The sequence below is a fragment of the Rana temporaria genome, chromosome 5, assembly GCF_905171775.1.
Source record: "Rana temporaria chromosome 5, aRanTem1.1, whole genome shotgun sequence".
Classification (NCBI taxonomy): domain Eukaryota; kingdom Metazoa; phylum Chordata; class Amphibia; order Anura; family Ranidae; genus Rana; species Rana temporaria.
In genome coordinates this window covers 346829412-347114612 of record NC_053493.1, presented here as the reverse complement: position 1 = coordinate 347114612, position 285201 = coordinate 346829412, and the positions used below count along the sequence as shown (strand labels likewise).

The 285201-nt window shown below is 43.4% G+C and overlaps 2 protein-coding genes and 1 pseudogene across 2 annotated transcripts; 2 read left to right on the top strand and 1 right to left on the bottom strand.

Moving 5' to 3' along the window:
- Positions 1-52929: 52929 nt before the first annotated feature.
- On the top strand, positions 52930-97265 carry ZNF704 (zinc finger protein 704). The gene is made up of 8 exons (XM_040354493.1): positions 52930-53195; positions 70483-70583; positions 73440-73669; positions 83195-83295; positions 86447-86711; positions 88388-88486; positions 93368-93459; positions 95956-97265. Exons 1-8 carry the CDS (start codon positions 53047-53049, stop codon positions 96065-96067), a joined length of 1149 nt encoding a protein of 382 aa, XP_040210427.1. The 5' UTR covers positions 52930-53046; the 3' UTR covers positions 96068-97265.
- A 45174-nt stretch (positions 97266-142439) lies between these two features.
- LOC120941194 (myosin-9-like) lies at positions 142440-279559 on the top strand. The gene is made up of 11 exons (XM_040354492.1): positions 142440-142504; positions 150009-150072; positions 155285-155374; positions 169866-169944; positions 200435-200549; positions 203932-204116; positions 213042-213196; positions 232585-232747; positions 251652-251810; positions 255418-255585; positions 278981-279559. The coding sequence occupies exons 1-11, from the start codon at positions 142498-142500 to the stop codon at positions 279155-279157; spliced, it is 1362 nt and encodes a 453-aa protein (XP_040210426.1). The 5' UTR covers positions 142440-142497; the 3' UTR covers positions 279158-279559.
- On the bottom strand, positions 190205-190320 carry LOC120942212 (annotated as a pseudogene).
- Positions 279560-285201: the final 5642 nt, after the last annotated feature.

The window sequence follows — 285201 nt, the reverse complement described above, 5'->3', positions numbered from 1 at the left end:
CTCGGGTATATTCATGTGATGACAACTGTTCAGTAGACTAAAGGTATTCCTGTCAATTAGGTTTATCATGGAGAATATTACTATGGTGTTAACTTTAAAAATAATTCTAATGTGACTTTCAAAATTTGACATGCTTGCTCATCCATATTTTTTTTATTATTGTGTTACATAAAATAACTTGTAGACTGGCCACTAGAGGGGGCTCATTGATCTTTAGTTGATATACGATTGTAATTTAGATCATAAATGTCCACCATTAAATCTCATCATCTGATATTTCTCAAGTCTATATCAATCAAAAAGAAAGTTGTGGCTATTCAGTTGTTCGTCAATTCGATTGTTTTAATTGAATTGCACATCGATCAATAATATAAAAATTGATAATATAAAAAAATTAAATGTAAAATAGAAAATTCCGCGCCAAATATAAATAAGTACTAGATTAAACTAAATAAGCTGCTCCTCAAAGAACAATACTAAATTGTGATAATGAAAATGGAAGGTAGAGGGCGCTCAACCACACAATAGTGATTGTGAAATGTGGGATACCACACAACAACGTGCAACAATTAATAAATATTAAAAACTAATAAAATACGTTTCCAAAAGCATATGTGAACAGTGATTGCTGAAACAATATAAATCAATATACAGCAGAAATGTCCCACACAGATGTGCATGAATACGCAGATTCCTCTGCAGTGTAAGCAAAAAACACTGAAGTTCACTGTGTTAAACACCAAAAAAATATAAAAATAAAAATAGAGTCCCAATAGCATGCATAGAAAGCCAAACGAATCTTGACAATTGCTGTGATCTTCCTAGTGGAGAAAAGTAGAAAATGCCACCACCATACTTTTCAAATTTCACTTGTTTCCACCCAAGGTGCTTTGTATATAAAGTGCTCTTACCAGAGCCTGTTGACCACTTTACTTAAAAAGATGGTCATACGGGCTAGTGCAGGATTGTGCCTACACACACATGGATATGGACTATTGAATCTCGTTTCCAGGCGTTCCAGATAAGGATGATATGCAAAAAAAGAGAACCGGTAGACGCCGATAGCGTAATAACGTTTTAATAATAAAAACAACTAAAAACAACGGAAAGCCAAATGGCCTCTTACTTTAAAAGTGCCTACCCGGCACTGGGACTGCAGGCCTGTCACCGCCAATCTGCGGTTCAAAACTTGGGTTATCAGGATCGGATACCTCGTATTACTCGATCGGATACCTCGGATTACTCGTCTTCAGGGGGGCGTGACCCCCCTGAAGACGAGTAATCGAAACGGACGTTGGAGGCAGTCCTGGTCACGAGACGCCCCCCCGCTCTGGTGAAGCTGACAGGAAGGAGTTTATGGTGGAACTACGGCGGTGGTATCCGATCCTGATAACCCAAGTTTTGAACCGCAGATTGGCGGTGACAGGCCTGCAGTCCCAGTGCCGGGTAGGCACTTTAAAGTAAGAGGCTATTTGGCTTTCCGTTGTTTTTAGTTGTTTTTATTATTAAAACGTTATTACGCTATCGGCGTCTACCGGTTCTCTTTTTTTGCATATCATCCTTATCTGGAACGCCTGGAAACGAGATTCAATAGTCCATATCCATGTGTGTGTAGGCACAATCCTGCACTAGCCCGTATGACCATCTTTTTAAGTAAAGTGGTCAACAGGCTCTGGTAAGAGCACTTTATATACAAAGCACCTTGGGTGGAAACAAGTGAAATTTGAAAAGTATGGTGGTGGCATTTTCTACTTTTCTCCACTAGGAAGATCACAGCAATTGTCAAGATTCGTTTGGCTTTCTATGCATGCTATTGGGACTCTATTTTTATTTTTATATTTTTTTGGTGTTTAACACAGTGAACTTCAGTGTTTTTTGCTTACACTGCAGAGGAATCTGCGTATTCATGCACATCTGTGTGGGACATTTCTGCTGTATATTGATTTATATTGTTTCAGCAATCACTGTTCACATATGCTTTTGGAAACGTATTTTATTAGTTTTTAATATTTATTAATTGTTGCACGTTGTTGTGTGGTATCCCACATTTCACAATCACTATTGTGTGGTTGAGCGCCCTCTACCTTCCATTTTCATAAAAAAATTAAAGCCTGTATGGCAACCATCACAATTCCTGCTTAAAGGATAGGTTCACCCATTGGAGTAGCATAAGGGGTTGCAGGGGTCACAATCGCAACCCCGCCCCTGGCTCCAGGGGGCCTCTGCAGCCTCCCTGTGATATTATCATATTCTTCACAAGTCCAGCTCTGTCTGCCCTAGGGCCCCACACCCAAGCTCCCGTACTGGGCTTCCACTTTGCATTCCACAGTCCACACCCCTCTGTTCTCATTGGCTGGGGAGAAGCTGTGAGCCATTTTCTGTATGAAGAGGAGCACGGAATGAGTACAACTGAGAATGGGGAAGTATCTGGGCTGTGTGCTGGCAACATGGAATGGTAACCAAGCTCAGCGAGTTAAAGCGGTTCTCCACCCTAAAGTGGAGTCCCGTTGATCGGAACCCTCCGGTGTCACATTTGACACCTTTCAGGGGGGTGCAGATACCTGTCTAAAGACAGGTATTTGCACCCACTTCCGGCCCGGCATTCACGGGCAAAAGACGGGCATTCCGTCACATCCCGTCGCCCCCCCCGTTGTGTGCTGGGAACACTCGGCTCCCAGCACACAGCGGGAGCCAATCGGCGGGCGCGGCGCGACTCGCGCATGCACCGTAGGGAACCGGGCAGTGAAGCCGCAGCGCTTCACTTCCTGGTTCCCTCAGCGTGGATGGCGGGGGGAGCAGCAGAGAGACGAGCGATCGCTTGTCCTGTGCTGCGATCGGCGCTGGACTCCAGGACAGGTAAGTGTCCTAATATTAAAAGTCAGCAGCTGCAGTATTTGTAGCTGCTGGCTTTTAATATTATTTTCCCATGGCACATCCGCTTTAAGAGGAAAGTGCCATCCTGTAGCCACGATGGGACCGATGTCACTGGTGAGGGAAGACACTGCTCAGTGTGACAGACTCTGGCTTGCCTCGCTAGATCCACAGGGAGTGTTTACTTACCTTGTCCCTGGATCCAGCGATGCCACCGCTCTGTGTGAGCGAGCGGGACCTCGCTCGATTCACACAGTGCCTCTGTGTGACGCCGATCTCCGTTCCCTGCGACGTTACGACGCACGGGGACGGAGAACGGCGCCAAATTCCAAAAAGTAAACAAACACTTTACATACAGTATACTGTAATCTTATAGATTACAGTACTGTATGTAAAAAAACATACCCCCCTTGTCCCTAGTGGTCTGTCCTGTGTCATGCATGTCATTTTATATAATAAAAACGTTTCTTTCTGCCTGCAAACTGTAGATTGTCCATAGCAACCAAAAGTGTCCCTTTATGTCAAAAATAGTTTTAGATCAGCTAGAAAACAGCGATAATAAATTATAATCACTTGCAGAATTGTGCGATAGCGATTTGTGGGGAAATTCGTCATAAAAAAAAAAATAATGACAGCAACAATTCTGCAACTGAGCAAATTTCAGTGATTTTGATTTGATTACATTATTGAATAATTTTTATTATAATTATATTATTACTTGTTATAATTATTTATAATTATTTATTATATTATAATTTATAATTTTGTTTTTAAAAAAATGTCATACCCGGGATGCCTATTAGAATCTTGTTTGGTCAGATTTAAGTGAGTTATTTCTAAAAATGACAGACCTACAATATAAAACGCCAAATTTCCTTGCAAATAATGGTACCGCTTTCAGCATGTTTTTTCTGAAAGAATCATACCGCCAGGGAGGTTAAATCACCTGTTACCACCACAGCCTGATCCCCCTCCATTTTGACAGTGGACAGAGGATCTTCTCCTTGCACCCACTGTCACAATTCAAAAACAGTATGGGGCTCCAGTTCTGTCTATGAAAATATAAATATCATCTGCCATTGCAGCCTGTATTTCTTAGTGAACAGCAGGGGCGCTGGTGAGCGCTCTAGTAGTTCATTGATCTTCCTGCAATTCAGTAACTGCCTGCCCCTATCAGAGGTAAGGGCAGGAAACACTGCAGTCTGCAGGAGCCGGGCATTGTACCCACAATCTCCTGATCACGGGTGTAATGCTTTACAGGCTCCAAAGGAAAGAAATAATAAATGCACAATTTTACCTGGGAAAAAAATATGCATTTATTTTTTTAAAGTTGAACTTATCCTTTTACAATCTGTTGAGCCACATGGGCGGTGAATTGTTTTCAGAGCTGTAAAGTACAATCACTGGGTAGCTCTGCAAAGCAGGAAGAAAGCAGCAAATATGGCTGCCCTGAAATTCATACATTATTATAAATCATACACAGATAGGGTGTTACATCCAGGTGATGTATTTTACCTACGTATATTTCTAAAAGCGGTGAAAATTCTATAAATTAATTTTAAGAAGACTTATTTTTTTTTTAAACAGTAAGCCACCATTTACCTCTGCAATCTTAAAATGTTTTACCCAGCATGCAATAATGCATGATAAGAGGATTACCACTGTTTACTAGGGGGCTCATTCACACCTGTGTGCTGCACTGCCATGTATCCAGACAAATACTATAAGTCTGTTTTTTTTTTTTGCTTCGACACGTGTATTTTTTCCCCCCCATGGCAGCACGCCAAAAAAAAAAAAAAGCCTTAAAATTGGCATCAAAGAAGAAAACTTCAAGACCATGAGAATGCAGAGGCAGACTTAATCTAGCCAGTACTGGTTCCATGTAATCTCCTAGCTAGCACTAAGGCCCCATACACACGAGAGGATTTATCCGCGAATACGGTCCAGCGGACCGTTTCCGCGGATAAATCCTCTCGAGGATTTCAGCGGATTTCCAATGTGATGGAGTGTACTCACCATCGCATTGAAATCCGCGCCAAAATCCTCTGGCGATGACGTGTCGCGCCGTCGCCGCGATTATGACGCGGCGACGTGCGCGACGCTGTCATATAAGGAATTCCACGAATGCGTCGAATCATTACGACGCATGCGGGGGATCCCTTCGGACGGATGGATCCGGTGAGTCTATATCCGTTGGGATGGATTCCAGCAGATAGATTTGTTTAGCATGTCAGCAAATATTCGATCTGCTGGAATCCATCCCAGGGGAGAAATATCCGCGGAAACAGATCCGCTGGAGTGTACACACCATAGGATCTATCCGCTGAAACCCATTTGCTGGGATTTTTCAGCGGATGGATTCTATCGTGTATATGGGGCCTATGGCTCAATTCAGACCTAAGCATGTTGCTTTTGAGCGTTTTTGTGGTGCTTGCTGCGTTTTTTGACACACGATTTTACCACAAATTTTTTCTATAATTTTTATTTTTTTAGCCGCCAATTTTTATTTTTTTACATTTCCTTTAGCAACCAGCTAAAATGCCTTGATGGGTGGATGTTCGGAGGAGGACTCTAGCTGGAGAGCATTTGCATATAATAAGAAGACAGAAGAGGCCTCCAACATCTAAAGCCTAGTACACACAGGCTGAATGTTGGACGGCATCAGCAGATCCAATAGAAACCAACCGACATTTGGCCCGTGTGTACTGGTGTCAGTCTGACAGAAGTCGGCCGTTCACCCTGTCAAAGGGGCATGACTGAAAAAGGTCTGCCGATTGGCTTCCAATCAACACTGACCAGAGTGTTCTAGCGGGGGGGGGGGGGACAGGGGGTCGTTGACCCCCTGTCACAACACAATAAAACAGCAGGGGAGATCGCTGTACCAACGTTGGATAGTTAGTATAGCGGCTCCTCCTGAGCTGTCATTTTTTTCCCTCCTTCAGCCCTGCTGCTAGTGTGTACTAGGCTAAAGTGTAGATTATTTATTAAGATGAATATTATTATTCAGGATTTATATAGCGCCAACAGTTTGCGCAGAGCTTTACAACATGGGGGCAGGCAGTACAGTTACAGTTTGTATTACAGGTGGGTAATAAAACAAAATGCACTCGCTGCATTCAATTTAGGATGAGCATATGGTAAAATCACATCTGTGATACGTTTTGCATGCAGAACACCTGAGGTCAGGCCTATGTGTGATGCCCAGCCTCCATGATTGAAATAACTAAATTCCAATAAATGAAAGGTCTGGGCCAGAGATGTTCAGACTGGGGAGTAAACAGCGTGATGATGCCGGACATCCATTAGTCAGGAAACGAGGCAGGCCCTGACTTGCTACAGCTTAACCATTTAAAGACCTCAGGTGTTTTTCAGATTTGGTGTTTGCAAGACTAAAACATTTTTTTCTGTTAGAAAATTACTTAAAACCCCCAAACATTATATATTTTTTTTTCTAACACCCTAGAGAATAAAATGGCGGTCATTGCAATACTTTTTGTCACACCGTATTTGCGCAGCAGTCTTACAAGCGCACTTTTTTTGGAAAAAATTCACTTTTTTGAATTAAAAAATAAGACAACAATAAATTTGGCCCAATTTTTTTATATATTGTGAAAGATAATGTTACGCCGAGTAAAATGATACCCAACATGTCACGCTTTAAAATTGCGCCCGCTCGTGGCATGGCGTCAAACTTTTACCCTTAAAAATCTAGATAGGCGACATTTAAAAAATTCTATAAGTTGCATTTTTTGAGCTACAGAGTAGCTCTAGGGCTATAATTATTGCTCTCGCTCTAACGATCGCGGCGATACCTCACTTGTGTGATTTGAACACCGTTTTCATATGCGGGCGCTACTCACGTATGCGTTCGCTTCTGCGCGCGAGCTCGTCAGGACGGGGCGCTTTAAAAAAAAATTTTTTTTGTTTTCTTATTTAATTTTATTGATTTTATTATTTTTTACACTAAAATATAAAAAAAAAAAAAATGATCACTTTTATTCCTATTACAAGGAATGTAAACATCCCTTGTAATAGAAAAAAGCATGACAGGTCCTCTTAAATATGAGATCTGGGGTCAAAAAGACCTCAGATCTCATATTTAGGCTTAAATGCAAAAAAAAAAAAAAGGAAAATTTGTCATTTAAAAAAATGACAGAAAAAAAATTGTCTCTTTAAGAGGCTGGGCGGGACTGACGTTTTGACGTCACTTCCGCCCAGCAGAGCTATGAGGACGGGTGGGGGCCATCTTGCCCTCACTCAAGTCCTCACTCTCCTGGCGGCAGCATCGGGCGCGGAAAAACGGCGGGAGGGGGGGGGGCCCTCTCCCGCCACCGATAACGGCGATCTCGCGGCGAATCCGCCGCGGAGACCACCGTTATCGTTTACACGGCCGCCAGCTGAAAACATGGATATCTCAGCTGTGGCAGCAGCTGCTGCCGTTACTGAGATATCCATGTTTAAAAAGAGGACGTATATATACAGTGGGGGGTCCGTAAGTGGTTAAAATGCACACTGTGAGAAGCTCGCAGTGTGCAGTGAAATCAGAGTAAGCCGTTTTAGTACTGGAGAGGGGCAACTGGGCAAGACTAATGTTAACCACTTAACCCCCGGACCATATTGCTGCCCAAAGACCAGAGCACTTTTTGCGATTCGGGACTGCGCCGCTTTAACTGACAATTGCGCGGTCGTGCGATGTGGCTCCCAAACAAAATTGGCGTCCTTTTTTCCCCACAAATAGAGCTTTCTTTTGGTGGTATTTGATTACCTCTGCAGTTTTTATTTTTTGCGCTATAAACAAAAAGAGAGCGACAATTTTGAAAAAAAATAATATTTTTTACATTGTGCTGTAATAAATATCCCCCAAAAATATATAAAAAAAAAAATTTTTCCTCAGTTTAGGACGATACGTATTCTTCTACATATTTTTCGTAAAAAAAATCGCAATAAGTGTTTATTGATTGGTTTGCGCAAAAGTTATAGCGTTTACAAAATAGGGGGTATTTTTATGGCATTTTTACTAATATATATTTTTTTTTACTAGTAATGGCGGCGATCAGCTAATTTTTTTTTTCGGTACTGCAACATTATGGCGGACACTTCGGACACTTTTGACACATTTTTGGGACCATTGGCATTTTTATAGCGATCAGTGCTATAAAAATGCATTGGATTACTATAAAAATGCCACTGGCAGTGAAGGGGTTAACACTAGGGGGCGGGGAAGGGGTTAAGTATGTCCCTGGGTGTTTTCTAACTGTGTGGGGGGGGGTGGCCTCACTAGGGGAAACACTGATCCTCTGTTCATACATTGTATGAACAGAAGATCAGCATTTCCCCCGCTGACAGGACCGGGAGCTGTGTGTTTACACACACAGCTCCCGGTCCCCGCTCTGTAACGAGCAATCGCGGGTGCCCGGCGGCAATCGAGCCCGCCGGGCACACGCACGGGAGTCGGGGGCGCGCGCGCCTCCGGAGGCACGCACGCGCCCCTAGTGGCCGCTCAAAGAGCCGCCGTATAGCTACGGGCTCTCGCCCAGGAGAGCCGACCTGCCGCCGTAGAATGACGACGGCTGGTCGGCAAGTAGTTAAGGTTGGAGTTAAACTTTAACATGTTACATGTACTTCAAATACTGATTTCAATAAATGTGATATTTATTGGGATGTCCAGGAGTAAAGCAGAAGGATTAATCTGAGGACATATTTAGTTTAAAACCAGATCTGAATAATAAAGCCAGTCCTAGGCATGGCGCTCATATCCACACTTGACTCATTTAATCCCTTTAATGTACAAATGATGTAGATTGTTAATAGAATGTCGCTTTGGTTGATTTGTCCGGTATTAATACGATTAGGATGACTATACAAGCTGATAATGAATAGGACAAAAAGACTGAGATAAAAAGGTCTAAACCAGCAGTTCTGGGAGGAGGCCATTGTTTTGTTGGATAAAGAGGATTACAAGATTAAGATGGAGAGGCTTTTGGGAAATCAAGAGACAATAGCGTTGATTTACTAAAGGCAAATAGACTCTTCTCTTTACAAGGGAATTTTCTCTGGACCTTAGTGAATGCCGTGACGTTCTGCCAACTTCCATCAGCCAATCATGTGTGAGCAAAAATGCATTTGGTAATGTTTGCTGTATGTGATTGGATATTCTTTGCAAAGTGAAATGTGGCTTCATTCACCAAGCTCTGGGGCAAATTCCCTTGCAAAGTGAACAGCCTATCTGTCTTTAGTAAATCAGCCCCCATATATTGAAGTCTGACCTATCAATGGATAGATGAAAAGAACTGAGTATTACTAATAAAAATAATCTCTGTGTGTTTTATTGCTTTGATTGTTTCTAATCAGGATGTACCTGCTCTTTTTGAGTTCTTGTTTTGTTTTTAGATATTCGTTTTTAAATCAAATATGTATGCTTTGATGAAGGCTTCATAGCTGAAACGTGTCAGTTATATAGCCTGTACCCATGTAACAAATATAGTACTTTTATTCAAGAGCATCCAAGTTGCCAGCCTTCCTGATTCAAGTATTACTATTAAAAAAATTACATTTACCCTCCACTAGAATTCCTATAAGGTTCCCGTTCACACTGCCAACACACTAAACTGGAGCGGTTTAGTATGCGGGCAGCTGTCAGTTTTTCGACTGCACTGAGCGGTGGTGATGAGGCAGCATGGTGCGTGTTTCACCCCATCTCACAGTACTCTATTATTTCTTTTTTTTGGTCAACTTTATTTTGAAGTGCACAAAGTGACACCTCATTCAGGTCAACATGCAGCGGTGCGTTGCATTGCTGTGCTGTGACATGTGGTGCCTACCTGTGCGCTGTAATAAAATACAGCAAGTCTGCATTGCAGCTCAAAATTGCGTCCGCTCGTGGAATGGCGACACACTTTTACCCTTTAAAGTCTCCATAGGCGACGTTTAAAAAAATTCTACAGGTTGCATATTTTGAGTTACAGAGGAGGTATAGGGCTAGAATTATTGCGATACCTCACATGTGTGGTTTGAACACCGCTTTCATATGCGGGCGCTACTCACGTATGCGTTCGCTTCTGCGCGCAAGCTTGGCGTGACGGGGCGCGTTAATGGCTCCTAACTTTTTTAGCTGGCTCCTAGATTCAGAGCAAATTTGTCAAGCCCTGCATTACAATTTAATTGCACCCAATAGATGTTAGACGACTAAAATTAGTTTTAGTCGACTAAAACGTAGGACATTTTAGTCGACTAAATATGACTAAAACTAAAAAAATAGCAGAAGACTAAAATGGGACTAAAACTAAAATGCCATTTCAGTCCTAAGACTAAAACTAAATCGAAATTTGCTGCCAAAATTAACACTGGTTCTAGTAGTGACTGGCGTTTTGCCACACTATGTGTGAACAGGCCCTAATATATAATCTCCAGATTGTGGAATAATGTTTGTGATATATTTGCAAGTATTTATACCTGCAGTTTCCTGATCACAAGGGTCTATTTATAAAATATGTTTGTTGCAAGAATGTCAGAAGCATTTGTGCAAGTTGCGTGGAATGCCCCGTATTTTTCCTAAAAGATTAATGCCTGTATCGTCAGCTCCATCTAGTGGGCAAAATGCAGTATAGTTTTGCTCTTTGAAGTATTTTCAGATAACTATACTGCATTATGGCCACTAGATAGGGCTGATGATACAGGCATTAATCTTTTTTATATCTTGCACGAAAGCATCTGACATTCATGATGCAACTGATGTTTTACAAATACAGTGAGCCCTGGTTCACACTGGGCTGCGGGAGTGAAGCCGTGCGAGTTCAGCTGAACTCGCACGATTTCACTCCCGCCGGCAGTCCCGATTTCGTCCGCGATTTAAGAGACATCTGTGCAGGTTTCTGCACAGATGTCTATGTAAATCGCGGCCCTAAATCGCAAAAAGTAGTACAGGAACTACTTTTTGAAATCGGTGCAGCGCCGCTTATGCGGCGTCGCACCGATTAGGACGGTGTCATTGCCGGCAAATGCCGCCGATTTGAGATGCGATTTCACAAGTGAAATTGCATCTCAAATCGAAGAAAATCGTACCCAGTGTGAACCTGGGCTGATACACCTTTAATTACGAGCATTAGGCTTCATTTCCATGGACATTTTGGACGTTTTTACAGCCACTTTTCTGAGCTTTTTTTGCAGCTTAAAAATGGCTCTCCATGTTAGTCTATGGCCTCATGCCCACCATGATGTTTTTGAGCTGTAGATGGCTGAGCCATTTTTAAGCTGCAAAAAAAAAACAGGACCAGTGCGTTCTGAAGCTCCAGCCTTAGAGCTGTAAAAACACCAGACGTTAAACGCTCAAAAACGCTTAAAAACGTGCAAAAACGCTAAAAAACGCTACTGCGGCGTTTTTGAGCTCCAGCTTAAAAAAAAAAAAAATTAAAAAATAAAAACATGGACAGGCGTTTTTAAGCTGTAAAAAAGGCTAAAGAAAGTGGCTGTAAAAACGTCCATGGAAATGAAGCCTAATTCTTTCCAAAAGAATGCTTGTAATCCAAAGCACTCATATATCAAAGCAAGTGTTCCTCATAGGAAATAATAAAAACTCAGATAATCCATTCCAGTGGCACTGCTAGTGTATGCAGTACCACATGTAACCAGAGGTGGCTGAGGCACCGGAGACATTCGGAAACACTTGGAGCCTCTCAGATGCACTCGGACAGGCATGTAGACACTCGGAAACTGAGTTTTTTCCGAGCAGCTCCGAAACGGCTCTGAGTGTCACCGGTGCCCCTGCACCTCTGGCCAAAAGCGGTGCTGCACACCCCAGAGGCTTTAATCCTGCTTGTTTTGCGAGACAATGCTCGAAAACTGGGTCAAGATTTAGGAAAAATATAGCTTGTACTGCAAAACGTTTGTAAACCGCGTTACTAGCAATCCGAGGTATTACTGTAGACCCCTAAAAGTGATTAGGAAATTGCAGGTATAAATTCCTGATATAAGAAAATGCATAAACTGCATATACTAAAGATTCAGCTTTGGCCATTGCAGATGTAACATCATTATACTGTATATCAGAAGGGTAGTACAGTGGAACCTTGAATTAGGAGCATAATCCTTTCCAGGAGAATGCTTGTAATCCTAATACTAAGCTCTGGAGCAACTGCACTTTGCAAAGTGCACAGTCTGTTTGCCTTTAGCTTCAGATATAATAGGGAAAGGTTAGAACTGCCGCTTCACACTGTATTTTAGCTATTAGCACTGCATCTTGTTTTTTTTTTTTTACATATCCAGGCAAATCAACTACTGTATGTCTGCAAATATAATAGTCCTTTTTCTATGCTTTCCTTTGAGAGCTGTGCTGGGATCATCAAGTTCAAATTTCATTCCACTTCATGATTAAATTGCCTGCAGACATGGGTACTCTGCATGCAGAGCTATTAAAAAGCATACCTTGGGATCCCTTCAGGTGAGCATACTCTTTAGGCTAGACTAGGGAAGCTCAGTAGGGAACGTATTCCCAGTAGAGGCACTTCCAATAAAACTGGAAGAGGGGGATAAACTGGTAGGGCTTATACTAGCCTTTGCAAAACAAAGGGACTGTGACAGGAGTGTACAAGGAGTTTGCAAATGTTTGCATACAGGTATATTTTATATACTGTGCTAAAAAAAAAAAAAAATAATAATAATAATATATATATATATATATACATACATACATACATACATACATACATACCTCTATATAGAAAAAGTATTTGCCCCTTCCTGATTTTTTATTTTTTTTTGCATATTTCTCACACCTAAATGATTCAGCTCATCGAACACATTTTTATATTACACAAAGATAACCTGAGTAAATCCAAGATGCCATTTTTTTTTAATTATTATTTAATTTATTAAGGGAAAAAGGCTGTTCAAACCTGCCTGGCCCTATGTGAACAAGTAATTGCCCCCTCCCATGGGAAATCATGAATGAACTGTGATTAGCCACAATTTTTGGGAAAGTTGAGTTAAATTTAACTTGCCACACCCAGGCCTAGTTACTGCCAGACCTATTGAATCAAGAAGTCACATAAAAAGAAGCTGTCTGACAAAGTGAAGCACGTTAACAGATCACAAAAAGCCAAACATCATGCCACAATCTAAAAAAAAGTCAAGAACAGATTAGAAACAAAGTAATGTATCAGTCTAGGAAGGGTTTCAAAACCATTTCTAAGGCTTTACAACTCCAGTGAACCACAGGGAGTGCCATTATCCACAAACTGAGATAACCTGGAACAGTGACGAACCTTCCTAGGAGTGGCCGGCCTACAAAAATGACTCCCAAGAGCATGACGACAACTCATCCAGGTCATAAAAGAACCCAAAAAAAACATCTAAAGAACTGCAGGTCTTACTTGCCTCAGGTAAGATCGGTGTTCATGATTCAACAATAAGAGAGAGACTGGGAAAAAATGGCATCCATGGGAGAGTTGCAAGCCCAAAGACACTGCTGACCAAAAAGAACACAAAGGCTCATCTCCCACTTACCAAAACACATCTTGATTATCCCCAAGACTTTTAGGAAAATATTCTGTGGACTGATGAGACAACAATTTTACTTTTTGGAAGGTGTGTGTCCCATTACATCTGGCATAAAACGAATACAGTATTTCATAACAAGAACATAATACCAACAGTCGTGTGGCGGTCTGGGGATGCTTTGCAGCTTCAGGACCTGGACGACTTACCATAATTGATGGAACCATGAATTCTGAGTTCTACCAGAAAATCCTAAAGGAGAATGTCTGGCCATCAATTTGTGACCTCAAGCTCAAGGGCACATGGTTTATACAGCAGGACAATGATCTGAAACACTACAGCAAGTCCATCGCCAAATGGTTCAAACAAAGCAAAATTTAGTTTGTGGAGTGGCCTAGTCAAAGCCTGGACTTAAATCCAATTGGGATGCTGTACCATGACCTTACATAGGCCGTTCATGCTGGAAAACCCTCCAATGTGGCTGATATAAAACAATTCTGTAAAGAAGAGTGGGCCAAAATTGCTTCACAGCAATGTGAAAGACTCGATTATAACGGTGCCTTAACAAGTCACAAAATATTTGACAGAATTAAATGAAGACAATATTTTATTCAATATTAAATTGATTAATAATGGGAGCAGTAAGTTAAAAATAACACTGATTTAAAGTGAATATATCACAATGTCCCGACATGTTTCGCCAAGTCGCTGGCTTCCTCAGGGGCGTGAGATTCATTCAGTGTATTTGTTACAGTCTATTGAGAAAATACAGAAATTAGTAAGAGTACATGCAAAAATGTTTTCAAAGCATGGCTGAATGTCAAGAGATGTGCGGACAAAAAGGACCCAATATGTGGGAAACCCCCAAGACAGACTTAATGCCATGACAGAACTGTACCTACCCCAGGTCAAGAATTGAGGCAAGATGCGGTGTCCCAAGGTGACAAATAGAGACCCCAAACAGCTGTGTCAACCTTTGCAGTTAATTACCTATTGGTAAGCTTTGACCCCTTTTTTGTGTTTTATATGTCCCACAGATTACTCTATTTACCGAAGTTTTTGGCAGTTCAGTCAGCGCCCACCAATTTATTCATTTTTTTCAATATAGGTATGTATGGAGGCTATGCTAGCCCCTAATTAGGGATATTAGCCGTGAGTTATTATCTCACGGTACTTAACCCCTAACTAGCTTCTTTTTGAATTATGTTTTTTAGTTTGAATTACTAGCCCCCTGCAATCACACGAATTGAATAGATGCGCACCTCTACTGTGTGTGTCTGTGTGTATATATATGTGTGTGTGTGTGTGTGTGTGTGTGTGTGTGTGTGTGTGTGTGTGTGTGTATATATATATATATATATATATATATATATATATATATATATATATATATATATATTTAGTACTTTGCATTACATTATACATTTCATTAAGGGAAAACAGTAGTTTGGTTACAGAAGGATAAGCTAACTAGACTCAATGTTGTATTTCCATATTTACGTCTCCTTTTTATTCCCAACTGCGTCAAATACAAGAAGGCATTAATAATACGGAATATATCATTTTAGCACAAGCTCATCATATGTTTATATTGTGAAGCACATAATGATTTCTGACACCGCTAACTATTATGCAAGCAAATGAGCTGTCATAGGTTTGTCTCGCATGCTGAGCAAATGACACCATCACAGATGCACAGCACATAGATGTAGCTCTTCAAATCTACTTGCCTGTGTAGGGTTTTTATGTTTCTAATTAATTCCTGCGCGCTAGTCATTTGTGATGGCAGAGTACACCGTTGAAGCCAGGAGTCGACTTTCTAACTGATGGTTCAGGAACAATGGAATGATAACACATAGGCCTTGTTATAAAGCCATTTAAAGAACCCAGTTCAGTGTTATTTGTAACAAGTATTTTTACAAAAGTCGCAATGTTCCCAACAGGTACATGCACAGGAATTCGATTTTTTTTTCTTTTGCATGGGACCAGTCCCCCTCCTCCAATCATAGCTGAGTATGTCTGAACAAAGGGGGAAAAAAAACTTCCCATAACACAATGGGGCTTCCTTTCTCTGCTCTTTAAGGATTTGCACCATTGGGAGCCACTAATTTGCTTGTTGGCGGCTCTCCATTTGCATGTACACATGTTTATTGGCAACGTTAAGTCAGCTCTGCAGCTTCCTGTTTTACAATGCTTTTCTGTTTTTTGTTAAAGTTGCCCTTTTCAGGTAAATATAAAATGCACAAAGTCATCAGCTCTGTGGTCATTAAAGTTGTTGTAAACCCTTCCAAATACCCATCAAAGTGACTGGCCTCAGGTTATACACAGAGATGAAACAAATCCTCCTACATAGGTTGTACCTGGCTATCTGCAGTCTTCTCTTCTCTGCATCCATTCAAAGTCCAGAATTTATAAAGGTTGTCTGAGCTGTCAGTAAAAAGGGGGCGGAGACTGAAATTACACACTACAGAAGTTAGTGAGGAGAGCTGATTGGAAGGAAGGGACACACCCCTCTCCACACAGCACACATGAACAGAGTTGAGGCTGTCAATCAGCTGGAGGTCCCTCCTCTGTCACCATTTTTTTTCTTGGTGTCAGGAAAACTTGTAATAAGTGACTCATGTACTTCCATCCTAACCTCACAATGGCGAGGTATGTAATTTCCCCATCTGCATCGGCCCCACCCCCCGCTGCCTTCTGGGACCTGCGTGTGTCCCAGGAGACGACTGGGCCATTCAGAAAGCGCAGCGCAACTCGCGCATGCACAGTTAGTTGCAACGCCGGCGCCTGCACCTGAGCCGATGGCTTTTGGGGGGCCGCCACTGCGGCCGACACTGCGGGATCCCTGAACAGGTAGCTGCTGACTTTTACTTTTCTTTTTTTTAGACTGTAACTACTTTAAGTGAGACAAGTATACACTATAGAAGGATTGCAAGCTGTATACGTACCCGAATTTAACTTTCTCTTAGCCTTTTGCAGCACAGCTTTGCTCAGAGAGGGGAAGGGATAAGCAGTAAAGCCAGTCAGGTGGGTGGCAGTGGAAGAAGCATGCTGATAGCAGGAAAGAGCAAAGTAACAGAGATGAGCTTATCATTGTGCTGCTTCTTTTGCTGTCCAGTGACATAAGAAAGATTAGGTCACCTTCCCTGCCAGACAGAGCTGTGCTATGGACAGAAATACAAATACTTTGGCTGACAAAACAACACTCATATACATATTTAGCTGTTAGCCTTAAGTTCAAGCGGTATTAAACTAAAAACCAAAAACGTAATATATTGCAGCTTACCAATTAGTATTAGTAAGACACAACTCTGGGTGAATGAGAACAGGAGGCACAGTAGACGGCAGCATTGTCAGTTGAGGAAGGGGGTTGGAGTAATGTTAAATGTATTATCAGATTTAGATCCGCTAACACAGGGCTCGACAAAATCCGGGCCCCATTTGCAATTGCGACAAGTAAAAGCGGCCTGGCTCCCGGGGAAGCTTAGGCCAGCAGAAGGCCTCAAAGCCGCGGCTTCAATTACCGGCCAGTGCGGGCCCGCCACGATCACATGGCAGGGGAGGTGGGGGCGCCACGGAGACACAGGATACCCCATCCTGTGTCTCCGTGCGCCCCCGCCGCGCCGGCTGGTATTTGAGGCCACGGCTTTGCGGCCTTCTGCAGGCCTAAGCTTCCTTCTATGATCTGGCGCCATCTTGTGGTGGCCGTTGGCATGACAAGTAAAACAGCAATTCTAATGTGTTTTTCACTGTGTTTTCACTGCCATCTCCTTCCCTCTAATTCAGTGGTTTTCAACCCCTCTACTGCCGTGACCCCTTGATAAAATTTCCCAAGTTAGGGGACCCCTAAGTAAAATGATTTCGTAGCGTGGGTTGTCAGCACCCAAGGCAAGTCAAGTAATTTGCGCCCCTAACCCACGGACATTTAGCGTTTCCTGAGTCCCTTCCACTCGTAAAGTATTAAAACCCCTTATGGTACATTTTAAGATGTACCACTCTTTGTTCTCCTTTCTTTCCCTTGTATCTCTCTATTCTAATCTATAGTTTTTTTTCCCCCATCCCTCACTCTAGCCATCTCTCTTGTTCTTTCTCTCCCTATTTCTTTGTTACTTCCTCTCTTTTCCTTTCCACATATTCTTTATTTTTATTCTTTCCCTTGCTCCTTGGTGTGGGGGGAATGGGATGAGTGGCAATGCTGGGGGAGAGTTGTAATGAGTGGCAATGCTGGGGGAGTTCTGATCAGCCAACATGGGTGTTCTTGATAATAGTCATCTGCTGATCTTAGAACTGTAGTGGGGACTTTTAATTGCAACTATAATCCCAGGTAGTGTTACTCACTGTGTCTCTGACTTTGTAGTGTCTCGTAGCAGTGACACCTCTACCGAAATCAGGAGATAGGGTCTCCTCCAGCCCCTCCCACTTCATATTCCTCACCAGTCAGCTGACCTCTAGTCTCTGCCCCCCCCGCCATGTCGTAAACTGAATGGGTGGCTGCAAAGAAGCTGAGTGGGCGGCCACAGGCTTCAGGGACAGCCCTGCTGGGTGGACACTAAAAGGCTGGGAGAAAGTTGCAGGCTTCAGGAACAGCCCAGGATTTGGTGACCCCCTGGAAAATCATCATTTGACCCCCTGAGGGGGTCCCGACCCCCAGGTTGAGAACCACTGCTCTAATTAGAGTCCCCAAACGTTATATATATTTTTTATTCTAACATCCTAGAATATAAAATGGCTATCGTTGCAATACTTTGTCGCACCGTATTTGTGCAGCGGTCTTACAAGCGCACTTTTTTGGGGAAAAAATACTTTTCTAATTAAAAAATAAAACAACAGTAAAGTTAGCCCAATTTTTTTTATATTGTGAAAGAAAATGTTACGCCGAGTAAATTGATACCTAACATGTCACACTTCAAAATTGTGTCCGCTCGTGGAATGGCGACAAACTTTTACCCTTTAAAATCTCCATAGGCGACGTTTAAAAAATTCTACAGGTTTGCATGTTTTGAGTTACAGAGGAGGTCTAGGGCTAGAATGATTGCTCTCGCTCTACCAATCGGGGCGATACGTCACATGTGTGGTTTGAATACCGTTTGCTACTCAAGTTTGGGTTCACTTCTGCGCGCAAGCTTAGCGGGACGGGGCGCGTTTTCTGGCTCCTAACTTTTTTAGCTGGCTCCTAGATTCCAAGCAAATTTGTCAAACCCTGCACTAACAAATGAAAGCCAACCTCCAGCCCACACTTTACAATCAGTTACAGCAAACATATTTTTTCTCCCTTTTGGTATAAAGGTTTTGAAAAAATAGAAGCTGATCATTGTAATCACCCATCAGTGTTACGTGATTTGTCTCATTTGTGTAAATATTCTGCTGGAGAGCTTGTGCTTTTGAAAAACAAATGGTGGTTGGGTCACTAGATGAAAATAGAAAAAAGAAAGCCCAGAAAGAAAACAAATGCAGCCACCACATCTAAGGCTCCATGCACACTGAAGCTGATAAACTGCAGTTTATTGGCGTTTTGGCTTTTTTTTTTAAAGCCCATAAACTGAACTCTATGTTAGCCTATGTGCCCATACACACCTGGGTGTTTTTTAGTGTTAATGAGCTTTGGAGTTTATTGGCTTTTTTGTGAACGCCCGAAATTTGCGTTCAAAGTGCATTTTTTTGGCGGGAAAAACGATCAAAACCGCTTAAAACGTTCAAAAACGTCGGTGCCCGCGTTTTTTAGCGTTTTTAACCACTTACGGACCCCCCACTGTATATATACGTCCTCTTTTTAAACATGGATATCTCAGTAACGGCAGCAGCTGCTGCCACAACTGAGATATCCATGTTTTCAGCTGGCGGGCGTGTAAACGATAACGGCGGTCTCCGCGGCGGATTCACCGTGAGATCGCCGTTATCGGTTGCGGGAGAGGGGCCCCCCCCCCTCCCGCCGCTTTTCCGCGCCCTCCGCCGCTTACCGGAGCCGTCGGTAGCGGCGGAGGAGATCCGATGCTGCCGCCTGGAGAGTGAGGACTTGAGTGAGGGCAAGATGGCCCCCACCCGTCCTCATAGCTCTGCTGGGCGGAAGTGACGTCAAAACGTCAGTCCCGCCCAGCCTCTTAAAGAGACAATTTTTTTTCTGTCATTTTTTTAAATGACAAATTTTCCTTTTTTTTTTTTTTTTTGCATTTAAGCCTAAATATGAGATCTGAGGTCTTTTTGACCCCAGATCTCATATTTAAGAGGACCTGTCATGCTTTTTTCTATTACAAGGGATGTTTACATTCCTTGTAATAGGAATAAAAGTGATCATTTTTTTTTTTTTTTATATTTTAGTGTAAAAAATAATAAAATCAATAAAATGAAATAAGAAAACAAAAAAAAAATTTTTTTAAAGCGCCCCGTCCTGACGAGCTCGCGCGCAGAAGCGAACGCATACGCGAGTAGCGCCCGCATATGGAAACGGTGTTCAAATCACACAAGTGAGGTATCGCCGCGACCGTTAGAGCGAGAGCAATAATTATAGCCCTAGAGCTACTCTGTAGCTCAAAAAATGCAACTTATAGAATTTTTTAAACGTCGCCTATCTAGATTTTTAAGGGTAAAAGTTTGACGCCATGCCACGAGCGGGCGCAATTTTAAAGCGTGACATGTTGGGTATCATTTTACTCGGCGTAACATTATCTTTCACAATATATAAAAAAATTGGGCCAAATTTATTGTTGTCTTATTTTTTAATTCAAAAAAGTGAATTTTTTCCAAAAAAAGTGCGCTTGTAAGACTGCTGCGCAAATACGGTGTGACAAAAAGTATTGCAATGACCGCCATTTTATTCTCTAGGGTGTTAGAAAAAAAAATATAATGTTTGGGGGTTTTAAGTAATTTTCTAGCAGAAAAAAATGTTTTAGTCTTGCAAACACCAAATCTGAAAAACACCTGAGGTCTTTAAGTGGTTAATCCATTGAAAAAAAAAAGTTAAAAAAAAAAGTACACTGAAAAACGCTGATTAAAGCTATTGCAAAAACGCTAAAAAACTTTGAAAGGCTCCCTGCAAAGCTACTGGCGTTTTTGTTATAGCGTTTATCAGCTTCAGTGTGCATGGAGCCTTAGAATTGCTAATCTGCAATATAATAAATGTTTGCTTTTGGGTAATAATACTGCTTCAAGTTTGATCAGCATGAATATAATTCAGAAGAAGTCCTACCAAGTCCACATGATAGAATGAAAGGAATGCAATTACTGGATGATCAAACAGCTGTTAATTGGCTTGCTTGTAGTAAATCTATGATTCATGCCAGAAATCTATATAGTTATAAATTCATAGTTAAAAGTGCAAATTATCCTACAGGATTGTTCAAACCATTGAAAAGGTCACATTCACTGCCATTTCCCTGTGTGCCAGAGCCGCACATTGCTGTCTGCCAAAGTTCCAAAGGTAAAAATATCTGGTAGTGGCCCCATCTGTGCTAAAGACCTCTGAATGCTAGGCAGCCAAACTCCTGCCAAGTATGTCAGGGATAGAACCACTTTTATGTTTTAATTGCTGTTTGTGTCCCCACTAGACAGATTTCTGATTACTTCATGTCCTGGTGACACAGCAGGAAATGAGATAATCCTTCCCCACTTTACTTAACCACTTCAGCCCCGGAAGATTTTACCCCCTTCCTAACCAGACCACTTTTTACAATTTGGCACTGCGTTGCTATAACTGGTAATTGTGTAGTCATGCAATGCTGCACCCAAACTAAATTTGCATCCTTTTTTCCCCACAAATAGAGCTTTCTTTTGGCAGTATTGTATCACCTCTGCGGTTTTTATTTTTGCTCTATACACAAAAAAAGAGCGACAATTTTGAAAAAAAAAAAAATTGTTTTTACTTTTTGCTAAAATATTCCTAATTTTTATTTATTTTTTAAACAAATTTCTTTATCAGTTTAGGGCAATATATATTCTTCCACATATTTTTGGTTAGAAAAAATCACAATAAGTGTATATTGTTTGGTTTGCGCAAAAGGTATAGGGCCAGATTCAGAAAACACTTACGCTGGCGTATCTACAGATACGCAGCGTAAGTGTAGAGATGCGCCGTCGTATCTATGTGCCTTATTCACAATACTAGATACGCCTGAAATATGGCTTCTTCCGACCGATGTAAGTCTTAGTACACCTTCGTATCTTGGGTGCATATTTACGCTGGCCGCAAGGGGCGCTTCCGTCGATTTACATGTCGAATATGCAAATGACCTAGATACGCCGATTCACGAATGTACTTGCGCCCGTCGTATTAAGCTACGCCGTTTACGTAAGGCTTACGTCCGGCGTAAGTTTACCCCTCATAAAGCAGGGGTAAGTCATGTTAAGGTATGGACGTCGGAACAGCAGTCAATTTTTACGTTGTTTACATAAGTCGTACGTGAATGGGGCTGGACGTAGGTTACGTTCACGTCACAGGCATTGAGCCGGCGTATGTTAGGGAGTAAATTCGACGTGATACTGAGCATGCGCCGTTCGTTCGGCGCTTAATTTACATGGGGTCACGATTCATTTACATACATCACGCCCACCTTCCACCTACTTTGAATTAGGCGGGCTTACGCCGGCCTATTTACGTTACGCAGGCGCAACGTTGTCTGCAAGTGCTTTGTGAATAGTGATCTTCCCTCTCTATGTTACGTCGGCGTAGCGCATATCAGATGTGCTACGCCGCACTAAAGATACGCCGATGTATCTGAATCTGGCCCATAGTGTCTACAAACAATGGTAAAGATTTATGGCATTTTTTTATTTATTTTTTACTAGTAGTGACGGTGATCTGCGATTTTTAGCGGTATTGTGATGGACAGATCAGACACTTTTGACACATTTTTGGGACCATTGACATTTATGCAGCGATCAGTGCTATAAAAATTCACTGATTACTGTGTAAATGACACTAGTAAGAAAGGAGTTAACACTAGGGGGTGATCAAGAGGTTAAATGTGTGTTCCCTTAGTGTGTTGTAACTGGGGCGATAGGACTGAGTAGGAAAGGAGACATATCACTATTCCTACTTACTAGGAACAAACAACATGTCTCCTCCCCTCCGATAGCACAGGGATTTGTGTGTTTACACGTGCGCATCGGGTCCCCAGCCGTGCAGCGTGTCCCCCGCCGCGCAGCATGCGCGCATCCTCTTAAAGGAGACCTGTACGGGGTTTCGCGCATGGGAGCCATTCTGCCCCAGTAAATGCATCTGAGCCAGTAGGGAACTGGTTAAAGTGTAACACCACTTTCGTGGGGGAAAAAAAGTTGCAAATAAAGGGAAAAGTAATATAGCATATACAATTGCGACACAAGTCATATTGTAATTGAATGTTATTCAAATGTACCTTTCCTTTTCAATCTGCAGCTCTGTAATTTTCAGAAAATGCAATGCAGTATGGCTACCTGTAGGTGTTCTGTACACAGAATGTGTACAGAACGCCCTCCAGAAACATAATTTCCTGCTTGTGTGATTGGCTCACTGATTTTCCCAGAAGTCTGCCCTACACTAAGATACTGCGCCATCGTATCTTAGGGTGCAATTTTTCCGCTGGCCGCTAGGTGGCGCTTCCGTTGATTTTGGCGTAGAATATGTAAATTACTAGATACACCGATTCACGAACGTACGCGCGCCCGTCGCAGTAAAGATACGCCGTTTCCGTAAGAGGTACGCCGGCGTAAAGATAAAGCTGCCCCCTAGGTGGCGTAGCCAATGTTAAGTATGGCCGTCGTTCCCGCGTCAAAATTTTTAAATTTTACGTCGTTTGCGTAAGTCGTCCGTGAATGGGGCTGGACGTAATTTACGTTCACGTCGAAACCAATACGTCTTTGCGGCGTACTTTGGAGCAATGCACACTGGGATATGTACACGGACGGCGCATGCGCCGTTCGTAAAAAACGTCAATCACGTCGGGTCACCAATCATTTACATAAAACACGCCCCCCTCATCTTCATTTGAATTAATCGCGCTTATGCCGGCCCCATTTACGCTACACTGCCGTAAGTTAGGAGGCAAGTGCTTTGTGAATACAGCACTTGCCTCTCTGACTTAAGGCGGCGTAGCGTAAATACGATACGCTACGCCGCCATAAAAATGCGCCGATCTACGTGAATCCAGCCCATTGCGTCTAGTAATAGGCATACTTATCTTATGAATGGTCAACTGCGATTAGTTTATATGCGCTTTATTCTTCAATTTTGACTAAGACCATCTTAAGAAAAAAAAGAATTACACAATGTATAACAATAATCGTATTATATGTTAGACATTTGTGAAAACAACATCACTATTTTAAAACCGATCTCCTAGTGCAGCAAATTGTCCTCTCAATCTACACATTACATTGTCAGTGGCAGATGTGAGTGGATTTCCAATAATCCCTACAAGAGATCATCTGGAAGTGATCGCTGTGAGATAAAATGTACATTTCTCTGCAGGAGTCATAATTATTGCCAAGATAAGGGACAAGGCTCAGACTGCTTAATTCTTGTTTCAAATGGAAAAAATAATTAATGCCAAACACTATGCTAATTGTAATCTGGAGGGCAGAGTATATTTATTACCATTTCCCTGGGAAAGCACAACATTTTTTGATGTTGTATACTATGTGTGTATATGACCACATCACAGACATCCAAAGCTTTGTTCCTCTGTATCTAAACATTTTTTTCTTTAAGCTCGGTGGACATCTAAAGGCATTAGATTGTTTGTTCCAGATATAATTCATACAGAGAATAGAAGAAGTGATTTTCACTAAAAAGGTGTTGCTATGTGAGGTCATTTTTTTTAATGAGCAATTTGTCCCTTAGCCCCAATATGGGGTCAAATATGCAGAATATTCATGGGACCACCATTCGATTTTTGCCTTTTTATTGTCACCCTGTTCATAACACATGTGCTGCTTTTTCTTTGTTACTAACAGCATGTTTCAGTATAGTCATTTACAATAATACAGCCAATGGAGATTCTAAACAATGAATTGGCCAATGGCTAGAATAATAAATTATAGATTTATATACATAGTTACATAGTTACATAGTTAGTCAGGTTGAAAAAAGACACAAGTCCATCCAGTTCAACCACAAAAAAATAAACAAACAAAATAAAAAACACAATACAATCCCATACACCCAACTCCATACCCACAGTTGATCCAGAGGAAGGCAAAAAACCCCAGCAGGGCATGATCCAATTTGCTACAGCAGGGGAAAAAATTCCCTCCTGATCCCCCGAGAGGCAATCGGATTTACCCTGGATCAACTTTACATACAAATCTTAGTACAGTTATTTTATGTACATTTAGGAAAGAATCCAGGCCTTTCTTAAAGCAATCTACTGAGCTGGCCAGAACCACCTCTGGAGGGAGTCTGTTCCACATTTTCACAGCTCTTACTGTGAAAAAACCTTTACGTATTTGGAGGTGAAATCTCTTTTCCTCTAGACGTAATATAGATGTTAAATATTTGTTATATGGTACCTATTTGGTCTTAAAGCCCAAATTATACATGATCTACCCTTGCAATGCCTCCCCCCTTACCTGTACCTCAAGGGTTAATTTAGGGTTAGGGAACATTAGGTCTAGGGAAGCTGAAGAGGCTGTTAAACCTACCTTGCACCCCTGTTTTTTCAAGCTTCGGTGCTTTCCCTTTCTCTTTCTGGTGCTCTGGACATTCCCTTGGCATCAACGCATCATCATGTACAATGCAGGACTCCTAACCCAACATTGTACATGGAGGAGGCAGGCATGCTATGGCAACTCGTAGTGCCTTAGGAGGCCTTGGGAGCCTATGGAAGTGAAGGGTAAGGTACATATTACTCCTTATTCCTCATCCCAAAGACTTAACAAACAGTTAACCTTTGCAGTGAATGTGGATTGTTTTGAATTTAAAGGTAGATTTTGTCAAATTCCTGGGGTTGGGCAAAAGTTGTTTTGTGTAAATGAGGTGATTCTAGAAGAAGGGTGCTCCTCTTGGTGCCAGTGGTTGTGTGCTTACAGGCTGCATTGATGGAATTCCGGTCCTGAGCACAATATATATTGGCAATTGTGTGTATGTGCCAAATTCTAAAACCTACATGTTACATCCATTTCTTGCATTCTCAACCTTAGAACACTGCCTGACATGCATGCTCAGTTCTAGTGTTCTTCACTAAGCGTTTGTTACCCTAAAAAAAAAAAAAAAGTATCCTGTTCTCTTAAAGCATGTTATACAGCACAGTGCTTGTGCTGTGTAATGTGACCCCCTGTATCAACTGAAATACCTGGCTGATCCTGCCTGGGTCTTTCCTCCCCCTGTAAACTGATCACACTGTAAACCATGGTCAGTTTACCTGCTTCCGTCATCCGCAGCTCTCCTGTCGTCCTCTGTGCTCCTCTCCCCCTTCCCTCTCTCACTGTCAGCTCATACTAGCTCTGCTCCCATCCCCGCTGCTATAAAAATATGTTATGTTAATACCATCCCATCTGTTATACAACAACATGTGTCCTAGTGTCTGTGCTTTATAAAAAAAAGATTTTTACCTGATTTCACAGCACCTCCCGGCACTCAGGTGACGCCTCTGCTCTTTCTTCCTCTCCTCCCTGGCTGACGTCAGCAGGAGATCTTGGCCCCACCAGCTGGAGCTGTCAGACGGAGAGAGGAGAGAACCGAGGAGTCATGTGAGTGTCGGGAGCCGCTGTGAAATCAGAGGGATGTTATGAATATAACATAGTGGCTTAACAACCACTTTAACATTTTCCAAGACAAGTTAAACATGATGGATGAGTGTTTTTACAATTGCTAACTATATACTGTATGTAAGGATCGCATACCATGCATGGCACAGTGTTTTGTCATTCACCCAGCTTGGTTCCCTATGGCACCTGGCCTAGCCACCCTCCATTTATAGTTATAGCCTATTATTAATGATTTGCCACAACAGCCTCATTCCTCATGGACCATTATTCAGATGCTGCACTGATAAGGATCTGCCAAGTGAGGTTGCGGATTGGTACTTTGACCTTTTTTTTGCGAAACGTTTACTGTACCTCTGACAACCTCAAAGTCCATCACACTGGAGGAGTCTGCCCCACTATAAACCAGTAGACAGTTTATGCCAAAATAGATTGATGGATTTTTATTGCAATTCAACGCACTGTTAGAGAGATTTAACCTCACTTCCTGTCCCTAGATAGGATGTGAAGGGAAATCTGCAACAGGGACACTTACATAAATTGAAATCTGTAGGAATTGTATCCTTTCCCTACTTCATACCTGCCAACTTTTTGAGATGGGAATGAGGGACACCTACCTATTAGCAAAAGTATGTAGGCATATGAAACACCCCCTGCAACGCCCCCTTAACCACTTGCCCAGCGGGTTAATTTTGGCACTTCTCTCCTTCATGTAAACATCACAATTTTTTTGCTAGAAAATTAATCATTATATACATTATAATTACAAACATTATTTTTTTTTTAGCAGACACCCTAGGGAATAAAATGGCGGTCATTGCAACTTTTTTTCTCGCACGGTATTTGCGCAATATTTTTTCAAACGCCTTTTTTTGGGAAAAAAAACGGTTTCATGAATTAAAAAATAACAAAACAGTAAAGTTAGCCCAATATTTTTGTATAATGTGAAAGATTATGTTACGCCGAGTAAATAGATACCTGACATGTCACGCTTTAAAATTGCACAAATTAATGGAATGGCGCCAAACTTCGGTACTTAAAAATCTCCATAGTTGACGCTTTAACATTTTTTACAGGTTACTATTTTCGAGTTTCAGAGTAGGTCTAGTGCTAGAATTGTTTCACGCGCTCTAACGCACGCAACGATACCTCACATGTGGGGTTTGAACGGTGTTTACTTATGTGGGCGGGACCTGCATGCGTGTTCGCTTCTGCGCGCGAGATAACGGGGACAGGGGCGTTTTGAAATTTTTTTCATCCCCACTGCACCGACAGACAGGTGCCAGCTCTAAACAATCTGTAAACAGCTAAAGGTAATGATGCAAAGAACAGAAGTGGAGCCGCTCAGCTTCACAATCCAAAAAAAGGTTTATTAAAGTTACCTGATACAGGAAAAATCCACCTGCTCCCCTTTGACTTATTTTACTCAATCCAGGGGCTTAGTCATAGAGATAGACTATACTCCAAAACGCGTAAGGGGGGAGCAGGTGGATTTTTTTTCTACCAGGTAACTTTAATAAATATATTTCGGTCTCTGAAGTTGAGCGGCCCTACTTCTGTTCTTTGCATCATATCCTTTAAGCTGTTGCGTGCCTGTGGTATTGACAGCCCTGTTCCATAGAGCTTTTTAAGGAAGCATGAATGGCTGTTTAGTACATATTTGGCAGTTGTGACTATATGGACATTATTATTTACTTTTTTTTTTCTTCAATGGTTTAAACAGTCATGGAATAATTAGGATGCTTGATTTCAGTGATTGCTGATTTATAACTGTGTATTTCCTGCATGAATCATGCGCTTGCTAACGGCAAACCAATTAACAAATGTCTGATTATCAAGTAGTTGCATTCTTTTCATGTGTTGGATTAGGTTTCTCCTGAATGAGGTTCACTATCAATCATGCTGAGCTAATTTATTCCCTATAGCTGTTGTAGCTTGGATTACTTTATTTTCTTAGATGGAGTTTATGTATCTTTTTTGTTAAAAAGGTTATTTATACAATAATAAAAGGTAACCATGTTTGAAATATTAATGTCAGTGAAGCACGTGCTTTGCAGTCAGCGGACAGGCAGATTCATTTAAATGTGGTATTTATATTGAGTACACATTATTCCTGTTTGACTATCTAGTAATAAAAATATACCAGTTTGACTGCATGGACAAGGGCGATGTCATGGGCCTCACAGGAATTTTCCGTAAAGTTGAGCATCTCAAATCTCACAAGAAGATGCCCTAGCTTACTGCAGGTGCATCTTCTCACCAGATTTGGGATCTTCGGTTTTCCCAGATTCTCTCTGGAAATTCTGTGACATCACCCTTGCCTAGGTGCTGCAAGCAGAAAAATACAAAAAGGCAGCAAAACCTACAAAAAGTCATCTTACAAAAAAAATCACACAATTAGGAGAAAAATAAATAAATAATTATGTGTGTGTGTATGAATTGCCAGATCCACTTATTTGTAGACCCCTGCTTAATGTAAAAATTATTAATATTTTTTTGTTTTTTTTACATAGGGGAACAGCAGTCTAAAAATAATCACAACTTGCTTTTTGATGGAGGGTGCACTTAAGACCTTCCATGAGAGTTTTTTTCTAGCAGTAAACATATAAATGAATAGTGTGAAACAACATTTCTATCTCTTCGGTAATAAAAGCTTCTTCACTTCCTAGCAGCAATTTTGTTCTGAGCGTAAACTGAGCTGCTCATGTGCAGCTTGGTGTTCAATCTCAGCATGCCTTGGGAGCCTGGATGAAATTGTCATGTACATGTACGGGAGTTACCTCATCCTAGGCCAGCCAATCAAACGTTGAACCCTTAAGAAGACCGAGCAAAGGTATCAGCAGCTTAAACAACTTAGATGTTGCATTGCTGAAGGTAGCAGGAGTTAAATGTGACACAAGTGTGTATATATATATATATATATATATATATATATATATATATATATATATATATATATATTTATTTATTTACATGTACTGTGTGTGTATATATGTGTGTATATGTATGTATGTGTATATATATATATATATATACAGGGCTCAAAATGTCAAGTCCTGAGCTACTAGCCAGGCCTCAAGAGTTACTCGCCACCAGTTGCCCCACCTAATTCATACACTGCCCTGCGCCTAATTGCACCCGTAAACACGCCCTCGTAGATTATCTCATGGAATGACAATGTTTTATGCAGAATCAAGTTACAAAATTAAATATTGCCAACAACAACTTTAACAAAATGGGACTGGGGGCAGACCAGAGGGACAGGGCACTGGGGGCAGACCAGAGGGATAGGGCACTAGAACTGGGTCTCTTCCCCATTCTCTTGCTGTCTCCTCTGCAACTCCTATCCATCCTCTCTCTCTCCCATTCATCTCATCATCAGGAGTCTGTGTGTGCGGCTCCACGCTTGCATGTCCCCACTTCACCCTTTTATTCAGGCTGGCAGAGAGGAGAGGAGCTGCAGCACAGCAGCTGTGTGTGTGTGTGTGTGTGTGTGTGTGTGTGTGTGTGTGTGTATCTAAAGAGAAAACTGTTTTTTAATTTTGGATAGAGTAGTAAATATTTAAAACCCCTGATAAGTTTTTATTTTTTGGCCATGTGTCCAATTGCATCTGGGTGTTATCCGGTAGGATGTTAGCTGTCATTTTCTCAAGCACCACTAGATGTCACTACACACTCTTGTTTTGTCTGTTTCACTTATGTAGGGCTGTTTGTTTTATTCTCCAGGTGTAGGGAGTAATTTTGATCTGTGATATTAGATGTCCTAATATGTCTTTAAATTGATTTGTGGATTTTCTCTTTTAGAAAGAGCTCTGCCCAGAAGGTTTCAGGGCAGCTCTTCCTACACTTTAAGTTTTTACTGAGTATTATAAAATAAGAGGTGGGTGGAGCTCAATGGGGGAGAGGCGGAGCCCTACAGGGACACGAGGCACTTCCAACATGGCATAGTCAGACTAGTCTATGCCACCACACTTAGTCCATTCTATAACTAATGGCTCTACTTTCTACCCTAGGGTAGATAGGCAGAGACACTGGATTATTGTTGCATACCAAATGCACTGTAAAGAATTCTATGTTGTTTATACTCTGACAGAAGGATGCAACTTCCTTCAAAGAATAGCACCTCTTTGTAGTATAAGTACCAAAATTTGCAAGTAATGAGCACAATGTCAGTCTGGCCTGGACATTGCTGTTATTAAGAACCTATGAAAGGTGGAGGTTGTAGTTGTGTTTGTTATTGAGTGGTGGTATTACTAGTCTTGACTTTGTCATGGTGAATGTGCCTCATGTCTCTGTCACGGCCATGAATGTGTGGAATATCTTCTTCCTGGTTTGGAAAGTGGAGAGCGCCATATAGGATGGTCAGGATGCCACTGTTTGTTCCTGGGGTGTGAGCACCTTTGAAGGATCAGAAAGTAGAGAAGAGTCTTGAGGCAGGTAAAATGATTTGGGATAGCTCTGGAGTCATGAGTTTGAGGAAAACTATTTTGAATAGCCCTGGAGTCTTGAGTTTGGGGAACCCTATTTAAAATGGCCCTGGAGTCTTGAATTTGTGGATATTGATTTTGCATAGCCCTGGAGACTAGAGTTCAGTAAAACTATTTTGAATAGCACTGGAATCATTGGGGTGGATTCAGTAAGCAATTGCGTCTGCGTAACCATAGTTACGCAGCGCAATTGCTTAGTTGCGCCGGCGTATCGACTGCTCCTGATTCAGAAAGGTCGATACGCCGACTGCAGCCTAAGATATGACTGGCATAAGGCTCTTATGCCTTCGTATCGTAGGCTGCATTCTTACGATGGCCGCTAGGTGGCGTTCCCGTAGTGGTCAGCGTAGAGTATGCAAATTGCATACTCACGCCGATTCACAACCCTACGCGCACGCGCCTAGTACGCATTTTACGTCGTTTACGTTCGTCGGGTTCCGCGTAAGGCTGCTCCTGCTATTAGCAGGGGCAGCCAATGCTAAGTATACCCGTCGTTCCCACGTCGCGATGTTTGAAAATTACGTTGTTTGCGTAAGTGAATCGTGAATGGCGCTGGACGCCATTTACGTTCACGTTGAATCAAATGACGTCCTTGCGACGTCATTTGCCGCAATGCACGTCGGGAAAGTTTCCCGACAGAGCATGCGCACTACGTTCGGCGCGGGAACGCGCCTAATTTAAATGATCCACGCCCCCTACGGGATCATTTAAATTACGCGCCCTTACGCCGGGCAGTTTTAGGGAGCGCCCACGCAAATTACGGAGCTACTGCTTCGTGAATGGAGCGTAGCGCAGGTAATTTACAGAGGCGCAGCGTTAAAACGGTACGCTGCGCCTCCGTAAGAGGGCGCAAGTCGTACCTGAATCCACGCCATAATTTTTTGGAAACAATAGCCCTGGAGCATGGAAAGGATTTTGTATAGCCCTGGAGTCTTGAGTTTAGGTAAACAATTTTGAATAGCCATGGACTTGAGTTCAGTGAGAAATAATTTCAGATAGCCCTGGAGTCTTGAGTTGGAGGAAACAATAGCCCTGGAGTCATGCGTATGTGCAAACAATAGCCGTGAAATTTAGAGAAGCAATTTTGGATAGCACTGGCATCATGCCGTTAGTGGCCGCTCCCGCGTGCATGCACGGTAGTGACATCATCGCTGCTCCAGCCTGTCACCGCGCCGGAGCAGCGATACACGGAAGTCACTCTGGGTATCATGGCGATGATGGAGGAGGTGTCCGAGGACCGCTGTGGGGGCTTCGTTCTCAGGCAAGTAATTCATAATGAGCTATGCATACTAGCTCATTATGCCTTTGTCTTGCAGGGTTTTTTTGTTTTTTTTAAGAGAGGGTTTAATTCCTCTTTTTAATTTTAGTTGTCAGTGGAACAAATGTCACCATTGGAAGTATTTCTCTCTATACCTAGTTTAGTGACCGTTTAAAATGTTGGATTTTCCTTCACTGTCTCTCCCAATGACAATGGCCACCAAGGGGACACAGATAGCAATAAAAACATGAAAACGTTGTAACCCCTTCCCACTCTGCCCAAAGCCAGAAATAATATTTTTACTTAACCACTTGACCACTGGGCACTTAGGGCCAAATCCACAAAAGGGATACGACAGCGTAATTGCTGTTCGTATCCCTGTTTCTATCTATGGAACTGATCCACAGAATGATGAAAAGAATTTTCCCAAATGGGGTTATTGCGCAGCTCAAAAGGAAAGAGGTAATACCATGTAATAAAAAAGTTGTGTTTATTCACATGTTAAAAAGTGGACAAAAATTGGGTAGCATAAATGGATGGGGCATGAGTTGTATCAAGTACACAAACAGCGTTTACATAAATGTATAACAAGCAGTACACAAACAATGTTTATACAGTCAAAAATGTGCATTGTAGTAAAAACAATCTCCACCATAGTGTCCTGTCTCTTTTCTGATCCACAGAATCAGTTTTCCATAGTTAGGCAGAAGATCCGACTTGTGTAAGGGACTTACACTGCCGGATCTTAGGATGCAGTACCGCATCCGCCGCTGGGGGCATTTCGTGTCGAAATGCCGCCTCGGGTATGCAAATTAGCACTTACGGAGATCCACGAAGCTTTTCAGCTTCGTTTTTTCTCCGTAAGTTTTAGTTTGCATACGCAAAATTAGGGCTGCTTTTACAAGGTGTAAAGTTAGTACACCATGTAAAAGCAGACCTTTCTGTCCAGCGACGCGATTTTTTTTTTTTTTTTTTTCGCCATATTTTTTTTTTTTCCCGACGCAACTTTATTGACCCGTCGCAATCCACAAAGCTCGGCGTAACGTAATTTCGCGCTATGCATGTCGGGAAAATGATGTCACTAGCATGCGCAGTACGGTCGGCGCGGGAGCGCGCCTCATTTAAATGGGAATCGCCCCCATTTGAAGAGGAACGCCTTGCGACGGCGGAATTTAAGTTACACAGCCCAAAATTTCTAGGTAAGTGTTTTGTGGATCGGGCACTTAGGTAGAAATTTTAAGGCAGTGTAACTTAAATGGAAACATTTACGTTAGGCACGATCTTTGTGGATTTGGCCCTTAAACCCACTTAATAACCAGACCAATTTTCAGCTTTCGGTGCTCTCACATTTTGAATGACAATTACTCAGTCATACAACACTGTAACCAAATAAATTTTTTTTTTTTTCGCTATAAATGAAAAAAGAACGAACATTTTGTAAAAAAAAAATGAGTTTTTCTTCATTTCTATTATAAAATTTTGCAAAAAAGTAATTTTTTCTTCATAAATTTGGCCAAAAATGTATACTGCTACATATCTTTGGTAAAAATAAAATAAAAATTGTGGATGTTATTTAGTCTGTGTGAAAGTTATAGGGTCTACAAGCTATGGTGCCAATTACTGAAAATTGATCAATTTGATCACACCTGATGTGCTGACTGCCTCTCTCATTTCTTGAGACCCTAACAAGCCAGTAAAGTACAAATGCCCCCCAAATGACCATTTTTTGGAAAGTAGACAGGTGGCACTGGTGGGCACAGGTGGTACTGGAGGGCACAGGCGTCACTGATGTGGCACTGCAGTGGCGCAGGTGAAACTGATGGACAAAGGTGGCACTGGTGTGGCTCTGGTGGCACTGGTGGGCACAGGCGGCGCAGGTGGCTCTGGTGTGCACTGGTGTGCACAGGCGGCACTGGGCACTGGTAGGCACTGCAGTGGCGCAGATGAGCACTGACGGGCACAGGTTTCACTGATGGGCACAGGCGGCACTGGTGGGGTACTGGTGGGGCACAGGTGTGGCACTGGTGGGGCACAGGTGGCACAGATGTGGCACTGCTGGACACTATTGGGCACTGCTGGGCACTATTGGGCACTTACAGTTTGTCTCTAATTGCTCTCCTCTCCTCTCACACTGGATCGGTGAGAGGAGAGCGATGACCTGAAAGTGACCCCTTGTTTGCTTTGTTTACATTTGTGATTGTGCCGTCATTGGACAGCGCGATCACGTGGTAAAGAGCCGCGTTCATTGGCCCTTTACCACGATCCTTGTTGCTGCGGGACCCGGCGAGCACAGGTGATTGCGTGTGCGCGCCCGAGGGGGCACGTGGGAACGATTCTCTGGGAGGACGTCCATGGACGTCCTCCCAGAGATAAGGAACCGCCTTGTAGCCGTAATTCGGCTATGGGGCGGTGATTAAGTGGTTAAAATACACTTTTTTTTTTTTTATATAATTATTTATTTTTTTCATTTTCTGTATATTGCTTAACATCACTTACATATAAAACCAACTTCCATCAAAGACAATGAACATTACATTTATAAATGCAAACACGACAAATACATAAAATTAAAAAAAAAAAAAAAAAAAAAAAAAAAAAAAAAAAAAAAAAAAACACGAAAAAAACAAAAAAGGGAAGGAAAAAAAAAAATAAATAAATAAATAAAAGGAAAAAAAAAAAAAAAAGGGGGGGGAAATGGAGTAAATCACTTAATATACCTTCCTCCTCCTCTCCCTTCCTCCATAGAAACTGTTCCCTATTTGGGTATTCCCTCCTTTCTTCTCTTCTATTCTTGTGTCCCTATCGTGTTTTTCATGTTTATATCGTGTTTTATCATAATAGTGTTTCCTATTTCCTAGTGAAGAAAAAAAAAAAGGGGGGGGGGGTTTGTGTACTGGTATGTATATACACGCACCCCCATACATGTCTACGTACCTTCCTGTATATATATTACTTTAAAGACCCATACGGGTTTATTGTATTTGTGCTATCTATATATCTGTGTTTATTATGTGTATATTAACCTGTGTCTCTAGTGTTTGAAGTGTTCTTTATATATTTCCCTTTGTGGATGATTTACCTCCACCTAAAAAAAAAAAAAAAAAAAAAAAAGGAAGAAGGGAAAGCCCCATTGTTTTTCCCCCTTCACTTTCTATTTCCTCCCATCTCCCCCCCATGGGTAGGGACAGTAAGGACGGGTAGGTGAGTAGGGTAAAGCAAACAACATTAAAAAAAATACACTTTAATGTGACCGTTGTTCACACATACAGTTGATAAATGAGAGGATCTCTCTGGACATTGGGGGGTGGTTAGGGTTGGCTGACAGGTGCTGAAAGCATTCTTCAAGTGTCTCACATTGGCACAATTATATATTTATTTTTAGAATTAAGTGAAGTAATTTCTCATTGATTGACTGCAGTAAACCAAAATCTGGTAGGCTGATGGGTCGCTGTACTTTACGCTTCTAATGTTACGCAAATAATGTTATAATGTCTCTCAAAAATCTTTTAGGGTATTTTCTTTTAAATGGATCTCCTAGCATTTTTCTGTACTTATTATTGTACTCACAGTACCTTGTGGCTGATGGTAAAAGAATGTTTTATTCTCTGCACCAGAAGATAAAGTAGTTTATTTCTAAGGGCTTGGAGCTCAGTCAGTTGTTTCTGTGCAAAGCAGAATTTATGTGTTGCCTCTAAGGTGGCAATTTAGGAAATTAATGTATCTGCGCGTGCCTGCCTGTTTTTTTTTTCATTTGGCCCCATGCTGAATAAATAACCTCAAATCAGGCATTGATAGGCTCCCCACACTGATGTCGGGGAAGTGTCTGGAGCTGCAGACTCTGGGAGGAATTGTCATTTCAATTCAGCTATTTTGGATATAAAAAAAAAGTTCTGATTAAAGTGAAATGAAATAAACAATCTGTATCCCCCCTTTTTTTTAAGCTTTTATGATATTTTTAAAGGTGTTTTTCAGTTTATCTATAGATTCTTACCATTTCCACTGGAACTTCCTGTGCCATTTCCTGCATGATTCAGGTTATCTCTGAATTACTCTTCCTCCCTTTCTTTTTTTTCAGTGTTGATAGCTAAAGCTGATCTTTAAATACATGGCTAAATACACGGCTAAAATATATGCAAGTTCTTTTACTTGCCAAAGGATTTCCATTTCTGCACCTCCAGCACTGAGATTTACACAGCTCTGCAACACAGCACAGACCAGTCTGGCGGGGGGATCCAACCTTTCACTGTTGCAGTTTCACTTTCACTTGCCTCCTCCTCAGATCCCCTCCTCACCACCATTCTGTGACTGAACACTGGAACAAGAAGCAGCACACGGATGAGCTGTTGTCTCCATGAACACTGATTGGCTCCTTGCGCTGTTTCTTTCTCTCCCAGCCTGAGCTCTGCTGTACAGTGGACTACAAGAGGCTGATGTCAAGTTAAATTCCGGTGCTTACACTGCTTAATTTTGAAAAAAGCACAGCTCTAATGAACACAGAACTACATTATTGGTGTAATTTATATCTACCTGAAACGCAGGTGAAAGTAGCCTAAAGGTAATACATTATAATTTTGTAAATATTTGCTTTTAGTTATTATGACAAGGACTAATAATAATAATAAAATAATACTCAGTCACATGCAAATCAATTCAAGTCAAGGTAGTGATTCCACCCCCTCTTTATTGCTCTGTTTAAGGTTTTGATTAGGGTTGTCCCGATACCGATACTAGTATCGGTATCGGGACCGATACCAAGCATTTGCCCGAGTACTTGTACTTGGGCAAATGCTCCCGATGCTTCACCCGATACTTGTACTGTCAGCGGTGATCAGTGCATGGGGAAGTTACAGGCACCAATCACCGCTATATAGTGTATTCCCGGCGTGTATTCCTCTGTGTATTCCCTCCGTGTATTCCCTCCGTGTATTCCTTCCGTGTATTCCTTCCATGCTCCTCCTCCACCCCCTGGAACTGTCAGGATGGAGAGCGGGGTAGGAGCCGGTAAATCCAGCTCCTTACTGTCCGAATGGACAGAGTCAGTGATCACTGACTGTGTCCATTCACATAACTGAAACATCGTAAACTGTAATTACAATGTTTCAGTTTATGAATGAAGAGAAGATGCTGTCTTCACTCCATTCATTTTCAGTGCAGCTGATGCTGCTGAGAAAGGGACAGGGGAACATGTGTGCCTAGTCCCTTTCTCTGTCTCAAAGGGGAGATGTCAGAGGTATGTTAAGACCCCTGATATCTCACCAAAGCCCCCCAACAGGGCTGAAAAAAGTAAAATAAAGAATGATAATAAAAAAATAATAGAATAAAAAATGTATTGTAGAAAATAATAAAAAAATAAAAGAAAAAACACACTGACACGCCCCCCCCCTTAAAAAAAAAAAGAAAGCATTATTATAAATAAAAAAAAATGTAAAAAATAAAAAAAAATTGTTAAAGATAAAAAATAAAAAAAAACTACTGACACATGTGCTGCTGTCACATGAGATTAAAAAAAAAGTATCGGTATTCGGTATCGGCGAGTACTTGGAAAAAAAAGTATCAGTACTTGTACTCGGTTTTAAAAAAGTGGTATCGGGACAACCCTAGTTTTGATCATACAAAATATACATAAAGCTTACAGAGGTTGTAAACCGCTGGATGCTTTTTTCTTTTTTTACCCTGCAAGGTAAAGGCATAATGTGCTAGTATGCATCGCTAGTAAAACGAAGCCCTCCTCATCTTCTGATGTCCTTTCCACCGCTCCATCTCCATTAACAGAAGCTCACTGTAGCTACCTCCACCCTACAATGAACAAACAAACATGCAGACACATAAGCCCCTCCTCCACCTACTCTATTTTATGGAATTTAACTTTAAAGCTGAAAGCAATGCCAATCTCCTCCACATACTGTAAGGATTGAATGCTTGTTTTGTCTAGGTACCTGATAAATAACTAAAGCTTGTCTCGGCTGTGATGTTCTTGAGTCAAGGAGCGGAAAGAGGCATGCACAAGCTGTCCCCGCTTCCTCTGCATTCCTCTTGCCATTGCTTGTCTCGGGACAGTCTTCACAACCATGACAAGTTGCAGCTCCTTCACAGCTATTGTCAAATTGGCTGTGGCAGAAGGGGAGGGGGCAGGTTGGTACTCAAAATCAGGTTTAGAAAGCATTTAGAAACATGGAACAATGTACTAAATGTACTTTGTCCCATAGGGGACTGAACTGTAAAATAAAAATTCTAATGATAGATCTCTCCCTCCTAGTTCACAGGAGGTTGCTAGGTAAATTTAGTTGGCTCCTCTGTAAACAGTGGATCAGGGGTTGTGTCAGGAAAGGTTCCTTCCGCTGGTGACATTGCCTGATATTTGGCGTGCAGTACTGTGGTCCACCAGCAGGTGTCTCCTGGCAGTCTGGAACTGCCAGGGGAGCTCTCCACTGGTGGTGGTATTATGTGATCTGTGGGCCGCAGTACTGGTGTCCACCAGTGGGGGGTTCCTGGCAGTGTGGGGCCGACATCTCCTGCAATTAGGCATCACCTGAGACTGATTGCAGGAGATGTGTACAAATACTGGCAGTGACAATCATACTCTGCCTTGGTATCGCTCCATGCGCCCTGACCCTGTATAGCTCTGCATCTGTACCTGATCCTGATCCTGTCTGTCTGTTACCTGAACCTGGAATCCTGTACCCTGTGCCTTGTACCTGTCCCCCCTGTGATCCATCCGTCCTCTCCTTGTCCTGTTTGTTTTCCCTTTCCCCAGCTGCTGACCTCCCATTGACGATCCTGGCCTGGCCCTGTTATGATTCTTGTTTTCCCTATTACATGTACATACTGGTCTCTTACTGTTACTATTTGTGGGTTCTGTTGGTATTGGTTGTTGTGCACAGTGCGGTATTAGAGGTTGTTATTTTTATATTATTTCACTTATCTTTAATAAATTATCATATTTTCACTTAAACACGTCTGGGTTTTCTCTGTTGCAGTCCACACAGTTCTGGTCTTATCCGATACGTGACAGGTTGATTGTTTGGGGCTGTTTGGTGTCTCACAGGCTGCTGTTCTGCTAGTTCCCTATGTCTTCTGGAGACTTCTAGAAGTATAGTGGGAAGAAGAGCAGGACAGGCAGCCTGAATATTTATAAAACTCCTGCCAATCCCTGGGGAGGCGTGCTGGGAAGGTGGAGGGAAAGCCCATAAATATTCTGAGGCCTGGCAGCCAGGGTGCAGGGTTCCAGGGCCTAGCCTTCTGAAGGAGACCCTGGGGTAGAGCGAGACTGAGCAGAGCCAGGAGTGAGTTGGTGGGAGGAAGCCTAACCATTCAGTGACTGAGTGAGTACTTGATCCTGTTATACAGAGAAGTTATTGTGGGGTGGTTTATCTCACAAGTAAGTACAGTGCAGTCAAGAGTTGTGCAAGAGAGCCATGAACATGCAATACTGCTAAAGTGTTCTCAGTACAGCCAGGAGTTGTGCAAGACATTTTGGAGTTGTACAAGTCAGCCAAGAGATTACGGTGCAATACAACCTGCATTTTTGTATGGAGCAGCCAGAAGCTTGGCAATCCTCAAGTTCTACATTTTTAGAGTATAACATGCTTCCGATCCCTATCTTATGCTTCCCATCCCTATCCAAGTTTATGTTCCAAATAGAAACCCTAAAAGAAACCCCTAGACTGATTCTTGAGCCAAAAGAAGAATGCTAAAAATGCTGTGTGCCTTGCTGTGCATGTCGTGAGTGGGGGCAAAAGGCCCAAATTGCCAGCGGCAATGTGTGTGTGTAAAAAGAATTAGGGCAGACTCGAGGGACTGAAAAACACTCTTCTATGTTTCTGTGTCTGTAGTGCTCACCCCCGAAGGAGCCGCTGATAATTGATGGGATGGCAGATTTACCTCATGGCTCCCTCCGAATGTCTAGAGATGAATGATGCACACAGCAGCAACAAAGGAATGTCCACGAAGAAATGTCTTTTTATGTGCTCTTTATTACCCAGCCGGGTAAAAACAGTGAACAGGTGATGAAAGGGGTAGAGATGGAGAAGGAGAACAGCAGATTCAGGCGTAATATTTGGAACAGTCCTGTTCCTATGCGTATCACTTTTCTTACCACTCCTATTTGAGTGGGCTTAGCATACCTGGATAGGCCTCTCTCACTGCCCTAGCAGCCAAAGTATCGCTCGAACCTCTTCAGGACGAAGTCTCTGCCACAGACCCTCCCGGATGAATGCCAGGGAGACGCCTCTGCCACAGGCCCTCTTTAAATGCAGATACGGAGGTAACCCTCCTAGGTAAAGTTACGCCTGGATCTTCTTCTTAAAGTCGCCCAGGTTTCCCGACTGAAAGAGGAGTCAATCCTTTAGTGTCCGGTCACCTCGATCCCCGGTGGTTTGTCGGAATCCTATTGGACCGCCAGCCTCTCATTGGCGCTTCTCAGATGGACTCCCCACCGAACAGCTACACTCGCTTGGGATCTTCAAAAGTGGGAACCCAGTCGACTACTGGGTCCCCGTCCTGCTTAAATGTTCCGGACCAACTTAGGCCCGAAAACCAGGAACACTGCATAGCACACACACTCCAGCCAGGTAGGCCGGAGCGCCGCGATGTGGCCACCCTGAAGGTGGGTGGCACACCGGAAGAAGACCCGGCCAAAATGGTGTCTGTTACATAAGTACCCTCTCCCAGCGAGGCCCAAGCCTCCTGATTGGCCGCTGGGAGAGAACACCCATACCTCAACTCCACTGCTTCCACCTACCGCACCGGGGTGGGAAAACACCCTAGCACGACAGCATGAGCCCACAGCACAGCCAAGCTGAAACAGAGACCCTAATTAAATGATTGCGATTGGAATCAGTCACTTACACTCTGATTATACTCTAAATTTCAATAGCACCGCTACTTGGAAGTAACCCGGCGCTACGTGTCTTTTTGTTTCAAGATGTACGTATATAGATCTATATATTTTATAGTTTAGAAGTTAAAGATGCTTTATATGTGTGTACTGGGCATTATGTAAACTTTTTTTTTTTTTAAGAAAAAATTGCGTTGCATGAGCTATCCAATTTCAGCTGTCATTCTTATTTTGAAGATGGAAAACTGAAAGCTTAAATCTTATTATATGTAGGACGGAGACACCTTCCATACCTTGGAGTGGAACAATTTGCTGCCCACTGTGGTGCAGGAAGCCACTCAGGCCTAAGACTTGTATGAGCAAAATACAAATATTCACATGAAAACATTCACAGGGAATATCATTTCTGCGTGGCACTTAATTGCTTGCTTTGCAGAATTCAGACAAGTCCAATATGCCACAACAGCATGAGAGCAAATTTAAGGGAAATTGTGCAGCAGCAGCTAAGTAAGAAGATATTAAAATATCCATAAATTTGCTTTGCTGGCCACGCAAGCTGTGATATTGTAGGGAATACAGAGCTGGCAACAGAGCACATTTGATCTTAAAATAACAGTGACTAACATAAAAGACCAGAAAACTTAAAAGAAGTTATATTATGTAACTGAGCTCTATTGTTCACTGATGCTATTATATATTTTTGAAGTTTGAGAATCTTTATAGTAGTTTGATGATGAACAACTTTTTTCTGTTTTGTAGAAAGGGTAGAGTAGATAATAGTTAAACCCTTGCAAAGTGTTTTGGCTATCTGTGTTTCATTGGGCAGACCTTCCTTTACCTCTTGTCCTATAGACATAGAAAGTAATGCCCTGTACACACGATCAGTTCATCCGATGAAAACGGTTTGATGGACTTTTTCATCAGATATCCGATGAAGCTGACATTCATCAGTCTTGCCTACACACCATCAGTTAAAAAACCGATCGTGTAAAAAAGCGGTGACGTAAAACACAACAACGTGCTGAGAAAAATTAAGTTCTATGCTTCCGAGCATGCGTCGACTTGATTCTGAGCATGCGTTGATTTTTAACCGATGGATTTCCCCACAGACGATAATTTTTTTTTCTATAGTTTTTTAACCATCAGATAATTTTAAAACAGGTTCTACGTTTTTTTCACCCATGGGGAAAAAAAACTATGGGGCCCAAACACGATCGGTTCGTCTGATGAAAACGGTCCATCAGACTGTTTTCATCAGACGAACCGATCGTGTGTACGCGGCATAAGAGTGTCCCCAACTTAAAGATTTCCCCTCTTTTTCTGGTGACAATTTCAAAATATGTCTGTCAAACAAATAGAGCTTTCTTTTGGTGGTATTTAAACACCACGGGGTTTTTTCGTTTTTGTAAATGAAAAAATACTAAAAATTTTGAAAAAAACAATACGTTTTACCTTCTGCTGTAAAACATATTCAATAAAAAAAATTAAACAAAATCAAATATTTTCATAAATGTTGACCAAAATGTATTCTGCTACATGCCTTTGGTATAAAAAAAAATGCCAATAAGTGTATATTGATTGGTTTGCGCAAAAGTTATAGGCCCGGATTCAGAAAGACTTACGCCGACGTATCTACTGATACGCCGCGTAAGTGCACAGATGCGCCGTCGTATCTCTGCGCCTGATTCTGCAAGTAAGATACGCCGAAAATTTGGCTTCCTCCGACCAACGTAAGTTTCCTACACCGTCGTATCTTGGGCGCATATTTACGCTGGCTGCAAGGGGCGCTTCCATTGATTTACACGTTGAATATGTAAATGACCTAGATATGCTGATTCACAAACGTACTTGTGCCCGTCACAGTAATCTACGCCATTTACGTAAGGCGTACGTCCGACGTAAAGTTATTCCACATATAAGGAGGCACATCCCATGCAAAGGTATGAACGTCGGAACAGCCGTCATATTTTACGTCATTTACGTAAGTCGTACGTGAATGGGGCTGGGTGTAGGTTACGTTCACGTCGTAGGCATTGAGCCGTCGTATCTTAGGGAGTAAATTTGACGTCATTCTGAGCATGCGTGCGCATGCGCCATTCGTTCGGCCCATCATTTGCATGGGGTCAAGCTTCATTTAAATGGATCACGCCCACTTCCTTCCTACTTTGAATTAGGCGGGCTTACGCCGGACAATTTATGTTACGCCGGCCTAACGTTGGGAGCGAGTGCTTTGTGAATACTGTTCTTGCCTCTCAATGTTACGTCGGCGTAGCGCATATGAGATGCGCTACCCCCGCACAAATATACGCCGCTCTACGTGAATCCGGGCCATAGTGTTTACATACGATGATATATATATATATATTAGATTTTTTTTTCCAAAACATCTGGGGTGCCAAGGTTCGCCATCACTGCTATACACTGTCCTAATGACTCTGGCTGGGAGGGGGTTAACATCTAGGGCAATCCAGAGGTTAAATGTGCGCCTAACAATGTTTACTGTGTGTAATGTCTGCTGTTTTTACTAAGCAATGTTCAGTTTTTTTTTTTTTTGGTAGATGATAAAAGTATGGGGTCTTAAAAATTTTGACACCACACTGATCCCCGCTCCGGATGAGAGGGAGCCGCCGATCAGTGTCCTGTCACTAGGTAGAACAGGGAGATGCCTTGTTTACGCAGACATCCCCCCGCTCTGCAGCTTCATAACACGATCACAGGACACCGGTGGATATTGAGTCCGCGGGCACCGTCACAGAGCTTGCGGCAGGGGCACGCCCGCACGGCGCGAAATTCAAAGTAACGTAAATATACGTTACTTTGACGTAAAAGTACAGGAGGCGGTCAGCAAGCGGTTAAAGTAGGTTTGAACTTCAGCAAGTTATCTTCTCCACATTTAGATGCCTAAATGCATTGATTTGCTGCCATGTGATTGGCTGATTAGCAATTTGCGTTACCAAGCAATTGAACAGGTGTATCTAATAAAATGGTCAGTGAGTGTATTTTAGAGACATTGGTCCATCCAAATCTGTAAAATTATTAAAGCCAGAAACAGCAAGGCAAATTGTAATTTTAGAAGGAGGTCACCAATGGCTGCCTATCATTTTTCCTCAGTACTGCTTTCCTTTAACCACTTAAGGACCGCCTAACGCTGATATATGTCGGCAGAATGGCACGGCTGGGCACATAGACGTATATATACGTCCTCTTTAAGAGCCCATCCGTGGGTCGCGAGTGCGCTGCGAGCCGGTCTGAAGCTCCGTGACTGGGACGTGGGACCCACGGACTTGATCTCCGCCGGTGTCCCACGATCGGGTCACAGGAGCTGAAGAACGGGGAGAGGTGAGTGTAAACACACCTTTCCCGTTCTTCTCTGTGGCAGTGTCACTGATCGTCTGTTCCCTGTTATAGGGAACGACGATCAGTGACGTCACACCTACAGCCACGCTCCCCTACAGTAAGAATCACTCCCTTAGGGCACACTTAACCCCTTAGCGCCCCCTAGTGGTTAACCCCTTCACTGCCATTGTCACAGTAATCAGTGCATTTTTATAGCACTTTTCTCTGTGAAAATGACAATGGTCCCAAAAAAGTGTCCGCCATAATGTCGCAGTCACGAAAAAAGATCGCTGCCATTACTAGTAAAAAATAATAATAAAAATGCCATAAAACTATCCCCTGTTTTGTAAATTTTGCGCAAACCAATCGATAAACGCTTATTGCGATTTTTTGTTTTTACCAAAAATAGGTAGAAGAATATGTATCGGCCTAAACTGAGGAAAAAAAAAATGTTTTTTTTATATATCTTTTTTTTTGGGGATATTTATTATAGTAAAAAATATTGCATTTTTTTCAAAATTGTTGCTCTATTTTTATTTATAGCGCAAAAAATAAAAATCGCAGAGGTGATCAAATACCACCAAAAGAAAGCTCTATTTGTGGGGGAAAAAGGACACCAATTTTGTTTGGGAGCCACGTCGCACTTCCGCGCAATTGTCAGTTAAAGCGACGCAGTGCCGAATCGCAAAAAGGGGCAAGGTCCTTAACCTGCATAATGGTCCGGGTCTTAAGTGATTAAATAACATACTTGGTAATGGGTATTAGGTTTGTCTGCCTTTTTAACAGAAATGAATCCATCTGCAACAGAATTGTGATTAGAAGAAAATTGCTGCTGGTGATGGCAGAGTAATGTCTATTACGTTATATAATCAGCAGCGAGTCTGCGATATTCCTTCCCGATGTTGGCTGGGCAGTTCTGACTGTAGATGGCAGTGTTCTTTACAAATACAATTATTCTTCAGCCTTTGTGCTTTCCAGGAACAAAGCCATTAAGAGGTTGTAACTCATTTTCTCTGTGTAGCGGTAGAAAAGAAAACTGTTTTGCAGCTTCTAGGTGTACGATTATATTTTTCTATTTTAAAGCGGCTTCCAAGAAATCTTTGTACATTCATTCCCTACATGTAAGAGGTAATGTGGCCGCACAGCCTGAGTGGTTTCATCATTTCAGTTAATCCATAGATGGGGATGGTTCATTGTCTCTCTACTAACAAAACCTTGGCATCTGGCATTCTTCAATTACATAATCCAGTTTGCAGAACAGGAGTCATTAGAGAAATATGAAGGCTGTTAATGTTAACCTCTTGAAAATGCTAGTTGCTTGGCTTTGGCTTTAGTATTACTGAGTCGCTGACCTGGAACACGCATGCAATAAGAAGTTGGATTGGTCTAGTGATTATTTCAGATGGGTTGTTATATGTTGCTGCAGTGTGCATGTAATCAATGCAATGCTCTTAACTAATGCTGTATTATAGCTGAAAGAAAGGGTTTTGATTCAAAGCTTCGCCATCAGAGGAGAAAACCAGGCATTTTGGGCCAAATCCTCAAAAATCCTGCCTAACTTATCTTTTCCCATTTAAGTTACACTGACTTAAAATTTCTACCTAAGTGCCCGATCCACAAAGCACTTACCTAGAAATTTCAGGCCGGGTAACTTAAATGTCTCCGGCGCAAGGCGGTCCTCTTCTGCAGGGGGCGATGACAATTTAAATGAGGCGCGCTCCCGCGCCGGCCGTACTGCGCATGCTCGTGACGTCATTTTCCCGACGGGCAGCACGCGAAATTACGTTACGTCGGGCTTTGTGGATTGCGACGGGACAATAAAGTTGCGTCGGGTAAAAAAAAAGTTACGCGCCAGGAAAAAAAATTCAAAATTTTAAAAAAAACGCGGCGATCGAAAAAAAGATCTGTTTTTACAAGGTGTTACTAGTTTACACTTTGTAAAAGCAGAACTAATTTTACGTATGCAAACGTAGACTTACGCAGAAAACACAAAGCTGAAAAGCTTTGTGGATCTCCGTAAGTCCTCATTTGCATACGCAAAGCAGCATTTCGACTCTAAATGCCCCCAGCGGCGGATGCGGTACTGCATCCTAATATCCGACAGTGTAAGTCTCTTAGGCCCCATACACACGATAGAATCCATCCGCCGATAAATCCCAGCAAATGGGTTTCTGCGGATAGATCCTATGGTGTGTACACGCCAGCGGATCTGTTTCCGCGGAGAAATCTCCTCTGGGATGGATTCCAGCAGATCGGATATTTGCTGACATGCACAACAAATCCATCTGCTGGAATCCATCCCAACAGATGGATCCGCTCGTCTGTACAGACTCACCGGATCCATCCGTCCAAAGGGATTCCCCGCTCGCGTCGTAATGATTTGACGCATGCGTGGAATTCCTTATATGACAGCGTCGCGCCCGTCGCCGCGTCATAATCGCGGCGACGGCGCGACACGTCATCGCCAGAGGATTTCCGCGCGTATTTCAATGCGATGGTGTGTACACTCCATCGCATAGAAATCTGCGGAAATCTTTGAGAGGATTTATCCGTGGAAACGGTCCGCTGGACCATATCCGCGGATAAATTCTCTCGTGTGTATGGGGCCTTACAGATGTCGGATCTTCTGCCTATCTTTGGAAAACTGCTTCTGAGCCCTGGTTCACACTGGGCTGCGGGAGTGAAGCCGTGCGAGTTCAGCTGAACTCGCACTATTTCACTCCCGCCGGCAGTCCCGATTTCGGCCGCGATTTAAGAGACATCTGTGCAGGTTTCTGCACAGATGTCTATGTAAATCGCGGCCCGAAATCGCAAAAAGTAGTACAAGAACTACTTTTTGAAATCGGTGCAGCGCCGCAAATGCGGCGTCGCACCGATTAGGACGAAGCCATTGCCGACAATTGGAGGCATTTGAGATGCGATTTCACATGTGAAATCGCATCTCAAATCGAATGAAATCGCACCCAGTGTGAACCTGGGCTGAGGATCAGTTCCAAAGATAGGCACAGGGATACGCAGGCTGAACAGCAGTTCCGCCTGCGTATCCCTTTTGAGGATTTGGCCCTTTATTTCCTAAGCTTACTAAAGCCTCATACACACGATCGGACTTCCATCTGACTTTTCCGTGGATTTTTCTCCTAAGGGGCGTTGGCCGTGAACTTGATATGCATACAAACGGCAGAACATTTTCAGCCAACATTCACCAAATCACGTGGTTTTTCAGCTCTTTACCGCCAACCTTTGGTCAACTTCTGCTATTGTTGTCTGATGTTTAGCATTGGTTCTGAGCGTGCGTGTTTGTACTTTCGATTTTAGTCCAATGGACTTGTGTACACATGGTCAGATAATCCGACGTAACACATTTGCTGTCGGAAAGTTTGAGAGCATGCACAGCGAACATTTGTCCATTGAAATTCCGACAACAATTGTCCGATGGAGCATACAGACGGTCGGATTGTCCTATAAAACACATCCGTCGGACCGTTTTTTTCAGAAAGTCCGATCGTGTGTATGGGCCTTTAGAGGAACAAAGCCCTTTGAGCCTTTTGGTAGACCTATAGCCATAGCTCCCAACTATGCTTGATTTCATGGGACTGTCCCTGATTTGGAGCAATGTCCTTCTTTCCTCCTCATTTGTCCCTCATTTTCGTCTGATCTATATAGATGTATATAAAATACACTATTTACCTTTCAAAAAGTGTTTCCCAGTTTTAAAAACTTTCATCCAATTTTTTAATTGCTGCATCTGTAAATGTCAAAAGCTGGTGGAAAGTAATAATCGTGGTAAAAAAAAAGCACTTGTGGGTTTAACTAATCTTTTTTTGTATAATTCTCCTTCGAGGGGGCGTGGCATGGGGTGTGTCCTATGCCGACATACTTTTCCCAAAAGGGGCCTTGTTCCCTTCCAAAAAAGTTGTGAGGTATGTAAATCTAGCCTTGGTAATGTTGGAAATCATCCACTAAAATAGTGATAAAGTCAAAGCAGAAACCGTGTGATACATTTACAATGTTATTTGTCATATAATTGCAGTGAATCACAGCAAAGGCGTTACAGTTACTAATGAACAGTGAGCTATCAGCAATGTGCCATTTGCTAACCTAATAAAAAAAGTCACATTCAGGAAAATGTTTTATTCAATGTAAATTCACAGTTTTTACGTCGTATTAATTATAATAGACACAGAAGATAATCAAGCCGCCGGCTCCAGCACTTACCACACTTTATTGTTCTGTACCTTTCAGACATGGATTAATAGCTTGTAGAAACAAAGAAAGAAACTAACATTCCATAATTTATATATTAAACAATAAAATGCCATATTTCTTCTTACTAGCATGTTTTCTGAATACATTTTTGCTATGAAAGAGCCTTCAGAGCACTTTCTACTTTACTTCGAACTTTACTTTACTCCAACTCTGTTGAATTTTGTATTGGATAAAGATAAAGGTGGCTGGGGGGTATTGGGTTTTCAAGTTATTTCTCAATTTACATGGATTTAGATTTCTTCTACTAGTGATAGGTGGGCTGTTTGTGGCATAGAATACACCCAATCAAAGACCTGTGTTCCTTGTCTGCTTGCTTAGAATCTGTACAGCTGTTAGGTACCAAAATGTTTAAAGTAGTTCACCTTTACCAAAAAAATGCCTATGCAGATAAATGGTGGCTGGTAGATAAAAACAAGCTGAATAATGCCCTTGCTATACTGTAGGTGTAGGCCGTTTATGCAGGGCCGGTGCAAGGATTTTTGCCAACTCAGGCGAAGGTGCCTTTTGCCGCCCCCCCCAGGGCACAACACATCAGGGTAGAGTGCACGTCAGGGCACAGTGAACATCAGGGCATAGCACATCAGGGTACAGCACATCAGGGTACAGCACACCAGGCCACGTCGGGGCATATTGGCACACATCGGGGCATATTGGAGCACATTGGGGCATATTGGAGCACATCGTGGCACAGTGTTTACCTGGCAGCCAGTATGCAGCGCTCCCCTCCCAGTCACTTGTCTAGTAATGTGCCTACTCTAGCTGGCAGCCCTGAGCCCACAGACAGTGACAGTGACACACACACTTTACGATCGAGTGACCCCGCTCAGTTTTCCGCCCTGTTCCCCTGGCAGCGCTGGCGCCGTAAGGCAAGTGCACAAGTTGCCTTGCGCTAGCGCCGGCCCTGCGTTCATGTACCTAATGAACCCTGGCTGGTAAACTATTAGGATGCTCCTAAGAAAAGCCTAGCTGTTATTGTTTACCCGAATCATCACAGGAGCGAGCACTGCGCTTTCTTGCCTCCGATGCAGTAGCTCTGAGCTCTTTATTTGGGAGCTCACTACTGTGATGGGGAACTTGAACAATAACAGCTAGGCATCTCCTATCAATGTCATAGAATTTTCCAGTCAAGCTTTCAGGTACGTTAATGGCCCACTACTATGTCAAGGATATCATTCATCTTTGGTCAAAACTGCACAGCTTGTTTTTATCTACAGACCCTTTATCTGCATGGGCAGTTTTTTTGGTAAAAGTGAACTAACCCTTTAACTCATTTACTTACTATAGTAAATTTGTGAGCTCTACATTATACAGTTTTCCTTTAGATTTACCAAAACCATATAATATGAGGTCAAACATAAGCAAGCAACAGCATATACACATTTAGGACACCCAACATTAGAGGTGATTTATTCTTACAAAGCTAATACACTGGTACTGGCTAGTAATCCAGCATTCCTTTTCCCCCTCACTCAACTAAAGTGATCCTAGTGCTGATGGAGAGGAGCAGGAGAGGGGCAAAGAAGGTTGCAGGCGCCAGGCATCTTCCTTATCAAGCGATTACATCATCTCTTGTTAGGATGCCAGTGGTTGGCACAGTACCAGAGCTCAAGATTGAAATCTACACAGTAAAAACTGTGGTTTGTGTAGAAAAAAGGCAGCCCTGATCTACCTGCTTGTTATTTTATGGGCAATTTTTAGACACATTACAGGGTGTCTGGGTACCTTGGTTGAAAAAGACTGCTGTATATTAGCTCTTTCCTACCCGTACTAGGTTTAGTCTGTATATAGAGAAGAGATATTTCCTTTTTTCCTGTTCTGCCACCAGCTATCTGAACAAAAAATGAAATCTACTTGGTGACGATAGGCGATGGGGTGGTTATCACGTCCTCCATGTTTCCCTTCTTGTTGGGAGCCAAGCAAGGGTCATGTGAGAGCCTACCCTAGGGTGGGTTCTTCTGGGCTAAGCTAGGCACTTTGTACAGGGTCACTGCCTTACACATAGGATACCTTTACTTGAGCCACGCTCATGACCAGGTAGATGACAACCATGAACAAACTCTATTAAACTCTTTTCATATCACACACAATACGGTCACTTGTGCATTTAGAAAGGGACACACAGAGCCAATGCCCTCTCCACCTGTCCAGCGTGAACACACTCCACACTCCCGACCCTTCGGCCAGACCCAGTGCCTCTCCATCCCTATCAGGAGGTAACCGTTCCGGCTTTCTCTAGAGGAGACCTAATAACTGCCTTCAGTTTATCGAGCAGTCCAGTTTCGGCTCTCCCCAATACTAACTGTCCAGGTTACCATTACACTGCCACCCCTAGCCACCGCCACCCCTAACCTACCGCTGTAGATCAGGGACAGTAGCACAGCGCCACCACTTGGTAACTGATAACAGATACTACACTTGATCTTAGCCAAAAGGCCTTCCGCACCTGTGCACAGGCTGAGGCCCATCTGCGGGGCTGATCTGCTCCCGTTGCTATGGCAGTCCGATTGCGGCTGAAGGAGTGGCATCATCCCCCTTACTGTGAGAGGCTAGCCCACCTTTCACATGTACACAGTTAAAGTTAAAGATAGGCTGCTAGAAAAACCGTTGTTACCCTTGGTAATCACTTGTGTCTTCACACTGCATTAACCCTTTGTACTAATGTCTTCATACCCCAATGTGTTTAGTGACCTGAGCTGTAGACTATATGTTCTAGTTACTGACATTGCAAACATTTAGTAACTTCAGACCAAGTTTCAAAAAGCTTTTCTGAAGAGTACATTTTTTTTTTTTAATCCACTTTATTTTTATTTTGCTTTTCTTATTTCATACATAGATATGTCTATTCGACATCCATTGCAATTCAATTAACATGCATTATACAACATTTTTGCTTTCCTATAATATACCCATATACATCTCTTTATTTCTTAGATCCCCCCCTCCCCCCACTGAAGAGTACATTAACATGATGACAGTTCGAAATAAAGTGCAGACATTCCCCTAACATCCTTAAAGGAGTTGTAAAGGAAAAAACATTTTTGCCTAAAATTAATGTCTGCAAGGTAGACAGACAGAATAGTGTAATGGTTCTGTTAAAAAAACGAGTAAATACCTATTAAATTCCTTCATCTATATCACCTCCAGCATTCTAGTTTCTGTTCTCTCATGCACTTCCTTGTTTTCATTGTTCGTTCATGTAAGAACTACATTTCCCAGTATGAATTGCGGCATGTCCAGTAATTCACACCTCCTTGAAGTCTCTAACACGTAGAGAGCGTCCTGCCACACAGATGTAGTTCCCAGGAGGGGGTGAGCACATTGCTGACCACCGCAGTAAAGCCTCCCTTCACGATGGTCAGTAAAATCAGACAAGCAGGAAGTGAACAGAACAGAGAAGAAATAGAGCAACTTATGAGTAAAAACGAACAATGAGGAAGTGAAAAGAGGAATGTCTGCAGGTAAAGGATGCTTATTATGAAAAAAAAAAATCATGGCAGCATTCCAACCTCTGCATTTCTGGGCCCCATTCGACTCCGGCCGTTCCTTATTATCTTTCTTTTTTAGGCTCGGGCTTTCTCTCTCTTTTTACCCCTTGGGTGCGGACCCTCTGTTCCTTTTATCTCACATGAAACCAGTGGACTGGACCCAGCAAAGTCCACCAAACAGAAAACCCTGGAACACACTTAACTTAGCTTCCCGAGTGGGGCAGTGTAAACAGGCAGCCGGAACATCAACCAGCCTACAAGCAGAAAGATTTTCCCAAATGTATTTTTCAATGTAACACTCATCATATAGGAACTGGGGAGAATTGGGAACACAGACATAAAGTTGACAGAAATTCTAAATCTTTTACCCTCCAACCACAGCTAGTCAGCTGCGCCCAGCAGCAAGCAGGAATGCACACCAAAATGGATGCCAGGGATTTGTTCTTTCATTTAACACTCAACACAGGGTGCTGTGATGTTTAAAGGTATCTTCTAGGCCTTCTCACCAAACTCGATTTTGCTAGGGCACAAAGGCCAACCAAAAGACGTCACTGGGTCTCAAAAGAGGTATTTCTTGAAAGCAAAAATATTTGATTGAGAAAGGTTAATTGCATGTTGATAGAGGGAGGGGTAGGGGCAAGGGAGGATTATGTATGCGTACATTGCACTTCAGCTTTAAAAAATATCCATTTAATGTCTTGCATGTATTTACTATATTTTAAATTACATAACAATGTGTGTGCAGTAACCTAAAGCAGTGGTCATCAACCCTGCCCTACATGGCCCACTAACAGGCCATGTTTTATGGATTACCATGGGGAGATCTGCAATCACTGAGCAGCAAATTATATCACCTGTGATGTATTTCAGTTATCTTGCAAACCTGGCCTGTTAGTGGGCCCTGTAGGGTTGATGACCACTGACCTAAAGTACAGTATAATGGACAAATTGATTACGGCTAACTCAGAAGGCCTTAGGTAACCATTAGTGTTTACTAAGAAGTGTAATTATTTTTTTCATTGTCACCAGTTAGTTTCCATCTTAGTTATAGAGCAGTTCTGATTTATAGCTATGTTAATACATAAGGCTTTAGTTGGTTACTGCACAAGCTGCTGCTTGCACTTTCACTAGTCTAGATTATAACCTGTGTCTAGAGTGACAGGTATGTAGTAAATTAAGATATGCATTACTGTTTTCAATAATAAAAGTTTGCTTTCCTTTAAACATTAAAGTACTGAATCTTTTTTGCAGATAGCATGTGATAAAAAAAACTGGGAAGCAAAAGAGCAGCTAGTGAACATCAGAAGAGGTGATGGTAGCTTGAATCCCCAAATTACTGAAGAAATGAAGGATGCTTCCTACATGGTACTGAGAAGCTCTAGCAGAATAATCGAACTTGAACAGGAAGTGAGTCAAGAATGTGCAAGATCAGTCTGTCTGCTGGAACAGAAGCGCAAGGTGGTGTCTTCAAATATTGATGTCCCTCAAGCAAGGTATGTAATAGGTTACAATGTAAGTTATAAAATAAAGATGTCAGGGCAAGAACTACATGTTATATCTCTGTCTATTCTCAGAAGAAACTCCAGTGCTTATATCTGAACCAATATTGGTAATGGCAGGAGTTAATCCCAGACAGGCCTTCACAGATCGAGAGAAAGTGCTGGTACTTCACAGTGCTATAGTACAGGCACGGGCATGTAAAGTCAACTGACTTTTCAGATTTGCAGAGAAGTGTACTCCACTATAGCAGGCCTATGCTGGAGTACTGTTGATAAAGTTTGGTGTGACATTTTATATCTGTGGGGATAGAATCCCTGTTTTCAGGTCAGAACACCTAGTACTTTTCACACCTAAATTAGATATATGAAAGCAGAAATCAAGGAAATGAGAGGTAGACCTTCTTCCCTCTCCCGTCTTTCCAAATAAGAGGAGCTGTTTTTATATTTTACTGTGGATTACCTAAAAACTAGGGTAAAAAAATGTAGTCTCCTATCTGACTTTTGTACTGGTACAATCACCCCTGATCACATTACCATTTCAATCATTGATTTCATGTTTTGCCTGGAATTCATTGTTGGGAATAGGATTTCAATTTCATAGGAACTTGAACATTTAACGAAAGAGACTAACAAGGACATGGATCTAATTTGGCCATGGTCCTTCAGGTCCTGTAGGCCCACTTTAAGGGTAAAATTGAAAGTGGCTTTTACCTATTATTTTATGCAGGTATGTGTAGCACAAGCTATACATGTCTTTCATTAATCGGATATGAGGGGTGATCATTCACAGAAAGTGTTCAGGCATGTAATACTTCTCCTAGTGTCTTTGGAAACTGAGATTAACAGCTTTACTAAATTAGGCCACTGTATGTGACCATGAAAGAAAAAATTGGAATGGTGTCATTTAAATGGTAATTTTCTTTAATTATGAACTATACATGTGATTTACTGATATATTGGTACTCTCTTCAGGGGGGAATTATCTGGGGGCAGCATGAAAAGGGTTTCCATATTCAACCTTTAAAAAATATAATCTTCCAAGCAAAGCATTTATTGAATTCATGATATATAGCAGGAATTAAATACAGGCGTTTGATGTGAAATGTATGCCAGGTGCTTATACCAGCTCTGCATTTTATCCATGTTACTGAAACTTGGAACTGAAATATGTACTTTGAGGGATTGACTGGCAGAACTGTGGACAGTTTGCATGCGTCCCCTTGGTTTCCTACGTACACATGGTGAGGCTAATGTGGAGAAAACAAACATTTTGTTTTCTCTGAATCTTAATAATGTCTGTTCTGGGCCCTTGAGTCTGGAGACTTTGTAGCGCTTTGGATGGGATAAGGTCTCCACTCCTCTAATTTACAACTTGCCTGTAGCTAATTAGACTCAGCTGTCCATAGACCTTTATATATGTGATCTGGCAGATGCTCAGGACTCTCTCCCACTTACTCCGTTGCTGTGTGAAAAGGCTGAGTGTTGACAGAATACTGAAAAAAGATATAGGTGCTTTCTGTTTGTGGAACCCATTAGGGTGGACTCTGTTAGTCAGTAACTGTTAGAAGCTCAGACTAGTAGATGTTTTCTTGATAGTGGTTCCCTCCTACCAGAGTAAGTTCTAACACAGACACCGCGCCAGCCCTTGACTCTAATTCCTTTACAGGCGCAAAACATGCAACCTCTTTGACTAAGGCAGAATTTGCATCCACTATGTCAGACCCATTTAAAGGGCTATCACCACTTCCTGACATACTTATGGCAGTGCATACTAGTCTATGGATAGATATGCCTAGCACTGCACAGCACCCATGGGTTCAAGGATGCTCAAAAATACGACCTTTTCTAGAAAGTCCTTTCCTACTTTGGATCTGGCAAGTTGGGCCTTATAAAATGATTAACCAAGCTTGAAGAGGTTCTTCTCTCTCCCCCCGACAACTTTGAAGTCTTGTATAGATGCAAAAATGATCTATCTTAATTGTTGACTTGGCCATTATTGTGCTGAATGTTCAATCTACAGTTTATATTGGGAGTACTCGGAGTATGGGCATTTTGGGACTAAGAAAGAGCAAATAAAAGAACTCCCATTGTTTTGGTTTAAATGTACTTCAAATAAGACACGCTAAAATGCTATGAATTGTGGTGATGCATTATCCGACAGAAATCACTAGTATCAACTTGGGTCACAGAGGATGAGGAGAATCAGAATGGTTTAGTAAGCCAGTCCACCACCTCCTCTGCATGCTGTGGCTGTATAGCACGGGCAATATAACTAAACAGAGACAAACATGCCCTGCCTGAGGACGGACCACATCCACCTTTGCCTGTGGACACAGACGCTGCTGGCCTGCTCTTAGTGGCATTGAAACATCTGCCTCTCCTTGTTGGCCTTCCAGACATGATTGGGGAGCCTTTTTTCTTAAATGTAAATGTTATGTAATGCTGTGTTAAACACTGCACTACACTAACACTGACACTCCACTATACTCACACTATATGGACACACTACACTATACTGACACACTATACTCACACTATACTGACACTACACTATACTCACACTACACTATACTGACAAATTATACTCACACTATACTAAAGCTACACTAGTATTACTCACTCAGAGTCAATCAGGGCTCTGACAGTGCTCTGTGCCCTAATTGACAAAGTCTTGCACCTGTGCAGCATGCAGTCCATTGTGGGGCACTCGGCAGGCGAACATCCCGCTGATCGGGCAAATAGTCGATGTTCGGTCTGTACATTTGCTTGGCCCAAACCATTCGCCCAACTCTAGTTGCTTATACTGATTGGGAGAACCTATGAATAATACCCGCCCAAGTACATCTGGAGGATGCAGATGAGCTGTTTCATCTATAATACACATATTTCTAGCCAGCTTCCTTTTAACTCTTCTAACTTCCTCTTGTGAACACAATGCTCCTCATGAATCATTCATAGTGCAGATTGAATCCTCTGGAGGTGACAGGGCCATATTTCAAAGCACATACGATTTTGTGGCTGTTAATTTTGGAGTTTTATGAAAACAGAATAAAGTTTGGTCTTAATTGGAAGGACGATAAATCTGAAATGTTATTTTCAGATATTAAAAACAAGAGTTGGTGTGCAATAAATTTGTATCCAAAGCATGGACACCTTGGGTGATGATGTTGATAGAAAACAATAGTCTTAGTATTTTGAAGGGTGATGGTATACAATACGTCAGCAACCTGTTGGTATAGTTAGAGTAAGTAACAGATGTGGCTAAATCGTAATGGTATAGGAACAATTTGAGGAGAACATTTCACTTCACATAATTTCTTAGATTTTTTTCTAATAGTACCCAGTGTGCACCTTTCTTTTTTTTTATGTTTTTTTTTTTTTGTGCTGCTGCTGTGTTACAAGAGACAGCTGACCTTGTTAGCTTGTCATGAAACTGCAGTCTCTATTATCAGATGATTTCCTAAATTCTCAAGCATCATCAAAAGACGAGGGAATGGGGCTTGCGGTTTGCATCCAGGGGCTGAAGGTGCTCAGTCAGGATCTTGCATATAGTAAATGGACAACACTGCAATTCTATTCAGAACACATATGAACCAGTGAGTGCTACAAACATGTAATCATATAAAAAATACAAACAATTGATGAAGCCTAATTAAATAAAGAAAAGATAATTCAATCTATAACCAGCTTAGCCAGCCTTTCTCGATAATTTTTCTTCAGAGGAACCCAGTGGTGGTCAGATTCCCTCCCTACAGACAACTAAAATACATAATTGGTGTCATGCTGCTGGCTCTGCCAGGTGGCCTTGGCCCTGGAACACAACAGGCATCATCAAATTAGAGGTCAGTCAGCCACAACTTAAAGCGGAGTTCCAGCCACAAAACACTGTAGCTGCTGGCTCTTTTAATAAGAGCACCTACCTGTCCAGGGGGCCCACGATGTCAGCCCCCCCCCAGGCCAATCCATCCATCGGATCGGGTGCACGCTTCACTGGCGGTTTCCTACTGTGCATGCGGGACTTTGTGAATTGCCAGCTTGTCCCCTGGGACACACACAGGCCCCAAATAAGAGTGGGGGGGGGGCAGGCTCGCCGTACAAGAGGACATTACGTCCTGCGTCGCAGCCCGGGTGGAACGGAAGTACACATAGTACTTGCAAAGAGGTACTTTAGAAAAAAAATAAAACATTTTAGATATCCAAAAACGAGGGGTGGTCTTTAGTTTAAGACCACCTCTCAAAAGTGGGTGGACCTCCGCTTTAAGGAAATCTTAGCAGCCACTGGAGGAACCCTAGGATTCCATGGAACCCTGGTTAGGAATGGCTGATTAAAGTCCATCATATGTCAAAACATGCTGTACATCCACATGATTAAATTAATTATTTTGAATCATGTATTAAGTGACTCCACAGTCAGTAAAATAATATAAAACTTTTGTATAATTCATCTACAGTAGTCAAATGGATAAAAAAATATCAATTATAAAAACTATTTGCATATATTATTATTTTTATTTATTACATATACTGCATCAACAAACAAGTCACTTGGCTGGGACCCTGATTCGTCTTCTAATACATGGTACAACCACAATGTGACCGTTAAATTATATAATTCTTCTCTGTGAGTGCTGGTTGTGATAATTTAATCTGGTTTATGACCCAGATTTGTATGTCATTTTTTTTATTATGTTGGTATTAGGTTAATTATGCGTAATCATTTTTGAGTAATATTAGAGAAAGTGGTGTAACATTTGCATTTTGGTAGTTTTGATTTGTTTTCTTTTCAATCTTATCTTAAAGTTATTTTTAGTGTTTTAATAGAATGGTATGGTTTATTATAGTTTAGTATATATTTAGTTCTATTTAGTATTTGCTATTATTGATAATTTTATTGTTGTTATTGTCTTGTTTCTGTTTGTTATTGTGATTTTTGTGTTGCCTTCGTTGAATGTAACTGTGTTTAATTACTTTTCCTTTTGGGATTAATAAAGTATTCAGGATGAATCAGTGTATGAATCTAAATCTCATCAGTTTTGGAGTCAGGGATAACGATCCATGGATGTCCTAATGACAGGAAGTGCAATAGAAGTCAATATCTGCTCTAACTAAAAGGCCAGATATTGAAGACAGAGAACCAAAATTTTGGTTATTCCACCCAAAACAGGTTTTGTAGTTTAGAGTAGTTCTTGGTAGGATACGTCAATTGCCTCCTGGTAGAAATTAAGAAGCATTTGCACTAGAGGTCGACCGATATGGGTTTTCTCCGGCCGATGCCGATATTTAGAAATTGGGGCAGCCGATGGCCAATATATGATGTCGAATTTTGCGGCTGATATTTTAGGCCGTTTTTTTTTTTTTTTTATCCCCTTTGTCTCATAAACTCACCCACTCCCAGTCCACTCCCCCCTGCTTGCTCCTGTCACTTTACCACACACTTGATGTCCTCAGTACAGATTGAACTGATTGGCTCTGGCAGGTGGCACTGATTGCCACTGACAGGTGGCACTGGCAGGCACTGATTGACACTGGAAGGTGGCACTGGTTGGCACTGACAGATGGCACTAATTGGCACTGACAGGTGCAAGTGGCACTGGTTTGCACTGGCAGGTGGCACTGATTGCCAGGTGGCACTGGCAGATGGCACTAATTGACACTGGTTGGCACTGTCAGGTGGCACTGACAGGTGGCACTGTATGGCACTGGCAGGTTTCGCACTGAGCCGATAGTGTAACTTTGTGAAACTGACATGTAACTAAATGCAGAGAGAGAGGAGCTGTCAAATTCAGACAGATCATTCTTCTAACTTGGAATGATTTTTACCAAAATCCAGATCTCCTTACCTGATAAATGCCTTACAAAAATATTTCACCCTCTTTCTAATCTTTGTGCATCTGCATCTTTTTATGCCCCCTCCACCCTCACCAGCAGCCAATGGCACCGGTGGAGGTGTGGACACCCAATATAGGCTAGCGCGCATGTACGAGCTGCACCAGGACTGACGTCATGTGCAGCGCAACCTGCCTACGTCACATGCTAACAACCGCAGCGCCATGTTCAAAAATATGCCCAAAGGTGGGAGCGGTCATGATGGAAATTACCACCCCACCTAACGTAGCAGGAAAGACCGCAATTGAAGCAATCCACCAAAGACATCTCCTTAGGGGCAAGATAAGACAATGGCGCCACCCAGACAAAATAACAAGGAAATTTATCTTCGTTACTATCCAGAAGGACTCCCTGGGTATCCGTATGGTCACCCATATCATTACCCCATATAAGGCCAACATTGGCGCCATCTGCTGGTTTAAACACCTGAGGCACGCGCTATAGCCGAATGACGGCTACAGTGCGGACCTGAAAATCCAACTGGACGTCAATTGACATCCGCCCTATTTAGCGTTCCCCGCGCGCTCCCGAGCGCGCAGCGGGGAAACTCTGTGTTGGCCATGTCCCTTGGACACAGCCAATCACAGATCGCGGCGAACGGCCAATCAGAGTGGCCGTTTGCTATGCGATCTGTGCGGCCAATGAGAGATGATCTCAAATGTAAACATTTGAGATCATCTCTTATTGCCGGCTCACACAGAGACAGCGTCCTGTCTCTGGAGAGGAGACCGATCTGTGTCCCTTGTACATAGGGACACAGATCGGTCACCCCCCTCCACCTACAGTTAGAACAATATACAGGGAACATATTTAACCCCTTCCTCATCCCCTAGTGTGTTAACCCCTTCAATGCCAGTCACATTTATACAGTAATTAGTGCATATTTATAGCACTGATCGCAGTATAAATGTGAATGGCGCCAAAAATGTGTCCGATGTGTCCGCGATAATGTCGCCGTCCCAATAAAAATCGCAGATCGCCGCCATTACTAGTAAAAAAAAAATAATAAAAAAAAAACAATTCTGTCCCCTATTTTGTAGGCGCTATAACTTTTGCGCAAACCAGTCGCTTATTGCGAGTTTTTTTTTTTTTTTTTACCAAAAATATGTAGAATACGTATCGGCCTAAACTGAGAATTTTTTTTTTTTTTTATTGGGCTATTTATTATAGCAACAAGTAAAAAATATTATATATTTTTTTCAAAATTGTCGCTCTTTTTTGTTTATAGCGCAAAAAATAAAAACCGCACAGACAATGAAATATCACCAAAAGAAAGCTCTACTTGTGGGAAAAAAATGACGTCAATTTTGTTTGGAAGCCACGTGACACGACCGCGCAATTGTCAGTTAAAGCGACGCAGTGCCGGAAGCTGAAATTTCACCTGGGCAGCAGGGGGGTATATGTGCCCAGTAAGCAAGTGGTTAAACTGAAAGTACATAAACAGCTCAGAAATACCTTTCAGAGCAGAATTAAAATTAAATTTTGATTGATAAGGGAGCCTATCATTTAAATAATTCCACATCAATAAGATTAAGGATATACCGCAGCAAGCAAAAAAAACATATAGGAGTTACACAAACTATTATAGAATCTGAAGCTATAAAAATGAACTAAAACATTTATTGAGAATAACTCAATTCAGGCCACTTTGTGGAAAATGAATCCAACAAAGTTATAGAAAAGGCTTGTAGCTAATGGATTCATTTAAACCTGGGTATATTGTTGCTGCCAAGTTGTGAAGCCATCTGGAAGCATCTTATCAACACCCCACCCTCCCTTTCATGTACAGGTAGGTATTCCAAGGCAAAAAAATATATTTTGGACAATTGAAAATAATGATAAAGCCCCATATGTCTACTGATAGGAGTTTCCATCTTCTCCTTCGAAGCAAGTGTGGGGCATGGTCCCTGATTCGATGAAAAATTGCCTCTTGGTTTTTCCAACATTAAAAGCTTTACATTCACATTCCATATAATACACTACGCCAATTGATTGACAATTATAGAAGCATAGAAATTAGGTCTATACTGCTCTCCATTAGACAAGTCAATCACCGTAGCATTTTTAATGAATCTGCAGAAATTTTCCACAGGGAGCAGTCCCTTTGCGAGAGTGGGATTTAGATTTTGTATAATGGCTGTGAAACAATTGATCTCTTAATGATTGGGTTCTCTTATAAGTGATCTGTGGGTAAGCCTTCACATACTTAGACACCACATCATCCGGTGTCACCACAGGCAGCCTATCCCCGTAGACGTCCGTATTGCGACGAAACGCGTAGGAGGAGCTTAGCCACAGTGACGTCATCACGCTAGAGGGAGAGACACGTGACGGACGGAGACACGAAGCAAACGGAGGATTGAGGGAACGCCATCCTCTCCACACCATATCCCATATGCAAGTTTTTCAAGGCTTTGCTGTAAGTGCGCATCTGTTTCTATTAAAAACCTAATGTTTACACAGTAATGCACTATGTGGTTTCCTACTATTCTTTATTTTTATGAACACCAATGTTAAACTGGAGCGGATTTGAATAGGATCCTATCTTTTGGAGTTATCCATACTGGTGATTCATAACAGTGTCCGGAATAGTCTTTTTCAAGGAAGACTTTAAACATCCTTATGCTGAATTAGACCGTTGAAAGCCCGGTCTTTTTCTCTGGTAAGGAGATTTCATTTCCCACATATTGGGTGACCTTTCTGGTGGAGGATCCTTTCTTGATTAATTACAGCTGCTCACCTTAATTGGACTCAATTGCACTGATTTTTTATGGACTATCTTCATTTCACTTTATTTATTCATTTGGACGGATTTGTTACATTGATTATCATATTGTCAATTCACTAATCTTAATTTTTTGGTCATATATATTTTTTTGGGTATATATTTCACATTCATTTTTATTGTGTTTATTCAATTTTTTGAGATATATTTCACATATATTTTTCACAGGTTTATTAGCGCCAGTATTTTTGGATGATGTGGCATACATGATTGTGTTGTCCGGCATAACGGGTTATCAACCTCACTTTTTGATCTTGCGGTTTAGATTTTGTAGAGTGTATCAAGCTATCTCTGTTATTTAGCTTTTGCTCGATGATGGGCTTTTTTGAGGCAAGAGCGACTGTAGCCTCTATTGATTAGACGGCACTCTAAAGGCCTTTGCCTCTATTTCAAAATCTTCCTCTCGACTACAATTCCTTTTAAGTCTAAGATATTGACTGTAAGGTATGCTCGAAATTAAAGGTTTGGGGTGAGAGCTCATGGCATGCAGGACTGTATTTCCCGCTGATGGTTTACTTTGTAAAGAAGATCCCACAGTTCCATCTGAATTAACATAAATATTAATATCCAGAAAGCTAATTGATCGTTGGTCAAAAGTCATAGTAAACTTAAGATTGTGCTGATTAATCTTTAAAATGTCCTAAAAATAAACACCTTTCTGCAGCGGGATTAGTGGAACTTTCAGATGGATCTTCCAAGGGATCATCGAGAGGATTACTTTCCTCTCATATTTCCATTAAGTCATTGAGAGCCTTTATTTCATTTAGGGTACGATCCCTCCAAATGTCATCCAAGGAGGCCTTGGCTTTAGACATCTGATAGTCTTTATGAAAAAATGTTTTGTATATAGGTTTTCTAGCAAACAGATGAACATCTTTGATATCCTCAAAGCTATCAACCTCTTGAATAGGACAGAAGGTCAGGCCCAGACTTAAAACCTGGATCTGATTTGATCATCTGTTAAAGAATGGGAGGACAGGTTTATCATTTGGAGCCTGTCTTACATTCTTGGGTGGTATCGTTGATACATTGAATATCTTCTTTGGATCTGGTGTTGGTTGAGGTGCAAAAATGGATGTTGTTCGTAAGTCCCCCAAAGGGGGTGTGGTATGCAGGTCCCTGGATTCAAATAAAGTGATGATTGGCTTACCTTAGGTATTAAAGAAACAGGAGGTGCAGAACTCAGAAGTGAAAGTGAAGTTTTACTGTGAAGACAAGGCGTTTGCCGTGTGTGATCATGTGAACTTCGTTTTGAAGCAGATGGATGAGGTCCCAACCCGTCACCCTTCAGTTTTTGAGATCCTGCTTTGAATCCCTGTGTCTGAATAAAATCCGTCTGAGAAGAAGAAGAAGAAGAAGAAGAAGACATAGATGACCCATCTGAATCACTAGGATCCTGATTGGGACCATTTTTCAATGGGACACAGATGCAAAAAAATATATTGTTCAAACGTGCCTAACAAAATACATACATAAACACATTCCTTTTGGTTTAAATTTTATCCCATCAGCATTTAATTTGCACAGCAGATTTCTTCCTGGGGACACAAAGCAGTTAGCAGTTGAGGCAGCCATCTTGGCAATTGCGTTGGAATCGACCCGGGTCAGCTGCTGTCTTTTTTTTTTTTTTTTTTTTTGAGACTGCGGGCCATGGGGATCTGCCAGAATGTCCAGATGCCGGGTGCCGAATGACCATCCTCCGCTCGGAGAACCCCCCCCTGTCTGCCGGACAGGCGTTGGTGTGAGGTTGGTTGGAGGGTGAGCAAAATGACCGGACCCAACAAAATTGGTCAAAATGATTGTGTCTCAGAGAAGACCCAAGTCCGTGGCTGCAGCTGCTCACCGTCCAAGGGAGGATTATGCTGTTAGGGTCAAAGTTATTGGGTCTAGTGGCTCAGCTTAGGTCCAATGCATCTGTGCTTTGGCATCTTGCTCTTTCCTTAGATGTTAATTGTAGCATGCCTGTCTCAGCCTGCTGCCATCTTGGTCAACAGCGTCTCCCCCGTTTTGCAGACAAACTCTATAGACATTTTTACTTCCTTTGCATATTGCATATGGAATTGTTGCAAGATTTCAGAGATTTTCTGAGATTGGTTGAGAAGATAACTTCCATCTTTTTCTCTCTCTATTTGGATGCCCAGATAGTAGCTAATGTTCCCAAGTTCTTTGATTTCAAAATTTTTGTTCAGCTTGTAAAACTATCTGATTGCAATCCCCTTCTTGTTAAAAACAGGTTATAATGTCATCAACATGGATAAGGATGTATATCCATCTGTCTTCTTGATTCCTGGAGTAGAAACAGGGGTCTGCTTTACTTCTTGAGAATCCCTCTTTAGTAAATACTTTGTTCACTTTCACATTCCACATCCTTGCAGATTGTTTAAGACCGTAGATGCTCTTCTGATGTTTACACACAAGGTTGTCTCCCTGCTCAAACCCTTGTGGTTGCTCCATGTAGAGATCTTCCTTAATGTCTCCATATAGGAAAGCAGTTTTAACATCTAGGTGTTTCACTTGCATGGCCTTTCCGGCTGCAAAGCTAAGAGGCACTCTGATGGTGGAGTGAAAGTTTCATCGTAATCTTCACCGAATTTCTGAGACTAACCCATGGCAACTAGTCTGGCTTTGTATTTTTGTATATTCTCTTCTGCATCTGACTTTACTTTGAAAGTCCACTTACTTCCTATAGTTTTGCGGTTAGGAGGGAGCTCTGTGAGTGTCCAAGTTTTTTATTTTCTTGAAGTGACTTTAATTCCTCTTCTGCTGCTTTTCTCCATTTATTGGCTTTATGTTTTGGCAGTTTTCTATGTCTTCCCAGGATGTTGGTTCACGTATGCTGTGTGTTTTGAAAGTGTATGACAGCTTGCGGGGTCCGAGTGGATCTTCAGGATCAGTTCAGCAGGATCTGGTGGGGAACTTGATTTAGGCAATGTGACTTCCACCTCTTGTTCTGACTCCTACACAGGTTTGTTTCGGTTGACCTTTTCTTCTGGCGTGCTTGGCATATTCACTTTACAGCTTTCAGGGATCAGTGTTTCTGCTGATGGGCTCTCATCAAAATAAACACTATCGATTATTGTCACTTTGTCAGTCTTTGGGTGTAGGATTCTGTAGCCCTTAGTACGAGGCCACTTCTTTGCTTATGTATTCTCCTCCATTGTCGGTGCATATTAGTCCTGGTTTGTGTTGGAATTTGTTGCTAGACATGGCAGGATGTCCCCATAGACTTCTATGGAGGATTCTCTGTGTATGAACTACAAGTGTCAGCATGTCCCCAGAGACTTCTATGGAGGATTCTCTGTGTATGAACTACAATTCCCAGCATGTGCCCATAGACCTCTATGGAGGATTCTCTGTGTATGAACTACAAGTCCCAGCATGTCCCCATAGATCTCTATGGATGATTCTCTGTGTATTATCCAGCAGCTGCATGGCACTCATGTTGAAGAGCAGGTAGTCCATCTTCAGAAACACGTTTTCTGCTATTTATTTACAGAGCGATTCTAAACCTGTTCTATCAGTTACTCTCATGCTCCGTACACACGACCGGGTTTTCCAATAGGAAAACTGCAAGGAGAGTTTTTGGCCGTGAATACCGGCCGAGTGTATGCTCCCTTGCAGTTTTTCCGATGGGAAAACTGCCAAATCCGCTGGCAAAAAAAAAAAGAACCAGCTCTCTTTTTTTCCCATCTGGATTTCTGGCGGACTTTTTTCCATCGGAAATCCCAAGCGTGTGTACGGGGCATCAAGCAACTTGTCATCCCCTGGGACATAACAATGTAAAATCCAATTTAGAGTTTCATGCATGAAATGCAAAATTCTATTTTTATCTCCACAAACTTCTTAGGAAACACTTGCATCAAAAGATGATAAGGAGAATAGTCTGTATAAATTACTGCAATAATAAAAGAACATTTCAGATATGTTTCAAAAGCATTCAGCTCAATATCCTCTTTATTACATCTGTGAATAAAATGAGCAGAGAGCAAATGGAAAGCAGTTTTTGCTCTCATTCCGTATCTCCGCTCTCTCTCTCACACTTACTACGATCTCATTCCTCATTCATTTTCATTCGTTCTCTCTCTAGATCTGTCTATTACTCCTACAGTATGTCTTGCTTCACTCTTTACCTCCCAGCTTCTGTCTTACTTAAAGGGTCACTAATGGAATTTTCTTTTTTTTTTAGCTAAATAGCTTCCTTTACCTTACTGCAGTCCTGGTTTCATGTCCTCATTGTTCGTTTTTGCTTTGATGTTGCTGTAATTCCTCTCTGTTCTGGACACTTCCTGGTTGTCTGTTTCCTGATCACCACAGTACTGGGAGATTTCTCACTGTGGTGACTAATCAAGGAGGTGTGATTACTGTGTGTCAGCACCAATCCAGTTTCGTTTTACAAAGCATCACTGCCCTCTATTGGCTCTTTGTCTCTGTACATCAGAGAACCAGGAAACCACAGCAAAAACGAAACTAAACTGCAGGTACATTATATGATTGTTTTTTATCTATTTTTAAAAGGAATCAGTTAACTATTATGTCTCTATACCCTGTAAACAGTCATTTCAGCAAAAAAATGTTTTCCTTTAGTGACCCTTTAACCTTTTTTTTCTACTTCTCCCCATTATGTCCCTTTTCTGTGTCTCTGCACTTTTTTTACTTAATTGGTTGTTCTTGGTGTCAGGTGCAGGTCTTTTGAGCATTGGACCTGCTCCTGGGGGGGGGGGGATAAGGTATGTAAACTGCAGAAAGGGGGATTGTCTACTGTAAGGTTGGATTTATATCTGTGTATAACTGCATTACGTGGTAATGCACCATATATAGTATGTTGTGCTTAATTGCAGCGCTATTCATTTTGAATGGAATCCACATGCACATTCTTAATGTAACATGTGAACCAATTGGGCACTCTAGTGCACTGTATTGAAACACAGAGGTGAAGGTCTGTTTAAACCTGTGTTGCTGTTTTTTTTCAGTACAATAAAAATGTATGAAATTTTATGAGTGTTCGTACATGTAACATGTACTACTGCGCTGACTTCAAAGAAATTTTATCTTGTGAATGTGACCTAACTACATGTACCAATCATAAACATAAACTCATATACAATGGTTACCCCAAAGAAATATATTGTGATATGCTCACATCAGTGAGTTTAATCTCTAATTAGTGAACCCCCTTGCGCAAACTCAGAATGCGCTGACAATCAACAACTTATATAATAAGAATAAATATAAAAATTTGCATTTGCGCTTCTGAGTTTGCGCAAGGGGGTTCACTAATTAGAGATTAAACTCACTGATAAACTCACTGATGTGAGCATATCACAATATATTTCTTTGGGGTAACCATTGTATATGAGTTTATGTTTATGATTGGTACATGTAGTTAGGTCACATTCACAAGATAACATTTCTTTGAAGTCAGCGCAGTAGTACATGTTACATGTACGAACACTCATAAAATTTCACACAACTGCACCACTTGGTGGGGTAAAACCATAACTGCAGCAGACTTAGCACTATTATTATATTAATTTTTTACTTTATATATATATATATATTTTTCACTTTGCATTTTGCGCCGGTGTTACAACTCATACCATGAATAAAAATGTATGGACTGCCTTACTAGAACAAACAACATAATGTTAAACAGCACATGGTAACACAGTGCAACAAGTTACTTAACCACTTCAATACCAGGCACTTGTGCACCTTCCTGCCCAGGCCAATTTTCAGCTTTCAGTGCTGTCACTTTTTAAATGACAATGGCACAGTCATATACCGTGAAATACAGAACTCTCTGAAAACTGTGAGAAATGTGGTGTGGCTGTTTCAAGATGCACAATAAGGAGGCACTTGAAAAAAGATGGGCTGCATGGTCGAGTCGCCAGAAGAAAGCAAATACCACAAAGTATCCCACTTACAATACGCCAAACAGCACAGAGACAAGCCTAAAACCCTCAAGCACAAAGTCATTTGAAGTGATGAGACCAAAATGTTGCTTTTTGGCCACAACCATAAACGCTACATTTGGAAAGGAGTCAACAAGGCCTATGATGAAAGGTACACCATTCCTACTGTGAAACACGGAGGTGGATCGCTGATGTTTTGGGGATGTGTGAGCTACAAAGGCACAATCAAATTGATCAAAATTGATGGCAAGATGAATGCAGTATGTTATCAAGAAATACTGGAGAAACATTTGCATTCATCAGCCAGGAAGCTGCGCATGGGACGTACTTGGACAAGTCAACCTGTCGTTGGCTACATATGGTTTTGGGGGGGATGGGGGGAAAAGGGAGATGGCAAGGGTATGCTAGTTCTATAGGTTATCTGTAGAGGTACCTATTATTGGTCATGTACCCTGTTGGGTTTCATTGCTGTAACTGTATTGTACGTCTATTATTAAATAGGAAGAGGACTGGGGAAGGTAAGTGACCCAAGGAAAGGTCACTTGGAAACGGGTTACCTTTTAGCAACGAATAATAATCTTTACCAAGGAACGATACAAAATTATTTTATTCTAGTACCATAAAATCTTAGAAAAGTGCAGTTTTGAAACTCAATGATACAAAAAATGGATCCTTAAAAGAACATGATTTATCATGAACACAAAATGACAAACAGGACTTACATGATACAAGACACAAACACAGCACCAGTCCGGACGTGTGTAGTTCAGCCACAGGGTATATGCGCCCCATCCAATACGGTTCATGAATTTATTAATAAAGTTATTGGAAGAAGGAATTTAGTAAATCAAAATAAATTATTTTGATAACACCTTCTTTTGTAAGGCCAATGGGTGCTTTTACTGATGGCTGAACCCTGCACGTGATGGGGAGGAGGGGAGGGGGGGGGGAGAAAGCGATCTGGAGAGAACCTGGATTTTAATTATGGTTTTGAATATCCATAATGGTCGGTATAAAAAAGAAGGCCATGAGCATGTGTTGGTTAGTATTGTTGATTAGTGGTCCTGCAGGCGTTATGTAATAAGCTGTAGTTAGTCAGGCAATACAGGAATATACTATGTACAGGCAGTCCTGATTATGCATAACCATTTGGGTCCAATAAATGCCAGTAATCATGAAATGACAAAGACTTGGTCAGCAATAATTATAGATTCATAAGTAGTCCAATCCTAATTGTGAAATGCTGACAACAAGCACATTTAGTCATTGATGTTTGAAATACCTGGTTCCAGTATCAATGTCATTGGCTACAGCAGAATAAAGTGAAGGTTCTGGAGTGGCCATCTCGGTCTCCTGACCTCAATATCATTAAGCCACTCTGGGGAGATCTCAAACTTGCAGTTCATGCAAGACAGCCCAAGAATTTACAGGAACTGGAGGCTTTTTGCCAAGAGGAATGAGCAGCGTTACCATCTCAGAAGATAGTGACCCTTATCCACAAATACCACAAAAGACTTCAAGCTGTCATTGATGTTAAAGGGGGCAATACTTGATTTTAAGAACTGGGGCCCAGATTCTCGTAGATCGGGCGTATCTCTGCGGCGGCGTAACGTATGTCATTTACGTTACGCCGCCGCAAGTTTTTCATGCAAGTGCTTTATTCACAAAGCACTTGCGTGTAAAGTTGCGGTGGCGTAGCGTAAACCACCCGGCGCACGCCCGCCTAATTCAAATTTGGCGGGTAGGGGGCGTGTAGCATTTAAATTAAGCGCGTTCCCGCGCCGAACGTACTGCGCATGCGCCGTCCGAAAAATATCCCAGGGTGCATTGCTCCAAATGACGTCGCAAGGACGTCATTGGTTTCGACGTGAACGTAAATGGCGTCCAGCCCCATTAACGGACGACTTACGCAAACTACGTAAATTTATAAATTTTGACGCGGGAACGACGGCCATACTTAACATTGGTTGCCCCTCATATAGCAGGGGCAACTTTACGGCGGAAAAACCTAACGTAAACGTCGTAACTTCACTGCGTCGGCCGCGCGTACGTTCGGGAATTCGCGTATCTAGCTAATTTGCATACTCGACGGGGGAAAAAACGACGGAGGCGACACCTATCGGACAAAAAAAAATTGCATTTAAGATCGGACGGCGTAAGAGCCTTACGCCTGTCAGATCTAATGGTTATCTATGCGTAACTGATTCTAAGAATCAGTCGCATAGATACGACGGCCCAGATTAGGACTTACGACGCCGTACATGGCGTTGCGCCGTCGTAAGCCCTTCGAGAATCTGGGCCAGAGTATGTAAAATTTTGGTCAGGATCATTTGGGTAGTTTCTGTTGCCATTATGATTTCAAAAGAGTAAACACAGTCGATTGATAATAAATGGCTTCAGCCAAACACTAACCATAAATGAAAGAAAAGTGTTTGTGTTATCATTCATATTCTCTGAGAAATGGCCATGAAATCATAAACTCTGCCAGGGTATGTAAACTTATGAGCACAACTGTGTGTGTGTATATATATATATTTTATGGCAGCAGCAAGGTAGGAACGGTTTGCCTAAAGTCAATTTGTAACTCTGTGCCCAGTTCTGGTTTATGGTTGATGGTTATTTGACTTTGAATTGTCGAGTCAGCATTGCTGGATGTAGGCTGTATGATGCTAGTAATATATGTTCCTCTGTGTTCTAGGAAATATGAAGAGATAGACATGGATAAAGTAACAGCTGCAATGGTACTAACCAGTCTGTCTACAAGTCCCCTGGTTCAGAGTTCTTCAGTTCGACTTACTGGTATGTAATGTGTACAGAAGAGCATATTACTCTCCTCCACTATATAAAGAAAATAAAAGAAGCTCTTTTTGATTTATAGACCAACTAGGGAGATACATGTGGGATGGAGAGTTCACAGCAACTGAAAAAAAAGCAAACACAGAAAAAACATAGAAATCATGGGTGCAACAGCAGAAAGTTCTACTCTTGTAGTCCTTTGTAGTAAAGAATACACCGGTGGCAGCCCTTTTAAGAGTAAGCCAGCTCTGATGAATCAAGTTAAAAAGTGCCATCTAAGTGCAGCATACAAATAACTGTTTGATAAAACAATGTTTAAAACCACTCACAAATTGTAAGATGAAGCCAGAGCGCATTCAGAATGCTGTGTTTTGCAAGACAAGCAATGTTTTTTAATACATTTTAACTTGATATACAAGCAATGTCTTCATATAAGAGTAGCGTCATGTCACAACTGAGTATAAAAGAGAAGAGAGGCACCTTTATGTGTAAGAATATGGTTACATTTAATGAAGGTACAACATTTAGCAAATCCACATGGTTGATGATTAAAAGAGCCACATCTAAATATGCAGGGATCCGGGATAAAGATGTCTACATAAACCATCCTCCTCAGGCCCCGTACACACGTCCGAGGAACTCGACGTGCCAAACACTGAGTTCCTCGTCGAGTTCAGTGTTGAAGCCGCCGAGAATCTCGGCGGGCCGACTTTCCTCATTGAACAACGAGGAAATAGAGAACATGTTCTCTATTTGGCCCGACGAGTTCCTCGTCGGCTTCCTCGCTGAAAAGTGTACACACGACCGAGTTTCTCGGTTGAATCCAGCTCCGATCGAGTTTCTGGCTGAATTCTGCCGAGAAACTTGGTCGTGTGTACGGGGCCTCACTGCCATCAACGTCATCTCTTACACTCTGCACTCCATGAGAGGTTCAAGCCTCACTTTCAGATCGCTCTACTGTGGGGTAGTCTTCCCGGTCACGATTGCAGACTGACAGCGGTGAGAGCCGGCGGTGCGGAGGATGGTCTATGTGGACAGCTTTACCCCGGATGCCTGCATACTTAGATGTGCCATGTTAGTTGCTAAATGTTGTACCTTCATTAAATTTAACCATATTGCTACACTTAGGCCGCGTACACACGATCAGTCCATCCGATGACAACGGTCCGAAGGACCGTTGTCTTAGGTTAACCGATGAAGCTGACTGATGGTCTGATGTGCCTACACACCATCGGTTAATGAACCGATCGTGTCAGAACGTGGTGACGTAAAACACAACGTGCTGAAAAAAAACGAAGTTCAATGCTTCCAAGCATGCGTCGACTTGATTCTGAGCATGCGCAGGTTTTTAACCGATGCTTTTGCATACTAACGATCGGTTTTGACCCATCAGTTAGGCGTCCATCGGTTCAAATTTAAAGCAAGTTCTCATTTTTTTGACCGAAGGATAACTGACAGATGGGGCCCACACACGATCGGTTTGGACCGATGAAAACGGACCTTCAATCCGTTTTCATCGGTTTTGACCGATCATGTGTGCCTTAGAGGAGCCTCTCTTCTCTTTTATTCTCTCTAGCATTTGTTGGATTTTGCTTCTAATCCCCTTGTGGAGGCTTCCATTTGTGGATGCACATTTTATGGTTACACAACCTCGTCACATTGCTATAATCTTTTTATATGGACTATAAACTGAAGGACTTATTGTGGAACAAATCATTTGAGTTTCCATTATTTCTTATGAGGAAATTCGCTTTGATATAAGAGTGATTTGGATTACAAGCATGCTTCCGGAACGAATTATGCTCACAATCTAAGGTTTTACTGTACAAGTTCTAGACAGGTACGAGAATTTGGTGCATGCTGCACCAATTTTAGAACACATGAGAGACACTTTTGCACAATCTGTCTACACCAGTCTTTATGAATTCCAGAGATTGCCAAGTATTTTAGAATGTATATGCTGGATACAAAATATAGCACCCTTCTGTACAGTTACTAAGCAAATGGAGAACTTACCCTGCAGTTTTTCATCGTTTTTAAATTAATTAACCATGGCTACTTAGGACACACATGTAATAATACCGAACTCCAGTTATGATGTACACATTCAGGAACTGCTGTATCTATATCAGCTTTATTTCTAGGTACGTGTGCCGCGTACTTACTGTAAGGTTTTTTCACCTGGAGCCATCTTTTACTGGCGTAGGATGCACAGGTGTTGCATCCCATTTTTCTCTATTGAGACACAGACGCTATGTCCTAATAAGATGTCTTGCAAGATATATTGGAACACAGCGGCTGTGTCCATGTAGCCGCGTTACCCAATAGTCTGTGGGACGCCAGCAGGGGGATGCACGCAACACCAGTGCATCCCTGTGTTGGTAAAAGATGACCCTGCATGTTAGACATGTGTCTTTGCCCTGTGTGCATAGGCCTTTAGTGTACATCCATGTGAGGGCTGTGTTTTGCCTGCATTGGATGCACAGGTGCTCCATGCATCAGCATCCATGCACTCCCATTCATGTAAATTGGAACTCAGCAGCTACACATACACAACCGCTGCTCCCAATTTGACATCCGTGTGGTCACAGGAGTTAATAAAACCCAGCATCTGGCAGATGCAGCAGCTCTGTGTACACTGAAAAAATTAGGAGCAGGAAGGTAAGTAGCTTTTACTGCAAATGGGACATGGTATGTCACTCCTGTATGTTAAAAAAAAAAAAAACATCTTCCTGGTCGCAGTTCTTTTTTTTAGTTTTAAAAATTTCAGCTTTGCTGTGGACATCCTCCTCTCCGGTGAACATGTGTGTGTGTGTGTGTGTGTATATATATACTGTGACCCTTCTATTCTATTGGCAGATGTGAATGGATCATGGCAAGAGACGGGGTGTGCACCATCCAGCCATGACAGCAGTGGTTACTGGAGCTGGAGTAACACAAGTGACCATTCCAATCCATCAACTCCATCGCCCCCTTTATTTGTAGACAACTTCAGACATTTCCGATGTACAGCTCATCCAGACGACAATGCTGATGATACTGATGCTGACAACTTACTGTTTGAAGATCCTGTCCCAAGAAAAAGAAAGGTCAGCCTGTGTGATTTTTAATAATTTATTTTATTTATTTAGAAAATGTAAAAAAAGTGTAGCTCCTTACATGGAAAATGAGCCATCAAATCCCTTTTTTCCTGTAAAGCAGCATGGGTTCTTTATAATAAGAGATGTGAAAATGTAGAATAGTCTTCTACATAAGCTGGTTTTAGCCAACTCAGTAGATTGCTTGATTTGTTTTTAAATGCACAAACTATAACTGGCTATTAATATTTATAAGAACTGATACTGCAGAATGTTATTCTGGAGAATATTTGATTACTTTTAATAGTACAAAGGATGTTTTTCCCTATTAAATTGGATCATGCTTATTGAAGGTTTTTTGCCTTTCTCAACTGTGGGTTTGGGATTTTGAGGTTTTTTTTTTTAGAAGTTTTAAATTTTTCTATTTTGGTTGAATGATTTTTTCCTCCTAACTGATGTCAATTTGTAAATATAATGTGTCTTTCACAGTCTTTATTCTTAATTTTCGCCCTAGTATTATTAGTCAGTGTTTATACTTGTTATCATTATTATTTTTATATTTTTATACTTTTCACCAATATTTTTATATTACACATTTTAACTATTATTTTTCAAAAAAATTGCTCAACCCTGCTGTTCTTGCTGGAGAATTGGTAGGGAACAGCCTCCTCCCACACCACCAAGTCTGGAGAGCCCAGATGCCGATAAGCTGATGACATGCTGACTCTCTCCACCACTTGCCACGGCACCAGGCTTTTTACACAGGGCCTCCCCAACTGGGAGCGCCTCAAAGAGGAAGGCATGGTGTTCTGTCAAAAGAGAGAACTCGTCAAAATTTCCAATTAAGTCACTTCCGACAACTCTCCAGCAGCAGTAATTGCAGATTTCAAAGACTTGGCTGTTTTGACAGAACACCGGCAGCAAATACAGTACAGTAGACGATATAATGAGTAAACATTGTTAGTCCGCCCGTGCTAATAACCAACAACATGGCCGCCTTCAAGGCGATGACAGCTTTTTTCCTTCTTACCCGGTGTTCTGTGAAAACAGCCAATTCATCAAAATCTCCAATTACAGCTGCTGGAGAGTCACCGGAAGTGACGTGATTGGAGATTTTGATGAGTTTGCTCTTTTGACAGAACAAAGCAGTTCCCACAATGCTGCCAAGTTGTCAGAGAAGATGTTAAAGTCCCAAACTCCTCGCACACTGGGACCAGGATTTCAGCGTCTCGCATGTGACATACTGCCAACCCCTTCCTCAGCATCACCCATAGGCCGGTGTCCAGAGAGATGTCTTTAAAGATTGGTGCAGTAAAGTTATGTGGGGCCATCCATGCTCCTGCATAATGAAAATATTGCATGATGGAAGGGGAGTGTTAGATCGAATAGCAGATTTAGACACAAATTGAAGCCAAACTCTAGCTCACAATGCATTTACAGCAACAGTTTTTCAGGTTTTACCTGAAAAAATAAAAGATGATCAAGCACCCCTGTCAGTGGTAAATGGTTTGTCTCAACACTAATGCCGCATTCTCCGAGTCCGTTGGAAATTGCAAAGGGTAAAGTCCTTCGGAAATTCCGACCGTGTGTACGCGGAATAACTGATACATTTGCAGGGGAGCTTGTTCTGTTGAAAAACAGACTTACTGGCCACATCACCAGGTGAAAATAAATGAAAAAATAAATAAAAAAGAAAACAAATGCAGCTATCACATCTAAGATTTGGTAAGCTGCAATTAAATGAATGTTTGCTCTTGGGTTTAATACCACTTTAAATTAAAGGACTTTATAATGAGAATTACAGGTTGTTGTAAATGCACCACTATGTATGTGTTAGGCCCCTTTCACGCTGAGGAGTATTTCAGGCATTTTAGCGCTAAAAATAGCGCATAAATAACGCCTGAAATACTCCTGCCCCATCATTCTCAATGTGAAAGCCCGAAATCTCCTGCAAGCAGCATCTTTGGAGCGGTGAGAGAAGCGGTATGTATACCGCTCCTTCACCGCTCCTTCCCATTGAAAACAATGGGACACGGAAATGTGCCTCTGCAGAGGCGCATTGCCAGCGGTATTAACCCTTTTTCGGCCGCTGGCGGGGCTTAATACCGCACCGTTAGCGACCGAATACAGCCACAAATCCACGGCAATTCCGACGGTGTTTCCCAGTGTGTGGGTAAGCCTACTATGTGGCTGTTGAGTTGCGTTGCCAGGCTGTTTATTATTCAAATCTTAAAAACGTTAAATTCTTAGAGTCTTCCCTAATAATTCCACTGTTCAGAAATGTGAAATCTCAAGGTCGAATTGATGAAGCACAATCCATTTATCATTCTGAGATCACCCTATCCTCCACACTGGTGTCAACGCACACTGCTTTATGAGTTGAATGTTCTTTAATGTATGTACAGGTGTTATATGTCACACTGTATTGCCTGTGGAATGCTAATGTGAGCTTTTAACCATCCCATTACACAATGCTCCCAACAAACATAGCCTGGTTTTGACACATTTTAGAATATAATTAACCGTTTAATGCAGAAGGTAAAACAAATCTTAAAGCGGGAGTTCAACCAATTCCTTTTTTTTTTTTTTTTTTCCCTTAGCTTCCTGCTCGTTTTGTCTAGGGGAATTAGCTATTTGTTTTAAAATATGATCCGTACTTACCCGTTTTCGAGATGCATCTTCTTCCGTCGCTTCCGGGTATGGGTCTTCGGGAGCGGGCGTTCCTTCTTGATTGACAGTCTTCCGAGAGGCTTCCGACAGTCGCATCCATCGCGTCACTCGTAGCCGAAAGAAGCCGAACGTCGGTGCGGCTCTATACTGCGCCTGCGCACCGACGTTCGGCTTCTTTCGGAAAATCGTGACGCGATGGATGCGACTGTCGGAAGCCTCTCGGAAGACTGTCAATCAAGAAGGAACGCCCAGTCCCGCAGCCCATACCCGGAAGCGACGGAGAAGATGCATCTCGTAAACGGGTAAGTACTGCTCATATTTTAAAACAAATAGCCGATTCCCCTAGACAAAACGAGCAGGAATCTAAGGGGGAAAAGTGCCCTCTAAGGGTGAACCCCCGCTTTAACGCTTGAACCCAGATTTGCAACTACTAGTGTGCCACCCCTGCAGCTCTCATGGACTAAGAGGCCGGAAATTGAATGAGTGAATGAATGAATAAATGAGTTTTTGTTTATTGAAATAAACATGGAATGTTTATTGAAATAAAATAATCATTTACTCACCTAAAGCAGTTGCTATATACTGCTAAAAGGTTCACATGTAGGGCCATAAGGAAACACCAATGCTTACATCAGTACCTTACATTGGTAAAATTAGAATAAAGAAGAGACATTCAATTAAAGGTAGGTCAAAATAGTTGCACTGCTTACCAGTGGCATTTACTGTATTTGGCAGTGGTCAGCCAGTAGGAGAAGATGTAAGTATATATACTGTGTGTGTATGTGTGTATATATATATATATATAGATAGATAGATAGATAGATAGATAGATAGATAGATAGATAGATAGATAGATAGATAGATAGATATACGCACACAGTGCCTTGGAAAAGTATTCGCCCCCTTGGCGTTATACCTATTTTGTTACATTACAGCCTTTAGTTCAAAAAAAATGTTGTATCTATTTTTCAGACATAAAAAAATTATAATGGGCATGTGTGTAAGTATTCACCCCCTTTGTTATGAAGCCCATAAATAGCTCTGGTGCAACCAATTACCTTCAGAAGTCACATAATGATGTCCACCTGTGTGCAATCTAAGTGTGACATGATCTGTCATTACATACACACACTTTTTTGAAAGGCCCCAAACGGTGCAACACCTAAGCAAAAGGCACCACTAACCAAACACTGCCATGAAGACCAAAGAACTCTCCAAATAAAAAAGGGAGAATGTTGTTGAGAAGTACAAGTCAGGGTTAGGTTATAAAAAAAAATATCCAAATCTTTGATGATCCCTAGGAGTACCATCAAATCTATCATAACCAAATAGAAAGAACATGGCACAACAGCAAACCTGCCAAAAGACAGCCGCACACCAAAACTCACAGACCGGGCAAGGAGGGCATTAATCAGAGAGGCAACACAGGACCTAAGGCAGTGGTGGTGAACCTTTTTGAGCCCGAGTGCACAAACTGCAACACGAAACCAATGTATTCATTTCAAAGTGCCAACAGAACTTGATGAGCGTATACTGTGATGTCTGGGGGTGAACATGGGACACATCAGAAATCATTTTGTATTCACTATGTAGTCAGTGTTTTGTACAAGAAAATCTAAAACTAGAACACATTTTGACAAAAGTTACATTTTTTGGAAGCTGTCCTAGCATTGTGCAATCAAATTCCAGTATCACTATTCTACGAACTATACATTAATATTCAATACACTCGAGTTGCATGACAGGTGCACTTTAAATTACTAGTTGTTCAGTAGAAGCACTGGCTGGATGATAAAGAAATCCTGTTACAGGGGCTGACATGCAACCAGCAACTCTACAGCTGCAGCAGAACTTCCCAGCCCCCCCCATGCCCTGCTGGCACACATATGCACTCTTTGGTTGTCAAGGCATGTTGAGATCTGTAGCTCTACGCCAGCTGAAGACATACTGGTTGCCCTGCCTTGCTGTAGCAGAAGACTACTTAGAAAATCTCTCATTCCTGACTATGTTCATAGTCCAATATGTCCAGGAAACATCCTTCTGAACATGAACACTCAAGGACAACTGTAACCATGTTTTACCAATGGTTCACTCACAATGCCTGTGCAGTTCATTGCATGTCAAATGCACACTTCCAGTAGCAGCTTTACACCTCTCTGTATAATGCCAGTGATTCTGGACTGTCTGTCATGTGACTCTGGTGTCATGAAATACAGGGGGGTGGCAGGGACAAAAAACATATGTATTTACATCTCATTGTACTGCAGTGATCTCTGCAAAATCTAGGAGACATTCCCAGACAGATAAACCTGAATAGCCAACACAAAGCGTGAGTCACCTGCAGCTTTCATTTATTCCCTCTTCATATCCTACGGAAAATGCTTCTCTGACAGCTTTGATAGAGAGTAACACAGGTAGAATATACACAACATTATTCTGACCTAGAATAATGTGATTCTATTTGAAGACGCACAGAAAAATTGTGTACACAGCTAAACACATTACTTCCCCACACAACATGTACACTTACTTTAACAGTGTCAGCGATTGCCACAGCACTCCAATAAAACACGCATCGCCCGACTCAGTTCCCTGGCATGAGAACGGCCTGTGATTGGACATCTTCAGTAGGCACCATCACAGCCCCCCATTGGCTCAATCCCCACCACCTGTTCTGTCTGCCATCCAACCCAGAGCAATTCTTCATTCTCGTCCACGCCCATCCTAGACATGGCCCCCCATTGGCTCAATCCCCACCACATGTTCCGCCTGCCATCCAACCCAGAGCAACCCTTCATCTTGTCCACGCCTATCCTAGACACATCACCCCTGGCCCCAGAGACTTGTGGGAAATGTAGTTCTATGTGGAGGGGATCTGTGGATAAGATACACCTCCGTACATGATTTTCTCACATGCCCACAGAGAGGGCTCGGCGTGCCGGCTGCGGCACGCGTGCCACAGGTTCGCCATCACTGACCTCACCTCAGGTAACCCTGGAGGAGCTGCAGAGTTCCACAGCAGAGACTGGAGTATCTGTACATAGGATGACAATAAGCCGTACGCTCCATAGAGTTGGGCTTTATGGCAGAGTGGCCAGAAGAAAGCCATTACTTCCAGCAAAAAAACAAAATGGCATGTTTTGAGTTTGGGAAAAGGCATGTGGGAGAATTCCAAAATGTATGGAGGAGGGTGCTTTGGTCTGATGAGACTTAAATTTAACTTTTTGGCCATCAAAGAAAGCGCTATGTCTGGCACAAACCTATCACATCACCCAAATAACACCATCCCCACAGTGAAACATGGTGGTGGCAGCATCATGCTGTAGAGATGTTTTCAGCAGTCGGGACTAGGAAACTGGTCATAGTTGAGGGAAAGATGGATGGTGCTAAATACAGGGATATTCTTGAGCAAAACCTATACCACTCTGTGTGTGATTTGAGGCTAGGACAGAGGTTCACCTTCCAGCAGGACAATGACCCTAAACACACTGCTAAGGCAACACTTGAGTGGTTTAAGGGGAAACATGTAAATGTGTTGGAATGGCCTAGTCAAAGTCTAGACCTCAATCCAATAGAAAATCTGTGGTCAGACTTAGATATTGCTGTTCACAAGTGCAAACCATCCAACTTGAAGGAGCTGGAGCAGTTTTGCATGGAGGAATGGGCAAAAATCCCAGTGGTAAGATGTGGCAAGCTGATAGAGACTTATCCAAAGCGACTTAGAGCTGTGATAGCCGCAAAAGGAGGCTCTACTATTGACTTTAGGGGGTGAATTTTTCTGTTATTTTGTCCTATTTGTTGTTTGCTTCACAATAAAAAACAAAAAATCTTCAAAGTTGTGGGCATGTTCTGTAAATTAAATGATGCACATCCTCAAACAATCCATGTTAATTCCAGGATGTTAGGCAACAAAACACGAAAAATGCTAAGAGAGGTGAATACTTTTGCAAGGCACTGTACAGTACTATATTCATTGCTGTATATTACCACTGATATGTTGCAGTGAATTGCGGTTTTGTGAGGCTAGGGAGAGTGGGGTGTTTGCCCACATGCATGCAGTGTGATTGCATAGACTGAAAAGTCCCTTTAAGACCACACAAATAACAAAACAAAAAATAGGGTTCCCCCTAAAATGACACACCAGACCCTAAAATCCCTGATGCCACCTGCTGGTGAAGGCATGGTGACTTCTATTCACTTATCAAATAATGGCTGGAATAGAGGACGCAAACACCGGAGAGGTATAAACTTTCAGGAATGCCATTATATCATGCCTTACACATTGTTTAACTACCCCAATGCTGGCATATTACACCCCCTTCCTGTCCAGGCCATTTTTACGTTTTCAGAGCTGTGATAGTTTGACTGACAATTACTTTGCCATGTAACAGTGGCTGTTGCACGATAGAAAGTGGAGTGAGTCGCATGATCCCCCATACGTGGATGTATGAGGTATTTATTTGCTCTCAGAAGTTGAATGGAGCAGCGAAGGGATAAAATAAGGTGAGTATGTGCCACTGGGGAGGGGCATTAAAGCAGGGTTTGATGAATTTGCTTGGAATCTAGGAGCCAGCTAAAAAAGTTAGGAGCCAGAAAACGCGCCCCGTCCCGCCAAACCCGCGCGCAGAAGCAAACACATACCTGAGTAGCGCCCGCATATGTAAACGGTATTTAAACCACACATGTGAGGTATCGCCACGATCGTTAGAGCGAGAGCAATAATTCTAGCCCTAGACCTCCTCTGTAACTCAAAACATGCAACCTGTAGAATTTTTTAAACGTCGCCTATTCCACGAGCGGACACAATTTTGAAGCGTGACATGTTGGGTATCAATTTACTCGGCATTACATTATCTTTCACAATATTAAAAAAAATTGGGATAACTTTACTGTTGTCTTATTTTTTTATTAAAACAAGTGTATTTTTTCCCCAAAAAAGTGCGCTTGTAAGACCGCTGCGCAAATACGGTGTGACAGAAAGTATTGCAACGATCGCCATTTTTTGTTAGAATAAAAAAATATATATAATGTTTGGGGGTTCTAATTAGAGGGAAGGAGATGGCAGTGAAAACAGTGAAGAAAACACATTAGAACTGCTGTTTTACTTGTAATGCCAACGGCCACCACCAGATGGCGCAAGGTCACAGAAGTAAGCTTGGGCCTTCACAAGTCTGCAAAGCCACGGCCTCAATTACCGGCCGTCGTGGGCCCGCCGCAACCGCATGGCGGGGGAGGTGGGGGCGCACGGAGACACAGGATCCTGTGCCTCCGTGCGCCCCCACCTCCCCCGCCGTGGGATCGCGGCAGGCCCACGACGGCCGGTAATTGAGTCCGTGGCCTCAATTACCGGCGGGCGCCAGGTCACAATTTCTTGTCGCAATTGCGACTAGGCGCCCGGATATTGTCGAGCCCTGCATTAAAGTGAACTTTTGCTTTCATATGGATGGGCAAAGGATATTTTTGCGTTAAGCAATCTCCCAGATTTTTACAAATACATTACAATTGCAAGTGATTTGTCACTTTAGATATTTGGTAGTATGATGTGTTCTGAATTGATACCATGAATCAAACTGAATAATAAAACATTTGTTGCCAGGAACAGCATAATTTTTGTCATGCTGACTAGGGACGTTTGTTACCCCAACACTTCATATTCCTGACATGTGCCTGCTGTACCATGTACTTGTATGGAAGATGTATCCTGTTATCTTTGCATTGATTGCTTTTTGTGAAATTCCTGGTGTTCCTGCCAGTCCCTCAGCTTTCTTATTAAAAACTCACCACACTAAGCATGGTCAGTTTTCTAGCTGTGCTGGAAACTCAGTGTGCTTTCCTCCAGTGATCTGACATGCCCTCACGGCACAGCCATTTACTGGGAAGCTCAGTGTGTTGCTGTTTCTCCTCCCCCCAGCTCTTATGCAGGTGAGAACAGAGGGATGGTGATCACTTATAAAAAATAGGGATATTTATAATGTTTTTTTTATATTTATACAAAAATGTTTCATTTCTATTTTTAACTGAATGTGTTTTACAAAATAATTGTTTACAATTCACTTGAAGGTCTTCACAACTGTATCTGCATTTTTCTGTGTTTTTTGTATTGCTTTGGGCCATGGGTCTTCAAACTATGGCCCTTCAGTTGTTCAAGAACTACAATTCCCATCATGCCTAGTCATGTCTGTGAATGTCAGCGTTTTACAATGCCTCATGGGATGTGTAGTTCCACAACAGCTGGAGGGCCATAGTTTGAGGATTGTCATATGTTGATGCACACTGCCATTCCACTCAAAAGCCCCTTTAATTTTCAAAAACGACGTTGCCTACACACCATCGTTTTTTCAAAATGCTCTAGCAAAGCGCGGTTACGTTCAGCACTCTTTTCCATTGAAGCTCGCTTCATAACTTGCTTCTGAGCATGCGCAGGTTTAAAAACGCTGTTTTAAACGTCGTTTTGCCCACACACTATCATTTTAATTGACACAAAAAACGACGTTTTGAAAAACGACACAAAAAATTTAAGCATGCTTCAATTTTTTTTTGTCGTTTTTCACAAGACATAAAACGATGTTATCCCCACACACACGGTCATTTTAATTGACGTTTTTCAAAACGTCATTTTTTTTCATCACATAAAGTGATGGTGTGTACGCGGCATTAGACATAATAACATGAGGGCTAGAACTTTTTGGCAAAAGCATCTCAACCCACCGCACTAGCGCCATTATAAACAATGGCAATTCTGTGAACCTACATTAACAGTTCTTAAATTTCATAAAGATGTGAATTGGCTCTAAAGCATTTCTGTCTTTTTATATTATTTATATTTTGTTGTAAAGGATCCTTACATTGTGTCATGTTTATTCATAGAACTCCATGAAAGTGATGTTCAAATGTCTGTGGAAAAAGTGTGGGAAAATTCTAAGCACTGCTGCTGGGATCAAGAAACACATTCGGACCATTCACCTGGGGTAACCTATTACAATACTTGTGGTAGTCTGTGGGTTCAAAATGCTTAGCTACCACTCATCTGGTATTTTCATCTGTGCAGCTGTTATTTTAGGATCTTATTTGTCCTCATTGATGAAAATAATGGTCCCCTCATTGCTGGTCCTTATGGCAAATTGTGATCTTTGCAGCTTGAAATAAGTCTAATGATTCTAAGCCCTACTCTACCTTCTGGTCTCTTGGTATTACCAAGAGAAGAAGCAGTACAGAAACCACACAAATCAGTCTATAAACCCAATCTCTCCATTAACAGGTGCAAGGTAATGGGAGATTTTCACAACGCTAAGGTGATTGCAGCCCATTAGTGTCCTTGTGTACTACTCTGAGCTAAAAAAGTGATTAAGTCTCAGGAAAGCTTGTCCTGAAAAATGAACAGATATAAAACATTATCCACGGTACATTTACTTCCTGCTCACATGGCTAAAATGTTAATTTTTTTACCAATTCTCATTGAATACATATATTGAAAAATTAATTTAGCAAAGATGCTGTATTTTTATTTTATAAGACCTATATGTATATGTTTTAATTTGCTGGATGATTTTCTTTTAAATGTCTCCTTGAAAAGAAAGGAGTTATTAACCACTTCAATACAGGGCATTTTCAACCCCCTTCCTGCCCAGGGGAATTTTTAGTTTTCTGCGCTGACGCACTTTAACTGACAATTGTCCGGTGGTGCGATGTTGTACCCAAACAAAATTTACATCCTTTTTTCCCCACAAACAGAGCTTTCTTTTGGTGATATTTGATCACCTCTGCGTTTTTATTTTTTGCACTATAAACAAAAGAAGAGTGACAAATTTGTAAAAAAAAACAATTTTTTACTTTTTGCTATATTAAATATCCGATTAAAAAAAAATACTTTTCCTCAGTTTAGGCCGATTATATATATTTCTACATATTTTTGGTAAAAAAAATGTTTTGATTAGTTTGCACAAAAGTTATAGCGTCTACAAAATAGGGGATACATTTATGGCTTTTCTTTACTAATAATGGCAATCGTGACTGATGTTGCAGCGGACATATCGGACACTTTTGACACTATTTTGGGACCATTCACATTTATACCACAATCAGTGCTATAAAAATGTACTGATTACTGTATAAATGTGACTGGCAGTGAAGGGGTTAACAATAGGGGGCGATCATTGGAGTAACTGTGTATCCTAGGGAGTGATTCTAACTGTAGTGGGAGGGGACTCACAAGGGGAGGAGACCAATCAGTGTTCCTCTGTACTGGGAACACACCATCGGTCTCCTCGCCTCTGACAGGACGTGGATCTGTGTGTTTACACACACAGATCCACAGTCCTGGCTCTATTACCTGCAATCGCGGGGGCCCGGCAGACATTGCGACCGCTGGGCACGTGCACTGGCTCACGGGCGATGCGCGCCCGCTAGATGGCAGGGAAGCCCATGACGTCCATCCAAGATGGGAGATCCCTCCTGCGGACATCATATGACGATACGTGGGATGTGAAGTGGTTAATTATTTGTGCTGCTGTCCACACCATCGATCTGCACTCTCTTGCAGTGGATGTGGTTCCATTCACCAGCTTCTCGGTCATTGCTGTGCCCTGTAGTGACATAGGGGCTGACAGATGGTACCACACAGCATATTGGGGAACCTCTGCTCTATACATACTATATTCTGAATCTTCCTATTTGTATTCAGATGTTTTCAGGATGTACCACTGGTATGTGTTACTAGTTCCTCATAACTAGGTATTTTTACCCTTCTCTGGACTCTCTCCAGTTCCTGTATCTTCCTTCTGAGGATTGGTGTCCAGTTCTGGTGACCAATCCTCAGGAGGGAGGTGTGGGAACTGGAGAGAGTCCAGAGAAGGGCAACAAAGTTAATAAGAATACTGGAGGACCTAAGTTACTTGGAACGACTACAAACATTAAACTTATTCTCCCTGGAGAAGAGACCATTGAGAGGAGATATGATATGATATAATATACAAATACCTCAATGGTGATTCTAGCGTAGGGAATAAACTATTGCGTCTCAGGGAGTGTAAGAAGACACTGGGTCGCTCAATGAAATTGGAGGAAAAGCGGTTTAACCTTAAACTGAGTAGCGTTTTTTTCACTGGATGTGGAAAAGTGCAGCGCTATTAATGAACAAGGTGTAATCATATATGTGAAAAAATCAACATACATATAAGCATAAAATGATAGCAATATGAATGTGATTGTGACAAAAAATGTCTCTATACATATGTTAACAACATAACAATATTGAGTGCACAAAAATAGTCTATATAGTGAATGAAAGTGACTACAGTAATACAATCCAGGCAATGGAAAACTGATCCAAAATAGTGGACACAGTCCAAAAATAGGTAGGACCCTCTGGATATATGTGTAAAGAGACAACCAGACAACCACCACCGATGATAAGAAGAGGCTTACCAGATGTCAGTGACTTGGCAAAGCATACACTGCCTAAGTCTTAGAAGGCTTGTTGGTAAATGGACCTGATGGGTACAGCTGATTCTGGATGCAAACTGGCTCATCAACCAACCAACCAGGACTTCAATGGAATGTAGAGGTGCATATCATACACTCATGTAAAGGGCAAAGGCTCGGTATCCACGTGACATGCAGAATGTATTGAAAACACTCACATAGCGTGATACCTTTTAAAAAAGTAGTAATTTAATGAAGTTTAAAATAGAACACTTACATTTGGAGGATCTTGCATAAGCTTATTGTGACAGGTACATGAGCGATGCTTGTAGGTAGGTCCACCCCGACACGTGTTTTGACTAACAAGCCGTCATCTGGGTTTTTTTTACTGTCAGGGCAGTAAGGCTGTGGAACTCCCTTCCACAATTGATGGTGTCAGTTGCAAGAATTAATAGTTTAAAAAAACTCTTGGATGGGTAAATTTGGGGAACACAGTACAAAGGAATATAGGAAATGATTTTTGATATATACACCGACACAGGTTGAACCAGATGGATTGGTGTCTTTATTCAACCTCACCAACTATGTCACTATGTAGTCATGTCTTTGTACTGTATTTTTCATATACACACATGAACTGTAAAGCTTTCACTTAGCAAGCTCATTTTAAGATTCTTATTTCAATGTTTCTCTTTTCAGCCGCAGTGGTGAATCTGATGACTGTGATGGTGAAGAAGACTTCTACTATACAGAGATTAGACTAAACAATGACTCTGGCAGCGAGGGATTGTACAGCCTGTCTCCTGTATCTCCAACCTATGCATCAGCTCCGTCTACAGTACTCCTTCCTAGTGCTGGAAATTATGAAGCCATTTGTACTAAAGCAGAGACCAAGCTACATGCCCGCCTGAGTAGATCAGCTCCAAACACCTATTACTTAGTGAGCTCAGATCATGCTTATCAGGTAAACCATGAAAATCAGAGTAAGTCTTGCCTACCACATAGCAAGGTTCATAATGCGGATTACATTTTTATTGTGAAATACAGGTTTTTTATATATTTTATGAACTATCACTCATTTACCTGCTGTTTTGAAAGCGCTTACTCACTTTCCCATTGTGTATATCATGGTGGGACAACTTTTTTTTTTTCTCCTGCCACAACACTGATATGTATAAATAGTGCCAGGATTTTCAAGTAGAAGAGAAATGGTGGTGCCAACCTATGGATAAATAACATGGTGTAAGAGTTGTACTACATCTGGGGGAAAAAAAAGTGTGTTACATTTATTGATTTATTTTAAATTTAGTAACTAAAGACATTTAATTCAATGTTTTATGGTTTGCTCCTAAATGGTCACTTAGTTCTCCACCAATTATAATTCATCTCCACCAATATATTTTAGCTGAATACATTAATTGACATGTCTTTAATTTTGGCTCTAAGAGGTCCCATACATTTTTACTTTACCATTTTCTGTTTGACCCTATACACTGTCCATCATTCATTTTTAATTCCCAGTCTTGGAAGACATGCTTAACAACACTGCGGGATATGAGCGTTCACCATCACAAGGAAAGACCAAAACCCATCACCACAAAGAAATGGCTTTAAGGGCAAGGAGGACCCAGTGTCCTCTCTTTGTTTTGGCTTGAAGCTGAAGACCAGTGTGAGAATGGGGAAACCAGGAAGAAGTTCGCCTGCTCAGTCTGAAGGTCGGGAACTGTTGGAAAATGAGTAAGGGAATTTAGAACAGCAAAAATCTCCAATTAGTTCTTATTTGTAAGTGAAGGCTTTTGGTTTGGTTCGTATATCTGTTGTGATGGGTGGGTCTGAAATGGGACAAGATGTCACAAAGAAGATATCTCTTGCATCTGTTCTGTATTGTTCGCTTGTCTGTCAATAATTGGAACCAGCCTCCCTAAACAGAGGTAAGTTTTTTTTTGGCCACCTCATCATCTGATAACATTCAAGGCTTGTTCAACAACTGGATAACAGCAAAGCAATTGATGTGCTATTTTTTTTTTTTTTTGTATGCAATGTGATCAGGAATGTTTTTTATGGTTGTCATGATTGCCCCTATTCTGAGTAACATATTTGAATTTAAATATTTAGGTGGTTTCACTAATATATTTTAAATAGAACCTCATTAGTTGGATTTCATCTTGTGGCTAATCCCTGGATGAGTACAATCTCCAAAAGCACTGTGGCATTAGCCAGAACCTAATTTAGCAAACTTGTGGGGGTAAAACAGTTCTACAGTACTGTAAAAAAGACACCTATTCATACCTGCACACCATCTCAGGTCTCTTGTAGATTAGTCCGGGATTACTAAAACATAAGTGCTTCTTAGTTGCTGGCCCCATCACCCTCTCAAGCCTTCCTATTAGCCAATCACTGTGATGGTCCTTGCTAGCCAACAGTAAGGGACATAAAGTGTGGAGGGAAGGAGGGAATCTATATCAGTAACCCAAAAACTCTGGGTTTTCAGGGTCCTGGAATGATCTACAAGGAAGCTCTGGTGGCTTGCTATATAAAGTCGCAATTTAAGATTTTTTTTCACAGTATTTGTAATTAACTGATTTATAACTTTGTAACTAATGCCTGATAACTATAGAGAACATTTTTGTTTTCTTTTAGGCTACTCCTTCCGTGAACATTCCAAACTCAAGGCAAAGCAATGTCAACAACTTCAGTGTTCCTCGACTCCTGCCTCAAACTACTTTTAATGGCACCTCAGTGAGTAAATATAATAGAAGGAAGTCATAAGGGATACTGAGTGGAGCAGAGCACATTACTGGTGAAGATCCAAGACAGATAGTGGAAACACTGGGAAAAATAAACAATCAAAAATAGGACAGTGAAAGACACCAGATATGTTTAATCTGATTTTATTACTTTTAAAGAAAAAAATTATACATTTCACTTTAGGATAGAAAAACAACATCAATATACAGAACCAATGATCCAATGTAATCCAATCCATAGCATAATTGAAAGTATATCACTTCCGAATGGATGAGTACAACACACATATTACATGGCAAAAAAAACACATGGCAATAAAGAAGTCTTAAGCCTAATACACACGGGCAAAATGTCGGGCAGCCTCAGCCAGTTCAAAAGAAACCAGCCGACATTCGGCCTATGTGTACTGGAGTGGATCCAACAGAAGCTGGCCATTTGGCTGGCTTCTGTTGAAGGGGGTCGGAACCTCTGTCGGTTTAAGTGCTGGTTGTATCTTTGTTAAGGAGATTTCCACTCCTGTTCTGTCTTACAGCTGTCACTTTGAGAGAAAGTGAGTAAAAGAATTATCCTGATTACTGCCTGTATCCTTGCTGCAGGGATGTTCCATCACTTGTTGTTTTTTCTGACACCTGTCATGTGGACAGGAAGTGAGGAAGCAAAATCAAGGATATCAGTAGAGCATAGGAGGCCATAACATTTTTTAAAAGAAAGTGGGGACAGACATCATGTGCAAGAAGTACAAATTGTGGAGAGTATCGAACTTCCCCTGCCGTCTTATGTGTTGTAGTCACCGCGTTTGAGAACGTGGAGATTTTGTCTTGACTGTGTGTACGCAAAGCAAGCTTGTCGAGTTTCTCGACAAGGAAAACGATGTGTTTCGCCCGTCAAGATCCTCGGTCGTGTGTACGAGGCCTCAGAGTGATTAGAGTGGGAATCAGAGATGATGGATAGGTAAAATGGTCTATCCTGTGTTATTAAAATAACAATACTCGTGGCGCTTCCATAAGATAATATATCTCTGTTCCTTCTTTGCTGCTATAATGTGTAAAATTTATATGCAAATACTAAACTTTTTCATTAAAGCGGTGGTTCACCCTAAAAACTACATTTTCTTATTCCACTGCCCCCCCACATTACAATCGAATTAAGGCTCTTATTATTTTTTTCATGCTGTACATACCTTAGTACAGCATATTCACCCGTGCATCCGGGTTGCGAGTCCCGCGGGAGTGGGCGTTCCTCACATGCCGGTGATTGACATTTTGCCCAAAAACGAGCTCCCCCCGTCGCGTAAGCCACGTCACGATTGGCGAAAGGAGCCGAACGGCGATGCGCATGTGCAGTATAGCGCCGACTCGCCGTTCGGCTCGTATGTAGTTTTTAGGGTGAACCACCCCTTTAACCAAACTCCTTAATAATACATTTAAATAACTATACCCATATCACGTGGCTTACATATAAAAGGAAAGTTGACTGGCACCATATAATTTAAAAAAAATAACGTTCCATTTTATAAAGTCCTGGTGATATCTGCTAGATCAAATAATTTTCCCTTGTGGCAGCATTGAGCTTCTGGCCTGCTTGGCACAAATGTCATAAAATACCCATAGGTGCCTTTAGGGATTTCAATATATTAATCTGGATTCTAAATATGGTTATTTCATATATACAAAAGAGGAAGTTGAACAAAAATTCTAATTACATCTAGAAACCTCAGCACAAGTTCATACGATCCTCCATGAAGGATCCAGCTGTAGTTACCATTCATAGGTATTGTCATTTTAGTGCTTAACAATGGCACCATACCCAGTCCAAATATTAACTATGGCTGGAAAATCTTCTGCATCACAGTATTCATTAACTTGTCACTTGTTTGAGCTTATAAATTGTTTAGGTAGTTCATGAATTTAATTGTTGACTTAATGGCGAGACAACAGAATTGGGGCTCTTTCACACGTCCGTTCCGTTCGTCCGTTTTTTGGACGTCCGTTAACGGACCGCAATGATTCCCTATGGGCTAGCGTCCGTTAGCGGATGAGCATCCGCTAACGTCCGTTAGCATCCGTCTGCGTTAAGTTCCGTTTTTTTGGACGGAAGAAAACCCTATTTTTCTTCCGTCTAAAAAACGGAACGGACGAAAAACGGACGTTAACGGATGATCCGTTTATCATCCGTTTTTCTATGTAAAAAGCCCCAAAAAAAAAAAAAAAAAAAAGGATGAAAAAACGGATGCAAAAACTGATGCAAAAACTGATGCAAAAACTGATGCAAAAACTGATGCAAAACTGATGCAAAACTGACGAAAAACTGATGGAAAAACGGATCAACTGATGAAAAAAAAACTGATCTGAAAAACTGAACGGACGTGTGAAAGAGCCCTTGCTGTTATTCCTACCTCATTATTCTGCATTTATTCCTAGAGTGTGACTACAATTGATCACAGCTGTGGAGCCCTTTGTAGAGACCGAACAGACCAGCTTAAACAAAGGATGTGGCATTTAAAAATACACTTTAGACTAAAATCTGCTTGTCTAGCCTCTTATTTTAAAAGGAATGCATACTTATTTTGTGCATACTTTATTGGTTATATTTTTCACTATTAGTATTCATAAACAGTTCCCAGAGAAAGGAAGTAAGGTAGTCCCACCCGCTTTGTGTGAATAGACAGTAACACAGAATAGGTGATGAATTTATATGGAATGGTTAGTAGTTTTGTAAATTATTACTTTTATATTTTATGGTCAGGCCTAAAAATTTTGAAGCATAATAGTTGGTTTTTGGTTTTTGAGCCAGTGAGTGCTTTAGGCTCCTTTTTCACATTGTAACCACTGCGGCTTTTGCATAACTGTATAACTCAGTTATACTGTATAAGTACCAAACCAATTTTTACATTTCCACTATGATTTCTTTGTATCTTTACAAGGTTACTATCTAAAGCAGTAAATTTTTTCAGGACAAATGGATGATTCTTAGAGCATGGGTTGTATGCTGCTACTTTCACGTGATTGGACACTGGCAAAAGCTTTGCAGGGAACTGCCCACCAGTGTGCCCATATATCCCCTCCTAGTCTGTTAAGCAGTATAGTGCTAGTGTCCTTGAAAGATGGATCCCCACCCTACAATTTTCCATCTTTCTTCAACTGACATTTCTATCATGATTCAAATGCTTTTTTGCCTTATGGCTCACTAGCCGTTTCAGGATTGGTTAGCCTCAAATGTATATCTCGGGAACCATAGCTGGACCCTGCAACACCAGGACCAGCCAGTAATGTTTGCTTCAGACACTGGATTCATAGGGCCAAATCCTCAAAAGGGATACGCAGGCGGATCTGCTGTTCCGCCTGCGTATCCCTGTGCCTATCTTTGGAACTGATCCTCAGAAGCAGTTTTCCAAAGATAGGCAGAAGATCCGACATCTGTAAGAGACTTACACTGTCGGATCTTAGGATGCAGTACCGCATCCGCCGCTGGGGGCATTTCGCGTCGAAATGCCGCTTCGCGTATGCAAATGAGGACTTACGGAGATCCACAAAGCTTTTCAGCTTTGTTTTTTCTCCGTAAGTTTACGTTTGCATGCGTAAAATTAGGGCTGCTTTTACAAGGTGTAAACTGTTTACACCTTGTAAAAACAGACCTTTTTTTCGATCGCCGCGATTTTTTTTTAAATTTGATTTTTTTTTTTTTCGCCGTATCTTTTTTTTAACCCGTCGCAACTTTATTGTCCCGTCGCAATCCACAAAGCCCGGCGTAACGTAATTTTGCGCGATGCACGTCGGGAAAATGACGTCACGAGCAGTACGGCCGGCGCGGGAGCGCGCCTCATTTAAATTGTCATCGCCCCCTGGATAACAGGACCGCCTTGCGCCGGGAGAATTTAGGTTGCACTGCGTGAAATTTCTAGGTAAGTGCTTTGTGGATCGGGCACTTAGGTAGAAATTTCCCGCCAGTGTAACTTAAATGGGAAAAATTAAGTTAGGCTACGATTTTGAGGATTTGGCCCATAATTCCGAGCAATCCTCCAGCAATGCCAAATTATGTTCCATTTTACAGACACCTCCAGAAATGTCAACCCTATTGTACACATTTGTGTCATCTGCAAAAAGACATACCTTGCCCAACAAACCTTTAGTTATATTGCTTACATACAGATTACATGGAACAGCACCATATACAGAGCCTTGTGGAACACCACTAGTGATGGGTCTCTGTCCTGAATGAACACTATTTACAACCACACTCTAGTATCTATCCTTCAGCCAACTGCATATCCACTGATCATTATCTGAAAATAATAAACATGTTATACCTACCTGCTCTGTGCAAGTTATTGATGGCTCTCAGAAATATCTTGGTAGTTAAAGTACATGTGAAGCTTTACCCTGTAAAACAACTCACTCAGTTTAAGATAGAAATGGAACACAAAGATATATATATATATATATATATATATATATATATATATATATATATATACTGTATATATATATATAAAATTATAAATACCTTTTTTTCTTGTTTTATAAGTGATCACATAACCTCTGTTCTCAGCTGCATAAGGGGCTTAGAGAGGTAGGGGTGGAAAAACAGCAGTACACTGGTCTTTCCAGTGAATGGCTGTGCAGTTGAGCATGTGAGCCCAAGTCTTGGCCATTGGAGGACAGGCAGGCCATTCCCCCAGCACAGTCAGAAAACTGACCACACTGAGATGGATGTGCTCTCATGCCTTGAATGGTCAGTTTGAAAATGGAAAGCAGAGGGACTGGCAGGATCACCAAGGAAGAAATACAAAGTGCATACTGCTAAACAATTAGCATGATCATGTAAATTAACCCTTTTCTGCAATATATTAAATATTTCTGTTTATATTTTCAGGTCCGTCTTCCATGCAGTACAAAACTTGTGGAACATACACAACCAGTTCAGACAGTGTTATCTTCCTCTACCAGAGCTGCTGTAGTAACAAGGTATGTTAAACCACTGTAAGGACTTCCAGCTTGGAGAATCAAAAAAGACACAAAATACACTACATGCTTTTGGGAGGTAAAAGAAGAAAAGAATGCAGGCGCCTCTGAGTGTAGACTGCAACACGTGAAGTAAACCACAATAGTAAAAACTCACTTTTTAATACCTAATGACAGGCACATCTTGGTGTTAGAAGTCCGGTGATGCATCTATGACACTGGTCCGCAGGAAGAGTCGTCCTGGCCGCTCAGACAGCTGTTGTGGCTGGCAAGATGGTGGTGTGTAAGAGGAAAGCCAAGAGAGAGGGGTGGAGCACTCTCTGGACCACGTCGGAATGAAGTCACTGGTGTCATCACGACCAGCGCTGCAGGCCCACCTCAAATTTCATGAATCGGGTTTACATCCACTTTAAAGCGGTTGTATACCCGCTGTCTTTTTTTTTTTTAACCTGAAAAGCAAAAGCCATAATCAGCTAATATGCACCGCATACTAGGCGATTATGAAATACTTACCTTGGAACGAGGTGAGAGGAACTTACCTGGTCCACGCCGAGGGAGATGTCATCTTTCATCGGCGTGTCTTCCGGGTATCGCCGCTCCAGCGATGTGATTGGCTGGAGCGGGAGAATTCTCTCCGACAAGGTCCGGCGGCTGCCGGCCCTTTAACCGAGGATCCCCGCTGCGCATGCGCCGCTGCAGTCAGCGGCGCATTGCGGGGGGAATATCTCCTAAACCTGTGAGGTTTAGGAGATATTCTTTATACCTACAGGTAAGCCTTATTATAGGCTTACCTGTATGTTAAAGTGGTAGTACAGAGTTTACTACCACTTTAAGGTAGATATTAAGGAAAAAAAACATATTTCTTATTTTATTTTTAACATAGTAAGTAAGTAAGTAGCTCAGGGACAGGACTTCGGGAGGGCAAGAAATTAATGGGCGGCACACACACATGAAACTGACTCTCAGCAGCACAGATGATGATGATGACACCTCACCGACATGACATGTCCCTTCCAGAGTCTAAGTGACAGTGTCTCTCGTCAGGCCGGGTGGTTCCTTCAGTCCACTCCAGTCCATACAGCACTGACAGTCCCGCTCCCGGCTTGCCTTGCTCCCTTCCAGGAGACCTGCCAAGAGGCTCTCACTTGCACTCACAGCCACTCACTTGCACCATGACATGACACGCTTAGTCACCACCTCCGCCAGACCCGTGTCTTGGCCTAGCGCCACAGCCATATTTTAACCACTTCAATACTGGGCACTTTTACCCTCTTCCCGCCCAGGCCAATTTTCAGCTTTCAGTGCTGTCATGCAAACGTCACTTTAAATGACAATTGTGTGGTCGTGTAACACTGTACCCAAAGTCAATTTGTATCATTTTGTTCACACAAATAGAGCTTTCTTTTGGTAGTATTTAATCACCACATAAAAGCCTGAAATTTTTTTTTAGCGCTAAACATAATGCCTATAAAGCACCTGAAAACTGCCTCTCATGGCCGAATGCTGTCACATTGGGGCAGTACGCTTGCGAGACAGGAAAAAAGTCCTGCAAGCAGCATCTTTTGGGCGGTGCGAGAGCGCTGTATAGAGTGCTTCTACACCGCCCCTGCCCACAGTGTTTCCAACCTACCAGATTTAAATTTTCTGACACAACACCCAAAATTTACTGGCACAGTTACTGGTATTTGATCACCTCTGTGGTTTTTAGTTTTTGCGCTATAAACAAAAATGGAGCGACATTTTTGAAAAAAAATGCAATATTTTTAACTTTTTGCTATAATAAATATCCCCCAAAAAGATATTAAAAAAAAAAATTTCCTCAGTTTAGGCCGATACGTATTCTTCTACCTATTTTTGGTAAAATAATCGCAATAAGCGTTTAACGATTGGTTTGCGCAAAATTTATAGCGTTTACAAAATAGGGGATAGTTTTATGGCATTTTTATTAATATTTTTTTTTTACTACTAATGGCGGCGATCAACGATTTCTTTCGTGACTGCGACATTATGGCGGACACATCGGACAATTTTGACACATTTTTGGGACCATTGTCATTTTCACAGCAAAAAGTGCTATACAAAATGCATTGATTACTGTGAAAATGACAATTGCAGTTTAGGAGTTAACCACTAGGGGTTAAGTGTGACCTCATATGTGTTTCTAACTGTAGGGGGCGAGGCTGGACGTGTGACGTCAGTCATCGTCTTTCCCTATATCAGGGAACAGACAATCGCTGACACTGCCACTGTGAAGAACGTGTGACCCACGGCTGGGCACTTAAAGGGGACGTACCCTTACGTGATTGTGCCCAGCCGTGCCATTCTGCCGACGTATATCGGCGTTAGGTGGTCCTTAAGTGGTTAAACACATTTAGACATGCTAATTACAATATTCATGTTTTATTTCTTTTGTATCTCTGCCTGACTTACATTTATATGAGTTATGACTGTGGTTTAGCTGTTCTGATATAAAAAATACCCCCTCCTTTTTCTTTTCAGAAAACCACGCGGTGAAGGCAAGAAATGTCGTAAAGTTTACGGGATGGAAAATCGGGATAAATGGTGTACAGCCTGCCGCTGGAAGAAGGCCTGTCAGAGGTTTCCTGACTGACTAGATAAAGTGATAAATTCCACCTGTGTCAGACACTGATGGAGAGCTCAAGTGCTCATGCTCTTTGATCATGCTCTCTATGAACAGATAAAGGAACATCACCTAGGAAGAAATAGGTTCACACAAAGGTGAAACATTGACTAAAACGAAAGGGATGTTCAATCCGTGTTTGCATGATGATGTACGAGCTTAATGCTCACCAGAGTTTTTAAACATTTCCTACATGTATTTGTGATCGTACACGTGTACATCAGTGATCTTATTGGATTAAGAACAGATGCACAACTTTATACATAAACATCATTATTGATTTTCCTGATTTGGAGATAACTCCCAGTTAATAATAAATAATGATAGGGCAAAAAAACTTTAAAAACATAAAAAAAATTAGATGAGGACCAGGAAGTGTGTAAAGCACATAAGGGCATTGTGCGTCATAATATTTTTCCTAAGAATTATCTTGTTGCAATACAGCAACCAATTGGATTTAAACATAATATGAAGAATGATGGCTGGAAAAGAAACTTTGGAGCCAGAATGCTGTTGGCCAATACAGAAAGTTCTTTTTTTAATTACACCTTGATAAATGAAGTCCTTGATTGTTGTCTAACATCACACACGAAAGGTGATAGGAAAAAGGTGGGCACACCAAAGTATGCTAAATAATGCACTCACCACATCTGGTGGATAGCAGAGATTTTAGCCAACACCTTCCTAATATGAAGGCAGCCATACAGAACACAAACAACGTTTTTCTCATGATTGATTTTTATTCTTCAGTTTTGGCTGGGCCCACTATTAAAGCGTAACTCCACTTTTGTTGAGAAAAAAAACACTCCCCTCTTTAACAAACTTTGTTGCAGATTCCTACCTTTTGTTATGCTGAAGAAATCACTGTTTGTTCCTCTGTGCCCCTGTTCTGAGTGAGTCAAATGGGCTGCAGGGCTCTAATTAAGAAAACAGCTGGGCCTGCATCCCTTTAGACATGGTTTCCTATTGGTGGTTTCTTACCAAAATTGTTATTTTTGTTGCAGTGGACGCCTGATATCTGACTTGTAACAGTGTAAACTCCTGGGAAAATCTGTATGCCAATCACATGAGCAGGAAATTAGGTTTCTGGGGGGTGTCCAGTACACATTCTGTGTACAGAACACCTCCAGGTAGCCATATTTGCATTGCATTTTACAGAAAATTACAGTGGCTGCAGATTGAAAAGGAAAAGGAAAATACAATATGACTTTTTATATTTTATTTTTTGCTTTTTCTTATGAAACTGGAGTTACCCTTTAAGTAATTTTAGTGTAGACTAGACAGTAGCTGCTATTTTGATCATTTTAACTCTTTGAGAGTTCTAGAAACACAAAAGGTGGCCCACACATGGTTACATGACATTGTTACTGTATGTGGTGCGTAAGCACCTAAAGAGATCAGGAGGTGTGGCCTTGTCCTTCCTTCTGTTCATCTCTGCTGATAAACAGATGAATTGCCTGGCACTTACATTAATATTTAATGGATGGTAATGTAGGCATTGCGCATCATGCACCGAATGGCAGATGTACACATCTCAGGTGAAGGAGATCTCTCCATGTATGGCCAGATCCTTTTTATGGAGGAAAAATCTCCACCATCAGGTAATTGTTTTAAATAAAATAATATAAAATATATAATCAAAATATTAAAGGGGTTGTAAAGGTTAATTTTTTATTTTCTAAAAAGGTTCCTTTAAGCTAGTGCATTGTTGGTTCACTTACCTTTTCCTTCGATTTCCCTTCTAAATGTTTTTTTCTTTGTCTGAATTTCTCACTTCCTGTTCCTCCTCGATAAGCTGTTCAGTAAGCTGTTCTAAATGACTTTCCACCGCTCAGATGATGGTGTTAATCTTACTGAGGAGAAACAGGAAGTGAGAAATTTAAACAAAGAAAAAAAGCATTAAAAAGGGAAACCGAAGGAAAAGGAAAGTGAACCAACAATGCACTAGCTTAAAGGAACCAATTTAGAAAATAAAAGACGAACCTTTACAACCCCTTTAAGTGAATTGTGCAATTCCTGTTGCTATCCCATCTATCAGTATTTGTGCACAAAAACTGTTGTAGGCTTTTTTTTTGCTTTTCTTTCATGTCACAGATCTGTAGAAATTCCTAGCAGATGTAAAAAGCTATGGTCATCCAAAAAACAATTATTCCAGGCAATCGAAAATGAAGGGATGATGTAATTGTATTAGGACAAACCTACTATTAAAGCACTTAAATATGCTTACAACAACTTATATGTACGGGAACTGTTAGATGTGATTGCAAAAGGTATGGCACAGGTCAGTTTAAGCAACAGTCTCTTTTTTTTTTTTTTCTACTAAATATATTACCCTTATGTCCCTGCTGGAATACTAATAAATATTGGTATATCTGAGTGTGAAGTTTAACATCATAGATGGCATCCTTGGTACAGATGTTAATTTATTTTCTATAATTTTTATCTAACGATTTTCAAAAATATGCAGTCTTTAACACAAGATGAGGGGCCACATTTAAGGCATTGTAGCAAGTTGCCCTAAGCTGTCTAAATATTCATGTGCGATGAGAAAGGTTGTTAATTAGTGAGATCTTTTCATATTCTAACATGTAATTCTTGCTTTAAAGGAGAAGTATGGGAATCCTGTTTTTTGCAGATTTATAATTATCTAGGTGGATGCAGCATCGGTCCAATGCTGCTTCTGCCCCCCGGCGCCTCTTCACTGAGAACCGAGCAATAAAACATCGCCGATGGCTCGGTTCACACTGCCCCCAGATCGAAGAGCTGCTGACTGTCAATCAGCAGCTCTCCTGCTGAGCTTATCCACGCTCACTAGAGCGCTGAGCTGTGGAGAGGTGGGGAGCGACCGTCTCAGTGGCTCGCTGAGAGTCTAATGCCTTGTACACAAGATAGGAATTTCTGATGAAAAAAGTCTGATGGAACTTTTTCATCAGAAATTCCTATTGTTTGTGGGCCCATCAGTCTTTTTTTCCGTAGGATTTTAGAAATAGAACATGTTTTACATTTTTCTGATGGAAAAAAATCTTATGGGAAATGCCGATCATCTGTGTGGAACTCCGTCGGAGAAAAAACCCACGCATGCTCAGAATCAAGTCGGCGCTCGGAAGCATTGAACTTAATTTTTCTCGGCTCATCGTAGTGTTTTACGTCACCGCGCTTTGGACGGTCGGAATTTAATCTGACAGTGTGTATGCAAGACTGATGGAAGACAGCTTGAATGGAATGCTGACAGAAAATTCCATCAGATTTTTGCCCATAGGAAATTCCTATCGTGTACAGGGCATGAGACTGCCATCAGTCCAGGCAGCTGGCTGATCCAGACTTCCAGAGTCGGAATGAAGCAGTGCCTGGATTGATCTTGGTGACATCAGCAGAGAGCAGACTTCGGACCACTCTCTGCTGAAAATTGGGTTACAGGAGCGCAAAACGAATTGCACCCCTATGACCCATAGGAATAGCCCAGCCAAACAAGCTCAAGCTGGACTTCTCCTTTAAAGTTAAAGCTTAAGGCATGTGTCCCGTACCGTACTACAAGAATCTGATTTTACTGGTAGGTCAAATATTCTTGTTTCTTGGTTGTACTGTACAGGATCTTTAGTCTTTATTATGGGAAGTCCAAAAGAAATCAAACAGAGATAGGCAACACAGCAAAGAAACACCAGCAAAACCACATAACAAATGGCTCAAGAAAGGTTCAACAGACTCAGAGCAGCTTGTAGCATCTTATGTCTGAAACCGGCATCAAAAGAGGCCAAAAGCATCAACCTGGTAAAACTTACCAAATGTGTGAACAGAAGCCCCGGTGACAATGTTTCAAATCTAAGACACGGATGATTGAAGCTGAAAAGCTCATGAAGCAGTAACAGATCTTGTGGAGTGTGCCTTAACAGGGCAGGGAGGAACCCTATATTTAAACCATAAGTTTAAATAAAGACTTCTCAGGAGCAAGAAGCAGTAAACCCCTGTAGGGACCCTTTGAAGTGCGGAGAAATTGCCCTGCGATGTTTCTGAACAGAACATGAGGAATGATGGACAATATTCTGGTTGAGGTGAAGAAACCATGCTAGGGGAGGAAGAAGGTTTTAGCCTCAAGACAATCTTGGCCTGTACAACATTAAAAATTACTTTTTATGGAATAAGACCACTAACTCATGAACCATCTGTGCAGTGTTAATAGCAAGAAAGAACACCTTGCTAGTGAGATCAGACAATGAAATATACCTAAATATATATATATAAAATTATGTGCAGCGCTTAAAAGTAGATATGCCAAACCAATGAAGTATGATGTGAATGACCACAAAAAATGTAATTAGAATTTTGTACTTCTACAAATTCATATGTGAAAAGTCAATAATTATAATGTGAATGACCACAAAAAGTATATATAAATATATTGAAAAGTGATGTGACTATCACAAAACTTCTAAAGTTCTATAAGTCCATATACTGTCATATAGAAGTTGATACAACATGAAAAAAGTCTATTAAGGAATAGTGAGGAGAAATGAACTTATAAGCAAAGAAAGATATTTCCACATGACTTCAGTGTTGAGTGATAAAAAAGGAATGGATCCACCACCAGTTGTATGAAGGCTTACCGGAGTAAAAGGACTTAAATGGGCTTATGCTCAATGAGTCAACAAGGCTTATGGTGTAAATACCAATGCATGGAACCTCTACGCCTGTATTCAAAATCAGAGTGAAAGATGGTACATCTGTCCAGGAAACAACTCAGAACAGCAATCGTTAGAAATGGCCAGCGTGACATACTAGGTCTTCTCATGCAGTTAAACAGTATAGCCAGAAAAGGAAAAACTCAACATAGTGTGAACCTGTAAAAAATGTAATACGTTTAATATAATTGGGAACACTCACATTTAGTAGGTGTACAAAGCTCTTGAAATGTACAAAATGAACAACGCAATGACATCCGCAGGGCTCGTCCCGACACATTTTGTCTAAAGAGACATCATCTGGACTTCAGGTACTTCAATCTGTGAGATGGGTCCAGCAATGACTTCCTGAGATTGAGGATTTAACTAAAGCCCTGCAGAGTCTTCATGTCTACTGGATTTTGGCTGACAGGAATATGGGAGGACTAATGTTTTAGCAGGTAACCCACAACATGAATCCCCTGAAGAACATGGTGAGCAATTTGTTGAAAACCCTGGGGTTGTGGGAAGGAAACAAATTGGTAATTCTGATTACCCACTGCAATATGCAGAATGCATTGATGAGGAGGAAAGGTGGTTACGTACAAGAAAGCATTCTGAATGTCTATTTAAGCCAGAAAATTCCCTGGAAAGAGGGCGGTAATGACTGACCTGGCAGATTCCATGTGGAACTTTTGCACCCGCAAAAACAAGTTAAGTGTTCTCTGATTCAGAATAGGCTGACTCCTACATTTTGTTTGGGAACTGTAAAAAAAGGTTTGAGTAGAAGTCTTGAAGACCTTCTTCTGTAGGTACAGGGTTATTGCCCCCTTGGTCCCTTTGACAAATAAGCTGCTGGACAGCTTCAAGAAGATCTGCTCACTGTAACAGTGAGAGAGGTAAGTTCAAAAACATGAAGGTATGGCGAAAGCAGAGTGCAAAACTACAATTTGTAAATGACACTATGAACCAAGGTGTCTGAGATTTTCTGGGACCAGAAGCACAAAGACGACAGACTTCCCCCTCACTTTGAGAAGTGGAGTCACCCCATCATTGGGAAGAATCCTTGGAACCATGGCTGGTTTAGAGGTCTATATCATCTTACAAAAGGACACCCACACCTTAGATTAGGACATACAGACAAAAGATGGAGTAGTGGCGCTGAAGATCAGTGAAAAAATGAAGTTTATATGTCCGTTTTTACAGATCCTTCAAAGGGTTAAAAATGTATATAAAAACCTGGAAGTGGAAGGGAACGATGAGAAGACAGGAGGAGGACACTGTCCTATATAAAGCTGATGATCCCAGTCTGTATCCCGGGGCAAGCCTTCCAAAACGGGGGAGGTGAGAGCAGAACTCCAACATGTGTAGAGAAAAAAGGAAAGAAGGCGCCTTCAGGTTAACAAACAAAAAGCTTTAATACATGATAGGTTTACAGCATCGATTTACATGTAAATGTTGGAGATCCGGCATGTAGATCATAAAGATGGTCCCTAGTGTGACGTCCTTCCACACCAGATGTAGGCTGTAAATGCTCTTGTGCCCCTCTATGTCGAACCGTCCATGTAGCAGTGAAACTAACTAGTACGGTGACACTGTGGAAAGCGAGGCATGGAGTGCAGCGTGAGTCGCAGTGACGTCACTAGAATGCAACGGCGTTTCGGAGCTGGCGCTTGCGTGTGACAGAGAGCGCTCCTTTCTCAAGCATGAGGGATTCATCCCCCATGCCTCGCTTTGTCACACGCAAGGGCCAGCTCCGAAACGCCGTCGCATTCCAGTGACGTCACCGCGACTCACGCTGCGCTCCATGCCTCGCTTTCCACAGTGTCACCGTACCAGTTAGTTTCACTGCTACACGGACGGTTCGACATAGAGGGGCACAAGAGTATTCATCCTTTCTCAAGCATCCCCCATTACGCTACATGCCACTGGGAGTGCCTACAGCAGGATCCAATGCATTCCGACAACATTACATGCCAGCATGATTTTTTCAATCGAACCGAGTCTGGGAAAACTGCAGAAGGAGCCCCAGTGGCTATAATACAGCCAAAGACCTTGATAAGAGAATCATCAGAAAGAGAACAACTTCTATAAAAAAAGGGTAAGCTTATTTTATTAGAGAGAAGAGGTCTATCATCTAAGGACACTAGTAAAAAAACTGAGGCTAGCTGGGAGTGGGAGGGATTATATAGGGAGATATCCCTGAAGGCTCCTTTTTTTGCCAGTGTCCAATCATTTGAAGTTTGATGGATATACAATAAAAACTAAAGATCTTGTTTTCTTTACTGTAAGACTAAACGCATGCATTTAATGTGTTAATGATGGCAGAGCTGCACAGATTTGTGTCTTTTATACCTGCATGGAGTACAGCTTTAAAAGCAGTGGTCTTAAGAGTGGCCATGAACAGATATCTGTTGATCTTCCAGCCACTTGTACCAGCACTATAGTCTTCTGAGGATGACAGCTGCATGCATCCAATTTTTGATCCTTCAATCCGTTTTCAAGGATGAATAAAGGATTAATGTTTCCAACAAACAACTCCGACTCCCTATGAACTCAGAATAACCCTCATTGTCAAAATTTGGGGTGCTTGCTATGATCAGCCATTTACAGCCACCCTTATTCCAGTAGGGCTAAATTTATGTATTATAATTGTTGGCTAAATCTCACTACCTGAAGTTTTAAGTGTGCTATAAGTGCCCATAGAGGACTAAACTATTATTTCAGTATGATATTGGGTACTCTGTTTATATCTTTTTCTGAAGACTGTTTTGTACTGTCTGATATATGAGAAGCTGCTCTTATTTCTAGTTTACATGGCCCATTGATTGGACAGCCATTTAGTGATGTTATATAATATCTTCTTTTTATTGCACCATAGTTTCCCCTTTTGCTGTGGGCACACTGCCCGGTGTTTTGCAGCAAGCTGGTTTATATGATTTTATATCATTTTAGTCTGACAACTCTTTCTGTTGTCTTTTTATACTGTGAATAAAATATGAGTTATGCACCATTCAGGAAGAATACAAATAACTGTACACGTGCACATAAGTACAGTTTAGCTTTTCTAATCCATTTTAAAATAATTATACTGTGATTTAACAGTTAAAGAGATCATTGTGATTTGTTGACAAAGTGAACTTCATGAGAATATAAGATGACATTGATGGATATTTACGTTATGTATTATTGATGGGCATATTTATAAATGATTAGTGATAAGTGTTATACAGTATGTGTAAATTTGAACAGTGTTAAATTTGTGACATAGAACGATTTTAAGTTTCAGTACATCATTTTTGCACTAGAGAGGGCCTTAAATTCACAGGGAGATTTAGAAACCTGTTAATTTCTGCTGTGTCACTGACCCTTTTACTTACAATGTGTGCATCCAAGTGGTTGATTGACTGTCTCATATGCATTATGTTGTTTTTATATGGCAGGAAAAGATTACAATTTGCCCACCCATTAAGCAGAGCACCTATTACCATGGGCTGTCTTTTCCTCCATGGAGATCATTGATCCCTACTATGCAGGCATAATCATGATCAGCCATTTGCCTATGATTATTGCCCCTTGGAAGCCAATGGTCTCTATACAGACAAATAATACAGCGAGGGGACAGACAAGACACCTACTTGTGCTCATTCTTATTGAAGCTTTTTGCTGATCAACGCACATCTAGAAACTGAATAATCTTTCATATAATGCCTCACAGAAAATCCATTTTTCTTTTAAGTAAGATTAGAAAAATAAGAAGTCTAGAAGAAAAGTAAATAAAGGCCCACATAGCAATATTCTTTACACTGTTTTGGACATCATCTCGATGATGTCCAGTGCCCTTTAATTTCTGAATAACTTATATAAACAGTACATAGAAACTTAGGAGCTCTGTTGTTCAACTTCGGTGTTGCCATTTTTCAGAGAACTTACAAGCCATATACTTACATTGTAAAATCAGTTTTGTATCATTGCTGAAATCCCGGAAGAAGTTTATGTATAGCATCAAACTTAATGAAGGAGATGAGTTAGGTTAGACATTGTTCTGTTTTATTAAATAGGAACAACTATAGTTAGTTCTGTATTGTCCATAGCACTCCTATCTGACATTGGCTCAGACAGCCAAGATAGGTCGATTTACTGCCAGTGTGGTGCCAGGAGCATTTCAGGTAGATTCAAAAGGTTCAAGATGTATTCCCAAATAACTAGTTCTTTACTGTCGAAAGTGGAATGGATGGCATACGATTCCAAAATTGTTTGCAAATATTAATGCACTAAGGATTCGATTACACCACCTGCTATGAGCTGAGCAATGCAGGCTCCAAGCTAATGCACAAAGAAAATGTATCAGTTAAATCAGTGGAAAATTGATATGTGCCATAGACAGTACTGAACCTATTGCCACCCTATATATATTTTCATATATGTAATCGTGTACTAAAGCAATTCAAATCATTGCTTCACTTAGTATGTATACCTTAATCTGTCTGAATTTGCTATAGAATACTTCAAATTCCTCACTACAGCCTTATCTTCTACTTTGGAAGAGGACACTATAACCACTGAATCCATATGTGATAGGTGTACAGTCCCTTGGATCTATGAGTTCTCAACTCTCTAATGTAGTCTGCACTGGCAGTATTTGTAGCCTGTATATATAGATATCTGACAGCCACTCTGACAGGTACTTGTGTCATATAATCCTCTGTTTAATTTCAGGCAACAGTAGTACAGTAGTAACCAGACTGGAAACTGAATCTTTTTTTCAAATATGAACGCAAACCAGTTTGGGTCCCTATTTGATAACATGCAGTAGATTGCACAAATTGGAAAACATAAGGGAGAAGACTGCAGATGTATGTGGCTTTCCCCATCTTATTGCCTCTTGTGAGTACTATTGGAGATGTAGCACAAGAAACCCTTGACTAACCCAAATACATATGCTCATGTTGCAAATGGAAGCAATGCTCTACTGATTCTTTTCAGTGTTCATTTTTTTTTTTAGCCACACAGGTACTGTTGGTTAATGAATTTGTTTGCAATGATTATTTTTAGCACTTTAATATACACTATATTACCAAATGTATTGTGACTCCTGCCTTTACACGCACATGAACTTTAACAACATCCCAGTCTTAGTCCGTAGGGTTCAGTATTGAGTTGGCCCACCCTTTGTAGCTATAACGGCTTCAACTCTTCTGGAAAGGCTGTCCACAAGGTTTAGGATTGTGTCTATGGGAATTGTTGACCATTCTTTCAGAACCGCATTTGTGAGGTCAGACACTGATGTGGACGAGAAGGTCTGGCTCAGTCTCCGCTCTAATTCATCCCAAAGGTGTTCTATCAGGTTGATGTCAGGACTTTGTGCAGGCCAGTCAAATTCCTTCACCCCAAACTCGCTCATCCATGTCTTTATGGACCTTGCTTTGTGCACTAGTCCAAAAGATTTTATGGAGGGGGGAATATGATGTGGGGTTGTTTTTCAGGGGTTGGGCTTGGCCCCTTAGCTCCAGTGATGGGAACTCTTAACGTGTCGGCATTCCAAGACATTTTGGACAATTTCATGCTCTCAACCTTGTGGAAACAGTTTGGGGATGGCCCCTTGCTTTTCCAACATTACTGTGCACAGTGCACAAAGCAAGGTCCATAAAGACATGGATGAGGGAGTTTGGGGTGCGGGAACTTGACTGGCCTGTGCACAGTCCTGACTTTAACCCGATAGAACACCTTTGGGATAAATTAAAGCGGAGACTGCGAGCCAGGCTTTCTCGTCCACATCAATGCCTGACCTCACAAATACGCTTCTGAAAGAATTGTAAAAGATTACCATAGACACACTCCTAAAACTTGTGGACAGCCTTCCCAGAAGAGTTGAAGCTGTTATAGTTGCAAAGGGTGGGCCAACTCAATATTGGACTAAGAATGGGATGTCATTAATGTGTATGTGCGTATAAAGGCAGGCATCCAAATACTTTTAGAAATATAGTGTACATCTTCACAGTTCACATGAAAAGTACCCTGCACACAAATTGCACTTTACTTCGCCTTATTACTCAAAATTTCATGGAACTTAGAGCACCTACACATTGCCTTTATAGTCCAACTTGCACTAGACTGATGAAACTTATATTTCATGTTTTCCATATTTGTGTGATTTGCAGCATATTATCAGTTTCTAGACCCTAATGCAAAATCTAACAGATGCACTACCCCAGATATGAGTAAAGTGGCGATAAACATAAACCTCAAGCTTTTCTATGTAATATAACTTTTAAAGCAAACTTGTACTTTACCCCGTCAAGGAAAAGTAATGTGTTTGCTTTAATCCCCTCACCTTATCTCCAGCAGCATATATTTGTCTTCATTCCCTGACCATTTAGTTCCCCACTGGGAGCAGAGGGATATATCCAGTACTTCTGGGTATGGAAGAGCATGTCACTCTATCTGTGTAACAGCACTGGTTGGCATTGTGTAAGTTAAAACTCCAGCCATGAACTTATACACGGTTTCGAATAGCTAAGGAGAGTGGCAGGGTGGTGAAAAAAGTTAGTAAATATGTCTGCGGGGGTCTGCATTAAAGTGAACCTACTGCTTTGCTCTACATGAGCAAAGCCATATATATTCACTTTAATCTGGCTATATGTGTGGTTTATTTCAACCACTTACGATCCACCAGAAATGATCAAGATGCAATTGAAGGGAATTTCTGCAAACAAAGCAATCTACCACCCATTAGTTCAGTTGACCATCTTTTTGTTGATTGTGAAGTCAAAACTGGATTCACAGCTTCAATACAGTTTATTGAAATATTGAATTTGAAACATAAAAAAGTTACAGTAATTTAGCCTGAAATTATCACATTTTTTCTCCAAGTTCAATTGACACAGTTTCAAATTCCATCTTCTTACAGGTGACCACCATTTTATGCCTTTGAGTGATTAAACTGTCAATTCCATTTTTGTTTAACTCTCAAAGCAATCAATCAAATTACGACATGAATAGTCAGTTTAAGAGTTTCCTTGGACTAATATGTATTGGTTTCAGGATTTAATGACAAAAGAGGATATTTGAAATGCATATAGTTTAGCGAGGAACAATATTTTTGATATCCTGTCTATTAACCCTACAGAAGAAAACTAGAAAGTGTCATTGTGCTGCCTCTTTCCTGCCTAAAATGGCAGGTAATGGAGAGCAATAAGTGGCACAGCAAATGCCAAATATCTCTGTAAAAGTACGGAGGTAATTCTGCATACACAGTTGTGTATGCTAGTAACTTTTTCACTTAATGCCATTCTGTTTTAGGCTTAGTGGTCCTTTAAGGAAAAACTATGCAGAGTATTACACCCACCTACAGCTATAGGATGTCTCCAGTGTATTGATTGATAAGGACCTCAGTATAATTTTTACTATTGTGTCTTCAACCTGTTGATGCTCAGATATCTTAGAAAGTATATAAAATCCACAAAAAAATATTTAACAAATCTATTATCCATTGGCATTCCATATACTGTATGAAGAGGTTATTCACATTGACATTATACAAAATAAGCTTTAAACTGAACTTGCTGCTATATATAGTAGGCGCTTGACAACTAATGAGTTTGTCAATCTATCATTATGTTATGTGTTTGACATGTACGATAAGTCCACCCAAAATTATTTTTTCAGTTTTATAACACTCTTAGGGCCTGTGTGATGAGCTGACATACGTTTGAGGCACTTTTGAGATGATTAAAATCCACTGACAGGTACATTCGACCTGCAGTTGACCTCATTCTGACCTGCGTTTGAAATACTTAAGCTGCTTTCATATGTAGAGAGAATGAGTTCTGATGCGACCAAAAGCCTTACTTGGTTTTGGCATTTGTTATTCTACTAGCAAACCATATTTGTGTATGAGATCCCTGCTTCTCCTGCTTTCCATGGTCATTATGAAGTGTGTCTCACTCTTTCTGCATTGGAGTTTTGATTTATTTTATATTATGGAGAATATACTAGCAGTAGTGATCCTCCAAGATCTAGAAATCTTGGAGGGAAGATCTGACAGCCTCTAAGATATGTAGTGAATATCAGTGGAACAATCCTTTTAAAAGGTTAAATAGATTGGAATGGGTAATACCATTCTCACTCCCCTGCCAACTTCTTGAGGACTCTGAGGCCACTTTGACACTGGGTGGACTCCGTTTTGATCATTAAGGGATCTGTCTGTTGATGAGAGCAGAGCGAGCAGATAAAAAGTCTGTGTTCGCTTAGGTTCTGCAGAGGAGACACGGACAAAGCCTCCTCGGCTCTATGGGTGATCAGGAGTAAATGGACTTCGCTGTCCGTACACCAAACTGCCCTCTGATCCAATCCACCTAGAGTGAAGGGGTGGACACAAGTCCGTTTACACCGGATGGTCCATAGGGGTGTATGGACCATCCGATCAGGTCCGCCTGGAAAACTGAAAGAGGGACCTGATTAGACCATTTGTGTAAAAGGCGCCAAAATAGGAAATCTGTCTTTCAGAAATCTCAACTGCACATGCCCAAAACAACCATGACATATCTTGCCAATAAACTTGGTCATCTACTCTCTGCCAGGTGTTTTATTGGAATATAGTTAAGAAAGGCCATGGCATTGCTTGTTGAAGGCTGAGTTGGAAATTTCGCAGCTATGGTGAGAAACTACAGTTGGCATCTTTGGGAGAGAGCCTCCATTCTCAATCCCTGAAATGTTTTATAAACCAGTTAATGACTGAACTTGTGGCATTAATCCAAATCTTCAATAATAATTTTGGGTGGATTTACCTCTTTTTAAGAAAAATGTTCTAGAATTGCTTAGTCATTTCGGTACCACTAATTGGATCAATAAAATACACCCCATGGAAATCCGACTGAATAGTGCACACCTGCACTTTTTGTTGCTTCGTAAATGATTGTTTCCTGTGTAATTTTCTTGTGTGTTTTTATATTCTCTGTTTTTTTTTCTTGTGTACTTTTTATATATATATATATGTAATAATATGAAACCGAGCAAAAAAAAAATGTGTAATTCTAATAGCTAAAAGACAGTATGGGTCTTTTTAATGATGTTCCATACAAAAATAGTCACACACAGAGCGTAAGTAATAACTGTAAAAATATATATATATAATATAAAAGTATATTTTTACAGTTATTTTTAGTGATATTTACTTGTGTTCTGCACTTTCATAAAATATTCTTACCCGAGTACTACCAAGTACTTCATGTTAATCAAAATCTGCCTAATCAGAGATACTGCAAGTAGCTGATGATATCAAACTCATATTTTCGATAGCAGAGGAGTATGGGAAAGAAAGCAGAGGTCGCCCTCTCAACCTGTGCCAACTTCCATCTAGAGAAACAAGTAATCCAGTGGGCAATTTCCCCTTATCTATGTCCAATATATAAGTAAGAATTACAATCAGGGAAACCCATACTTCTCTTTTGCTACACTTGCTTCTTTTAAACTTCTTTTTGGTGTTTACAGATTTTGCTATAATAAAAGTTTTTGAAATAAAATGTGGCGTTCCTGATCATTATTATTTACAGCGCATATTCTTGTGACATAATGCAAACATCCATAAACAAAAGTTACTTGGGAATTCTAGGTAAAAAAGGGTAATCCTTCATTGTTTGGGAACCCTCTATCTCAGGGGTGTCAAACTCAATTTCATTGTGGGCCGCATCAGCATTATGATTGCCCTCAAAAGGGCCGGTTGTATCTGTAAGATTAGATGTCCAGCGCATCCCCTCCCCATATATTACATGTCAAGAGCCACCCCCCACTTTCCTTTACATCACAATGCACCCCCCTTTCCTTATGCTGCTGCTGAGAAAAAGCTGAATACATTGCTTGAAAGCAGAAAATAAGGGTCTGGAGGAGGACCAGAGGAGAGCTGGAGTTCTGCAGCTGCAGGAGAGGTGTGAGGGCCACATGAAATGGCCCGGAGGGCAGGATTTAGCCCATGGGCCTTGTGTTTGACACCTGTGCTCTATCTAATCAGAACAGACATTCTCCCTTTTTATTGAAACCAAGAAATACATATAAATCTTCAGTCTAAAGATTAACAACAGTTGGATGCAAAAAGGGGATTCTACGTTCCCCTGATATCGTAGATTATATACAGTATGTGCCAATGATAGCGTGGATACTGATAATAAAGGTTTGATAGTTACATTAGTGGTAATTACATATAAAATTAAAACCTTACCTGCTGATTGCCTCTGAATTTCATATTTTAATCGTATACATCTGGTTGCGCCATACAAGAAATACATACTGTATGTTCATTGATTTATTTATTTTACTTAAAAGGATTTGCTAAGCTGGGCATAGGCGATCAAAATTCAATCTGTTCTGTTGAATGAACACACTGGAAAACTGCTGTCAATCAGCGTCTGCAGCCGGTGATCAGTGTATTCTGGCAGCTGCCGGAGCCTCTGTCTGAGGACAATGTCCTGACGGTGGGGGATTCCTCCATCCACCTCGCTTGTGTGCATGGAGGAATCTGTAAGAAAAAAAGTAACCTTCTATTCCCAGCTTCAGTCATTTAAAAATTATCCATAAGATCGTCCCCTAGAGTAGAATACCTATTATACTTGTTTCTCCAGCCAGACAGAGCCACTTTAAAACAAACTTGTGCTTTACCTGTTAAGGGCAAAGCAACAGTGTCTGGTTTATTCCACAGTCCCCATCAGCGTATACTTACAGTTTAGTTCTGTGCCAACAGCCAAAAGATATACCTGGTGCTCCTCGGTATGGATGAGCATGCGACTGTGTGACGGCACTGGGTCAAACAGCACGGTCACAATGGAGTCCATAGCCCCACAGTGCCTTCATTTTACTCCCTCAGCTGCAAGGGAGGTCTGCATAGGTAGAGCCCAGGTTTAAGATACTGCCAATTTAGGACAAAGACTGTGCTTGGAGTCATTATGACTTTTAAACATAAAAAAATTGTTCCATAAAGAAGAAGTGCACAGTGAAACAACCCTGTGCTTCAAATAATAGATTAACAATGATGTAACATGCAGTAGTTCCTGATTGGTTTTGAGTACTGTCCCTTCCTCTCTCAGTCTAAGTCATATTTTGCCAGGCATTACAGGAAAATAATATAAAAGCTTGGATATTTGAAATCACATCAATATTTTTGGATAATACCTGGATTAAATAATAATTTCTCTCAGCCTGGGGTTAGGTTTTCGAATGAGTGAGGCCTTGTACACACGACCGAACATGTCCGCTGAAACTGGTCCGCCGGACCAGTTTCCGCGGACATGTCCGACCGTGTGTAGGGCCTAGCGGACAGGTTTCCAGCGGACAAAAGTTTCTTAGCATGCTAAGAAACTTGTCCGCTGGAAGCCTGTCCGTCGGACATGTCCGATGGTTAGTACGACTCATTGGACATGTCCGCTGGCCCGAAATCCCACGCATGCGTCAAAGTGATTTGACGCATGCGTGGAAGCAATGAACTTCCTGGTTCGCGCACGTCGCCGCGTCATCATCGCCGCCACGTCACCGCGTATTCTGTCCGCGGGGGAATTTGGTCTGATGGTGTGTACACACATCAGACCAAAAGATCCCAGCAGACATGTCCGATGAAAACGGTCCGTGGACCGTTTGCATCGGACATGTCTGGTCGTGTGTACGAGGCCTAAAGTGCAGATAAAAGTTCTTTCACATCCTTACCAACTAATGATTTATTAGCTGCAGGTCCCTTGGTGGGTCAGGTACAAATACCCTTATCCATCTTTATTTATCAGTTCTGTAGATAGATTCAACCATCTTGCAGTAAAATTGATCAAAGTCACCATTTTCTTGAGCAAATATCCTGCACTAGAGACCAGGCATTTTTTCTGCTTGTTATCTTCTTGGGTGCCAGTCCCCTCACTGCCGCCATGAGTTCTTCTGCCTTTGGAGCCTGTTATAGAGGACCTGTTTACTGGAAGTGTTGCTTCCACTCAGATGTGGCCACATCAGGCAGCCAGTGGAAGGAGCCCCTTAAGTAAACAGAAGAGGATGGAAGGAATGGAATGGCAGCATCACAGGACCCAGGATTCAGGTAGGTAAAATGGGCATTTGGATATGTGTTTTTTTTCATATCAGTGGTTAGTTAGTGAGGGTGGAAGGTTAAGGTGCTGATACCTTGGAGTTGGACTACAGGTAATTTAGCACCAGAGTATAGTGATTGGAACTAAGGAATACTTGATGTGCATTGTCACAGGCTAAGATTCAAAGATTTTAGTTTTGGATACAGTAAGGAAATAGTTGAAAGTTAAAAAAAAAATGTAATCTTGGTGTACCATTAGGAAGCATTCTTCTCCACTATTGTTCCAGAAACCCAAGATAAAGTAAAAGGATATCTCTTTCGCTATGAGAATTATGGAAAATCCTTTCTTAGTTGTCCCTGAAACAGGTGTCCCTCATTGTAAATGTTAAACCTTCCAGTCACGGTCACCAGAACAAATAGCAAGGGTGAACCACTCAAGCAGAGAAGATTTCTAACATTCTTAGGAAAATTTTAAATAATAAATTGTCACCAGAACTTTAACCACTTGCCGACCGTCTAACGATGATATACGTCGGCAGAATGGCACGGCTGGGCAAAACAACGTACCTCTACGTTGCTTTGAATTTCCCACCGCGTGCTCTATGACAGTGCCTGTGGGACCCGCGGACTCGATGTCCGCCGGTGTCCTGCGATCGTGTCACTGAACTTCAGAACAGGGAGATGCCTATGTAAACAAGGCATTTACCTGTTCTGCCTAGTAACAGGACAGTGATCTACTGCTCCCTGTCATTAGGAGCAGTGATCACTGCCATGTCACTTGTAGGCCAACTCCCCCACAGTTAGAATCACTCCTTAGGACACACTAAACTCCTTCATGGCCCCCTAGTGTATAACCCCTTCCCTGCCAGTGTCATTTACACAGTAATCAGTGCATTTTTATAGCACTGATCGCTGTATAATTGACAATGGTCCCAAAATAGTGTCAAAAGTGTCCGATGTGTCCGCCATAATGTCGCAGTCACAATAAAAATCACTGATCACCGCCAATACTAATAAAAAAAAAATATAATACAAAATGCCAGAAAACTATCCCCTATTTTGTAGAAGCTATAACTTTTGCGCAAACCAATCAATATACGCTTACTGTTATTTTTTACCAAAAATATGTAGAAGAATACATATTGGCCTAAACTGAGGAATATTATATATATATTTGGGGGATATTTATTATATCAAAAAGTAAAAAGATAGCTTTTTTTTTAAATTGTCGCTATTTTTTTGTTTATAACGCAAAAAATTAAAACCCCAGAGGTGATCGAATACCACCAAAAGAAAGCTATATTTGTGGAAAAAAAAAGACAGCTTTGTTTGGGTACCACATCGCATGACCGCGCAATTGTCAGTTAAAGCAACGCATTTCCCTGACTTTGGAGAGATATCAAAAATCGAAGTTTTTTGGGGGGGAAAAACATGCTTGCATAGACCACCTTGATCGGCTTGGAAAAAAAAGAAAAAACTATCAGGGGTTTTATTCATTCCTTACCCTATCCAAAGTGTAAAAACTTTTGGGAGATTTCTGCTCACCTCCATTTCTTTTTTTTTTTTTTTTATAATTCTTTATTTTATATATCTTTTTTTTTCTCTTTCCTTCCACAAACAAATAACAACCGGTACAGCTTTTACAATATCTTCACCATTATAACATTCCTTAGCATCTCATAAACTCTATGTTACAGCCTCCTATTTCATTTCTAATCTCCTCTATACTGGCCAAGGTCCCCTCTCCTTCATGGCCCCACGATCTTCATCTACCATCCTCGGAGAGGTACCATGGGCCCAAGGAAATATTGATCACCCACCCTGAATCCTCCCTCCCCACCCCAAAAAAAAATAAAAAAAAAATGCATCCGTTCAGCCCTGGTCTCTCCCCCTCCCCCCCCCCTATAAGCTCCGCTCCCTATATTCTATGTATGGAGTCCAGGTCCTCCAATAAATCTCCTCTCGTTCCTGTATTCCCATTGTGAGGTTTTCCATAATCTGTATCTCATTTATTCTGCTAAGCCATTGCAGTTTTGTTGGGGAGGCGGTACTCTTCCATAGGATTGGTATACACGCCTTTGCAGCTGTTATCAAATGACGTAATAGGGATTGTTTATAGTTTTCCATTGATATGGGAATGTCGAGTAACAAGAATGCCGCGGGTCTATCTCCAAGATTTGTCCCGGTAATTTCCAGGATTGTCTCCGAGACCATCTTCCAAAATTCTCTTATCGCCAGACATTCCCAGAATATGTGTACCATGGTGCCCTCCTCTTTCTGACATCTCCAGCAAACTTTAGACGTGTTAGGGAAAAACCGGTTCAGTATTGTTGGTGTCCTATACCACCTTGTCAAAACTTTATATCCCCCCTCCTGGTACCTAGATGCAATTGAGGCTTTATGTATAAATGAAAAGATCTTATTTTTCTGTGTGTCTGAGAACTTGATACCCAGATCCCTTTCCCATGCCTGTATGAAAACAAGCTCTTGTGGCGCATTTGATTCGATCAATAAAGTATACATGTGTGATAACTTATGTCTCAATGGTTCTTTTTTTAGGCAAATTTCCTCAAATTTAGACGGGGTCCCTATTTCTACCTCATGAATCTTCAGAGATCCTAGAAACGTTCTCAGCTGATTACGTCTCCATATATCAATATCTTCTCCATATGCCAGTTCTAAATCTTCGTTCTGCATTACGTGATTCTCTCTCATGAAATGTATCAGCCTACTGGCTCCCTTCCGTCTTAAATTATTGAAATATCGGTCTTTTACCCCTGGCACAAAACTCGGATTTCCCAGAATAGGTGTCATAGGGCCGATACATTTCACCAGTTTCGTATTCTTACATACCCGTCTGATAACTCTGAGTGTAGCCTTTATCATTGGATGTTTCTTTGCACTCTGAGGTATCTTATTCTCCCCTAACCACACCAGACCTTCTATGGGGATATTGCTTACTTCTTGTTCCAGATTGACCCAAGGTTTATCAGCCTGGTGTGTGCACCAATCCACTACTCGTGCTAAGTGAGAGGCCTCATAATACCCCATTGGGTCTGGGAGGCCAACTCCTCCTTTTTCTTTAGGTAGGATCAATATATTTCTCCGGACTCTGGCCGGTTTTCCAGCCCATATGAACTTCATAAACTTAGCTCTCATGTCTCTCAGAAATCCCATCGGCAATGTTATGGGAAGAGTCTGCAATAAATAGAGTAACCTTGGCATCGTATTCATTTTTATTATATTTATTCGGCCAAACCATGAGAATATTTCTTTATCCCACTTTAGTAAGTCTGACTTTATTTGTTTTATTAGGGGTAGAAAATTTAATTCAAAGATCCTGCCCAGTTTCCTTGGTATCTTCGTCCCTAAATATTCCACATGGGAATCTGTCCATCTGAAAGAGAAGCTACCGGCTAATTGATGCTGTAATCCACTGTCCACCTCAACTCCCATTGCTTCCGATTTGTTATAATTTACTTTGAAATTGGAAATTTTTCCATATCTTTTTATCTCTGCTAGTAAGCATGGGAGCGATGTTATCGGGGACGTTAACGTGAACAGTAGATCGTCAGCATAGGCTGCCACCTTATAGTCGTCTTCCCCAACCCGGATACCCCGTATGTCACTGTTTGCCCTTATAGTTCTTAAAAAGGGCTCCAAAAAGAGGATAAATATAATTGGGGATAGGGGGCAACCCTGCCGAGTTCCATTATGGATAGGGAAGGGGTCTGATTTTTTCTCATTTATCCTCACTCTTGCCGATGGGCAGGAGTATAAGCTTGTGATCCAGTTCAGTAGGCCCTTCCCCAAACCAATATGTGATAACATAGCTTTTAGATATCCCCATTCCACCCTGTCAAAAGCTTTTTCCGCATCAGCGGATATCAAAACTACAGACTGATGGCGTTGTTGAGCTAAGTATATTGTGCTTATTATCCTTTGAGCGTTCTCTCTGCCTTCTCTACCCGGGGTAAAACCCACTTGATCCGGGTGTATCAGTACGGGGACACACGTCAACAATCTATCTGCCAGTATCTTCGCCAGAATCTTTAAGTCGACGTCTAGCAAAGATATTGGCCGGTAGCTTGAACACTGGGCAGGGTCTTTCCCTTCCTTAGGGATCACTACAATCTCAGCCATTAAGGTTTCAGCTGGCATCCTCTGTCCGTCGCGGATCGAATTGAAGGCCGCGACAAACCTAGGCGCCAGTTTTTCCGCAAAGATTTTGTATTAACGCAATGTATATCCATCAGGGCCCGGCGCCTTTCCCGCTTTTAATGCTCCGAGGGCTCCCAAAAATTCTTCTACTGTAATCGGGCCATCTATCTTCTATGCGTTTTCTATGGGTATCTTTGGCATTTCTGAAAATACTAGGTATTCCTTGGCCCTTTCTTCTCTTTCTGAGGTATTTGTTCTTCCACACTGCTTCTCCAAATTATATAAGTTTAAATAATATTCTCTAAATGCTTCAGCTATTTGTTGCGTAGAGCTCACCAGCACATTCCCCTGTGTTTTAATTTTTTCGATCTGATTACGGGCTCTCGTATCTCTGAGTGCGTTCGCCAGTAATCTGCTGGGTTTATTCCCATATTCATAGAAAGTTCTTTTACACCTTCTCAATTTGGCTTTTGCTTTATTCGTTAACATGAGATTTAATTTTTCCCGCAGACCCGCCAACTTCTCCCCTATCTGGTGTGTCTGTAATTTCTTATGTGCTGTTTCCAGCAATTGGATTTCCCCCAGCAAACTATCCAGTTTAGCACTCAGAGTACGTTTTCTATGAGCTCCCAATGATATTAGCACCCCTCTCAGGTAGCATTTATGTGTTTCCCATATACTCATAGGCAGCGTTTCATCCAAGTCGAAGAAATTATCTAATTCCCGGGCTATCTGTTTCTCATAGTCCGGATCTTTTAAGAGTGTCTCGTTTACTCTCCAGTTCCATTCTCGTGGCCCCCTCTCTCCCCATTCTATACTACAGTTGGTTGGCGCATGATCGGATATTGTAAAAGACCCTATTGCTGCATCTCGTAGTCGTGAAAGAATGTTCTGATCTATAAAAACATAGTCTATCCTTGTATATGTCTTATGTTTCGCAGAAAAGAAACTGTAGTCCTTGTCATGCGCATGCATCATCCTCCAGCTATCTATTACCTGAGTTTCTTTCAATAGACACCTTGCTTTCCGTAATTTTATATTGGAGATGTGAGATACTCCCTTTGATACATCTATAGCTGGGTCTAATGCTATATTTAGATCGCCCCCCATGATAAGGAACCCCTCTTTGTGTTGTTGTACCACTTCCAGATATTTTTCCAGTGTAGCTGTGGGGTCTTCATTGGGTAGATATACGTTCACCAGGGTAACTTTTTGGTTCCCTAGCTCCCCTTTTACTATTAGCATCCGGCCTACATCGTCCGTAATTACATTAGATTCTTTCCAAATCATTTGTTTTGAGATCATAATTGCCACCCCGTTCACCTTATGCCGCGTACACACCATCACTTTATGTGATGAAAAAAAACGACACTTTCTGTGAAGTAAAAAATGATGTTTTTGAAACTTCAATTTTCAAAGACGAAGTTGCCTACACACCATCGTTTTCTCACAATGATCTTGCAAAGTGAGGTTACGTTCTCACCACGTTTTACCATTGAAGCTTGCTTCATAAGTAGCTTCTGGGAATGCGTGGATGAAAAAACGTCTTAGAAAACGACGTTTTTTGCTACACACGGTCAATTTCTGTGAAGTAAAAAGTGCACTTTTGAAAAACGACACATAAAATTGAAGCATGCTTCAATTTTTTTTGGTCGTTTTTTACAAGACATAAAACAATGTTTTCCCCCACACACAGTCAATTAAAGTGACGTTTTTAAAAACGTCATTTTTTTTCATCACATAAAGTGATGGTGTGTACGCGGCATTAGATGTTTGCGAGGCACCATGGTATACAATCGGAAATCTTTGATTGCCCAGTCTGGGTGTTTTACCTTTTCTAAAATGGGTCTCTTGTAAAAAGATTACCTGTGCTTTAATCCTGCCAAGTTCTGCCATAAATTTAGTACGTTTTTCTGGGCTATTTAAGCCCTTGACATTATATGATGTAAAATTAATTATATCCATTTTTATCACCTTTCTGATCTAGTATAGGGGGTTACCTTTTAACCTCACAAGGGGGCTCGATAATATCGAGGAGGGAGCGAGGATACAAGGGGGAGAAGGGGGAGAGAGAGAGGCAGCAACCCCGATCTAAAAAAAACAAAACAAACAAAAAACCCCAACCCCTCTTCCCCGTACCTCGAGGACTGGTCACTCGCCCAAGTACACGAGTAATTTCCTTTCCTTTCCTCTCCCTCGCACCACCAACCCGTGAGCCCCCAGTACTCGGGGGGCAAATCACCGTTGGACTCGGAGGGGATGGAAAGAAGGCAAAAAAAAAAAGAAAGAGGGGAAAAAAAAGTCCCTTTCACCTTGTTTAACGCCTCCGGTTTACCTCCAACTGGAGGAGAGGCGTTTTTAGTGGGGAGAGTGTATGTGCAGAATAGAGCGAGGGTAGCGCACCAGGAGCTCCCCGCGTTTGCCTGCATGCACCCCATTGTTCATTACACGTTGACCTTATATTGACCATGTATCCCTTCCCCCCAGATTTAGAGATACCCCTCTATTCAGAGGACCCCCCTATGAAGATCTCCACATATAGGCTCCACAGAGAGACCCCTCCAAAAAAAAAAAAAAAAGGAGAGGAGGAAGGCGAGGGAGGAAAAGGAAAAAAAAAAGAGGTAAATAAAGAGAGAAAAACAAATATATATATTTCCTCCCCTCCTCCTCTCGGGGTCCATACCTTAACCCCCCCTCCCCCTCCTATGAGAAGAGCCCAAACAAAATAAATTCCTGTATGCTATTGAAGGATAACAACAATTTGCAGCTCATCCTTTTGACATATTAACTTCCTCACTCCTACACATACAGACTTCTGTGATCATCCCCTTATCAGCATCATACATCATATCTGAGAGCCCTATTTCTACCTTATTTCTATCTTAAACCTCATTAAAAGGTGCAAGTCCAGGGTATGTTAATAAAAAACCAAAAAAAAAAAAACATTTTACTACCGTCTGAGAGCCAGGCCTTTTAGCCTTTTATTCCCCCCCTTCCCATGCCCCCTTCGACCCATTCCCCTTTACCCCTATATCCTATCTATTCCCTATCTCTACTATCCCCGTGCCCACACTTTCACAAACGTGTGTTTAGTGAAGGCTTGTATACATGCCTTATCTAGCCACTCAAAAAAAAAAAAAAAAAAGGGGGCAAAATGCCCCAATTATCCTTGTAATCATATTTAAATAAATTTTTAGTGTCTCTTCTGTGTAGCCCTTATTTTATAACCCTTTTTATAACCCTGTGGTGATATTTTACCTCCCCCCCTCCCCCCCCCCCCCCTCCTTATACAAAAACTTTTAACCTCCCTAGGATAACGAAACCCCTTCCCCTCCCCTGTAACAACATACCGCACACACCCCCCCCCCCTACCCAAAAAAAAAAAACACCTCCTGTTGCCCCCCTCCCCCCTCCCATTTTGGGCCTCGGATGGAGCATTTAATCTTCTGCTAATCTTTGTGGCACCAGGGCGCCCCTTCACGAAAGGTCAACCTAACATTTTTCTCTTCTTTTTTTCCCTGGCTCCCTCCCAAAAAAAAAAAAAAGACACAACAGGATGTAGGAGAAAATATCTTTAGACCAAACCAGAACAAGTGACCCCACTGAAAGGTTTTCCCTCACCTCTTGTCCCATTGACAATTGTACACATTTACATTTCCTGTCTCAGTCATAGTGGTCATCATGACAAAGAAAAGAGTGTGAATGAAAAAGCCCAGGTCAGGTCAGGTCTGCAACTTCAAAACCTTTACAGCCTTGCAAGGGAACACAGCAAATGCTTCCCATACCTCTCCTCTGTCCAGCACTTCAGCCTTTGGAAAGCATTTGTAACTTACACTGGTTCCCTCTTCTGACCCCTATGATATTGATGTAGGATTTGGAGGAAGGAACCAGCAGTGTATATAACACTTCAAGACGTGTAGAAAGCAGAAGGAGCTTTTCCGGGAGGCAGCTCTGGAATAGAGAGGTGGAAGAAAAGAGCTGTCAGAGGGGTGAATTTATGCTTTATGATTTTAAAGCGGAGTTCCAACCACAATTAGCATTTTTTAAATGTATGTCCTTTCATCCTGCGTTTTTATAATATAAATCTGGTCACTTACTATTTTACAGTCCGCCGCCGATCCGCATAGATATTCAAAAAATATAGTTTATAAAACTATATCTACACCGTTGTCATTTTGCTTGTGGGCAATGTGAAGCCTACAGGCACTTAGGCCCAGATTTTCTAAAGAGATACAATGGCGTATCTCCTGATACGCCGTCGTATCTCTGTTTTAGGGTCTTCTTAACTTTGCGACTGATTCATAGAATCAGTTACGCATAGTTAGCCCTAAGATCCGACAGGTGTAATTGTTTTACACTGTCGGATCTTAGGATGCAATACCGCGGCCGCTGCTGGGGGGAGTTTGCGACGTAAACCAGCGTCGGGTATGCAAATTAGGAGTTACGGCGATCCACTGCGGTTTTTCGCGTTCGGGAATACAGAAGTACGCTACGCACGTCGCCGTTCGAAAAAATAGCGTCACTTTGCGCAAAGCACGGCGGGAAATTCAAAAGGGAGCATGCGCAGTAGGTCTGGCGCGGGAGCGCGCCTAATTTAAATGGCACACGCCCCTTTGAGTTATGCGGGCTTACGAAGTTTTCTCGCAAGTGCTTTGTGAATCAGGCACTTGCGATGAAAACTTGCGGCGGTGTAACGTATCTACGATACGTTACGCCGTCGCACTTCTACGTGAATCTGGCCCTCACTTCCTGGAAGTTTTGAATGGGGAGTGATAATTGGACAGCGCACTGCATCCTGGGAAATGATGACACACATTTCCCAGGAGCATTAGAGGGAGATGATGTCAGAATCCTAGGTAGATTCAAAGGCAGATTTCGTGGGACCGCATAGCAACAGGCATTTCCAGATGAGTAAAAAAAAAAAAATCTTTTATTTTTTATTTTTTAGCCGTAAGCTACAGTTTAAAGCAAAATAGTTTTTTTTGCTGGAACCTCAACTTTAAATGGGTCTCTTTAAAGATTGCAATACGCTATTACTTTATGATGTCACTACTGAGGTTTTATTAGCAAGGTTACTGAAAGAAATTGATCATATGAAAAATGAGTTTATTTATAAAGATATTTATTTATAAGATATAAGATAAAAACTAGAGGTAAAGCAATTTTGAATAAATTAGTTATTTTTTTTAGCATGTAGATTTTTCTGAGGTGCATCTATTTTTTTTTAAGGTGTTCATAATTTTTACTATGCATTTTAAATGAGTTCTTTTTTTAGCATGTAGATCTTTCTGAGATGCATCTATTTTTTTTTTTGAAGGTGTTCAAAATTTTACTATGCAATTCAATACCATTGTAATCATGAACAAATTGCTGTATGTTGAGCTATCCTTTCCAATAGCTATACAAAGCCTTTCGAGAAGGGCAAACAATAAAAGAAAAAAAAAAACTACAATTGCAGAGGAATATAAGATAAAAACTAGAGGTAAAGCAATAAGTAATATCCAAGTTGACTGTGGGCATTGTCAGCTAGAAAAAGTGGAAGCAGTAAAGATTTGAAGGTACAGTGAGTTGCGAAGATTAGGACAAAGAAGTCTTGAAGGCATGGTGCTTAGCCTACTGGGAATGCTCACAGAAATGGCAATATTTTTATCCTATAGATAGACTAATTGTTAATAGAATATGACAAAATCATATGCATCAAGCAATATTTATTATCCATAGGTGTCTTAGAAATGTGTAATTTACATTTACTCATTTAAAATGAAGCATAATTATCCATCATCAATTTGCAGAGGAAATCTGTCTGTCAGGTTACAATGTCATCCACCAAAGTCAGAGATTTCTATTGACAGATCCCAAGAGAGATGAAGATTTACATTTGTCATTAATTCTTTTAATTGAATTCTAAAATATCTCTGGGAGCAGGAGACCCTCATATATATTTTACAAAAGTCTCACCTCCAGAGAAGCCCACCTTTCCATCAACAATTCATTATTTATTTTAGCCAACAAATCCAAGTGAATGCTTTCATTCGGTTCCATTTATAAACATCCTAAAATAATATCAAACGTCATATTGTCAATTGGTTAAATGAAATGTAAAAAGAAAAAAAAAAAAAAAAGCACAGTATAAATTAATTTGACATTTCAATGTCTTTATTTTACAGTGTAATATTCCTCCAACATTTTTCATATGAATTTTAACATTATCAGAAAAGAAAATTAAAGGCAGATTTTTTTAGTAGTAATTGCCTCTAACTAGGGATGAGCTTTGTATTCGAGTCGAACTCATGTTCGACTCGAACATCGTATGTTCGATCGTTCGTCGAATTACAAACGTTTTGGGCCGTTCGTGCCAAATTCGAGTTGCGTTTCACAGCACATAATTCACTGCGGCATCGCAGAGCATTGCTGGCTGATGATTGGCCAAGCATGCACTATAACCCGCATGCTTGGCCAATCACAGCTTTCAAAAAATGGAGAGCCATAATTGGCCAAAGCCAGGGTGGCTTTGGCCAATTATGGCTCAGGGGGTTTAGTACACGCTATAAAAGGCCACCTGCAGGTCGGCCTTGTGTAGTGTGTTGCAGTGGTTAAAATATAGAGAGTGTAATTTTTAGTAGGTAGATAGAGCAGGCAGGCAGGCTAGTCAGTTAAAGTTACAGTGTGTAGAGGATATATATGCATCCCAGGTGTTGTGTATATATTTATACACTGTATAGTTTAGCTAGATCAGCTCTTCCTAATTTACTGGCAGGCAGGTGATTGTGCTAGCTGCAGTATTGTCACGTGGTGTACTGCCCGTGTCCTCTGCAGTGTGCACCATAAAGCTACGTGGTGTGTGTACTGCCCGTGTCCTCTGCAGTTTGCACCTAAAACTATGTGATGTGTACTGCCCATGTCCTCTGCCGTTTGCACCAAAAGCTACTTGGTGTGTACTGCCCGTGTCCTCTGCAGATTGCCCCTAAAGCTACGTAGTGTGTACTGCCCGTGTCCTCTGCAGTGTGCACCCAAAGCTACGTGGTGTGTGTACTGTCTGTGTCTGTGCTATTTTTCTCAATGATTTTCATCCATATTGCAGGGACCAGACATTACATTAAAGCCGCAAGCAGTTTTAAATTACTTTTTTCTTATAGTATTCTCATTTTGTGCAGGGACAGTTCTAAGCATGTGCCACCTCACAGGCACACTATAGACACCCAGCAGGTACGATATTTAAAGGAATCTTTCATTTTTTATTTTTTATTTTTTTATTTAAGCATCATTAAAATCACAAAACGACCGTTTTTAAAACTTTTTTTTCCATTGATACATGTTCCATAGGGCAAGACCCGGGTTCTCAAAGACATTTTATGACAATAACTTGTATATTAGGCTTTAAAATGAGCACTTTTGAATTCGAACGTTCGAGTCCCATAGACGTCAATGGTGTTCTAAATGTTCGCGTGAACGGTCGATCCGTTCGAAGGTTCTGGTGCGAACCGAATGGGGGGGGGGGTTGTTAGGCTCATCCCTACATCTAACCTTTTCATGTAAGACCAAGATGAGTTCCCTATTTCCAATACTCCTTCAGTGTGTGTTTTGCAACTTCTTGTCAGTATATTTCATTCTGGATCATTTGCAAGTTTTGCTTTTTTTCAAACATTGAAAACTCTACTAAATTCAAGTATAACTTACATACATAATTTTTTTTGTGTGAGGTTGTAATATTTGATGACGTTCAAGGTGGTCTATGCAGCACAGACTTCATTTTGATCATTGGTGCTAGGACTTTTTTTTCAACTTTAAATTAGTTTTCTTCATTTGGAATATAATAAATGTTAGCCCTGATTTGCCATGGCCCCTTAACTGCATCAAAAGCTGGGCCAAACTAGGATTTAGATGTGGGGTGCTGAAAAGTACAGACATCTTATTAAAGGAGTGTTTAAATGGATTTCTGATTGTGATTTTATCACATTTGGAGGAATTTGTATGGTGGTGGAAATTTTAGGACGATACACCATTGCACACACACATTTTTTTGAGTGATTACATCAGGGGTGTCCAAACTTTTTTCAAAGAGGACCAGATTTGATGAAGTGAACATGCGTTGGGGCCGACATTTTTTGCCTGACATTCTTTAATCCATTAAAATTCGGTCTAAGAGTGTTCGTCCGAGCACTAATACACTGCCCAACAAGAATTCTCTTGCCTTTGGGGCTGTGTGTGGTGAAGAGATGAGCTTGGACATGTTATGTGGATATATAAATTTATATATATTTTTGTGTCTCCAACAAATCCCCAAACGCTGCTCAGGACTAAGGATGAGCTCAGGCGTGTTATTTGGATATACCGTATTTAATCGGCATATAACACACACCTTCACTTTAAGAGGAAAGTGTCAGGAAAAAAACGCACATTTTAAATAAAGAACTATGAAGCAAAATAAGGGTCAGTGTCCATCTGTAGCCTCACCAGTGCCATGCATGCAGCCTCACCATTGCCGTGCATGCATCCTCACTGTTGCCATGCGTGCAGCCTCACCTTTGCCATGAATGCAGCCTCATCATTGCCATAAATGCAGCTTCACTATTGACATGAATGCAGCCTCACCATTGATATAAATGCAGCCTCACATGTGCCATTAATGCAGCCTTACCATTGCCATGAATGCAGCCTTCCCATTGCCATGAATGCAGCCTTACCATTGCCATGAATGCAGTCTCACCATTGCCATAAAAGGCAGCCTCACCATTGCCATAAATGTAGCCTCACCATTGCCATAAATGCAGCCTCACCATTGCCATAAATGCAGCCTCACCATTGCCATAAATGCAGCCTCACCATTGCCATAAATGCAGCCTCACTATTGACATGAATGCAGTCTCATATTAACATTAATGCAGCCTCACCTTTGCCATCAGTAAAGCCTGATCGATGCCCATCTGCAGCCTTGGAGGGGACAAGGAGGGGGCGGGACGCGTGCCAACAGATTACATACAGGAGAATCTCCTGTTTACACGGCAGCCTCTTTAATACAAAGTCCCACCTCCTATGACAGACAGAACAGTTATCCATTGGCAGCCCAGGAGACGGGACTTCCTAATACAGAAGCCGCCGAGTGAACAGGAGATTCCCCTGTATATAATCTGACGGCGCTCGTCCCGCCCCTCCGCTCCAAGGCAGCACAGATAAATACAGTGTACCAGGGGGGTCACATTAAATCGGAACGTGGGCTGAACTTTGGACATGCCTGGTTTGCATGGATTTTTGATTGTGACCTTGTCACGTTTGTTGGCCTTTTGTATCAGAGTTTTTTCTCTTGTTTTCTTGGAGCAATTTTATTGTCTACACATGTGCTTGTTTTAATTATCAGCACTGTATAAATTGATATATACCGTATTTATCGGCGTATACCACGCACTTTTTTGCCCTGAAAATCAGGGCAAAATCGTGGGTGCGCGGTATACGCCGATACCCGCTTTCCCGCGCCGAGTTTGAATACTGCGCCGACATATACCGAGCGCAGTACACTCGTGTATTGTCGGGCAGTCTCGGCTCCTCCCGCGCTGACATCCTGGACGTACAGGACGTCAGCGCGAGTGTAGCCGAGCATTGCCGACAATACACGAGTGTACTGCGCTCTGTATATGTCGGCGCAGTATTCAAACTCGGTGCGGGAAACGAGCGGGGAGGATGCGAGGACGCCGCAGAAGGAAGCCGGACCCGACGAAGAGGACACCCGAAGCCGCAGACGGACGCCGGACCCGACGAGGCCGCCGATGGACGCCGCGCAAGACACCAATAATGCAAGTACAAAAAAAAATGTTTCCACAGGATTCGGGGCAACTTTAGGGGTGCGCGGTATACGCGGGAGCGTGCTATACCGCGATAAATACGGTAAGTCATGATGTTCTCATAGATTGCAGTATGTGGTTTAACATTGTCCCATGGAATATGTAAGGCCTTCCCTGAAAAAGACTTCTGCATGGGAGCATGTGATGCTTTTAAAACCTGCAATAATTTTCAAATCTAATAAACTCAATAGAAAATAGAAAACATATCAAATGAAGGAACTGTACCATTTTAACAAAAAATAAGGTAATTTTGAAATTGATGGCAGCAACACATCTCCAAAAAGTTGGGACAGGACAACAAGTAAGTGGTATTAACAAAGGAAGGGATGGAAGGCCAATCAGGAAGTGGGTTTTGACACCGGCTACCCGATTGGATGAAAGGACAGGCGATCCTATTGGACGCTTAGGAGGAGGAGGAGGAGCCGACATGGAGGAGAGTATACTCAGAGCCGAGCCACTGCATCATGCTGCCTGCCACCCGCCACGATGGGGTAAGTTCCGGACCGACCGAAAAACAGCAGGGGGTGACTGGCGCTCGGGGACGACGGCTGGTTGTTTGTGGCCTCCAAAAAAAAAAACACACCGGGCCAGATCCACAGTGAGAGTACGCCGGCGTATCTACTGATACGCTGGCGTACTTTCAAATTTCCCACGTCGTATCTTTAGTTTGAATCCTCAAACCAAGATACGACGGCATCTGGATTTGATCCGACAGGCGTACGGCTTTGTACGCCTTCGGATCGTAGATGCAATACTTTGGCGTCCGCTGGGTGGAGTTTGCGTCGTTTTCCGCGTCGGGTATGCAAATTCGCTTTTTCCGACGATCCACGAACGTACGCGCGGCCGTCGCATTCTCTTACGTCGTCTCTAGTCGGCTTTTTCCGGCGTATAGTTAAAGCTGGTATTTTGCGGCGTATAGATAGACTTGCCATGTTAAGTATGGCCGTCGTTCCCGTGTCGAAATTTGAAATTTTATTTTTTTTGTTTGCGTAAGTCGTCCGTGAATCGGGATGGACGTAAGTCTAAGGCCGGGTACTCACGACCAAACATGTATGGTGAAAGCGGTCCGTCGGACCGTTTTCACCATACATGTCTGCCAGAGGGCTTCTGTACGATGGTTGTACACACCATCGTACAGAAGTCCGCGCGTAAACAATACGCGGGGCGTGTCCGCGGTGTCGCCGCGTCGATGACGCGGTGTCGCCGCGACAATGACGCGGCGACGTGGGCGGCCCGCCTTTAAAATGCTTCCACGCATGCGTCGAAGTCATTCGACGCATGCGAGGGACGGCGGGCGCCTGGACATGTACGGTAGGTCTGTACTGACGACCGTACATGTCCGAGCGGGCAGGATTCCAGCGGACTGTTTTAAAACAAGTCCAGGAATATTTGTCCGCTGGGAAAAGGCCCGGCGGGCAAATGTTTGCTGGAATTCGGCCCGCTCGCGCCCACACACGACCAAACATGTCTGCTGAAACTGGCCTGCGGGCCAGTTTCAGCAGACATGTTTGCTCGTGAGTATGGGGCCTCAAGTTTAAAAAATGACGTCGTTGCGACGTCATTTTGCGCAATGCACGGCAGGAAATTTCGAAACGGAGCATGCGCAGTTCATTCGGCGCAGGGACGCGCTTAATTTAAATGAAACACGCCCCCTAATCGCCGATTTGAATTCCGCCGCCAGAAATACACTACGCCGCCGTAACTTAAGGCGCAAATTCGTTGTGGATTTGAAACAAAGCCAAGTAAGTTACTGCGGCGTAGCGTATCTCTGATACGCTGCGCCGGTGCCGATCTATGTGGATCTGGCCCACCCGCCGCCACTGCTCAACTGCATACTTGTGCAGCCCCCTCAACCACATATCCAAATGAAGCCTTAGAAGAATTGTTTCACTTTCTCTGTGTTTTATTCTATTGTAGCCAGGAAATGTACATGTGTCTGTGTTTTTAATAAACATTATGCAGTTGTTTCTTCTGTTTGTTATTTAAATTCAGCGATCATTATCGTATGTGTTGGCTGACACAATAATTTGTACCTGACAGTCTCTCAGAGCATCTAGGTGATGTATTATCCGCTTCAGGCACAGATGGGAGGAAAGCACAGCCCTAGGCTGTAGATTATTCAAGACTTACTTGACATCAAAGGAATATGTTCTCTAAACTACAGCTTACTCTGATATGAAAGAGTGTTTTCTCGATAGACACAAATGTATGTGTAACTGGCTTAGGCGCCTTTTTATTCATTCTCAGTTCCTAGACAGCTTCTACTTAACCATTTCCTATGTATTTTTAATGCTGACAATTTCTATAGCATGGGTTTAAAGTGACATGAAACAATATGCTTATTCTTCAAAAATAGTCTATGCACATCTATTTCTTAATAGTCACATAATCTGTTTTTCATAAAATAGTTTCTCCGTCCTCCATAGGCCTCCCTTTTGCCCCTCACTTCTATTTGTTTGAAACAAGCAGCCATAGGTGTGTGCACAGGGTGTGCCTGGGCACAACCTAATCACCCCATGCAGTGCAGATTCCCTCTACTGCCCAGCTCCCTAGATATGTGCATTCCCGTTCGTACGAATGTTATGTGTACATACGAAAAAATTTAAGCACCAAAATACGAAAACGACGGGATTACGAATGAGTCGCATAACGAACAACCGCAAATACGAACGAACGATCCGACGAAAATACGACAAAATGAAAACGGCAAAAGAACGAATATGACATCTATAACAAAAGACTTGCATTCTGTATTTTGTTTGAATCCTTGTTCTCTTCGTATTTTGATTTTCAGTCATATGTTCATATGACATCTAACAAAAGATTTTCATTCTGTATTTTGTTTGAATCCTTTTTCTGTTTGTATGTTCATATGACATCTTATAACAAAAGATTTGTATTCTGTATTCTGAATTCCTTTTTTCTGTTCGTAATTTGGTTTCAAAATACAGAATGCAAATTTTTTTGTTATAAGATGTCATTTTTGTTTTTTTGAATGGACAGTGAGTGTAGTTAGTTAGTGAAGCAGCTTCTCTTTTGTGCTGAGTACAGTAGTACAGTAAAGCCAAATAAACTTTTCTGTGGATTTTCATCTGAAGGGAGAGATCAGTTGGCCAGACTTTTGAACCTGGAACCCAAAAATGGTTTTCTGATGGAGTTTAAAAACGAACGAACGTTCGGTAAAACGATCGTTTTTATGTTTGTTGTTAAAAAAGTCTGACCAAGTGTATGGGGCTTAACAATAGTTAATATGGATGAGCCGCGTGTTGAAAGTGCCGTGAATCCCGCGATATATTTACGAAAGTACAAAATGACGAAATTTCACGAAAATGATTGTCTAAGGCCCCGTACAGACGACCGAACATGTCTGCTGAAACAGGTCCGCGGACCACTTTCAGCAGACATGTTCGGTCGTCTGTACAGCTGAGCGGACAGGATTCCAGCGTACATTTGCCCGCCGGGCCTTTTTCCAGCGGGCAAATATTTCCAAACTTGTTTAGAAACAGCCCGCTGGAATCCTGTCCGTCGGACATGTTCGGTCGTCTGTACAGACCTACCGTACATGTCCGGGCGGCCGCCATCCCTCGCATGCGTCGAAGCATTGACCTTCCTGCGTCGCGCACGTCGCCGCGTCATCGTCACGGCGACGGCGCGGACACGTCACCGCGCTGTCTGTCCGCGCGGATTGCCTTTCATTTCTGTCTGATGGTGTGTACAACCATCAGACAGAAATCTCCGACCGGCGGACCGTTTTCAGCGGACTGTCCGGTCGTGTGTACAAGGCCTAACAAGTAACGAACATAAATTAAACAGAATAACGAACCATCCCGCATGTACGAAAATAAAACAGTAACCAAAATACGAAACGATCGGAATACGAAAAAATCGCATCGTACGAAAAACGAACGGGAACGAACAGGAAAACGGGCATCTTACGAAAAACTAACGGGAACGAACCTACGGAACGATACGAAACTGAACAAAAAAACCGAAAAAATTTCTGTGCACATGTCTACATCTCCCCCTGCAGCGTTGCCAGTTTCCCTCCTCATCTCTCCCACTGGCTGCTGCTGCAGGCACACACACACAGAAGAATGTTTTAGAATAAGTGGGGGAAGAGGCCTGTAAATATGTAATTAACCAGCCCCTTCCCTTTCCGAATGAAAGAGTGAGTGATTGGTACTGTGTGTTTAAGCTTTGGAGTGCACACCCTAATGCAATAGGCTGCGCACAACTTAGTTTGTTACAGTCATATACACCGAACTCTGCATGCACACTACAAATCCCATAGTCCATTTTGGGAGCAAGCAAGAGAGGGTGGCTACATTCTACATACAATATGACCATGGAGAATGAACATTGTCACCCCAAGAGAATGTGGGATCACAGCTGCAAAAAAAAAAAAGAAGTGATTTGGAAGGCTGAGTGCTATAGAAGGTTTATTTTTTGAGTCAAAAATACATACTTGAATAATTTTTTGTTTATATATAAATATTGTAATGTAACATTACAATGACAGTCACAGAGTCATGAAGAGTGTCATATAATAACAGGGTAGTAAAAATAAAATTGGGATCTGGTACCTATAGTGCCATGCCTCCATCCCTATACATGTCAAAACAAAACAAAATATTTGTCTCCCTGAAGAAGTCACGTGACCATGACGATACGCGTTGGATTGGATTAGACAGGCACAGTGCTAATGCTGACACAGTATAGAAATAGAGTCCAACAGTGCACATAGGTATCCAGAAAAACTTGATAGATAAAGTGCAATAAAAAAAGTGCTGTGCTCCAAGCGACAATCTGTGCAGATACAGTCTTTCAGTGAATAAGTGATGTGAATCCTCTTCAGTGTATAAACACCTGTAGTGCTATCCCCGGAGGAGCCGCTGTTTAGATTTGGCATCGGCGTATTTAAGTTACCTCTATGTTGTGTCTAGGGGTGATGGTAGTGATGAGAGCAGTAATAGAATTTCCAGACTGTTGGTTGACGTTTTCAAATGCTTTATTTATCCGGTCAACACGACCAACATGTCAACTTGAGGTAGACAGGACAGGTTGGTGAAAGAAGAATGAACTTCGCAGAATCAGGCTATGGATAAGTAAAAGCAGTCCTGCTTTTACAGCAACCCTTTCCTTGTCGCCACTTCAGCCGAAGTGGGTAAAGTGCCCCTGGACAGGTCCCCCTCACGAACCTGGCAGCCAGAGCGCCACTTAGAACTTCTGGGAAGGAACAAGTCTCTGCCACAGACTTGGCTCTAATTAAATGTTGGGTTTAAAGATGAGACCTCTGCCACAGGCCTAGTACTTGAAAGTTTGAACGGTAGAGCGAATCCTCCCAGTATGTCTTTTGGGGTCACCGACTGACAGCCTGAATGCAACCTGTCAGTGTCCGGTGCCCAGATCCCCGATGGTTCGTTCAAGCCCTATTGGATCACCTGCCTCCGGGTTCTCCTCAGACCGATCCCCCACCGAACAGCACCCAGCTTGGGATCTTCTCAATAAGAATGGGAACCCAGTAAGTCACTGGGTCCCCTGGCAGCATCAGTCGCTCCGGGCTATGAGAGCATAGAGTCAGAAACGCCGCGTAGCACGTGACCCCGGCCTGGTAGGCCATAGTGGTGGGGCCCGTGATGTGCGCACATCCTAAAGGTGGGTGCCGCTCCTGGAACCGGGAACCCGCAGACAAAGAACCCTGAACAACGACCTCCGCCACAGAAATACCACTCCCCTGACAGCCAAATTTAACAAATCAAATGAATGAGAGCAACATAACTCTCTCATTCCCCCACTAAATTTAATATAGCACCTGTACGAAAAGTACAAAGGCGCTACACACCTCAATGTGCAGGGCCTGGTATTAATTCGGGGGAGAATCCACACTGATTTTTTTGTAGGCAATTCTTTTTTTACATTTAGCTGTCAGCAGAGAACCCTGCTGACAGCTGATGACTCATTGGTTGTAATAGACGCGGTGACCAGCTTCCATGCCCGCTCCTTAGTAACCAGCTATATACAGTGTTTTTAACCACTTAAGGACCCCTTCACGCCGATATACGTCGGCAGAATGGCACGGCTGGGTACAGGCATGTACCTGTACGTCCTCTTTAAGTGCCCAGCCGTGGGGTCGCGAGCACGCCGCCGCCGGCACGATCGCGGCCCGGTCCGAAGCTCCGTGACTGCGCCCGTGGGACCCGCACACCCAATCGCCGCCGGTGTCCCGCGATTGGTCACCAGAGCTGAAGAACTGGGAAAGGTGTGTGTAAACACACCTTCCCCGTTCTTCATTGTGGCAATGTCAGCGATCGTCTATTTCCTGATATAGGGAAAGACGATCACTGACGTCACACGTCCAGCCCCGCCCCCTTACAGTTAGAAACACATATGAGGTCACACTTAACCCCTACAGTGCCCCCTAGTGGTTAACTCCTAAACTGCAATTGTCATTTTCACAGTAATCAGTGCATATTTATAACACTTTTCGCTGTGAAAATGACAATGGTCCCAAAAATGTGTCAAAATTGGCCGATTTGTCCGCCATAATGTCGCAGTCACGAAAAAAATTGCTGATCGCCGCTATTAGTAGTAAAACAAATATATTAATAAAAATGCAATAAAACTATCCCCTATTTTGTAAACGCTATAAATTTTGAGCAAACCAATCGATAAACGCTTATTGCGATTTTTTTACCAAAAATAGGTAGAAGAATACATATCGGCCTGCGCCGTCGTATCTTAGCTGTCTAGTTCCGCCGGCCGCTAGGGGCGTGAACTCTGATTTACGCCTAGAAGGCGTAAATCAGCAAGATACGCCGATTCACGAACGTACGGTTGCCCGTCACAGTAAACATACACCGTTTACATAAGGCGATTCCCGGCGTAAAGTTAGTCGAACAAATAGCTGGCCTAGTCAATGTTAAGTATGGCCGTCGTTCCCGCGTCAAAATTTGAAAAATTTACGTCGTTTGCGTAAGTCGTCCGTGAATGGGGCTGGACGTAATTTACATTCACGTCGAAACCAATACGTCCTACCTCTATTTACCCTTTCTGCTCCTATTTTCTATATAAATCTGAAAAGTCAGGGGATCGGGCCCGTGGGACCACGGTGACTCGTTTGATTTTGAATAAGCGGGTTGAGACACACATGCAGATGAGAGGGAATATAAAGAGTGGGGAAAGCGGCGCCGTGAGGCGTGCAGCCATGTCCTCATAAAGATGGACGAATAGTCGATCCCTTCACTGTGATGATTAATATTACCCTGTATTGTTTGAACTGTTCGGTTTTTAAATCTGTACTGTGTACCTTGATGTTTATCCCATTTACCGTACTGATGTTTGTAATGACGCGGTGGCTCCTATGGACCCCCTTTTTCCCTGTTTAAAAAGCGCCGTTCGTAAAAAACGTCAATCATGTCGGGTCACGAGTAATTTACATAAAACACGCCCCCCTCATCCTCATTTGAATTAGGCGCGCTACGCCGGCCCATTTACGCTACGCCGCTGTAACTTAGGAGGCAAGTGCTTTGTGAATACAGCACTTGCCTCTCTGACTTACGACGGCGTAGCGTATATGCGATACGCTACGCCGCCTCAAAAGTAAGCCGCCCTACCTGAATCCAGCTAAAAGGGTGTTAGAAATTAATATGTTCGAGAAAAAAATTCCATCCTGCTCCTTTAAATATTCTCATCGCTGAGGTCCACAACAGTGGCGGCTGGTGCTCAAAATTTTTGGGGGGGCGCAAACGAAAAAAACAAAAAAAAAACAATTGCAGCCTCACTGTGCCCATCAAATGCAGCCACTGGGCCCATCAAATGCAGCCACTGTGCCATCAATTGTCACCACTGTGCCATGCCATCAAACGCAGTCACTGTGCCATGCCATTAAACGCAGCCACTGTGCCATCAATTGTCACCACTGTGCCATGCCATCAAAAGCAGCCACTGTGCCATCAATTGTCACCACTGTGCCATGCCATCAAACGCAGCCACTGTGCCATCAATTGTCACCACTGTGCCATGCCATCAAACGCAGCCACTGTGCCATGCCATTAAACGCAGCCACAGTGGCTGCGTTTGATGGCATGGCACAGTGGCTGTGTTTGATGGCATGGCACAGTGGTGACAATTGATGGCACAGTGGTGGGCACAGTGCCCACCAATTGTCACCACTGTGCCCTTTAATTGTCGCCACTGTGCCCTTTTATTTGTCGCCACTGTGCCAATTGATGCCACTGTGCCCTTTAATTGTCGCCACTGTGCCCATTGTCGCCACTGTGCCGATTGATGCCACTGTCACTGTGCCAAATGTCACCACTGTGCCAATTGATGCCACTGTCAATGTGCTCATTGTCGCCACTGTGACAATTAATGCCACTGCCACTGTACCCATTGTCGCCACTGTCACTGTGCCAATTGTCACAGCTGTTCCCTGTAAAATGCCCCTCCCCCCGCCCGGTACTTACCTTTCTGGGGTAGGCCATCCTCCTTCCACGTCTCTCGATGTCTTCTCCCGCCCTCGATGATGCTTCAGCCAATCAGGTTACCGGTAACCAGAACCGGTGAACGTGATTGGCTGAGACGCCTGTCAGTCTTATCCAAGAAAAGCACCTCCCGTAGTCCCTTAGATAAGTATCTGGAAGCCGAATACAGCCTGAGCCGCTGGCTCTGATAGGCACTTCCACACAGCCAACCAGCTGCCGTTATTCAGATGGCCGGCCCTCACCATACGGCCGGCCATCTGAATAGTCGGCAGCAGCGGCAACAATACATAGATTCATGCAATGCATGAATCTATGTATTGTAATCAGTGGCGGTGCGAGAGCCAGAGGGGGCAGCGCTCCGGCGCCCTCTATGGACGCACCGCCACTGGTCCACAACAAATGCCGATTTGACCAGACTAACCAATCGAACAAACATTCCAAAATGTAACATTTTCAAAAAAAAATCCACTAGCATACGGCCAGTTTAAGACATGCTGCAAATGACTAAAATGTATAGCAGAGCAGCGCCAATGCAGAAACAATCCCCTATTCTATCTATAAGCCAGCGTGTGATGGATCAGTCCGGATTCCAGCCAACTGATAATCAGCAGTGCTGGAGGTGCCTTTAAAACACAAATCCCAGGAGTCCTCTGGAGCATCTCTTCTGCAATATCCTTTGTGGTTCCCCTAACTGACTGCTACTCACTATACAGCACTCCTCTGGAGGTTTTGATAACTATAATATTCTCCTGAGCGAACACAAAGGATTGATTTGAAATCAGAGAGGTCAACAAACAACTGCAAATAATATTCAGTTTTTCCATCAGAATATGGAAAAGATAACATTTATTATAATGACATGTATTCATAGGACTGTTATATGAAACTAGATGGATATAATATGCTAGTAGGTCAGACCTCAAATTTTCCACTCGCCTACTCGCATTTTGTGAGTGGAAAATGAGGTCTGCCGAGGAGCTGGGCTGCCTGGGAGAGGGGGGGGGCGAGCACCGCCGTTGCCCGTTGTTGATCGGGAGCTGTTCTCCCAGCGATAACCTGTGGCAGAGAGCATTGAGGTAGAGGAGGACCGCGGTATCACCGAGTGGCATAGCCCGCTGTAATAGGATAACATTGATTTTTTCTCTGCTCGTTCTCACACACAGCCCCGCCTCCTCCTAACCCCACACCTGTATGACAGAACGCATCCCAGCATTCGACCCGTATTCTTACCTAGATTCATAGACGCCGCCGCAACTTTAAAGCAGAGTAGCGTATCGTATTTACGCTACGCCGCCTTAAGTCAGAGAGGCAAGTACTGTATTCACAAGGTACTTGCCTCCTAACTTACGGCGGCGTAGCGTAAATGCGGCCGGCGTAAGCGCGCCTAATTCAAATGAGGATGGGGGCGTGTTTTATGTTAATTGCTCGTGACGCGACGTGATTGGCGTTTTTTACGAACGGCGCATTCACCGTCCGTGTACATATCCCAGTGTGCATTGTTCCAAAGTACGCCGCAAGGACGTATTGGTTTCGACGTGAACGTAAAATACGTCCAGCCCCATTCACAGACAACTTACGCAAACGATGTAAAATTTTCAAATTTCGACGCGGGAACGACGGCCATACTTAACATTGACTAGGCCAACTAGGGGCAGCTTTATCTTTACGCAGCGTATCTCTTATGGAAACGGTGTATCTTTACTGCGACGGGCGCACGTACGTTCGTGAATCAGCGTATCTAGTCATTTACATATTCTATGCCGAACTCAATGAAAGCGCCACCTAGCGGCCAGCCTAAATATTGCATCCTAAGATACGACGGCGCAGGCTGTGGTATCTTAGCTAGGTTTAAAGCGGGAGTTCACCCATTTAAAAAAAAAAAAAAAATCTCCCCTTAGCTTCCTGCTCGTTCGGTCTAGGGGAATCGGCTATTTATATTAAAATAGGTGCAGTACTTACCCGTTTTCGAGCTGCATCTTCTTCCGTCGCTTCCGGGTATGGGTCTTCGGGAGCCGGCGTTCCTTCTTGAGTGACAGCCTTCCGAGAGGCTTCCGACGGTCGCATCCATCGCGTCACTCGTAGCCGAAAGAAGCCGAACGTCGGTGCGGCTCTATACTGCGCCTGCGCACCGACGTTCGGCTTCTTTCGGAAAATCGTGACGCGATGGATGCGACCGTCGGAAGCCTCTCGGAAACCTGTCAATCAAGAAGGACCGCCCATTCCCGAAGCCCATACCCGGAAGCGACGGAGAGGATGCGTCTCGTAAACGGGTAAGTACTGCACATATTTTTAAATAAATTGCCGATTCCCCTAGTAATAACGAGCAGGAAGCGAAGGGGGAAAAGTGCCCTCTAAGGGTGAACCCCCGCTTTAAGTGTATCTCAGTTTGAGAATACACTTAAACTTAGGACAGCGCAGATTCCAAGTTAGGTCAGCGTATCTACTGATACGCCGGCCTAACTCTCTCTGAATCTAGGCGGGGCTGTGTGTGAAACTGGTGGCGAGTAACCCTTGAGGCCTGGCTAGTGGCTCAAGACTTGAAATTTTGAGCCCTGTAGTAGGTGATGTCACATCTTTTAAGCAATAGTGATCTCTGTCTAGGAGCAAAGGATTTTTTTCACTACTTAGGGAAAGACTGGTAAAAGGAGCATCTTCTTTAATAAAGCCTATTAAATAATATTTACTGTATTTCATACTATATACTGTACAGTGGCAAGGAATGATGCATAATTTATGGGATCATTAGTTAAAAGCTCTAGTGACCCCTAGTGGAAAAAAGTGGTACCGCAAGCACTTGAAGCCTTTTTTCTTTTTCTATTAGCTGTTTTTTTTTTTTTTTCATTCATAGTTTTTTTTTTTTTTTTATTTCACTCTTTACAGCAAAGCACATAGTACACATAACAGAAAAAACAGCCTTCTTATCAGAAAAGACTGCATTTTTCATTGGTTACAAATCCAACTATCTGAATTCATAGTATGTTCCATATATAGTGATAAAAAAAGTATTTGATCCCCTACTGATTTTGTACATTTGGCCACTGACAAACAAATGATCATTCTATAATTATAACGGTAGGTTTATTTTGACAGTGAGAGACAGAATAACTACAAAAAAACAGAAAACGCATTTTTAAAAAAGTGATATATTCATTTGCATTTTAATGAGTAAATAAAGTATCTGACCCCTTCGCAAAATATGACTTGGTACTCGGGGGCAAAACCCTTGTTGGCGATCACAGAGGTCAGACATTTCTTGTAGTTGGCCACCAGGTTTGCACACATCTCAGGAGGGATTTTGTTCCACTTCTCTTCAAGTCATTAATTCGAGGCGGACGTTTGGTAACTCGAACCTTCAGCTCCCTCCACATATTTTCAATGGGATTAAAGGGGTTGTAAAGGTACAATTTTTTCCCCCTAAATAGCTTCCTTTACCTTAGTGCAGTCCTCCTTCACTTACCTCATCCTTCCATTTTCCTTTTAAATGTCCTAATTTCTTCTGACAAATCCTCACTTCCTGTTCTTCTGTCTGTAACTCCACATAGTAATGCAAGGCTTTCTCCCTGTTGTGGAGAAAGCCTCTTGAGGGGGGAGGGGGCGAGCAGGAGAGTCAGGACACTCTACTTTGCAGATAGAGAAAGGAGCTGTGTGTTAGTGGGCGTCCTGACACTCCTGCTCGCCCCCTCCCCCCTCAAGAGGCTTTCTCCACACCAGGGAGAAAGTGTCGCATTACTGTGTGGAGTGACAGACAGAAGAACAGGAAGTGAGGATTTCTCAGAAGAAATAAGGACATTTAAAAGCAAAATCGAAGGATGAGGTAAGTGAAGGAGGACTGCACTAAGGTAAAGGAAGCTATTTAGGGAAATGTTTTACCTTTACAACCCCTTTAAGGTCCAGAGACTGGCTAGGCCACTTCAGGACCTTAATATGCTTCTTCTTGAGCCACTCCTTTGTTGCCTTGGCCGTGTGTTTTGGGTCATTGTCATGCTGGAATACCCATCCATGATCCATTTTCAATGCCCTGGCTGAGGGAAGGAGGTTCTCACCCAAAATTTGATGGTACATGGCCCTGCCCATCGTCCCTTTGATGCAGTGAAGTTGTCCAGTCTCCTTAGCAGAAAAACACCCCCAAAGCATAAAGTTTCCACCTCCATGTTTGATGATGAGGGAGTTGTTCTTGGGGTCATAGGCAGCATTCCTCCTCCTCCTCCAAACACGGCGAATTGAGTTAATGCCAAAGAACTAGATTTTGGTCTCATCTGAACACAACACTTTCACCCAGTTCTCCTCTGAATCATTCAGATGTTCATTAGCAGACTTCAGATGGGCCTATAAATGTGCTTTCTTGAGCAGGTGGACCTTACGGGTGATTCAGGATTTCAGTCCTTAACGACGTAGTGTTACCAATTGTTCTCTTGGTGACTATGGTCCCAGCTACCTTGAGATCATTGACAAGATTCTCCCGTGTAGTTCTGGGCTGATTCCTCACCGTTCTCATGATCATTGAAACTCCACGAGATGGAATCTTGTATGGAGCCCCAGACCGAGGGAGATTGACAGTTATTTTGTGTTTCTTCCATTTGAGAATAATCGCACCAACTGTTGTCACCCTTTTACCAAGCTGCTTGGCGATGGTCTTGTAGCCCATTCCAGCCTTTTGTAGATCTACAATCTTGCCCCAACATCCTTGGACAGCTCTTTGGTCTTGGCCATGACGGAGAGATTGGAATTTGATTGATTGCTTCTGTGGACAGGTGTCTTTTCTACAGGTAACAAGCTGAGATTAGGAGCACTCCCTTTAAGGGAGTGCTCTTAATCTCAGCTTGTTACCTGTATAAAAGACACCTGGGAGCCAGAAATCTTTCTGATTGGTAGGGGATCAAATACTTATTTCACTCTTTAAAATGCAAATCAATTTATAACTTTTTACAAATGCGTTTTCTGGATATTTTTGTTGTCATTCTGTCTCTCACTGTTAAAATAAACTAACATTATAGACCAGTGATGGCGAACGCGTGGCACGCGTGCCGCTCCCGGCACGGCAAGCTGTTTCGGTGGGCACGCCACACGCCATGAAAAATTCAAAAGCACACACTAAAATCCCATTCGTCCCCACCGCACCGCAAACTACAACTCCCACAGTTCTCTAGGGCTAATGATGACGTGTCTGAGTGGGAATGACAAAGAAGAAACTCCCGGGGGTGTCGTGCGTGCGTGCGCACTCACGCTGGTCCATTAAAAGAAGCTATCTCATCCACACCGCATCCACCATCAAACAAATCAGCAGTGACGTGACTGGGAGCACACGCAGCTGGAATCAGAGGAGCCTTTCGGCGGGAATGAGCTGCTGGAGCAAGGTCAGACACTGGGAGACAGGTGTTAATGTGGAGTGTACAGTACAGTTATCTTGTTAGTCCTAAGCCTGCCCCACTCTCAGATATCAGGTGCTAGCTCTGCAAACAATCAATTGTGCAAAAAGAACAGCCTCATTAGTGTCATTGGGAAACATTGTGCCCCATCATTGGTGTTATTCGGCCTCATTATTGGTGTCATTGAAAAACATTGTGTGTCATTATTGGTGTCATTGGGAAACGTGCTCCCACATTTTTTGTCATCATTGTGCCTCATTATTGATGTCATTAGGAAACATTGTGCCCCATCATTGGTATCATTGTGCCTCATTATTGATGTCATTAGGAAACATTGTGCCCCATCATTGGTATCATTGTGCCTCATTATTGGTGTCATTAGGAAACATTGTGCCCCATCATTGGTATCATTGTGCCTCATTATTGGTGTCATTAGGGAACATTGTGCCTCATTATTGGTGTCATTAGGAAACATTGTGCCCCATCATTGGTATCATTGTGCCTCATTATTGGTGTCATTAGGGAACATTGTGCCTCATTATTGGTGTCATTGTGTCTCATTATTGGTGTAATTGGAAAACATTGTGCCTCATTATTGGTGTCATTGCATGTGTCAGGTAGATGAGTGCAATGGTCAGGTAGATGAGTGCAATGGTCAGGTAAGTGAGTGTGGTCAGGTAGGTGAGTGTAATGGTCAGGTAAGTGAGTGTAATGGTCAGGTAGGTGAGTGTAATGGTCAGGTAAGTGAGTGTAATGGTCAGGTAAGTGAGTGTAATGATCAGGTAAGTGAGTGTAATGGTCAGGTAGGTGAGTGTAATGGTCAGGTAAGCGAGCGTGGTCAGGTAGGTGAGTGTAATGGTCAGGTAAGTGAGTGTGGTCAGGTAGGTGAGTGTAATGGTCAGGTAGGTGAGTGTAATGGTCAGGTAAGTGAGTGTGGTCAGGTAAGTGAGTGTAATGGTCAGGTAGGTAAGTGTAATGGTCAGGTAAGTGAGTGTGGTCAGGTAGGTGAGTGTAATGGTCAGTGTATGTTGCACAGTGCATTCTGAGCACAATGCATTCCTGATCCCTGCAGTCTGAGCGAATCTGGCAGAATCGTACATTTCTAGTCCCTTGGAGCTCATTTAGAGAGGGATGATCAGTCCCATCCTCTGTACAGAGCCGCTGGTAGGTTTAATTCTGTGTTGGCACTTTTCAAGAAATAAATTGCTCTTGTGTCGCGGTTTGGGCACTCGGGCTCAAAAAGGTTCGCCATCACTGTTATAGACTGACCATTTCTTTGTTAGAGGGCAAATGTACAAAATCAGCAGGGGATCCAACACTTTTTTTTCCATCACTCACTGTAGTATCACATATTGTCCACTTTCTAAACCTGACATCTCTGGTATAAGGTATGTATAATTAACATTTTAATTAAAACCCATATCAGAAAAAGGCTAGGTCTTAAAGTGGTTAAATGTTTTTTTTTTATATATATATATATATATATATATATATATATATATACATATATATATTTGTCATGGGGGAGCCCAGCACTCAGGCTCCACAAAAATGGCTCCTGAACGAGGACAAGTTCAGAACAGCTCCGCCTACTGCAACACGTGCTCTGCTTTTACAAGGCGCTCCTATGAGGTGTATTTACCAGAATAAACTCAAGTGCTGAGATACAAACTATTAAAATAATTCACTTCCCCTTACTGTCTGAAGCATCCTCGCTATTTGTGAAGGTTGCCCATTTTCAAAATGGCTACTAAAGCCTCAGACTCCGCCCTCTGCTCGTGTAGGGAGAGCTCTGTGTACAGTTGTCATGGTGACAGCAGAAGCTACTGCGGGTGCTGGGAGGCGGAATGTCGGGTGAGTGAGGTGACAGTGATGGGCTCACAGCTGAATGAAGATAAAAGCAGTATAGAATCAGTGAGTGTAAAGCTCAGCTGAGGGGAGGTGATGGAGTCTCCTCATGGAAATACTGTCTGCCTCTCCAGAGAGTCAGGCTTTGTATTGTGTCATTGTACACACTGTCACAGGGATGTGTGTGTGTTTCCTGCATGGAATGCTGGGTGTTATCCTCATTCACACAGCGCATACAAAAGTGTGTGTGTGGGGAGGGGAATGTACTGTATACCTGCACAGGTGTTCCATGCATCCGCATACAGATACAGACAGTCCTATTCATGTCAATTGGGATGCAGCGGCTGCGCGGACACATGCGCTGCTCCCATACTGACATCCGCTGTGGGTGCGTGTCCCCATACTCTAAAGGCCAGATTCTCAGTGGAGATACGACGGCGTATCTCCAGATACGTCGTTGTATCTCTGCGTTGCGTTGTATATATGCGCCTGATTCTTAGAATCAGTAACGAATAGATATCTGTTAGATCCGACAGGCGTAAGTCTCTTACGCCGTCGGATCGTAACTGCATATTTCCGCTGGCCGCTAGGTGGAGCTTCCGTTGAATTCCGTGTCGAGTATGCAAATTAGCTAGATACGCGAATTCTCGAACGTACGCCCGGCCGACGCAGTAAAGTTACGCCGTTTAAGTTAGGCTTTTCGCGGCGTATAGTTACCCCTGCTATATGGTGGCGTAAGTGCGGCGTAACAATGTTAAGTATTGCCGTCGTTCCCGCGTCGAAATTTGAAAAAGTTACGTCGTTTGCGTAAGTCGTCCGTGAATGGGGCTGGACGTCATTTACGTTCACGTCGAAACCAATGACGTCCTTGCGGCGTACTTTGGAGCAATGCACACTGGGAATTTTCCCGTTCGGGAAAAACGTCAATCACGTCGGGTCACAGTACATTTACATAAAACACGCCCCCCTGATCCGAATTTGAATTAGGCGGGCTTACGCCGGCCGATTTACGCTACGCCGCCGCAACTTACGGAGCAAGTGCTTTGAGAATACAGCACTTGCCGGTCTAAGTTGCGGAGGCGTAACGTAAATCGGATACGTTACGCCGCCGCAAAGATACGCGGTTCTATGTGAATCTAGCCCTAATAGTGTGTGTTCTAAGACGCATACCCACACAGAGGTCAGTATGGCTGTGTCTGTGCGGGCAATGTGTCCCAACTGAGTGGGCATGAATAGGACTGCCTGCATGAGGATACATGGAACACCTATACACACCCCAGGAGGGTGAACACGGCCTCCCAGGGGAGTACATTGTAGTACACCCCCCTGTGACTGAGGCCTTACTGGCAGACAGAGGCGGCTCTAGGCTTTGTGAGGCCTTAGGCAAAACTTGGACATGAGGCCCCACTCACACCCATAATGGGAAAAATAATTCAAGCAAGAAAAATAGCTGCAGAAAATGTACGGATCTAGCATACAGGTGATCAGCACCACTTCCAGGGCACCCTCCTCACCCATCAGACATATTCAGCCAATGCAAGAGAGGGAGGTGAGAACGAGAGGGGTAATAGAGAGGTCCGATGATGACGATGCCAGTATTAATCACAGGCAAATTGGGTGGCCGCAAGGCCCCTGTGAGTGCGAGGCCTTAGGCGACCGCCTTATTTGCCTAATTAGAGAGCCGCCTCTGCTGGCAGAGCTAGCAGAAAATCCTGCGTGACATTTAGGGCCGGTTTACACTGCTGCGTTTCGGGAACCCTGCCAATCCACTGCGGGTTCCCGCATCGCATGTCTCCCAGTTACCCTATGTGAACTGCTGGGAGTGTTAATGACACCCCCAAATCAGTTTGTATATGGCAGTGCGATCTGCAAATAAGGATAGGAATCGGATCGCATTGGGTGTGAACACCCATGCGATCCGAATCTGCTGCGAACCAATAAAAGGGTCCTGTGCGAGTTTGGTTCGAATGCGATGCAAATTCAGTCATACTATCTGTATGGCTGAAATCGCAGAGACATCACATGTGATCTGCAGCGCGGTGCGAATCACATGCAATGTCGCACATCGCACCATTGGAAATCGGCCCTTACACCTAAAGATTTATACACATACAATACATTTAGGGCTGAGCCACACCAGAGGCTTTCCAGTGTGTTTTTTAACCACTTACCTACTGGGTACTTGTACCCCTTCCTGCCCAGGCCAAATGTCAGCTTTTAGTGCTGTCACCCATTGAATGACAACACTGTACTCATATTTCTAAACTTTTTATCATTTTTCACAGGTTTTTTTTTGCTAAACAAATAAAAAAAGACCAAAAATTTAAAAAAAAATAGTTTCCTTAGTTTCTGTTATAAAACTTTGCAAACAGGTAATTCCTTCACTGATGTGCGCTGAAGAGGCTGAATTGATGGGCACTGATGAGGTGGCACTAACAGGCACTGATGAGGAGGCACTGATATGCAGCACTGATGAGGTGGCACTGATAGGCAGCACTGATGAGGTGGCACTAACAGGCACTGATGAGGTGGCACTGATAGGCAGCAATGATGAGGTGGCACTGATAGGCAGCAATGATGAGGTGGCACTGATAGGCAGCAATGATGAGGTGGCACTGATAGGCAGCACTGATGAGGTGGCACTGATAGGCAGCAATGATGAGGTGGCACTGATAGGCAGCACTGATGAGGTGGCACTAACAGGCAATGATGAGGTGGCACTGATAGGCAGCAATGATGAGGTGGCACTGATAGGCAGCACTGATGAGGTGGCACTGATAGGCAGCACTGATGAGGTGGCACTAACAGGCACTGATGAGGTGGCACTGATAGGCAGCAATGATGAGGTGGCACTGATAGGCAGCACTGATGAGGTGGCACTAACAGGCAATGATGAGGTGGCACTGATAGGCAGCACTGATGAGGTGGCACTGATAGGCAGCACTGATGAGGTGGCACTGATAGGCAGCACCGATAGGCACTGATAGGCAGCACTGATGAGGTGGCACTGATAGGCAGCACTGATGAGGTGGCACTAACAGGCAATGATGAGGTGGCACTGATAGGCAGCACCGATAGGCACTGATAGGCAGCACCATTGCTGGAACAAGGCCATCTAGAGCCCAGGGCAAGCATGCCAAATTGCACCCCACCCCCAAGGTGTATGGACAACCCCCCCCCCAAAAAAAAGCACTAATCTGCATGCTTACCCCTAAACATAAATTCACCCTCCTCCCAGGACAAATCCACCCCTCTGCTGAACTCCCGCCCCTCCCAGCACAAATCTCCCCCCCTCCCCCCATCACAGCTCAAATACTTGATCTCCCCAAATCCCCCCAGCACCCATCCCATCTCCAAAAAAAAAAAAAACACTCATCCTACCACAAATCCTCTACTCCTCAAATCCCCCCAGCACCCCCGAGTGCACATCCCCCACTCCAAGTTCTCCCTGCTATCACAAATCTTCCCATCACCAAATGCCACCCATTCATCACCACTGGCACAAATCCCCCCCAAAGAACATTTCTCCTCCTGGCACAAATCCTCTTTCCCCATCCCCTCTCCCAACACAGATACCCCTAAATCACCACTCCTAGAAGAATTCTTACCCCCTGCTGCCCCTCAAATTCTCCCAACCAACACAAATTTCCTTCCCCCAATCTCCTCATATAGGCCCCCCACCTCAGCTATGAATAAGCACTGTATGAGAGTGTGAAACGCGTTAGCCCTTTTTCCTGATTTTTTGCTGTGACATCCATGTTGTGACCAGTTTTTATTAAAAGGAACACATTTTTATTTTTGGAGTGCGGCCGTCCCGGTTCTTTCTTATACATTTTTGCATAGGCCCCCCACCTCACATGATACCATAGTGGCCAGGGCAACCGCTCCTCCTGCCCATCCCATGTCCCAGCCCTGGGCAGCACTGATGAGGAGACACTGATAGGTGGCACTGATGGACACTGATTGGCAGCACTTTTGAGCACTGTTGGGGCTGCACTGATGATCAGGGGCTCTGATTTTCAGTGTAGATGTCACACCTTTCACACTGGCCAGTTACCGGCTTTCCTCTCCTCACAATGTGACAGCACAGCGTGTTTACATTGTGATCAGCTGAGATTGGACACAGCTGATCACAAGGTAAAGGGCCGATATGATTGGCCCTTTACCCCGATCACAGAGTGCACCGCAGTGGGGGCGTGGTTCTGGGAGGATGTCAAAAGATGCCCTCCCAGACCTGCAAGACCACGCTGTAGCCGCCATGTGGCTATATTGCGGTCGGCAAGTGGTTAAACCGCATCTAAGAGGCATGCACAGTATTCCAATGACCTTAGTTCATAGAAGTGTGATCAGTTCCAGTGCTTTCAACAAAAGTACAACCTGCTGCACTTTTTTCTTTTTTTTACATCCGCTCCCGTCCCGCTTTTTTTTTTTTCTGCTGCACTTTTTTCATCTGGAACGCACGTGGAACCGGATTGCACTGGAACACATTGAAAACGTGTAAAAAATGCATAAAAAACATGTAAATGTGTATTCCAGAACGCTGAAACTGTGGTAAGGGCTCAGTCTCAAAGGCAGAAAAAATTGTGCGTTTAGATGTGCACAGCATATAGTTTTGTGCAGCACTATAGGAACCAATGAGCCCATACACACAGTTTGGGCTGGAGTAGGTAAAGGTTAAAAGAGAACTATGTTTTTTTATGTTTTTTGTTTACTTACCTAGGTGGATGCAGTATCGGTCTGATGCTGTATCTGTCCCGCACTGTCTCTGCACTGAGAACCTGAGTGATCGAAAATCGCAGATGGCTCGGTTTTCACAGATCCCCGAACGGAGAGCTGCTGCTTGTAAGTCAGCGTCTCTCCTCTCTGCTTCTCCACGCTCATTGGAGCGCTGAGCTGTGGAGGGGCGGGTAGCGGCAGTCTCAGCATCTCAGTGGCTCGCTGAGACTGCCATCAATCAAGGCAGCTGGCAGATCCAGACTTGGGAAGTCTGGTTGACGCGGTGCCTGGACTGATCTGTGTGACGTCAGCGAAGAACGAACTTCAGACCGCTCTCTGCTGAAAACGGGTCACAGGAGTGCAAAATGGATTGCGCTACAGTGTAACCATAAAATGTCCATCCACAAATGGAAGCCTATACAGGGGGATTAGAAGCAAAATCCAACAGGAGCTACAGAGCATAAAAGAGAAGAGAGGCGCCTCTAAGTGTAACAATATGGGGCCAGATTCACAGAGCAAGTACGCCGGCGTATCTACTGATACACCGGCGTACTTTCAAATTTGCCGCGTCGTATCTTTAGTTTGAATCCTCAAAGCAAGATACGACGGCTTCTGGCTTCGATCCGACAGGCGTACGACTTTGTACGCCTTCGGATCGTAGGTGTAATACTTCGGCGCCTGCTAGGTGGAGTTTGCGTCGTTTTCCACGTCGGGTATGCTAATTAGCTGTTAACGGCGATTCACGAAGATACGCGCGGCCGTCGCATTCTCTTACGTCGTCGCTAGTCGGCTTTTCCCGGCGTATAGTTAAAGCTTCTATTTCTTGGCTTATATTTAGACTTGCCATGTTAAAGTATGGCCGTCGTTCCCGCGTCAAATTTAAAATTTTTTTTTTTTTTTGCGTAATTCGTCCGTGAATAGGAAAGGACGTAACGCACGTCGCCGTTCAAAAAATTACGTCGGTGTGACGTCATTTCGCGCAAAGCACGGCGGGAAATTTCAAAACGGAGCATGCGCAGTACGTTCGGCGCGGGAACGCGCCTAATTTAAATGATACACGCCCCATTTGAATTAGGTGCGCTTGCCGCGGACGGATTTACGCTACGCCGCCGCAAGTTTACAGGCAAGTGCTTTGTGAATCAAGCACTTGCCCGTAAAATTTGCGGCGGTGTAACGTAAATGCAATATGTTACGCCGCCGGAATTCTACCTGAATCTGGCCCATGGTTACTGATTGTTGTACCTTAATGAAATGTAACCATATTGCTACACTTAGAGGCGCCTCTCTTCTCTTTTACACTTAGTTGTGACATGACGCTACTCTTATATCAAGACATTGCTTGTATATCAAGTCAAAATTGCTTGTCTTCCAAAACGCTCCCAAACCAAGTTACTCTCAAACCAAGGTGTGCATTGCAGATCCAGGGTAGGAACAAGCAAGGAGGGCAGCTGCCTCGAGAACAGTGTTTTCCTGTGGGGTATGGGGGGGGGGGCATAGCAAGCTGCTGCTGCACCCTCTTTATCACCAATACTGGGAACTTGCCCTTGATTTGTTCTCCATTGCCTGATTGACAGCTGTATCAGATCTGCCTGGATTAAGCAGCAGTATTCTTTCCCCACCTACACTGACACCTTCCCCACCCAGTGACACCTCCAGCACAGGGGCATTTCTCCCTCCCAGTGACACCACCAGCACAGGGGCATTTCTCCCTCCCAGTGACACCACCAGCACAGGGGCATTTCTCCCTCCCAGTGACACCACCAGCACAGGGGCATTTCTCCCACCCAGTGACACCACCAGCACAGGGACATTTCTCCCACCCAGTGACACCACCAGCACAGGAGCATTTCTCCCACCCAGTGACACCACCAGCACAGGGGCATTTCTTCCACCCAGTGACACCACCAGCACATGGGCATTTCTCCCTCCCAGTGACACCACCAGCACAGGGGCATTTCTCCCACCCAGTGACACCACCAGCACAGGGGCATTTCTCCCACCCAGTGACACCACCAGCACAGGGGCATTTTTCCCACCCAGTGACACCACCAGCACAGGGGCATTTCTCCCTCCCAGTGACACCACCAGCACAGGGGCATTTCTCCCACCCAGTGACACCACCAGCACAGGGGCATTTCTCCCACCCAGTGACACCACCAGCACCGGGGCATTTCTCCCACCCAGTGACACCACCAGCACAGGGGCATGTCTCCCTCCCAGTGACACCACCAGCACAGGGGCATTTCTCCCTCCCAGTGACACCACCAGCACAGGGGCATGTCTCCCTCCCAGTGACACCACCAGCAGCGGGGCATTTCTCCCACCCAGTGACACCACCAGCACAGGGGCATTTCTCCCTCCCAGTAACACCACTAGCACAGGGACATTTTTCCTCCCAGTAACACCACCAGCACAGGGACATTTTTCCTTCCAGTAACACCACCAGCACAGGGACATTTTTCCTCCCAGTAACACCACCATCACAGGGGCATTTCTCCTCCCAGTAACACCACCAGCACAGGGACATACACCATTATACACAGGCTGCTAAAGAGGCATGTCAGCAGCTTCAGGATTTTTTATTAGAAAACAGCATGATTTGTACACTGGGTATCACGGATGTAGTAACACAAATATTTTTATATAAAACAGTTTATAGATATGTACAGTTTTTAAATTAAGAGCAAAATAACACTTTAGATTCATTATTCTGAATAGTCCTGAAGTTATATCTTGTATTAAAGACGTTTTGTTACCATGGTGGATTTTTAATATTTATCTTTGTTTATTTTAGACATACTAAGAAAATCCCTGACATCTAAAGATATGACGTCTACGATGGATAAGACAGTTGCCAGGTTAGACGATACATCTGTAAAAGATTAAAAGGGGACCGAAGTAAAAATGCACGTTGGGTCCATCGCTCCCCTTTGCTGCTGCTATAAAGGAAATAACAATTAGACCCCCAAATACTTACCTGTGTGCCCCGCTTCTGCTTAACTCACATTTTTTCCTATTGGTTGCAGCTGATGGGGGTTCTATGTGAGGAAGGGGGGAGCTGTCAGTTTTGTTTTGTTAGTTTTTTCATTTTTTTTTTTTTTTTAGATTTTGGTCCACAAAGCTGTGTTCATGTTAAAAGTGCTAATAAAAAAGTACTAGCAATAAGCTGCATCATTTGACAGCAAGGATTTTTTTTTTCTAACTGGCTTATCGGAAGAAACACTAAAAATCAGGTAGGTTAACCACTTAAGCCCCGGACGATTTTGTAACTAAAGGACAAGGCCACTTTTTGCGATTCGGCACTGTGTCGCTTTAACTGACAATTGCGCGGTTGTGCAAAAGTGGCTCCCAAACAAAATTGGCGTCCTTTTTTCCCCACAAATAGAGCTTTCTTTTGGTGGTGTTTGATCACCTCTGCAGTTTTTATTTTTTGCGCTATAAACAAAAATAGAGCGACAAGTTTGAAAAAAAAATAATATTTTGTACTTTTTGCTATAATAAATATCCTCCAAAAATATAAAAAAAAATATGTTTTTCCTCAGTTTAGGCCGATACGTATTCTTCTACATATTTTTGGTAAAAAAAATTGCAAAAAGCGTTTATTGATTGGTTTGCGCAAAAGTTATAGCGTCTACAAAATAGGGGATAGTTTTATGGCATTTTTATTAATAATTTTTTTTACTAATAATGGCGGCGATCAGCGATTTTTTATAGTGACTGCGACATTATGGCGGACACATCGGACACTTTTGACACTATTTTGGGACCATTGTCATTTTTAGAGTGATCAGTGCTATAAAAATGCACTGAGAAAATTACACTGGCCGTGAAGGGGTTAACCTGTAGGGGGCGCTGCAGGGGTTAAGTGTTCCCTAGTTAGTGATTCTTACTGTAGGGGGGCGTGGCTTGGTGTGTGACATCACTAATCGTCGTCTCCTATGACAGGGATCAGACAATCCTTGACACTCTCACTAGGAAGCACGGGGAGAGGTTTGTTTACACTTACCTCTCCCCATTCTTCAACTCTGTGACCCGCCGGCGCGGTCACGGAGCTCAGGACCGGGTCACGCAACCCACGGCTGGGATCTTAAAGGGGACGCACCTGTACGCCCTTGTGCCCAGCCGTGCCATTCTGCCGATGTACATCGGCGTGCGGCAGTCCTTAAAAGGGTTGTAAAGGTAACATTTTTTTTCCCTAAATAGCTTCCTTTACCTTAGTGCAGTCCTCCTTCACTTACCTCATCCTTTGATTTTGCTTTTAAATGTCCTTATTTCTTCTGAGAAATCCTTGTGACGGTATTGGTATGATATCCCCGTCAACGTTCCCTTCTTCCCATAACGAAAATCACCCCAATATTCCACGAGAAGGAATATCCCTGGAGTCGCCCAGAAAGCCACACATGCCAAGCTTACTGCTGGAACAACACAGAGTTTAATGTTATATCACACACAGCTTATATGTCATTTCCAAAACTGTTACAATGACAAATCTCCGCCCACCTCTTACACAGTGGGGGGTCTTCAATACAGCTCCTTTGAAATAAAGATATTTCTTTGAACTAATCAGTATCTAGCCGGTTCGGCACCGCATATAGAGAGATAATTACCACAATGAAGCAATCAGCATAATTAACACAAGCCACTTAAACACAGATCTCCTTCACACAACACAATAGATCAATTAACCTTTAGAAATAGTGAGGGGACATTAGCACTTCAATAACCGGAGGGTAATCACAATGGCAAGCAGGGAGAATTAAACTGAGACATATAGGCAAATGTATCACAATGGCCCCCCTTTTTCTCCCTGCTCCGGAAAACCCGGTTGGACCTTCCCTGGTCCAGTAGGGTTGACGGGTTTAGAGCTTTTAGTCCGAGGTTAACTCCGTTTGGCATGACTGACCTCCCTTGGCAACTGCTTCAGACTCAGGTATGCCACCGGGTCGTCAGATCACACGCCGGTCAGTCCCCAAGTCTTTGTGCGATCTGCAAAGTCACCAGAAGTCAGTGTGAAGACGGCGAATGGGTCTGTGCGCCGCCATCTAGGTGTCCCGCTATGGGAGGGGCAGGTTATGGCTCTGAAGTGACAGTCACAGGAGATTCATAAAAAGAAAAAGTTATATTTGTTGAAATGCTGTAGCACTGGTGCTCAGAGTCCGGGGGGGGGAGGGGACTCAGAGCCCCATAAGGTCAGCCACCCCCTGCTCCCTCCGCAGCCGCCGGTTCTCCTCTTTGAGCTTCTCCAGCTCCATCTCCAGTTCATGGAGCCTGGGGGGGTCAGCCCGCTGTGACCTCAGGTGGTTGTTCTCCTCCTCCATGCGGCTTATGCACTCCTCCAGCTCTATGTACTCACGGATCAGATCCTGCTTGCTCATGTCCTGCAGGCTTTCCACGTGGTCCTTCATCATCAGGAACTGGGTGGTGGTGTAAGGGGCCACCGGTGGGCCCTTGGCGAACATCTCGGCCCGCATCTGGGGCGCCCGCTGCGATTCCATCTCCTCCAGTCGCTTCTTCTCCTCCCAGGTCCGCTGGTTATATGACTTCCAGGACCTCTTCTTCTTGGAGGGTAGCTGGCGGTGCCTCTTTCTGCCCAGCTCCCTCCAAGGCCTCTCCGGCTCATGGCTGTCGCCCATGACCAGCTGACAATGGTGTTCCCTGTTGTCCGTAATAACAGATTGTACCATGAGGGCTTCGTAAGGGGTGCCCAATGGTTCTTCCTGACCCAGCTCCTGGGGATCCCAAGCCGAGTCTACACAATGGGCTGCTGCTGGTGGGCGGTACCCAGGTTGAGACCAATTTGACCTGGTGTTGTCATTCATGGGGCAATTCTGCTTGAAGTGACCCAACTGTTTGCACCGGAAGCAGCGTTGTTCGTTGTCCTCCTGGCGTGGGTAGCGAGGGCTAGATGTCATCGGTCTGTTAGGCGGTTGGTATCTAGCGGCTGGTGGGTGTGAGGGCGCCGTTGGTTGTGGAGGTTGTACCCGTGGTGTGACCTGGTTTGTCTTGCGAGTATCCGCATATTCATCCGCCAACTTTGCGGCCTCTGGTAGAGTCATGGGCCTGCGATCTCTCACCCAATCCTTGACGTCCGTCTGGATGTGATTGTAAAATTGCTCCAGGAGCATAAGTTGCAAAATGTCCTCTGCGGTGGTGGCCTGGCTGCTGTTAACCCAGTTAGAGGCCGACAGGGACAACTGGCATGCCCATTCCGCGTAAGAGTCTTTCGTGGTTTTGCGTGAGTCCCTGAACTTCTGTCGGTGGGACTCTGGGGTTACTGCATAACGAGCCAGGAGCACTTCTTTAACCCGGGCGTAGCTATGGATATCCTGATCTGGCACGGTCCGGAAAGCATCAGAAGCTTTGCCTGACAGTTTGCCTGACAATATTGCAACCCACTCTCTTCTAGCTATTCGGTGCAGGTTACATTGTCGCTCAAAATTCGCCAGGTAGTTATCAATTTCACAGTCCTTTTCATCAAAAGCTTTAAAAGCGCTAAACAGAATCTTCCTTGTGTCTGCTGTGCTGTACTCACTGTTCGGAGAAGGTGCGGCTGCTTGTTGGACTGCTGCCAGTTTTAACTGTAGTTCTGCGTCCCTTATTTGTTTATCCTTCTGTAGCTCTGCGTCTCTTATTTGTTTATCCTCCTGTAGTTCTGCGTCTCTTATTTCTTTAGCCTCCTTCGCTAACAGGTCCATCACTCTCAGCACCACATCTGCCGTTGGGTTCGGGCCGAACCACGCTAGCTTCTCTCTCATTAGCTTGTTGGCTGGTGATTCCTCTTCCTGAATCACTGGTGTCTCCATCTCTTGTACTGCTGGCGTTGCTGCAATCCCGTCCTCCTGGTCTATCTCCATTGATTCTGCTATGATGACCCGCTTGGTTTTGTTGCTAGCAATCCTTCCACGAACTTCCAGTAGTTCTTCCAGTGTCTGCTTGGAATCCGGGTGTGAAGGGGAATAGAAGGGAAAAATCCCACCGCTGCCAACCAATTGTGACGGTATTGATATGATATCCCCGTCAACGTTCCCTTCTTCCCATAACGAAAATCACCCCAATATTCCACGAGAAGGAATATCCCTGGAGTCGCCCAGAAAGCCACACATGCCAAGCTTACTGCTGGAACAACACAGAGTTTAATGTTATATCACACACAGCTTATATGTCATTTCCAAAACTGTTACAATGACAAATCTCCGCCCCCCTCTTACACAGTGGGGGGTCTTCAATACAGCTCCTTTGAAATAAAGATATTTCTTTGAACTAATCAGTATCTAGCCGGTTCGGCACCGCATATAGAGAGATAATTACCACAATGAAGCAATCAGCATAATTAACACAAGCCACTTAAACACAGATCTCCTTCACACAACACAATAGATCAATTAACCTTTAGAAATAGTGAGGGGACATTAGCACTTCAATAACCGGAGGGTAATCACAATGGCAAGCAGGGAGAATTAAACTGAGACATATAGGCAAATGTATCACAATCCTCACTTCCTGTTCTTCTGTCTGTAACTCCACACAGTAATGTGAGGCTTTCTCCCTGGTGTGGAGAAAGCCTCTTGAGGGGGGAGGGGGCGATCAGGAGGGTCAGGACACTCTCTACTTTGCAGATAGAGAAAGGAGCTGTGTGTTAGTGGGCGTCCTGACACTCCTGCTCCCCCTCAAGAGGCTTTCTCCACACCAGGGAGAAAGCCTTGCATTACTGTGTGGTGTTACAGACAGAAGAACAGGAAGTGAGGATTTCTCAGAAGAAATAAGGACATTTAAAAGCAAAATGGAAGGATGAGGTAAGTGAAGGAGGACTGTACTAGGGTAAAGGAAGCTATTTAGGGGAATTTTTTTTTACCTTTACAACCCCTTTAAGTGGTTAATGCGGAACTTCACCCAAAAATGGAAGTTCCGCTTGTTTGGACCCTCCCTCTACTGCCACATTTGCCACTTTTTGTGGGGGAGGGGTTTAGCGGGTACCTGGTTTTGCCTTGCATATAAAAAAGGAGACAAAGAAATTTAAGACTGAAAATGTCATGATTGTTATCACATTTGTTTTTTTTGTCCTCTTCCCAGAAATACAGAAACATTTTTATTGATTGAAAATGAATACATAAAGAATCTCCAGAAACAAGTTTATCTCCTAGAACTGGAAACATCTTTCTTATATCCTTTACAGCACAACAAATATATTTGTTCAGTGGAATTGATATGTTTGTTTATATTTTTAACGTAAATTGAGTTTTGTTTATATAAAAATCAATTGCTTCTGTTTTCTATTGTGCACCATTCTTGCGTCTTTTCTTCTGCCTGTCACCAGATGGCGCTATTGTTGTTGTATTTGGATTGTACCCAGGAGGCGTCACTGGGGATGTGAGATCACAAGACACCATGTCATCTAATGTAGTGGCATGGAAACCTACTATCCCTATTTCTCTGGAGAACTAGCTTGGCAAGTATAGTAGAGGAAGAAGAGAGGCATGTTATTTACCCTGTCACTGTATATTCTTTAAATGTTTTACTAATAGTGTAACAGAAGTATTTTTACTGGTAATTTTAGTGTTTGTACGGATTTTGGTATATAAAATGATTTGGCGTTGTTTTAGCAATAACAAAAAACAGGAGATGATCCGATGTCTATGGTGTTCCAGCAGACACAGCAATTGTTGGAGGATCAGCAATTAAACAGACTGGAGAACTCTATGCACTCAGTGTTGTTCCCCCTTAAGATGAGACTAGAGGTGTTCCTAGAGATCCTATCCACTTCTCTTCATAGGCTAAATGGAAATGGTCATCCCATGTTACAATTCCTGTTCCCTAAGGCCCCTTTGAAACTGGTATTCCATCTGTCCATTTTTCATCCATCCGTTGGGCAAACGATTGATTATCCGTTTACATCCACATCTGTTCGGGTTAATTTTTCTAAATGGAGCTTATCTCTGTCCTACTCCGTTTAAAAGTACCTGAATGGAGGTAAACGGTAGACGTTTACTGTCAGCTTCTGGGATGACTCATGGGTTGTTAAGGAGCTGGCATCCGTATCCGAACAACAATGACTCACTTAAAGAAATTAAATGGCAAACAGGTTTCCCCCCAATCCATATCAGACCCCAATCCATCAAATCCAGGACTGGGGGTTGTGGCGGTGAGAGAGGTGACTTATCGAAAGCTGAAAGCCCCCTTTAACAAGCGCCCCCCCCCCCATGTGAATGAAATCACGATGAATAAAACCCCCTGACCCAAACAGAAAAAATCAAGACTAGAGTATTCTGTAACTTGGCTCCCGCCAACAGACATTCTGCTTCCTCCCACTGCTAAAATAAAACGAAGAGGCAGGGTCACCCATTCCAATAAGTCACCTTCTCTGGCCCCCACAACCACCAGGCCAGGGTTGTGGGCAAGAGGCCCTTGTCCTCATCAACATGGACACAAGGTGCTTTACCCGGGGCTCCCCCCATGTTGAGGTTATTTAGCCTGGTTTGGTTCGGGGGCGGTGGTGCCCACACACTTGTCCCCTGGATATGTTTCTGGTAAGGAATTTAGGGGGGACCTCACAACATTTGTTTCTTCATTTTTTTAATGTGCCGAGTGTCTTTCCTTCTCCATAGTAAGCACAGGGGGTTGCTCTCTCAGCACTGATACCATTCACTGAACACCTTATTTTTTATTTAATACAAAGCGTTTTCTGATTGGGTGGGGTGAAGTTACAGGCCAGTGAGGTCACAATCTCCACCTTGTCCAATCAGAAAATTCAAGATATTTGTTAAAAAAAAAAATACAAGGTGCTCTGTGAATGGAGGCAGGGCCAAGCGAGCGACCTCAGCAAAAGTTTAAGAGCAGGCTCTCAATTTTTCAGACGGAAAAAAATCCTTTCGGAAAACCTGTTCGTCTGTATGGAATTCCGGAAGCTCGAAACATTGAATGTCTTTTTCTTTCCTCGTCGTGGTGTTGTACGTCACCGCGTTCTTAACGCTTGAAAGTTCAGAGAACTTTTGTGTGACTGTGTGTATGCAAGCCAAGCTTGAGTGGAATTCCGTCAGAAAAAACATCCAACTTTTTTCCCAACAGAAATTCTGCTCATGTGTACAGGGCATTAGACTCTCCACCCCCAGCCCTGGTGTGTTTTCTGTGACTATCGCTGATCTTGTTACTTTGACAAGGCTTAGTCAGTTAACAGAGTTAGGAAGGGGGTGGAACAAATCCATTGACTTAGAGGGTAAGGAGTGTAATTCCAGCCTTGTGCAGACTCTGTTGCAAGGCTAATGCCCTGTACACATACACACGACCATTTTTCTCGGCAGGAAAAAAAACAAAGTTTTTCCCGACGGGATTCCTCTCATGCCTGCCTTCCATACACACGTTCAGGCCAAATACGCGGTGACGTACACCACGTACGACGGGACTATAAAGGGGAAGTTCCATTCAAACGGCGCCACCCTTTGGGCTGCTTTTGCTGATCCTCGCGTTAGTAAAAGTTTGGTGAGAGACGATTCGTGCTTTTCAGTCCGTTACAGCGTGACGAATGTGCTATCTCCATTACAAACGCTAGTTTTACCAGAAAGAGCGCTCCCCTCTCATACTTGATTCTGAGCATGCACTTTTTTTTCCCCTCGGAAAACCATACACACGGCCGGATTTCCCGACAGGAAAAAGTTAGAAAACATGTTCTCTTTTTTTTTCCCCGCAGTTTTCCTGTGGGGAAAACTGTGATGGAGCATACACAAGGCCGGGATTCCCGGCCAAAAGCTCTCATGGCAGTTTTCCTGCCGGGAAAACCATTTGTGTGTACGAGGCGTAACAGCATAATTTTGACTCTCTGATCATCTTGCCTTGGACAAACACTTTACCTCACCACACCTACAGGGGGAGCCCCAGGTCATGATAACTTTTGCTAAAATATTTATATAATTGCTAAAAAAAAAAAAAGCATTTTGTACAGTATAAATCTATTTCTACTTGATAATTAGCTCACTGCTTTTCCCAGATGTCTGCACTGAGATACAAGAAACATTTCTGGCATCCCTTGGCTAGGAGATACCTTTTGGTGAGATACTCTCTAGAGTTCATCTCCTTCCAAAAAAGCAGACCCTGCAGCTTTTCTCATGGCAATGTGGTGACTGCACCTAGTTATTATAATGAAGACAGGCCCTCCCTTTCAGAAATCAATTCAGGAAAGGACATGGTAAAACAAACCGCTATTATTTCAGAACCAGCAAAAGGTATGGATTTGAGAAACATTTGCTACAACCATATATATACTGTAGTTCATTAAGAAAATGGATCAGTACAAGAGTAACGCCGCATACACACGATCGGATTTTCCGTCTGAAAAACCTTGGATGTTTTTTCCGACGGAATCCCGCTCAAGCTTGGCTTGCATACACACGGTCACACAAAAGTTCTCTGATCTTTCGACCGTCAAGAACGCAGTGATGTACAACACTACGACGAGCCGAGAAAATTAAGTTTAATGCTCCCGAGCATGCGTCGAATTGTTTCCGAGCATGCGTCAGAATTTTGCGTGCAGGAATTGCTACAGACGATCGGATTTTCCAATAGGAGATTTTTCCGTCTGAGAAATTGAGAACCAGCTCTCAATCTTTTGTTGGCGGGAATTCCGACAGCAAAAGTCCGATGGAGCATACACACGGTCGGAATTTCCGTTCAAAAGCTCACATCGGACTTTTGCTGTCGGAATTTCCGATCGTGTGTACGGGGCATTACTTGTACAGTGAGCTTTTGACTCCTGGGCTTCAAGCTGTCACAAAGAGGTCAATGTACAACTATCTAGTTAACTGTAATACCTGACTAGACTAGAGTGTCCATTCATAGCTACACATTAGACCAGTGGTCGCCAAACTTCAGCCTAGTGGCCGGATGTTGCCCTTTGCTCCTTTTTATGAGGCCTTTTGGGGCACTATTTCATACGCTAATATCGACAATGGGGCATGATTCCAGTGACCATACCTTCCAACATTAGAACTTGAGAATGAGGGACACACAGTGAGGTAGAGATTAGTGTTGCTCACGAATATTCGCATTGCGAATATTCGTTACGAATATGGCATATTCGAATATTCGCGAATAACTCGAATTTCGCGGCCAATATTCGCTATTCCGAATATTCGTATTTTTTCAATTTTATTTTTAAAACAGATCACATCCTAGTGATCTCCATCGACGTCTAAAAGCATTGCTGGTGTGATTAGAGACCCTGGGCCGAGTAGCTAAGCTGAGGCGATCCTTTTATGTTGCCGAATATTCGCAATCGCGAATATTCGATTTCCGAATATTCGCGAATACTTTCTCCGCCCTTCTTTTGCATCAGAGCCAATCAGAGTTCTCCTACCACAGTTGTCATAGGAGAGAGTGGAGTGTTTCTGTGCGTTTTTCCAGTGTATCACATCTTCAAAGAATTTTCCATCTTTTGTCCCGTGTCATCATCATTTGCATTTCACCTCTTTAATGAGAATAATAACTGTTTAACATAAAGACATTTAAGAGATGTCAACGTAAACGGTTTACTTGTATTTTCCAAATCTATGGTTATTCAATATTTATTAAACTAATCAATATACAAATTGGTCAAAGTAAACCCTCAAATCTATATAATAATGTATTTATTTTATTAATACCTTGTTAGTTGCAGGGTCCATTACGTAAAACCACACTTTTTCCAAAGGGCAGGTGAAATTGAATGTTTCAAAATTTCGCAATCAGTTTCGCATTCGCGAAATTTCGCAAACATTTTTTTTTGATAAAATATCACGAATATTCGATTTTAGCGAATATTTCACGAATATTCGGCTATATATTCGTGATATATCGCAAAATCGAATATGGCGTATTCCGCTCAACACTAGTAGAGATCTGCAGATCTCTACATGCACTGATGCAAAAAGTGGATGTGGCTAAACTGTTAACAGTGGGAGTGGCTTAAGAGACATTATTAACCACTTGCCTACTGGGCACTTTCACCCCTTTCCTGCCCAAGCCATTTTTCATCTTTCAGCGCTGTCACACTTTGCATGACAATTGCGCAGTCATGCATCACTGCACCCAAATTATCATTTTTTCCCCACAGAGCTTTCTATTGGTGGTATTTGATCACCTCTGCGGTTTTTATTTCTTGTACTATAAAAAAAAGAAGAGGGACAAGTTTGAAAAAAAACACAATATTTTTTACTTTTTGCTATAATAAATATCCATTTTTTTTAAACAAATTTTGTCCTCAGTTTAGGCCGATACGTATTCTTCCACATATTTTTGGTAAAAAAAATCACAATAAGTGTATATTGATTAGTTTGCGCAAAAGTTATAGCGTCTACAAAATAGGGGATAGATTTATAGCTTTTTTATTATTATTTATTTTTTACTAGTAATGGCGGCGATCGGCATTTTTTTTATCGTGACTGCGATATTGCGGCGGAAACATCGGACACTTTTGACACATTTTTGGGACTATTCACATTTATACAGCGATCCCTGCTATAAAATACATTGATTACTGTATAAATGTGACTGGCAGGGAAGGGGTTAACAATAGGGGCGATCAAGGGGTTAATGTGTTTCCTAGGGAGTGATTCTTACGGTGGGGGGAGGGGACTGACAGGGGGAGGTGACCGATCGGTGTCCCTGTGTTTACACACACAGATCCACGGTCCTGCTCAGTTACTGGGCAATCGCGGGTGCCCGGCGGCCATCGCAGCCGCTGGGCACGCGCATCGGGTCCCCAGTGACGCGGCGGCGCTCGCCCCCTAGTGGATTGTGAAGGCGCAACGTCATATGACGTCCACCCAGAACAAGAAGGTCTTCCTCCCGCCGTCATTTGATGGCGGGCGGTGGACAGGTGGTTAAACAAAACTTGGGCTTCCTTGTACCTATAAAATATGCTTTGATTGCTGTACTAAAAGCAAGATTCTCACAGACACATACAGTATAAACAACAGCACAAAAAAAAAAAAAAAAAAGCTTTGATTACACGCGGTTTTACACACATTGATTAAACAGAAAGCTAATGCTTTCGCTGAGCGTACCTTAAAGAAGAACAGGAACTGCTGACAAATCATCTTCCACCCCCTAGTCCTCTCCAGCACAAATCCCCCCCCCCCCAAATCCCCCACACGTGCACACATTTACTTTCCAGCTCTAGCACAAATCCCCCTTCCTAGTACAAAGGCTTCCCCTCCAAACACAAATTCTCTGCCCCCTCCTGGTACAAATCCATACCTCCCAATCGTCCCCGATTTGGCGGAACCTTCCTGAGATTTGAACATAATCCTGGCATCCCCCAAATCTGGGCTGAGTTCCTGAGCCCAGTGCCAGAACAAGTTTCGGCATTGGCACTACTAGCCCACCTGACAGGTGGTGTGCAAGTGCAGTCAACTGGGTCACCTGCCCCACATCTCTTTTGGGGTACCATACGCTATGATTGCCCCCTCCATGACAGCTGGCATCTGTTTCATTTAAGGGGGAAATAAGGGAGCACTGCACTGACCACCAATGTTAGGGAAGCACTGCACTGGCTTACAGTGTAAGGGAGCAATATACTGACCACCAATGTAAGTGGGCACTATATTGACCATCAATGTAAGGGTACACTAAACTGACCACCAATGTAAGGGAACACTAAACTGACCACCAATGTAAGGGAACGCTAAACTGACCACCAATGTAAGAGAACACTAAACTGACCACCAATGTAAGAGAACACTACACTGATCACCAATGTAAGAGAACACTACACTGATCACCAATTTAAGAGAACACTAAACTGATCACCAATTTAAGAGAACACTAAACTGATCACCAATGTAAGGGAACACTACAAGGACCATTAACCCTTTTAATGTCAGGTCCGTATGTCGTACAGACCTGACATCAGGGGGGTTTCACACACAATCTGGTGGCTGCAGCCATCAGGATTGTGTGTAAAACTGATAGGCACACTCCTCTCTGTCAGATGGATTATTATTATTAAACGGTGCTTATAAACGCAGTGTTACCCGTGGGTCTCGATGCGTATTACCATAGTGAGCAGGGAGATTCTGATGTTCTTAATCTACCTCCTATTACATGGATGCATTTGGGCGGCTGTGCTGCAGCCTGATTGCCTCCATACACCCCCAGTACTGCCCCGCCATGTATTCGGGTCTCCGCTTGCCCATCTGCTACCATGGGATTGACATGGCGGGTGCTGGCAGGTGGAGCGGAGGGGAAAGAGTGGACACACATTCGCTCTCCTCCCCTTCTTGCTGTGACCCGGAACGCAACGTGTATGACTTCACTTCCGGTTCAGCCTCTCAGGCCCGGATTCACGTACAGCGGCGTATCTTTGAGCGGGCGTAACGTATCCTATTTACGTTACGCCTCCGCAACTTAGACGGGCAAGTGCAGTATTCTCAAAGCACTTGCTCCGGAAGTTGCGGCGGCATAGCGTAAATAGGCCGGCGTAAGCCCGCCTAATTCAAATGTGGAAGATGTGGGCGTGTGTTATGTAAATGTTATGTGACCCCACGTAAATTACGCTTTTTACGAACGGCGCATGCGCCGTCCGTGGACATATCCCAGTGTGCATTGTTCCAAAGTACACCGCAAGGACGTATTGGTTTCGACGTGAACGTAAATTACGTCCAGCCCCATTCACGGACGACTTACGCAAACGACATAAAATTTTCAAAATTCGACGCGGGAACGACGTCCATACTTAACATTGGTACGCCGCATGTAAGCCTCATATAGCAGGGTTAACATAAATGGCGTATATTTGTACTGCGTCTGCCGGGCGTACGTTCGTGAATTTGCGTATCTAGCTGATTTACATATTTCTAGGCGTAAATCAGCGTACACGTCCCTAGCGGCCAGCGTAAATATGCAGTTAAGATCCGACGGCGTAAGAGACTTACGCCGGTCGGATCTAATACAAATCTATGCGTAACTGATTCTAAGAATCAGGCGCATAGATACGACGGCTCAGACTCAGAGATACGACGGCGTATATGGAGATACGCCGTCATATCTCCTTTGAGAATCTGGGCCTCAGTGTCCCCAGCTAGCATAGCTGGGAGGGTATGTATTGCGATGCGATCTGCAACCCAGAGGAGACATACAAGCTCTTGTAGACCCTGTATGTCTCAATAAAGAGAACCTGTCACCTAAAAATCATCACATAGGGGACCCTTTGTCCCCTATGTGAAGAAAGAAAAAGTCAAGCAAAAATAATAAACTTCTGGAAAAAGTTAATCTCTCATGCACATCACTGGATCGAGAGGAGCTCAGGTGAGTATTGGGGGGAGGGGGGCTGGTGGGGGCGCTGCACACAGAATTTTTTTTTTACCTTTGTGCGTAGAATGAGCCTTTCAAACCACTTTAATGAAGGAGGGCATTTCTCTGCATACTACCAATGCCAAAGAAAACGTTTTACTGTCTGTGTTTCTTGGTCATTTTTATACTTTGTTTCATTTCATGATTGCTAATGTTTTACAAAAGTATCTATTCTTGGTGTCTAATAAACTAAATATGCCAAACTATTATTTTGTTTATTTTTTCATTTGCAACTCTCTGGTCACACTAATGTACCATGAACTGTAAATATAATAACTTGTAAAGGAGTTCCTTGACAGTCTATTTTTTTTTTTCCCAAGGACTTTTTAACCACTTAGTAACCGCCCTATAGACAATATACGTCTACAGGGCGGGTGGTTAACTCTAGGAGGGCGTCAATGTACGTCCTCCCAGAGTCCGTCTCCCGCGCGTCCCCTGGGACGCGCACACGGGAACATCCGTGACCGCCGGGTCCAGAGGACCCGGCCGATCACGAATCGCGGTAAACGGCCGCTGATAGCGGCCGTTTACCATGTGATCGCTCCGTCCAATGACGGAGCGATCACATGTAAACAAACCGGCGTCTTTTGATGACGCCGGTTCCTCTCTCTGTACCGAGCGGTACAGTGTGAGAGGGGGGAGCGCGGGTGTCAGCAGCGCTGTGGATGGATCTGTGACTATTGCTGTCACAGATCCATCCATCCCTGCTCAGCCATCCCTGAAACCCCCTGCAATACCCCCCCTTACAATACTCTGCAATACTCTGCATACCCCCTACAATACTCTGCAATACTCTGCATACCCCCTACAATACTCTGCAATACTCTGCATACCCCCTACAATACTCTGCAATACTCTGCATACCCCCTACAATACTCTGCAATACTCTGCATACCCCCTACAATACTCTGCAATACTGTGCAATACACTCTGCATACCCCCGGCAATACTCTGCATACCCCCCTGCGTAATACTCTGCATACCCCCCTGCGCAATACTCTGCATACCCCCCCTGCGCAATACTCTGCATACCCCCCCTGCGCAATACTCTGCATACCCCCCCTGCGCAATACTCTGCATACCCCCCCTGCGCAATACTCTGCATACCCCCCCTGCGCAATACTCTGCATACCCCCACCTGCGAAATACTCTGCATACCCCCACCTGCGAAATACTCTGCATACCCCCCACCTGCGAAATACTCTGCATACCCCCCACCTGCGAAATACTCTGCATACCCCCCCTGCGCAATACTCTGCATACCTCCCCTGCGCAATACTCTGCATACCCCCCTGCGAAATACTCTGCATACCCCCCTGCGAAATACTCTGCATACCACCCCCTGCGCAATACTCTGCATACCACCCCCTGCGCAATACTCTGCATACCACCCCCTGCGCAATACTCTGCATACCACCCCCTGCGCAATACTCTGCATACCACCCCCTGCGCAATACTCTGCATACCACCCCCTGCGCAATACTCTGCATACCCCCCTGCGCAATACTCTGCATTACTCCCCGGCAATACTCTGCATTGCTCCCCGGCAATACTCTGCATTGCTCCCCGGCAATACTCTGCATTGCTCCCCGGCAATACTCTGCATTGCTCCCCGGCAATACTCTGCATTGCTCCCGGCAATACTCTGCATTGCTCCCCGGCAATACTCTGCAATACCCCTGCACAATTACTCTGCGCAATTACTCTGCAATACCCCCGCACCAATACTCTGCAATACCCCCGCACCAATACTCTGCAATACCTCCGCACCAATACTCTGCAATACCCCCGCACCAATACTCTGCAATACCCCAACACCAATACTCTGCAATACCCCAACACCAATACTCTGCAATACCCCAACACCAATACTCTGCAATACCCCAACACCAATACTCTGCAATACCCCGGCTAATACTCTGCAGTACCCAGAAAATACTCTGGGAAAAAAATGCGTTTTAACCACTTCCCGCCCGCCGGCCGTCATGACGTCCTTGACTTTGTGCAGGGATATCTAAATGATGCCTGCAGCTACAGACATCATTCAGATATCATTTTTTTCAGCCGGCGATTCCCTACACCGTAAGAACAATCATGTCGGCTGTTCCGCCTCTTGATCGTTCTTACGGGAGGCGAAAGGGGACGTCTCCCCTCCCTTCTCCCTCTGGTGCCTCTTCTGACTCACCGCTACGATCGAAACCAGGATCGTTTTATTTTTTTTTATTTTTTTTCAGGCTTCCCAGCCTAGAGGTGAGATGTGGGGTCTTATTGACCCCACATCTCACTGTAAAGAGGACCTGTCATGCTATATTCCTATTACAAGGGATGTTTACATTCCTTGTAATAGGAATAAAAGTGATCAAAACATTTATTTTTGGGGAAAAACGTATCAAACTAAAATAAATAAAGTGAAATGAACAATAAAAATATTTTTTTTTTTTAAAGCGCCCCTGTTCCTGCGTGCTCGTATACAGAAGCGACCGCACACGTAAGTCCCGCCCACATATGAAAACGGTGTTCAAACCACACATGTGAGGTATCGCTGCGAACGTTGGAGCAAGAGCAATACTTTTGGCCCTAGAGCTCTTCTCCAACTAAAAAGATGTAACCAGTAAAAATATTTAAAGCGTCGCCTATGGGGATTTTTAAGTAGCGAAGTTTGGCGCCATTCCACAAGCGTGTGCAATATTGAAGGGTGACATGTTGGGTATCTATTGACTCGGCGTAACTTCATCTTTCATATTATGCAAAAACATTGGGCTAACTTTAATGTTTTTTTTTTTTTAAAAGCACAAAACCGTTTTATTTCCAAAAAAACGCATTCGAACAATTGCTGCGAAAATAACGTGCGCGATAAAAAGTTGCAACGACCGCCATTGTATTCTCTAGGGTTTTTGCTAAAAAAGCATATATAATGTTTTGGGTTTCTATGCAATTTTCTAGCAAATAAATGATGATTTTTCCATGTAGGAGAGAAATGTCAGAATTGGTCTCGGTGCTCCAGAACGCCTGATGGTGCTCCCTGCATGTCGGGCCTCTGTATGTGGCCACGCTGTGTAAAAGTCTCACACATTTGGTATCGGCATACTCGGGAGGAATAGCAGAATGTGTTTTGGGGTGTAATTAGTGTTATGCATATGCTGTGTGTGAGAAATAACCGGCGAATATGAACATTTTGTGAAAAAAAAAAAAAAAAAAAAAATCTTGATTTTGCAAAGAATTGTGGGAAAAAATTACAACTTCTAAAAACTCACCATGCCTCTTTCTAAATACCTTGGAATGTCTTCTTTCCAAAAAGGGGTCATTTGGGGGGTATTTGTACTTTTCTGGCATGTTAGGGTCTCAAGAAATGAGAGAGGCTGTCAGTACATCGGGTGTGATCAAATTGATCAATTTTCAGTAATTGGTACCATAGCTTGTAGACCCTATAACTTTCACCCAGACTTAATAATATCCCAATTTTTTTTTTTTTTTTTTTTTTTACCAAAGATATGTAGCAGTATACATTTTAGGCCAAATTTATGAAGAAAAATTAATTTTTTGCAAAATTTTATAATAGAAATGAAAAAAAAATCATTTTTTTACAAAATTTTCGTTCTTTTTTCATTATTAGCGGAAAAAATAAAAACCGCAGAGGTGATCAAATACCACCAAAAGAAAGCTCTATTTGTGGGGAAAAAAAGGACAAAAATTTCATTTGGTTACAGTGTTGTATGACTGAGTTATTGTCATTCAAAATGTGAGAGCACCGAAAGCTGAAAATTGGTCTGGTTATTAAGGGTGTTTAAGTGCCCAGTTGTCAAGTGGTTAAGGGTTGGAGAAGACTGGAGTATAGGCAGCCATCTGCTTGTTAATGGTGCATCCCCTAATCCTACACCACCAGACCTGCTGTAGGGGTGCATGATCCTCATGAACGGAGATATAAGTAAAAAACATATCATTAAGAAAAGAAAAAGTTTGAGACCCCTTCCTTTCAAATATCATTGGGTTTGTGCATTGTAAGAACGAATAACAGGTGTGAATAATCTTTTGTACTTTCCTGCACCTGTTCTACATATTTAAAGCACTTTACTGCCCTCTTCATCATGCCGCTGTTGTATATGCTTCAGGTGCTACTAAATATGCATTATCCATTGCACAGCTTCCTCAGGAATAATTTGCATACCAAAGCATTATTTCTCCATTCATCTCGCCTATTATGTAGAATGAGGTGATCATGTTCTCAAAAGGTTCAAATGGATGTACATAGAGATGTAGAAAATATTTACAGTAATGCAAGGCTTTCTCCCTGGTATCATGCTCGCCCCCTCCCTTGGACTACAGGAGAGTCAGGACACTCTCTGTGTTGCAGATAGAGAAAGGAGCTGTGTGTTAGTGGGCGTCCTGATTCTCCTGTAGTCCAAGGGAGGGGGCGAGCACGACACTCCACACCAGGGAGAAAGCCTCACAATACTGTGTGGCGTTACAGACAGAAGAACAGGAAGTGAGGATTTCTCAGAAGAAATAAGGACATTTAAAAGCAAAATGGAAGGATGAGGTAAGTGAAGGAGGACTGCACTAAGGTAAAGGAAGCTATTTTGGAAAACAAATTGTACCTTTACAACCCCTTTAATACAGCTAAGGGGCCATCGTAGGCTCCCATCAAGAGGGCCTAGCCTTGCCAAGTCATACTACAGCTTCTAAAAATGTAAAGTGATCTGTGAATGATGGGCAGATGACTGATATTTCTACCCCCTCCATTCAGAGTTTGATTTGTATTCATAGGAGCTGTAGTATGGATTCTGTGAATGTGGCAGCTAGACAAGAAGGGTGGGCATAGCCACACTCTCTTGATGAGAGCCCCTTAGTTGTATTAACCTGGCCGCACACAGCGGGGGGGTGGAGTTTGGGGGCTGGGGAACATCGGAGGAGGAAGATTCCAACAAAAGTAGGAAAAAACAGCAGCACAAGTAGCACATCCTATTAAAGGTAAGTAACCTAAACTTAAAGCAGAGTTTTGCCCGTCCCTTTAAAAATTAAAAGTCAGCAGCTACACATATTGTAGCTGTTGACTTTTAACATTAGGACGCTTACCTGTCCTGGAGCCTAGCAATGTCGGCGATGTTTACATCGGCTGGTCGGGTGCTACCTCTGCCCTTGCTGATAAGGGAACCTGGCCATGTAGCCTTTCGGCTTCACGGCCGGGTCTCTACTGTGCATGTACGAAGCGCACTGCGCTCTCTCACTGGCCTGGCAGAAGTGGAGAGAGGAGGGGGGCTTAGCTGCTGATGTACTTTGCTGCGTCCCGGTTTCCCGGAAGTGGGAAAAACAGGTACCCGCCCCCCTCCCGAAAGGTGCCAAATGTTACACTGGTGGGGGGGGGGGGGGACTCCGCTTTAAGCAGGGTATACATACATGTTTTTTATTTATTTTTTTGTTCAACTAGCGGATTGAATGAAAAAAGCTGACAGATTCCCACATCCACACAAGTGATGTAGACACAGGGATCTCCCCTGCCACACTATTGTATTCTGAGGCCTCGTACACACGACGGGACAGTCCGATGAAAACAGTCCGCCGGACCGTTTTCATCGGACATGTCCGCTGGGATGTTTTGGTCTGATGGCTGTACACACCATCAAACCAAAATCCCCGCGGATAGAATACGCGGTGACGCAGCGGCGACGTGACGGCGATGATGACGCGGCGACGTGCGCAAACCCGGAAATTCAATGCTTCCAAACATGTGTCGAATCACTTCAACGTCATGCGCGGGTTCTCGGGCCAGCGGACATGTCCGATGAGTCGTACTGACCATCGGACATGTCCCGCGGACAGGCTTCCAGCGGACATGTTTCTTAGCATGCTAAGAAACATTTGTCTGCTGGAAACCTGTCCGGTCGGCCGGAAAATTGTCCGGTCGGCCCTACACACGACCGAACATGTCTGCTGAAACTGGTCCGACGGACCAGTTTCAGCGGACATGTTCGGTCGTGTGTACGAGGCCTCACAGCGGGGACAGCTATTGGCTGCAAGCACTGATTGAATGCTGGTTTTCCAGTATGACCTTTCGATAAAAGCCGGTCATTTGAACAGAGAGGAGTACACGGTGACCAAAAGTAGTCCGGGTCCTGCTGAACAGACCGATTTTCTGTACCCGGATTTAGACTTTAACAGACCAAATAAAAGTAGTTCATTGTAAGGGCTTAAAAAACACTTGTTTTAGCATCTGCAGTTCTCTTCTTTTTTAATGTAATAAGTATGAGGGGATGCTTAAATATATTTTTCTAGTCTGTAAACACAGAATGGAGACTTGTAAATGAACTGGCTAAGATTTTCCTTAACAAGACTGTACAAGGAAACAGGCAAGAAAAGTGACGCATAACCAACCAAGGCTGACTGCAGAAGCTGAACGGACGGTGGCAGAGTTAAAGGTTGGTATTCTTTCCATGTATTTTATCACAATAAGAGAATAGATACTGGCAGTACAATTGCTGTTTAAAACGTTAAGCCCCAGTTCACACTATAAGTTGCATATAAATCGCACAGGAACTGCACTGCATTCCTGTGTAATTCACATGCGATTCAGTGCGGTGCGAATTGAGCCTATTTATTCTTTTTTGGAGCCGCACCGCAATCAGGGTTGCCAACTTTCAGTAAATTTACGAACAGTTTGTAAAATCTGTAATTTTTGCATCTGTCCTTGATTGACCATTATGGACATGTAGGCTGCATGTCCGTAACTGACTGTTTGTAAATTTACTGAAAGTTGGCAAACCTGACCGCAATATCATTGCATGGGTGTTTTTTTACCATGAGATCTGGTGCAGGCAAACCGTACTGTGTTTACGATCCTTTTGGGGTGTCGTTAACTTTGTATTGACACCTGCAGCGGATCGAAACACACTGCGATGTGAATGTGGTGTGGGAAACGCAAAGGAATCGCTGCATTTCCCGCCCCGCAAGTGTGAACTGGGGCTTAAGGAAAAGGATTGTCTTTTTAGTGAGTTTTTTTTCTTATTTAATTTTTTAAGATTTAGTGCTATAAAGAAATTAACTCATGTACAGTGGCATGTGGTTGCCATCATCCCTTAGTCAATTATAAACTGAAAAAACCTCAATAGGGGTGGGATTTTTTAGGCAACAAATATAAAGCAAAAAAAAATCATAAAAAAGTATACATTTATTACAATGCGTAAATATAATAGAAACATTATCAATAATGATGAAATGAAGATCATTATAAAAACAATACAAAAGATACTGTCCGTTACAGTATGCCTATATTTAGCGAACTGTAGGCATGCAAGACAGATATTCCGACGCATTTCAAATGTGTGACATTCTTCCTTAGGGTAATTTACAGTATCAGATTCTAAAGTAGAAAAATACAAAAACACAAATATAAATATATATTAGGCACTTAAAAGGCTCATCATCAAAAGTGGACGTGAACAATGACTCACCCTTTCCTTAGGAGGTTTATGTATCAAAGTCTCAGGATGTGCATCTCAAAAGCTCCCAGGTGGTAGTATTTAATCTCGGTACCAAGCATACAAAAAGGGGGCTCACCATCCCTCCAACCCATAGGGGGGCAGAATGAAAAGATTCTATTCAAAAAGACGGCTCTTAGACTCCTTCCATTGTATCACTATGGAGAAAAAAATGAACAAACGGTCGTCCGAAAATCAGATCGTGTGTACAAATCAATCCCCTGATGAAGCCCTTATGGGCAAACATGTCGAGATAAAAACATTGTATCATCACTGACCTTGAAACTGTCTCCCACGATGTTATAAAATGACTATCTGCTAAGTTCTTTGTATTTGTTCCTTTGTGTAAAATACCTGGGGAACCTCCCTGCTTTCTTATTTCAAACTGACCATGCTAAGCATAGAAGCACATCCTTCTGGATGTGCTGGGAGCTCAGCATGCCTGTCCTCCAATTGAGACTTGTGCTGACAGGCCCCCCCACAGGGCTCTTCAATAGGAAGATCAGTGTACTGCATTCTTCACATGTACTTTAAAGTGTATGCAGACTCACAAATAATGAACTTCTCTTGTTTGCTCTTGGTCTGTTAAACATACAGCTGATAGAATTTCAATAGGCAAATAGACCCCTGTAGTCTGCTGATCTACTGAAACAATTAACTTCATATGTAGCTGATATCTTCCTTTCACAGTTTGTCACCCTAGGTTCACATCAATGCGTTTCTGCGGGCCGCATTTGCGAGGGCACGGCAGACCATTAATTTCCCTGGGCTGCCACACCTGCGTTTCTCGTAGAAACAAATGCATGCACCTTTTTTTAAATGTGGCCCGCAGGGAAGCTGCATGGTAATAATTTCCCTGCTGTTCCTGCACCCGGACTGTGACTTTATATGCGTGGGCCATGGCGGCTGGTGCTCAAATTTTTTTTGGGGGGGAGGGGGGTGCAAACAAACTGAAAGATTCTGAAAAAACATCAATTGTAGCCACACTGTGCCCAAACACAGCCACTATGTCATCAAACGCAGCCACTATGTCATCAAACGCAGCCACTGTGTCATCAAACGCAGCCACTGTGCCCATTAAATGCTGCCACTGTGCCCCAAATGCTGCCACTGTGCCCATTAAACGCTGCCACTGTGCCCCAAATGCTGCCACTGTGCCCATTAATCACTGCCACTGTGTCCAATAATCGGTGCCACTGCGCCCATAAATCACTGCCACTGTGCCCATTAAATGCTGCTACTGTGCCCCCCCCCCCCCGCCGGCCGTCTGCCTGGCACTTACCCTGTCTCGGGTGAGAACAAGCTCTCAAATTTTTGTTGTCGGAAATTCCGACAGCAAATGTCCGATGCAGCCTATACACAGTCGGAATTTCGGAGTCGGAAATTGTGATCGTGGCATAAGAGTGTCCTTGATGGCCACAGAAGTGCTGTCTTTGGAACTGGAGAATGTCAGATGGGTAGTTGGGCAACCCATCAATGTCACTGTTTGCCAAAACAGTTGCATTCAAGGCATGCTGTGAGTTCTATCTGTCACAACTTCTTTGTGCTTTCAAGCCATTGAATGGCTGCTGTGATAACTGAGCACATGTGCAGCACCATGGCAACATCAAACAGAGGCTAAGGTGGCATCCTAATTGGCTGTAAAGAAAAAGAGGGTCTAATTTTTCTTTAAGATGACCACACTTCCATTCAGCAAAATTGAACCATGGTGGCCCTTTCTGGACCACTTGACACAACGAAACGTACCTCTAAATTTTCCTTTCCTGGAACGATCCATGGCAGCATACAAGTGGTAGTTGCCCACCTACTATGACCCACAGGACCAGTGCAAAGCTAAAAAGTTTTGATGCCCACAACACCACAGTCCATTATGTGTAAAACACTTGGAACAAACACTAGGCTTCATAAGCTGCTTTGGATTGGCGCTAAGAAAAGTAAACTACAAAGTGAGTACGATATAATTTTTGGCAGCCAAGCATCAAATGATAGACCAATAACTATCTACCAGCATGGATAGCCTAAGCAAATTCTATTTTACAAAAATTGAGCCTTCCTGCCAAAATCGGCTGTAGTGAGGACTGCTGAACCCATCAGTAGAATTAAAGGAATAGGCTATCTGTGCTTTCTAGCTATGCACGTCTTGTGGGTGCAAGCTGGCCAAACTACTGCCACATGTCTGATGCCTCATTGGCACAAGAAGGGTTGATTTAAAAATTGACTGAGCTGGGCAAAAAATGATCGACCTAAAAATGACTGCATCCTGTCAGATGCAATCTCTGTTTGTGTACACAGGCAGACACGGGTGTCATGGCTTCCTGATTACAATAGTTAGCAGTGGAGATTGCTGTTTAGCAAGCATAGGGAATGGACTGATTTCTCTTGCGCGAGGCTGAACGATAGAAATCTACACTTGTATGGCTAGCTTTAGCCAAATTGCCTGGAGAGTGTGACCCTTAAGCCTGGTACACACGATCAGATTTTCCACAGACAAAGCGTAGGACTTTTGTCCGAAGGGCGTTGGCCAAAAACTTGCATACAAACAGTTTTTCAGCTCTTTAGCGCCACTGTTTGGACACCTTCTGCTAATGTTGTGTTTGGTGAGCATGCGTGTTTGTACTTTGGACTTTTGCCCGACAGACTTGTGAAAATCCGACAACAGGCCGTTGTTTGCGGAAAATTTTAAAGCCTACCATCCAACATTCTGGCCCACAAAGGTATAAGCAGGTAGCTGGTGATCAGGGCCGGCCTTAGGTGTTCAGGCGCCCTGTACGAGCTAATCCTGTGGCGCCCCCCCCCCCCATCTTCACCCCTCGCCCCCTAGTCTACCTGTTTGGTAGATGGTGTGGCTATGCACTTAAAAATGGCGCCACCCGACACTTAGACGCCACTGCGCATGCGCCGTCTGCCCGAGAATAGCCAAGAGTTTTCGGGTTTTCCTGAGCAGCAGCGGCGCATGCGCAGTGTGCCTGTCGAGGTCGGCAGCAGCCATTTTTTTTTCAGGTGCCGCAGCCGATGCGTTGCTCTTCACCCAGTCCCAGGGCAGGGGGACCTGGAAGCGCGCAGGGGGACTAGGCAGCGCATGCTGCTGCGACTCGTAGGAGTCGGACTCCTGTGATGATCATGTGAGTAACTGACTGTGACTCATATTCTGCGAGCTGTGATGGCCGCATGGCGCCCCTGTTGCCCATGGCGCCCTGTGCAGCCGCACCGCTCGCACACCCCAAAGGCCGGCCCTGCTGGTGATACTTGCTTTTTAGTAGAGATTTTAAATTGAAATGTTTAAAATGGTTGACAGGTTCACTTTGAGTAGGGTTTTCCTGTAAGCATCTTATTATACTGTGGCCTGAAACCTAAGCTTTCCACATTATCACCTATTTATTGTAATGCCTGGCTAATGGAAGATTGAATTCCTGTGTGTATACTGCACTCTCGTGTGCTGGAATTCTCCTGGGCAGTCTGGATGGAGATAATGGCTTGTTATCATCATAGAATAATGACATGATCATCATCCTGCATGTATTAGTACTAGACCTTTTGGACTGTTACTCTGTGATCTCTGTTACTATGTCTACCACTAAAAGCTGGAAGGTCAACCTTTGAGTGGCAGCTGCTGGGCAAAATGGAATCACTCTGAAAGCTGGGCTGTATTTTTTTGTTACGTGCCTATATATTTTTCTATGCTTGCTGTGAAGTACTGCCATTTATACAACAATTAATCAATTTCTCTTATTTCTGACACTCTGGGCCAGATTCACGTAGATTCTGGCGTAGCGTAGTATAAGCTATTTACACTACGCCGCCGCAACTTAGTGGAGCAAGTGCCATATTCTCAAAGCACTTGCTCCGTAATTTGCGGCGGCGTGGTGTAAATGGCCCGGCGTATCCCCACGTAATTCAAAGGGGGCGGCTTGTATTTAAATTAAGCGTGCCCCCGTGCCGAACGAGTTGCGCATGCGCCGGCCTTAAACGTAGCCCAGTGCGCATGCTCCGTAGTACGCCGCAAATACATTGGTTTCGCCGTGAACATAATTAACGCACAGCCCTATTCGAGACATGTTACGTAAACGACGGAAAAACCCGACGCTGTCCCGACAGCCATACTTAACATGGCATACGGCGGACCGACGTAAGGTTACCCCTCATATAGCAGGGGTAACCTTACGCTTACGGAAACGACATAAACTACGGCGAAGCGGTGCAAAAACGTTCGGGAATCAGCGTATCGGCTCATTTTCATATGCGACGCTGAAATCGACGTAAAAGCCACCTAGCGGCCAGCGTAGTATTGCATTTAGGATCCGACGGTGTAAGTGACTTACACCAGTCGGATCCTAGCCTAATTCTGTCGTATCTTGTTTTGAGAATACAAAACAATGATACGCCGGCGGGATTTTCGAATTACGCCGGTGTATCTGTAGATACACCAGCGTAATTCTTTTGAGAATCTGGCCCTCTGTGTGTGCACAAGTTACAAATTGTGTGCATTTGGATTTTTGTATTAGCGGGCTGCCTGGGATTAATCCGGCGGGCATTGCATGTGTAAATCTTTCCACAATATACAAGTACAAAACCGATACAGGCCTGAAAGCAAATAGAATTTTCATTTTAAAGCAGACAAATCCATTCTAGGTCAGTGGTCTCAAATTGATGGCCCTCCAGGTGTTGCGAAACTACAAGTCCCATAAGGCATTGCAAGGCTGACAGTTACAAGCATGACTCCCACAGGCAGAGGCATGATGGGACTTGTAGTTTTGCAATAGCTGGAGGGCCGCCAGTCCAAAGACATGCTGGTAGGTTAATTGGATCCTGTCCAAATTGGCCCAGTATATATGTATATATATATGTGTGTACGACTGTGTGTCCCAAGCGTGTCGAGATCCTACGGGGTAAATGACCACGCCAGCCAGGAAGACACTGGCTGCAAAAAGCACCTAGAGGCGATTCAGTTCGCACGTGTAGCGCTATACAAGTCACTTATTCATTCATTTGAGACCTCTGTTCTAGGTTTATCAAGACTAAAGGACTTTACACACATATGCCGAATGTCGGGCGGCATTGAACCGGCAGACATTCGGAACATGTGTACAGCAGCCGGTCTGACAGAAGCCGATTGGCCATCTTCTGTTGAAGGAGCATTGCCCAAAAAAGGTCTGCCGATTGGCATCCGGTGTGTTCTGGGGGGGGGGGGTCAGACCGGCGTGTTCTGGCATGTGGCCGTTCCCCTGTCAGAACACAATAGATCAGCGGGGGAGATCGTACTAACATCAGATAGTTAGATCATCGGCTCCTCTCGAGCTCTCCCTTTTTATTTTTCGTTTAGTCCGCTGGGTTGAATGAAAATAAACTAGTACTAGGCTTAAAGTCAGTGGCGGCCCGTCCATGCAGGGCGCAGGGGCTCTGCCCCCCTAATCCATGTGCATGGATTTCAATGGGATTTTTTTTCAAGCACATGATTAGAGCCTGAGGCTCTAATTGGCTTCAAAAAAGGGTGGGCTTGGGGTGCAGAGCACTGCGCCCTGAGCCCACCCATTTCTGTAACAATAGCAAATTAAATTCACTATTGTCTTCCTGAGTCTCCTCCCGGCCAACCAGGAAGCCTTGATTGGCCAGGGAGTCTCAGGACACCCTGGCCAATCCTGTCTCAGGACACACTTCCTGTTTGGCTGGGAGGAGAATGTCTCTCTGTGTGCTGCATCATGCACGGACTTGCCCCACCGGGCAGACAATTTCTTTGAAGTCCGGCTGGGAGAATCGGTCCCGAATCTTTCTTCCCCCTGCCTCCTTAGGTAAGGCATCTGATTATCGCATTCACCTCGTTTGTCTCCCGCGCGCAGGGGGGGGCGGGGCATGGTCGCCGTTATCCATCTAATCTCTGTCGGTCATCTACCGTGGGGAGGGCCATATACACAAAGAGCTCTCTTATTTAGCCCACTGACTGGCTGGCATAGCACACTGTGTAAAGTTGTTTTTAAAAACGAGTGTTCTAAAAATTTAAAAATTTCAGCTGTCTTCAGGCCGGTCACGTGAATCGCGGCCGCTTTAGAGCTCCAATGGATGTCTTCTGTAGGAGGGGCCGTGATCTCCCTCTGACGTCAGCCGGGGAGATCACGTGACCACTCGTCTCCTCCGCAGAAGCCATCCATCGGAGCTGTAATGCGGCCGCGAGTCACATGAACGGCCTAAAGGCAGCTGGAATTTGCTATTTACAACACTCGTTTTTCAAAACAACTTACACAGTTTGCTATGCCAGCCTCTAATAGAGGGGGTGACAGTGACAAATTTAAGTTTTACAATAATAGCGGTGAGGGGGCGGGGCAGGACTGGAGACAGACAGAGAGGGTGATGACAGGCAGGAAGGAGGGGGTGAGGGGGAGAAAGGAGAGCAGAGCATGTCGGCTTATGACGGAGGGACGCACTTTAACCACCGTGATCAGGGCGGAGCAGCCCTGGTTATTGTGGTCTGTTTAGAGAGGGGCATACAGGAAGTGGCAGATTCAGTTTTTTTTTTACAGTTTATAGGGGGGCAGATTACACAGCACAAGCACAGTTCTGTGTAATCTGCTTTAAGGGACCAGGATCTATATATATTTTTGGGGGGTTAACAAACGCTTGAAGGTGATGTTCCAGGTTTCCTGCTTCAGGGTGGCTCCTTTCTCTTGCAGCATCCTATAGAGCCACCTTTGCATGCAGAGACTAGAGTTGTGTCTCCCTACACCACATGCATCAATTGACACAGGCAGCCCTATAGCCTAGGACAGTGATGGTGAACCTTGGCACTTCAGATGTTTTGGAACTACATTTCCCATGATGCCCAACTACACTGCAGAGTGCATGAGCATCATGGGAAATGTAGTTCCAAAACATCTGTGGTGTCAAGGTTCTCCATCACTAGCCTAGGATGATAAGGCACTTCCCTGCTCTTTCCCTCCTCAGGCTAATTGACTGGCTCTAGACTGCACTGTCCACTGTTAACTCTTTCATGTGATGGCAGTGTTCAATGTGTTTAAGTATAACTAACTTTAACTATTTAGTTATACTTAGTATAACTATTTTTTGGGGGGTTTTGAACAGAATGGAGATGGATTAGAGCACCAGTTATTATTGCTACCTCTGTCCCTGTTAGGAAAATTCACCCTCTCTTATTGTCCTGTTTACCATTATTATTAACCCCTTCCTTACAGGCACATTGTAAAATGACGCCGGCAGGAACCCTCCCTCGATCCGGGTGGACGTCATATGACGTCTTTTGTTCCCGGCGATCTAGGGCACGCGCGGCACTGCTCGTGACCCGGCGTGCGTGCTCGGCGGCCGCGATTGCCGGTGATCACGGCAGGAGTGTGGATCTGTGTGTGTAAACGCACAGATCCACCTCCTGTCAGAGGTGAGGAGACCAATGTGTGTTCCCAGTACAGAGGAACACACATCGGTCTCCTCCCCTTGTGAGTCCCCTCCCCCCTACAGTTAGAACACACTTTAGGGAACATTTTAACCCCTTCAGCACCCCCTAGTGGTTAACCCCTTCCCTGCCAGTCACATTTACACAGTAATCAATGCATATTTATAGCACTAATCGCTCTATAAATGTGAATGGTCCCAAAAATGTGTCAAAAGTGTCCGATGTGTTCGCCGCAATGTCACGGTCACAAAAAAAATTGCAGATCGCCGCCATTACTAGTAAAAAAAAAATTATAAAATAAAAATGCCATAAAACTATAACCTATTTTGTAGACGCTATAACTTTTGCGCAAACCAATCAGTATACAATTATTGCACATTTTTTTACCAAAAATATGTAGAAGAATACGTATCGCCTAAACTGAGGAATAAAAATGTTTATTTTTTTTATAAATTGTGATATTTATTAAATAAAAAAGTAAAAAATATTGTGTGTTTTTTTTTTTTTAAATTGTCGCTCTTCTTTTGTTTATAGCGCAAAAAATAAAAACCGCAGAGATGATCAAATACCACCAAACGAAAGCTCTATTTGTGGGGGGGGGGGGGAACAAAGATTTAGTTTGGGTACAGTGTTGCATGACCACGCAATTGTCATTCAAAGTGCAACAGCGCTGAAAACTAAAAATTGGTCTGGGCAGGAAGGGGGTGAAAATGCCCTGTATGGAAGGGGTTAAAAGAAGATAAAAGAAAATCCCACATTTTGGGTTGTCCCCAGAACAATAATAGAGGGGAAATCTTCCAATGATGACACTAGTTCTGGTGACCTGGGGACCCCCAAGGTGATCCCATTAATTTGCAGGCATTTCCTCTCACTTCCTGTTTGACTATGGGACAGGAAATGAAGGGAAATCTCCCCAATGGGACACAGATGACAAAAAAAAATCAACTGATGGGGTTATACCCATTTCCTACAAAATTAAAAGAAGTTTGGGCCAGATCCACAAAAGGGATACGACGGCGTATCTACTGATACGCCGTCGTATCCCTGTTTCTATCTTTGGAACTGATCCACAGAATCAGTTTCCAAAAGATAGGCAGAAGATCCGACATGTGTAAGGGACTTACACTGCCGGATCTTAGGATGCAGTACCGCAGCCGCCGCTGGGGGCATTTCGAGTCGAAATCCAGCGTCGGGTATGCAAATTAGCACTTACGGAGATCCACGAAGCTTTTACGCTTCGTTTTTTCTCCGTAAGTATTAGTTTGAAATCTTAAAATTAGGGCTTCTTTTACAAGGCCTAAACTGTTTACACCTTGTAAAAGTAGACCCTTCTATCCCGCGTCGCCGTCTTTTTTTTCAAATTTTTTTTTTTTACGCCGCAACTCGTATTTTTTTTTTACGCCCGTCGCGATTCTCAAAACCAACGTAAAACAGCGCAAAGCACGTCGGGAAAATGACGTCGTGAGCATGCGCAGTACGGCCGGCGCGGGAGCGCGCCTAATTTAAATGGGACTCGCCCCATTTGAATAGGAACGCCTTGCGCCGGCCAGATTTAAGTTACACAGCCGAAAATTTCTAGGTAAGTGCTTTGTGGATCGGGCACTTAGGTAGAAATTTTCCGGCAGTGTAACTTAAATGGGAATATTTAAGTTACGGCGGCTGGCTGTGGATCTGGCCCTTTGTCTATAGTTCTCATTTAAGCTCAAAATATGAGGTTGTAATATTAGCATAAGGTGAGATGGCAAAATATTTTATTTGAACTAAAAAGAAAAAAGAAATGCAAGGCCAACTTTAAACTCTTCAGATTTAACAAAAAAAAATCCAACTTCTCCAATCTGCCTTATCCAGGTTTTACTTCTACAGCGCTCTTTGAGAATTCTGTACGGTTCTATCTAAACGTAATGGATTGTACAATGAGATTGCAATATATGTTGCCCTTTTATATTTGGGTCAGTCATTCAAATCTCCATTATACTTCTTCCCTTTTACAAACAACTTACATTTATATGTGACATGGTGAATGGATTTGGGATTCCTCGGTAGTAGAAGTAATCACAAGAAGACATTACATATATAGCCTTTTATTCAGATGGAAACGTTCCACTGATATGATCCAGCCGTTAAGAGTGTCTGCACTTCAGTATACTTGTCTTATTATTCAAGTGCCAAAGGGAAAAAGCCATTGAGGTTATTATGCTGCTATCCATGGTACTTACATAAAATCACTCTTCAAACCCGTGTACCATCACAGTCTCTTATGTCTGAAGGAAATAACGTGCATTATTGCAGCAGTACATCTTATTGTGCTTATGACGGTATATTGGAATGTGGAGACCTTATAGCAAGGCTGGGTTATTTGAAGTACCAGTAAATCTTTGTCTAAGTAGCGACCTTTACTATCCATTGTGTGCCGGTGTTATTGTTACGGGACATTATAGCCTTATAAATGACTCCATACTGATTAAAACATTTTTTATTACTTTTAGGCCTCGTACACACGATAGGTTAACCAGAGGACAACGGTCTGAAGGACCGTTTTCATCGGTCAAAACCGATCGTGTGTGGGCCCCATAGGTTATTTAACCATCGGTTAAAAAAAAGCCAACTTGCTTTAAAATTAACCTATGGATTCCTAACCTATAGGTCAAAACCGATTGTTAGTAGGCACGACCATCGGTTAAAAAACAACACATTGAATGGAAGCATTGAACTTCGTTTTTTTCAGCACGTCGTTGTGTTTTACGTCACCTCGTTCTGACACGATCGTTTATTTAACCTATGGTGTGTAGGCGTGAAGGACCATCAGTCAGCTTCATCAGTTAACCTATGACGACGGTCCTTCAGACCGTTGTCCTCTGGTTAACCTATCATGTGTACGAGGCTTTACTTTAACGACTTTAGTGTAATTAAAGGGGTTTTCCACCCATTTTTTAAGTTTATTAAAAGTCAGCAGCTACAAAAAGTGTAGCTGCTGGCTTTTAATTTACCTGCTCCACGGCTCCAGCGACGCGCCGGCCGGGGCTCCGCTTCTCGCCCCCCCTCGCCGGCCGGCGTCTTCATTTTCAGTGTGGGCACCCGGGAGTGACAGCTTTCGGCTTCACGGCCGGGCACCCACTGCGCATGCGCGAGCGGCACTGCGCGCGGCGCCGTCCGATTGGACAGGCGCTCGCCTACAGGGAGGGGCTGTGAAAAGGCGATTAAGCTAATCGCCTTTCCAGCCCCTCGGCGGAAGGAGGAAGTGGGACAGGAAGTCCCCTTCTCCTGAAGCCCCCACTCCACCCCCCCCCCCAAAAAAATTACATGCCAAATGTGGCATGTAAGGGGGCGAGGAGTGGGTTAAGCGGAAGTTCCATTTTTAGGTGGAACTCCGCTTTAAAAAGCATGATACTATTTTAAAATGAGGAGATACTAAATGTGGCAGATGGAAAAATCCATACCCCAATCGCCATCCCTTTACAACTTGGCATCATATTGTACAGTCATGGCCAAAAATATTGACGCCCCTGCCTTTTTGTCAGATAAAGCACCACTTCGGCCAGATAATTGTTGCAATTACAAATGTTTAGGAATGTTTATTTATTTTGTTTGTACGCATTCCACGCAAAAATCCAAAAATGGACTGGACAAAATTATTGGCACCCTCAATTTAATATTTGGTAGCGTCTCCTTGAAAAAAATAACTTAAATGAATCTCTTCCCGAAACCATCAATGCATTTCTTACACCTCTCTACTGGAATTTTGGGCCGTTCTTCTTTTCCCAGCTCTTAGGCCTCGTACACACGATCAGTCCAAACCGATGAAAACGGACTGAAATTCAGTTTCATCTGTCCAAACCAACCGTGTGTACCCCCCATCGGTCTGTAGTCATTCAGTCCAGAAACAGAGAACTTGCTTTAAAATTGGACCGATGGACGCCTGATCGATTGGTCAAAACCGATGGTTAGTACGCAAAAGCATCGGTTCCAAACCCGGGCATGCTCAGAATCAAGTCGACGCATGCTTGGAAGCATTGAACTTCATTTTTTTCAGCACATCGTTGTGTTTTACGTCACCGCGTTGGACTCGATCGTTTTTTGAACTGATGGTGTGTAGGCACATCAGACCATCAGTCTGCTTCATCGGTGAACCGATGAAACTGAACTTCAGTCAGTTTTTATCGGTTTGGACTGATCGTGTGTACAGGGCCTTACAGGTCTATCGGATTGGAAGGGTCCATTTTCCCAACTGTTTTGAGATCTCGCCACAAGTGCTCTATGGGATTTAGATCGGGACTTATTGCTGGCCAGATCAGTACTCTCCAGCACTTTGTCTTAAACCATTTCTGGGGGCTTTTTGATATGTGCTTTGGATCATTGTCCTGCTGTAATGCCGCGTACACGCGATCATTTTTCGGCATGAAAAAAACTTAGTTTTTCAAAAACATCATTTAAAATGATTGTGTGTGGGCTTCACATAGTTTTTCAGGTTCTGAAAAACGACAAAAAAAAATTTGAACATGCTGCATTTTTTAACGTAGTTTTAAACTATGTCGTTTTTAGGGTTGTAAAAAATGATCATGTGTGGGCTAAAACGATGTAAAAAACCCACGCATGCTCAGAAGCAAGTTATGAGACTGGAGCGCTCGTTCTGGTAAAACTACCGTTCATAATGGAGTAAGCACCTTCATCACGCTGTAACAGACAAAAAAGCGCAAATCGTCTTTTACTAACACGGAATCAGCTAAAGCAGACCAAAGGGTGGCGCCATCCACATTGGAACTTCCCCTTTATAGTGCTGTCGTACGCGTTGTATGTCACCGAGCTTTGCTAGATATTTTTTTTAAAACAATGGTGTGTGGGCTACGTCGTTTTAATGATAAGGTTGGAAAAACGTTGTTTTTTAAACATGCTGAAAAACAACGTTTTTTTCATGCTGAAAAATGATCGTGTGTATGCGGCATCAGACCCATGACCTCTGACAAAGACCCATCTTTCTGCCACTGGGCCCTACAGTCCCCAGAATTCTTTGGTAGTCTTCATAATGCCATGCACACAGTAAAGACATTCAGTGCCCGAAGCAGCAAAGCAACCCAAAAACATCAGTGAACATCCACTATGTTTGGCTGTAGGGACTGTATTTCTTACAGTGTCCTCTTCTGTATCTGTCCACAACTCATTCTCCCAAAAGGATTTTAGCTTCCTCAGGTAGGTTTTGGCAAACTCCAATCTGCCTTATTTTATGTTTCTGTGTTGGCCCTGAGGTCCTCCTGGGTCTCCTACCACAGTGTCCCTTTTCATTCAGGTGGCAACGTATAGTGCCAGCTGATACAGTTGTACCCTGTGCCTGAAGGTCAGCTTTAAAGGGTCACTAAAGGAAAAAAAATTTTTTGCTGAAATGACTGTTTACAGGGCATAGAGACATAATAGTTAACTGATTCCTTTTAAAAATGATTAAAAATAGATAAAAAACAATCATATAATGTACCTGCAGTGTAGTTTTGTTTTTGCTGCTGTTTGCTGGTTCTCTGATGTACAGAGAGCCACTAGAGGGCAGTCAGCCAATAGAGAGCAGTGATACTTTGTCTAAAACTCCTCAGCACCAATCCAGTTTCGTTTTACTCACACCTCCTTGATTAGTGACCACCGTGAGAAATCTCCCAGTACTGTGGTCATCAGGAAACAGGCAACCAGGAAGTGTCCAGAACAGAGAGGATTTACAGCAACATGAAAGCAAAAACGAACAATGAGGACATGAAACCAGGACTGCAGCAAGGTAAAGGAAGCTATTTAGCTAAAAAAAAAAATTCCTTTAGTGACCCTTTAATTTGTCTGGAAGTTGATCGAGGTTCTTTTTCCACCATTCAAACAATCCTTTGTTGAAATCTTTGCACAATTTTTCTCTTTCGTCCATGTCCAGGGAGATTAGCTACAGTGCCCTGGGCTTTACATTTCTTGACAATGTCGCGCACAAGTGGACACAGGAACAATAAGATCTCTGGAGATGGATTGTATCCTTGAAACCTTGAGATTGTCCATGCTTTTCCACAATTTCTGTTCTCAAATCCTCTTACAATTTTTTGCTGCTCTTTCTCTTCTCCATGCTCCGTGTGGCACTCAGAGACACAACAGAAAGTTTGAGTACATTTTTCACCATTTTAACTGGTTGCAGTGTGATTTCTGTATTATCAGCGCCTGCTAAGTGATACAGGTGAGTTTGATTGCAATTTTTTGGGGAGTTTTGTGTGGAATGTATCCAGATTTGGCTTTTTGTTTCTCCACTTTTTTTTTGTCATACCAATAAAACAAAAAAAATCAACACAAGAATGCCTAAACATTTGTAATTGCAACAATTTATCGACAACAAATGTTCAATGGGAGCTTTTGGTTGGAAATTCCGACCGTGTGTAGGCCCCATCGGGCATACAATATCACATGAAATCACTAAAAGTAAAACTTAGTACCCAATAGAAGTGCTGTTTCAAAGAAAACAGGCACCAAACCAGGTAGTAAAGGCACACTTAATATACCAATATGGTTGGTTACTAGGCAAGCATAAAATGGACTACAATGGTAATAACACAATTTAGCATACAAAGTGATTAACAGTAAGGATTAGGCAAAGGATGACATTTGGCATCCAGATCAACATAAAGAGTAGCAAGTCCATCTCAAGTGCAGCAGTAAACAATACTAAAGTGTAATCTATCGAGTGCTGGGACTATGCTGCCAGAGCGCATTTATAGCGACAATGCTAGTCCTAGACTGACTGGGTATACACTGTACAAAAAAAGAGGATGTTGGAAGTTAGGGGCAGGGACTTTCAGAATAATTAGTATGGGAGGGGCAGTCCTTTGAGATGTTATACTGCTGGCTATCGTTGGGGCCATTTAAGCGTGTCAGTGCACTTAATAACAGTCCCAGTTAACCTGTATGCAGTATAGGTACAATGTAGCCTCAGCACAGGTTCAAAGTAGATGTGGTTCAGATGCAGTAAAGGTTCAGTATAATGCAGGGTAGGGTTGGCATAGGTGCAGTTTAGGTTTGAAATAAGTGCAGAATGGGAGTGATATGGATTGTGTTTACTTGGTGTCCTGCTCTCAGTGACTCAGTGATAGCCCTCTCACCAGTCCCCGGGATGCTGCAGTGACCTCTCGCTGTAGAAGGGGGCCCGGTCAGTCTCTCCCCGAAAGCATAAAACAGATTGGGGCATACAACAGATTCCAGTGGCAAGAAAAAGTGGATTCTCGTGGCTGGGATCACAAGTGTATGTGGACAGCTGTGGCCACTCAACCTGTACAAAGCAATAACAGCCTTTGCCCTTGCATGTATTTGCACACTCAGGGAAAGATGTCCGATCCTGGATGCATCTGTTTGCTTGCAGGGTCAGAGTCTTGTGAAAAGTCCCTTCAGTCAGTCCCTAATCAGGAATGAAGGCTTGCCACCATGTAATAAAGCTGAGCCGGTCATCAAACAACAGTGCTTTCATAGGAGGCTGTTTAGAAATGTCCTGGACTTCAAGTGGTCAAAGCAAGCTCATGGCTACAAAGGCAGCCATGAATTTGGTATAATTTTTTTGTGCTGCATTCAACTGTTCAGTGGTCTTTTTATTTTTTCCGGGTTTTTCAAAGTTAGAGAATTTTTACAGCTGAAAAACTCCTCTTTAGCCCTGGTTCACACTGGGCTGCGGGAGTGAAGCTGTGCGAGTTCAGCTGAACTCGCACGATTTCACTCCCGCCGGCAGTCCCGATTTCGGCCGCGATTTAAGAGACATCTGTGCAGGAACAGGTCAGGAACTACTTTTTGAAATCGGTGCAGCGGCGCAGATGCGGCGTCGCACCGATTAGGACAATGTCTTTGCCGACAATTGGCGGCAAATTGGCGGCAAATGCCGTCGATTTGAGATGCGATTTCACATGTGAAATCGCATCTCAAATCGAAGGAAATCGTACCCAGTGTGAATCTGGGCTAAAACCCACTAGTTCTTGTTTTTTTGTCCAGCCAGAAAAACGCCCCTGCCAAAAACTGCTGATAAAAGTCTGTGTGTGTATGGACACATAGGATAACATGCTGGGGAATTTACTGGCTGTAGAAAAGAGAAAACGCCTTAAGATAAAAATAGCAGCTGTAAAAACGTCAAGTGTGCGTGAGCCATAAAGAGAAGGGCCAGTACTGTGGTAAACTGCCCCAACAGGGAGAGCAGGAGGAGAATGGGAAACATTGTTTCCTGATCTCCGTTGTGTGTAATGAAGCCAGGAGTGACAGGCATTTTGTTGCTTCCGGCTTCAGTTCTGTAGCCAGGGCAGCAGTTAATCAAGTGCGATCTGTGCTTGATTAATGTCAGGGGAGGTTTTGGGGCTCCACAAAGAGGACCTTTCACTTGCCCATGCTATCACCCAGGGGGCATGTTAGCCCCATTGTGATGGCAATAAAATTAAATATAAAAAATGTCTAAAACATTTATTGTAACAAAATAAATAAAAATAATTGAAAAAATGTAAAGGCACCACCATCTACCATCTAAATGCAAACATGCGCATAGGCCGTACATGTAAACAGTGATTGCACCACACAAGGTATTGTCGCGAACGTTGGAGCTAGAGAAATACTTCTAGATTCATGATTCATGGTTAAAATTATAACTTTTAGGCTGGGTTCACACTATTGCTAATTAGATGCTGGTTTCCCACACATCCAATTCGCATTTCAGGGGATTAAGACCGGTTCACACAGCCCTGGAGAGAATTTCACAGGATTCCTGTGTGCCTTCTGGTCCATTACAGATTTGAATTTAGCCCAAAATTCGGACTGAAATCAGACCTGAAACAGTGAACAGAGATGCATCGGACCCCTACTACTCCGTACTGCAGTGTGAACCCAGCCTTAAAGACTTTTAACCACTTAAGGACCGCCTCCTGCACATTTACGTTGGCAGAATGGCACGGCTGGGCACATGCACGTACAGGTACGTCCTGTGCTAGTACCCAGCCGTGGGTCGCGGGCGCGCGCCCGCGACCCGGTCCGAAGCTCCGGGACCGTGGGACCCGCGGACCCGATCGCCGATGGAGTCCCGCGATCGGTCCACGGAGCTGAAGAACGGGGAGAGCTGTGTATAAACACAGCTTCCCCGTTCTTAACTGTGGCGGCGTCATCGATCGTGTGATCCCTTTTTGTAGGGATACACAATTGATGACGTCACACCTACAGCCACACCCCCTACAGTTAGAAACACATATTAGGTCATACATAACCCCTTTAACGCCCCCTTGTGGTTAACTCCCAAACTGCAATTGTCATTTTCACAGTAAATAATGCTTTTTTAATGCATTTTTTGCTGTGAAAATGACAATGGTCCCAAAATTGTGTCCGAAGTGTCCGCCATAATGTCGCAGTCACGAAAAAAAATCGCTGATCGCCGCCATTAGTAGTAAAAAAAAAATTATTAATAAAAATGCAATAAAACTTTCCCCTATTTTGTAAACGCTATAAATTTTGCGCAAACCAACCGATAAACTCTTATTGCGATTTTTTGTACCAAAAATAGGTAGAAGAATACGTATCGGCCTAAACTGAGGAAAAAATATGTTTTTTTATATATTTTTGGGGGATATTTATTATAGCAAAAAGTAAAAAATATTGCATTTTTTTCAAAATTGTCGCTCTATTTTTGTTTATAGCGCAAAAAAAAACGCAGAGGTGATCAAATACCACCAAAAGAAAGCTCTATTTGTGGGGAAAAAAGGACGCCAATTTTGTTTGGGAGCCACGTCGCACGACCGCGCAATTGTCTGTTAAAGTGACGCAGTGCCGAATCGCAAAACCTGGCCGGGTCCTTTAGCTGCCTAAAGGTCCGGATCTTAAGTGGTTAACGTGTCACCTATAAAAGATTTTAGGTTCCATAGTTATTCACTACAGTATATAACGGGGTCACACAATTTTGAGTCTTGTTTGGTATCAGTTTACTCAACACAACCCCATCTCTTTTATCTTACCTAACAGTTGGGTATTATGTTGTGGTTGCGTGTACTATAATAAATGTTAGTAAACTTTTCCAACAGATACACTATACGTGTGATAACTAGTTGAGCAAAAATCATGCAACATAAAAATTGCAACTGCCCCTATTTAATTTTCCAGGGCCTCTGCTTCCAGAAATGTTATAATAGTTTGGGAGTTCTAAATAATTTCCCTGGGCCCAGAGTGGTTACATTAAATGACAAGTTTGTTTAAAGTTCAACCCCTGGAAGGAAAAAAAAAAAAGGTCCCCCCCAACCTTTACACCAGACACCTATAAAAGTCAAGCTGACCAGTCTTGTTCCCATCTTGGGTGATACAACTTTTTTTTTTATTATTGAAAGCCCATGGCATGTGAAACACACTCAGGCCTCGTACACACGACCAGTTTCCTCGGCAGAATCCATCAAGAAACTTGGTGGGAGAGCTTTTTTGCAGAGGAAACCGGTCGTGTGTACATTTTTCATCAAGGAAACTGTCGAGGAACTCGACGAGCAAAACATAGAGCAAGTTCTCTTTTTCCTCGACAGGAGTCTCAATTTCCTTGTCGGGCTGGTTTTCGACGAGAAACTCGAGCGTGTGTATGCTAAGAAACCCATGCTTGCTCAGAATAAAGTATGAAACGGGAGTAAAAGTAGCATTTGTAATGGAGATAACACATTTTTCAATCTGTAACAGACTGAAAAGTGCAAATCGTCTCTCACCAAAGTTTTACCTAACACACAGTAACATGAAATTAGCAAAAGAAGCCCCAAGGGTTGTGCCAGTGGAATCGAACTTCCCCATAACGACGAGTTTTGGTCTTGACTGTGTGTACGCAAAGCAAGCTTGTCGAGTTCCTCGACAAGCCTAACAAGGAACTCGACGAGGAAAACGATGTGTTTCGCCCGAGGAGTTACTCGGTCGTGTGTACGAGGCCTCAAACTTCACCCTGGCTGAAACCAGACAGACCCCTTTCTCTGGAGGGTCTGCCGAAACAGACCCACCCAAGTACTAGGTGGGCCTCCCCCGAAGGGAGACCCCATGAGAGAGAACGAACTAAGCCAGAAGGCCGTGTCTACCCTCTCCCAAGACTTTCAGGGCAGGCCCGAGGACCTACACCCTACAAGTCACACGTGCCACAAAAACCATGTACAAACACAAAAATACAAAGTGACAAACAAAATAATAAATAAAAGAAAGTGGGGAAGGAAGGAAGTGGAGAGGAGAGGAGAGTGAAAGGTGGACATTGTGCAATACAATGGCCAGGAATAAAATATTCCTCCGGTCCCTGCCAAAAGGCCCAGCCCAGGAGGCAGGTGATAAAAAAGCTTGTATATGGTGCAGTGACCGTGGTGCCATAAATCAAAGTGACCCTCACTCACAGTGATTGTACGGCACCCCTGGACTGCCACTCCAGGGGCACATACACAATAGGCTTTCAAGTCCCTATCCGATCCACCGACCGGATAAGTGCAGCCCTTCGTCCCTGCCAGATAGAGAGCCCTTCTAGGTTTACTCAGGGAGAGCCGCCCAGACATAACGGCCTCCACTGGTGCTAGCCCTTCCAGACCCCCATCAATCAGGTGAATTTGCATGGCCCCACCCCGTCTCTACACCAGGTCGATACAAGCTCCTCCACCGGACGCTGACAGGAACAGTGGCCGCACCAACACTAGCCAGAAGGCCGGAGAAACCCAGCCAGAAGGCCCAGACCCAATGCAGCCACCCATCCTCACCAGGAGCACCCTTCCAGATGGCTCAGACTCGACCATTGGCCGACTCCCTGTATCTGTCGGGCAGCACTGGCATAGTCCCTACTGAAACTGTCCTTGCAGGTGGTAGTACACCTTTGGATTTGCATCAGCCCTCCCCATTTTGGAGTAGCATAGCGCCTCCTCTGATAAGAACAGATACTACACTTGATCTTAGCCAAAAGGCCGAGAAGCATCTTGGATGATACAACTACTGAATGCTGCAAGACCCTGTGAAGGACCCTGTAATGGGGCAGGTCGCATGTCACTAGGGAGAGACATAAGTACTGGAGAGCAGAAGAAAGAAGACCTGGAACCTGGCATGTCATGGAACCAGAATTTTAGATAAGTATTTTGAGGTTTTAAGGAGATTAGCTTCTAGGTAAATTAAGTGACCCGTCTACTAATGTTATCCAGTAAACACAGCAACTGAATGCTTTTTCTGTTTAATCCTGCCTGGAATCCTTTCAACGGAATCTGAAAATGAGGGCAGCAGTTCAAAAGCCATCAATATAATTGTTTTATACACATTGAACCTTGAAGTCAGTGCTGCCCCCTGTTTCCTTCGTTTTCTATTGTCTCTTTAGATCTGTTTGTACCCAGTGTGTCTTCATTGAAAAGCTTGGGTGTGTCTGATGTGAGATACAAAAAGTGTCTGGTGAATGAGGGCTGAGCCTACTGTACTGTATGCATCACTATACTCTGTTCAGCAGACAAGATAACATTGTAAAGACATCTGCAAATGCATTTCAGTCTGGAACCTAAGCATAGTTACATAAACACTGAGAGGCTACTGTAGGAGAGTACGGATAATAGCAACCAAAAATCAAACGCCGGTTATACAAGTGCAGCCTAACCATAAATGGTTTGTTATAGGAGGAAGAGGGTTTTATAGCTTTGCGCACTGCCAAATGTAACCCGTGAGTTCCCATAGTAAGTGCTACAGACTGAATATTGTGCATGTACAATACAGTACCAAACAGCTCTGTATAGAAAAGTCTCTGTATTTCATCCCATATTATTCCCTCTGACTACTGCAGCAAGTAAAGGCAACAATTTGCATCCCTATTATAGCAATTATTGTGACCACAGAATTTATCAACTTATAAATCCCAATTACCGATGTCTATTAATTGCCCTGTTCTCAGTGGATCAAACAAATCTTCTAATGCAGCAGAACCCGGAAATGTCAGTGTACTGCAAATCATTATGGTAGAAAAGGGCCGTGTTATTATGAGCATTTATGTACCTTCTGTATTATACTGCAGGGGTTGACAAATTTGCTTGGAATCTAGGAGCCAGCTAAAAAAGTTAGGAGCCAGAAAACGCGCCCCGTCCCGACGAGCTTGCGCGCAGAAGCGAATACATACGTGAGCAGCGCCCGCATAAGTAAACGGTGTTCAAACCACACATGTGAGGTATCGCCGCGATTGGTAGAGCGAGAGCAATAATTCTAGCCCTAGACCTCCTCTGTAACTCAAAACATGCAACCTCTAGAATTTTTTTTTAAACGTCGCCTATGAAGATTTTAAAGGGTAAAAGTTTGTCGGCATTCAACGAGCGGACGCAATTTTGAAGCGTGACATGTTGGGTATGAATTTACTCGGCGTAACATTGTCTTTCATAATATAAAAAAAAAATGGGGATAACTTTACTGTTGTCTTATTTTTTTATTAAAAAAAGTGTAATTTCTTCACAAAAAAAGTGCGCTTGTAAGACCGCTGCGCAAAGACGGCGTGACAGAAAGTATTGCAACGATCGCCATTTTATTCTCTAGGGTGTTAGGATAAAAAATATATATAATGTTTGGGGGTTCTAATTAGAGGGAAGAAGATGGCAGTGAAAATAGTGAAAAATAACATTAGAATTGCTGTTTAACTTGTAATGCTTAATACCAACGGCCACCACCAGATGGCGCCAGCTTACACATCTGGTGGTAATAACTTGTAATACCAACGGCTCACCACCAGATGGCGCCAGCTCACAAACAAAAAACAACCCTTCCAAGCCAAGTCGCCAGGACCCTATTTCTAGTCGCCATGGTGACCTGGCGACCGATATTTGTCGAGCCCTGTTGTACTGTAATTGTGCTATCCCCCCTCTACATTGTAAAACGCTGCATAAGCTATATAAATCATGTATTATAATAATAATAATAATTTATGTACACAAAGTGCTCATTATAACACAGAATTTCCAACACGCTAGAAAATCTGTGGTGAAGGTTTTAATAATATTTTTTATTTGTCACACTTGTTAGAAGTACCCCTTGGGTCAAACTAGGGGAAACACTGAGCGGAAATTGGTTATATCATATACACTAGTGGTGCTGCCAGGGGCCTGTTGGCCTTTGCTTGCCTTTATCTGGCCCTTGAGGCACTATTCCTCCCACTGACACCAATAACGGGGTATGATTCTTGTCAACAATATGCACCAATGATGAGGCACTATTCCTTCCACTGTCACTGTCGATGAGGAACTATTTCTCCCCTGACACCAATGATGGGGCATAGTTTACTCCAATTGGCGCTGGGGCATTTTCTATTATTATTTAAAGCGGGGGTTCACCCTAAAATATCTATAGACTGTTATATCCAACATACTGCTGACATCAACAGTATGCTGGATTTCTTATTGTTTTTGGGCTGTACTTACGTTTTTTCGTCGTTTTCTCCCGGCTTCCGGGTTCTCGCTCCCCTGGGGTGTAGGCGTTCCTAAGACGACCCAGGAGATGATTGACGTGCGGGTCAAGCGCGTCATCGCCTTCCGAAAATATCCGAGGGGGACTCGGCACTTTACGGCGTCTGCGCAGTCAGCTCTACACGGCAGGCGCCGTATAGCGCCGTAAAGAGCCGAGTCCCCGTCGGATATTTTCGGAAGGCGATGACGCGCTTGACCCGCACGTCAATCATCTCCTGGGAGGATCTACACTCACTCCCATGAGACATTGCGCAGAGCTCCCCGTCGGGGAAAAGAACGACACGCCCACTCCCCGCAAGGAAGAAGACCCAGAAGTGCGGCTGAAGACAGGTAAGTGTACACCTTAAAAAAAAAATGACAACGCTACAAGCCTTTATTAAGGCTAGAGATCGGTTAGCGAAAAAGTTAATTTTAGGGTGAACCCCCGCTTTAAAGAGGAAGTAAACCCTCTCTAAAAAAAAATACACCCTGCAATACAAAGGCATAAGTTAGAATACACTTTAGGGAACATATTAACCCCTTCCTCGCCCCCTAGTGTTAACGCCTTCCCTGCCAGTCACATTTACACAGTAATCAGTGCAGTTTTATAGCCCTAATCGCTTTATAAATGTGAATGGTCCCAAAAATGTGTCAAAAGTGTCCGATATGCCCGCCGCAATGTCACAATAAAAATCGCAGATCGCCCCCATTACTAGTAAAAAAAATAAAATAAATAAAAATGCCATAATTCTATTTCCTATTTTGTAGATGCTAGCACTTTTGCGCAAACCGATCAAATACGCTTATTGCGATTTTTTTTTTATGTATTCTGCTACATATTTTAGGTAAAAAAATTGCAATAAGCGTATATTGATTGGTTTGCGCAAAAGTTATAGCGTCTACAAAATAGGGGATAGATTTCTGGCTTTTTTATTTATTTTACTTTTTTTTACTAGTAATGGCGGCGATTTGCGATTTTTATTGTGACCATGACATTGCAGTGGACACATCGGACACTTTTGACGCGTTTTTGGGACCATTCACATTTATACAGCGATTAGTGCTATAAAACTGCACTGATAACTGTGTAAATGTGACTGGCAGGGAAGGGGTTAACACTAGTGGGCGCTGAAGAGGTCAATAGGTTCCCTAAAGTGTGTTCTAACTGTAGGGGGGAGGGGACTCACAAGGGGAGGAGACTGATGTGTGTTCCTCTGTAATGGGAACACAGCATCGGTCTCCTCACCTCCTTACACACACAGATCCACACTCCTGCCGAGATCACCGGCAATCGTGGGTGCCCGGCGGACATTGCGGCAATTATAACATGTTTGTTATTAAAAAAAAAAAAAGCCTTTAATATGACCCCTAGTCAAGAGGCAAAGCAAATATTGTCTCTTTTTTTTTTAGAAAGTTCTGGGAAACATATGAGAGTTTCTGTTTCTTATATTTTATGCTGACATTGAAAAAAGGAGACAAGGCCCTGTTCCATTTTGTGGTGCATGTTTGGAGTGGCACCATTCGTCTTGAATATTGACCATCGCCGCAAAATCACACTGCGTTTGAGGTGCCATTAAAAACGAATGGCAGTGCAACTGCATCTTAAAGCGGAGTTCTGGCCACAATTTCACTTTTTAAATATAAATACCCCTGTAATACACAAGCTTAATGTATTCTAGTAAAGTTAGTCTGTAAACTAAGGTCCGTTTTGTTAGGTTGTTACAGCATTTAGACACTTTATAAAATAGAAATTGACTGGGGCCATCTTAAGTGTGGGCATCATGAAGCCAGACTGTATGACTTCCTGGATTTCAGCCTTGCAGATCTCGAACATGCTCAGTGCTGCACAAGCAGTGTCAGATCAGGTTTCAGCACCTGTGCTGTCCAAGTCACATGATTCTTTGAGACTGGGGAGTGCACAGACTCCTGGAAAGTTACACCCACTACGATCCCAGGAGTCTGTGCGGTGTAGGTTAGGAAGCATTAAGCACCTAGATGCAGGAAGAGGGAAGATTAACTATTCTGCCTAGCAACAACACTTTGAAGGCATCTAAAAAAAAAAAAAAAAAATTCGTAAATGACTAATGATTTTTTTTTAAAACTACTGATGTAATGTTATATTTATGGGTGGAACTCCACTTTAAGTTTCCGCCAGTGATTTCGAAAAGCTCAGGTGTGAACAGGGCCTGAGATTTTTTTGGTGTGTGATCGGTCTTCATTGTTAAATGTCCATAGTCTCCTGATCTGACCTTTCTTATCTGAATCAGGTAGAATTCTCATGGCTGTGAGGCAACTGTAACCAGTCTTGGCCGGCAGACCTCAGGTTTAAAGCGGGGGTTCACCCTTAGAGGGCACTTTTCCCCCTTAGATTCCTGCTCGTTATTACTAGGGGAATCGGCTATTTATTTTAAAATATGTGCAGTACTTACCCGTTTACGAGACGCATCCTCTCCGTCGCTTCCGGGTATGGGCTTCGGGAATGGGCGTTCCTTCTTGATTGACAGGTTTCCGAGAGGCTTCCGACGGTCGCATCCATCGCGTCACGATTTTCCGAAAGAAGCCGAACGTCGGTGCGCAGGCGCAGTATAGAGCCGCACCGACGTTCGGCTTCTTTCGGCTACGAGTGACGCGATGGATGCGACCGTCGGAAGCCTCTCGGAAGGCTGTCACTCAAGAAGGAACGCCCGCTCCCGAAGACCCATACCCGGAAGCGACGGAAGAAGATGCAGCTCGAAAACGGGTAAGTACTGCTTATATTTTAATACAAATAGCCGATTCCCCTAGACCGAACGAGCAGGAAGCTAAGGGGAGATTTTTTTTTTTTTTTAAATGGGTGAACTCCCGCTTTAAGAAATCCATTATGCAGGTTAGAGAGACTTGCCTGACCGCTGTTGTTAGCCTCATAATCTGACCCCATGACAGTGCGTAGCATGTTGAGCAGATATTCCCCCTCTATTCCCCATGGGTTCAATTTGGACATTTTCACTTAGGGGTTTACTCATTTTTCTTGCCAGCTGTTTAGACATTAATGGCTGTGTGTTGAGTTATTTTGAGGGGACAGCAAATTTACACTGTTATACAAGCTGTACACTCACTACTTTACATTGTAGCAAAGTGTCATTTCTTCAGTGTTGTCACATGAAAAGATATAAAACAAAAATGTGAGGGGTGTACTCACTTTTGTGAGATACTGTAGGTAGTAGGGGGTTTAAAGAAAAATAAATAGTCTGTAACATTTTCCAGAACACACTGAACATAAAAGGGAGACAAAAAAAATGTGCACATAAAAGTAACACACGTGGAAAGAAAAATGAATGGCACTACAAGAATGATCAATATCCCAACTCTAATCAGAGTGCATTAATGATACATTTTAGCTTTTAGAATTGTAATTTCGTTTTTTTATATATTTAGTTGTCCTGGATGGCAATATATAAATCAGCATGTTAACAATACAGCCTGCAGGACCATTTTCCAACATCCTGAATCACAACCCATTGGCAGGGAAAAGTCCTGTTAATTAAAGACCATCTACATCCATTTTCTCTTGTCTTGGCTCGGGGATATGCTGAAGTTCTGTAGCTGATGAGAGATCTGCCTGTCTATAGACACCCTAGCACAGTTCATTTTTATTTAAATACAATGGACATTGTATGGTAACAAAAGCCAACCAGATTTCACCTTAAATGGGTTGTAAAGGTCCATTTTTATTTTCTAAATAGGTTCCTTTAACCACTTAAGACCCGGACCTTTAGGCAGCTAAAGGACCCGGCCAGTTTTTGCGATTCGGCACTGCGTCACTTTAACTGACAATTGCGCGGTCGTGCGACGTGGCTCCCAAACAAAATTGGCGTCCTTTTTTTCCCACAAATAGAGCTTTCTTTTGGTGGTATTTGATCACCTCTGCGGTTTTTATTTTTTGCGCTATAAACAAAAATAGAGCGACAATTTGAAAAAAATGCAATATTTTTTACTTTTTGTTATAATAAATATCCCCCAAAAATATATAATTTTTTTTTTCCTGAGTTTAGGCCGATACGTATTCTTCTACCTATTTGATAAAAAAAACTCGCAATTAGCGTTTATCGGTTGGTTTGCACAAAATTTATAGCATTTACAAAATAGGGGATAGTTTTATTGCATTTTTATTATTTGTTTTTATTTACTACTAATGGCGGCGATCAGCGATTTTTTTTCATGACTGCGACATTATGGCAGACACTTCGGACAATTTTGACACATTTTTGGGACCATTGTCATTTTCACAGCAAAAAATGCATTAAAAATGCATTGTTTACTGTGAAAATGACAATTGCAGTTTGGGAGTTAACCACAAGGGGGCGCTGAAGGGGTTATGTGTGACCTCATGTGTGTTTACAACTGTGGGGGGGTGTGGCTGTAGGTCTAAAGTCATCGATTGTGATTCCCTATATAAGGGAACACACGATCGATCACGGCACCACAGTGAAGAACGGGGAAGCTGTGATTACACACAGCCCCCCCCCCCCGTTCTTCAGCTCTGGGGACTGATCACGGGACTCCAGCGGCGATCGGGTCCGCGGGTCCCGGAGCTTCGGACCGGGTCGCGGGCGCGTGCCGCAGGCGCGCGCCTGCGACCCACGGCTGGGCACTTAAAGAGGACGTACCTGTACGTACATGTGCCCAGCCGTGCCATTCTGCCGACGTAAATGTGCAGGAGGCGGTCCTTAAGTGGTTAAGTTAGTGCATTGTTGGTTCACTAAACCTTTCCTTCGATTTCCCTTCTAAATGTTTTTTTTTCTTTGTCTGAATTTCTCACTTCCTGTTTCTCCTCAGTAAGCTGTTCAGTAAGCTGTTCTGGCTGACTTTCCACCGCTCGGATGATGGTGGAAAGCTTACTGAGGAGAAACAGGAAGTGAGAAATTCAGACAAAGAAAAAAAACATTTAGAAGGGAAATGGAAGGAAAAGGTAAGTGAACCAACAATGCACTAGCTTAAAGGAACCTATTTAGAAAATGAATGACCTTTACAACCCCTTTAATTTTAGAGCACTCGGTGATACAGTGAAAGCTGATTGGCTAGTAAGGATAAGCCTGCGTTTATTTGGAACTTTGTTCAGAAGCCAGCTTTCATTCCTAGTCCAATGAGTTGTGAGTGGGGAATTACACCCCAAAGCCCCCTCCCCCCTCCTGTGCATCTGGTGTATACAAAGGAGTAGGGTAGCTCAAGACATGGTTGACCTAAAAACGTCACATAGCCATAGTGAGTCAAAGACATTGACCTATGTGGCTTTATATGGTCAATGGTGTCACAAGCATTCTTGCTTCTTTGTAAGTGTCAGTTCATTGGACAAGGAATGACAACTGACTTCCGTGATCAGATCCAAACTCCGTTCCAAACGTTCCTACTGACTCCAGTATACAGGGTTCCTGTATTGTCAGCGATACGTTCTCGTGCTGAATTTCATTGTAGAACCATATTACTTCAATGTTATTAGGAGGAGCTCTCTATCCATATCCAATATACTGCCGATGGGGCTAGCAGCGTATCCTGTGACTTGGCAGTTCCAGAATAGCTACAGAGCTGCAGGTTGGCTGTAATTTTCTGAAGATACTTCAAACCTTAAAGTGATGCTTCAAACCTTAAAGTGATATTAAAGGTTTCGTTTTTTTTTTTAAATAACAAACATGTCATACTTACCTCCACTATGCAGTTCGTTTTGCACAGAGTGGCCCCGATCATCCTGTTCTGGGGTCCCACGGCGGCTCTCATGGCTCCTCCCCGCATTACATAACCCCCTCTGGGAAGCTCTCTCCCGACAGTGTTACCTTGCGGGTGCGCTCCTGTGTCACTCAGCGTCCATAGCCAGATTCTCGTAGTTTGGCGTAACTTTGTGCTGGCATAACATAACCTATTTACGTTACGCCTCCGCAACTTAGACGGGCAAGTGCTGTATTCTCAAAGCACTTGCTCCGTAAGTTGCGGCGGCGTAGCGTAAATAGGCCGGCGTAAGCCCGCCTAATTCAAATTTGGAACAGGGGGGCGTGTTTTATGTAAATGTTCTGTGACCCGACGTGATTGACGTTTTTCACGAATGGCGCATGGAAATCTCCCAGTGTGCATTGCTCCTAATACGCCGCAAGGACGTATTGGTTTTGACGTGAACGTAAATTACGTCCAGCCCCATTCAAGGACGAGTTACGCAAACAACGTAAAATTTTCAAATTTCGTCGCGGGAACGACGGCCATACTTAACATTGGTACGCCGCACTTACGCCACCATATAGCGGGGGTAACTTTACCTAACGTAAACGGCGTATCTGTACTGCGTCGGCCGGGCGTACGTTCGTAAATTTGCGTATCTAGCTGATTTACATATTTTGACGCGTAAATCAGCGTACACGCCCCTAGCGGCCAGCGTAAATATGCAGTTACGATCCGACGGCGTAAGAGACTTACGCCGGTCGCATCTAATAGAAATCTATGCGTAACTGATTCTAAGAATCAGGCGCATAGATACGACCGGCCAGACTCAGAGATACGACGGCGTATCTGGAGATACGCCGTCGTATCTCTTTTGAGAATCTGGCCCTGAGTGTATGACTCGGCCCCTCACCCCAGAGCCCGCATCATCATTGGATTTGATTGACAGCAGCAAGAGCCAATGGCTGCCCTGCTATCAATCTATCCAATGAAGAGCCGAGAACCCATTGAGAGAGCGACGCGGGATTGCGCCCGCAGAAATTCAAAGCTCAGGTAAGTAAAACGGGAAGGGGGGGCTGGACACTGCACGGAGGTTTACAACCCCTTTAAAGTGAAACGTCACTCCGAATCAACATTGAATATTTGTAATCCTTATTCTGCTAGCATTAGTAAATAGCCAAATATATTCTATTTAAACCTTTTTTTTTTTTTACATTTCTTCAGTTACTTCCTGGTTTCCAGACTTAGGCAAATGAAGTCATACATCCCATGAGTCTTATGGAGGGGAGGAGGGGGTTTTCTCGGCTAAGCACACCCTGTGCAATGCATGCCTGAACTAAGGGCAGATGGATTCCAGAAAGTAGATGCTACATGAATCATATTCCCTTAGACCCCCTTCACACTGAGGAGTTTTTCAGGCGGTACAGCGCTAAAAATAGCGCCTAAATACCGCCTGAAAAACTCCTGCCCAGCAACCTCAATGTGAAAGCCCGAGGGCTTTCACACTGAGGCGATGCGCTGGCAGGAGAGACATTTTTTTCCTGCAAGCAGCATCTTTGGAGCGGTGAGAGAAGCGGTGTGTATACCGCTCCTTCCCATTTAAAACAATGAGAAACTGCGGTAATACCGCCCACAACGCGCGTTGCGGGCGTTAACCCTTTATCGCCCGCTAGCGGGGGGTTAATACCGCACCGCTAGAGGCCGAATCCCACAGCAATTCCGACGGTATATCGCCGCTATTTTTAGCAGCGCTAAACCGCCACCGCCCCAGTGTGAAAGGGGCCTTAATCAAGATGACCACGGCCAGAAATGCAAATTTCTCAGCAAATTAAACATGGAGACATGGATTGGTGAGTTTGCTTTGAATATTAAAAATGAACAATAGCGTTTTGGTTTGTGGCGCTCAGATACAGGGTAGTTAGACGTTAATCTCTTTGGGTGTGTCTTGTAGGAGTTGCAATCTCAGATAAGCAGCATGCAGCTGGAACTGGCTATGAAGGAAAACTCTATCAGTGGTGTGAGAGGAGAGCTGGAGGCACAGCGCAGACACCTGCAGAATGTCTCAGGTATTCTCATTATGTAAATGCCCCTTTCTTTGTTTCCTCTCCGTCTCCTACATAAATGGAGGGTGTGTCCTGAGCACAAAGGTAACAAAACACCACCTGTCTGGGGGGCTCAGCAGCCACCTGTCTCTGCCTCATGATACGTGTTTCTCCAACATGGAGCATGTGTGACAAAAGGATTTCCCTGCTTACATTCTCTCACTGTTTTCAGCTTAGATCAAATTTACTGCTGTAGTTCATTTATCTGCAGGCTAATAAAATAGTTGTAATGTAAATAAATAATGCAGCAAAATTATACTTGCACGCAGTTCAGAATGGGCTGGCTATATCATCTGAGGTTACAAAAAACGGCAATTGCCTTAACCACTTGCTTACTGGGCACATATACCCCCCTCCTGCCCAGGTGAAATTTCAGCTTCCGGCACTGCGTCGCTTTAACTGACAATTGCGCAGTCGTGCGATGTGGCTCCCAAACAAAATTGGCGTCCTTTTTTCCCCACAAATAGAGCTTTCTTTTGGTGGTATTTGATCACCTCTGCGGATTTAATTTTTTGCGCTATAAACAAAAAAAGAGCGAAAATTTGGAAAAAAAAATCATTATTTTTTACTTATTGCTATAATAAATAGCCCAATTTTTTTTTTTTTTTTTTAAAAACATTTTTTTTTCCTCAGTCTAGGCCGATATGTATTCTTCTACATATTTTTGGTAAAAAAAATAAAAAATCGACTGGTTTGCGCAAATGTTATAGCGCCTACAAAATAGGGGACAGAATTATTATTATTTTTTTTTTTTACTAGTAATGGCGGCGATCTGCGTTTTTTTTTTTTTGGGACTGCGACATTATGGCGGACATATCGGACACTTTTGACACATTTTTGGCACCATTTATATTTATACTGCGATCAGTTCGTATATCAGTGTCGCCAAATTCTGGATTGTCCTGTGGGTCAGTCTGTGTGTCCAGAGATACAGTCTCATCTCTGGACGGCAGATGGAGCCAGAGGGATCCAGGCGGAGCCACTTCTTCCCAGCAGCCAATGAGAGGAGTTGAGCCTCGCTGTGCATGCCGGGAGGGGGTATTTCTGTGGCGGAGGCCGTTGTTCTGGGTTCTTTGCGGGTTCCTGGTTCCAGGTGCGGCACCCACCTTTAGGGTGTGCGCACATCGCGGGCCCCACCACTATGGCCTACCTGGCCTGGGGTCGTGCGTTACGCGGAGTTCCAGACTCTGGGCCCTTCTGGCCTGGAGCAACTGATGCCACAAAGGGGCCCCAGTGACTTACTGGGTCCCCAAATTCTACTGAGGAGATCCCAGGCTGTATGCCGTTCGGTGGGGGATCGGCTTGAGGAGAACTCGGAGGCAGGTTATCCAAAAGGGCTTGAACGAACCATCGGGGATCTGCTGACAGGAGCATTGACAGGTACACTTGCACTGTCAACCGGTGACCCTGACGTGATTTCTGGGAGGATTTGCTCAATCATTTAGCTCATCCAAGTACTAGGCCTGTGGCAGAGGTCTCACCTGAGCCAAGTCGGTGGCAGAGACTTGTTCCTCCCAGCAACCTAAAGTGACGATTCGGCTGCCAGGCCTGTGGCAGAGGTCTGTCCGGGGGCACTTCATCCATTCTGGCTAGAGTGGCGACGAACTGTATCTACTACAGAAAGCAGGATTGCTTTCCTTCTATCCAAAGCCTGATACCGCAAAGTTCCTTTACTTCATCAACCTTTTCTGGTCTACCTCAAGTAGATGTTGGTCGTGTTGGGCCAAGAAATAAAGCATTCAGAAAACCTTATCTACGAATTGGACATTCGCTTATTGCTCTACTCACTACCTTCACCCCTAGACAACACATAGAGGTAACTCAATACGCCGATCCCAAAACAATCAGCGGCTCCTGAGGGGGTAGCGCTACAAGTGCTTGACGCGCCTAAATGAGTTTACAAGCGTCCATTGTTTTTTTTCCGGCCAAAACTCTGCTACCAGGAGGAGGAGAGTTAGCATAACGTCCAAGGTGCATGAGGCCTAAATGTTCTCCAAGGATGCCTGCTCTAGATTACGTAGCCTACATCTGATATCCTTGGGCACATAAAAAGCCAGCCATTCGCTTTAGGTTAACTGCTTGCCGACCAGCCGCCGCAGTTATACGGCGGCAGGTCGGCACTGCTGGGCGAGATCACGTAGCTATACGCCATCTCGCTGAGCAGCCAATAGGGGCGTGCGCGCTCACCGCCGGGCACCTGCGATCGCTCGTTACAGAGCAAGAACCGGGAGCTGTGTGTGTAAACACACAGCTCCCGGTCCTGTCAGGGGGAGAAATGACCGATCGTATGTTCATACAATGTTTGAACAGCGATTTGTCATTTCCCCATGTCAGTCCACCCCACCTTCAGTTAGAACACACCCAGGGAACATGATTAACCCCTTCCTCGCCCCCTAGTGTTAACCCCTTCACTGCCAGTGGCATTTTTATAGTAATCAATGCATTTTTATAGCACTGATCGTTATAAAAATGCCAATGGTCCCAAAAATGTGTCAAAGTGTCCGCCATAATGTCGCAGTACCGATAAAAATTCGCTGATCGCCACCATTACTAGTAAAAAAAAAAATATTAAGAAAAATGCCATAAAACTATCCCCTATTTTGTAAACGCTATAACTTTTGCGCAAACCAATCAATAAACGCTTATTGCAATATTTTTTTTTTACGAAAAATATGTAGACGAATACGTATCGGCCTAAACTTTTTGGGGGATATTTATTATAGCAAAAAGTAAAAAATATTCATTTATTTCAAAATTGTCGCTCTATTTTTGTTTATAGCGCAAAAACTAAAAACCGCAGAGGCGAATAAATACCACCAAAAGAAAGCTCTATTTGTGGGAAAAAAAGGACGCCAATTTTGTTTGGGAGCCACGTCGCACGCCCGCGCAATTGTCAGTTAAAGCGACGCAGTGCCGATTCGCAAAAAGTGGCCTGCTCTTTGACCAGCAATATGGTCCGGGGGTTAAGTGGTTAATGGACATCATCAAGATTTTTTTCACATTTCTAGAGGGGGACAAAATAGACATTTTTTAAAATGCCCCAAGCTTATGCAATACCCCACACGCTGCCCCGTTATTACATTACTCACACGTTCCGGATGTTTCTCATCTAAGAAAAATGGGCAGAATCAAAAGCCCATGATTAAGCACTAATTTATAGTGCGAAACGCGTCAGCTGTTTTACTTCCGTGTTGTGTGCTGTGACTTGTAGTGCATTTTTTCCTTTTTTAAATAAAGACAACCATCAAGGTTTTTTGGAGTGCGGCTGTCCATATTTTCTTTTTCCAGAATCAATGTTTGGCGTTGCCGAGAAGGTACTTGCTGATGAATTGTTTTTATTCCTTAGATAACAACATGAGAGAGAAGACAGTTCTAGTGGAAGATACAACACAAGTGAAGAAACTGACAGATGTTTCCACACAAGATTTCACATATAAAGAAGAGCAACACAAGAGCATTCTTCATGAGCTGCACAACACCATTCGGAGTGTGAAGGAGAAAGAGAGGGAACTCCGCCTCCTGCAAACACAAGTAATGACTTCTCTCTCCTTACCACAATGATCCATTCTGTGCTAGTGAGGGCACAAATGGCTCCATCTACTTATTATTATTATTATTGTTATACAGGATACTTAGGAATATTGTGCCAAATTAGAAGTTTAACCACTTTCTTACTGGGCACATATACCCCTTCCTGACCAGGTGAAATTTCAGCTTGTGGCACTGCGTCACTTTAACTGACAATTGCGCGGTCGTGCGACATGGCTCCCAAACAAAATTGGCGTCCTTTTTTCCCCACAAATAGAGCTTTCTTTTGGTGGTATTTGATCGCCTCTACGATTTTTATTTTTTGCGCTATAAACAAAAATAGAGCGACAATTTTGAAAAAAAAACAATATTTTTTACTTGTTGCTATAATAAATAGCCCAATTTTTTCTTAAAAAACATTTTTTTTCTCAGTCTAGGCGATACATATTCTTCTACATATTTTTGGGAAAAAATAAAAATAAAAAAAATCGCAAGAAGCGTCTGGTTTGCGCAAAAGTTATTGCGCTTACAAAATAGGGGACAGAATTATTATTATTTTTTTTACTACTAATGGCGGCGATCAGCATTTTTTTCATGACTGCGACATTATGGCGGACACATCGGACACTTTTGACACATTTTTGGCGCCATTCACATTTATACAGCGATCAGTGCTATAAATCTGCACTAATTACTGTATAAATGTGACTGGCATTGAAGGGGTTAACACTAGGGGGTGAGGAAGGGGTTAAATGTGTACCCTAAATTGTGTTCTAACTGTAGGTGGAGGGGGGGTGACTGGGGGAGGTGACCGATCTATGTCCCTATGTACAAGGGACACAGATCGGTCTCCTCTCTCCCCTGACAGGACATGGATCTCTGTGTTTACACACAGAGCTTCACGTCTTGTCCCTGTAGCCGCCGATCCCGAGTCCCTGGCGGACATCACGGCCGCCAGGCACTCGCATCGGCATCTCAGCGATGCGGCAAGCACGCGCGCGCCCGCGCCGCTGGATGCGCGCGCAGGCCGTAAAAACACGGCCAGTTAGAGATTCAGAACCAACCCGCGGCCGTATAAAGTCGTACGGCCGTCGGGTAGTGGTTAATTAAGAAATGAGGATGAAACCGATGATTCAGCATGATTTGCTTTCTTCATTAAATTAGCATTGGATTTTTTTTTAAATGTGATATCTAGAAAGTGAAATATGCTAAAATAAATTCAGGCCCAGATTCACGTAGATGCGCGTATCTTTGTGCGGGCGTAACGTATGCTATTTACGTTACGCCTCCGCAACTTTTACAGGCAAGTGTCGTATTCTCAAAAGAAAGTTGCGGCGGCGTAGCGTAAATAGGCCGGCGTAAGCCTGCCTAATTCAAATGTGGTAGATGTGGCCGTGTGTTATTTAAATTTTATGTGACCCCACGTAAATGACGCTTTTTACGAACGTCGCATGCGCCATCCGTAAAAGTATCCCAGTGCGCATGCTCCAAATTAACCCGCAAGAAGCCAATGCTTTCGACGTGAACGTAAATGACGCCCAGCCCTATTCTAGAACGACTTACGCAAACGACGTAAAATTTTCGACGTCCATACTTAACATTGGTACGCCGCATGTACGCCTCGTATAGCAGGGGTAACTTTACGCTGGGAAAAGCCTAACGTAAACGGCGTACCTGTACTGCGTCGGCCGGGCGTACGTTCGTGAATTTGCGTATCTAGCTGATTTACATATTTCTAGACGTAAATCAGCGTACACGCCCCTAGCGGCCAGCGTAAATATGCAGTTAAGATCCGACGGCGTAAGAAACTTACGCCGGTCGGATCGAATAGAAATCTATGCGTAACTGATTCTATGAATCAGGCGCATAGATACGACGGCTCAGACTCAGAGATACAACGGCGTATCTAGAGATACGCCGTCGTATCTCCTTTGAGAATCTGGGCCACAGTGTTTAGAAACATGCTACAAATTGCACACATGCAGTAATAGTAGAAGTAGTAGAAGTGATACAATTTTAGTATTTAAATCTGTATGTGTGCACCAGATCATAAACTGACACAATGCACTACAGCCCTTGCAGAGTTTGGGGGGGGGGGGGGTTCACGGGCAATTTGTCAGGGCAATGGCTGGTGGAAAGCCAAGGCGAGACGCACCACTTTTTAGGTTAATTTCAGGTTCAAAAGCAGGTACCAGGTGCAGACCTCGGCTCACCACCGTCCTACACGCTTTTGAAACACATCAACTGTAATCTCTGTATCTGTCTGGCAACTTTTGACAATAAAGATTACAATCAAGCAAGTTTGGATTTCCAGTGTGCGACCATTTCGCATTCGGGGCAATGGCTGGTGTTGGCGCTTCAATTATTACGGCACCATAGTTGATATGGTGTCAGGATAAATGAAGCGCATTATCTATATTATTACATTGTAATATAAAATTAAATAGTTTAACTCATCCTAATGTAGAATCAGTGGGAGCCCTGATCGTGTCACTTGCCACAGTCGCCTGACACCAGATGCAGCTTGTCGCTTGCCACGTCACCTGCCACCAGACGGAGCTTGTCACTTGTAAAGTCACCTGCCAGCAGATGCAGCTTGTTACGTCACCTGTCTGCAGATGCAGCTTGTCACTTGTCACGTCACCTGCCTTCAGACGCAGCTTGTCACTTGCATCGTCGCCTGCCACCAGATGCAACTTGTCAAGTAGCATGCCACCAGATGCAGCTTGTAACTTGTCACCTGCCACCAGATGCAGCTTTTTACTTGCCACCAGATGCGGATTGTCACTTGCCACATTGCCTGCCATCAGATGCAGCTTGTCACTTGTAAAGTCACCTGCCAGCAGATGCAGCTTGTTACGTCACCTGTCTGCAGGTGCAGCTTGTCACTTGTCACGTCACCTGCCTTCAGACGCAGCTTGTCACTTGCATCGTCGCCTGCCACCAGATGCAACTTGTCACGTCGCATGCCACCAGATGCAGCTTGTAACTTGTCACCTGCCACCAGATGCAGCTTTTTACTTGCCACCAGATGTGGATTGTCACTTGCCACATTGCCTGCCATCAGATGCAGCTTGTCACTTGCCACCAGATGCGGAATGTCACTTGCCACTTCACCTGCCACCAGATGCAGCTTGTCACTTGCCACCAGATGCAGCTTGTCACTTGCTACCAGATGCAGCTTGTCACTTGCTACCAGATAGATTGTCATTTGCCATGTCACTTGCCACGTCGCCTGCCACCAGATGCGGATTGTCACTTGCCACGTCGCCTGCCACCAGATGTGGATTATTACTTGCCATGTCACCTGCCACTAGATGCGAATTGTCACTTGCCATGTCACCTCCAGCCAGATGCGGATTGCCACTATCCTGCCACCAGCTGAAGCTTCCCACTGTTGCCTGCCACCAAAAAATACCAGATGCAGCTTGTCAGTTTTTAAACGTAAAGGAAATTTGGTGGCAGCAGATCTCACAGTCTCTGCCCAGCTCATCAGAGTGAAGTTGGGTAGTGAGAGATGATGTAATCAATCTGCTGCCTGCAGCTGCACAGTGAGGGCAGAACTTCTATGATGCAGGGCGGGCGGTGAGAGATGATGCCATCTCTCTGCTTGCTCGCTGCCCCGCTTGCTCTCCGAACTTGCTGTCCCCAGACTGCAGTGAGGCCACGGCCCGGTGGTTGGGGACCCCCGCATTATGCCACATGACGAGGGCCTGCCAAAATTGCTGCAATGGCTGCAACATGCAGGATTTGTTTTTTTTAGATCTAGTATGGAGGTCACCAAACTGTGGCCCGGGGGCCAGGTGCAGCCCTTTGCTTGCATTTATCCAGGGCACGATTCCTCCCACTGACATTAACAATGGGGCATAATTCCTGCCACTGACATCAACGATGGGGCACAATTCCTCCCACTGATACCAATGATGGGACACTAGTCCTCCTACTGACACAATGATGGGACACTATTCCTCTAACTTACACCAATGAAGAGGCATTGTCACCAATGCCAGGGCATGTTCTACTCCTTTAGACCCAGAAAACAAAAACTCCTGCGCACAAGTGGATTGTCCAATGGTCAATGTTCCATAGAGAAAATACCAAAACCGGTAACAAAGGCCTTGCTGCCCTTCATGGACGGGGAATATCCTAGTAGCAGAAAGAAGAGAAGAAAAAAGGCGCACCAGCCTAGTGTGTTACTGTAGACGATTTAATGAATAAAAAAGTGATAAAAAACTACTCACAAAGGAAGCAGCATAATAGGCTTGTCGACAACACTTTGGTAGATGTCCCTCGAACCACACTCCAAATAGGGGGAATAGAGGTGTGTCACTGCCGGCTGGCGCGTTTCGAGGCTACAAAGACCTCTTCATCAGAGTCCAGCAGGGCTCTCCCAAAGTGTTGTCGACAAGCCTATTATGCTGCTTCCTTTGTGAGTAGTTTTTTATCACTTTTTTTATTCATTAAATCATCTACAGTAACACACTAGGCTGGTGCGCCTTTTTTCTTCTCCATTTTCTACTCCTACTGGCCACAGTCCAGCCCTTCTAAAGTCTGAAAGATAATAAACTTGCACTTTGTTTAGAAAGTTTGGAGACCCCTGATCTAATACAACGCTATTTCAGAATAAAAAGGGTTAAAAGGAAGAAAGTCAACCAAAGTGTGTTATCAGGCAAGAAGATTGTGCCTAGTATCCCCTCTGCAAAAATAGGGAGGGCCTGGTCAGTGGTGTGGCCTGCTGGCCTGCTAAGATATCATGACAAATTAGCTAAGCAAGGAAGCAGTTGCTGTGGGTTTCCCAACAAAAAAAATTCAGGGCTTCTTAGAAATTGACCCCATTTGGTGAGAAAGGGAAAAGTGCATGCTTAGCAGTCATTGCAGCATCTTGCCTAACAACCTAACATCACTGGTCTAGTCCAGGCAGGGCTGTGTGCTGGGATAGTGGGATGATTATGTAAGGAGCTGATTTACTTCTAAAGAGATCTTCACCTAAAAATAAAAATATTACAGCATGTTGTTAATTAACACTCATTGAAAAACAAGCTGTGAAATATCTTTTATTAGCACATTTCAAAACTGTAACCATTAGAAAGTTGCAAAAAGAACCGTCCACAGGTATGAGTTTGCTATGCCTTTACCAACAAGCGGAATAATCACTGCATTTATCATTTATAATACAGACAACGTGGTGCCAGAGAATGTTTAACATGATGAACGCATAATGTACTATAACTGTTTTTGTGCAGTTAATATGGGGGCTGCACTGACCATACATCATTTATAGATAGATGATTAAAATAAATATTATACATTTATCGGCGTATATCGCGCACTTTTTTGCCCTGAAAATCAGGGCAAAATCGTGGGTGTGCGATATACGCCGATACCCGCTTTCCCGCGCCGAGTTTTGAATACTGCGCCGACATATACCGAGCGCAGTACACTCGGGTATAGTCGGCCAGTCTCGGCTTCTTCCGCGGTCACGTCCTGGACGTACAGGAAGTGAGCGCGACAGTTGCCGAGCCTGCCCGAGTGTACTGCGCTCGGTATATGCTGGCGCAGTATTCAAAACTTGGCGCGGGAAACGAGCGGGGAGGACGCGAGGACGCCGCAGAAGGACGCCGGACCCGCCGAAGAGGACACCGGACCCGCCGAAGAGGACACCCGACCCGCCGCAGAAGGACACCCGAAGCCGCAGAAGGACGCCGGACGCGCCGAAGAGGACACCCGAAGCCGCAGAAGGACGCCGGACCCGACGAGGCCGCCGATGGACGCCGCGCAAGACACCAAAACTGTAAGTACAAAAATAACTTTTTTTTCACAGGATTGGGGGTCACTTTAGGGGTGTGCGGTATACGCGGGAGCGTGTTATACCGCAATAAATACGGTAGTTAAAGTGGTTGTAAACCTGAGACATGAAATATGAACTAAGCATATCCCTTTAGTGTACTTGTTTCAATCCAGAGCACTAAAGGCTTGTTTATACTTGCTTCAAAATGCAGCATTGGACAAGCTTTTTTAAAGCACTTTGAATGCCAATCAAAGCGCCTGTCACTAAATAAAATGGTTACCTTACAGTCCTGTTAACACGTTGCGTTTGCTTTGCTTCCCTTCAAAAATGATACCCCATGTAACTTTCTTGGTGCTTCAAAACGTCTCCAAAGCCTCCATAGAAGTCTATTAGCCAGATTCACGTAAACGTGCCTAACGTTAGGCAGGCGTAGTGTATCTCATATACGCTACGCCACCGTAAGTTAGAGAGGCAAGTGCTGTATTCACAAAGCACTTGCGTCCTAAGTTACGGCCGCGTAGCGTAAATGTGCCGGTGTAAGCGCGTCTAATTCAAATTCGGGAAGAGGTGGGCATGTTTTATGACAATAAGGCATGACCCCACGTAATTGACGTTTTGAACGTACGGCGCATGCGCCGTCCGTTGACATAACCCAGTGCGCATGCTCCAAATTACGCCACAAAGACTCATTGGTGTCGACGTGAACGTAAATTACGGCCAGCCCTATTCACGGACGACTTACACAAACGACGTAAAAAATTTAAAATTTGACGCGGGTCCGACGTCCATACTTAACATTGGCTGCGCCATCTTTTTGGTGATTTATCTTTACGCCTGAAAACGCCTTACGTAAACGGCGTATCTTTACTGCGACGGGCAAGCGTACGTTCGTGAATAGGCGTATCTCGCTGATTTATGCATTCTAGGCGTAAATCAGCGTACACGCCCCTAGCGGCCAGCGTAAATAGTCAGCTAAGATACGACGGCGCAGGCGGTCGTATCTTAGCAACATTCAAGCGTATCTCAATTTGAGAATACGCTTAAATATACGACGGTGCAGATTCGGAGTTACGACGGCGTATCTACTGATACGCCGGCGTAACTCTACCTTAATCTGGCTATATAACTATGCTTGCTAGCAGCACCTGCAGCTTTTGAGAGGTCTTTATTCAGCTTTAGCTTTGCTTTGTTTTGGAGGTATTGCAGGTATGAGATATCCCAGGATCCCAGGATCCCAGATGTCATCAGCAGTCACTTCCTGTTCATGTGTATATATTTTGGAAGTGTCTGGTGCAGATGTCACATTTTGCGTGCAGCCTAGAGCAGCAGGAAGGAGCAGAGCAACTAGCATACGACACGTAGTGTGCAAAATTGGAACGCTATGGCACAGGGATATGCAATTAGCAGACGTCCAGCTGTTGCAGGACTCCAGCTGACGCATAGCAAGACTCTAACAGCCACAAGCATGACTCCCAGAGGCAGAGGCATGATGGGACAGTTTTGCAACAGCTGGAGGTCCGATAATTGCATATCCCTGGCGAGTATAGCGGAAGGTGAGCGGGACCTGAGAGAGGACGGAGTGGCAGGGGATCAGCAGAGCTAGGGGACCGGAGCAGGAGAAACTAGCAATGTCACATATGGTGCGCAACGTGGAATATAGTGAAAGGTGAGCAGGTGAGCGGGTACCAGAGATAGAGGGATCGGCATACAAGAGATTTGAAGTTACTACTGAGAGCTGGAAGTTACTACTGAGCAGGGGGTCAGCAGAGCTGGGGTTACTACTGAGCGGGGGATCAGCAAAGCTGGGGATACTACTGAGTGGGGCATCAGCAAAGCTGGGGATACTACTGAGTGGGGCATCAGCAAAGCTGGGGATACTACTGAGTGGGGCATCAGCAGAGCTGGGCGTACTACTGAGCAGGGGATCTGCTGAATGAGGATATTAATAAGCTGGAGATCTGCTGAACGAGGGTACCAATAAGCTGGGGATCTGCTAAACGAGCGTACCAATGAGCTGGGGATCTGCTGAACAGGGTTCTACTGGGCCCCTTTAAAACAAATAGAAAACCTGTCTATGGTCGAAATCACACTTCTGAGGATGAGAAGAGTAAATAATTCGGTATCTTGACTGGAGCCTGAAGTGGAGGCCTGGCAGAACACAATTTGGACATTGCTAAAATTTTCAGTTGTGGGGGGAGCTCTGTGCTGGGAGGGGAGAGAGCTTTGTAGTGGGCACTTCTTAGCACTGCTCAATACATACTCCAGGGACAATTTTTCCCAACTGATATTGATGCAGCATAATTTCTGCTCTTAGCAACACCAATGACAGTATTTTTTTCCTTTCAGTGACACCACAGATGCAGGGGCATATTTTACTTTCAGTGAAACCACCAACCTAGGGAAATTCTTTTCTTCACCACTGTCAGCACCATGTTTGGACTTGGTGGGCAGCGATGGTGGCATGGTTTCTCATTTTTACCCTGGGTACTGACTGACCTTGTCCTATCACTTGGTATCAGTATAGCAAAGGTTCTTGTATCTTCTTCACCATTTTCAATGGGATACATGTCTGCTGAGCTAGTTGTGTCAAGAGATAGATGGGGCCACTTTTTTTTTGCTTGGTTGATTGGAAACCTAATTTTTTTTTTTTTAATAACAAATATGTTATACTTGCCTGCTCTGTGCAATAGTTTTGTACAGAGCAGTCCCGAACCTCCTCTTTGCAGGTACCCACTGGCTCCTCCCCCCGCCAATTGCCCCTATAGCAAGCCACTTACTATGGGGGCACTCACGACCAAATACACTTTTGGGACCTATTATTTATAGGTCTTGTGACAGCAACCACCCCAGGGGCTACATGGACCTAGTTCCATGCAAGACCTTTAGTATATTCAGCGCAAATCCCTGTGTTTAAAAAAACTTGCGGCGGCGTAACGTAAATGAGATACGTTACGCCCGCACAGAGATACGCCGATCTCTGTGAATCTGCCCCTATATCTTTTAGGTTTTGTAAAACCTAAACTTTTACCCTCAAAATGTTAAGTTTATAATAAATCTTTATTTTTTTGTGTAAAAATAAAAAATTAAACAGTACTTTGGTCTTGACAGCTTTATCTAAATTTTTATTTTTCATTTTTTAGCTTCAGGAACAGACAAAGCAACATGAAACTGTGGAGGCACAACTGACAGAGAAGAGGTCGGAATGTCTATCGGTACAATCTACCATACTTCAGCTTGAGGAGCAGTATGTAGCTACAGCTCAGTCTGTGCAGGAGCGTATTGTTTTCCAGCTGCGGTATGTTTTATTAAAATGGAATTGCATTGTTGTTTTTAAGGGTAACCATTCAGAATAAAAATATAGGAGCTTATAGAAGATACGTTTCTCTCATTTTCACAATTTCAAGCTATGCATGGCCAGAGGAGGGGCCTTTGGTTCCTTTATCTTCAATTACAATGTTTTTATCGCTTTTTGATCCCGAAAACTGCTATTCATCGGCCACTTACAGAATTTGAGGATTTATGTATATCCTCTTTGTCTCCAACCTGTACTATGTCTAAGTCTTCTGCATTATTATCTACTTTTCACTCCCCCGATTTACCTTAGTTTACAGCCAACTGGACAGTGGAATTTAGTATACAATAGTACTATTCACTGGCCCTCTATTGGTAGTACAACCCTGCGCTTTAGGATGACCCACAAAGTACAAGACAATTAAAACATCTGTCCAGATAAAACACAATAAAAACAATAAAAGCAGCTGCTTAAAATATAAAAGTCACTTGGTAAAAGCAAAAAAATTAAAACAGCGTGCACAGAGCTTGTTGATAGTCCTGCAGCAGCGCTGCAAACTCCTGGTTTGATAAGAAAAAAGTGCTATGTAGGATGACCAGATCAGATGTAGCCAAAGTATGTGCTCCAATCACCAAAAGTACATTCACCACGTGGGGGGATATAGGGTCCCCTTCGGGGGAAACACTCACCAGATGGTTTCTTTTAAATAGCGTTTCAATATATATTTCCTCGCATGCTGCCTTCTGATGTTGAAATCTTCATACCCCTCTCACTTCTTGATCACCGTTTATATTTTTACTCTCAAGGTATCATATCCACAGATGTATAAGGGAAGGAAAAAATCCATATAGTGCAGTATCGTTTTAAAACTTTAATGTCACCCCAAAAAATACATATACACCAGTCCCCTTATAAAACATGCGTACCAGATAATAAAAATAGTCAGGCAAATGTATAACATGTAGATTTTTTTTGCAACTCTTTTGCAACAGTCAGTGGAGCGCAAACTCTTAGAGCGTTGCGATCCAGCATCCGACCGGAAGTGACGTTTGCGCTCCACTGACTGTGAAACCAGGAAGTGTAATACTGCAGGAAAGTCTCCAGAGCGGTCTTCAGGGGTCCAGATCCAAACAGTGAGAGTTGCAAAAAAACATCTACATGTTATACATTTGCCTGACTATTTTTATTATCTGGTACGCATGTTTTATAAGGGGACTGGTGTATATGTATTTTTTGGGGTGACATTAAAGTTTTAAAACGATACTGCACTATATGGATTTTTTCCTTCCCTTATACATCTGTGGATATGATACCTTGAGAGTAAAAATATAAACGGTGATCAAGAAGTGAGAGGGGTATGCAGATTTCAACATCAGAAGGCAGCATGCGAGGAAATATATATTGAAACGTTATTTAAAAGAAACCATCTGGTGAGTGTTTCCCCCGAAGGGGACCCTATATCCCCCCACGTGGTGAATGTACTTTTGGTGATTGGAGCACATACTTTGGCTACATCTGATCTGGTCATCCTACATAGCACTTTTTTCTTATCAAACCAGGAGTTTGCAGCGCTGCTGCAGGACTATGGACAGTGGAATTTAGCCGCCCAATTCATGTTGAGGAATGGGATCAAATTTTTGTCAATACACCTAAATTTTCAAAGGCTTGTGATACTCAAGAACGCAATTTTTAATTGCTTTCGAGATGGTATCGCACTCCAGTTAACCTACTTTGTATCTTTCCATCTCAGTTGGATTTGTGTTGCCGTTGTCATGCCTCTGTAGGTACCCTCCTTCGTTTTTAGTGAGCATTCCCTCCTATTTATAAACTTTGGGAGCATGTAATTTGTCTTCTATTAGTCCCTCAATTCCGGAGTGGATCGGGACTCTTAATGGTATTATGTGTATGGAGGAATTGGTAGTGGAAAATAATGATACTTACAGTATGAGAAGTTTAAAAGTGTTTGATTGACCTGAAAACATTTAAAGCAGAACTCCGGGGTCGGCAAATTACATTTGTGAAATTTCTTACCATTGAAGAGAAATATCTGATTGAAGTTTCAGGAAGTTCTCTCTGTAATTTAAAAAATGCAGCATCTTTCTGCCAAGGAGGAACTATTAGAATAGTGATTTCATCATATCCCCTCCTCTCTCTCTATAATCAAAGTACACTTCTCGTCATCGAAAAAAACAAGGGGGGTGGGAGCTGCGGTGGCTCAACGCGATTGGCACTGCGCTGACAAGCCATTCACCTCTGCAGCTAGGGGTTCGGATCCCGGTCTCGGCTACATGTGAATTCAGTTTGGTGGTCTCAGCCCGACTCCCGGTGGGTGTGCTATGCGAGGTAAGCTTGCACTTAGTACGCCCACCCCCCTCCCACAAAAACCACCACACTTACACGAACTCGAAATTGGGTTAACATGCACGCACTTTGACCACGCGGTCTCTAAAAAAAAAGAGAGGCGAAGGACTAACGGGGCTGGTTGAGCGGGCTAGATCCTCTCACTCCCTTATAGGGAGTCCCTCTGCCCCGTTGGGCTTCAAAGCGGAGCAGGTAGGGCGGGCTGTGTGGGAGGACCCCCTCACACACCCACCATTGCCACCCGGGGCATGGAGAAAGGTGGCAGATTGCCTCTGGGGGAGGCCTGCCTACTCCCAACTCCTCTCTCGAGTACACGCACAAAATACACTTTAAAAGGAAAAAAAAAAAAAAAACAAGGGGGTGTAATGGCGCTCGCTAATTGATAATGATTAGTGCAAATATATTAAAAAGGATCTAATATCCTAATAACGTGCATTAATAATGCAAAAAATAATTAAATTACGTGAAATATATGCAATATTAAATAGGATGCATACCAAATAATTCATGCAATAATGTGCACCAAGTGAATATATGACAAGTGCTTCTCCACAACAATGAATAAAAAAAAATAGGTCCAATCACATTCACAAATGAAAAAAATGTCCACAGCAATTCCGGAAATTAATATTGTATTAAAAAAGATGCATAGTAAAAAAATCATGCAATTGATGTGCAACAGGTGAATCAATGATGAGTGCTCCTCCACAAAAAATAAATATGTCCAATCACATGCACATATATAAGGAAATGTCCACAGCAATTCCTGAAGTGTAAAGTGATGATAAATACACTGCAAACTGGTAGGTGCTCCACTCCAAGTGACCGCGTTTCCCCAGCCTCTCACCTCAACTGGCTTAGGTAAAAAGCCTCCCAATAGTATCCAGGAAGCAGCTCACAACCACGGATTGATCACTTAGTACTCCCCAGGCTGGCGATAACTAATTTTCTCTCAGCAAGGATAAGGGCCCCCAGCAATGGATAAAAAGACAAGGATACGCTCCATAGTGTAATAACATTTAAAACCAACTGATTTATTCAAAAACATAGACACTCACATAGGGTTGAACAAAGCGAACAGCATGAATGAACAGATTCACCTCCGCTCTCGGCCGCGAGCAGAGGTGACGTCACCAACGGCTCTCCTTCTCACTTACGCGTTACGTGGTTGAGCACGCCACTTAATCATAGGGTATGGAGCTGTCGGCATGAAGGGTGACATTTGTAGCTGCGGCGCCGTCATGACAACCATCGCTGACATGACGGCGGGCTCAAAACTTAAAAATCAGGACATCATCCATTTCCACGGAGGCTTTTTACCTAAGCCATCCTACTTAATATTGCATATATTTCACGTAATTTACTTATTTTTTGCATTATTAATGCACGTTATTAGGATATTAGATCCTTTTTAATATATATTGCACTAATCATTATAAATTAGCGAGCGCCATTACACCCCCTTGATTTTTTTCAATACTGTCAGTGTGTGATCACTAATTTAGTTGTGGCTGCTGCTTAGTATTATTTTTAGTCTATTGGACCATTCTCTATATAGTGTGGTTTGCGCATTAGTTCCCCCATTATACTCACACTTCTCATCATGCTTCGGGAATTGCAGTTACACAGTTACACTAGGCCTGTACATGTTAAATGTGAACTTCAACATAAATCGCACCCCTCATTCTGCAGCCAGCCATACTACTCCGTAACAACAAAAACCTGGGGAATGCCCAGGGAAAAACCAAGCCTACTTACCGACCAACTTGCAGAAAACCAATTAACCTGTCTACAGTATGTGTTAAAAACAGGGGTTCAGTCTGCACGCATTTGCAAACGCATGCGTGAGCCACAGAGCCGCGCCAAGGCACCCTGTAATATCTGTGGTCCTAACACTAAACAATGAGCGTCCCCACAGTGGAGGCACATGCATTTTAATGGATAGACAGGGGCAGGTGAACTGAAGGGAAGCCACCCCTCATTTAAAGGTACAAGAGCACACCAAGCACCCAGCATATAGCACAATGGCTGCAAAGGTGTTGGTGCACTGATGGACCAATATAAACACCACAGGTGAAGCATAAACATGTCCACTGCCCCCGTCTATAGCTGGCCATAACAGTAAGTAGCATTGGAAGGCTAAAGCAGATAACAACAAAAACCTGGGGAATGCCCAGGGAAAAACCAAGCCTACTTACCGACCAACTTACCGACCAACTCCGTAACACACAGCAAGATAGACAGACAGTCCGTGTTCATCCTATACCGCCATAGAGGAGAGTGGAGATCTGACAGGGCGGTCACTAAGTGCCGCCTTAGTGCCCATGAGTGCCATCTCAGTGCCCTTAAGTGCCGCTTCAGTGCCCATCAGTGCAGTTTATTAGTGCCCATAAGTGCCGCCTTAGTGCAAATAAATGCCTATCAGTGCAGTTTATCTGTGCCCATAAGTGCCACCTCAGTGCCCATAGATACTACCTCCAGTGCCCATAAGTGCCGCCTCAGTGCCCAAAAGGTGCCACCTCAATGCCCATAGATGCCACCTCAGTGCCCATAAGTGCCACCTCAGTGCAGTTTATTAGTGCCCATAAGTGCTACCTCAGTGCCCATCAGTGCAGCCTATTTGTGCCTGTCTGTGCAGCAGGGCTTGTTAGGAGAGCCGCCCGATGACACAGAGCGGCGATCTCCCGGTGTGACAGATCTTGTTTGTGTAACTGCAGCTGTTGTAAAGTCCTGCCTACTAAACCTGCATTGTGATAGACAGCACACTGGTCCAATGCCAGTCCAGGAGGCAGCACTTTACAAAGGCTGGAGTTTCACATACAAGATCTGTCACACTGGGAGATCACCACTCTGTGTCATCGGGTGGCTCTCCTAACAACCCTGTGCAACATGACAGGTGGGTGGTGGGCAGGCAGGCTGCGGCGGGGGTGTTGAGGCCAGTGCTGTCAGAGTGGAGGAGAAGGACGCCACCTCTATGGGTTGTACAGACTGGGATCTGTGAGGCCTCGTACACACGACAGAGTTTCTCGGCAGAATTCGTCGAGAATCTCGGTGAAGAGCCGGATTCTGTCGAGAAACTCGGTCGTGTGTACATTTTCGGCCCGATGGAGCCGCCGAGGAACTCGTCGAGCAAATAGAGAGCAGGTTCTCTATTTTCTCGATGGCAGTGGATTTTGGCTCGACGAGTTCTTCATCGGGCTGTTTTTTAAACGAGAAACTCGGTCGTGTGTATGCTAAGAGACCTGTCAAAAACTTAGACACTGGAGACCAACATAGGTAAAACTAGCGTTTGGAATGGAGATAGCACATTCGTGTCGCTTCCAACTTTATTTAATCGTTTATTTGCAGCGCTTTACACAATTTTTTGTAAGGGCACAAAACAGCAATATAATTTTTTTTTTTAAGATATTCACACAGAGTTCCTTAAAATTAGGTGGAACCTTTTTCTTACTGGACTCAATATTTTTTTATTTTTTTATTGTCACCTTATTTTGGTCGTGTGTTTTAAATCCTGCTTTTAATATTCACCTTAATTTTAAATTTTCAAAAAATGCAAATACTTTTTTTTTTTGTAATGTCAAGTTCCCCCCATAGAAACCTTATTGCTTTGTCTTATCTCATGTGTCCCATTCAAATTACACCTTATATCCAATTTTTAAAAAATAAGAACCTGCCTTCTCACTTGCAAAATTGAAATGTAAAAAAATACAAGGACAAGTATGAACTGTAAAAAAAAAATGTACCATTTATTTTGGTAATAAAAATAAATTTACTATGCAAAAGTCAGCACTGGAGAGCTTGCTGCCATTTGTGCACAGCCAGGTGTGGCCTGATGTGACTGGTGATCAGTTGGAGGCCAAAATGGGGACTTGAGAGGTTCATTCAGGAAGTCACGCATCAAGGTCTTGGACTCCCCGAGGTCAGAAACTGGAGCAGGGCAGGCAGATGTCACCAGGTTGTGGTACTACAGCAGCCTGAACTCTGGTACACCACATGGAAGTAAGGGAGTCACTTTCTGGATTTCTTCAAGGCCTTCCTTGGTGGCTTCCCTGCAGCCTGCTCTTTCACCTTCTCTGCAGCCTTCTCAGCAGCCTTCCTCTTCTGCCTGGCTGGAGGTGGTGCCACAGGGGTAGTACTCATGCCAGGAGGAGGAGTAGACGAAGGTGGTGGAGGATGAGTAGCCGACGGTGGTGGAGGAGGAGGTGGAGGAGGAGGAGGAGCAGTAGAAGGAGGAGGAGTAGTAGAAGGAGGAGTAGAAGGAGGAGGAGCAGTAGAAGGAGGAGGAGTAGAAGGAGGAGGAGTAGAAGGAGGAGGAGCAGTAGAAGGAGGAGGAGTAGAAGGAGGAGGAGTAGAAGGAGGAGCAGTAGAAGGAGGAGGAGCAGTAGAAGGAGGAGGAGCAGTAGAAGGAGGAGGAGCAGTAGAAGGAGGGGGAGTAGAAGGAGGAGGAGCAGTAGAAGGAGGAGGAGTAGAAGGAGGAGGAGCAGTAGAAGAAGAAGAAGAGGAAGCAGAATGTTCAGAAGGAGCAGGAGAAGAAGAGGAAGAAGAATGTTCAGATGGAGCAGGAGAAGAAGAGGAAGAAGAATGTTCAGATGGAGCAGGAGAAGAAGAGGAAGAAGAAGGTGGGGGAGCTTGAGAAGGAGCATGAGAAGAAGAAGAAGAAGAAGAAGGTGGGGGAGCTTGAGAAGGAGCATGAGAAGAAGAAGAAGAAGAAGGTGGGGGAGCTTGAGAAGGAGCATGAGAAGAAGAAGAAGAAGAAGGTGGGGGAGCTTGAGAAGGAGCATGAGAAGAAGAAGAAGGTGGGGGAGCTTGAGAAGGAGCATGAGAAGAAGAAGAAGGTGGGGGAGCTTGAGAAGGAGCATGAGAAGAAGAAGAAGGTGGGGGAGCTTGGGAGTTATGTGGTGTGTGAGGATGGGGATGGCGGCAAATCACAGTGTCCTCCGTGAGAAGACCCCTCACCCCCTGATTTGCGAGGGTGATGAGGAGGCCCTCAAAGAGGAGGCGTTGGTCTAATGTCATTTCTGACATTTTGGCCAAAACCACTGTTACAAATCCCTCCTGAGCAGTGGGAGGCTGTTGAAGGGTTGCATGGGCGTCCCGAATGAGGGCTAGTGAGGCGTCACGCACCCTTGTATCCCTCACCTGCCTTCTCGGACGCAGACGAAGAGGAGACACCTGGCATCTTGTGCTTGGCCCAGCAACCTCGTGCAACCCACTTGGGCCTGCCACCTCATCCGCTCCACTTGGGCCTGCCACCACGTTACAGATACTTGGGCCTGCCAACACGTCCAAGATACTTGGGCCTGCAGCCTCCTCCAAGCCACTCACCCTGTCCTCCTCCTGCCTGGCATTTTCCTGATCCTCCTGCTGCCTGGTCTCGTCCTGTGTATGGAAAAAAAGTAAAGTTTTACTATTTTAAAAAATTTTTGTTTTATTTATTTAAGCTCCTGACTGTTGCATTTTTTTTAGTCACGACTTAGCTAAGCCAATCATTCTGACCCATGTTTTATGGTCAATCACACCACAAAAATTCATGGCCAATACTGACAAATTTTAGGAATAACACTTTTAGATCTAATTTTTATTTACCTTTAACATCTTAATTTACATCTCTTTAACAACATTTAAACACCACACATTTGCACATTGAAAGTACTATATACCTGGCTCCAGCTGGGCAAATCCGGATCTTCATCCAGGATGGAAGGCTGCTGAGAGGGTTCATCTGCAGAGGGAGCAGCAGGTTGGCTGGAGGGAAGGCTGGACCTTCTGTGGCTTCTGGGGGGAAGGCTAGAAAGTGACTCCCTTACCTCCAGGTGTTCATCCAGGAAGCTCAGTTTGCTGTAGTACCACAACTTGGGTTTAAATACCCGCCCTGCTCCAGCTCCAGACCTCATCGAAGCCAAGACCTTGTTGCGTGCCTTCCTGTAGGTGCCTCTCAAGGTCCCAATTTTGACCTCCAACTGGTCAGTTGTCACATCAAACCCCACCTGTCTCCGCACAAGTGGGAGCAGGCTCTCCAGTGCAGTTTTGCGCAACTCTCTATTTCTAGATATGGGGTCTTTGGTGGCCCACAGAACAGGAAGTTCTTGCCACCGATCAATGAAGATCTCCAAGAAGTCGGTCGGTTAAAGAGATTCATCTTTTCCTGTCCAAAACCAAGGATAAAAAAATAATGTCACTACACAATCTATAAAGTCAATTACTCTTTCTCACAAGCTAGCCCTTAAAGGGTCAGTAATGGATAACTATATTTTTGGAGGAAATGACTGTTTACAGTGTCTAGAGACATACAAGTGCATACATATAATGTGCCTCTAGTTTCACTTTTGGTTTTAAATTTATTTAATGTTTCTGTGAAGTAAAGAGACACACAGAACCCAAAAAAAATAAAAGCAGGGCATATTTTAATTTCTAAAATTATTAGCATTGTTTTGGTGGATTTTTAGACACACAGCTTAGACCACAGTGACAAGCTCCCCTGATAAATTTGAGAGGGAGCCAGAGAACCAGGAAGTGATGATTTATGCAAAGGATTACAGCTGCTTAAAAGCAAAAAGGGACAATGAGGACATGAAATCAAGACTGATATAATGTAAAGTTAGTTATTTCTGCCCCAAACAATTTTGGCTTATTGCTCCTTTAAATGTCTGTCTTTCCTGAAGATGCCACTGCTGTCCCAAGTTCGAAGCATACCTACACGCTTGTCGTTCAAACGTCTTTCTTACGCAACCCGGTCGTATGGACGCTACATGTGTTCGAGCCTTATATACACTCCGCACACGACATCCGCCCATGCTTAAAAAAAATTGATGTTTCCCCCCCGCCCCTTATCTTCCGTCGCAAAAACGACAAGGAGGAATTGGCAGCAGATCATGTTGGGTCAGTTCCTAGGAAACAGATGACCAGTTGTGTCGAACTAATAAGCCAGATCTCATCCTCATTTGTGTATGAAACGTTAGTTAGAGAAAAGCACTCCCGATATAGTTTGGTCAAGACATAAAAGCGACCATTTGCATCATGTTTAAACCGACTTGTTTTTAGAAGACATCCTGATGAGAACCGAGATTGCCCACACAACAGTAGTTGGATCAAAATGCATAATCAAAGCGTTGTTTACGTACGACGGCACTATAGCGGACCATTACCTTAAAATTTCAAACTGGCTATGTTTTAATTTATGAACCTAAGATGTAGGCCACAAAATCATTCAATCAAGAAAAACATGTAAAATGTAGTTACATACCGGTCTTTGACCCGATCGTTATCTCCGCCGTCTTCCACAAACTGTGAACGCCCCTTTTACTCACGTGGTAGCCCTTTATACACGCGCATGTGGGACTTTACGCACGTCTCCCCGCCCCTGACGTTCATGGTGTCGTATTTTCCCCGCCCCTTTTCCATCTTTTTTTTGTTGGAAGCACATGGAGAATATGGCAGCACGGCGAATCCGTTGTAAGGCCTCCAACATGACCTTTGAGGAAATGGTGGAGATGGTCCTCATCCTCAAAGCAGAGGACTACGATGGGAGGCATGGGCCATATAAGTACCCTAATAAGGTCAAGGCCCAAATAATGGAGAAGGTGAGGAGGAGTCTCCATCAGAAATTTGGGGTGAAAAGGTCAAAAGAACAGATCCGGAAAAGGTGGTGTGACCTTAAAAAACGTGAGCCGGAACAAATGAAGAGGATCAGGAGAGTGATTAGAAGAAGTAAGTTTGTTATATATTTTGTAAGATTTGTTCCGCGCCATGTGTTTTTTATTTCAGGTTGTACTGTAATATTTTTTTATGCACAAGAATTTGTCGTCAAACTGGACGTCCATTCGGAACGACTAAATATTGTGTTTAAAATCCTACAAATTATGACATTTTTTTAAAATTGTGGTGAGATCAATCGTGAAAATTATGTAGATGTGCTATTAAAACCACAAAACTTTTTTTAATAATTAAATATACAGTAAAAGGAGAGTCTGCTCAGCAGTCGGTGACACATGTGGACTCATTTGCATAATTGTTGTCCCCTTTAATAACCCATTTTGGGCTTCACACAAAGCTGAGGTGATCCAGTGTATACTTGGTTGGCTTACATGTTTAAAAGTAGACCAAAGCTACAAGATTTGTCAGGATCTTTGTGAATGCCTTCAATCCTGTGTTTTGCCCTGAGGGGTTTTTCTAAACATCAATAGTCCCAGAAATTGTATAAAGTGAATCATATTCCTCTTTCAGGCCTATAAGCTATAAAAATCCTGTTTCCATTTTCTTCATTCTCGTAGGGCGTCATGAAGCAAGAAGGGAGCAAGAAGTCCAGCAAGCCACACCCCCGAGGGATGGTGATGATGCGCAGCCTGCCACCACATCAGGTAAAGTAACATATAACTAACCCAGCTTCAGGTAATGTAGATGTAGGCCTGCCTAATTTAAAAAAATTGTTTTGTCCCACATTTCAGGATCAGGTGGTGGCTTGGACATGCATACTAAACAGATGCTGATCTCCGAAATATGGGCCTGCAGAGATGAGGTGGAGGAGATACATCTGGCCAACAGAAAAATAAACGAAAGAACAAGGAGGGTGGAAACTAAATTAAAAAATTTACTAGATGTTTTGGGGAGAGTCTGAATCAGAAAAAAAAAAAAAAAATTTTTTAAAATACAAGATTTTGCTGTTTATTTAATTAAAAAAACCCCAAAAAAATAATATAACCAGATTTAGCTGTTTATTTAATTAAAAAAAAAACAAAAAAATTATATAACCAGATTTTATACTTTATTTAATTAAAAAAAAAACAAAAAAATAATATAACCAGATTTTATACTTTATTTAATTAAAAAAAAAACAAAAAAATAATATAACCAGATTTTATACTTTATTTTATTAAAAAAAAAACAAAAAAATATTATAACCAGATTTTATACTTTATTTAATAAAAAAATAAATAAATAAATAATATAACCAGATTTGACAGTTTCTTTAATAAAAAAAATAACAAAAAAATAAAATAACCAGATTTTAATGTTTATTAAGAAAAAAAACCAAAAAAATTACAAAAATGATTGTATATTGTATGAGAAAAAAAACCAAAAAAATTACAAAAATGATTGTATATTGTATGAGAAAAATCACCCCCAAAAATACAAAAATGATTGTATATTGTATGAGAAAAATCACCCACAAAAATACAAAAATGATTGTATATTGTATGAGAAAAAAAACCAAAAAAATTACAAAAATGATTGTATATTGTATGAGAAAAATCACCCACAAAAATACAAAAATGATTGTATATTGTATGAGAAAAATCACCCCCAAAAATACAAAAATTATTGTATATTGTATGAGAAAAAAAACCAAAAAAATTACAAAAATGATTGTATATTGTATGAGAAAAATCACCCACAAAAATACAAAAATGATTGTATATTGTATGAGAAAAATATAACAAAAATTTTTGTAGGGTATTTTGGAAAAAATAAAAATAAAAAAATTAAGAAAATAAAGAGCTTTTGAACATCAAAAAAGTGTGTGGTGTTTTTCCTAAAATACGTTAAATTTTCTAGGTGTTTGGTTTGGGGGTCACCTGGGAAATGTTTGCTAGTTGATAATGAAAATACACTTAGTTACACTTAGTAAAGAACTCCAAACAACACAAGCAAGACATAACAAGTTTAGAAAAAAGATTATGATTTATTTTTTAGAAAGCTACAATTAGGGCAAATTTGCTTGAGATGGTATTGCCCCCCTACCCATGAAATAGTCCATGTATTTGTCCCGGACTTCACGGGCACTCTGGGGGGGCAGTCCTGTGTGGCCAGCTTCAAGGCCCGCCAAAGTTTCTGCAGGGGTCAAATGTTGTGCCTCGGGCCCAACCAGGGCCATATAATTTGGAGATTGTCTCCGCAAAAAATTGTGGAGAATGCAGCAGGCAAAAATAATAGTATTCCACTTATATTCCGCCATGTGGAGAGAGGTGAGGAAAAGGCGGAACCGGCTGGCCATGATGCCGAAAGCGTTCTCAACCACTCTACGTGCTCGGCCCAGCCGGAAATTAAAGACACTCCTCTCTGGGGTGAGGGTGCGCTGAGGGTATGGCCTCATAAGATGGGGTCCCAGGGCAAACGCTTCATCAGCCAGGAAAACAAATGGCAGGCCTTCTACATTCTGGTCATCCGGTGGCAATGACAGATCATCATCCTGAAGGCGAAGCGCGAACTCCGTCTGCCTGAAGGCTCCCCCATCCGATACCCGTCCATTCATCCCGACATCCACAAAAAGGAATTCATACTGTGCTGACACCACCGCCATCAGCACAATACTGTTGAACCCCTTATAATTAAAGAACTGGGATCCTGAACGGGGTGGAGGCACGATGCGGACGTGCTTCCCGTCGATGGCTCCCCCGCAGTTGGGGAAGTTCCATCGGGTCTGGAAGTCCAAAGCCACAGACTGCCACTCCTGTGGTGTGGACGGAAGCTGGGGAAGAAAAAAAGAAAAAATTAGCCACATAACCTTGCAAGCAGATTATACAAAGACATTATAAGCATTCTAACATTTCTGGGAACTAGCATATTATATCTAAATATATTTAGACAATTAACACATTAAACACCCCCTCTGATGGGCCAGTGCCCAAGTTTGGGGGAGGGCTAGATGAGTTTGGGAGTACTAAAAAAAATATAATTTTGATTATTGGTGAACATAGACTTTACAACACATTTGGGAGGGGAGGGCTAGATGAGTTTTGGAGTCCTAAAATATAAAAAAAATTATATTTAATATTGGTGAACATAGACTTTACAACACATTTGGGAGGGGAGGGCTAGATGAGTTTTGGAGTCCACCAATATTAAAAAAAAAATTTTTTATATTTTAGAACATAGACTTTACAACACATTTTGGAGGGGAGGGCTAGATGAGTTTTGGAGTCCTAAAATATAAATAAAAAAAAATTAAATATTGGTGAACATAGACTTTACAACACATTTTGGAGGGGAGGGGGGGGGACATTACAATGGATATAACACAATACATTGGGAAGTGACTAGACTAGGTAGGTTGGGGCCCAGGATAGCATGCTGGGGAGGTAAGTGATGGAAAATATGCATGTAGGCCAAAAAAGGGGCATCAAAGTTTACATCATGCATGGGGGCAAAGGGGACATTCACAGCATATTCCAGACATGGTAATTAGGGAAGGAGGAGATAACTACAAGACATTAGCATACATTATAGACATAAAATGTGAGATTAAAGGAGAAAACTTACCCTCATATATTCCTCCTGCAGAACCTGGATGATGGCAGAGCAGGTGTCAGGAATGATGAGGCCCAGAGCCTGGGGGGAGATGCCCGTCGAGAACTTTAAGTCCTGAAGGCTTCTCCCAGTTGCCAGATAACGGAGGGTGGCAACTAGCCTCTGCTCAGCACTGATGGCTTCCCGCATAACGGTGTCCTGCCTGGTAATATAGGGGGACACCAAAGCCAACAGGTGCTGAAAGACGGGATCAGACATCCTCAGGAAATTCCTGTAATCAACAGGATTATTTTCCTGAAGCTCCCGCAGCAAAGGCATGTGAGAGAATTGGTTCCTACGGAGCAACCAATTCTTGGTCCATGAACGTGTCCTCCTCCTGTTCATGAACTCCTCATCGTCTAGGTCATAAACAAACAGACCTATACTCAGAAGATGCTTAGCACTAAGTCGGCGACGACTAGGTGCCTGCAACATGGCTACAAGGCTAGTTACGAACGACAAATCAGAATTGCACTAAACAGACCGCAGTGAAGAACAGCAAGACCTATGAAGAACGACCCTGACAATGAAAAACGCGGGGACAGGACCGCAATGTAAAACAATACGACCTGACCGCACGTCTCGATTGCCTAGATACGACCCCCACAAGTACAAACTGAACGGCAGAGATCAATCTGAAAGCACAAAGACTGAAAAGCACGAATCGTCACTCACCAAACTTTTACTAACACGCGTAAACACGGAATCAGCAAAAGGAGCCCCAAGGGTGGCGCCAACAAAATCAAACCTCCCCTTTATAGTCGCGTCATACGTCGTGAGCGTCATCGCGCCGGAGAACGACCAGATTTTGGTATGTTACGTGTGTACGCAAAGCAAGCCTGCCGAGCTTCTCGACAAGTTCAACAAGGAACTCGACGAGGAACTCGACGGGCTTGGCACGTCGAGTTTCTCTGTCGTGTGTACGAGGCCTGAGACCCCCTCTGCCCACTACAGCAAGTGGGGACGGAAGTACATCCCTGCTTGCTGTAGATAGGACTACAAGTGGGAAGTGACAAGACCAGTGGCTGGAAGTACAGGAGGAATAGAAGCCACCGGTCTTACAAACAGGAAACCCCAGGGCAGTAACAGTTTTTTCTGTAAAATGAGCAGGCTACTACAATGGAACTACAGAGCTCAGAAAAAGATGGGTGGCATAGCTGATGAAGGTAGGAGATATGCAACAAGAGAAAAAAAAGTTTTTGCCCAGAGTTCTGCTTTAAAGGGGTTGTAAAGGTAAAAAAAAAATTGACATAGCTTCCCTTACCTTAGTGCAGTCCTCCTTCACTTACCTCATCCTTCCATTTTGCTTTTAAATGTCCTTATTTCTTCTGAGAAATCCTCACTTCCTGTTCTTCTGTCTGTAACTCCACACAGTAATGAGAGGCTTTCTCCCTGGTGTGGAGTGTCATGCTCGCCCCCTCAGTTGGACTACAGGAGAGCCAGGACACTCTACGTTGCAGATAAAGGAGCTGTGTGTTAGTGGGCGTCCTGACTCTCCTGTATTCCAGGGGAGGGGGTCGAGCACGACACTCCACACCAGGGAGAAAGTCTCGCATTACTGTGTGCCAAAATCTGGAATTGAGATCCAGTGCATGCAAAGATACGGTGCAGAAATCTTTTCTACGTCCAACGGATTTGGCAGATCCTGTGGTGGGTCTGCACATGTGCTGTACGCTCCTGCCTTTGCAGAAACATGCAGTGGGCCTTGCCAGTAAACTGGCAGAGGCCCCACACCATTTATGCAAATGCACTAGATCCCAAAAGCTGCTTCCTGGGATGTGTGACATAAAAGGGCAGTTCATGGGACCACACGCATGTGCAGAGGGATGTGCAGGGTCTGGGTCATCTTCAGCTAGGCAAAAGTTAAAGACCTGGAATTTAGGTAAAACAAAAGTATTTACTTTAAAAAAAAAATATATATATATATATATATATATATATATATATATATATATATATATATATATTAGGGCTGTGCGTTAAACGCGATATTAACGGCATTAACGCAAACCCATGTTAACGCCGTCAATATTTTTATTGCGCGATTAACGCGGGAGCGCTCGGGGTGGACGTGCAGAGTGTGCAGTGGCGCGGCTTACCTTCTCGCTGGATTCACAGGCAAGTTACTCACCTTGTCCCTGGATCCAGCGATGCCACCCCGCTGTGTGATCGAGCGGGTCCTCCTCGCTTGGCGGGTCCTCCTCGCTCGGCGGGTCCTCCTCGCTCGATTCACAGTGTCTGTGTGCCGCCGATCTCCGTTCCCTGCGACGTTACGACGCACGGGAGCGGAGAACGGCGCCAAATTCAAAAAAGTAAACAAACACAATACACACAGTATACTGTAATCTTATAGATTACAGTACTGTATGTAAAAAATACACAGCCCCTTGTCCCTAGTGGTCTGCCCAGTGTCCTACATGTACTTTTATAAAATAAAAACTATTCTTTCTGCCTGAAAACTGTAGATTGTCCAAAAGTGTCCCTTTATGTCAAAAATGGTTTTAGATCAGCTAGAAAACAGCGATCATAAATTATAATCACTTGCAGAATTGTGCGATATTTGTGGGGAAATTCATCATAAATTAGATAGATTAATCGTGAGTTAACTATGACATTAATGCGATTAATCGCGATTAAAAATTTTAATCGTTTGACAGCACTAATATATATATATATATATATATATATATATATATATATATATATATATATATATATATATATATATATATATATATATATATATATAATATTTTTTTTACAATTGTGTTATAGCATAGCTCCCAACTGTCCCTGATTTTGAGGGACTGTCCCTCATTTGGAACATATTCCCTCTGTCTCTCCTTTCTCCTCATTTGTTCCTCTTCATCCATTTTCCAAATTACTGCATTTGAAAACTTTAAAAGCCAATATAAAGGAATAGTAGTGGGGAAAAAAAAGCACTTGTGGGTTTAACCAATCTTTTTATGTATAATTCTTCTTTAAAGGGGGTGTTGCAAGGGGTGTGTCCTATGCCTACAATTTTTTGCTAATGGGTGTCCCTCATTCCCATCTCAGAAAGCTGGGGGGTTCGTTATAGGGAGGGGGAGGAGGCAAGAGATAAGAACATTAGAAAAGGGGTAAAGGTCTGCTTTGGAGTCAGTGACCCAAAACAAGTATGCAGGTCAGGAGTTCTGATTTCATTGACTGTAAACTTGTTCCTGGTTGGTGAATCATTAGGTTTTCCAGCAAAGCCTGTGATAAGTTGGTTGTGGCAGCTTCTGTATTTTAGATATTTTTCTTGTATAGATGTCCATTCACCGTCACATCCTTCCTCTTGGAACAACTTACTTAAAGCGGAGGTTCGCCGATAAAATGCTGTTTTTACCCTTAGAAGTATGCTCATTTAGTCTAGGGGAATCGTCTAGTTGTTTAAAAATCCGAGCATTACTTACCGTTGTAGAGGGCGATCTTCTCCGCCACTTCCGGGTATGGGCTGCGGGACTGGGCGTTCCTTCTTGATTGACAGTCTTCCGACAGGCTTCCGACGGTCGCATCCATCGCGTCACGATTTTCCGAAAGTAGCCGAACGTCGGTGCGCAGGCGCAGTATAGAGCCGCACCGACGTTCGGCTTCTTTCGGCTACTCGTGACGCGATGGATGCGACCGTCGCAAGCCCTTCGGAAGCCTGTCGGAAGACTGTCAATCAAGAAGGAACGCCCACTCCCGAAGACCCATACCCGGAAGTGGCGGAGAAGATCGCCCTCTACAACGGTAAGTAATGCTCGGATTTTAAAACAACTAGCCGATTCCCCTAGACTAAATGAGCATACATCTAAGGGTAAAAGAGCAAAAACGGCATTTATGGGTGAACTCCCGCTTTAACAAATGAAGACACATAGGGGGAGATTTACTAAAACTGGTGCAGCTGTGCATAGTAACCAATCAGCTTCCAAGTTTGAGGCCGGGTTCAGGCTGGGTTCACACTTGTCCTACAACGGTCCTACATTGGGAGCTCATGTAGCATGACGTGTGAAAATCAATGTTTCCCTATGAGAGCTGTCTTAACTGGTCCTACACAAGTCGGTCCGACTTTGAAACTACTCCCTGTACTACTTTGGTCCTACTTTGATCCTACATCAGCCCATTGAATATCATTAAAGTAGGATCAAAGTAGGAGCCTTGTCCTAACCATCCGACTTTTGACATCCGACTTGTGATTACAGCAGCAGTAAAAGGAATTTATCTCACTCTGGGATTGTTTTGATTGGTCAAAGAACAAGTCAGACTATCACAAAGTCGGATCAAAGTAGTATCCTGTTCATGAAAGTAGGATGGATGTAGGACCAATGTAGGATCAATGTAGGACCAATGTAGGACCAATGTAGCAGAGCAAAGTAGGATCAAAGTAGTGTAGTAGTGTGAACCCAGCCTTACACTTGTCCGACAAACGGTCCTACATTGGGAGCTCATGTAGCATGACGTGTGAAAATCAATGTTTCCCTATGAGAGCCGTCTTAACTGGTCCTACACAAGTCGGTCCGACTTTGAAAATGCTCCCTGTATTACTTTGGTCCTACATTGATCCTACTTCAGCCCATTGAATATCATTGAAGTCGGACCAAAGTAGTATCCTGTTCATGAAAGTAGGATGGATGTAGGACCAATGTAGGATAAATGTAGGACCAATGTAGCAGAGCAAAGTAGGATGAAAGTAGTGTAGTAGTGTGAACCCAGCCTAATCCTACATTGGTCCTACATCCATCCTACTTTCATGAACAGGATACTACTTTGGTCCGACTTCAATGATATTCAATGGGCCTGAAGTAGGATCAATGTAGGACCAAAAGTAGTACAGGGAGCATTTTCAAAGTCGGACCGACTTGTGTAGGACGCTACAAGACGCTCTCATAGGGAAACATTGAACACAGAGCAAAGTAGGATGAAAGTAGTGTAGTAGTGTGAACCCAGCCTAAAGCGGAGTTCCAACCACAATTAGCATTTTTTAAATGTATGTCCTTTCATCCTGCGTTTTTATAATATAAATCTGGTCACTTACTATTTTACAATCTGCCATCGCTCTGCATAGATATTCAAAAAAGATAGTTTATAAAACTATGTCTACACCGTTGTCATTTTGCTTGTGGGCATTGTGAAGCCCACAAGCACTTACTTCCTGGAAGTCTTGGATGGGGAGTGATAATTGGACAGCGCACTGCATCCTGGGAAATGATGACACACATTTCCCAGGAGCATTAGAGGGAGATGATGTCAGAATCCTAGGTGCTTTCAAAGGCAGATTTCGTGGAACCGCATAGCAACAGGCATTTCCAGATTTTAGGTCTAATGAGCACAATAATGAAAATAACATTTTGGGATGGAAACTCAACTTTAAGTTAGATGCTGATTGGTTTCTATGCACAGCTGCACCAGATTCTGAGCGCTCCAGTTTTAGTAAATCACCCCTATGATGTGAAGCAGAGGGTGGCAAGATGAAGCCCAAGCCGATATTGTTCTTAAAAGATAATTGGCAACTTTCACACATTATTCTGTGGTTGCAGTGGCCATGGGAAGTCTCCCACACTCAGGAATGTGTGGAGGCTCCAGAACTGCCTATGTAAGCATGATGTTGCATGCCCAGTATGATGATGTCATACATTCTGGCTTGGAAAATAGAAAGGTCACTCCTGGGTCTTCAGACTTTTAGACAGCCACACATCTGTAGCTAAGAAAGTACTGAACTAACATGCTAATGTACTGTTTTTTAGCAAAGAAGCAGAAAAATTACGAACTCAGCTGAAAGAAAAGCAACTGGCAGCTGATGAAGATAAATATTTGAGGAACAAATTGGCAGAAGACTGTGGACGTCTTACCAAAGAAAATGCCCACTTTCTAGCTCGAATATCGGAAACCACTAAACAACTTGAAGAGGTAGGTAACTAAAAGTGGTCAGAAACCTCTCTGCACATCCCTTAGTCAACCCATCTCGTAAGGAAGACTCAGTCAGCTAGGTGGAATTCTCCAGGCTTATTTTTAATGAGATAGTCTTGTTGTCTAGTAGTATAGTTGTTTGTCAGGCAGTTCTGTCTGTACACAGTGTGAGGGGAATGAGTCACTGCTCACTGTGTGTGTAAATTGGAGCTTGAGCTACTGAATAGTGTAAACAACATACTTTTTTTTTATATCAAAACTAGCCTGGAAAATGTATCGAAAGGAGCCTGGAGCTCTACCTGCTGACTATACAAAATATTCATATAATTTTTCATATAATTATTTGGCCCTATAGGAAGAATAAGAACTTTCCCTTCACCCTTATGCGGCAGTTCTCAAGTCTAGCAATTGTAGCCTTTCATGCACTCAGCACTGCATATTAGGAAAAAGAATGGAGTCACACATTCACCCATACTTGAATGTACCAGGTATTTGGCTGTGACAAGCAAATGGAGAGTAGGGGATGTAAATGGAAGGTAAGTATAAGCAGTGCAGAGGGAATATAGCTTTTCCCACTGTACACATATTCTGCCCAACCATTAAAGTGATACTAAAGTCTAAATTGTTTTAGATAAAAATAACAAACATGTTACTTACCTCCTCTGTGCAGTGGATTTGCACAGAGCAGCCTGGAGCTTCCTCTTCTCTGGTCCCTCCTCAGTGCTCCTGGCCCCTAGCTCCTGTTGAGTGCCCCCACAGCAAGCAGCTTACTATGGGGGCACCAGAGCCGAGCCACAGCTTCCTGTGTTCATTTAGACACGGAGCTGTGGCTCAACCCCACCCCCTTTCTCTCCTCATTGGTTTACTGACTTTGATTGACAGAAGCGGGAGCCAATGGCACCACACTGATGTCTCAGCCAATGAGGAGGGGAGTCCCGGGCAGTGGAGACACTCCTACAACATCTCTGGATCTAGGTGGGGCTCAGAAGTTTTTTTCATCTTAATGCATAGAATGCATAAACCACCCCATGATCTGATAGCATTATGCTAATATCTTGTAGTGCTGATGTGGACTGCAGGTGTTCCCATGGCTGCAGTGTCTTGTCTTAAAAGTAATGTTTCAGGCAGTGGCCACTGACATTCTCCTGCTTTCCACTTATCATCATAAGTACGTATAAGGTGTGTGTGCACTGTAATATACATTGATCAGCCATAACAATAAGATCACTGACAGGTAAAGTAAATAACATTATCTCGTTACAATGGCATCTGAAACTCGATGGGATATATGAGGGTTCTTCAAAAAGTTTTCACATTTTTTTGGGCTCTTTTTTATTAAAAAGTACAGAAACTTTTTTAAGACCCCATGTATTTGGCCACAAGTAAACATATTGGGCCAGATTCACAAAAGAGATACGACGGCGTATCTCCTGATATGTCGTCGTATCTCTGAAATACGATTGTCGTATCTATGCGGCTGATTCATTCATACGCATAGATAGCCCTAAGATCCGACAGGTGTAATTGACTTACACCGTCGGATCTTAGGCTGCAATTCTAGGCCGGCCGCTAGGTGGCGATTCCATTACGGTCGGCGTAGAATATGCAAATGATTAGTTACGCCGATTCATGAACGTCCGCTTTGCCCGTCGCTCTGAATTTACGTTGTTTCCGTAGAGATACGCGGCGTAAAACTAAGGGTGCCCTCTAGGTGGCCTAGCCAATGTTAAGTATGGCCGTCGTTCCTGCGTCGCAATTTTAAATTTCACGTCGTTTGTGTAAGTCATCCGTGAATGGCGCTGGACGCCATTTACGTTAACGTTGAAACCAATGACGTCCTTGCGACCTCATTTAGCGCAATGCACGTTGGGTAATTTTACGGACGGAGCATGCGCAGTACGTTTGGCGCGGGAATGCGCCTAATTTAAATGATGCCCGCCCCATTTGAATTAGGCGGGCTTGCGCCGAGCGGATTTACGTTACACCGCCGCAAGTTTACAGGTAATTGCTTTGTGAATCAGGCACTTACGCTGTAAACTTGCGGCGGTGTAACGTAAATGGGATACATTACGCCGCCGCAGCGTAACGCAATTCTTTCTGAATCTGGCCCTTTGTTCTTGAAGTTGATGTGTTAAAATCAGAAAAAATTGGCATTGCAGTTTGTTGTGTATGGGGCTGCATAGCTGCAGACCAGTCAGAGTGCCCAGACTGACTCGTGTCCACAGGCAAAAGCACCTTCAATGAGCATGTGAGCATCAAAGCTGGACCACAGAGCAATGGAAGAAGGCGGACTAGACTAATGAATCATGTTTTCTTTTATATCATATGGATGGTTGGGTGCATTTGTGTCGCGTACCTGGGGAAGAGATGGCACCAGGATACAGTATGGGAAGAAGAAAAGCCAGCGGAGGCACTGTAATGCTTTGGCCAATGTTCTGCTGGGAAACCTTGGTACTGCCTTTCATGTGGATGTTACTTTGACATGTACTACTTACCTAAACACTGTTGCTGACCAAGTACACCCCTTCTTGGAAATGGTATATTATGAAGGCAGTGGCTTCTTTAAGCAGGATAATGCACCTGGCCACACTGCAAAAATGGTTCAAGAATGGTTTGAGGAACACAACAATGAGGTTGACAAATTCTCCAGATTTCAATTAATTTCGGTTCATCAAGCATCTGTGAGATGTACTGGAAAAACAAGCCTGATTCATGGAGGCCCCACCTTGCAACTTACAGGACTTAAAGCAGGGGTGCCAACCAGTGGCCCGTGGAGCCCTCTGATGTGGCCCGCGACCTCCTGCTCTGGGATGGAATAGAATATAATAGAAGTCTATTGCAAAGTGCAAAAAAAACAAAGGTACACTGCATTGCATCAGTGTAAAAGCAACCATGGGCCCCTTTCACATGGTCAGTCCGACCCAATTGGACCCTCCATTCACCTCTAATGAGTGGCAGATGTAAACCTACTTGCGTCCTACCTCCAAACTGCTCAGGCTGTGTCTGTGTCCGCTCTGCCATCCGCCCGCTCCACTGATTGTGGCCCGCGACCAGTTACCAAGTCGCTTAAGTGGCCCTTGCGTTTCAAAAGGTTGGGCACCCCTGACTTATAGGATCTGCTACTGACTTGGTGCCAGCTACCAGAGCATACTTTCAGAGGGCTAGTGGGTCAGAGCTGTTTGCTGGTAAAAGGGGGACCTATTCAATATTAAATGGGTCCTTCTACTGTTGTGGCAGATCAGTGTATTTTTCTAAACTTTGATGCGGCTACAAATCAGCTTTAAGACTCAGATTCTTGCATAAACCCAGTGAAATCTGGGTATGTATACATGTAATATAGGTGGCCACAGGTGGCTAGATATCTCCCCAATGTTGACAGCATTGATGGCAGAGAAATACATAATTGTCCTAAGTGAATTGCAACAGCTACGGCCTTTCTATGGTTCTCTCCTTTGGTGACCACAACTCTCATTCAGTAATTTCTAATTTCTTCCAACAATTTGAAAAGCTCTGTGTGTGATAACCAGCACTGGCTGGCTAACAGACTTTTTATTTAAGTAATGCTCAACATCAGAAGAGCATTAGCTTTTGGCCTTGCAACAGCTCGACTGAGAAATCATTATAGTACAGTGTGTACTTAAAACAACACCTATATAAACAAATAATCTTGTTGCTTGATGCCACGGGGCATGAAACAGTTTATGACCCTTCATGCTTGCCTTTTCATTTGTTGGCTCACTTTCTCACGCCCTTGGTTTATTTATCTTGTCTTGGGTGGTTCCACTAATCAGGCCAGATTTGCTATTTTAGTGCAAATTAACTCCACCCAGAGACTGTCCAGCACACTTGTTACATATACAAGATCCCTTTCTATGCATAACCAGCCGATACAGTGTACTGTGTCTTCAGTGAGGAACCAGTAATGAGTTAAGCCGGCCATAGATGATACAGTTTTCTTTCCTACAGCCACGGATTGCAAGAAAAAATTGGGCCTCATTCCTTGTGAGCCAGAATGTTCTCTCCGCACCCCACAGCCTAAATCTCCTGCCAATCTGCTCTCACAGAGCCCTTTATCTCCAGTATGGCTTATATGGTCTTATATCCTGTTGCGCCTTTAGGGGGTCTCTTGGTTCTCGCATTTACTGTTTGCATTATAACTGTTAATGTTTAAAGGGTGGGTCGGAGGCGGTGGTGGTGGTTATCCGCCCTGTTTGTTTTTGTTTCCCTCCCTCGATGAGGGAACCAAAGCCAAACCTGGTCTTGGGCTTAGCCCGGGGTGACGTTTGTCGACCACAAGGGGTTTACCGCCCGGATTAAATGTTTATTTTGTTTTAGCAACTGCTCTGACAATTAATAATCTGTCCCATTTTCTTGTACACTGGACAGCTTTAATCTTGATGGTGTTCTGAGCTTCTCTTTCTTTTCTCTCTGTACTTTTCTTTTTCTTCTCTTTTTCTGTTTTTGTTTCCATGCTTGGGGTCCCCTTGATACTGAGCTTCGGTCTGCAGGAGGGCTTCATTAACCGGGGGGTTTGACTGTAATTTTAGGGGATGACACTTCTGGTAAGTGAGACTTAATTTAAATGGCGAACTCTGCGACTAGGCCCCCCATTAAATTTATAACACACAATGTTCAGGGGCTGAATTCCCCAGTTAAACATTATGGCCCAGATTCACGTAGGGAGCGCGTATTTGTGTGCGGGTGTAACGTATCCTATTTGCGCTACGCCTCCGCAACTTTGACAGGCAAGTGCAGTATTCACAAAGCAAAGTTGCGGCGGCGTAGCGTAAATTGGCCGGCGTAAGCCCGCCTAATTCAAATCTGTAAGATGTGGGCGTGTTGTATGCAAAATCATTGTGACCCCACGTAAATGACGCTTTTTACGAACGTCCGTGAAAGTATCCCAGTGCGCATGCTCCAAGTTAACCCGCAAAAAGCCAATGCTTTCAACGTGAACGTAAATTACGCCCAGCCCTATTCGCGAACGACTTACGCAAACGACGTAATCGACGTAAAATTCGACGCTGGCCCAACGTCCATACTTAACATTGGCTGCGCCTCATATAGCAGGGGTAACTTTACGCCGTAAAAAGCCTTACGTAAACGGCGTATCTGTACTGCGACGGCCGGGCGTACGTTCATGAATAGGCGTATCTAGCTGATTTACATATTCTAGGCGTAAATCAGCATACACGCCCCTAGCGGCCAGCGTAAATATGCAGTTAAGATACGACGGCGTAGGAGACTTACGCCGGTCGTATCTTAGCAACATTTAGGCGTATCTCAGTTTGAGCATACGCTTAAAGTTGCGACGGCGCGGATTCGGACTTACGACGGCGTATCTACAGATACGCCCGTCGTAAGTCTTTCTGAATCCGGGCCTATAAATCCCTACAAGCAGATGTACTTTTCCTCCAGGAGACGCACTTCACACCAAATTACAACCCAAGCTTTCTGCACCATAATTACCCCCATTTTTACCTGGCGAACGGTCCGGGTAAAACGGGGGGATTGGCAATCTGCTTCTCCAAGCGGGTCTCACTTTCACTAGAAAAAGGACGCTACCTAGTGCTAGTCAGACACCTGGAGGGTACCCTGGTCAATTTAATTGCTTACTATGCCCCTAACTCGGTTCAATAGCCCTTCTTTCGTACTTTACTGCATGCTGTGTCCCCAGACTATGATTGACAGCAGCCAATGGCTCCCACTGCTGTCTCAGCCAATAAGAGAGAGACCCGGGACATCGCTGAATCGAGAGGGGGCTCAGGTAATTGTTAGGAGGGCTGGGGGGGGGAGCAGCACACGGAATGTTTTTTCCTTCATGCATAGAATGCATGAAGGTAAAACACCTTCAACCTTTTACAACCACTTTAAGCTGGCCATAGATGGATTGAAACTTGGCCGGTTAACCAGGGCTTGGCCAAATTTCAATTTATGTGTGGGCATTCCTGCTCAACAGAAGTCGATCTAATGATTTGTTGGAATCATTTTTTCAATCAGTGGCTGCAGCCTGTTGGCTGATGGAAAAGAAAAACGATCCATTAATGGCCAGCTTTATACTTTAAAAAAACATCCACCGGACCCTTTGATACTTGGAATACCAATACACATGGCAAGTTTCCCAGAAGTGGCACAGATCAGCCTGTTTTGCGGTAACTAGGCAGTGTAGGATGGAAAACCTTATGAGCATTCATTTCCGAACGTTTGCAGTTTTACTGATTTGAGGCGATGAACATAAAAGTAATCAATACCAGTAATACACCAAGTTATTTTTACTTGAAATTTTTACTTCTAAAGGCATGTGCGTTTCAGGTTACTGTGGTAGTATCTCTTCCTTTCATGTTATCTCATCCAGCACATCTTGTTGTAGCAGCAAAGGAGAGAAAACATCAAAAGCAGAAAAGTAATCTCCCTTGTCTCTAGGACTGTGTCAGTTCCTATCAGCACGCAGGCTGGAATAACATGATGACATTCCACTGCAGAAAGACAAACACCCCCATTTTCATAAAATTCTCCACTTCCTTAAACACAAATATCAATTTCACCATCATCGTATACCTTTGGCTGGAAACCTCATCCTGCGGTTTATGTTATTTGTCCTTTGCTCCCTTCCCAGACACAATCATTCTCCTAAGTAAGAATATGTGGTAATGGCTTCATGACCGATAGTGGTTAGGATGGCTTTATTCATCCCTTGTCATAACTCGTGAGAATGGAATAAAAACTCATGTTTCAATATGAACAAAAAGAATAGCCTATATCAGAACACAGGGCCAGATTCACGTAGAATCGCGGCGGCGTAACGTATCGTAGATACGTTACACCGCCGCAAGTTTTCATCGCAAGTGCCTGATTCACAAAGCACTTGCATGAAAACTTACGCCGGCGGCCTCCGGCGTAAGCCCGCGTAATTCAAAGGGGCGTGTGCCATTTAAATTAGGCACGCTCCCGCGCCGGACCTACTGCGCATGCTCAGTTTTGAAATTCCCGCCGCGCTTTGCGCGAAGTGACGTCATTTTTTCGAACGGCGACGTGCGTAGCGTACTTTCGTATTCCCGGACGTCTTACGCAAGAACAAAACATTTTTAAATTTCGATGCGGGAACGACGGCCATACTTTATACAGCACATACGTGTGCTGTGTAAAGTTAGGGCAGCTAAAACGACGACTTACTTTGCGACGGGAAACTAGACTAGCAGCGACGTAGCGAACGCGAAAAACCGTTGTGGATCGCCGTAACTACTAATTTGCATACCCGACGCTGGTTTACGACGTGAACTCCCCCCAGCGGCGGCCGAGGTATTGCATCCTAAGATCCGACAGTGTAATTCAATTACACCTGTCGGATCTTAGGGCTAACTATGCGTAACTGATTCTATGAATCAGTCGCATAGTTAGGAAGACCCTAAAACAGAGATACGCTGTCGTATCTCTTTTGTGAATCTGGGCCATAGATTACAGGTGGGGAGATGGGTATCTAAGACTAATCGAACACCACCTCCAGTAACTATTTGTTCGTCTCATCCCTGTAACCTTCAATAAAAACACTGACAACAGCTTATCTTTGAGTGGACGTGGGGGTCGGCCACAGCTTTATTTTGGTAAACCATAACTTGAACTTTATTAACCTTTATTAACCTCTCATAGGTTGCTCACCAAGGGGGAAGCAACCAGCCAGCCGCCGGCCTAAGCCGACGGGCCTAATAGCCTTCCACCTCTCCTTTCCATAACTTTATTCTCCTGTACCGCCAGCTGTGACTTCATAAATAACCAATAGAAATACTCGTATATACCAATGCGAATTAAAACCAGGGCCTGTAAGGCCAACGACATATCACCTGTAAAAACTTAAAAGGTATATTAAAATTTTTTTTATTTTTTTTTATCTAATTTATATATTCTCAATGTTGTTTTTTTTTTTTTTTTTAACAGGGGGTTACAAACGTAAAAAGAAAACAACCTAGTAGCACCAGAAAATAGGGGGCGGGAGGGCGGTGAGCTTCCTCTGCTGGCGCTTCTGCAGGTAAGAGGAAGTAGGAGGGGTGGAATCCCTCCTTAAAACACCTCTGGCCCAACCTCCTAAGCACTTGCCCTTTCTCTGCAATCTAACTGGTCCTGGGCTAGCCTATGGGGGGCCTCCATCTAACGCAAGAGAGGGGAGGGAGTGAGGCTCACTATTAACCCCTTCCTGACTATCCCTGACCTATTCAATTAGTCCGTGGCACCTAGCCCTAATTGGCCCGGTGCCAACCAAAACAAGATGCTAATAGTGTCCAATTCTATTCTATAGAAAACTATACATGATACAAAATTGTAATCCTGTCTTTTAATAATTGTATATTGTATAGTGTATAGCTTTAGGCTGGGTTCACACTATTGCAAATTGGATGCGGGTTCCCCGCACCCAATTCACAATAGCAGGGCATTGTGACTGGCTCTCTATGGAGCTGGTTCGCATATCTCCAGAGCGGCTCTGGTGCAAATTTGCACAGGGGTCCTGTGCGTCTTTTGGTCCGTTTTCAGGTCTGAATTCAGCCCAAAATTTAGGCTAAAATCAGAACTGAAGTGGTGAACGGGAAGGCACCGGACCCATTCTGAGAGCCGGCGCCATCTTCAGTGTTAACCCAGCCTAAAAGAAACCTGGTCAAGTCAAAAAACAATCTCTGCTAAACTCTACCTGCAAAAAAAGTGTCAATACTTACCACTCCTGCTGAACACGCTGCTGAAGATTGTTCCAATTCTAGCAAAGTCCCGAGCCTTTTTAGGCCGAATGGTTACCTCCAGAGTCAGGTAGAGCTGATATCCTTCAGTGTACAGTGAGTTACAAGGCATGGTGGGTGTGATGCAAGATGAACAGGTGGGCTGAGCTAATAATTTGACATAGAAAATGTTATCTTTTTTTTTTTCTATAGATTTTCTATGTCAAATTATTAGCTCACCTATTCTTGACATCACGCACCAACAAAAGTCCTGTTTTACTGATGTGGCTTAATACCCACTCAGTTTGTCTCGTCCTATAATTTTAACTCTTCAAGGACTGGTGCAGTGCTGTCTGTGCTGGAAATCACCCAAATAAACGCCTTTCAAATATACTTTTTGAACGCAGAGATTTATTGTCTCTTGAACGGAACTGTGGGAGAGAGGGTTAGGGCCAGGACCAGGGCCGGCCCTACCATGGGACCCGATGGTACCATTGTACCAGGCAGCACTTTCAGGGGGGCAGCAAATGTCCTGCCTGCACGCCATCCCATTCCACCAGCTCCACTCTCCACTCCACTGTGGGGCTAATTGCCGCCCGACCGCTCCTCCCGTTACGTGCTCCGCTCCACTGTGGGGTTAATTGCATGAATAGAGCCATAACAAGTCCTTTTTTTTACTCCTATATACATGTAAAGAGCCATGATAGGTCCCCTTTAGTTATCATGATATAAAATAATGGATGTGGGGGCATTTTGGTGGGCGTAATTTTTTTTGGGGGGTGGCAGCATTTCATTTTGGTACCAGGCAGCACAATGTCTTGGGCCGGCACTGGCCAGGACACCCTTAGGTAGATGCAAAGATAATTAGCAGACTCCGAGACTTCTATAGGTGGACAGCTATACAGGTGAAGGCTTCCAGCTAGACACCACTTCTGTATAGGTAGGACCGCTGTCTCCTATGGCAACAATCTTGTACCAGTCACTAACGGTAATGGTATTCATTTATTTGCAACACGAACAGTTCTCCTTGCCCCACACTCACTCCCTGTGGGTCTTCACTCAACAAGATCCCAGTCTCTCTCTCACTAGACTTCAGATCCACTAGCCACTGGATCCCCTGAGCTCTTCCACTTTAGCATTCAGTATTTTCCTCAAGCGTCACCCCGCTTCCTTACTGGGTTCCTGGCTTGGCACTCACAGATACTCCTCAAGCTTTACTCCCGCCGACACGTTAGGTGCCTGGCACTCACTGATGCTCCACAAGCGTCACCTTTGCTGTCCCGCTGGGTCCCTGACTTGGCACTTTCTGAAGTTTTCCCACTTCTTTACCACCCCCAGCTGGCGAGAAGTCTGCTCTGGTACTGGCCTCAGCTCACTCAATGTGTTCTTCGGTAGCAAGGTGGATGGTTCCTTATAGGCGACAGCTTGCCCTTTACCTCCGATCACAACTGATTCCCGGCCAGCGGAACTGTTACTTCTGGTTAGACCACAAGACTGCAGTCCCAACCCTACACTGCTCTCCTGCTTCTGGATAGGCCCTCAGACAGTCAAGCAGCGAGTTGTCCCCGGGATAGGCCTAAGGCTTACGGCCAGTAGCCTGGGGCAACATAACACATGTCCACCCAGACAGCCGTCCGGATGGCACAGAAACCCGATCACCTGGCTCCACCCAAATATATAGGCTCTCCCAGCAGGCCAAGGGACTCAAGAAAATCCCTGCCCATTGGCTGAGACACCCCATTCATTCATAATATGTCCTTGCTATACCCTTGTCTTATCCAATATCACCAGCTACCTGGCCAGCTGGTGACAGAAGAGAGAAGTGCAGCAATTCCAGAATTAGGCGGAAATCAGTTGATCTCCTAACAATTGGCCAAGACAACTACCGCCTGGCAACTAAATTTACTAGCAGTCCCGCCTAAACATCACTGTGCTACATAATCAAGAAAAATCATACTGAAAAGACTGCCGAGAAACCAACACTTGGGAGTTTTGATCTCCTGTTTCCCCAGCAGCACTCAGTGCTTCCTCCCACCAACCTCCACTCCTGTGCCCTGTAGTCATATACAACAGGAATTTTGGTCAAATCCTGCTTAATCAGCCAAGCTTTAAACCATGAGTGACCCTGTCAGCACCACCTGGCTTGACCAGATCAATTAAAAAATCGGCTGAGGCGGGTGGAAAATTATTGGCCAAACAATGATTACATCAAATCTAAAGCCCAACAATTATAAAACTAGAGCTGGATTTAAACATTGTCTTGACCTGCTTATCTGTAAAACTGTCCAGAGAGCTGAATGAAAAAATTGAGCCAACTGACTTATCCACATATTCTATGGGGACCCCCCACCTGTCAGAATACACTGATCAGCATGCCGCATTCGGAGACCCTTCTGGATAGAGGTACCGTATTTATCGGCGTATACCGCACACTTTTTTGCCCTGAAAATCAGGGCAAAATCGTGGGTGCGCGATATACGCCGATACCCGCTTTCCCACGCCGAGTTTGAATACTGCGCCGGCATATACCGAGCGCAGTACACTCGTGTATAGTCGGGCAGTCTCGGCTCCTCTCGCGCTGACGTCCTGGACGTACAGGACGTGAGCGCCGCAGAAGGACGCCTGACCCGACGAAGAGGACAACGGAAGCCGCAGACGGACGCCGGACCCGACGAGGCCGCCGATGGACGCCGCGCAAGACACCAAACTGTAAGTACAAAAAACTTTTTTCCACAGGAATTTCGGGGCAACTTTAGGGGTGTGCGCTATACGCGGGAGCGCGCTATACCCCAATAAATACGGTACATAGTATTATCCAGAAATTCACGGACCAGGAGTTGCCGTTGACTCCTGAGCTTTTCCTTCTGCACCACCACAAAATTCCTAGTAAGAGCTATAAAAAGTCCATATTGCCGCTCCTGATCACTGCGGCAAAGGGCTGCATTCCTCTGAACTGGAAGCAGACTCAGCCTCCATCGGTGGCCGGTTGGTTGAAGAGGGTAAAGGATATCCATGACATGGAAGACTTGATAGCTACGGAAAGAGGCCTACATGAGAAATTTTCCAAAACATGGTATCACTGGCACGAATTCTACTTCTCTGAGGAATACGGACAACTAGTAGCTCGGTCCCCCTGAGGGGATCGACTCTGAGCGCTCCCCAAGTGGGGTGGATGTGACTGAAGGGTGGTAATATCCCACCCCCTTACTCCCCACCCCCCCTTTTTTTTTTTTTTTCTCTCTTTCTGTTTCTCCCTTCCCTCTCGTACTCTTTCCTTATTTTCTTTCTACTTTCTCTGCTCCCGCGGGTGCAGATATTGAGGTACTATGCCTGTTCGAGTCAGTTCTTACTGAGCTTGAAACTCCTATTTCTGATAAAAACGGCTTTTTGCCGCAAAAACAGTGCTGTGCGGGGGGCGGAGGATTCCTGTGAGCCTAAGGCCGTGTACACACGGTCGGTCCAAACCGATGAAAATGGCCTTAAGTCCAGTTTCATCGGTCAAAACCGACCGTGTGTAAGGCCCATCGGTCCGTTGTCCTTCGGTCCAAAATGTTAAAACATGCTTTAAAATCGAACCGATGGACCGCTGACCGATCGGTCCAAACCGATGGTTAGTACAGAAAGCATTGGTTCAAAACCCGCGCATGCTTGGAAGCATTGAACTTTTTTTTTCAGCACGTCGTGTGTTTTACGTCACCGCGTTCTGACCCGATCGGTTTTTGTAACGACGGTGTGTACGCACATCAGACCATCAGGCCACTTCAGTGGTGAACCGATGGAAATGGCTCGTCGGACCATTCTCATCGGTTTGGAATGACCGTGTGTACGCGGCCTGACATATGTAGCAATTCCCCTTTGTCAAGCGATCTTCCCTTCTTTTCTGTTTGATATGTTTAGGGGATGTTGGGAATGTTCGATTTACGGTGTTATGAACCTGTGTGTTCTCTGTGTTCCCGCATGTTCTTTCTTCTTAAAGGAGTTGTAAAGGAAAATATTTTTTTGCCTAAAATTTATGTCTGCAAGGTAGACAGACAGAATAGTGCAATGATTCTGTTAAAAAACGAGTAAATACCTATTAAATTCCTTCATCTATATCACCTCCGTCATTCTAGTTTCTGTTCTCTCATTCACTTCCTGGTTTGCATCGCTTGTTCATGTAAGAACTACATTTCCCAGTATGAATTGCGGCACGCCCAGTAATTCACACCTCCTTGAAGTCTCTAAGGCCCCGTACACACCATAGAATCCATCCGCAGATAAATCTCAGCTAATGGGTTTCAGCGGATAGATCCTATGGTGTGTACACGCCAGCGGATCTTTTTCCGCGGATATATGTCCCCTGGGATGGATTCCAGCAGATCGAATATTTGCTGACATGCAGAACATATCCATCTGCTGGAGTCCATCCCAACGGATGGTTCCGCTGGTCTGTACAGACTCACCGAATCCATCCGTCCGAAGGTATCCCCCGCATGCGTCGTAATGATTCGACGCATGCGTGGAATTCCTTATATGACAGCGTCGCGCACGTCGCCGCGTCATCGCCAGAGGATTTCGGCGCGGATTTCAATGCGATGGTGAGTACACTCCATCGCATTAAAATCTGCAGAAATCCTCGAGAGGATTTATCGGCGGAAACGGTCCGCTGGACCGTATTCGCGGATAAATTCTATCGTGTGTATGGGGCCTAACATGTAGAGAGCGTCCTGCCGCACAGATGTAGTTCCCAGGAGGGGGCGAGCACGTTACTGACCACCGCAGTAAAGTCTCCCTTAACAGTGGTCAGTAAAATCAGACAAACAGGAAGTGAACAGAACAGAGAAGAAATAGAGCAACTTCTGAGCAAAAACGAACAATGAGGAATGTCTGCAGGTAAAGGATGCTTATTATGGAAAAAAAAAATTCCTTTACAACCCCTTTAAATAAAGAATTTATAAAAAGAATACACTGATCAGAGCTCATGTGCTAATCAAATGCTGATTTCTTAGCAGGACCGTTTGGCAGAAGTTGATTTTCTGTTGAAGACTACTCACAGGTCAAAATTCGATTCATGTATGGCCAGCATAAAGTGATTCTTAACGAAATATATATACTTTTTGGGGAAAAAAACATATAATACTTACCTGAGCAGCCCAGATCCTCTTCTTTTTGAGTCCCCTGCCAGCAGGCTCACTCCCGAGCTGTGCTCTGTATGTCCATTCATACATAGATTGTGGCTAAGCACCGCCCCCACTCTCACCTTAATTGGTTCACTGGCTGTGTTGGCTTCGGCTGCTGTGTGAGCCATTGGGGAGAGAGAGACCCCATAGAATGGATTAAGGTAAAAACCTTTAGAACTACTTTAACTCCAGTTGACTAGCTAGCCTTAAAGTGGTTGTAAACCTCAGTCATGTAATCTGAACAAAGCAAAGTCTGAACAAAGTTTACTTATCTATCTCCAAGGCTCTAAGGCCGGCCATACACGGAGCAAATTTCTTTCCATTAACCCCAGGTTGCAGTAAACAAATTTGCTTGATTCCCCTATCCTGCGGGAATCCCTCCTGCTGAGCCATTGTCTTCTCCTGGCGGGCGAGTGGGTGGGGGAAGTCATCCCACTGGGAGAAGACTTAGCAGCTGCTAGCGATAATCACAAGAGAACCTGGCAGGCTGGTTGTATCCAAGTTGATCGATCATCTTGGTACATTCATCCTGCCCATTACCGGATATAATCTCGGCTGGTTCCTGTTGAACCGGCCGAGATTTAAATTGTGTATGGCCGCCCTAAATGTAATTTCTCTCTGGTGCTTCATTCCTCTGTTATCAGCATGATTTATTGCTGAGAAGTTTTCCCAACACATGAGATAAAATTTGTGACGGGAGAGGGAACTCCGCACACAGCTTGTCTATTCACAACACAGCTCTGCATGTTCCTTTTATTCCTGTGCCCTGTGTGGAAAGGGTGTGTCCTCTTCCTCCAATCAGCTCTCATACAGTGTATACGAGCCCCTCCTCTCTGCTCCTGACAGAAGGATTGTATCACAATTGTGCTCATTTGAAGGGCTATAGGGAAGAGATGGCTGCAGATAAACATGTAAAACATATGTTGGAGAATTTGTTTTATCCCTGTATATCATCTGAGGCTATTCACTTCACTGGGTATATGAGGGTTTACAACCACTTTAAGTTGCCCATACACTTATTGATAGTTTACGCTCAGCCTGCAGACTGAACGAAAAAATTCTAACCAATTTTTTAAACCATTTTATAGGGCACAGATGGACTGTGCCTACTGTATTTTGTGTCTGGTGTCAAAATCACACGAATGGCAACTGCATCTGATTGGATGTTGCCACTGTTCAGCCTTCAATTTATTATCTCGGGTCTTTTGATTTTTTTAATCAAGGTATACAGTGCCTTGAAAAAGTATTCATACCCCTTGAAATTTTCCATATTTTGTCATGTTACAACAAAAAATGTAAATGTATTTTATTGGGATTTTATGTGATAGACTAATACAAAGTGGCACATACTGTAATTGTGAAATGGAAGGAAATGATAAATTTTTTCAATTATTTTTACAAATAAATATCTAAAAGGTGTGGCGTGCAATTATATTCAGCCCCCTTTAGTCTGATATCCCTAACTAAAATCTACTGGATTTAATTGCCTTCAGAAGATACCTGATTAGTAAATAGAGTCCACCTGTGTGTAATTTAATCTCAGTATAAATACAGATGTTCTGTGAAGCCCTCAGAGGTCTGTTGGAGAACCAAGTGCTGTATTCACAAAGCACTTGCCTTCTAAGTTACGGCGGCGTAGTGTAAATGGGGCCGGCGTAAGCGCGCGTAATTCAAATGTGGATGAGGGGGCGTGTTTTATGTTAATTCTTGGTGACCCGACGTGATTGACATTTTTTACGAACGGCGCATGTGCCGTCCGTGTACATATCCCAGTGTGCATTGCTCCAAAGTACGCCGCAAGGACGTATTGGTTTCGACGTGAACGTAAATTACGTCCAACCCTATTCGCGAACGACTTACGCAAACAACGTAAAAAATTCAAAATTCGACGCGGGAACGACGTCCATACTTAACATTGCGTACGCCTCATAGAAGCAGGAGCAATGTTGCGCCGGAAAAGCCTTACGCAAACGACGTAAAAAAAATTCGCCGGGCGCACGTACGTTTGTGAATCGGCGTATCTAGGTCATTTGCATATTCTACGCTGAAATCTACGGAAGCGCCCCTAGCGGCCAGCGTAAAACTGCACACAATTATACGCCGGTGTATTCAAGTTACGTCGGCGGAGGAAGCCTATTTTTTAAACGTATGCGCCTTTGAGAATCGGCGTAAAGATACGACGGTGCAGATTTGAAATTACGGCGGCGTATCTGGAGATACGCCGCCGTATGTTGTTGCTGAATCTAGCCCATAAATGTCACTCTCTAGATGTGTAAAGCTGGTAGAGACATCCCCAAAAAGACTTACAGCTGTAATTGCAGTGAAAGGTTCTACAAAGTATTGACTCCGGGGGGCTGAATACAAATGCACGCCACACTTTTCACATATTTATTTCTAAAAAAAAATGAAAACCATTTATCATTTTCCTTCCACTTCACAATTATGTGGCACTTTGTGTTGGGCTATCACATAAAATCCCAATAAAATACATTTATGTTTTTGGTTGTAACATGACAAAATGTGGAAAATTTCAAAGGGTATGAATACTTTTTCAAGGCGCTGTAGATTAGGAATGCTGCCACCCTCGTCTACTAGCTGTTTGGTTCTCTATGTATAGGCTTGGAGTGGGCAAACCTTAATTACACAGTACGCTTTTCCACAAACAAAAATACACTAAGCTAGGCAGGGACAGTGCATGGATGTTATTGCCATTTAGCAAACTAGCTGTGTGGAAATGAAATTCTGGACAGGAATGTTACTGAAGTACAGTATCCAGGGGCATTCAGAATGACGTTGCTTATCATTTCTGTATTAAAAGTGATGCTGAATGCAGAAAGAGCTGAAAGGATAGAGAGGAAGACCCTGTAGATTGGTTATGAGAAAGAAAGTGTAAACAAACGTAAAAATATATTAGCTTTTCTTGTTTGTACAGTAAAACCTTAGTTTGGAACATAATTCGTTCCAGAAACATGCTTGTAATCCAAAGCACTTGTATATCAAAGCATTTTTTTTACAGGGTATAAAAGAGAAGAGAGGTACCTCCTAAGTGTAGCAATAAGTTGCTAAATGTTGTACCTTCATTAAATGTAACCATGGGCCAGATTCACAACCAGCGGGCGCAACTTAACTTTTCCGATTTAAGTTACACCGCCGCAAATTTTCTGCCTAAGTGCCCGATCCACAAAGCACTTACCTGGAAATTTGCAGCGGTGTAACTTAAATCCGTCCGGCGCAAGGTGGGCCCAATCGAATGGGGCGAGTCCCATTTAAATTAGGCGTTCTCCCACGCCGGATGTACTGCGCATGCTCCGTCGGGTAAATTACCCGACGTGCATTGCGCTAACTGACGTCGCACCAACGTCATTTGCTTAGACGTTAACATAAATGGTGCCCAGCGCCATTCACGGAAGTCTTACAAAAAACGACGTTGATGTTTAAATTTCGACGCGGGGATGGCCATACTTACCATGGCTTAAGAGAACTAGGGCTCAGCCCTAGTTTTACGTGGCGTAACTTGACGGAAACTACGTAGATTTAGATCGACGGGCCGTTCGGGACGTTCGGGGATCGCCGTAAGTCTTCATTTGCATATTCTACGCCGGCCGCAATGGCCTCGCCACCTAGCGGCCGGCCTAGAATTGCATCCTTAAGATCCGACAGTGTAATTCAATTACACCTGTCGGATCTTAGGGCTAGCTATGCGTAACTGATTCTATGAATCAGTCGCATAGTTAGAAACAGAGATACGACGGCGTATCAGTAGATACGCCGTCGTATCTCGTTTGTGAATCTGGCCCCATATTGCTACACTTAGAGGCTCCTCTTCTTTTTTATACTCAGTTGTTACATGATGCTACTCTTATATCAAGACATCGCTTGTATATCAAGGTAAAATGTATTAAAACATTTTGCTTGTCTTGCAAAACGCTCTCAAACCAAGTTACTCTCAAACCAAGGTTTTACTGTACTGCCGCCTCTCCCCTGTTTTTAGACACAAACTTGCATGTTTGTACAATGATGGCTTGTGAAGCCCATTTTGCCATGTCCTGCCACCTTGTGACATGAAGGCCAAATGCCCTGCACACACGAGCGGTTTTCCCGTCGGAAAAAAAACTGATGGTTTTTCGGATGGAATTCTGCTCAAGCCTGCCTTGTATACACATGGTCACACAAAAGTTCGGTAAACTTTTGACTGCCAAGAACGTGGTGACGTAAAAGACTAGGATGAGCCGAGAAAATTAAGTTCTATACTTCTGAGCAGGGATGGACTGGCCATTGGGACTACAGGGAGTTTCCCGGTGGGCCGATGGCTCAGTGGGCCGGCTTCAGTGACAGCGGACCGCCGCCCCCCTCCGCTCCTCTGTCTCTCCCTTTCTGCAGCGCTCACCTCCTCTCCCTCCCCGCAGTGCTCACCTGGGGGGAACAAAGAAGCAGGGGGAGGACCAGAGGAGCAGGGGGGACGACAGAGGAGCATGGGGGAGGGGACAGACAGCTGACTCAACAGCTATGGCCTGGGCGTTTCTCACTTCTGCCTAATTTTGTCCCATAAGGGGGGGCACCAAACTGATTCTTTGCCCCGGGTGAAATAATATCTATCTTCCCCACTGGTACTGCCTATAAGAGTACCAGTGCCAGCCGTTCTTTTCTAATAAAGTAGAACAGCTTGTGGCTAGTGAAGGGGGAGAGGGGGCTTGGGTGGCCGGGGGGGGGGGGGTGCGGTAGTTGTCTGGCCGCCATGGGAGAGACCTGTCATAGTGGGCCAGTCTGGATGAAGTCCAGGGCCAAATTTTTGTCCCAGGCCAGCCCTGCTTCTGAGCATGCGTAGATTTGTTTTTGAGCTTACGTCTGAATTTTGCGCGTTGGGATTTGTACACACGATCAGAAATTCCAATCAGTTTTTTTCCTGACGGGGAAAAAAAGAGAACCTGCTCTCTATCTTTTTCCATTAGTTTTCCTGTTGGAAAAAGTCTGATATCTTTATAATATCTTTTGCGCCTATTATGTCTGCTTTATTTTTATGATTTGTATGACCTTATATTCTTCTAGGAACGCCAACTCAGGGAAAATGAAAGTTTGAACCTTACAAAAAGAATCTCTGAGCTGGTATCAGGGAAAGAGAATGAGAGACAATTGGAGCTAAAACTATCACACTGGAGAAGGCTGGTGCATGATGAGAAGGAGAAAGTTGCTGCAGCACAGGAACAGGTAAAAAAAGGTTTCAAAATTTTCCTGAAGGTTGTGACAAATTATATTTTTTATGCGCATATAAAATGTAAAATATGGTTTCTTTTCTGCCATATCATGTGTTATTTTATTCCTCCAATAAAGAAATCCTGTCAGGTAAATTGTTTTTTTTAATAAAATATGAGGTTGCTTTGAGTAAGTCGATACCAATCGTAAAAACTCCTCTTCTTGGGTCCCTCTTCGGCTGTCCTGGCCCCTCCTGAATGAAAGCAAGCAGCTTGCTACGGGGGCACCTGAGCCCAACTGCTAGGCCCCGTCCCTATATATCCTCATTGGTTCATTGACTCTGATTGACAGCAGCAGGAGCCAATGGCGATGCTATCTCAGCCAATGAGGAGGAGAGTCCCGGGCAGCCGATTCTCTTGTGCATAACTGGCTCGGGTAAGTATTGGGGGGCTGCTGCACACAGAACGCATTAAGATAAGAAAAAAACGTCTTTCCCTGCCAAAGCAGCCAGGGCTTGACAGCACTGAACCCAGAAGTACCCATAGCTGAGCGCTTCTGGGTCCATATTCACCAAAGTAGATCAGCATGTTGAAGTGAGCAGGCGGCTGTAAAGCTGACAGCCGTGGGGAAAATGTAAACAAAATGACAGCTGCTTTAGATTCTGAAAGTTTGTGTACATGTCAGAACTGCTGCAATCATAATAATTATGTTGGCAACAGCAAAAAGACTAAAGACATAGGTGTGCACAGCCGAATGCATTAGGGTGTACACAACAAAGCTCAAACACACACTACGAATCACTCACGCTGTTAACTCAGAATGGGAAGGGGCCAGTAAATTACATATTTATCGGCCCCTTCCCTCACTCACCCTGAAACATCCCCACGGCAACAGCTGGCGGGAGAGGAGAGGCGGGAAGTTGAAAGTGCTGTGGGGGGAAGGGCTAGGGCAGTAGGGGGAATCTGTGCTACACAGGGTGGTTAGAGTGTCTCAGGGGGACATGCAAGGAAAATAAAAAATAGCATTTTTGCTTGTACATGATTGGATGATAGAAAACGGCAGAGATTCCCCTCCTTTCAGATCTTCCCCTCAGATCTAAAGCGACTGCACTTTCACTGGTGCCGCAAGCAGCACGTGAGGCCTCTTTTGCCGGCACTCGAATCCCCCCCTATGAGCAGCGCAGGGAAGTGTCATTGAGACACTAATGCATTCCAATTTTAGAATTCCCCACACCTGCACTGCGCCCCCACACATTGTAAAAGATGGAAAACATTGTTTGGTTCTCTAACTTTGCTGTAGCTGCGACCGTCAGCTTTTGTGATGGGGAAGCAATTGGGTGCAGTTCTGCTAGGGGGCGGTCCCTGTTTCCAGGAGGAGGAGGACTGTCATTGGCCACCGTTAAAGCCAATCACAGTCCTGCTAGCACCGCCCACCATCTGCAGGAAGATGACTCGCTTGGTTCCCACTGCCAATCTCAGAAAGAAGGGATTTCACTGTGATTGAGAGGACCCCAATCAGGGGACAGTTTGTGGAATTACCGTTGCTACTGATCCCCTGCACTCTGTGTCCCTTTAAGTGCATTGTAAATATATAGATTAAAGGGGTTGTAAATGCATCCTATGCATTAAGGTGAAAAAACACCTTGCCGTGTCCGGACCCCTAGCCCCCCCCCCCCCCCCCCGTTTTACTTACCTGAGCCCGAATACCCGTAGGCGTGTCCCTGCCGTCCTTCTCTCCACAGAGTCCTGTCTTTGATTGGATAGATTGATAGCAGCGCAGCCATTGGCTCCTGCTGCTGTCAATCAAATCCAATGATGTGGGCACCGGGGGGCGGGGCCGAGTCGTCATAGACGCCGAGTGTATGACTCAGAAATGTGGCCGCAAGGTAACCACTTTGGGAGAGAGCTTCCCAGAGGGGGTTATCTAATGCAGGGAGGAACCGCGAGAGCTGCAGTGGGACCCCAGAACAGGAGGATCAGGGCCACTCTGAGCTGCACAGTGGAGGTAAGTATAACATGTTTGTTATTTAAAAAAATAAATAAACCTTTAGTGTCACTTTAAATAAATACTTAGATTGTACAGGCAGATTGTACTGTGTATGGTGAGCTTTACCTCTTGATGACAACGTAATGTGTGGTAGCAAAGAGGGAGGGCTTTAACGCCAAGTGCTGCACATATGCGTCCTTTGGCAGCTGAGCCCTCTGAGCACTCTCTGTGTACTCCCAGCACCATGACACTCATACCTCCCAACTTTTTGAGATGGGAATGAGGGACACCTATCAGTAAAAGTATGCAGGCATAGGACACGCCCCTTAAAGGAGAAATGTCCAAAAAAACAAGATTGGTTAAACCCAGAAGCGCTTTTTTTTTACCACTACTATTCCTTTATATTGGCTTTTGGAATTTACAAATGCAGCAATTTAGAAATCAAATGAAAAGTTTAGTGCTGAAAAACACTTTTTGATAGATAAAAAGTGCATTTTATATACATCTATATTAGGGTTGTCCCGATACTGATACTAGTATCGGTATCGGGACCGATACCGAGTATTTGCGGGAGTACTTGTATATATGGGGGACATGGCTGCATATATGGGGGGGACATGGCTGCATATATGGGGGACATGGCTGCATATATGGGCGGACATGGCTGCATATAGTGGGGACATGGCTGCATATGTGGGGGACATGGCTGCATATGTGTGGGGACATGGCTGCATATGGGGGGACATGGCTGCATATATGGTGGGACATGGCTGCATATATGGGGGACATGGCTGCATATGTGTGGGGACATGGCTGCATATGGGGGGACATGACTGCATATGGGGGGGACATGGTTGCATATTGGGGGGACATGGCTGCATATGGGGGGGACATGGCTGCATATGTGTGGGGACATGACTGCATATGTGGGGGGACATGGCTGCATATGGGGGACATGGCTGCATATGGGGGGACATGGCTGCATATGGGGGGGACATGGCTGCATATGGGGGGACATGGCTGCATCTGTGGGGGGACATGGCTGCATCTGTGGGGGGACATGGCTGCATTTGTGGGGGGACATGGCTGCATTTGGGGACACATTTAAAAAAAAGTATCGGTATTCGGTATCGGCGAGTACTTGAAAAAAAGTATCGGTACTTGTACTCAGTCCTAAAAAAGTGGTATCGGGACAACCCTAATCTATATAGATCAGACCAAAATGAGGGACAAATGAGGAGGAAAGAGGGACATTGCTCCAAATCAGGGACACTGTTACAGACTGCTCCTGGTCTGTACTAATGATCAAGAATCAGCAGGACTCTCTCCCAATCATGTGACCACTGTGATAGGCAATCACAATGTTCACGTGATCGGCCGATTCTTCCCCCAGGCATACAGACCCTATTAAAGGGGTGCCAGGGCTTGACGGTAAGGGATTAAAGGAGTTCTATAGTCACAACATACACTTTTATTTTATAACAGCAGCATCCTCACACCAACCAATCAGAAATCATGTTCCATTGGCATGACCAATTTAATACAACTAAAACCTTTATGGTTGCCTTTGGTTACTGCATGGGTTTACATTATTCTTTTTAACAATGTATTTGTTTTCTAAACGGACTATTAACAGGTGCTGCAGCTAGAACAAGGCAGGAAGTCTGTGGAGATGGCTGGAAGTTCACTGCACAAGAAACTGACAGATTTACAGAGTAAACACCCCGGGCTTCAGCAGGAAAACTCCCTCTTGCGTGTAGAGAAGAACCATTTGGTGGAGCACATCTCCCAGTTACATAAACAGGTAATGTGCCCGCAGCACACTGAACTCTTCTTCCTGGCTGGGAAAAGGGAGGAAAATGGAGCTTAGTGTGTATGACCAGTCAGGACAAATGTGAGGTCAACAGGAACACTGGAATGTTGTTTATGTCACTCCCTGAGAATGGAAAACCGTGTGCATTTCACACATAGAAAAGTGCATTCTGGAATCCATCCAATTTATCTTAAGAATAAAAAGAATAGTTTGACGCCTGTGTACCTATAGGGGAAAACAAGTAGAAACTCACCGATGAGACGGCGGCTGCCTTGTGCTTCATTTTAGAGGGGGGTCTATTTTCTTTGTGGTTAATGAGTATCTCAAGTAATAGAAGGGGGAGGATTAGATTTTTGTGTTGAAGGGCTAGTAAAGCAGAACCGTAATATAAACTATGTGCCTCATATATATGCTCTAGCATTTGAGATATGTTATTTCTGACGCTCCGTGATGGGATAGTGTATTTAAAGTGGAACAGAAGGCATTAAAATAAAATAAAAAAATACATGCAGGTAGGCTATTTATTACAGAAGAGAAATGCAATGTTTCTTATGCAATAAATACACCTACCTGCCTGCTTACTGTCTTCTGTGGCATGAAAAATGAGCTGCGCATGCACAGGAGTTACGTCATTCCATACCAGCCAGTGAGGATGCCCCTCGTGTGCTTTGGACCACTATAGAGCAGAGGCGTGTGCCCAGGCACACCCTAATCACCCCATGCACATTAGTGTTATCGCTCTGTATAGCAGCAGGAAGATGGAAAAGATCTCCCTCTTACCGACTCTGCCATAAGGCCTCGTACAGACAAGGGGACAGTCCGATGAAAACGGTCCGCCGGACCGTTTTCAGCGGACATGTCCCCTCAGAGATTTCTGTCTGATGGTTGTACACACCATCAGACAGAAATCCCCGGGTACACGATACGCGGGGACGTGGCCGCGCTGTCGCCACGACGATGACGCAGCGACGTGCGCGGCCCTGGAAGTTCAAAGCTTCCACGCATGCGTCGAATCACTTCGACGCATGTGAGGGATGGCGGCCGATCGGACATGTACGGTGAGTCTGTACAGACGACCGAACATGTCCGACGGACAGGCTTCCAGCGGACATGTTTCTTGGCATGCTAAGAAACATTTGTCCGCTGCAAAACGGTCGGCTGGACAAATGTCCGCTGGAAACCTGTCCGGTCGGCCGTACACACGACTGAACATGTCTGCTGAAACTGGTCCGCGGACCAGTTTCAGCAGACATGTTCGGTCGTGTGTACAAGGCCTTAGACAAGTGTTTATGCTCTTCTCTTTCACTGTGCAAGCAGGGAGATCAATGTGTCGGGGTCATATATATGTAGACACATACACATTAGGGTGACCACGTGTCCCGAATTGCCCGGGACAGTTGCGCATTTTGCAGGTCTGTGCCGGACACCTTCATTTCAGGACAATGCAGTGTCCCGGAATGAAACTGACACAGCTACCCCCTGGGCCAATCTGATGCCCCCAAAAAAGGCTGTCACATCACCGCTTTACTCACTGACAGTACTTGCCCTGGCCGGGAATGCCTGCACAATCGCTGCCCCCCTGCTTGTGATTGGAGAAATCATAAATCCCGCCTCTTGTGTCCAATCACTGTGCTGTGATTAGTTACAGCACAAGCTGATTTTTGGGAAGGGGGGTGTCCCTGAATGGAAGTTTAGAAATGTGGTCACCCTAATACACATGCATGTGTGTTTGAGCTTAAAGGTGCACACCCTAATGCAATAGGCTGCGCACACCTATGCTAGAGAGGAGGTAAGTATAGAGATTTTAGTTCCGCTTTAGGGGCCTGTTTACACTTCCAGTAGCTTTTCTTTTTGATGTGACCTGTATTTTTGAGTTCTATTGTGTGCTTTTCATTACCTGCATTTCAGATCAGCAGTCACATTAGTAGGTCTAATGTAAATACACAGTCTTGTTGCTATAAAGTGTAGTTTAGTGTAATAGATCTTGCCATGGCAATGAAGAGAAAAAATATACGGCTTACATTTTTCCTTTAGGGTACATGTGCTATGATCTACGTAATGTACTACTAAAGACTCCAGTATCAAAGATTATTGAACTACTGTTTTCAGCTTTTCATGGTTTGTTCACAGTAACAAAAGCACAGTGACTTAATTTGGATCTTCATCCGCCCCCATGCCCCTTAGCAGGTGGTCTGTCATGCACATTTCAGATATTCACTCAGAGGATCCAATGTTGTCCCGCTGAAATCCTCTTGTCTTTTGCCACTGCTCGGTCCCACACACCACCATGTTGCTTGTGACATCAAATAGAGACCCTCTGGCTCTTCCAGGTTCATTCAGTGTCCTGTCGGTATGGGTCCCCCATCGGATAATGCCCGGGCTGGACTGCGCAGGCGCAAAGGGAGCCGCCGAAAATCTCCAAAGATGAACAGCTGTTCTGTACCTGTAGACGGCGCATGCGCAATCAACACGCCGCTCGTTCCCGATGCTCGGGGAGGGTTATTCATTGCATACAACAAGGGACGGAATACAAGGGGTGGATGCTTTTCTCAAAGGGGTGGATGTATTCTTGAGCAGTGCTCTTTTGGGGAATGGTTTTCTCAATAAATTACACGTCTTTGCAGGGCGTGTAATAGTGTACTTACAAAAGTGTGCAAATAAGAGGGTCCTTCAATGAATCTGCCCCGCAAAGACGTGTCATTTATTGGGAAAACCATTTCCCAAAAGAGCACTGCTCAAGAATACATCCGCCCCTTTGAGAAAAGCATCCTCCCCTTGTTGTATGCAATGAATAACCTGCCCGAGCATCGGGAACGAGCGGCGTGTTGGTTGCGCAACCGCGGTCTACAGGTACAGAACAGCTGTTCATCCTCTGAGATTTTCGATGGCTCTGTTTGCGCATGCGCTGCGCCTGCGCAGTCCAGCCCAGGCATTATCCGACGGGGGACCCATACCGACAGAACACCGGCGTGCCTACCGATAATGCGCTAGGCACATCCTCCATTCTGAATAAAGGGGTATCTCCTGGGATATGAGGTGCATATCCCAGGAGGCGCAGCGAGCACTGTGCATGTGATTCTTTTGAAATACTCCCGCACTCCTAAGACATGCTGGTAGGTTAACTGGTGTCTGTCTAATTTGACCCTAGTGTGTGTGTGTATGTACAGTATGTATGCATGGGGGATAGGCAATTAAAACAGTAGTAAACACCGCTTAAACACTTGTACCTACAGGTACGCCTATAATAAAGCTTGCCTGTAGGTACAAGAAATACAGCATCTCCTAAACATGCACCATTTAGGAGATATTCACTGTTTCTGCAACCAGTCACAGCACTACTCATGCTGTCCCTTCAGAGCTCTGTGCCGCTGCCGTGACTCCCATGCGCATGTACGGGAGTTACATCATTGTGGCTCGGCCATTTAAATGGCCGGAGCCTGCAAAGTCAGAAGGAAGACTGGGTGAAGATGGAAGCCCTGTCAGAGGTGACAGTGCACCACTGGATTGCTTTGTTTTAAGGTAAGGCTTTCATAATGTGCTAGTAAGCGATGTATACTAGCACAATATGCCCTTAACTTGAAGAGAGAAGTTTTTTTTTTCATTCAGCCAGAGACCTAGATGAAAATACCTAACAGACTCCATCCACAGATGAGGTGGATGGCGGAATTTTCCCCTCCACCAGGACACTCGCTGCTGTCAGAAATCACTGATCAGTGTATGAAGCTGCTAATTGTGCAACGTTTTCCAACATGTTTCTTCCACGTCTAAAAAAAAAAAAAAAAAAAAAAGAATTAAAGCCACATCCCTATATATACCAATAAAAAGAAAATAGAGAAACAAAAAATCTAACATGGGACTTTGGAGGCACACCATGTTACATTAAAATACTATTTCTATATTAATAAACAACATGCATAAAATAGTTTCCATTGCATTGTACTCAGTCTTATAAAGTGTCAAAGTGCAAACATTAAAATCAGCTTTTTAATCGAACAATACAGTTGTATTATGTAATACTGGTACTTTGGCCTGACATGGACAATTTATAGATGGGCAACTCCTATCCTCATATTGATTAGTGGTTCCAAATTAACAACTACTGCAGTAGGGAACAGACACAAAATATACACTCCGCATCTTTCCAAATACCGTATTTATCGGCGTATACCGCACACTATTTTGCCCTGAGAATCAGGGCAAAATCGTGGGTGCGCGATATACGCCGATACCCGCTTTCCCCCCCCCCCGAGCATATACCGAGCGCAGTACACTCGTGTATAGTCGGGCAGTCTCGGCTACACTCGCGCTCACGTCCTGTACGTCCAGGACGTCAGCGCGAGAGTAGCCGAGCATTGCAGACTATACGCAAGTGTACTGTGCTCGGTATATGCCGGCGCAGTATTCAAACTCTACGCGGGAAATCGGGAAACGAGCGGGGAGGACGCCGCAGAAGGACGCCGGACCCGACGAAGAGGACACCCGAAGCCGCAGACGGACGCCGGACCCGACGATGGACGCCGTGCAAGACACCAAACTGTAAGTACAAAAATCTTTTTTTCACAGGAATTTCTGGGCAAATTTAGGGGTGCGTGCTATACGCGGGAGCGCGTTATACCCCAATAAATACGGTAACTGTTCTGTTTTATTATGACTCAATTGAAGGTTTTTATACACATGAGATTACATAGGTATCACATTAATATTACAATTGTACTTTTGTGGTAACAAGGGGCGTAACATAGACAGACTAATTCTAATCAGGACTCGAAAGAATGCAAACATGTAATGAAAACATTATTAGTGTTGTGTACAAAATATAATACAATTATATACAGAACTTCCTTTACAGGCCCAAAACGTTTCATGGGAAATATCCACATCTTCAGGAGCCAGCAATGTACATGACCAGTGTAGTCAAGATATCCCCAACTTTCTCTCACCCATTTTTAACCCTAGAACTTCCCATACCACCTTCACATTCCCCACCAAATGATAAGACCACACAAGTTTTGGGGTATAAATCGCCATAGCAGCCTTTTTATTAACCATATCTTAAATAATTTCCAAATACCATTTGTAACAACGTTTAAACCACAGCTTGTTGGTCTTTGACGGCCCCCCGGAACTTTTCCATTTTCCACCAATACACTATGGGACCTTTTATACCATACCAGGCCTCCAGCCATATCACCAGCTCGGAGAAAACCCCTTTTCCCGCAGTGCAACCATAACCGTATTCCAGCAGACAGCGTTCCACTGGAATACCCCAGAGAGACCCATACCACGGATGAGCCCCCCACCACTTCCATCACATATGTTATCTGCCACCATCAAAGACCAAGGACACCGCCGTTACCCAGCTGCTATGACGACCCGAATCCATTGGACCTGAAATAAAAGAAAACAAACGAACAACACACAATACAAACAAACAAACAGGGAGGGTGGGTGGGAAAGCAGCCTCCTTCTGTCTCATCCCCACTGATCTGTTCACTAAAGTCCCAGCCTCCCCCTTTTATATAGCTCCTCCCCTTCTCCAAACTTCTAATTCTGTAACTTCCCATTCCAAATATCCTCAACTTTTAACCCCTTGTTGGCTCACTTTCCACCTTGTCATGCCCGGCCCTCCACTACTTGTTTCTTTGTTCTTCTCCGTTCCGGGCCTCACTGTACTATTCGCAGAATCATCTAGAAAAAAACATAATATTAAACATGAAATCATACATCTCAGTATATCTGTATAAGGGTGTCACTCTGGGGGAGGGAAGGGTGGGGGGAGGAGTCATGGAAGGCGACCAATGGTGGGGCCAAACCGCAACAAGATACTAGACCACTAGTGACCACTATCCTGACCTACAATATATTTATTAGGAATACAAATGAACACATTTAGTTAGAGGCAATGACTTGGGGGTAGGTATTCTTTTCCACTTATGTCGAGCAGGGACAGCTACACACCGATCGAAATTCGTCCAGGTCCTGCTGAACTGGCTGAATTTCAATCAGCGGATTGGCAGCTTTGGATTGTAAGCTCCTTAACCTCTTCCCTACCGAGTCATAGTAATATGACGTCGGCAGGGACCTTTCGTCCTTCAGACTGGACGTCATATGACGTCCTTGCTTTCCCGGCCGCGTGCCCGGCGGCCGCGATGTCCGCTGGGCACCCGCGATTGCCCGCAATCACGGCAGGACCATGGATCTGTGTGTGTTCCCGCTGGTGAGGAGACAGATGTGTGTTCCCAGTACAGAGGAACACACATCGATCTCCTCCCCTTGTGAGTCCCCCTCCCCCTACAGTTAGAACACACTTTAGGGAACATATTTAACCCCTTCAGCGCCCCCTAGTGTTAACCCCTTCCCTGCCAGTCACATTTACACAGTAATCAGTGCAGTTTTATAGCACTAATCGCTGTGTAAATGTGAATGGTCCCAAAAATGTGTCAAAAGTGTCCAATATGTCCGCCGCAAAGTCACGGTCACAATAAAAATCGCAGATCGCCGCCATTACTAGTATAAAAATAAATAAAAATGCTATAATTCTATTCCCTATTTTGTAGACGCTAGAACTTTTGCGCAAACCGATCAAATACGCTTATTGTGATTTTTTATTTTTTTTTGTATATTTGTATAATATGTAGAAGAATACGTATCGGTCTAAACTGAGGAAAAAAAAGTAAAAAAAAAAAAAAAAAATTATGATATTTATTAACCACTTCCTTACTGGGCACTTAAACCCCCTTCCTGCCCAGAGGACTTTTTGCGATTCGGCACTGCGTCGCTTTAACTGACAATTGTGCGACGTGGCTCCCAAACAAAATTGACGTCCTTTTTTTCCCACAAATAGAGCTTTCTTTCGGTGGTATTTGATCACCTCTGCGGTTTTTATTTTTTGCGCTATAAACAAAAATAGAGCGACAATTTTGAAAAAAAATATATATTTTTTACTTGTTGCTGTAATAAATAGCTCATTTTTTTTTTTTTTTTTTTTTTTATCCTCAGTCTAGGCTGATACGTATTCTACATATTTTTTGTAAAAAAAAAATAAGGGACAGAATTATTATTATTTTTTTACTAGTAATAGCGGCGATCTGCGATTTTTATTGCGACTGCGACATTATGGCGGACACATCCGACACTTTTGACACATTTTTGGCACCATTCACATTTATACTGCGATCAGTGCTATAAATATGCACTAATTACTGTATAAATGTGACTGGCAGGGAAGGGGTTAACACTAGGGGGTGAGGAAGGGGTTAAATGTATTCCCTATATAGTGTTCTAACTGTGGGGGGAGGGGGGTGACTGGGGGAAGTGACCGATCTGTGTCTCTATGTACAAGAGACACAGATCGGTCTCCTCTCTCCCTGACAGGACCGCTGTCTGTGAGAGCCGGCAATGAGAAATGATCTCATATGTAAACATATGAGATCATCTCTCATTGGCCGCACAGCAAACGGCCACTCCGATTGGCCGTTCACGGCGATCTGTGATTGGCTGTGTCCAAGGGACACGGCCAGCACAGAAGTTCCCCGCTGCGCGCTCAGGAGCGCACGTAGGGAACGCGGAAAGGGGCGGACGTGAAAACACGGCGCCCCAGAGAAGTAGAACCACCCTGCGGCCGTATATAGTCGTACGGCCGTTGGGAAGTGGTTAAATCAAAAAGTAAAAGATATTGTGTTTTCTTCAAAATTGTCGCTCTTCTTTTGTTTATAGCGCAAAAAATAAAAACCGCAGAGGTGATCAAATACCACCAAAAGAAAGCTCTAATTGTGGGAAAAAAGGGCGTCAATTTTGTTTGGGAGCCACGTCGCACGACTGCGCAATTGTCATTCAAAGTGCGACAGCGCTGAAAACTAAAAATTGGTCTGGGCAGTAAGGGGGTGAAAATGCCCTGTATTGAAGTGGATAAGAGCAGGGACTGATGTGAATGTATAGTACGTAGGCACTGCATAAATTGTTGGCTCTTTATAAATGCCTGAAACATTAAGGAAATAAATATTTCCTTAAGATTGCATTATGTTCTCTTAATAGCTCATGATCTCAGAGTAGATTTAATGATCTTTGTGTCTGTTGTTCTTCTGGATGATACAGATACTGGCTTTGTAGAGTAAAAGTTAAATTCAGGTTACAGATGTCGTTGCAGTGCCTGGGGGTCCAGCCAAACAGAGCACAAAAAGCGTGTGGTCTGTAAACCTGAATTTCTTGTTTCCCCTCAATCCTATTCATGGCAGCTGCAGTACAATGAAAAGGGGGGTTGGCTGCCACCCGACTATAGGCCTCTCTCTGTCTTCTGGGGGGGTTGGCTACCACTAGGCCTTAGGGCTCCGTCTGTCTTTCATGTTCTTGTTTGGTTTTTCTTTTCTCCACTATTTTAATGCACTATATTGCAATAACTATAGTGAGTAAAATTTCTGGGAAGAGTATCGTTTTTTTTTTTATTTTTTTTTTGTTTTTTTTAGACTACTGTTCGCCCAGCAGATTATATAGTACACCTTCAGGGTAAATTAAGGATTCTAAGCATCTGCTTTGTCCCAGATATGACTGCTAGCAGAAAGCATTGCAGCATTTTTATTGCTGTTATTCTCACTGCTTTATTAGGGGACACTATTTAATCTCACGTTTAAGGAACCAGCATTATAGCACTTACTTTTCTTTTTTAAAGCAACAACCGTAATATAGTATTAGATCAGAATTCGCATCCACTGAACGGTGCTTTGGGTAAGTCCCCCAGAGAGGCTACTCAGGTCAGTTTCTTAAAGCAGCTTGAAGAGAAGCCTCCCTGGGAGAAACATGCTGGCTGCCATTGCTGACTTCTCATTCTGCAAATGTTGGTCGCTTGGCAATCACGCTGGTTTCCAGTTAATTATTTTGAAGGTATTGAAGCCAGGGGGTCAGCATGACAGGTAGGCAACAAGTATTTTTGTTTTTTTGGAATGAAGATCAACAATCATAGCCTTCATTAATGTAAATAAATGATTCTGCATACCAGCTACAAAGCAGATTTTTAGCTGCTAGCAAAAGTGATCAGTGATCTCTCCTAAAATGTTTAAGTATATGTGTTCTAAAAAAAAAAAAAAAATGAATACCATGTGCAAAATAAAATAAAATTATCAAATATGAATGAATTATTAAAGCGGAGTTCCGGCCACAATTTCACTTTTTAAATATAAATACCCCTGTAATACACAAGCTTAATGTATTCTAGTAAAGTTAGTCTGTAAACTAAGGTCCGTTTTGTTAGGTTGTTACAGCATTTAGACACTTTATAAAATAGAAATTGACTGGGGCCATCTTAAGTGTGGGCATCATGAAGCCAGACTGTATGACTTCCTGGATTTCAGCCTTGCACATGCTCAGTGCTGCACAAGCAGTGTCAGATCAGGTTTCAGCACCTGTGCTGTCCAAGTCACATGATTCTTTGAGACTGGGGAGTGCACAGACTCCTGGAAAGTTACACCCACTACATTCCCAGGAGTCTGTGCGGTGAAGCTTAAGCACCTAGGTGCAGGAAGTGGGAAGATTAACTATTCTGCCTAGAAACAACACTTTGAAGGCATCTAAAAAAAAAAAAAATTTTCGTAAAGGACTAATGACATTTTTTTAAAACTACTGATGTAATGTTATATTTATGGGTGGAACTCCACTTTAACAAACACTCAAAATAAGGATTTATCAAGTGCATAATAAGACATAAAGCTCTAAGAGTAACAGCGCTAACAGTGAAGTTTTAAAGCGATTGAAATGGTAAACCTTTTTTTTTTTAAAGGCCTCCTCTTCCCAGGTCCCCCACAGGTGCTCCTGTCCCTTCCTCTCTGTCTGTGGCCCCATGGGAAGCCCCTTCCCATGGGGCACTGGTGCGTGCTCACTTCCTAGCCCTGCTGCTGCTCGGCCCCGCCCCCTCGTCACTTGCTTTGATTGACAGCAATGGGGGCCAATTGCTCCCTATGCCCCAGCAAAGCCAGTGAGACATGGAAGTTAGGGGAGGGAAGAGCTGCAGACATGCACAGCGTTGGATCAAATGAGGGCTCAGGGGTAAATAGGGGAGGTGAGTGGGGTTGCTGATGCCTAAACATTTTTTTTTTTTACCTTAATGCAAGGAATGCATTAAGGTAAAAAATGTGTAGGCTTTAGAACCACTTTAACTTCCTCCCACCCACGCTATAGCCAACAAAAACGGCTACAGCGCGGGCCTTGATTGGCAGGAGGGCGTCTATAGACGTCCTTCCGAGCATGTGCTTTCTGCACGGCCCTGCGGGCCATGCGCGGCGCGCTGTGATGAGACTCAGCTGATCACAGATCAGAGTAAGGGGCCGATACCAGCTCCTTCCACGTGATTAGCTGTCAGCCAATGACATCTGATCACATGATGTAAACAGAAGATCGGTGATCTGTATTTTTCTTTCTCTCACGCTGTTAGCGTGAGGGGGAAAAAAAGATGATCACTGGCTTCTGTCAGAGGGACATCGGTCCTTCACACGGAGAGTCGCGACTGCCCTTATCTATGCCCACAAGTGCCACCTATCAGTACTCACCAGTGCCACCTATCAGTACCCACCAGTGCCACCTATCAATGCCCATCAATGCCTCATCATCAGTGCTACCGATCAGTGCTGCCTATCAGTGTCACCTACCAGTGCCCATCGGTGGCACCTATCAGTGCTCCTTTTTAATGCCACCCATCAGTGCCCATCAGTGCTGCCTCATTAGTGCCTATCAGTGCAGCCTCATCAGCGCGCATCAATGAAAGAGAAAAATTACCTGTTTTCAAAAATGTATAACAAACTATGAGTCTTTGTGTCATATTATGCTCTCGATATTTTCTTATTTGTAGTCTAAGTTATTAATCTAGTCACATTTGATGATTTCATTTTATTTTGCATATAGTATTACTTAGAATCATAGCCTCCATGTTTTAGTTAGTGAAAGTTTACTCTAAAATGGAAACTGTAATTTCTCCCATTAAGAGCAAAGTGACTAGTTCTCCTAATAAACCCCCCCCCCCCCCAACTCTACTAACACTCACCTTTGTTGCACCCCCCCCCCCCCCTCCCCTGCTCCATTTTCATGTACTATACCATCACCCCTTTCATTAAGTAGTAGTGAACACTGCCACAGAGCTTACAGGGGGATTAGACTCCGGGTTCTGACAGATGAAAAGCATGACTGGGGACAAGGGGGAAGGTACGTTTTAGTGGATGGCCTGTCAAGAGAACATGTCACATTTTTCTGAATGGGCACAGTGACAGATTCCATTTGAAGTCGCCTTCTCAAACATATCGTGAGTTTGCATGTAAACTATATTACCAAAAGTATTGGGACACCTGCCTTTACACGCACATGAACTTTAACGACATCTCAGTCTTAGCCTGTAGGGTTCAATATTGAGTTGGCCCATCCTTTGTAGCTATAACAGCTTCAAATCTTCTGGGAAGGCTGTCCACAAGTTTTGGGAGTGTGTCTATGGGAATGTTTGACCATTCTCCCAGAAGCGCATTTGTGAGGTCAGGCACTGATTTTGGACGAGAATGCCTGGTTCACTGTCTGCGCTATAGTTCATCCCAAAGGTGTTCTATGGGGTTGAGGTCAGGACTCCTCCACCCCAAACTCGCTCATGCAAGTCATTATGAACCTTGCTTTGTGCACTGGTGCGCAGTCATGTTAAAACAGGAAGGGGTCATCCCCAAACTGTTCCCTTAAAGTTGGGTGTATGAAATTGTCCAAAATGTCTTGGAATGCTGACGCCTTAAGAGTTCCCTTCACTGGAACTAAGGGGCCAAACCCAACCCCCATCACCTTTGGCAGGGGTCAAGTCCTGAGGAAAAAAGTGTGGGAACTCCCACCCAAGATCCACTCCCCCACCAAAAAAAAAAAAAAATTATACGCTCATATGCATAATTACTAAACCACATGTTTTTTTTTCGATCCACTGTACCTTAGTAATCCTTTATGTTACTGGCTGCTTCCTGTATATGGATTCATCGGGTAGTGTGCGGGTATTCCGTCACTTCCTCAATGCCGCAATGTCTCCTGGGAGCTTTTGTCATTGTTCCCAGGAGACATTGCGGAGGTCTGCCGCAAGTTATCGCGGGATTTAGAAAGAAGTTCTTTCTAAATCCCGCGATAACTTCGCCTGCCCCTGACAGTGACTCGAGCCGGGCATCGCCGCTTAGTGAAGGATTGGCTCGGGCGGCTTGGCTGCTCTAGTCCTGCAAAGTGAACTGCGTTCCTGCTGTGAAAAAAGTGCAGGAACTCCGTTCCCACGCGTTCCCACAGGACTTGAGCCCTGACGTTTGGGATGAATTAGAGTGGAGACTGCGAGCCAGGCCTTTTCGTCCACATAAGTTCCTCGCAAATGTGCTTCTGGAAGAATGGTCAAACATTCCCATAGACACACTCCTAAACCTTGTGGACAGCCTTCCCAGAAGAGGTGAAGCTGTTATAGCTGCAAAGGATGGACCAACTCAATATTGAACCCTACGGACTAAGACCGGGATGCCATTAAAGTTCATGTGCATGTAAAGGCAGGCGTCCCAATAGTTTTTACATTATTATGTGTGGTGCTTCATGTATCGAACACATTCAAGCAGTAAGCCAGGTTGGAATTCTTTAATCTCCTATGCTTCTGATAATGCAGAGATAATTAGAAATGCCCTAGGGCTACCTAAAATACACTAATGGGGGGGAGGTCAAGAAGCAGAGTAGTAAGTGAACATTAGATTATGTGTGGGTCCTTCTGCTTGGCTCTGAATGATGACATCCCTTTGTGCGTGACAAATTTAATCAGCAGAGAAGACCATCATTTTCCAGCTAACATCCCAGCAGCCTGTGCTGACCGGGGTGATCACGTTGTCTTCACAAATGGTCAGATTGCTGTATAGTTGTATCAGAATTGTATGGGTTGTGTCACTATTTGTAAAGCACCGGCGTATCTTCTTTCTGTATTCAGAAAGCAAGATACGCCGAAATTAGGCTAAGATCCGACTGGCGTAAGTCTCTTACGCCGTCGTATCTTAGGGTGCATATTTACGCTGGCCGCTAGGTGGCGCTTCCGTCGTTTTCGGTGTAGAATATGCAAATTACCTAGATACGCCGATTCACAAACGTACGTGCGCCCGGCGGAATTTTTTTACGTAGTTTGCGTAAGGATTTTCCGGCGTAACGTTGCTCCTGCTTCTATGAGGCGTACTCAATGTTAAGTATGGACGTCGTTCCCGCGTCGAATTTTGAATTTTTTACATCATTTGCGTAAGTCGTTCGCGAATAGGGCTGGACATAATTTACGTTCACGTCGAAACCAATACGTCCTTGCGGCGTACTTTGGAGCAATGCACACTGGGATATGTACACGGACGGCACATGCGCCGTTCGTAAAAAACATCAATCACGTCGGGTCACCAGCCATTTACATAAAACACGCCCCCTCATACTCATTTGAATTAGGCGCGCTTACGCCGGCCCCATTTACGATACGCCGCCGTAACTTAGGAGGCAAGTGCTTTGTGAATACAGCAATTGCCTCTCTGATTTACGGCGGCGTAGCGTAAATACGATACGCTACGCCGCCGTAACAATGCGCCCGGCTACCTGAATCTAGCCCAATGTGTTTATAAAGGATTTAGGGGGGGCAAGAATATCTCATCTGGGATCCTATGCTTTATCTGTCTCCCTCTGACTTTCTCCACCATATTTTAATTCTAAGAAAACTCAAAGCATTTTTCATAATTGTTGATTTTTTTTTTTTCACTAGTGTTGTGTATAGTACAATACAAACATTTGTTTTCTTTTTTCTTCTTTAGAACATGGAAAATTGATTACGTGAAAATATATAAATGCAATCTTTTGGAAAGCAGTTCTTTTTTTCTTTTTCCAATGTATGTTCTGATTATATTGGAAAATATCGCAAATAAGTGTTCGGCACAATTGAAAGAAAATTACTCCAATAATTATTTCAATTTAATGTAAAATAGTGATGTGAAGCCATTGCATATGTGACTTTCTTTTATGTTTCTATCACTAGTTTGTTAACCACTTGAGGCCCGCGCTATAGCCGAATGACGGCTTCAGCGCGGACCTGAAAAACCAACAGGACGTCAATTGACGTCCGCCCCTTTCCTCGTTCCCCGCGCGCGCTCCCGAGCGCGCAGCGGGGAAACTCTATGCTGCCCGTGTCCCTTGGACACAGCCAATCACAGATCCCCGTGAACGGCCAATCGGAGTGGCCGTTTGGTAGGCGATCTGTGCGGCCAATGAGAGATGATCTCATATGTAAACATATGAGATCATTTCTCATTGCCGGCTCTCACAATGACAACATCCTGTCAGGGAGAGAGGAGACGGATCTGTGTCTCTTGTACATAGGGACACAGATCGGTCACCTCCCCCAGTCACCCCCCTTCCCCCACAGTTAGAACACTATTCAGGGTACACATTTAACCCCTTCCTCACCCCCTAGTGTTAACCCCTTCAATGCCAGTCACATTTATACAGTAATTAGTGCATATTTATAGCACTGATCGCAGTATAAATGTGAATGGTGCCAAAAATGTGTCAAAAGTGTCCGATGTGTCCGCCATAATGTCGCAGTCCCAATAAAAATCGCAGATCGCCGCCATTACTAGTAAAAAAAAATAATAAAAAATAATAATTCTGTCCCCTATTTTGTAGACGCTATAACTTTTGCGTAAACCAGTCGCTTAATGCGATTTTTTTTTTTTTTTTTTGTTACCAAAATTATGTAGAAGAATACGTATCGGCCTAGACTGAAAAATGTTTTTTTTTTTTTTTTTTAAATTGGGATATTTATTATAGCAACAATTAAAAAATATTGTACGTTTTTCAAAATTGTGGTTCTTTTTTGTTTATAGCGCAAAAAATAAAAACCGCAGAGGTGATCAAATACCACCAAAAGAAAGCTCTATTTGTGGGAAAAAAAGGACACCAATTTTGTTTGGGAGCCACGGCGCACGACCGCGCAATTGTCAGTTAAAGCGACGCAGTGCCGGAAGCTGACATTTCACCTGGGCAGGAGGGGGGTATATGTGCCCAGTAAGCAAGTGGTTAATATATATGTACATGGGGGCATGGTAGCGAGTCATTACATATGCAGGCTCTGCTTCCTGCTTGTAGTGATGCATGGTGGTGGTGGAGGTTTATTTGTATTCTCCTTTCAGTTCAAATCTGTCAGTTTTCTAAGACTGTCCTTGTGGATAATTGATATCATTTAGCAGATTGCTGATTGTACTGCTCCTATATACAGGCTGCTTTTTAAGAGTTGAATCCACAAATCTATATAAAGAAATACAGTTGAAGATGAGACATCAGATTAGTAACACTGAGATAGTCACACCAAAACTTACTGACAAATATTAGGTTGGTCATCCTTAAACTGATATCTGCCTAAAAACAGCAAGCGTTAAGACATCTGCTGCTTTTATAGAGAAAATGAAGAGCCCAAGATCGGCTCTAGATCGGACTTTGTAGGCAAAATGGACGAGAGTAAAATAAAAATAGTATTTTATTAACAGCCAGTCAGTTAAAGGAGTTGTAAAGGAAAACATATTTTTTGCTGAAATGACTGTTTACAGGGTACAGACACCTAATAGTTAACTGATTCCTTTTTAAAAACGATTAAAAATAGCAACAAATCAATCATCTAATGTACCTGTAGTTTCTAGTTTCGTTTTTGCATGTTGTTTCCTGCCTCTGCTGTACAGAGCCACAGAGCCAATACAGGGCAGTAATGGTTTGGAAAACAAAATTGATTGGTGCTGAGGGGTTTTAGACACACAGGGCCAGATTCACGTACTTGCGCTGCGGCGTAACGTATGTCATTTACGTTACACCGCCGCAAGTTTTAAGCGTAAGTGCTTGATTCACAAAGCACTTGCCTGTAAACTTGCGGCGGCGTAACGTAAATCCGTCCGGCGCAAGCCCGCCTAATTCAAATGGGGCGTTTACCATTTAAATTAGGTGCGTTCCCACGCCGAACGTTCTGCGCATGCTCCGTTAGGAAATTTCCCGCCGTGCTTTGCGCGAAATTACGGCACCCCGACGTGTTTTTTGAACGGCGACGTGCGTTACGTCCTTTCGTATTCCCCGACGTCTTACGCAAAAAAAAATTTAAAATTTGACGCGGGAACGACGGCCATACTTTAACATGGGCTGTCTAATATTACACCACCTAAATAGCAAGTGCAACTTTACGACGGGAAAAACCGACTAGCGACGACATAAGAAAATGCGACGAACGCGCGTACCGCCTTAAACAGCTAATTTGCATACCCGACGTGGAAAACGACGCAAACTCCACCCAGCGGTCGCCGAAGTATTTCATCCTAAGATCCGAAGGTGTACGAAGCCGTACACCTGTCGGATCTTAGCCAAATGCCGTCGTATCTTTGTTTGTGAATTACAAATAAAGATACGACGCGGAAAATTTGAAAGTACGCCGGAGTATCAGCAGATACTCCGGCGTACTTTTTCTGTGAATCTGGCCCTTAGTAATCACACCTCCTTGATTAGTGACCACAGAGAGAAAGCTCCCAGTACTGTGGTTATCGGGAAACAGACAACCAGGAAGTGTGGAGATCAGAGAAGAATTACAGCAACTTGAGAGCAAAAACGAACAATGAGGACATGAAAACAGCACTGCATTAAGGTAAAGGAAGCTATTAAGATAAAAAAATAAAAATTCCTTTACAAACCCTTTAACCACTTAAACCACTTAAGCCCCGGACCATTTGGCTGGCCAAAGACCAGGCCACTTTTTGCGATTCGCCACTGTGTCGCTTTAACTGACAATTATCCCGTGGTGCGACGTGGTTCCCAAACAAAATTGACTTTTTTTTTCCCCCACAAATCGAGATTTCTTTTGGTGGTATTTGATCACGCTACAAACAAAAATAGAGCGACAATTTTGAAAAAAAAAATCATTATTTTTTACTTTTTGCTATAATAAATATCCCCCAAAAATATATATAAAAAAAAAGTTTTTCTCAGTTTAGGCCGAAATGTATTCGTCTACATATTTTTGGTAAAAATAAATCGCAATAAGCGTTTATTGATTGGTTTGCGCAAAAGTTATAGCGTCTACAAAATAGGGGATAGTTTTATGGCATTTTTATTAATATATATTTTTTTTTACTAGTAATGGCTGAGATCAGCAATTTTTATCGTGACTGCGACATTTTGGCGGACACTTTTGACATCATTTTGGGACTATTGTCATTTTTACAGTGACCAGTGCTATAAAAATGCACTGATTACTGTAAAAATTACACTGGCAGTGAAGGGGTTAACCTGTAGGGGGCGCTGAAGGGGCTAAGTGTGTCCTAGGGAGTGATTCTAACTGTTAGGGGGTGTGGCTATTAGTGACACGTCACTAATCGCTGCTCCCGATGAGAGGGAGCATTCGATCAGTGACATGTCATTAGGGAGAATGGGGAGATGTTGGTCCAGATCCACATACATCTGCGCCGGGCGCAGCGTATCTAAGATACGCTACGCCGATGTAACTTACTTTTGTATTGTTTGAATCCACAACGAATCCGCGCCGTAAGGGCGCGGAATTCAAATGGAAGTGATGGGGGCGTGTTTTATGTTAATACGTCGTGACCCGACGTAAACGACGTTTTTTTTTAACTGCACATGGGCCATCCCTGGGGGTAAATCCCAGTGCGCATGCTCGAAATTAAACCGGAACCAGCCAATGCTTACGACGGTGACGTCATTCTACGCAAATTCCTATTTGCAAACGACTTACGCAAACGACGCAAAAAATTCTAAATTGTACGCGGGAAGGATGGCCATACTTAACATTGAGTACGCCTCAGAACAGCAGCTTTAACTATATGTCGGAAAAAGCCGAACGCAAACGACGGAAAAAAATGCGCCGGGCCGACGTACTTTCGTGGATCTCTGTAAATAGCTAATTTGCATACTCGACGCGGATTTCGACGGAAACGGCACCTAGCGGCCGCCGAAAAATTGCATCTAAGATCCGAAGGCGTACGAAGACGTACGCCTGTTGGATCAAGCCGCGATGCCATCGTATCTTGTTTTGAGGATTCAAAACAAAGATACGACGCGGGAATTTTGAAATTACGCCGGCGTATCAATAGATACGCCGGCGTAATTTCTTTGTGGATCTGCCCCGTTGTGTTTACGCTGACATCGCTCCGTTCTTCAGCTTCGTGACATGATCGTGGGACACCGGCGGACATCGAGTCCGCAGGTACCGCGGGAGCGGCCACACGGCATCAAATTAAAGGGGACGTACCTGTATGCCTATTTGCCTGTCCGCGCCATTCTGTCTACGTAATTCTGCGTGTGGCGGTCCTTAAGCAGTTAATAAAATAATATTTTAATTCTACCCTCTTCAATTTTTCTACGAAGTCCGATCTAGAGCCCCTTGGGCTCTTCATTTTCTCTATAAATGTATCCCCATACGAAAGTGGCTTGAGGAGTGTGGTTCTAATTTTTGCGACATCTGATGCTTCTTGCATGACCCAAATGAGCATCTGAACAAAAATCCATCCTGCACCACACCTTTATATGCCTTCAAGACGTTGCATGGCCAATGGTGATACCAGCGAATCCAAAATACAAAAAATCACCAGCACACTGATAGGTAAAGACCTCGAAACTTTACTGACATACTAGTTGGATCTCTTTATTTTTGTTATTGATGTTCTGATATGTTCCACCTGCGTTATGGACCTTACTTTTGATGTCATTCTTTGCCTACAATTTGTGTCCTTTTTGGAAAAACCTTTCAATAAACATAATGAAACATAAAACTTGGTCTTTGTTGCAATAACAGCATATTTAACACATGAACAGCATCAAAACCGCCAGTATTTTGGAGACACTGTTGCCTTTTTTAAGATAACAAATGAGTAACTGTTGAAATGCTCAACCTATGTTTCTACAATGCTTGCAGAGACACATGCACAGTGCTTTCAGTCCATCGCCCTTGTCCCTGACCCACTTACAGGGCGATTTTCTAACAGGCCACAAAATCTCCTGTGTTGAGTACCAGAGGTACTCATTATCCCCCGCACAGCAGTAACATCTGATAATCGCTAGCCTTGTTTGAAATCTGGAGCATTGGTTGCTTTTTATTGTGCTGGACAGCCTTACAATAATGACTCAGGATGTGCCTACTTAAATTCCACTCAACCTGATTAGATAGAAATTGTGTAGCACCCCCATAAATAGGTGCTAGGATTAGATAGATAGAGTTAAGGGGCGTACACACAGGCCAAATATCGGATGGAATTGTCTGGTTCAGTAGAAACTGTCTGACATAAGGCCTGTGCAGGGCCGGCCCTACCATGGGACACGATGGTACCATTGTACCAGGCGGCACTTTCAGGGGGGCGGCAAATTGTGGCCCGCCCGCCATCCCATTCCGCCAGCTCCGCTCTCCACTCCACTGTGGGGCTAATTCCCACCCCACCGCTTCTCCCGTTCCGCTCTCCGCTCCACTGTGGGGCTAATTGCATGAATATAGCCATAACAGGTCCTCTTTATACTCCTATACACATGTATAGAGCCATGATAGGTCCACTTTAGTTATCATGATATAAAATAATGGATGTGGGAGCATTTTGGTGGGCGTAATTTTTTTTGGGGGGCAGCATTTCATTCTTGGTACCAGGCAGCACAATGTCTTGGGCCGGCACTGGGCCTGTGTGTACGGTAGCCAGTCCAATAGAAGCTTCTGTTGGTGGGGCATGACCGAATTAGGTCTGCCAATCAGCGCTCTGTTTTTTACCCTTCAGCCTTCAAATTATTAGTGTGTGCTAAGTTTTAGTGTTGGCTCACTATGTTTTGTGGAGCTGTGTTTTTGAGGAGCTGCATTTGGCTAGTTAGGTCTGCTCATTGTTCTCAGCTGCTGCTAGTCTGTTTACTCACTTTGCTGTCTAGAAAACCTGTGAGAACTTTCCAGATCATAGGTGTGGAGCTATGCAGATGGCAGCATGAATATTTATACAACCCTGGCCAATCTCAGGGAGCATGCTAGGAGACTGTATAAATTGTTTGAGCACACTGGGCACTGGGTATTTTCCTGGAGAGGATCAGTCCAGCCTGCAGGGCTTGGAAGTTAAGACCACAGGGAGCTGACCTAGGGGCTGTCTGCTGACGATCTGTTCTGGTATCACTGGACATAGGCATCATTTGGAATCTGGAAGAAGGCAACCAGCTGTCTTTGGGCCTTGTGTGAATACATACGGTTCTGAGAGATCTTAGACTTTTTGGACTGCTGCCACCCCACTGGTGCTAGAGAGAGTCAGCTGTGCGTCTGCGAAAGGGGACACCAGCTGGTTTTCAGAAGAGCTTAGTCCACTCAATTCTCTATAAATGGACTCTGTTCTTGTGGCTCTAAAGAAAGGAGTTTGCATTGTATCTACAACTAGCTCAAAGCCAAGTCTACTGTTGCAAGCACAGACTTTACACACAAATTTTGCAGAAAATACTTAGTCCTTCCTCAAGTTGTACATAGTTCCTGTTTTTGGAGTATCCCACTCAAATTTCCTCAATCTTATCCAAGATGGAAGTCCGTGTGTATGAGGCTTTAGAGGTCTATGGCAGATGTACCTTGTAGCTAAATCTGTGTCTGTCTCTTAGAGGTCAATAGCAAATGTACCTTGTTGCTAAAGCTGTGTCTGCATCTTAGGGGTCTATAGCAGGTGTAACATGTAGCTGAAGCTGTATATCTTTCTTAGGCCGCGTACACACGGTCAGACAAAACCAATGAGAATGGACCGAGGTTCAGTTTCATCGGTCCAAACCGACGGTGCGTATAGCCCATCGGTCTGTTTTCCTTCGGTCCAAAATTTTAAAACATGCTTCAAAATCTAACCGATGGACCGCTGACCGATCGGTCCAAACCGATGGTTAGTACAGAAAAGCGCATACGCAGAATCAATTTGACACATGCTTAGAAGCATTGAACTTAGTTTTATTCAGCACGTCGTGTGTTTGACGTCACCGTGTTCTGACCCGATCGGTTTTTGGAACGATGGTGTGTACGCACATCAGACCATCAGGCCACTTCAGCGGTGAACCGATGAAAATGGCCCGTCGGACCATTCTCATCGGTTTGGAACGACCGTGTGTACGCGGCCTTAGAGGTCTATGGCAGATGTACCATGTAGCTGAAGTTGTCTTCTAGTGTCTGAAGTTGTCTCCTAGTGGTCTATGGAAGATGCCTCGAGTAGAGGAACCCATGTCTGTCTCTTAGAGGGGTATGGAAGATGCACCAGGTAGAGGAAAGTGTGTTTGCCTCTTTCGGTTCTATGGTAGATATCACACACTGAGCTTTTACCCATATTACTTTAATGTCTATATATTGTAAGGGGTTAGCTCGGTAGCGGGGTGTGTGACCGCTTGGATGGGTTTACCACACACTAAATTTATACAGACAGGCAGTCAAAGACGGTTGAAAACAAAGATTTTGGTTTATTCTTCCATCTTGCTGGAAACAAGTGCAAGCATCCAAACAGCATAAACAAAATCAAACATAAAATAAACCCTAGCCACTTTGGGCGTCTACCTTCCACACAGGAACCTATCTATGGAGTCTAGCACAGCCTACTGCTGGGTAGACAGTGCTGGTCATACAGCAGAAAAACAATAGTCTTTTGATTTTTATCACACAGAAAAATCAATCCTCTCCTCACCTCCTCAGAAGACTTTCAGTACTGCTCTCTTTCACTCAGAAAGCCTCAGCATGCAGCAAATTAGTGGTAATCCTCTGGACTACTTATAGAGGCCTTAATTGCCTCATTACGAACAGCTGAAGTCATCTAACGCCCTTAGACCTTTCCTGGCTACATTTGCAGCCGACGCCTAATAACAATTGGTGTATTGTCTAAACAAGGCAGAAATGTATGTCCCGTCTGTGACAACACCCACAGATTTACCTGACTTCCTGTCACAATATATTATTGACTCTTTTATTACAAGTTTACTTGTGCTGGTAGTTAGCATGGTATGGTGGAGCAGTGATCCGATAACAGGTTTCCACATTTTCCTTTTTCTACATTGCCAGATATGTAGTGTGTTATGACCCTGCGAGAATATTCTGGGTTTAGTAAATATGGTTTTGGATCTCAACAGCGGAGGCTTCTCAGGGTTCAACCACCGGTTCACTCTCAATGAACAATAAGAGTTTGGGGTTTACTCATCACAACCTCCAGTGAGAAACAGAACTATAATTATGGTAGCTTATTACTTCATAAACTAATTTAGACAGCAGACTATAGAACAGTCCTGATATAGCTGCTGGAGTTCAGGATTAAACAGAATGATTGGCTATGGCAGAATGCAAATGACTCTATTAATGATTCAGTGGTCTACTGAAGTGAGTGCAGGAAATAAACTTGAGCTGAGATAACAGACCCTGTAATATAGCAGATACAGAGCATAAGAACACTGTCCCTTTAGCAGCAGAGAAGATATACACTGTAATAACAGCTAATTGTCATTAGGGTACTTGCGGTTGGATAGTAGCTTCTAGTGGAGGTTTCCAACAGAAAGGTTGCTGACATCCAGATAGCAGGGTTCAGGGAAGAGGTGCTGTGAAGCTGGATCAGGGAGGCTGGTTGGCGTCAGGGCTGCTGGCAGAGTAGTCCGAGAAGGAGAGGTTGTAGAAGGGTCCCAATACACAGGTGGCGGCAGGCGTCCAACTGCAATATCTGAACACCCTGCCGCCGAACCTGGGGGTTTAAATAGCCCGGGCTCATGAGAGGAGCCGGGCGCCGTATGCGTTCCAGCGTGAACCGCAGACGTCCGCGCACCGGAAGTGACGCGGACATCTCATTGAATAGAGCGCAGCTGTTAGGGAGAGGTACAGCTGCGCTCGTACACATTGAATTAACGCTGATAGCGTTACATAGTGTAATGTTTGTACTGGTGGTATAATTGATTTCAGAAACTCCCTGTGTTTAAAATAATCTGCTTTTTAATCAGGCCAAAGTTTTATATGTTTTAACACATTATTTGTATGTTTAAAAAATGTGAGGGAATGAAAAAACATAGGTTTATCAAAAAAAAAAGTAAGTGCTGGGCAGTGCGTTAAATACTGTATGTGCTATTGTGGACATCTGGTGGTTGTATGTATTGTATCAATCTGTTGAAAAGCAATAAATACATATTTACCCTTAAATACTGTATGTGATAGTGACTTCAGCCAAAGCTGGACATAAAACTGTCACGTTTTATGTGCTTCAAGATCACAAGTCACGCATCCATGCACAATTCTACAATGCTCTACAATCTCTGTGTCCATTAATAAACCACCCTACCCACATCACGCAATGGTACAGCATGTTAGTAATTCTGTACATTAAACAACAAATGTCTTTATTCTTCCTAGATCGCAGAGAAAAACGATGAAATCCGCCGCATGCAGGGTCATGTGGACAGCTTGTGCTCCGATTTCAATAGCCTGAAGCTCCACAGAGATCTGGATGAATCTTCTGGGAAACAAGCCTGGCAGGAGCTCTCTAGTATCCTATATGGTGTTGCAGCTAGAGATGTGCAAACCTCCTAAAAATCCATTCTGTCTGTAAGATCAACTCTTGTGATCTGTTTCTCTGGGTTTGCACCTTGATTTTATTTTTATTTTTTAATTATCATGCTTTAAAACACTATGAGACTGATGTACCTGACATATATATGATTATATACCTACAGAAAGATGAGAGTTCCCATCCTTTGTTATTCTGATACCAGCTCATGTGGCTTTTTTACAGCACTGGTGACAATAAAGAGCTGGTGCAGGATTGTGGGATGGATTGTGTGTGCCCCACCGAGCTTGAACCCTGGATCATGATTTCAGTAAAGAACTCACTACTGAGGAGGGGGAGACAGAAGGGTCTTACTTTGATTTAATAATTCTATGAATGAAGTGCAAATTTTTTTTTTTTTAGATTTTTGTATTTAACCTCCTGAGACCCGCGCTATAGCCGAATGACGGCTACAGCGCGGATCTGAATATCCAACAAGACATCAATTGACGTCCGCCCCTTTGGGCGTTCCCCGCGCGCGCTCCAGAGCGTGCAGCGGGGAACTTCTGTGTTGGCCGTGTCCCTTGGACACAGCCAATTACAGATCGCCGCGAACGGCAAATCAGAGTGGCCGTTTGCGATGCGATCTGTGCGGACAATGAGAGATGATCTCATATGTAAACATATGAGATCATCTCTCATTGCCGGCTCACACAGAGACCGTGTCCTGTCTCTGGAGAGGAGACCGATCTGTGTCTCTTGTACATAGGGACACAGATTGGTCACCCCCCCCCACCTACAGTTAGAACACTATATAGGGAACATATTTAACCCCTTCCTCACCCCCTAGTGTTAACCCCTTCAATGCCAGTCACATTTATACAGTAATTCGTGCATATTTATAGCACTGATCGCAGTATAAATGTGAATGGCGCCAAAAATGTGTCCGATGTGTCCGCCATAACGTCGCAGTCCCAATAAAAATCGCAGATCGCCGCCATTTCTAGTAAAAAAAAATAAAAAATAAAAAAAATAATAATAATTCTGTCCCCTATTTTGTAGGCGCTATAACTTTTGCGCTTATTGCGATTTTTTTTTTTTTTTTTACCAAAAATATGTAGAAGAATACGTATCGGCCTAAACTGAGAAATATATATATATTTTTTTTAAATTGGCATATTTATTATAGCAACAAGTAAAAAATATTGTATTTTTTTTCAAAATTGTCGCACTTTTTTGTTTAAAGCGCAAAAAATAAAAACCGCAAAGGCGATCAAATACCACCAAAAGAAAGCTCTACTTGTGGGGAAAAAAGGACATCAATTTTGTTTGGGAGCCAGGTCGCACGACCGCGCAATTGTCAGTTAAAACGACGCAGTGCCGGAAGCTGAAATTTCACCTGGGCAGGAGGGGGTATATGTGCCCAGTAAGCAAGTGGTTAAAGCTGTTGTTTTTAATTTCCAATATCTTCTAATGCCATTGCATAGTTATTGTATTTGTGCCATTTTATACAAAGCTAATCGTGTCTACTGGAAATATTCAGTAAAATGTAGAAATGCATTAAATATATTTTGATAACATGTGGATAAGATAACTTCCAACGTGGTTTTGTTGATGAGCTAAAGAAGAGTTTAATCGGAAAATTCAGACTTGGAGACTTTTGGTGGAAATACTTTTCTTTAGAGACTGTTTATATTTGAATAATGATTCCCAATATTCTTCTTAAATGTGAATAATCAAATAAAAAAATAATAACCCATCTCCAAGCAAATGTGCCTATTTTCAATTTAGATATAAATCTACCCACATTGGGATCCATTGCTAACAGATGCAAATATTTTTGTATAACATATTGTATTTTTGCATGTTGGTTAGAGTTTTTGATTATTATCCTAGTTGTGTCATCTGACTTTTTACTCCTCTTAGACCCCTTTTACACTGAAGCGTCTTACAGCGTTTTAGCGTTAAAAATAGCGCTATTAAAACGCTCATAAAATGCTCTCCATGCATCTCAATTGACCCTTTCACACCGAGTCCTGCAAGCAGCATCTTTGGAGCAGCTGAAAAAAAACGCTCCAAAAACACCCCTCTCCATTGAAATGAATTGAAAGCGCTGTGAAAAACGCCTTACCCTTTCACACTGAGGCACTGCAAAAACGCCCTAAAACGTTAGGGTCTTAGCGGTGCTTTACCAGCACATTGGGATTGCAGATGAGGCTTTGCTCGAATAACGCTTGAAAAACACTTGCATAACACTCGAAAAACGCCCCAGTGTGAAAGGGGCCTTAGTGTCATACAATAGATCATTCCTAGTATTTTTCTATTGCCCTCCTATATGCTTTTTTTTTGCCTCGCTTTTTTCATGCAAAAGGTTAATTAATTAAAAGTAATAATCTTTCCTGCCAGCATACGCTCATGAAAATACACATGCAATGGTGCCAGGTTATATGTAAACAATGCTTTCAAGAACAAGAAAATCTGTCTTCTTAAAGTGAACCCGTACTTCATGTTAAATATTTAAGTCTAAGTGCAAAGACAACAAGATGTTTGTTATTACCTTTTCTTTTTGGCATATGCCCAAAATCCACAACTGGTTATGTATTTTATTGCAGGTTCTTGCCTCCTCCTGCTAACTATGTAATGTAGTACAGCGATCTCCCTGCTGAGCTATTGTGTTCTGACAACAGCTTCCCCTCTACCTCCGACCACGAATGGTTTCCCGTCTGGCGGAACCGTTACTTCTGGTTGGACTGCAAGCCGCAGTCCTAACCCTACACTGCTCTCTTGCTTCTTGCCTCAGGCAGCCTAGCACCCAGATGTCCCTGGGATAGGCCCTAGGCTTATGGCCTAGTAGCCCGGGGCATTACAACACATGTCCATCCAGACAGCCATCCAGGTGGCACAGAACCCCGATCACCTGACCTCACCCAAATAAATAGGCTTTCCCAGCAGGCCAAGGAACCCAAGAAGATCCCTGCCCATCGGCTGAGACATCCCATTCATTCCTAATCTATCCTTGCAATGCCCTAATGCCCTTGTTTTATCTAATTCCGCCAGATATCCGGCCATCTAGTGACAGAAGAGAGAAGTGCAGCAATTCCAGAATTAGGGTGAAATCAATTGACCTCCTATGAATTGGCCAAGGCAACAATCACTTGGCAGATAAATTTAGTAGCCAGCCACCCTGACTAAACTTCAGGGTGCTACATCTAAATTAGCAGTTTGCCTGGTTTGCTCCACATTATTTGTGAATCGGGTAATTTGAGATACTGTTAGAGTGTATACACCACCCATGTGTTTCCTGAGTCTGGTCACATTAAACTCTGTTCAGCTAGCATCATGATTTCCCATTCTTCCATGTGAAATCAAGATCCCAGGACATTCCCTGTATTTATACAAAAGCAAGTGTTGCAGAATTGCATTCTCCAAGCCAAATCCTCTGAACCATAGGCGTGTGCACAGGGTGTGCCGGGTGTGCCCAGGCAAATACAAATCATTCTGTGCAGCACAGATTCCAGCTACCTCCCTGGCTCCCCTCCCCTTCCCTCTGCAGCACCTCTGCCTTCCTTCCTCTCCTGCCAGGTGTTGCTGCGGAGATTTTTTAAGATGAGTGAGGGAAGAGGCCGGTAAATATGTATTTATCAGCCCCTTCCCTTTCTGAATGAACATAGTGAGTGATCGGTAGTGTGTGTTTGAGCTTTGGGGTGCACAGCCTAATGCAATAGGCTGCGCACACCTTATGCTCTGCACATTCACCACTTGAAGAGGGCAAATCAGTTTTATCATAGATCTGAAGATTGTTTTCTGTAGAGAACCTGCTGCTCATTTCCACATTCTCCATAATACACAATGGTGGCACTTCACGTGTTCTGCATTTGAGGGTTTTAAGCCTAAACTGCTCATTTGCATTTGTGCCTGCTGGGGAATTTTATAACTTTATAGGCAAATGCCTGGCAATTCTAGATGTACATTTAGATTCTATTGTTAATAATAAAAATTCCCGATTGTAACCATCGCAAGCCTGCTGGCGAACTAGATGAAACGCAGACAAGCATCTGCACTGCATATGTGTCTATTGTCAGTCTGGTGTGTGTTTGGGGGTGGAGGGGGGGATGCGACTCTGCTCTGTGCCACCTGTTGCCTATCACTGTCTCAGATTATCTGTAGAATATAATGGACAGCATAGGACTGACCAGTACAAGAGCCGTGGTCTCACCAGAGATAAAGATTTCGGATTCCAGTAATTAACTGCTTAGCAGTCCTCACTGGAGCATATTGATTGGCTGATTGCTAATCATTTAAATAGTGCGATTCAGGATTGTGACTGCTGTGTACATGGCTGGGTGTGAAGGTCACTCTGTGCGTCCATCTGTCACAAAGTTTTCCCTTCCTAGATAATACATGAATAACCCATTGGCATGAATGAGTCCTTATTACTATCCTCATTGTGATGGCAAGTATGCGTAATATATGAATTTTACACATTACCATGTATGCACAAAAAGAAGTGCGAGAAGTTGGGTATGTTTACATTATATATATTAACAAATGTTATTATGTATGCAAATATTGTAATATTTATTTTATTTATATTTATTTTTATTTATATGCAGAATACCAAATCTCTTTTATCATGGACCATGTATATTATTAATTTGATATTTTATTTTATTTATTTATGTACTTATTATTGTACATTCATATAACCCCCTGCCCTCAAGAAGCTTGCAATCTAAGGTCCCCAACTCACTATCATACATACTAGGGACAATTTAGACAGGGGCCAATAAACCTGTTAGAAAATATTTTTACAGATATTTGCCCTGCAAAAATCTTAGGTACAAAAATACAAAGTAGAAGATGATTACTCCAAAAATAAGTTATATATAATTTTAAGTTGCTGTGTAGCCCCCAGGAAATTAAAGCTGAAGTTTAGTTCATTTTTTTCTTTTTTATGCTATACAGCACAAGGGACATAACTGATATATAAGTGTGTCCCATATTCGTCTGGATTCTGCATAGTGTAAAAATCTACTCCCCAGTCCTGCCATATCCTCCCTACAGAGCTGCTCTTTCAGCACTGCTGGGGTTCACATCAACCCCTGGGAGCATGGAAGAATTGCTGTGCTTTCTCACCTCTTCTATCTGCCTCCTCCATTCATGGAAGTTGTAGTATTTTTTCCCCAGAATGCAAAGTGTTCTGTGATTGGAGTAAGAGAATCCTGTCATTAATCTGCCCATTCATTTTTGTCTGTGACTTACCTAGAAGCACAGTGGCTAAGTGGTTAGCACTTCAGCCTGGCAGTACTAGGGTTGTCAGTTCAAATCCCAACCGGGACTCTTCCTGTACAGAGTTTGCATGTTGTGCCTGTGTGGGTTTTCCTCCCACAATCCAAAGACATGCTGGTAGGTTAATTGGCTCTACTATGTGTATGTATGAATGTGATTGTAAGCTCCTTGAGGGCAGGAACTGATGTGAATGTCCAATATATATGTATAGCGCTGTGTAAATTGACAGTGCTGTATAAGTACCTGTAATAAATTAAAATAACTTTAGCACTGGTACTTCCAAAATCTATTTTCTGATGACGTGCTTAGTAATACACGCTCACTTTTAAACACAACGGTGGGTTCCAAACAAGCCCTTTCATGGCTATGACATAATAGATACATCCATGGCTGTCTAGGAGAAGGAGAATGATCCATATGGGCCCATGCACACTGAAGATGAATCGCCCATTGTGGCATATGTATTCTGACAGCCGGTTCTGACGACTTTTGGAATAATAAGAACGATATGGATGCAGGCATTGTTTAGCCAACAACTTTTTTTTTTTACAATGGAGTAGTGCCAACTGCCAACATGGCCACCGGTTGACTGAAGTATATAATGAACCAGCTGAAATTCACTCAGGGTATGGCCAGCTTAAAGCGGGGGTTCACCCAAACAAAAAATGTTAATATTTACATTCAGCCGAGTTGTGAGAATGACATTAGGCTGTTTTTTTTTTTAAATCCTTGCCGTACATACCGTATTATCTATATTTTCACCGTGGCTTCCAAGTATGTAATCTGCGGGACTGGGTGT

Coding starts and splice junctions, on each gene's coding strand:
- ZNF704 (XM_040354493.1), top strand. CDS start 53,047: ATGAAGGATGCTTCCTACATGGTACTGAGAAGCTCTAGCAGAATAATC. Junction 53,196..70,482: donor ATTGATGTCCCTCAAGCAAG/GTATGTAATAGG, acceptor TCTGTGTTCTAG/GAAATATGAAGAGATAGACA. Junction 93,460..95,955: donor AGAGCTGCTGTAGTAACAAG/GTATGTTAAACC, acceptor TTTTCTTTTCAG/AAAACCACGCGGTGAAGGCA.
- LOC120941194 (XM_040354492.1), top strand. Junction 150,073..155,284: donor ATGGATAAGACAGTTGCCAG/GTTAGACGATAC, acceptor TCCTCTTCCCAG/AAATACAGAAACATTTTTAT. Junction 200,550..203,931: donor ACACCTGCAGAATGTCTCAG/GTATTCTCATTA, acceptor TTTATTCCTTAG/ATAACAACATGAGAGAGAAG.